Source organism: Pantherophis guttatus, chromosome 7 (assembly GCF_059756535.1).
Source record: "Pantherophis guttatus breed Tessera chromosome 7, ASM5975653v1, whole genome shotgun sequence".
NCBI lineage: Eukaryota > Metazoa > Chordata > Lepidosauria > Squamata > Colubridae > Pantherophis > Pantherophis guttatus.
Window position 1 is genome coordinate 54,975,411 of NC_142069.1, and position 288,358 is coordinate 55,263,768.

General features: G+C 40.7%; 1 protein-coding gene, 1 long non-coding RNA gene and 1 pseudogene across 4 annotated transcripts; 1 reads left to right on the forward strand and 2 right to left on the reverse strand.

The window, feature by feature from the left end:
• Positions 1-40,145: 40,145 nt before the first annotated feature.
• On the reverse strand, positions 40,146-43,155 carry LOC148112853 (uncharacterized; annotated as a pseudogene).
• A 71,976-nt stretch (positions 43,156-115,131) lies between these two features.
• On the reverse strand, positions 115,132-241,023 carry ANO6 (anoctamin 6). Of its 3 annotated transcripts, none has more exons than XM_060694706.1 (20): positions 240,708-241,023; positions 206,055-206,138; positions 203,623-203,744; positions 191,606-191,671; positions 184,363-184,641; positions 183,032-183,145; positions 180,268-180,383; positions 173,561-173,695; positions 158,387-158,492; positions 156,681-156,741; positions 155,483-155,628; positions 153,929-154,006; positions 141,762-141,987; positions 140,763-140,932; positions 136,067-136,164; positions 132,403-132,533; positions 129,421-129,626; positions 118,315-118,517; positions 117,864-117,969; positions 115,132-116,628 (listed from the first exon to the last, which is right to left on the reverse strand). In XM_060694706.1, exons 1-20 carry the CDS (start codon positions 240,787-240,789, stop codon positions 116,494-116,496), a joined length of 2,664 nt encoding a protein of 887 aa, XP_060550689.1. In that variant the 5' UTR covers positions 240,790-241,023; the 3' UTR covers positions 115,132-116,493. The 3 variants fall into 3 exon arrangements, 1 of the variants encoding a protein (XP_060550689.1); XR_015728755.1 differs by having other exon boundaries at positions 116,597-116,628; positions 118,315-118,375; XR_009623261.2 differs by lacking the exon at positions 118,315-118,517 and having other exon boundaries at positions 116,337-116,628.
• On the forward strand, positions 179,297-192,315 carry LOC148112854 (uncharacterized). The gene is made up of 2 exons (XR_015728756.1): positions 179,297-179,378; positions 192,192-192,315. It is a non-coding gene; the product is annotated as an uncharacterized LOC148112854 (long non-coding RNA).
• Positions 241,024-288,358: the final 47,335 nt, after the last annotated feature.

Below are 288,358 nucleotides of genomic sequence, written 5' to 3' on the forward strand. Positions count from 1 at the left end.
CCAACCCTTGCCGCTGGGAGGTGGGATCCATAAAATGGTTCTGCCCCAGGCGCCTGATGGACCCAGAGAGGTTCTTGATGGAGCTTTGGACATTCCCCACCTCTCAATCCTGCGATTTGGCTGAGGCTCTGGTGGCATCCTGGGAACGGGCAGCTACCGACGCCTTGGACCGAATTGCACCTTTGTGGCCTCTGATCCAACGCAGATTCCGGGTCGTTCCTTGGTTTTCCATGGAGCTCCGGGAAATGAAACGTCAGAAAAGGTCCTCCCGGTCTGAATCTGATTGAACACAGTTAAGAACCCATATTAAGTCTTATCTAGTGGTGATGGAAGCGGCAAAGCGAGATTACTTCGCCGCCCTCATTGCATTTGCAGAAAACCACCCAGCGGCCCTGTTTCGTGTGACCTGCTTCCTGCTCAATCAGGGAGCGAGGGAAGACCCTTTAGAGGGCAGAGCTGAGGATCTTATATAGTTTCTGCATGATAAAATCGCTCAGATCCGGATCGGATTGGACTCTGACTGGGCAGAATCCAATGAGGATGCTAGGGTAGGTCTTGAGAGTAATATCTGGGTTGAGTTTGACCCTGATTCTATCAAGGAAGTGGACAGGATTATGGGTAAACTTGGTTCCTCCACTTGCTTATTGGATCCTTGTCCCTCCTGGTTAGTTTCGGCTGCCAGGGAGGTGACTAGAGACTGGATCCAGGCAATTGTCAACCCTTTGTTGAAGGAGGGGGTCTTCCCCGCCTCTCTTAAGGAGGCAGTGGTTCGACCTCTCCTCAAAAAGCTTCCCTGGATCCAGACTCACTTAATAACTATCGTCCCGTCTCCAACCTTCGCTTCATTGCAAAGGTTGTTGAGACTGTGGTGGCGCAACAGCTCCCACAATTCCTGGAGGAAACGGAATACCTAGACCCGTACCAATCCGGCTTCTGACGCGGGCACAGCATGGAAACGGCATTGGTCACTCTGGTGAATGATCTGTGGCGGGCTCAGGATGGTGGTTGTTCCTCCATCCTAGTCCTACTTGACCTCTCAGCGGCTTTTGATACCATCAACCATGGTATCCTACTGCAGCGACTTGTGGAGTTGGGGGTAGGAGGCACTGTTTTACAGTGGTTCTCCTCCTACCTCTCAGGTCACTTGCAGTTTGTATGGGCGGGGGGGGGCAGAGATCCACCCTGAGGCCCCTAAATTGTGGGGTGCCTCAGGGGTTGGTTCTCTCCCCCCTGCTCTTTAACATCTATATGAAGCTGCTGGGTTAGATCATTCATGGCTTCGGGGTGAGATATCATCAATATGCTGATGATGCCCAGTTATACATCTCTACCCCAGACCACCCCAGAGATGCCCTTTCTGTGATGTCCCGTTGCCTGGAGGCAGTGCGGGCCTGGCTGGGTAGAAACAGACTCAGACTCAAGCCCTCCAAGACTGAGTGGCTGTGGATGCCGGCATCTCGGGTTTCAGAGACCCCATCACTTTTGATGGGTGGGGAAAAACTTGCCCCCGTTGATAGGGCTCGCAACTTGGGTGTCCTCCTGGCTGTCCCTAGAAGACCACCTGACGGCTGTGACTAGGGTGGCCTTTGCACAGGTTCGCCTGGTGCGCCAGTTGCGCTCTTTCCTGGACCGAGATGACGTTCGCACTGTCACTCATGCCCTGGTTACTTCCCGCTTGGATTACTGCAATTTCCTCTACATGGGCAAGCCCCTGAGATGCACCCAGAGACTCCAGCCGATCTAGAATGCAGCCGCACAGATTGTTACAGGAGCCCCTCATTACTCCCATATAACACCTCTCCTGCGTGAGCTGCACTGGTTACCAGTGGTTCTCCGGGTCCACTTCAAGGTGCTGGTTCTCACCTATAAGGCCCTACATGACTTAGGTCCGGGATATTTGCAGGACCTTCTCCTGCCTGCCTCCCTCCATCCTGTTCGCTTACATAGGGCTGCTCTCCTCAGGGTTCCAATGGCGAGCTAATGTCGTCTGGCGGTGCCCAGGGGTAGGGCGTTCTCTGTGGGTGCTCCCACCCTCTGGAATGAGTTGCCTACCAAGCTCCAGATGGCTCCTGATCTCCGCTCCTTCCGTCAGGACCTGAAGACTTGGCTTTTCAAGCAAATAGGCTGACTCTGATTCTGGGTTTTATTATTTATTATTTATTAGTGAATTTGGTTTAAAATGGGATTTTGTTGTACATGTTTTTAACTTGTGTTCGCCGCTCTGAGTCCTTCTGGAGAAGGGCGGCATATAAATACATGAAATAAATAAATAAATAAATAAATAAATAAATAAATAAATAAATAAACTGAAAGAGAAATGAGAATTGGAACAACAGGGTATTGAGATAGGGAATTGAGTACATGTATATGCAGATAAGATCAAGATATGAAAAAGATGCTTAACAACATGGTTTTTATATGGAAAAGACTGAACTGGATAAGATACTCATGGGAACGGAGGAAAACTTAATAAAGTTTTTTAATAATTTTTTGTTGTATATTGAATTGGAGGAGGAGCAAGTAAAAGAAACAATGGTAGCCTGGGGTAGAAATTTTGGTTATCCAATTGAGTTTGAAAAATGGCAACAACTATGAGAAAGGAACTATAAATTAACAATGTCCACAGCATATAAGGAAAATATATTTAAAATGTTTTATAGATGGCATATGCCACCGGAGAAGTTAGCAAAAATGTTTAAAGATAAATCAGCTAACTGCTGGAAATGTCATCAAACACCAGGATCTTATTACCATATGTGGTGGACTTGTCCCGAAGCAAAAAATTACTGGTACAAGATTAAAATCTGGCTGGAAGAAATGATACAACAACGTATTGAATTTAAACCAGAGTTGTTCCTACTGGGTATCTTTCCAGAAAAAATTAGTAAGGAAAATGTATATTTGATTATACATGTAATAACAGCTGCAAGAATTGTGTATGCTCAAAATTGGAAATCAGAGAAAATACCTTTGGAAGAAGAAGTAAAATTTTTTTAGACTGTGCAGAAATGAATAGATTAACTTTGATGATTAAAGATAAGGAGGATTCAGGACTTCCGGGTTGCTGTTTGCTGCTGCCAGACGTTCCTTTGGGATCGTCAGCTTCCATCGCCTGTTAGAGCCGCCTTCACAACGGAATGGCGGCTCGAAAAAACTCCGTTTCCATGAGGAAACAGAGATAGAGCCGGCAGGGGTGGGTAGAACTCTCTGCGGAGTCCCAAAAGTTTTTTTTTTACTTTTGGGACGGAGCGGATGAGATGCCCCGTATCCCCAGCTGCCGCTCCGGGCTTTGGGAGACCTCTGCTGATGCAGAGCCAGGCATCAAAAGCAAGCCTGCAAATTTAACAGACTACTCAAAGAAAATGTGAGCTGGACCTGTAATATTGAACTGCAAGTATTTTACTGATTTTTTTTTTAAAAAAAATTACTTAAGAGAGAGGAGGAAAAGAAAGAGGAAAAAAAAAAGAAGCCTTTTAAAATGGCGTTGGCTGGAGGAGAGGCTGAAAGGGAAGTCTTTCCGTTTTCTATTACTACAATGTAGCGGAATAAATACCACTGGCTACATTTGTAGACAAAACTTTGCTCCTGTGTCTTTTTCTCTTTTTTTTTCCCTTGGAGACCTGATATTGTTGTTGATTGGAAAGAAGTCCCTTTTTTTTTTCTTGCTTGCTTTTTTTTTAACAAAGCCTGCCTGGGCGGAAACATGGCACTGAGACTCATAAAGTCAGATAAACAAGAAGGGGGGGGATCCCCCCACCAACAAAGGAACAAGTCTTAATTCTTCAGTCTCAGAAACCTGACTTTAATATAATAGAATTTTTTATAGAGGAGATTGAAAGAAGGGAGGAGATTGTGAATCAGCAATTTGAAAAATTTAAGCAGGAAATTAAAGAATTGGTGAAATCTAAGTTTGATTTTTTGGAGAAAAAACTCTCAAAAGTGGTTAATGGTTTTACAGGATTTATGAAACAGTTGGACACAAATACTATTGTACTAGAGTCTAAAATGGAAGAAATTCAAGATAAATTGGACAATAGAATTCAAAAAATTGAAAATGATTTGACAAACACTCAGGATAATAGCTTAGAAGAAAAACCTAAAATGGATGCTGATCAAAAGTATGGTAATGCAGAAAATCTGCAACAGAAGATTGAAAAAGAGATGTTAATGGTACAATATAATTTTACAGAATATGCGATAAGATTAAGAGGTTTGCAGGAAAATAATAGAGATGATTTAAGGAAAATATCTTCTGAATTTCTAGCTGGGATTCTAAAGGTTCAACCTGACGAAGTGTTTTGTAGGATCGACAGAGTTTATCGAATCAACTCCTGGATTGCTAAGCAAAGGCAATGGCCTAGAGATGTGGTGATTTATTTTACAGATAAGGAGATTAGGAATAATATCGTTCAAAACTCCTTCAATTCTAATTTGCAATTGTATGGAAGAAAGATTTGGATTTACAAGGAACTCCCACCTAAGATATTGATGGAAAGGAAGAAATTTGGTTTTCTGGTGAATGAGTTAAAAAAGAGAAATATCTCCTACAGGTGGGACGCCCCAGTGGGTATTATATTTAGATACCATACATTTCGGGTTCCTAAAGACTCTGCACCTAGTACGAAGGCAGTTCTGGTGGCCACACATGAGAAAGGACGTAGACAGTTATGTAAAGAGCTGCATCACTTGTGCCACGATGAAAACAAGACCAGGGTGCCCGCCTGGATTGTTGCAACCAGTAGCTGAACCAACAAGACCATGGGAGGACATTGCAATGGACTTTATAGTAGACCTACCGAGGAGCAGTGGAAATACAGTGATCTGGACTGTAATAGACTTATTCTCCAAACAGGCACACTTCATTCCCTGTAGTGGACTGCCTTCAGCCCGTCAGTTATCCAAACTGTTCCTGAAACACATTTACCGCCTACATGGAGTCCCCAGGAGAATCATCTCCGACAGAGGGGTCCAGTTCACAGCAAAGTTCTGGAGGGAGTTTCTACGATCTATAGGTTCATCCCAAGGACTCAGCTCAGCGTTTCACCCGAGCACCAATGGGGGGGCAGAAAGACTGAACGCTATGATAGAACAGTATTTAAGATGCTACGTCGACTACCAGCAGTCCAATTGGGCAGACCTCCTATCTTTTGCGGAGGTTGCATATAACAATGCTGTCCACAGCACCACGGGGCTAACCCCGTTCAAAATAGTGAGTGGCATGGATTTTGTCCCCATGCCAGAATACCCGAGGAGCCCCCTTCCTCAGTTAGTTTGACCGACTGGATGGCAATGTTGAGACAAACTTGGGAGAATGTTAAGAGGGCGCTGGCAAAGGCGGCTCAATCTTATAAGGAACAAGCAGACAAGCACCGAACTCCCCAAAGACCATTTCAGCTGGGAGAGAAAGTTTACCTTTCCACCAAGTACTTGAGACTTAGACTCCCGAGCAGGAAATTGGGCCCAAAATTTATAGGACCATTTCTTATAATAAAAATAATCAACCCCGTTACAGTGCAATTGCAGTTGCCACTGCTTTTGGGGAAAATTCACCCCGTTTTTCACAGTAGCCTTCTAAAACCTGTAGTGGGGTCTACTTTAAGGCCAACGCCACGTGAACCCCCTGGACCCTTGGTTGTTGGGGGCCAAACACACTACGAAGTGCAGCGGATTCTTAATTCAAGATGGCACAGGGGGCGCCTTCAGTACTTAATTAAATGGAAGGGCTACCCGTTGTCAGAGGCTTCCTGGGTGAAGAGCGCAAACATCCAAGCAGATCGCCTTATAGCAAAATTCCATGCAGACCACCCGGGGAAGCCGGGAGGGGGGGTGCACAGCCAAGGAGGGGCTAATGAGATTTATCTTGTTGTGTTTTTTCCCTATGGGATAGGTGATGTCGCAGAAGTGAAGGGAGAGGGGCCGGATGTCAGCGTTCCAAATTAGGCTTTCTTCCAGTTCTGACATGAACAAGATGAAGCAAAGACCAGAAGCTTTGATTTATTGCTGAGATGAACTTTTACCTAGTTTTCTGCATGCAACAGATAGGGTTTCCTGGGAGACGAGGGTGGGGGCCACATTCCTGTGAAAAGAACGTGCCGGGACGTAGAGATGGATCTGCATGATGGCCAATGGGACATTGGGCTGGAGAGCGGAAGAGGAGGGGGTTGGAAGGAGGAGCCAGTTTGGCTACAATTTGAATCAGGAATGTCGGTTTTTTTTCTGTTCTTAAATAAAAATGATTCATTAGAGATCTTGCGCTTGAAAATGAAACTTATTTAAGATAGCACCGAAACCTGACAGTCCTATCTGTTGCTTGAGCTTATTATAATTATTTTCTTTAAGAGAACTACATCTTGCTGTTAATTGAATCCCCAAGTATTTATTTGTGACCTGCATCTTAGAGATCTCCCTCAGTTCTTCTTTTTGTTTTTTTAACATATTTTTGGTCATTATCTTCGTCTTCTCTTTATTAATTTTCAAACCAGCAACCTCCCCAAATTCACCTATTTTTTCTCCATTGTGGGTGGAGACAGCAGCCAGGATGGGGTGTGCTCGTCTGTTATGCTGATAGACTGAGCCTGACAAAGTTGCTAAGTCCCGCCCTTGTTACTGGGCAAACCCAGCTTTTGGCTCAGTCTGTCAGCCTAGACAGGCGTGTGGGACTGTTCCTCTTGCTTTTTTCTATCTTTCCTGATAGTATATTAGTGTAGGATTTATTGGTTTGATTGGATTGTTACTGGACTTCTTTGGATTTCGATTTCACCTCAGACTACTGTTGATTTTACTGGTTTGGACCTGGATTGTTGCTGGACTTCTCTGGATCTCCCTGTCACAGTAAGACTTTCCCCCTGTAACTAGCTTAGCTGGTTACCTGGGTGGTGGTGGCTACTTTTCCCCTTTTTGCCTGGGATTTCTCTCCTATTTATCTGCAACTGCTTTTGGGCTGGTGGAGCTTTTTGCACTCCCATTTCATTTACAAGCCTCAGAGGCGAATTGACGGCTTGCGGAGCTTCGCGTGCCCCTCCTAGATCTCCCGGTGGCCATTTTGAGTTGCTTGAAGCCATCTCCCTTCAAATTGCCTGGCGACCGCTTTTTCACTTGATTGAAGCCCGGAGCGGTCCTGTGGGGTCTCGCACCCCCGTTTATTACTCGCATAGCCTTGTCTGCTAGCAGCTTTTCAAACGCTGCGCTACTGGGTTTTCGGTGCTTTGCGGGGGCATCGCCCGTGCCTCTCGTAGGCTTTGGGTGCGAAAATCTCTAAGCCACTCTGTCGGCTCTCGTTTACACTACTTGTCGGCACCTTGAGTGCTCCACCCATTGTAGCCTTTGTGGATTTGCAGCAGCAGTTTATACGGCTTTGAGGGGCTCTCGCGCCCCCATATATTACCATTGCAGCTGTTTTCCTCCATTGCGGAGGTTATTGTTGGTGGAACTTCGCGCCCCCCCTCATTACCAGCGTCTTTCTATTGCCTGTATTGAAGTGGGATTTTTTATACCAGCAAGGCTCTGTGCCTTACCCTTTGAGTGGAGCTTTTGCGCTCCCATTTAGTGCGTTTGCCTGATTGGCTGGATTCTAAAATCTGAGCTCCTTTGCTCTTGCCAACTACCATTGTTGAGGCCCCCAGACTTGGTCTGTGCCTCCTGGCAAATTACCCACTTTGCGACATTTACCTCTGCCCATTGCCTGTTCATTTCCTATACCAATTATATATATAACAACATGTCCAAAGCTTCGCACAAATCAAAGCACTGTCACAAGGCAGGGCGATCAGAAGATCCACCTTATTCACGGGCTGCTTCTAACAGTAAGGAGGTGACTTCTGGAAACCCATCCAAACCGTTGGTTTTGGATAATGCCAGGCATCGTCGCAAATCCTCCTCTCACTCTCATCCTTCCCGGGCGGAAGCTCGCCGGGATAAGGTACTTCAAAAGCTGTGTGCCAAGGCCAGCGGACACCAGCAATCGGCCAAGGAGACGACCCTGATCTCTCCTGCTGCTACAGGGTCTGACCCTGGAGGACAGGTGGATCAAATTTCCCTCCAGGATTGTCCTGCACTAATTCAACCTGATAATCTGTGGGGCTCCACTGTAGTGTCGGAGCCTGATCCACCTGCTGATTCTGGCAAGCAACCACCCACTTTGCAGGCATCTTCTGAGACAGTGCCAGCGCTTAATTCAGCTGATTCTGGCACTGGAGGGGCTCAACAACATTGTTTCCTTACACCAGAGCAAATCCAGCAGTTAATCGTGACAGCGGTGCAGCAGTCATTAGCAGCTCAGGTTCGGCCCATCAGCAGAGCTGAGTCGGTCCGCTCGGGTGTTTCTGCCTCTCGGGAGGATGCTTTGCAAGATGATGCTCTGTCTATAGAGGCTCTGGATTCTCCTGTGGCATCTGTCTTGAGCCGTGGTTCGTCGCTGGTTGAGGACGTTTCTCATGATTTGGACCTGTCTGAGGATGAGGGGCTTCCGCTGGACCAGCCCCCTTTTACGGGCCTTTTTCCTCAAAATCTGCACAAAGCTGTACTTACAGCTCAGCTGGGTTCCCCTCCCCCATCGCAGTCTGAACCTATGACGTCCAAAGGGGCCCTGAATTCTCTCTTTGCTGAGCCATCCAGACCTGTGGACATAATTCCTACCCCTCCTCTGTTCCTTAAGGTCATTCGGAAACAATGGTCCTCTCCCGGAACAGCTCCATCTCCCACCTCTGCGGACCGGCGGAATTACTGCATGGCTCTGGATTTGGCTGACCTTCTCCAGGTTCCATCCATAGATGCACCGGTAACTGCACTCTTGCCACACGCCCCGGTCCCTGGTACCTCAGATGAAGGCCTCCGCCCTGAGGAGTGTCGGGCCAAACAGGTCTTACAATGGGCTCATCAGGGGGCCGCTTGGGCCATCTGTTCTGCATCGACAGCATCATTCTTTAATTGCACTACGCTTCTTTGGCTTCGTCATCTGCAAGAGAGTTTGGCCTCTGAGGATGTCCGTATTCGGCAGGAACAGAACAAAATCATGAGCCTTGGTAGTACAGTGGTTTAAATCACCCTGTTATTAACACAGCTGCCTGCAATTACTGCAGGTTCGAATCTTACCAGGCTCAAGATTGACTCAGCCTTCCATCCTTTCTAAGGTAAGTTAAATGAGGACCCAGTTTGTGGGGGCAATAAGCTGACTTTGTATAAATATACAAAAGTATGAAGGCTATTGCTTAACGCATTGTAAGCCGCCCTGAGTCTCCGGAGAAGGGCGGCATATAAATCAAATTTAAAAAAAAATCATCGCTGCAATGCAGTTCTCGGCGGACGCTACGCTTAACGCTGCCCGCTTTGCGGCCAAGTCCCTCGCCTCTGCTGTTATTGCACGGCGTTTAGTCTGGCTGCAACACTGGCAAGCTGATGCCAGGCATAAGTGGCGTCTGGCTTCGGTTCCCTTTTCGGGTTCCAAGCTTTTCGGGGACCCTCTTGACGCTTTTCTCACAGAAACCAAGGACAAGAAAAGGGTCCTTTCGGCGGTCTTCCGTAGAGGACATGCAAGGTTCCATCCTTACCAGTCTCGTTCCCATTCTCGTTCCTATGAGGGATCCTCTTTCTCTGTTCCCTCTGTCAGGCCGCAAGGTGGGTTTCAACCTAGGGGTGTTCAGGACAGAGCGCCCAGAGGTAGGACCTTTGTTCCCAAATGGCCCTTTCGAGGGGGAGGAGGTCGTTTCCCCAGACGCCGTTGTTAACTGCATTTCCGACCCTCCCATTGGGGGCAGACTGGCCCTTTTCGCCCCTGTTTGGGAAGGTTCCACTTCAGATAAATGGGTCCTGGCCACCTTACGATCTGGGTTGGCCATCGAATTTCTCTCCCCCCCTCCGCCGTTCTTTGTGTGCGGTCCGCTTCCTACTGACCTCCAGAAACGATCCCTTATGGATTCGGCGGTTCAGCATCTCCTTTCAATCAGGGCTATTCAGCCAGTGCCCGAGATTGAACAGGGCATGGGATTTTATTCCCGTGTGTTTCTTGTGCCAAAGTCTTTGGGGGGGTGGAGACCCATTCTAGACCTCAAACGTCTCAACCGGTATGTCGCATACCGCAAGTTTAAAATGCAGTCTCTAAAATCTATTCTCGACGGCGTTGGGGGGGCGATCTTCTATAGACCTCACCGAGGCCTATCTCCATATCCCCATCCTCCCCTCCCATAGGATGTTCCTTAGGTTCTGCTATGGGGGGCGCCATTACCAGTATCGGACCTTGCCCTTTGGCCTTTCGTCTGCCCCTCGTACCTTTACTAAGATTCTGGCTGCTCTGGCAGCTTCCCTTCGGGCTAAATCTATTCGTCTACAATGCTATTTGGACGATATTCTGATTTTGTCTTCTACCCATCGGCAAGCTTCCTCTGACCTGCAACTTACCCTCCAGACTCTGGCTGCCCATGGCTTTTCTATTAACGTGGTGAAGAGCCATCTAACTCCTTCTACTCGTTTGGTCCATCTAGGGGCCCTGATAGATTCGGTGGTGGGGAAGGTCTACCTATCGCGTGAGCGACAGGATAGTTTGAGGTCACTGGTCTCTAAAGTTGAGCAGGCTAGATCTGTGTCTCCCCTTGTCCTGTCTCAACTCTTGGGAAAAATGATATCCGCCATCTCGATCGTTCCCTCGGCCCAGCTGCACTCGAGGGAACTTAAGTGGTTCCTTTTGCCTTTGCAGAAGGTGGGCAGGGGCACTTTCCGCACGACCATTCCTGTCCCTAGAAAGGTGATCAGGTCTTTAGCGTGGTGGCAGTCTCCAGCCTTATCCCAAGGTTGTTTTTTCTTTGACCCACAGAGAGTGGTGGTGACAATGGATGCCAGTCTTCAGGGCTGGGGGGCCCATTGTCTGGGTCAGGTTGCGCAGGGCACCTGGAACAGCGTCGAATCCCATCACCCCATCAACTGGCTGGAACTACGGGCAATTTACCTGGCACTGCGAGCTTTCCATCGCATCATATCCAGCTGCCACGTCCTGGTCCTCACGGACAATATCACAGCGAAGGCCCATGTCAATCACCAAGGGGGCACACGGTCTCTCTCCCTGATGTCGGAGGCATTGCGGTTGGGAGTCTGGTCGGAAATTCACCTTGCCTCATTGCAGGCGGAACACATTTCCGGCATCACCAATATACAAGGAGACTGGCTAAGCCATCAGCAACTGGACCACACGGAATGGAGTCTTCACCCGCACATCTTCCGCCAAGTTGTGGCACGCTTCAGGACTCCGGTGATCGACCTTTTTGCCACATCGGACAATGCTCAGCTTCCATGCTTCATTTCGCGGTACTCATCTCTGGACGCTCTCCGCTCGCCGTGGCCTCCGGAACTCCTATATGCGTTCCCTCCGGTCTCTCTGGTCTCCCGAGTGATTCGCAAGTTGTTGCTGGAGCAGGCGGAGATCATACTTGTGGCTCCGTATTGGCCACGCAGAACTTGGTTTGCCGATCTAGTGTCGCTGTCTCTGTACCAGCCGTGGCAGTTACCTCAACCGGATGACACATTAACACAAGGGGCCATGAGGCATCCGGACTTGCAGTGGCTCCGCCTGACCGCTTGGCGGTTGAGCATCAGGCGCTCGGAGAGGCCAACATCCCTGCAGATGTAATCCACACCATTCAGGCTTCGAGGCAGCCTTCGACGGACTGGATTTACTCGGCCACCTGGCAGGCCTTTTGTGCCTGGTGTAATCGTAACGGGGTTCCACCCCTTCAAGCATCGATTGTTAATATACTGGTCTTCCTGCAGGAGGGACTGGCTAGAGGGCTTTTGCCGAACACTCTGTGAAGGCAGGTGGCGGCGATCTCGTCGATACTTACCTTCGGATCGTTATCATCTCTGGCCCAGGATCCTTTGATTTACCGTTTTCTGCGAGGTGCTACGAATCTCTGCCCTCCAGTTCTGCATAGGTACCCAACTTGGGACCTCTCGATTGTTCTTAATTCGCTCACGGCTTCTCCATACGAACCTTTACAGACAGTTAACCTTCAGCTTTTAACATGCAAAATTGCCTTCCTGGTAGCTATTACCTCAGCTCGCCGCATCTCAGAGGTGGCCGCCCTCTCCATCCGGGAGGATCTCTGTGTATTCCACGCAGACCGTGTGGTACTCCATCTGGACCTGACCTTTGTGCCGAAGGTTAATACCACCTTCCACCGCATGCAGGAGCTTGTCCTGCCCAACTTTTGTCCTCATCCAACCCACAGACTCGAGTGACGATGGCACTCACTGGATGCCCGATGGGCTCTGTGGATCTACATTAAGCGGACAGCAGCCGTCCGCAGAACAGAATCCCTCTTTGTTTCCTTCTTGTCGTGTTCTTTGGGCAGTAAGGTATCTACGACCATCGGTCGTTGGATTCGGCAAATGATAGCCAAGGCCTACGAGCTGCACTCTCTTCCGAAGCCTCCTTGGCTGACTGTGCATTCTACCCGCAGTGCTGCGACATCGGCGGCCTGGGCCACCCAAGCATCATTGCTTGAAATCTGCAGGGCGGCTACGTGGACTTCGCCTTCTCCATTTCTCCAACACTATAAACTGGACAAATTTGCCTCGGCAGATGCCGCCTTTGGTCGTAGGGTCTTACAGCGGGTTGTTTTGGGGGAGGTTGTTTCGGACCAGCCTGGTCCCACCCTCTTGTAGGGACGTGAATCTTTGGTATGTATCATCCTGGCTGCTGTCTCCACCCACAATGGAGAAGGGGCGTTGGTCCTACCTGAGACGCATCTTCTCGTTGGGTGGAGACAGCAGCCAGACCCTCCCTTAGCCAGTCTGGTCTCTATCTCTTGTCTAATTTCTCTCTCCTTTGTTGGTGTCCCACACGCCGAGCCTGTCTCTCGGCTTGTCGTTCGTTCAGAACTGTGATAGGAAATAATCACCAGTAACGCACAGAGAATCAGGGTTTACTTTGGCAATGATAAGCTTGCAGTCAAAAGTAAAGTACAAGTCGGTGTTTTGGTTCAAAGTCAGCACTGGGTGTAATCTCACCACAGCGCTATTTAACAAAAACTCAGCCCCTTAAACATACATCCGGTGATTATCAATCAAGCACCCCCCACTCCCTTAACAGTAACAGCTGCGAGCACCAGAGCAGCGAGGACAGCAGAATCGGAGAGGCCCGGCAACGTCATCAATCATCGTCCTGAATGCTGCTATCCAGGAACTGTTTGTGTGTTCGCTGCGGCTGCTTATCTCCACTCCTTCGTCTCCCACACCCCCCATCGATGGCGAGCTCCGGTAGGACTCGACAGGCGGCCCCCCCTACCAGGAGCTCACCTATAAATAGAAAGCATACAAATGTTAGTCACTGTTATGATCCTGCATTAGGTTTGTCTGGGTATTTCCGATGGAACCGTTGTATCAATCGGGCAGCGTGAACATCGGGTGCTGCCACCCACGAGGCCTGTGTTACAGGGTATCCTTTCCACCGCACAAGATATTGTAACATCCCCCTACGAACCCTGGAGTCCAATATTCGATCTATCTCATATTGGTTGGTATGCACGGGACCCGGTGGAGTAGTCGAGGTACCTGGCCTTTCTATCGTCACCGGTTTCACCAAACTGCTATGGAATACGGGATGTATCCTACTAAACAGAGGGGGAAGTTTAAGAGCTATGGTTATGGGATTGATGACTTGTGTTATGGGAAATGGTCCTATATATTTAGGTCCTAATTTTTTACTGGGCAGTCGGAGTTTAAGGTATTTCGTAGATAAGTATACTTTGTCTCCTATCCGGAATGGTTTTGGATCAGCTCTTTTCTTGTCTGCATATTTTTTGTACTCGTCTGCTGCCTTTTGTAATGCTGTTTTTACACTTGGCCATACATGACTAATTTTATCGGCCCAACCGCATGGCGTGTCACCGTCTGTCATAGGGGGATCTAACTCTGGAATGGCTGAAAACTCTCAGCCATATATTACTTGGAAAGGGGAGAACCCAGTACTGCGGTGAGGTATGTTGTTATATGCCACTTCGGCGAAAGGCAGGAGTCCTGACCAATTCGTCTGCTGGTAAGAAACGTAGCATCTGATATATCTTTCGACCATGGCATTGGCCTGTTCAGCCACCCCATTAGTGCTCGCGTGGAATGCTGAACTTAACCCTTGAGAGGACCCAATTAAACGGACAAATCGTCTCCAAAACTTAGAGGTGAATTGAACACCGCGGTCGGATATAATCCTCTTAGGTGCTCCATGGAGACGATAGATATGTTGTAAAAAGAGTTCGGTTAATTGTCGCGCGGATGGTATGCTTTTACATGGCACAAAGTGGGCCTGTTTCGAAAACAGATCTACCACCGTCCAAATTACAGTGTGGCCATGGCTAGGGGGGAGATCGACTATGAAATCCATAGCGATCTCTTCCCAAGGCCTGCTAGGATTTGCGACTGTCTGTAATAGTCCTAACGGTCGTCCAGACCAGGGTTTGGTGGTTGCACAGGTTGTGCAACCTTTTACGTATGTTTCTATGTCCTTACGCATTCGTGGCTACCAGAATTGCCTCCTCACAAGGTGTAGAGTTTTTAAATACCCAAAATGGCCTGCTGATTTGGCATCATGGCACCTGCATAACACTACGTTCCGTAAACATTCTGGAACATATATTCTATTCTCCCTCCATGCTATTCCATCATTATAGCTGTTGTGGCCCCGCCCTCTGAGCCTGTCCCATCGGAGGAAGAAAGCTCTGAGCATGAGGAAGAGGAGTCAGCCAGGCCTCCCTCTCCAGGCCCCTCCCCTCTGGCATTGTTTCAAGTGCCGGCCGAGGGAGAGGAAACAGCTGCTTCGGATCAGAGTGATAACGACACATCATTCCTGGACGCACGCCTCCGAAGGCGTGATAAACGTTTGCAGCAGCTGGGGAGGCGTGCTAGGGATTAGAAGTGAGTCACTGGACCACACCCCAGAGACCACACCCCAGAGACTATATAATAGAGGGTGGTGGTCAAGGATCTTTTGTGACGAACAAAAGTAAACCTTGAATAGTCACTAAAGCCTCGTCCGGAGCTGCTGGGAGGAATATTATTCCTGTTTGGACTTTCTTGAACGTTCGTATCTTATCTGTCTGTTTGTGAAAATAAAGTCCCTTGGCAGACGGTGTGTCTATCGCTGCCAAGAGGGAGATAAGAACTGGGTGCGTTCCAAAGTGTTTCCTTAACCCTCGGCTGGCTGTGTGGTGTGTGTGTGGGGACGGGGACAGATCAATAGCTAACCATAGAGGGGTTTTGGATTACCCATTGATCCTGTTGTAAAGCTGTTTTAAACTCGGTACGTAAGTGACCATCTACTTCTGTAAGTCTTAATAGGGTTTGGGAAGGTGCAATTAGAGGTTCTATCACTTCCTCTCGCTTGCTATTATACTGTGGCATCTGGGACAGCGCATCAGCCAGGAAGTTTTTCCCAGCAGGAACATACCGCAACCGGAAAGAGAAACGCTGAAAATATTGTGCCCACCTTATCTGTTTGGGAGATAGTCGCCTGGGTGTTTGTAAGGCTTCTAAGTTTTTATGGTCCGTCCATACCTCAAAAGGATGAGACGCCCCCTCCAAGAGATGTCACCATGTCATCAACGCCCAACGGACTGCGAATGCCTCTTTTTCCCAGATCGCCCATGCCCGCTCTGTCGTGGTTAACTTTTTAGACGTATAGGCACAAGGTTGTAACCCTCCCTGCTGTGTTCTTTGTAGGAGTACTGCTCCTACAGCCACGTCGCTAGCATCTGCCTGGACTACGAATGCCTGCGTTGGGTCTGGATGCTTGAGTACTGGTTCTTGAGCAAAGAGTGTTTTTAATTGCTCGAAAGCCATTTGACATGCTGACGACCACGTCAACGCTTGTCCCGGCTTTGGTTTAGCCGTGGCCGGTTTGGTCCGTAACAGATCCGTTAGTGGTAGGGCTATTTCAGCAAATCTGGGAATGAACTGCCGATAGAAGTTTGCAAAGCCTAGAAAGCTCTGCAATTGCTTTCTGGTTCTAGGGGCCTGCCATTCAAGCACTGCCTGGACTTTTCTGGGATCCATCTCTACCCCGCTCTCTGATATTCTATAGCCTAGATAATCTATCCTCTTTTTGTGAAACTCACATTTGGATAGTTTCACGTACAGCCTAGCAGCTAATAATTTGTCTAAGACCTGTCGGACCAGAGATATATGTTCCTCTTCAGTTTGCGTGTAAATTAAGATGTCATCCAAATATACAAGGACACCCCTGGACAGATTTTCATGCAGCACTTCATTGATGAACTGCATGAACACCGCAGGGGCGCCCTGTAGTCCGAACGGCATGACCTGGAACTGATAGCTTCCCAAGGGACAATTGAATGTTGTTTTCCACTCATCCCCTGGTTTGATTTGTATCCTATAATACGCTTCGAGTAGGTCGAGTTTCGTAAAGATATGACCGGTGGCTAGGGCAGCTAACAGGTCCTTCATTAAGGGAAGTGGATAGAGGGGCTCCACACACACTGCATTCAGACCTCCGAAGTCAACGCATAAGCGTAAACCCCCATCTTTCTTCCCACGAAACAGGACAGGGGCAGCCATCTTTGATCGACTAGGTGTGATAAAACCCCGGGCCAAGTTCTTGTCTATATATTTTTGTAATTCTTTTAGTTCGGGTTGTGTCATTGAATACATCCGGGGCTTGGGTAGCTTCGCCCCGGGTATTAACTCAATACTGCAATCCGTAGGCCGGTGAGGGGGCAGGGTCTCACATTCCTCCTCACTAAAGACTCTGGCGAGATCCCTATACACATTAGGATACGTCGTGTCTGCTGGTGGGCTCTCTGCTTCTATTCCCCCTGCTGGCTCCTTTTCCTCCTTGGTAGGGGGAGGTCCCAACGGTAATCGAAGTTTGCGAAAACCCCCTTCCCACCATATCGTAGGAGCCCACTTGTCCAACCATGCTAATCCTAAAATCACTGGTTCTAACATTTTCTCCACTATAATAAACCGAATAGTTTCGGTGTGCTCCCCAATATCGAGGTGCACCTTTTCTGTTATATGAGTCACTGGTGCCCCTCCCAGCAATGAACCATCCATTTGTTCAAATGTAATAGGGGTTCTCAACCGCACAACCCGCAGCCCAAGTTCGTCAACTATTGCCCTACGAATTAAACAACGAGTACACCCTGAGTCAATCAATGCCTCATATCGGCGTCCAGTGGTTCCTCCCCCTCCACATCTCCACCACACTCCTGCTCTTCCAAGGCCGTCCCTTCTGCCATATCCCCCTTTGCTGCAAAGCCACAGGGAATCCTCACCTCTTGCGAAAAGGAACCAAGCGCTGACTTTCTCTCAGCTTGTCGTTCGTTCAGAACTGCGATAGGAAATAATCACCAGTAACGCACAGAGAATCAGGGTTTACTTTGGCAATGATAAGCTTGCAGTCAAAAGTAAAGTACAAGTCAGTGTTTTGGTTCAAAGTCAGCACTGGGTGTAATCACACCACAGCGCTATTTAACAAAAACTCAGCCCCTTAAACATACATCCGGTGATTATCAATCAAGCACCCCCCACTCCCTTAACAGTAACAGCTGCGAGCACCAGAGCAGCGAGGACAGCAGAATCGGAGAGGCCCGGCAACGTCATCAATCATCGTCCTGAATGCTGCTATCCAGGAACTGTTTGTGTGTTCGCTGCGGCTGCTTATCTCCACTCCTTCGTCTCCCACACCCCCCATCGATGGCGAGCTCCGGTAGGACTCGACACTGTCTTCTTGTCTTCACCAAAAGCTGGGTTTGCCCAGTAACAAGGGTGGGACTTAGCAACTTTGTCAGGCTCAGTCTATCAGCATAACAGACGAGCACACCCCATCCTGGCTGCTGTCTCCACCCAATGAGAAGGTGCGTCTCAGGTATGACCAATGCCCCTTCTATCAATTTATTTATTGATGTTAATCGTTCTTCAATAATAAAAACCAGGTCATCAGCGAAAGCTTGTAATTTATATTCTTCCTTTCTAAGTTTCAATCCTTTTATCTCTTTTTCTTCTCTAACATTTCTATTCAGCACTTCCAACGTCAATATAAATAGCAATGGGGATAAGGGACATCCTTGTCGAGTACTTTTTTCTATTTCAATAGCATCAGTCAATTTTCCATTAATCATTACCTTTGCCGTCTGTTTCGTATATATAGCTTCAATTGCCTGAATAAATTTCCTTCCAAAGCCCATCTCTTCCATTTGTAACATCATAAATCGCCAATTCACATTGTCAAATGCTTTTTGTGCGTCTAAAAATACCAAGGCCATTTGTTTTTCAGGGTGCACTTCATAATATTCTAGGGTATTCAAAATTATTCTTATATTGTCTCTAATTTGTCTTTTTGGAAGAAATCCATTTTGATCTGGATGTATAAAGTTATTCAAGTATCTCTTAAGTCTTTCTGCCAGTATTGAAGCAAAGATTTTATAATCCGAATTTAGCAGGGATATAGGCCTATAGTTTTTAACTTGTTGTGGGCCTGTGTCTTCTTTTTTTTCCTTTTTTTTATTGAAAAGTTTTACAGAAGAAAAAGATTTCCCCCCCCTTTCCCTCCCCTCATCCCACCCTCCCCCCGACTTCCCAGAGCAAAATACAAGGTATTTCAATTAACAATCATAAGCTAAATTAACCTATCTATCCTTAGACTACTAAATCCCCCCTGAAACCTTAACTCCACTATAGATAACATAATACTTCTAATACTTAACATTCATTCATAAGCTATTTGATATTTTCTTGTCTGATACTTATTTTGAATATAATCAATCCATCTTCTCCATTCCGATACGTATCTTTCTTGTGTATAGTCCTTCAAATACGCTGAGATTTTTGCCATTTCTGCTAAGTTTGTTACTTTCAATATCCACTCTTTGATAGTAGGCAAAGAATCCTTCTTCCAATATTGCGCTACCAACAGCCTAGCTGCTGATATTAAGTTCAAGATCAATTTAGTCTCTAATACTGTACAATCCGTCGTTATACCCAGTAGAAACAATTGAGGAGTAAATTTCAACCTTTTTTTCAGAATGTTCTGCATCACCCACCAAATTTTTATCCAAAATGCCTTGATTTTCTTACAAGTCCACCATATATGATAATAAATTGCATCATCACATTCACATCTCCAACATTTAGCTTGCAAATTCGGGTACATACATGATAATTTTTTAGGATCTAAATGCCATCTATAAAACATTTTATAAAAGTTCTCTCTCAAATTTTGTGCTTGCGTAAATTTAACATTTCTAACCCAAATCTTTTCCCATGTGTCCATCATCACTGGTTCCTGAAAGTTTTGTGCTCATTTTATCATACAATCCTTAACCAATTCCGTTTCTGAATCTATTTCCAATAATGCATTATACAACCTTTTAATATGCATTTGACTTTGATCTCTAATCTGTTTTACCAAGTTTTCCTCATTTTGCATGACACCAATTTTCTGATTTTCCCTCCATCTAGCTTGAAGCTGACCATACTGAAACCAAGTATAAATTATCCCTTCTTCTTTTAATACATCTAAAGATTTCAGTTGCAGCTTACCCCTTTCCATAAAAAGAAGCTCTTTATAAGTAATCACCTCTGTTTTTTGTACTTATATTTTCTATTGCATGTCTAGGATTTGCCCATATGGGTATCTTATAATTTAACTTATATTGATACTTTTTCCAAACCCTCAACAATGCATTTCTAAGTATATGACCCTTAAACACTTTATCCACTTTTTTTTCATATAACAGATAAGCATGCCATCCATATAACAAATCATAATCCTCTATATTTAACATTCTCTCTTCAGTTAAATTAAACCATTTGCTAATTTGTGATAAAACAGTTGCTTCATAGTACAATCTTAAATTAGGCATTTTAAGACCTCCTCTCTCACGTACATCCTGTATAATTTTCAGTTTCACTCTTGGTTTCTTCCCGCCCCAAATAAAGGTATTAACCCCTTTCTGCCATTCCCTCAAGTTTCCATCTTTCTTTAGCACTAGTATCATTTGAAACAAAAATAAGAACCTAGGTAATACATTCATTTTTATTACTGCTATCCTTCCCAGTAAAGATAGTTGTAGCTTTTTCCAATTTTCCATTTCTTTCTGCACTTTTTGCCAAAGAACGTCATAATTGTTTTTAAATAATTTCGTGTTTGAGGCAGCAATATATACTCCTAAATACTTAACCTTTTTAACTATTTCAAACCCCATTATTCTCCTTAAATCTTCTCTTTGAGATATGGACATATTTTTTGTTATCATCTTTGTCTTGTGTTGATTTATTTTAAATCCAGATACCTTACCATATTGGCCTATTATGTCCAACATATGTGGAGCGGCTTCTGTAGGTTGAGATAAAGTAACAACCAGGTCATCTGCAAACGCTCTTAATCTATAATCTTGCTGTCTAATTACAATTCCTTTTATTTTATCAGAGTCACATATCTTATTCAACAAAACTTCTAAAGTTAAAATAAACAACAATGGAGACAAAGGACAGCCCTGCCTTGTACCTTTCTCAATGTTAAAAACATCTGTTAAGCCTCCATTAACTATTATTTGTGCTGTTTGTTCCTGATATATTGCTCTAATTGATTGTATAAAATACTCTCCAAAGTGCATTTTCTCTATTATCTTAAACAAAAATTGCCAATTCAATCGATCAAATGCTTTCTCTGCATCCAAAAATATAAACGCTGCAGAGACCTGGTTGTTTTTTTCCAAATATTCCAATAAATTTACAATTTGTCTAACATTATATTTCATTTGCCTCCCTTTTATAAAACCTGATTGATCATTATGAATTGTTTGTTGCATAACTGGCATTAATCTATTCGCTAATATCTTGGCAAAAACTTTATAGTCAGTGTTCAAAAGTGATATTGGCCTAAAATTTTCAGGTTTGGTACAGTTTTGATCTTCCTTCGGGATCAGTGAAACAAAGGCTGTTCTCCAAGAGGGTGGAACTCTTCCCCCTAATTGAATTTTACAAAATAATGCTCTAAGCGGTTCTACCATTTCAAACTGTAAATTCTTGTAATAAACAGTTGTTAATCCATCTGTTCCCGGAGCTTTCCCTATTTTTAACTGCTTAATTGCTGCAATAATCTCCTCAGAAGTTATTGGCTGATTCAATCCTTCCTTCTGCTCTACCGTTAGTTCAGGAATATTCTCTTCCTTTAAGTATCTATCTATATCTATGTCTTGTATTGAATCACTAGCATATAACTTTGTATAAAATTCTAAAAAAGCCTTTTTGATCATATTCTGTTGGCAAACTTCCTTACCTCTGTATTCTATCTTACCAATAACTCGTGATTTCTGTTTTTTTCTCAACACATAGGCCAACCACCTGCCTGGTTTATTGGCATTACAAAATGTATTGTGTTTAGCATATTGTAAACTAGTTGCCACTTGATCATCCATTAACATATTAAATTGCTCTCGTAGTATATTTATTGTTTCTTTTGCTTTCTTATCTCCTGGATTAAGTATAAGTAATTGTTCTTTCTTTTTTATTTCTTCCTCTATCTCTTTCCATTTCTTTTGTTGTTTCAATCTATGTTTATTATTCATATGTATTAAAGTTCCCCTTATATAAGCCTTACTACCATCCCAAACCATTTCCATAGAAGTACCCTTATGCATATTAATAGCAAAAAATTCTTTCATTTGTTTTTTAAGCTCATTCACATTTTCTTCATATCTAAATAAATTTTCATTTAGCCTCCAAAACCTCCTTTCTCCCCTCTCCTGTTCCATTTCCACCCAAACCGGACTATGATCAGTTAGAGTTCTTGGACATATCTTCGTCTTCTTCACCCTAGAAATAAAATCATTTGTGGTTAGTATAAAATCAATCCTGGAGAAGGATTGATGTCTATCAGAAAAAAATGTAAAGTCTCTCTCCTCCACATTGCGTTCTCTCCAAATATCTCTCAGTTCTATGTCTTCCATCATATCAAAAAAGGATTTAGGTAATTTCGCACGGGTTGAGATCTTTGATAAAAATTTTTTATCTTTCTGTGTATCTATTACTCCATTCCAATCACCAATTAATATAAAAGATTTATAGTCCCATTGTATTATTTTAGTGTGTAAAAATTTATAGAACTTGTCTTGTTGCTGATTAGGGGCATATATTCCAATTAAAAGCATTTTTCCAGTCTGTGTTAATAATTCAATTGCAATATATCTTCCTTGAACATCTGCCTCAATTAAATTAGTTGATAGTCCTTTCTTTACATATATGACTAACCCATTTTTCTTCTCTGGCACTGATGCCACAAAGTGTGTACCTAATCTTGAATTTATCAAATATTTTTGATCTAATAGTCTAATATGTGTTTCTTGCAAACAAATAACATCATTGTTAAATTGTTTCAAATAATGAAATACTTTCTTTCTTTTTTGTGGTGAATTTAAACCATTGACATTCCAAGATAGGAATTTAGTTGCCATCCTTAGCCTTTTGAAGCCGCATGAGCATCAGCTGAACATCCTCCTCCACCTTATTCTTTGGCCTACCCCCCCGCCCCCACTGCTTCTGTTTTTTGAACTTCTTGAGGTAAATCTTGAGGTTGTTTTAATTTTTAATTAACTTTTTAATTGTTGTTCACGTTTATAAGTTGCTCGGGTCAGTCGTTGTTCTCTTGGCTCTCCCTTCTGAGATGGTTCCAGAGTTGGGGGTAAGCCCCCAAGATCCAAATCTTCTTCCATGGTGATTCCTCCAGCTGCAACTTCAGCATAAGTTTGTGTCTGCTTTCCATCTTTTTCTTGTTGTAGCATCTCCATTTTCTTTCTACCCCCCCCCCGGTGAGGGTGGGTATCCAGCCTTAAGAACATTAACATAAAAATCTTTTGCCTTCCAAACTGTGTTTAACCGGTATCTTTCTCCACTATAAGTCACTATTAACCCAGTTGGAACATCCCATCTGTAAGGCACTTGTTGATTTCTCAGTTCACTTACAAAAAAGCCAAAATCCTTTCTGCTTCTTAACATTTTTCGGGGGATCTCTTTCAAAACCACCACTTCTTGCCCAGCCACTTGAACCTTATTCTTGTAAGAAGCTTGTAAGATGTCATTTCTAATCCTCCTGGTTGTAAAATAACAGCTCTTGGCAGCTGTCTTTGCCTTGCCAGCCAGGAGTTAACCCTGTAGATTTTATCAATTCGACTTGCCACATCTGGTCTTCTTCTGGTCTTTCTTTAATTATCTCTGCAATAGCTTCAGCACAAATGTCCTTTAGATTTTCCTTACTATTTTCTTTCAGGCCTCTCAATCTCAAGGCAAATTCCATAGATCTGTATTGTAACATTACCAATTCATCATCCACCCTCTCTGTTTTAGTCATAATATCTCCCATTTTGCTTTCCAAATTCAAGTTGGCTTCATTGATTTCTTCCACTCCCTCTTCCACCTGAATAACAAGTTTTGACAGTCCTGATACTGCAAAAACAATATCATCTCTTATTTCATCATGCTTTATTGCAACAACTTCTTTAATTGACTTTATATCCTCCTCAACTTTCTTTAATTTCCCTTCCAAGATTACTGTTAAGTTATTCATTGCTGCAGCTTGGTTATTCATGGCTTCTTTCATAAATTCTTTGAGATCATTAAGAGCAGCCTCCTGACTCTGTGAGTCAACCGGAAGTTGTGCTTTCTGTGTCACCATTGACACAATTGGAGAACCTCCTCCTCCTTTAGCAACTCCTGGCTTAACTTGTTTAGAAGCCATCTTTTTTTCTTTTTTTAAAAGGATCTTTTTCCCCTTCAAAGCCACAGAGTCCCTTAAACAATTTTCAAGAGCTTGTAAATTATAGTCTCTAATTTATCAAGCAAAATAGTCTTTTCTCTCTATTCCCAGCAGCTTAATCCACTCTCACAGAAAGTTCTCAATAAGCACTTTCGTTTCTGACTTTCACTTTCACGCTAACAAAGGCGCCATCTTCAGCCTCCAGCTCAAAGAAATTCAATTTGAAACATTGTAAGTCCGGAGTTAAGCACTGTTAATTTAAAGCTTGTTCTCCTGTTTCCGCTCTGCCTGCACTTGTAATCAATCAAACTCACTTTTGACAGCAGGATTGGTCGCGGCTTCTAGCTCTGTTTGAACAGAATTGTCCCGGATTCGGAGCTTCTTGGTGGGCTGACTGGGGAGCTCTCACCCTCCAAGCCTCTGGAGTTATTCCAGAGGACTTTCGGGGAGCTCTACTCACCCCCACCGGTTCTCCTCTCCTTCTTTTCCCGAAGGGGAGGTTTTTCAGCTGCCAGACAGCCGATTAGCGCTGTCAAAGCGGCTTTTACAAAGTCACGGGGCTGGTGGTCTAAGGAGACCGTCCACGAAGCCTGCGGTGCCAACCGGAAGTCGGCCTGTGCCTTCTTTATGAATCAGTGTGATATAAGCCTCAGTCCATGATTGGGGTATTGTTTTATTTATCATTACTTCATTCATAATGTCCAAAAGTGGGAGACATAAGGATTCTTGTAATGTCTTATAATATTCAACAGGCAAACCGTCTGGTCCTGGTGTCTTTCCATTTTTTTGTTTCTTAATTGCTTCTGTTAGTTCCATCATTGTTATATGCCCATCTAGCATTTCTTCAATGTCCTTGGGGATCAAAGGTAGTTTTGCATTCTGTAGGTATTTTTTAACTTTCCCCTCTTCAACCTGCTCTCTTTTATAATGTTGCCTATAATATTCTTGTATTATTTTTCCCATCTCTTTGTTTCCAAATTTACTTTGTCCTTGGTCATCAATCATTTGCATTATTTTTTTTTATTCCCTTTCTTTTTTTAATTTATATGCTAGCCACCTTCCTGGTTTATTTGCATTTTCAAAATAATTCTGTTTAGCACTTCTTATTTTTTGGGCTACCTCTTCCTTCTCCAGTAAATCCATTTTATGTTTTAACATATCCATTCTCATTTTTACATCTTTCTTATGTGGATCTTTCTGGAGTTCCTTTTCAAATCTCTTATATTCATTCTTTAATATTGTAAACGTCTGTCTTTTTTTTACATTCCTTTTCTTTATATAATCTATTATTATACCTCTAGCGTAGGCCTTCATTGTATCCCAACAGTTTTGTATCGATGTATCTTCCTTTTTATTCTCCTTAAAGAAAACCTCCAGCTCTATTTGCATTTTCTGTACAAATGCTTTTTCTTTTAAAATTGTATTATTCAAAGTCCATCTAGCTTTCCTTTTTTGACCTTTCCAAGTTACTATCACTGGATTATGGTCAGCCCATAAGTTAGTGTCTATTTCCACCTGTTCAGTTTTCGGAATCAAGTCCATTGTTGTCCATATCATATCTAACCTGGACCAAAATGAGTGCCTGTTTGAGTAGAAAGTGTATTGTCTATTCTTCCCATTTCTAACTCTCCATATATCTTTCAAATTTATTTCCTCTATCATTTTAAAGAAAGAATTTGGCAGTGTTTTTCTATTATGCTTTCCTGTTTTTGTTGTTTTATAGTCCAATTTTTCATCTGCTATTCCATTAAAATCTCCCATCATGCATATATTATCATAATCCATTTCGATTATTTTCATATGTAAATTTCGATAGAAATCACTCTGATTGTTATTTGGCACATATATTGCAACTAGAAGTATCTTCATATTATTATCAATTAACTCCACTATCAAAACTCTACCCTCTGAATCTGCATATATTTGTTCCGCTTTTATTGAATTTTTAATATATAGAACAATGCCTCTTTTTATGTTGTGATAATGATGAAAATTTTTTTCCAAGTTTAGTTTGTGTCAATAATTGTTCGTGTTGCTTTTTAATGTGAACTTCTTGCAAACAAATTATATCAAAATTTAGCTTCTCTAATTTATGAAAAACCTTTCTTCTTTTCACAGCCGAATTAAGTCCATTTATATTTATTGAAATTAATTTCGTTGTATCCATATTCATATTTTATATGTAGGTTTTATTGCTCTAGTTGATCTTACTTCCCGTTGTTCTTTGAATTCCACAGTTCCACCAACAGTGCCCTCCATTGATTCAATCATTACCATTTCCTCTTCTGTAGGTTTTGTCGGCATCAGTGTAGCTTGTGTTTCTGTTTCCATTGCCACTTCCTTTTCCTTTAAAAAATCTTCATAAAAAGCTCTTGCTTTATCAATTGTATCTAGCCTGTATCTTTGAAGCTGCCATGTTAAGATCAATCCTTCTGGTATCAGCCATCTAAAATTAACAGCCTTTTGAATTAGTATCTTGGTCAAAAATTTATACTCTTTTCTCACATCTGTCACTTTCCTTGGTATTTGTTTCAAGACTACCACTTCCTTCTCCTTGAATTTCAATGTTTTTTCTCTTGCCACTTGAAGAATTTGTGCTTTAATCAATTTCTTAGTAAATCTTATATGGACTTCTCTTGGTAATTTATTATGCATAGCATATCTAGTGTGAACTTGATAAATCTCATCCACACCATATGTCATCTCCTCTCTAGGTATCTCCAAAGCATCAGCAAGCATAGTAATCATGACATTCGCAATATTTCCTTCTTTCTCTTCCTCCACATTTTGAAATCTAAGATAAAATTCTGCTTTATCCATTTCAAGTTCCACTACTGCATTTCTTTTGCTTTCCACCTCTCTCAGTCTATTGTCAAAATCTTTCATTTTCCCCCCCTTTTGGTCATCCTTCTTCTCAAGCTCTTGTAGTCTTCCTTCAAATTTTGACATGCCTGTTGGATGCGAACCACTTTTTCATCTGTCTTTATTAATTGTTGTTCCATCCATTGGACATTCTTGTCTGTCTTAAGTAATTGTTGTTCCATCCTCTGAACTGTGCTCAAAATTGCTTGTAGCGACTTTCTCTTGTTGTATCATAGCCTGGATCGGACATTGTCCTCCAGATGGAGATGCAGAAGATGTGATTGCAGCTCCCATTGTTACTGTTTTTTTTTACTCATTTTATTATAATCCACTGGTGTAAGGACCAAGAGAGAAAATAAAAAATTAAAAAACAAAAAACAAAAAGGGAAACAAAAAGGGAAAAAGGAAAAGGAGAGGTAAAAAAGCAAAAAATTAAATACGGAAAAAGAAAAAGAAGAAAAAAAAACCCCAGCTCTTCAGGTTCTTCCAAACCCTAATCCAACTAAGATTCTTTAAAAAGAAAAGAAAAAAAGAAAGAAAGAAAAGAGAGAGAGAAAAAAAATCATCTGTTTTTTGACTACCCCCTCTTCCCTTTGGTATTCGAGCAGATATGTGTATAATTTAGCTAGTAATTTGTTTTCGGTACCCATCCAAATCTTATCTAATCCGTTGGTTCCTAGTTCTATGCCAAATTCCTTCTTATCTTTTTGGTATCTCGACTTAATTAGTAAATAAAGCCACCAATCAATATGAATACCTTGCTCCTTCAAGGTTTCGTTGGTTTTAAGATTCCCGCCACTATCGAGAATGTCTTCATATCTAAACATCTTTTCCATCCCTAACATATTTGGGTATATCATAGCCTCCATTGTAGATCTCCATTTCGGGACCTTCGTGTAGGACCTATGGTTTCAATCCCCTACTTCTGCAAGGTATTGTTTATTTTAGCACATAGTAACTAGTACCCTAACAAGGAGCAATATTCACAGAGAACTCTGTGTATTAATATGTATCAATATATCAATTAACATACCTAGCCAAAACAGAGTTCACTGTGAATATCCTTGTTGGGGTACTATATATATCCTAAGTCTGTTAATTACCACAAATTTCCAAAAGCTTCTTTATAAATAGACCACACAAATTTAAGAAATTAACAATCTCCAGACATTGCAAGGTTCACATTTATTCATCTTTGCCTGAATTGCTAGAACATACTGGACTGAAAATAGCTGACTTTAGTATGTTGTGCACACCCAGCTATTGTGATTGCTTTATGGTTCAGTGGGTTGTGCAGATCTGAGCAGTGGTTATTTTGAATGGATCATGGTTCAGTTGACCATGAATTAATGTGCCATGCAGAGAGCTACCAATTCTGAGCTGCAGTACCCAGATAATCACTAGTTGAGAACAAAAAGTCAAGCTATGGAGATGTGGCTTGAATTTTTGTAGCCCACATCTGAGGGAACCCTTAAATTGTAAACCCAGTCTTAGATTTCAATTATAATCAATACAGAGCAAACAAAACTTCCATAACTAATTAGATAATGAAATTTGCATAGATTTAGTAATTTAATTTTGTTGGTTTAAAGAGAATTTTTCATTAAAAATTTCCAGATGTACAAGACTGCATGACTGAGCAGCTACGTTGTGTTCACATGATTTGTTAAGTTCTGTATTTGTGGGTTTTTAATATGAAATTCCAATACAATTTTTTAAATTTTTTTCGAAGAACTGGACCAAAGAAAGAAATCCTTAGTAGAAGTGCTGAAAACTATCAAGAGGTTTATCTGACATCAGGAACCTATAGTAATTATCTTATACAGTACTGCATCCTTGAAATATGAATTATTCTTATGGTGTACTCATAACATCATGTCAAAGCATTTTACATTTCTTTTTTTCGCTCTTTTCTTTTAAATGCTGCAAAGGTCTGGTTCAAATAAAGATTTCCCACTGAACCTGTAGTTTTTCATTTTAAAAGTTCTTTCTCTTCTTTATGGGGAAGTTGGTTGATCCTATAATAGTTTGATGATTGTTATAGTGGTTTGGTTGGAATTGAAGAACACTGTAGTTGTTTTCAAACATGTGATAACTTCATATAGGTCTGCTCTGCTTTAAGGCTCTCTGAGCTTTGATGACCCAGACAGAAATTAGTAAAGAATAAAAAAACATGAAGCAGATGCACAACAAAATCCCATATGGATTGGAGAGCATTAAAGAAACAGTAGCATTCACAAGTGCTATCCAAGTTTGAGTTGGTTTAGAATAAAGAAATGAAGCCAGACATAGTTGGTATAATTATTTTTTATAACCTTTTTTTATAACCTTCCTGTTTTTTCCAGTATCAATTGCAAACTTGTGGTCACCATGAATTTCTCCCAAATGAGAAGCAGCTCAGAAGGTAATTGAGGAATATGCAGTTGTCCTTCTAATTACACCCATGAATGTCCATCCTGTCTTTTAACTGAAGGACCATATCAAGTTTCCTACAAGTCTGATTGGGCATACCTTCAGAAGACTAATATATAATTTTTGAGTTGTAGGGTGTGACTTTGCTAAATAACAGCATATTGTGCACAGATTATTGAATCTCTCCAGTGATGTCCTCATATTCTTCTTAGCCCTGGCAGTTAGCAGAAGCCTTCATCCCATTTTCCAGGAAAAGGTATCAAATCAAATGAAATATAGCTTGCTTAGACACACAAGAAGCAATTGCATTGGCTAATTGTTCCCCCCCCTTTCCTCTCTGTTTTAATTGATAAAAATTGATAAAAATAAAATACATATTATGATCATGATGGACCAATATTTCTTTGGAGCTTTTTTTTTCTGAGAAGTTTTTATTTAGCTCTTGAATTCTAAAATGAACATCTTACATCACTCCCAAACATTGTTCATTTTTCCACATAGACCTTATGCCTGCATATATATCCCACAAGAAATGAGAATTATAGTTGGTTGTAAGGAAAAAAATACATTACAACTTAACTGATTCCTTTATCTTTTATCAATAATTCTTTAAATGTAATCCTTGGTGACAGTGTTCCACATTAACCTACACGTTTCTATGTATATATAAAACAAACCTTAACTTCCAAGAAGATGAAATTATGTATAATATAGATTTCACATTTCAATGTTTTAGCTACCATTTTGAAATTTTGTAACACTTGTTCTGAGGCAATTCATGTGCTGACAGAGTTATGCTGATAAAATAGATAAGAAATGTTAAATGAAATGTTATATGCTGGCTATATTTCCTCTTTAGTTTTATGTGAACATTTAGTTTATTAAGAGGAGTTCTGCACTTTGATATCTGTAATATTCGATTTTTCATTCAGTTTTGTTTTCTGTGTCCATTATTTTCTTTTAGGGAAGGTTATAGAAATTCAGGAATAAAATATATTATCAAAAGTTCAGCATTGCCTCAAATCGATCGATTTAAATTGAAATATCCTTATCTATAGGAAATAAAAGCAACCAATATGAAAGGGTTTACTGTGTAAGATCTCTTGTATTCTAGTATTCATGGATAGTGTTCCTAGGTTTAATCCTACATAAATGTGAGAAATGAGAGCCACCTTGGTGTAGCGTTATGAGGCATCAAGGTAGAATCTAGACACCTTGTGTTATAGTCCTGTCTTTGACTGAAGGCAAATGGAGAACTTTGGCCAAATCATACCTTCTCAGCCTTAGGGAGCAGGCAATAAAATCTGAAAAATTTCTGAAAATCTGGGAAAGAAAATTGCAGGGGTTGGCCTAGGCAGTGGAAGCGGATGCTGCACTTGCGGGAATATGCTAGGAAGAAGAAGACTGGTCCAGGCAGTGGCTGGGAGTTTACACTGACTGAAAAGTGTGTCTCTCTGTGTGTGTGTTAAGACTGCAAACATATTTTGAAATAGATAATGGTAATGAACCTGCATTAATTTAGGTAGCATCTTTGCCAACCAAGAACAGCTGAACACTCAGCCAAACTAGATGCTAGAACAGGAAGTACATCTATTTGTTCAATAATATACAACCTTCTTACTGGGAGAAAAAGAGAAACCAGAAGGCTGTCCTCTTTTCCTTCCAACAATCTGCTTGTGACTATCTAGTTTTCCGCTGCAGAAAAGACTGCCTGGTTTTCTGTTTGCAGAATGACTGCCGAGAAGGGCAACTTAGTTCTGGTTCATGATACTGATCTGTTCATAATGACCTGCCTTTGTTTTCTGACATTTTAGATACTTTCTCACTTGATTTCTAAATTGTTAAAATTTGTGAGATTATTAGTTTTTTGCACCATTGTGTGGTACAGTTATAAGAAATAATGTGTATTAAGTAAATGCCCTTTTTATTTATTTATATATTTATTTTATTTAATTTAATTTATATACCACCCTTCTCCCGAAGGACTCAGGGCGGTGAACAGCCATAATAAAACAATGTACAAAATAGAATTTAAAAGCAGATTAAAATAATTAAATCATAGGCCGAATTTAAAACTCTCATTTTAAAACCAATTTTAAAACCCTATTAAAACCAAATTAAAATCATTTATCCCATCAGAGCGGCTTGCTGGAATAACAGGGTCTTCACTGCACGACGGAAGGTGCGGATGTCGGGGATCCTTCGTATGTCCGGGGGTAATTCATTCCAGAGGGCAGGGGCCCCCACAGAGAAGGCTCTCCTCCTGAGGGTCGCCAGTCTACATTGTTCGGCTGACAGCACCCTGAGGAGGCCCTCTCTGTGTGAGCGTACCGGTCGGTGGGAGGCAATCGCTGGCAGAATGCGGTCTTGTAGATAGCCAAGTCCTAAGCCATGGAGCGCTTTAAAGGTGGTAACCAACACCTTGAAGCGCACCCGGAAGACCACCGGGAGCCAGTGCAGCTTGCGCAAGTGGGGTGTTACATGGGAGCGACGGGTCGCCCCCATTATTACTCGCGCAGCCGCATTCTGGACCAGTTGGAGCCTCCGGGTGCTCCTCAAGGGGAGCCCCATGTAGAGAGCGTTACAATAGTCTAGACGGGAAGTGATGAGGGCGTGAGTGACTGTGCGCAAGGCATCCCAATCCAGAAAGGGGCGCAACTGGGAAATTGTAGTATGTAGTATGCTAATAACTAAAAATAAATTGATGTTGCTATAGGGAATAATAAGATTCCCCAGTAGAAGAGATTTACTATACTGTGCACTGCCACCTATTAGCTGAATCTCTTGGCCCTTCTTTGTCTGTTAGGAACTTTTTAACTCTTCTACAAAGAACTCCTTCCTTCAATCCAACTTTTGAGGAAATAGGGAGTCCAATCCAGCAATGCCGAATTTAACAAACTTTATGCTAATTGTCAAAATTGTGCGACGTTGTATAGGTAATCCTCAAGTTACGACAGTTCACTTTGTGACTGTTCGAAGTTATGACATAAGTCCCCCTCCCCAAGTACTTATGACACAGTCCTGAAGTTACTAATGTTGCAGCACCATGGCAGTCCACCCTTATGAATGATGCAGAGGCTCTGCAACATTCGTCCTGCCTATTTCCACCCCCACCCCCCTCGTATCCACTAGGCCTATGGATACTCACCTTGCAAAGATTTACCAAGCCTTTAGTTTATTAGCTTGCTTCATTGCTTCAGGCTTTCAGTGTGTTTGCAGAGAATGGAAGCCTAAAGTACTGAAAGTTCACGTGAGATCAATAGCACGAGATATAACGCTACTGATCTTGTATTATCTTATGGTACTTTAGGCCTCTGTTCTCTGCAAATGGGACCTGGACGAGAACTACAGCAAAAGGCTTTGCAAACAGAGGTAAGGCCTGAAGCAATGAAACCTTCCCTTTGTTTGCAAAGCCTTTGATGCCAAGAACAGAGGACAGGAAGGGTGCGTGCTTCCCTCTGGGCCTCTTTTTATGGCAGCAAAGGCATTTTCTCAAGTCCTTTGCCTCTGAGAATGGAGACCGGGGGTGGTGGTGTTGCACACGTTCCTCTGGACCTCCTTTATAGCAGCAAAGGCCTTTCCTTCAATCCTTTGCCACCAAGAACAGAGCTGGGGAGGGATGCATGCATTTCTTGTCAGCAAAAGACTTGAAGGATGCGTATGCCCCTCCTAGGCTCTGTTTTTGTTGGAAAAGGACTTGAGGAAACGTCTTTGCCACCAAGAGCAGAGGCTGGAGGGATGTACATGCCCCTCCCAGGCTCCATTTTCATCAGCAAAGGAGTTAAGGAAAGGTCTTTGCTGTCATAAATGGTGGCCTGAAAGTGTACCCCTCCTGATGTTGTTCTCGTTGGTAAAGGACTTGAGGAAAGGCCTCTGCTGATGAGAATGGAGGCTCGGAGGTGCCCCTCCCGGGCTCCATTCACACCAACAAAGGCGTTTTGCAAAGACGACTAGAGCCTATAGGAACACAATCTCTCATCCCTGCAGGCAATGGCAAGTCTTTGCTCAAGGCGAAACCATGGGAGAGAGGCTGGAGTGGCGACAGCTCCATTGCTCATCAAAATCTACATAAGGTGAGACGGTATGGCCAGCATTGCAGTGACAGAGCGTGAAACTTCGGGGTCCCGAAGATAGCACTGATATCACAACCGTTTGGGGGTCCTTCAGGGTCATAGCTGTCTCGTAGAGACGGTGAAGAACAGAGGCACAGCCTGGTACGAACAGGGAAATCACAAATTCCTCGAAGAACGAGAAAAGAAGAAAGCGAGGTGAAACATCTGGGTGAGAACAAATTGCTGTCTTGGAAATAAGATTCCTTTTGTTAAAAAATGTACTCCGTGATTGTAAAAAACTTTACTTGAGAGAGAACGGCAAAAGAGGAGAGGGAAGGGAGCGGATACAAGTCTATCTTCCCTCTTCTGGCAATAGCAGTGAAAAAGTGGAAGCCATTAATGAAGATAATTGACAAACTTTGAAAATTGATTTTTAATTAATAGAAAGCAGATTGGGCAGAGTGGCTTTTTTATGCCAAGTTTGATGGATGACTGAACTTTGAAATCCTGAGATTTGTATCTGAAAAACTAGAAACTTGGACTGAATATAACTTAAGATAATTGGGAGTAAATTGTAGTGCCATCTAGTGGTACTAGAGAAAATTCAACAATTAAATTGAACAAAGAAGAAGACAAGAATGGAATAACCTTGAACAATGTTTTGAGAACTCTGATAAGAAATGGTCTGGTGATTTTGTAGCAGAGAAGAAAAAAGGAAAAGTTCAGTTAAAAACTGAACTACCTGCCCATTGTTTTGCAGATTTATAAATTGTGGAATGGTGGATTTTTGTATTTGGTCCTTTTTTAAAATTGGATTTTTTTTTCTTCTCTTTGGAATTACATTTTTGGAGATTAGCTTCTTTTTTTCTCTCTCCTTGGAAATTTTATATCTCTCTTTTTTTCATTTTTCCTCTTTTTCCTTTTTTCTTGTTTCCTTTTCTCTTCTTTTTTCCTTTTGACACTCTTTTTTAGTGATAGATTTTTTTTTTATTTTTGTCCTTTTTATATTTTTGACTTTCTTGGCTCTTTTTGATTTTCAAATCTGTACTTTGAACTTTTTGTTATATCCCTTTTTTCTCTGCTTTGTGGATTAGGGTGACAAGAACCTGAAGATTTTGATTGTGGATTGGACTTTAATTTTTAAACCTGGAAGTAATTAAGAGGAAAATTTGAATTTTACAGTCGAATCATTTGGATTACAAATTGGGTGGTTTGAATTTAAAGAACAAAATGAAAACAACACAACGTCTATCTTCACCATCAATAGCAACAGCAGCCAGCTCCATGGGACAAAAAACATCTGAAACTATAACACAGCAAGAGAAAGCCAATACGAAATTTAAAAATATACTACAGGCCATATATGAAGACCTCAAGGAAAGAATAAACAAAGTAGTTGAGAAAATTGAAAAAATGGATGGAGAATTTAAGGAAGTTAAAGAGATGATAGGGAAAAATGAACAATGACTGAAGATAGTGGAAGAAAAAGAAGCAACAGAGAAAAAAGTGGAGTAGATGGATTATAGATTTGCAACCACTGACAAGAATCAGGAAAGGACAATTATAACTCTTGAAATGGATAAAGCTAACTATTATCTAAGATTTCAAAATATCGAAGAAGAAAAAGGAGAGAACCTAGCAAAAAAAAATTGCAGAAATATTGGCGGAGGCAGTGGAAGTGGACAAAGAAAAGATACTAAGATGAGATATATAGAGTGCATACAAGATATGCAATGAGAAATAATTTACCAAGAGAAATACATGTCAGATTTACCAAGAAAACATTGAGAGCAGAGATACTGCAATTGATGAGAAATGCGACAATAAAGCACAAAGGTAGAGAGACAGTGACACTGAAACAAATTCCAAGAAGAGTTAGAGACTTAAGAAAAGAATATCAATTTCTTATGAAATGTCTGATTAAAAGAGGAGTGAATTTCAGATGGTTGGTGGGTTCACAGAAGGAATCTTGGTGAACTGGCAGGAACAAAGACACAGATTAGATACAATAGAGAAAGCAGAAACATTCTATGAACAATACATAGGATTCCAAGAGGAAGGAAGATCGAGTGAAGAAAGAGGGATTGGACAACAGTAAGAAAAAAAGGAACAATTAAAAGAGACAACTAAAGAACAGGAAGAAAGAGTAATAAGAGAAGGAATAAGAGCAAAAGAAGTTAAAGACCAAAAGGAGATAAGAGTGACTAGATCTACAAAACAAGTAAATAAGTAAGAAATGGAAGAAGAAATTAAAATGATATCAATGAATATAAATGTGGCAATAAAAAGAAGAAGAATATTTAATAAATTAGAGAAGCTAAAATTAGAGATTATATGTTTGCAAGAAGTCCACATTAGAAAACAACCCAAAAAACTTTTGAAGCAAGTAGAATTGGGGACATTATATACAACACTTGCTTGCCAAAGTAAAAGAGGAGTAGCACTTTATATCAAAAAGACAATTCAATCTAAACAAATATTTGAGGACGAGGAAGGAATAGTATTAATGGTAGAAATAGTAATGAACTATTAAAAAATATTATTAGTTGGGATATACGCTTCAAATGAAAAGAAGAATTTTAAGCGAAATTACACAGGAAAATACTAGAATATGAATATGAAGATATATGCATAATAGGAGACTTCAATCTGATTGATAATAATGAGTTAGACTACAAATCTACAAAAGTGAATAAAAAATTAAGAAAGACTTTACCTAGAGCATTTTATACAATGACAGATGAGTTAAGCTTGTAAGATGCATGGAGAAAAAGAAATTTGAAAGAAAAGCAGTATACATTCTACTCAAACAGGCACCTATTGTGGTCAAGAATAAATATGATGTAGATGTCAACAGAATTAATTTCCAAGATATATAAGATTGAAATAGAAGCAAGTACATGGGCAGACCACAATCCAAAAACAATGATATGGAAGGGGAAGAGAAAAAGAATGAGATGGACATTAAACAAAAACTTACTAAATGAAAAGGACTTTCTACAATATATGGAAAAAGAATTGACTTTCTTCTTTAAAAAAAATAGAAAAGAGGATACATCACTGCAAAATGTATAGGATACTAGTAAGGCATATATTAGAGGATTAACAATGACATATTTAGGAAAACGGAATAAACAGAACAAAAACAAAAAAAGTTGAAAAAAGAATATAAGAATCTAGAGGAAGAACTACAGAAGCAGCCACAGAATAAAAAAATTAAAAACTTGATGGATTTGCAAAAATATAAATTAAACTTAATGAAAAATGAAGAATTGGCAAATAAAATAAAATTAACAAAGCAAAAATTTTTTGAAAATGCGAACAAGCCAGGACGATAGTTGGCATATAAAAGGAAAAAGGAAAAAAAAAAGATAAATTAATTATTAGATCAAGATAGAAGGATATGCTATCAAAATGAAAAAATAATTGAGAAATATTATAAAAGTTTATACCAGCAAGTTTATACCAGAAAGATAGAACAATACTTAGAAAAAGCTAAAATACCTAAAATTCCAGAAGAATTTAAAAAGTTGTTAAAAGAAAGAATATCGATGATGGAATTGATGGAGGGAATTAAAAAACAAAAGAATGGTAAAACACCAAGACCAGATGGATTGTCAGCAGAACTATACAAAATGTTGCAAGATGTATTAAGCAATGTAATGTTACAAGTATTTAATGATTTATTATTAAAAGCCAAAATTCCGAATTTATGGATGGAAGCATATATAACTCTTATACCAAAAGAAGAATCGGATTTACAACAAATAAAGAACTATAGACCAATCTCATTATTAAATGTGGATTATAAAATATTTGCATCAATTATGGCTGAAAGATTGAAGAGACTATTAAATGAATTTATACATCCAGATGAGAATGGTTTTCTACCTAAAAGACAGATTAGGGATAATATGAGAATTATATTATGGTACGCTAAAAAACAGAGGATCTGGGGTTTTTAAAATAGATTTTTAGATCCAATTTTAAGGGGATCCGGGAGGAGGGTGGTTTTTAACAACAAAAATGAGACTGGGGGGTCTCTTAAGGATCAGCAGCCATGCCATTCTGATGGTCCCGGCGGATTGGGGGGGTTGGGAGTCATAGAGGATGTTTGGAGAGGGGTGGGACATTCTATACCTGTGATGGTGGGATGGGGAAGAAGAAATGGAAGTAGGGGTCGGGAGCATCACACCAGATGCATTCGGGTGGTGACTTGCTCCCATGCCTCCTGCTCACCCTGCTTTCCTGGGGATGCGAGAGCGAGGGACCCTGGTCTCTGTCTGATGTATATGAATGCCAGGTCCGTGGTGAATAAGGCTCCCTTCACACGAGATCTTATTGATGAGGAGGGTGCAGACCTGGCCTGTATCACGGAGACTTGGTTGGGGCAGGAGGGGGGAATCCCTCTCTCTGACTTATGCCCCCCGGGCTTTCATGTGCTGCACCAGCCATGACACCAGGGAAGGGGCAGAGGGGTGGTGGTGGTTGTTAGAGAAAGTCTTAGTCCTAAGGAGGTCACTGTCCCTCAGATAGGCAGGTGTGAGTCTTTTCTATTGAAGTGGGACCCTGGAGTTCAGTCGGGCTTGTTGGTCACATACCTATCTCCCAGCTACATTGCCACAGCCCTGCCTGCACTGCTCGATGTCTTGACTGAAGTGGCACTTAAACTCCCCAAACTTTTGGTTGTGGGAGATTTCAATCTGCCTTTGATCGGCGAGTCATCTGAGACAGTCCGGGAGTTCATGGCTTCCATGGCAGCCATGGACCTGACTCAGGTTATTCAGGGCCCAACTCATAGGGGAAGACACACACTCGACCTGGTTTTTCTCTCTGGGCAGTGGATAAATGGTCGTGGTAGGGGAACTTTCCATCGCCCCCCTGTCATGGACCGACCTTTCCCTCCTTAGACTGGACTTTCAATCTGCCAACCCTTGCTGCTGGGAGGTGGGACCCATAAAATGGTTCCACCCCAGGCGCCTGATGGACCCAGAGAGGTTCTTGACAGAGCTTGGGACATTCCCCACCTCTCAATCCTGCGATTCAGTTGAGGCTCTGGTGGCATCCTGGGAACGGGCGGCTGCCGACGCCTTGGACCGAATTTCGGCTGCCAGGGAGGTGACTAGAGACTGGATCCAGGCAATTGTCAATGCTTCATTGAAGGAGGGGTCTTCCCCGCCTCTCTTAAGGAGGCAGTGGTTTGACCTCTCCTCAAAAAGCCTTCCCTGGATCCAGACTCACTTAATAACTATCATCCCGTCTCCAACCTTCGCTTCATTGCGAAGGTTGTTGAGACTGTGGTGGTGCAACAGCTCCCACAGTTCCTGGAGGAAATGGAATACCTAGACCCGTACCAATCGGGCTTCCGACATGGGCACAGCATAGAAACGGCATTGGTCGCTCTGGTGAATGATCTCTGGCGGGCTCGGGATGGTGGTTGTTCCTCCATCCTGGTCCTACTTGACCTCTCAGTGGCTTTTGATACCATCGACCATGGTATCCTACTGCAGTGACTTGTGGGGTTGGGGGTGGGAGGCACTGTTTTACAGTGGTTGTCCTCCTACCTCTCAGGTCGCTTGCAATTTGTATGGGAGGGGGGGCAGAGGTCCACCCCAAGGCCCCTAAATTGTGGGGTGCCTCAGGGGTCGGTTCTCTCCCCCCTGCTCTTTAACATCTATATGAAGCCGCTGGGTGAGATCATTCGTGGCTTTGGGGTGAGATATCATCAATATGCTGATGATACCCAGTTATACATCTCCACCCCAGACCACCGCAGAGATGCCCTTTCCATGATGTCCCGTTGCCTGGAGGCGGTGCGGGCCTGGCTGGGTAGAAACAGACTCAGACTCAAGCCCTCCAAGACTGAGTGGCTGTGGATGCCGGCATCTCAGGTTTCAGAAACCCCATCACTTTTGATGGGTGGGGAAAAACTTGTCCCTGTTGATAGGGCTCGCAACTTGGGTGTCCTCCTGGATGCTCGGCTGTCCCTAGAAGACCACCTGACGGCCGTGACCGGGGGGCCTTCGCACAGGTTCACCTGGTGGTCAGTTGCGCCCTTTCCTGGACCGAGATGATCTTCACACTGTTACTCATGCCCTGATTACTTCCCGCTTGGATTACTGCAATTTCCTCTACATGGGCAAGCCCCTGAGATGCACCCGGAGACTTCAGCTGATCTAGAATGCAGCCGCACGGGTTGTTACGGGAACCCCTCATTACTCCCATATAACACCTCTCCTGCGTGAGCTGCACCGGTTACCAGTGATTCTCCAGGTCCGCTTCAAGGTGCCGGTTCTCACCTATAAGGCCCTACATGACTTAGGTCCGGGATATTTGCAGGACCTTCTCCTGCCTGCCTCCCACCATCCTGTTCGCTCACATAGGGCTGCTCTCCTCAGGGTTCCGACGGTGAGCCAATGTCGTCTGGCGGTGCCCAGGGGTAGGGCATTCTCTGTGGGTGCTCCCACCCTCTGGAATGAGTTGCCTACCGAGCTCCGGACGGCTCCTGATCTCCGCTCCTTCCATTGGGACCTGAAGACTTGGCTTTTCAAGCAAATAGGCTGACTCTGATTCTGGGTTTTATTATTTATTATTTATTAGTTAATTTGGTTTAAAATGGGATTTTGTTGTACATGTTTTTAACTTGTGTTCGCCGCCCTGAGTCCCTCTGGAGAAGGATGGCATATAAATACAATCAATCAATCAATCAATCAATCAATCAATCAATAATAAATAAATAAATAAATAAATAAATAAATAAATAAATAAATAAATAAATATTGGACACATTGGAATATTATGAAGCAAATCCAGAAAAGTAAATGGCATTGTTATTTTTGGATGCGCAGAAAGCGTTTGATAATGTGAACTGACAATTTATGACTACACAATTGCAAATGATGGACTTCAGAGATAGGTTTATAAATATGGTTAAAACTATATATAAAGGCCAATCGGCAAAGGTGATTGTGAATGGTGAAATGACAGAAAAAGTAGATATTAGAAAAGGAACTAGACAAGGATGTCCATTATCTCCATTGCTGTTGTAAATGACCACACATACAAAGGGTGAAGATATATGTGGTGTCTTTATTGCCTTACATAGTGACATTATATACTTTGTTACTTTCAGCTACAGAGCACTTGTCAGCATCTCATTGGCTCACAAAACACTTCCAGCAACTATAAGATCTTTGATTAACCATTACTGCTTTGCTTAAGCACTTATAATGTTTAGCTATAGTAAAAGTATAACATATCCCATTTCCTCCTCTGTTGCTCTTCTTATTTACAGATTTAGGGTCTTATTTCTAATGTCATTTCCTGGCGCCTACGTGCATGTAACCTTCCTTATCTGAGGTTTGCCTTCGAGATTAGGAAAATTCCTGCACGTATGCAAACTCCTACATGTCCCTCTTTTTATTTAATTTTGAGGGAATAAAATTTTTTGTATATATCGCATTTGAGGAGGAGGCAGAGAGAGAGGGACAGGACGAAACATAGTAATTAATGAGGGAATACACTGAATGGAACAACAGCAAGCAGCTAACATGACAATAATAATCACAGCATGAAAAAACAACTGTTTAAGCCAGGACCAATCAGGAAGCCAATTGGTCAACCAGTCAAAAGGAGAAGAAATAGCATGAACATTATTCTGAAAATATGATTGAAGTTCATTAAGTTCATCTTCAATAGTCTTATTCAGGGAATGAAAATGAACAGCACATCCACGATGGCCAACAAGTTTACAAAAAACCCCTTGTCATGCTAACAAATAGTCAACAGCAAATATTGCTGGAGAACATCCTGATTCAGGTCCTCAATTTCATGTTAGAGATCACAAACAATAGCAGCAGTGGCATTAATTGATTTCTCCAGGCGACATGTTAAGCCCAGGATAGAATGTCTATTTTCTTGAGCTATTATTCCAGGGTAAGCCCCTAAGGTGATCACCCCAGTAATAGCTCCAGCCACAGCACGGCCAAAGGTATTTAAAGAAGAAAGTTGTGTATCAATGATGACTTCATCATTACATGTAGGACCTAATGGAGCATGGCGTTGTCGTGAGGAAGAAGAGAGAGCATCAATCTGCACAGGTAGGGAAAAGTAACCAATAGCAGCACACTGATAGTTCTGAGGGTGTACATTGGTTGCATATTTGTCAAAAAAGAACCACATATTAGGGTCCTTTAGTTGCCAGCCAGCACAAATGGATCCAGTATCAGTCATATCAGAAGCGTTAAAAATAGGAAAATTATCAGGATACATTTCTGGAACTAAATTAGGTCCATACAATAAAGAATTAAAGGTTCCCCATAACCAATAATAACCAGTACAATAGCTATAATTCCCTATTTTCAATAAAATGCGTTGAGCCTTAGCATAATCATTCCAATTGTTAAGCCAAGTATGGTGAGCATAACAACAAAAACATAAACCTTTAGTAAATTGATTAGTATGAAGATAACGCCAGCGAACCGAGTTAAGTTGCGCTGGGGGCTTGGAAAACAACCAGGAATGGTGAATGTTTTGCAGCTGTGAAACAATAAAGGAAGAAGATATTAAATCAGGTACGAAAGCAACTTGACCAAAAGCCATAGGAGGCTCATAGTACAAGGTGACATTAGTACCATGAACCAAAAACATATATTGAGCATGACGAACCCAGAGATTAGGGTTAAGTTGTATAGGCTGAGTGTCATTCAAAGCAGTAACAGAACCAAAAGAAGATAAGAGAATACAAAAAAGAATTGTGACAGAATTAGCTGTAATAATAGCAAAAACAGCAGCAACTAGATTTTCAGGAGTTTGAGGTAGATCAGCTTGAACCAATTGCTGTTGAGCTTGGTATGTTGTGGCCTTCACTTGCCCCCATGTGATTGGCAGGGGTCATTGCCACTCAGGATTAGGAGCAAGGCGATACTTTACTAGCGGTCTTGTCAGTGGTTCTATTGCACAAAAATGAACATTAACAGGAACATCTGAAAAGGATTCTACAAGAGTTAAATAATTCCAGGTAAATAAGGCAACAGATAATAAATGTTGAATCTTTCGCAAATGGTAAGGACCAGTCTCATGCTGTAGCTGTCTCTGCAAAAAGGACTTAAAGGTTAATAATAGCAAAAACAGGAGTATTCCAGGGGCTAGTAGAGGGTTCAATATGACCAGCAGCTAATTGTTCCAACAAGTTGCTGTAAAGCAGATAATTTTTCCATTGAAAGGGGCCATTGCTCCACCCACACGGGGGCAGTAGAGAGCCACTTAAGGGGAAGAGTCATCATCCAAAATCAATTGAGCATGTAAAAAAGAAAGTAAATCATGACCCCAAATATTAGTATGAATATCCAAAATATAAGGTTGCAGGGCAAAGGACTTACCAGCCGTGGTAGAGAATTGGATATCTTGTATGCTTTGCCAAGCTGTAGTGGAACCACCTATACCCCATAAAGAAGAAACTGCTTTCTTAGGCCATTGCACAGGCCACTGTAAAGATGAAATAACAGTAACATCGGCTCTAGTATCAAGCAACCCTTGAAAAGGTTGCTTATTCAAATAGAGAGTTAACAAAGTACGAAAGGAAGTAACAGACTGAAGTAAAGCCACAGAAGGAGAGGTAGAACCAAAACCAGCATCCCCACATGCCCCTATGCCAGGACATGGGACTTGATAGGGGAGCAAAAGTAATTGAGTAATAGAACATTGATCAGGAAGAGTTTGAGGAAGGTTCACCCAAGCCTGAATAAAGAGTTCCAGTGTAATCAGAATCAATAGTTTAGTTTAGTTTAGTTTATTTGATTTATATACCGCCCTACTCCCGAAGGACTCAGGGTGATGAACAGCCACAAGATAAAAACACATAAATACAAAATTTAAAACTGAATAAAACCAAATTAAACAATTTGGCCGAAGACAGATTTAAAACACCCCAATAAATTAAGAACGAATTAAAATTTGCGTTTTAAAAAGGGAAAAAAGGGAAAAATTAGGCCAGGCCAGCCTGATGGAATAAAAAGGTCTTGATAGCGCGGCGGAAGGTGCGTAGATCTGGGATCCTCCGTATCTCCAGGGGGAGCTCATTCCAGATAGTAGGTGCCCCCGCAGAGAAGGCTCTCCTCCTGGGGGCCACCAGTTGACATTGTTTGGCCAACGGCACCCGGAGGAGCCCCTCTCTATGAGAGCGTACCGGCCAGTGGGAGGCTACTAGTGGCAGCAGGCAGTCCCGTAGATACAATAACACCAGGGACCACAAAGCACCCCTTTTTATGAGCTGAAGATCAAGGCAAGATAAGACCCACTAAACCAGAGGGAAGAGGGCCTTTAAATTGAGAAGGAATCAATTTAACCTCCAAGGGAAATTTAAATTCCACAGATTCCTGAGTCAAAATCATTCAGAAAACTTGCTTCCAATCCTCAGGAATCATAGTATATCCATTTTTTATCCCTTCTACCAAGCCTCTAGTAAAATTACCACTGATGCCATACTCTGTAACAGCCTTTTTTAGTTCCCTCAAAATTTGATAAGGTAGCCCTTCCCATTCTGCTATCTGCTGTCCTGCCAATTAGCCCTGGCCCTGATGATATTGTACAGGACATACAGACAATAATTCAGCAAGTTCTGCCCCAGGCATGGAGGAATCCTGTTTGCAGGATTCTACCATTTTTTGAAAAGAAGATTGAACAGCAGAGTCAGAAGGTTTAGTAATCTGACCTGTGTCAGTAGGAGCTGAAGGAGGCAGAGTCAGATAGTCCGGAGAGGAAGGAGGATAGACAACAGCATTGGAGTAACATGGAGGTGGAGGAATTAAAAGAGACAGTTCAGTATTTTCAAATTTTTCCACTGCATATTGACATAAATGCCATACCTGCAAAATCTCTACCTTAGCTCTTGGTTCAGTATGTAAAACTTTCCCAATTTTTTCCCAGTCAGATAATCTTAAAGATCCCTTTTCAGGATACCATACACACTGATTCGCAATCTCCTGGACCAGCCGTAAGAGACTGCGTTGTGATATATTAGTGTGCTTTTTCTTAAGTAAATAGCTTAATTCTTCAGCATGCTTCCTTTGTTCCTCAGAAAGCGAAGACCCCATTACTTACAGAAACCTTCAAAAGGTTGAAAAAACCACAAGTACTTACAGAAACCTTTAAAAGGTTGAAGATACCACACGGGTTGACAGTGCACCAAATCCTTGCCGGACAAAGCAGGGGTCCCTGTTCAAGCACCACTTGTTGTAAATGACCACACATACAAAGGATGAAGATATATGTGATGTCTTTATTGCATTACATAGTGACATTATATAGTTTGTTACTTTCAGCTACAGAGCACTTGTCAGCATCGCATTGGCTCACAAAAGTCTTCCAGCAACTATAAGATCTTTGGTTAACTATTACTGCTTTACTTAAGCACTTATAATGTTTAGCTATAGTTAAAGTATAACATATCCCATTTCCTCCTCTGTTGCTCTTCTTATTTACAGATTTAGGGTCTTATTTCTAATGTCATTTCCTGGCGTCTGCGTGCATGTAACCTTCCTTATCTGAGGTTTGCCTTCGAGATTAGGAAAATTCCTGCACGTATGCAAACTCCTACACATTACTATTCATATTGACATTAGAAATTTTAAACAGAAAGATAAGACAAGATAAAGAAATAAAAGGAATGAAAATCAAAACAGAAGAATACAAACTACAAGCCTTTGCAGATGATTGGAAAAATCAGAATTGGACGAGATATTGACTGGACAGATGAAAAAATGATCAAGAAATTGTATAATTACTTATTGCAGATCAGATTAGAAGAGGAAGAAGTAAAAGAAACAACGATAGCATGGGCAAAAAACTTTGTTTATATGATAGAATTAGAGAGATGGCAACAACTATGGAAAAGGGATGATAAATTAACAATGGCAACTGCATATAAAGAAAATTTATATAAAATGTTTTATAGATAGCATAAAGATGCCAGAAAGATTAGCAGAAATGTTTAAGGATAAATCAGCTAAATGTTGGAAATGTTTTCTTTCTTTTTTAATTTTTATTAATATATTCTATGCACCAATACACAAATGAAATATACAATCCTGCCACCATGGTATAATGTGATTACATTGTCCATAAATATAAAGTCATTCCTTTATGCATACATACTTGCATCATATATATACATCATCATATATCTATTCCATCCCACCTTTTCTGGACCAAATCGTACCATAATTTCCAACTATATATATAAAATTCTGAATCTTTTTTACCATTGATCAATCTAGTTAATCTATCTGATTCCGCACACTCATTAATTTTATATATTATTTTCAAATCCATCGGTAAGTATTGATTTTTCCACTCCTGCGCATACGCTAATCTTGCTGCAGTAATAATGTAAATCAACAAGAACCATATATCTGATTTAACATTCAAAGGTTTTGCCCCCAACAGGAAAATCTCGGGCCTTAATTCCAAATTAATCTGTGTAATTTCCAAAATCCATTGCCGTATTTTTTTCCAATATTTAACCGCCTGCGGGCAGGTCCACCATTGGTGAAAATAAGTTCCATTACTGTAACCGCATTTCCAACAGCAAGCAGATGTCCTGGGAAACATTTTAGCTAGTCTCGCAGGGGGGAGATGCCACCAGTAGACCATTTTATATATGTTTTCTTTGTATGAAGAAGTCATCGTTAATTTTATATTTTTCAACCAAATCTGTTCCGATTGCTGGAAGTCAAGGGGATATCCAAAATTTCGCCCCCATGCTATCATACAATCCTTCACTACATCCTATCCTATCTGCAGAGACAATAAATATGCATAACATTTAGATAGTATCCCTTTCCTTCCTTCTAATAAGATCTTATCCAATTCTTGTCTTTTACGGTAGATTCCTTCACTATATAAATCTTTTTTATACCTGGAGTGCACTTGAAAATAAGACCACCAGTCTATCTTATATCCTTGAAAAGTTAATAATTCTTGTGACTTCGGATTACCCTGAACATCCCAAAAAACTTCATACGTCAAGGTTTTCTCCCCTTTATACAATGTCGGGTAGATCTGGGCTTCCTGCGCCGAAATCCAACATGGAACTTTGGAATACACTCTTCTTCTAATCTTTTCCCAAGTGTACCCAAGCGTCCTACGTAAATAGTGATCATCAAAGTGTCTAGGGCGGCTGGATGCTCCCGGCCATAGAAAATAGTGCCAGCCATGTTGAAGACCGGCTCCTTCAAATGTCAAAAGTCGTCTCTTTTGTAAGATCATCCATTCTTTCACCCAAATCAAGTTCGCTGCTTGGTGATAGAGCTCCCAATTTGGGAGTCCAAATTCTCCCCTATTTTGGGGTTCTTGTAACATTTTAAGTCTAATCCGCGGCCTCTTTCCCTGCCAGATAAATTTAGATATACTCCTATCCAAATTTGTAAAACACTCTTTATTCAACCTTACCGGGGCTGTTTGGAATAGAAATAACCATTTAGGTAACACGCACATCTTAATGGTTGCCACCCTTCCCAAAATTGATAGTTGGAGATTTTTCCATCTTTCTAGATCTCTGAGCATCTGGTTGTAAAGAGGAAGATATTTATCCTCCTTTATGGAGGAACATCTGGCAGTCAACCATATACCCAGATACTTAATTTAATTTGTTATTCTTAAACCCATTAACTGCTCCAGCTGTTGCCTTGGCATCTGAGTCATATTTTTCACTAGGATTTTAGTTTTTTCTTCATTCATCAGTAATCCTGCTACCTTCCTATACTCTCTAATCAAGCGTAATAATTTCTGGCCTGAGTCCAGTGGTTGATCCAAGATAAATACAAGATCGTCTGCGTAAGCCTGGACTTGAACTTCCTCCTGCCTAATCTTCATTCCTCTTATTTCCGTATTTCCTCTCACTTCTCTAAGCAGGGGCTCTAAAGTTAATACAAATAGCAATGGGGAAAGGGGACATCCCTGTCTTGTACCTCTACCAATTTGAATTCTCTCCGTCTCCTATGAGAACTCTTGCAGTCTACTCCCGGTAGATAGCTCGAATTGCCCGAATAAAATTCCCACCAAACTCCATATATTCCAATTGAGAAATCATAAATTCCCAACTGATTCTTTCAAACACCTTTTGGGCATCAACAAAAATTAAAGCTAATTGTTTATCTGGGTGATTTTCGAAAAATTCTAATGTATTCATGATAATTCTAAGATTATCTTGTAGATATCTATTAGGAAGGAAGCCATTTTGGTCTGAATGAATGAATTGGTTAAGGAAGCAGCTAAGCCTGGCTGCAAGAACCCCTGCAAATATCTTATAATCAGAATTTAGTAATGATATACGTCTATAATTCTTAATAAGAGATAGATCAGTTCCTTCTTTTGGAATAATAGAAATATAAGTCTCAGTCCAAGATACTGGAACCTGAGCCTCTTTCATAACCGCATTGAATAAATCCGTCATGTGTCTTCCTACCATGTCAAACACTATTTTATATAATTCAACTGGAAGGCCATTTCTACCCGGGGTTTTGCCATTCGCCTGTGCTTTCATAACTGTTTCTACTTCCTCCATTGTAAATTCCGCATTAAGAATTTCCTTCATTGTTTCCGAGATTTTAGGCAAGTCTGTCTTTTCCAAATATTTCCGAATTTCACAAATATTTTCCTCTCCTTTCTGATAAAGCTGTGTGAAAAAATCCTGAGCTACTGTTCTCTTGCCTTCCTTAGTACAATGAAGATTCCCAATTACATCTTTCAGCCCTTCTATTCTTCGTTTTTCCTGCTCCTTTCTAAGCCGGTAAGCCAACCATCTTCCTGCTTTATTTGCCCGTTCAAAAAAAATTTGTTTAGTCCACTTTATTTTATTTGCTAATTCCTCTTGGTCTAATAATTTAATCTGGTGTTGCCAGAAATCCCTTTCTTCTATCAATGTTGTCTGGGTTAATCCATTTTGCATCCTTTCTTCCACCTGTTGTAATTTATTCAAGAGGTTGTCTCGGTCTTTCTTACCCGCCCTACGTTTATCAATCATATATTTGATTAACCATCCCCTCATCACTGCTTTAACCATATCCCATGTATTGTATATTGAAGTATCCTCTTTCTTATTTTCCTGAAAAAAAAGATATAACTCCTTCTTAAATTTACTCATAAATTCTTCATCTTTCAGAATACCTATATTCATTCTCCATCTACCCTTCCTACAATGTGGGATCTTCCAAATTACCATTAGCGGGTTATGGTCTGCCCACTGGTTGGGCCCTATTTCCACTTCCGAGACCAACCCCCTCAACTCAAGAGACATCCATATCATATCTATTCGGGTCCACGAGTGGTGTCTGGGAGAGAAATAAGTATATTGATTTTTATTGGGATTTCTCAACCTCCATATATCCTATAATCCAAATTCCTCCCTTAAATCATTACATATTTTTGGTAATGTTCTCTTAATATCCTTCAACCTTCCTTGTATGTTTCCCGGGACATAATCCTGCATTCTATCCGTTACAGCATTGAAATCCCCCACTAAACAGACATGTTCATATTCCAGTTCCCCCAGTTTAACATATAAGTTTTGATAAAAAGCCCTCCGATTGTCATTAGGGGCATAAATACAAACCAATAAAGACTTCCACTGGGCAATTTCTATTTCGAGCATGAGAACCTGGCCTTCCTAGTCAGCAAAAACTTGTTGGGATTTCAAATGATGTACATATACCACTATCCCTATTACTATCACTATTTTTTTTTGACCTGCTAATGAGGTATAAGTTTTACCCGACGCACAGCATTCTAACAAATGGTTTTGATCTTTTTTTATATGGGTCTCCTGCATGCAGACAATATCATACTTAGCCTTTCTTAATTTATTCAAAATCCTACTACGCTTATTAGGAGCATTTAAACTGTTAATATTTACAGATATCAAACGCACTAATTCCCCCATTTCCTTTTCTCACCTAAGTTTTTACTTTCCCGCTGTTATGGCCTTCTTAGCTGTTTGTCTTGTCTCCCTCTGAGGTGCTGTTAATTCCTCAACTTTTCGTGTTCCCCCACCCTTCTTTCCCGCCTTTCCTTCGCTCCTCTCCTCTACCTCTTCTTCCTCTTGCGATTCCTCCAGACTTCTACTTTCCCCTTCTCCTTCAACATCTAATTCCGACAAATTAAATTGTTGTTCCATGAGTTCTCATGCTTCTTGAAGACTCCGAATCCTCACTTTCTTATCCCTCCATGTCATCAATAAGCCTTCAGGTAATAACCAAAGATACGAAATTGCATTTTTCCTCAGAAAAGTCATCAAAATTGATATCTGCATCTCTGTTCTCTTACTCGATGTGGGATTTGTTTCAAAACTATTATCGGTTGGCCTTTATATGTAATAGTTTGATCCCTTGTTTGTTTATAAAATTCTTCGCACAAAGCTTTCTTGTTAAAACGAATGTGAATTTCCCGAGGGAGATTATTCCTTTTTGCGTAGCTAGTGAATACTCTAAAGGCCTCGTCAATATCCCGTTGGATCATGAATCGATCCACCTCCAAAGTTTCTGCAACTATTTCTCCTACAATGTCATCCAGTTTTTCCCCTTTCTCTTCCGCCACATTCTGTATTCTAAGAAAAAAGATCTGTCCATTTCCAAAAAAATTATTTCTTCCTCTAAGTCCCTATTTATCGTTATTTGTCTCTTCTCCCAACTGTCCATCCGTCCTTCACATTTCTCCGTCTTCTTCTCTATCTCCTTCATTTTTTCCTCTTGTTGTATTAATGTCTGTCGTATATCTCCCAATTCACTTCGCATCTGTTTAATTTCTTCCTTAACCCCTCTCATTTCTGCTTTCACATCTGCTCCCAAGTCCTCAAAATTCTTAGATATCGACTCCTGGTTTTTAGCCATCGATTCCTGGATAGTTTGTAACATATTTTGAAGAGCCTGCATAGAAGGCATCTTCCCCATCGCCAACATATCTTTCGATGTTCTTCTAGAAACTAAATATGTCGAACTTGGGGTTACAGAGGTAGACAGAGAGATAACTTTCTTATTTGTTGTGGTAATAGTTGAAGATGTAGATATAACTGAAAACAACTACTGTTCCTCTACTCTTTATTAAATAAATATGTCAATCAAGTCTTTTAAATCAAATAAATTAATCCATCAGCTCTTGATATATCCAAATTAGTCAGTTTTCAATGTTTACTATGAGGCAGTGTATATATATATCTTTCCCCCCGCTCCTTTCCTTTCTTTTCCTTTCCTTTTAGTTGTAATATCCAAATCCACCACTAGGTGGCAGTGCAAGACCAACCAAGGGCAGTCTCCATCTTCAGCAGTGGGAAAGAAAGAAACACTGTCTAGTCATGATGTAGCAAAAAGCTCACCTCTTCTAATAATGTGACAAAGAGAGAAGTAAGAGAGAAAATCTCACTATGTCTTCAACAAGATCAATCAATTATTCCTCATCCAACAGACAATATATTCAAATAAAAAAAAAGGGGAGAAGATGAAGTTTCGATAATATCAGAGTTCAAAGGGAGATCAATAACCGCTTCTGAGGGGGGGGAATAACAGCTAGCAGCAAGAAGTTTACAAGACAGCTGTTTCTCTATTTCAGCCGCTCCCCCAGTAAATGGCAAATCTTATATGTTTCTTAGGCAGGAGGTTCAGTCACCTTGGAGCTAACTTAGTAAAGTAGAATTCTTACACCACGCTGGCGGGCTTCCCTCTCCAATCGGTATAGTCACGATTTCGGGGCGATCCCACGCCACCCTCTTTCTGCACTGGTACCCTGAGAAGAAATCTGCTGGCGTGCAGGAGAGCCACCTCCTCGCATGCCCCGATGCCTCCCCTTCTTCGTGGGCCTCTCCACGGCTCACGATGGCACAGGAACAACAGCCAGGCACAGAAAAGGGAGAACTAGGATAAGCAGCTTTACCGTTCCTAGTCCTCCATTTCAGCCTGACGCAACCGGAAGCCGAAATGATAAATTAACAATGGCAACTGCATATAAAGAAAATTTATATAAAATGTTTTATAGATAGCACAAAGATGCCAGAAAGATTAGCAAAAATGTTTAAGGATAAATCAGCTAAATGTTGGAAATGTTTTCAATTGCCAGGATCATATTATTATATGTGGTGGACATGTACGGAAGCAAAAAAATTATTGGGTTAGAATACAGACATGGTTAGAGGAAATGTTGCACCAACATAGAGTTAAAAACAGAGGCATTTTTATTGGGTATATTACTGGAGAAATATAGCAAAGAAGATACATATTTGATTATTCATATAATAACAGTGGCGAGAATTGTATTTGCACAAAAGTGGAATACAGAAAAAATCCCATCAGAAGGAGAGATAATGAAGAAAATTTTAGAATGTGCAGAAATGAATAGGTTAACATTGAGAATAAAAGATAAAGAGGAATCGGTGTATTTCAAGACATGGGGACAATTTTATGTATGGTTAGAAAAGAAATATGAGTAAAAGATTATAGAGAAATAAATTAGATAAGGTATAAGTAAATGAGAGAGAAGATAAAAAAGAAATAGAAACCCAGAAGACACCTGTGTAAATGGGAAAAGGGGGGGGGGAGAAATATGTTATTATATAAATGTACATTTATGATGATATGTGTGAATTTAGTAAAATGAAAAAGTAATTGAAAAGAAAGTAAAAATCGGGATTACTCAAATACCACTTTGGAAAATACTAAATTGAAAATGAATACAATAGAGAGAGAATGGAGAGGGATAGAGGAGAGGAGAGAGGAAGGAGAGAGAGGGAAAGAAGAAAGGGAAAAGGAGAGGAAGAAAGAGAGGGGAAACGAGTAGGAGAGAAAGTTAGAAGGGAGGAAGAAGGGAGGTGTGTGGGAAAGGAAGGGGAAGTACAGAAGGAGAAGGAGAGGAGGAAAGAAGAAAGTAGAAGAGTAGATGGAAGAAGGGAGGGAAAGGAAAGAGAGGAGAGGGAGAAGAAGGATTGTTGTAAAACAAGGGAGATGAAATGGTAGAAAAGCAACCCTGAATATACTTAAATTGTTTAGGCTGAAGATTGTATTAGTATGAAAGTTAAAAGAAAATATGTATGTTAGATAAGAAACAGTACATTTAAGATATGTTTATGAAAAAAAACCTTTTTCAAAAAAAAATCTACATAAGGTAAGTGACCCAGTCCGGTAGGATGGGGGGGGTGGGGTGAGCATGAGATATCTCAGTGAATTGGGGAAGGCCTTGGGTGGTTGGAAGCACTAGGCCACACATGGCCTTCCCCATCCTGAGATACCTCCTGCACTTAACGACCTGCACACTCAATTAGCAAATGCGTGGGTGAAAGCAGGGAGTGATCACGTTCAAGTTACATGATTCACTCCTACGAATCCTCGGGTTACGAATGTAATTGGCAGGTTCCATTACATTCATAACTCAATTACCTCTAGTTTTGCATATGAGAAAGATTTTAATGGGAAATTCCTCTTTTAAACAATATAACGAAACCTGATTTTTATATATAAGAAGGAAAATATGATAGAAAGAGATGCGACAATAATCACAAATATGTAATTTAAAATAAAATTAGTGATCTAGCTCAGCTGGGGGAGAGGGAGAGAGGACTGGCCCACACAAACGGCAGGCCAGTGCATGGGCATGCAAGCAACCCTTACGCAAGTGGCTGGCCAGCATGCATGCATGCAGCTTGTCTTGTGCAGGGCCATGGCCTATTCAGAATTGGGGTGTGCAAGTGGCTGGCTGGAGCACAGCCCAACTTGCTTGAGCGACGGGCTGATGTGCATGAGTGCAGCTTGACTTGTGCGAATGGTGGGCTGGCACGCAGACACACAAGTGTCCACTGGCCCACCACTTGAATTGCACATATGCATGCGCTCTGACCAGCCACTCGCATGCCCCAACCCCATGGCTGGGGGTTGGGAACCCTGGTCTAGCCAATTTAGCCACCTGCTTAAGATCTTGATTATCTATGAAGATAATCTTAGGGAAATTATTCACAAGCCTTTACAAAAACAAAATGTGCAGGGAGGAAAAAGCATGCTGACTCTAAACCACAGAGAGAGGGCCGTAAAGCACTATGAAGCAGTATATAACTCTAAGTGCTTTTGCTACTGCTAAATTACAGTGTTCTTGGTGTACATTGCAGTTTTAATAAAGGAATGTGAAGGTAGAGCTTATTTCATGAATATGTGACTTTTTTTGGAAAAACTCATCTTACTATGGAATCACCTTTCTAGTGATCTTCGACAGTATGATAAACGATTCACTTTTATCAGTAATAAAAACATTTATATAGGAGAAACTTTTTGCCATACAAGTTCAGACCTTGCAGCATGGAGCTTGTGAGTCCTGGATTTGTCCAGATGACTGCATCCAGGGCCACAGATGCATTATGCAGAAAAAAATAAAACACTCCTTTGTCTTTTAAAGTAAAGGTCCATAGGTCAACTGGCAAGGGTCATATTTATGGTAGGGAGTTTTTGTTAACTATATTGGGAATTATTCAGCAAATCTGAGTTATTTAAGCACATCTGAGTTATTTTACTAAATATCAAAATGTCTTTTGGTTTAAAGAAATAATTTCCTTCATATGAACATTTTATAAGATGGTTTTACTTTTGCTGTCATCAGCAAATTATCCATGTCTGCTCTTAAAAAACCCACCCACAAAAGCATTAATAATTTTATGGTTGGTTGGTTTTGTTCTGATTATCCATTAGTGATGTGACAACTTTATAAATTATATTTGGCGTACTGTGCCAAAAGGAGGCTTGGGAAGGTAAGTAGAACAGTGAGGGGGGGATCAGCTGTGGCGCGCAGTTTAGCTTCACTAGAAAGCAGGAAATCCTACTTTCTAGCAAAGCTAAACCACATGGCACAGGTGATCATTGGATCGTAACTTTTTAAACTACCAGTTCGACTGAACCAGTAGCTAACTACCAGTTCGACCAATCTGGTAGCTTTTTTTTACTACCCGTTCACCCGAACCAGTAGTTTTTATCTCCACCAGTTCGCCCAGTGATGAAGGACCACAACTTTTGAAGGCAAGTTTGCTGCATTGTTTCTTGTTCTGCCCTCTGGTGCTTTAGAAAATAAATTGACCCCTTCCTCTTTGTTGCAGCCTCTCAAATACTTGAATACTGCTATCATGTCCCTCTAATCCATCTTTTCTCTTGACTAGCCAAACCCAAATCCTTCATATGTTTTTAGTCTCCAGCCCTTTAATCATCTTAGTTCCTCTTCTTTTCACTTTTTCCAAAGTCTTAACATCTTTTTTGTAACATGATGACCAAAACTGGATGCAGTATTCCAGGTGTGGCCATATTAAGGCTTTGTAAAGCGCTACTAATACTTCATGTGATTTTGATTCTATGCCTCTGTTTATACAGACAAGATTGAATTATCTTTTTTAGCTGTTGCCACACACTGCTGATTAAGTGATTGTCTACTAGGACTCCAAGGTCCCTCTCACAGTTACTGTTTTTGAGCCAGGTTTTGCCTAATCTGTACTTCTATTGTTGATTGGGAGCAGAGGGACTGTTGCTGCTGCCGGAGCATGTTTGCAATAGCTCCTCTTGGTTTTTATTTTATTTTATCAATATTTAGTATACCCATTGGACCCTTTTTATTTAAATAATATTTTTTGGAGATAATAACAGAGTAGACCACAACACAAACAAAGTTTTGGCTGATAAGGACTAACAAGGCATGGGGAAAAAAAAAAGTGCCATGGCACCAGCCTGGGATCTCTCCCACCATTGAAGAATGCAAAACAACCAAAAATTGATGAGTACTTTGCTGACAAGAGATTTGTTACGTCCGGATGGCAAGCACGAGCGGCCAAGAGAGCAGCCGATTGGTCTAAACACCGGCAGGCAGCCGGCGGGAAATTGGCAGCTCCTGATTGGCCCAGCCTCTGACAGCTGAAGTATAAAAGAGCTGTCTGTGCCTCAAAACCTTGCTCGCTCTCCAAGGTAGTTAGCTAATCAGAGCGAGTCACTGTTAGCTGTTATTGTTAGCCAATAAACATGTTGTGAAGTGTTTATCCTGCCTCGCCTCCCTTCTTTAGCCTTTGTTCCATGAACAGAACAACTGGCGACGAAGGATTGGGATTACTCTGAGGCGGCAGGTCGAGCGAAGCCACTACAAGAGCTGAAGCACTGAGCTGAGCCACAGCAACAAGACATCGCAAATTCTAAGGTCTGACGCTGTTCTTCAGGAAGATGTCCACCCTATCTACATTTGCCCCTTTCAACCAGGCAGTGGAGACCTGGGATTCCTTCTTCGACCGTTTTAACTGTTTCCTGGTCGCAAATGACTATAAAAGTCTGCCAGGGGATAGGAAGTTAGCTGTTTTCCTCAGTGTCTGTGGGCATGATATGTTCGAGACAGCTAGGGCACTATTAGCACCTCAGACAGTCCATAATGTGCCCTGGGAGACACTGCTAGCCATTTTAAAAGGCCACTATGCCCCTCTACCCTCAAGAATTGCTAGACGTTTTGCATTTCGGCACCGTTTTCAGGCAGAAGGGGAAACTATTAATCAATACATGGCAGCCTTAAGGGCAGCCGCTTTGTATTGTGACTTTAGAGATTACTTAGAAGATATCCTTTTGGACCAGTTAATATGTGGGGTCAGGGATATCCGCTTACAGCATTGCTTATTAGCTAGAACGGATATTACGTTGCAAACAGCTATAGATGAGGCTAGAGCCTTTGAATTATCAGTTAAATCAGCTACCAAGATAAGGCAGAACCTCAGCCCGCAAGTTGCCCAGAAAACTACCATGGTTCACCATGAGGAAACTGAGGTTGAGTCTGACCAGCTGTCAGAGGGCGAGGAAGATGTAAGTCGCTTACAAACGACCCGAAAGAAAGGTGGGAATTCTGAGGGATTGAGGACTCAAGCCCCATGTGCAGGGTGCAGAAGGAATCATTCCCGTTCCTCATGCAGATTCAAAAACGCTGACTGCAGACAATGTGATAAAAAAGGCCACCTTGCTAGGGTTTGTAAAGCTAGCCAACCGGCTAATAACAGTAATAATAATAATAATTATAACAGTCTTCCTAGACCTAGCCAAAATTACCAACCCCGAAACAGGCAGAGTAGGAGGGAAGAAGAATGTTTTAATATTTACAAGGATGCCTGCCACCCTGAGACAGTTATAGGCCAGTCAAAATCGGACTTGAGGAAAAAAATTTTCCTCACAGTTCTCTTAGAGGGTAAACCTTGTAGAATGGAAGTGGACATTGGCTCGCTGAGTACGTTTGTGCCATCCAGGAAGAAAGGGGTGTTACGTCTGGACGGCAAGCACGAGCGGCCAAGAGAGCAGCCGATTGGTCTAAACGCCGGCAGGCAGCCGGCGGGAAATTGGCAGCTCCTGATTGGCCCAGCCTCTGACAGCTGAAGTATAAAAGAGCTGTCTGTGCCTCAAAACCTTGCTCGCTCTCCAAGGTAGTTAGCTAATCAGAGCGAGTCACTGTTAGCTGTTATTGTTAGCCAATAAACATGTTGTGAAGTATTTATCCTGCCTCGCCTCCCTTCTTTAGCCTTTGTTCCATGAACAGAACAAGATTTATAAGTAAAAATATCCCTCCTTTCATTTCCAACAATCTGGAGAGGTTAGAACGGGACCGGCAAAGAGATTTGACAAAACAGCAGATACTAGACTTTCCCAAGCTGGGGGGAGGGGAGCAAAATGACAGCCAGCTGTTTTCACAAATGAGTCCAGCTACAGCCTGTATGGAGACTGAGATAAAGTCTAAAAAAATTAACAACAAACTAATCCAGAGTGTGGAGAGCTTACCGTGGGAGAATACAACAGAGTTTATGACAAAGCAATGCCTTCTTACAGCACAAATGGTTGTTTCAATATTTGAGCAACTAATAACCATTCAACATGTAGAGACACTGAAAAAAGATATAGCTGTTTTTCTGCAAGAACAACATCGGGCTACAGGCACCTCCATTAAAGTCCGTACAGCAGACTTGGGTAAATCCCATACTCATGGTAAGGAAGAGGAAAAAGAGCAAAGACCCAGGGAAACAGTTAAAGAGCCTGCCAAAAAGTGTCAGCCCACTCAGAAAAACAATCTTTCTCCACATAAAGCATCAAGAGGATGCTTTATTAATAGAGGAATTAATAGAGAAGTTTCATTGGAAGACAGTAAAGCATCTCCCCTACAATTACAGCAATCACATCGCTCACTACAAACACATCAGGTTGTGCTTAGAATCCATATGAACAGAATTAATCATGAACGCTGGATTACCAAGAGTGCTATACTAAATTCCCTAAGCCAGCTTCTTCACTGTCACTGGGGGCAGATTGATCTCTGTGCTGCGGAATGGCTTCCTGAGGCCCCAGATTGGAAGCAAATTCTTCTGTCTTTCAAACAGCCAATCATACCACTGATGCTATTCAAGATGAAGGCACATCTAGCCTCCTTTCAAATCTTTCCCGTCAGAGTTTTCTGTGAGGAAAGGGTTAAACCCTTAATTGTTAACATGTGAGCTCCCAAAGTTGATGTCTCTTCCGCATTCTCAACCTTGGAAAAGAGAGAGGAAAAAAGTGGGAGTAAGCCAGCCTTATCCAGTGAAGATGTACTTAACAGCACAGAAACCGGTCTCATTAATGCTTTTGGTGCTCTCCCAAGGAAAGAACAAGATAACATTCTATTCTATCCTTGATTTTCTTGCCCAGGTGTAAAACCCTGCTTTTCTCCACATTAAATTTCATTTTGTTGGATAGGGTCCATTGTTCAAGTCTGATAAGATCTTTTTGGATCCTGAGCTTGTCTTCTGGGGTGTTGGCTATTTCTGCCAGCTTAGTGTCATTTGCAAATTTGATGAGTTCCCCTTCTATTCCCTTATCTACGTCATTTATGAAGATATTGAAGAGCACTGGCCTAAGAGGAAACATTGTGGTACCCAGTTGTGGGTTGCCCCTGGTTCGGACCGATTCTATAGAACAGGTAGTAAAACCGGCGGGCGGCCCCACCCACCACCCCAGATGTCATCATCGGTGATCTGCGCACGTGATCCCATTGCGAACCGGTAGTAAAGGTAAGTAGAACTCACCCCTGGTGGTACCCCAATGCTTACTTGCCTCCATGTAGCTATAGTACCATTAAGGACTACTCAATGAGTACAGTTTGTCAGCCTATTACAAATCCATCTGGTGGTGATGCTGTCTATTCCACATTTTTCTAGCTTACCAAGAAATAGGTTGTGGTCTACTTTGTCAAATGCCTTGCTGAAATCTAAGTGTACTATGTCCACAGCATTTCACTGGTCTACTAATTTAGTCACTGTGTCAAAGAATGAAATAAGATTGGTTTGGCAGGATCTGTTTTTAGCAAACCCATGCTGGCTACAGTTAGATCTGTTTTTTTATTACTTTTTCCAGTATCTCCCCAGGTATTGATGTTAGGCTGATTGGTCTGTAGTTTCCAGGATCTGGGTTTTCTTCTTCTTTTTTTCATTTGTTGAAGATGGGAACCACATCACCACTTTTCCAAGCCTCTGGTAGTTCCCTGGTGCAGCAAGATTTTTTAAAGATGTGCTACAATGGTTCTGAGATAACATCTGCCAGTTCCTTCAGAATTCTGGGGTATGATCCATCAGGTCTCGGTGATTTATATTCATCAAGGTGTTCTTTTACTATTTTCTTGCTTATTTTAATTTTTATTTCTAGTCTTTCTTTTACAATTATGTTTTTGGTAGGTTGGGCTATAGTTTCTTTTTGTGTGAAGACTGATGCAAAAAATGAGTTAAGCAGCTTTGCTTTCTCTCTACTGCCTGTTATTTCCTTGCCATCTTCTCTCTTTAGTGGACCAACTGTTTCCTTGACATTTTTTCTTGTTATTTTATATGTTGAAATTTTTTTTTTATTATCTTTGACTTTTGTTGCAAGTCTTTGTTCATTCTGAGCCATTGCAGATTTGGGTTATCTGCTGATATTCTGCCTTAATTATATGTCCCTCTTTCCATTTTTTGTACTTATCCTTTTTGTCTTTCAGTTTATCAAAGAGATCTTTATACAACCATGATGGTTTCTTCTTGGATTTCTTGTTTTTCTTTTTCAGTGGTATTGTGTTGGACATGGGCTTTTATGATCATATTTTTCAGTGTTTCCCATACACTGGATGGACACTCAGCTGTACATCTCCACCCCAGGCCACCCCAACGATGCCCTTGAAGTGATGTCCCGGTGCCTGGAGGCTGTGCGGGCCTGGATGGGGAGAAACAGGGTCCGACTCAACCCTTCCAAGACTGAGTGGCTGTGGCTTCCGGCGTCCCGATATAGCCAGCTGGTGCCATCGCTGGTTATTGGGGGCGAATCATTGGCCCCTATGGAAAGGGCTCGCAACTTGGGCATCCTTCTGGATACAAGGCTGTCTTTAGAAGAGCATATGACGGCCGTGGCCAGGGGGGCTTTTTATCAGGTCCGCCTGATACGCCAGTTGCGTCCCTTTCTAGATCAGGACTCCCTACGCATGGTCACTCAGGCATTCGTCACTTCCCACCTGGACTACTGCAATGCTCTCTACATGGGGCTCCCCTTGGGGTGCACCCGGAGGCTCCAGTTGGTCCAAAATGCAGCCGTGCTCCCATGTGACACCTCTCCTGCACGAGCTGCACTGGCTTCCTGTGGTCTTCCGGATGCGCTTCAAGGTGTTGGTGACCACCTTTAAAGTGCTCCATGGCTTAGGACCGGGGTATCTACGAGACTTCTGCCAATAGCCTCCCACCGGCCAGTTCGCTCGCACAGAGAGGGCCTCCTCAGGGTGCCGTTGGCCAGACAATGTTGGCTGGCGACCCCCAGGGGGAGAGCCTTCTCTGTGGTGGCACCTGCCCTCTGGAACGACCTACCCCCAGAGATATGCACGATTCCAGACCTCTGGACTTTTCGTCGGGCCCTAAAAACACATCTATTTCATCTAGCCGGGCTGGCTTGATCCCATCCTTGCGGTTTTAATTTGTAATTGGTTTTAACTGGGTTGTTTTAAATTGATGGCCAAAATTATTTAATGTCTTTTAAACTGCTTTTAAATTTTATATGTTGTGTTTTACCATGGCTGTTCACTGCCCTGAGTCCTGTTGGAGAAGGGCGGTATACAAATTAAATAAAATAAATAAATAATTTTTTTCCCATTTTTTTTTGATTTTTTTAAACATAAAACATAAAATACATCATTTTAGAGCAAGGGTTTGGTCCGGCATAAAATGAGTACAATTATTCACATTCCCTCAATCAATTTTGTTCCAAATTTTATCCATTTATATCTTTAAAAGAAAAAGAAAAAGAAAAAAAATCTTATTCTAAACATTTATCATTCTACTATTACACCCAAAATTCTAAACAATAAACACTATTCTAAATCTTTATCATTTTAACAATCAATATTTCATATATATTCCTCAATCCTAAAACCCATTACCTCAAATCTATATTTTACTTCTCTTAAATGACATCTAATATCCATAATCTTGACAAAAAGTATTTTCCTCCTCTCTTAAAGTCATTTCATAAACAATCAACATTTCCTTCTATAGTTTGTTACTTCCACAATACTTTATTTTATTTATTTCAAGTTTATTCTCATATTTTATTAAATCTAATTTTTAACTGGTTCATAGTTTAAATATCTATTTCCCAGCTGTATTTTCCAATACTCCTATCTATATTTATTTAAACTGGTTCACAGTTTAGCTACTATTCTCTGGTAAAAACTCTTCCACTTTCTCCTAAATTTATTTTTTAGCTGGTTCACATCTTAATCAGCTGCTTTCCAGCAATGCTTTCCTCCACTCCTTATCTTAATTATTTTAGCTGGTTCACAGTATAATTTTAACTGCACACCAACCTTCTCCTTAACTCCTCCTAAATCTATTATAAAACTGGTTCACAACTCAAGTAGTTGCCTTCCAGCAATGCTTTCCTCCACTCCTACCCCTATTTTTAACTGGTTCACAACTTTATTTCAATTGATCCCCAGGTATAGTCTCCTCTACTCCTACCTTTTTATTTTTGGCTAGTTCACAGTTTTGCTTTAACTGTTGACCAGCATATGTTTTCCTCCACTCCTAACTCAATATTTGGCTGGTTCACAGCTTTGCTTTAACTGTTTTCCAGCCCATGCTTTCCTCCATAGTGTTTCCCATACATCTTGAGTTGTTTTCCCCTTTAGGATTTCTATCCATGAAATTTTGCTTAGGCTGTCTCTGAGTTTGTTAAAATCAGCTCTTTTAAAGTTTAAGACACTGGTTGGATTATATTCTATTACTTGTGTTTGCATTATATTGAATTCCAGTATGATGTGGTCATTTTCACTCAAGGTTTCATCAACTTCAACTCTCTCTATTACTTCTTCTCTATTAGTAAGAATTAGGTCTAGTATAGCTTTTCCTTTAGTTTCCTCCTCAACCTTTTGGATGACAAAGTTGTCGGCTAAGTTGGTTAGGAATGATTCATAAATATTTCTAAACATATTTGACAGCACCTAAATCACCTTCACAAAATCAACCTGCTTGACAAACTTAAATCCACATTATTTTTATCTTTATCTTCTAAATTTATCATATATCTATAAACTCTGTTCTTCTACAGAGTATTGAGAAACATTTCACATATTAGTGCTACCTTATTCAAATACAGGCATAAAAAAATTAGATTTAAGTTGATCCTTTTCAGATTGGAACAATTGCTCTGAATCAGTTGAAAGGAGCCATTACCTTTTTTATCTTCCATGAAATACTGACTTTAACAATATTATAATGAAATGATTAGGTGCAAATCTTCCGGTGCTGATTCAGAGCAATTGTTCCAATTTGAAAAGGATCAACTTAAATCTGAGTTTCTTGATACAAGTCTGTGAATTCCACTTTTTTCAATCTTTTATTTTGCATGCTAATCTTGCCCAGATCCTACAACCATTCTTCATACTCTTGGTTTCCAGATGCCTTATCTATGTGTGTTCTACATCTTTATTCCAGTTTGCTTTTACTGAGTGATGTCCATCAGTGGAACCAATACATTCTGACCAATGCAGAGTACAGTGGGATTATTACAGTGTTAATGAAGCGTAAGATTATAGACTGTTGCATCACACAGGTTGTTCACATTCAACTGGTAATACATTAGGATGTCTACATCCTTTTTATATGCTTTCCTCAAATCAGTTGTCTCCATGCCTCCATCTATGCATTTGATGTGGTAGTTTTTTTCTGTCATCATTGGACATTATCTTGTTGGACATGATCCACTGTTTAAACCTGTTGAGATAATTCTGAATTTAAAATATCAGCCAGTACAGCTAGCTTTGATTGTTTGTAAATTCAGTAAGCACCCTTTTCATTCCATCTTCAGGGCCATTTAAAGACATGTTGAATAACACAGGACCAAAGATGAAGTCCAATCCTCAGTGACATCACTAAATTCTACTCTCTAGGTTGACACCAAAGTATTTAAGAACACATTTTGGTTGTGGTTGTTGCAAAACAACTTTATTGCAGCATTCCTAACCCACATTTATCATCTTCTCAAGGTTATAAAGAGAAACTTTATCAAATACTTAATATAAATGCAAAGGATAAAGAAGAAGAATAGAAAATAAAACATAAAATAAACAGGACAGGTTCCTGCAGTCCTGAGAATAAATGCAATAAAATGTTTATTGATAAAAATCTAAACTAAACAAGATAAGTTAGAGAAACAAGCTAAATGTGAAGAAAGTGGTAAAGAAACCCAAGGCATGGTTTCCAGAATGCAGTATGATTACAAGAACTGCTTCTATCATGATGGGATATATCTGAACAGAAAGATTAAGTGAATATTCTGATGTCATTGTACTCTGAAGTTTTGTCTGCTTTTTTTGGATGTGCTTCTCAAGTTACAGCTTTGAATAAAAATATTGTTTTTAATATTTATTTTTTATTGCACTTTTTCTCTTTACATATCTCTGTTACTTATTTAACAGATCTGTGACATTATTTTGCGGTACTTGCGGGACCGCCTACTACCACCAATAGCCTCCCACCGGCCGGTACGCTCTCATAGAGAGGGGCTCCTCCAGGTGCCGTTGGCCAAACAATGTAGACTGGCGGCCCCCAGGGGGAGAGCCTTCTCTGTGGGGGCACCTACTGTCTGGAACGAGCTCCCCTGGGAGATACGGAGGATCCCGGATCTGCGCACCTTCCGCCGCGCTCTAAAGATCTTTTTATTTCACCAGGCAGGCCTGGCCTAACTTTCTCCCTCTTTTTAAACAATTTTTAAATATTTTTTAGTATTTTTAATATTCAAAGTTTAAATTTGTTTTAAATTGATTGGGGTTTTAATCTGTCTGGGCCAAACTATTTAATTTGATTTTAATTCTGCTTTTTAAATTTTGTATGTATGTATTTTATTGTTGGCTGTTCACCGCTCTAAGTCCTTCGAGAGTAGGGCGGTATATACATCAAATAAAAGTAAAAGTAAAGTAAAGTAAAGTAAAGTATTTATACAACTAGAATCAATATTCAATACATTGTATACATTCTATTTCTAAACATTCTATTCCTTTATATACATTTCCATTTCTTATTTCTATTATCTATCCATTCATACCATTTCTCCCATACCGCATAATATTCTGAATCATCCTTCCCCTTTAACTCTAATGTGAGTTTGTCCATTTCCGCACAATCAAGGACTCATTAATCCACCTAGAAATGGACCGGGCATCTTTCTACCTAAGATTTCAAAACGTGACAGAGGCTAAAGAAGAAGACCTAGGACAGATAATGGCAGAACTAATTGCAGAAACACTTCAAAGAGATAAGCAAGAAATTTTGATTGAGTTGGATGAAGTGTATAGAGTTCAAACCAACTATGCTAGATGCCATAGACTGCCCAGAGAGGTACATATAAGATTTGCTTGAAAGAAGGTCAGGGACATGATTACCCGAAAGTACCCAATGGTGTATAAAGATAAAGAATTTGTATAAAGAATTTGTATAAAGAATGTGTATAAAGAATTTGTTTCATTACCCTGAAACAAATTCCCAGAAGAATTCGAGAGCAACGAAGAGATTATCATTTTCTGGCCTCACAATTGAATAAACAGAGCATACTGTTTAGGTGGATACCCCCGGAAGGAATGTTTGTCTCCTGGCAGGGTAAAAAGATTAAAATAGATAATTTAGATAAAGCACAGGAACTACATGATCAATTGATGGGAACGGAAGAGGACTATGGTAGCAGGGAGGAACTAGAGACCACAAGTCAAGAAGAACAACAACAATAGGAAGCCAAAGGAGAAGACTGGGAAGAAAGAAGTAAAGAAGAAAAAGAACATCAAGAAGAAAGAGGTATTAGAACAAGAACACAAAGGGCTTCCGGTTGCGTCACGCTGAAATGAAAGACTAGGAATTGTATAGCTGCTTATCCTAGTTCTCCCTTTTCTGTGTCTGGCGGTTTTTCCTGCGCCATCGTGAGCCATGGAGAGGCTCGCGAAGAAGGGGAGGCATCGGGGCATGCGAAGAGGTGGCTCTCACGCACGCCGGCAGATTTCTTCTCAGTGTACCAGCGCAGAAAGAGGGTGGCGTGGGATCGCCCCGAAATCATGACTATACCAATTGGAGAGGGAAGCCCGCCAGCGTGGTGTAAGAATTCTATTTTACTAAGTTAGCTCCGAGCTGACTGAACCTCCTGCCTAAGAAACATATAAGATTTGCCATTTACTGGGGGAGCGGCTGAAATGGAGAAACGGCTGTCTTGTAAACTTCTTCCTGCTAGCTGTTATTCCCCCTCAGAAGTGGTTATTGATCAACCTTTGAACTTTGATATTATCAAAATTTCATCTTCTCCCTTTTTTTTTATTTGAATATATTGTCTGTTGGATGATTGATCCAACATCCAAGATCAATTGATTGATCTTGTTGAAGACATAGTGAGATTTTCTCTTTTACTTCTCTCTTTGTCACAGAAGAGGTGAGCTTTTTGCTACATCGTGACTTGACACTTTTTTCTTTCTTCCCCATTGTTGAAGATGGAGACTGCCCTTGGTGGGTCTTGTACTGCCACCTAGTGGTGGATTTGGATATTACAACTAAAGGAAAGGAAAAGAAAGGAAAGGAGGGGGAAAAAGATATATATACACTGCCTCATAGTAAACATTGAAAACTGACTAATTTGGATATATCAAGAGCTGATGGATTAATTTATTTGATTTAAAAGACTTGATTGACATATTTATTCAATAAAGAGTAGAGGAACAGAAGTTGTTTTCAGTTATGTCTACATCTTCAACTATTACCACAACAAATAAGAAAGTTATCTCTCTGTCTACCTCTGTAACCCCAAGTTTGACATATTTAGTTTCCAGAAGAACATCGGAAGATATGTCGGCGACGGGGAAGACGCCCTCTATGCAGGCTCTTCAAAATATGTTACAAGCCATCCAGGAATCAATGGCTAAAATCCAGGAGTCGACATCTAAGAATTTTGAGGACTTGGGAGCAGAGGTGAAAGTGGAAATGAGAGGGGTTAAAGAAGAAATTAAACAGATGCGAAGTGAACTGGGAGATATACAACAGACATTAATACAACAAGAGGAAAAAATGAAGGAGATAGAGAAGAAGACGGAGAAATGCGAAGGATGGATGGACAGTTGGGAGAAGAGACAAATAACGATAAATAGGGACTTAGAGGAAGAAATAATTTTTCTGGAAATGGAGAGATCTTTTTTTCTTAGAATACAGAATGTGGCGGAAGAGAAAGGGGAAAAACTGGATGACATTGTAGGAGAAATAGTTGCAGAAACTTTGGAGGCAGATAGACTCATGATCCAACGGGATATTGATGAGGCCTTTAGAGTATTCACTAGCTACGCAAAAAGGAATAATCTCCCTCGGGAAATTCACGTTCGTTTTAACAATAAAGCTTTGTGTGAAGAATTTTATAAACGAACAAGGGATCAAACTATTACATATAAAGGCCAACCGATGATAGTTTTGAAACAAATCCCACGTTGGGTAAGAGAACAGAGACACAGATACCAATTTTTGACGACTTTCCTGAGGATAAATGCAATTTCGTATCATTGGTTATTACCTGAAGGCTTATTGATGATATGGAGGGATAAGAAAGTGAGGATTTGGAGTCTTCAAGAAGCATGAGAACTCATGGAACAACAATTTAATTTGTCGGAATTAGATGTTAAAGGAGAAGGGGAAAGTAGAAGTCTGGAGGAATCGCAAGAGGAAGAAGAGGTAGAGGAGAGGAGCTCAGATTTACCCGACATTGTATAAAGGGGAGAAAACCTTGACATATGAAGTTTTTTTGGATGTTCAGGGTAATCCGGAGTCACGAGAATTATTAACTTTTCAAGGATATAAGATAGACTGGTGGTCTTATTCTAAGTGCACTCCAGGTATAAAAAAGATTTATATAGTGAAGGAATATACTGTAAAAGACAAGAATTGGATAAGATCTTATTAGAAGGAGGGAAAGGGATACTATCTAAATGTTATGCATATTTATTGTCTCTGCAGATAGGACAGGATGTAGTGAAGGATTGTATGATAGCATGGGGGCGAAATTTTGGATATCCCCTTGACTTCCAGCAATGGGAACAGATTTGGTTGAAAAATATGAAATTAATGATGGCTTCTTCATACAAAGAAAACATATATAAAATGGTCTACCGGTGGCATCTCCCCCCGGCGAGATTAGCTAAAATGTTTCCCGGGACATCTGCCTGCTGTTGGAAGTGCGGTTACAGTAATGGAACTTATTTTCACCAATGGTGGACCTGCCCGCAGGCGGTTAAATATTGGAAAAAAATATGGCAATGGATTTTGGAAATTACACAGATTAATTTGGAATTAAGGCCCGAGATTTTCCTGTTGGGGGCAAAACCTTTGAATGTTAAATCAGATAAATGGTTCTTGTTGATTCACATTATTACTGCAGCAAGATTAGCGTATGCGCAGGAGTGGAAAAATCAATATTTACCGATAGATTTGAAAATAATATATAAAATTAATGAGTGTGCGGAATCAGATAGATTAACTAGATTGATCAATGGTAAAAAAGATTCAGAATTTTATAACAGTTGGAAATTATGGTACGATTGGGTCCAGAAAAGGTGGGATGGAATATGAGGATGTATATATATGATGCAAGTATGTATGCATAAAGGAATGACTTTATATTTATGGACAATGTAATCACATTATACCATGGTGGCAGGATTGTATATTTCATTTGTGTATTGGTGCATAGAATATATTAATAAAAATTATAAAAAAAAAAGAACAAGAACACAAAGAGCTATAAGAATCAATAGGAATCAGAAACTGGTAGACAAATAGAAGACTGGAAGAATTGAAATTGTTATCAATTAACATCAGTGGATTAAATGCATTGGTGCAAAGGAAACAAATATTTACAAAATTAATTCTCCATATGTGCTCTAACATAAATCTTACAAAACTAAAACTACACAGTATACATATTACCCTGACTATTACCCACCTATAAACAAATATATAGTCCCCTTTCCCTTCTTCTTCCCTTCTTCCGTTCTTCAGGAGATCTTCCTCCTCTCCACTGCATAGGACCTCCAGGGGAGAGAAGAGGAGCCATCCATACACGGACTTTGGTCGCCCACTCCACCTTCCTTAACCATCTTTACCCTCTTTCAACATCCAAACATATATTATATCACATATCCCTTAATATATCTATTACAAGAAGTTATATACTGTTTCTACAGTGAACTTGCAACTCCAGTTGCTTCATCCAGCCTCCCTTTCTCCTGTATCTTCTTAATGATTCTGAGCTCTCTTAATTTCTCTATTGCCTCCTCCGTTGTTTCAACTCTATAAAATCTCCCACCATATGGAAATCTCAAAAAACCTGGATAACCCCAGCTATAATTAATATTATTTTTCTTCAACAGTTGACATACTTGACGCATCTCTCTTCTCCATTGTAAAGTCTCACTGCTTAAATATTTGGGGGTCAATTGTTCTTTTTTTGCATGACCAGAACCTTATCACAATGTCTCTCAGCAGTTTTCTTCCCAATTTTTTTGGGCCAATTTGGGACATCTGGGAGATGTTCCCTCCCAAATGAGTTGATTATTTGCCAAGCCTCAGACAGCGGCATAGGCGTGGGAGGGAGGCACGCAATCTGGATGTGCCACGTGGACTGTGGGAAAACCAAGAATCGATGGGCTGGAGTGGCTAGCTGGCCATGGGAAGCTCGTATTCATGTGGCGGGATCAGCAGCAAATGGAGGCAGAGGCACGTGGGGGAGGCCTGCAATCTGGATGCGCCACATGGGCCGCAGGCAAGCTGAGAAATGGTGGGATGGAGTGGGTGGGCAGCCACAGGAGGCTCATCTTCGCATCTATTGACTTGCCTGCAGCCCGCACAGAGCATCAGGATTGCCTGCCTTCCCCCATGCCTCTGCCTTCATTTGCTGCCAGTGCTGCCATGTGGAGATGAGCCTCCCATTGCTGGCCGTCTACTCCACCCATCGACACTCGGCTTTCCCATGGCCTGCACAACACATCTGGATTACATGCCTCTCCCTGCCTCCTGCTGCTGCTTGGACAAGTAATCAACTCACCTCGTTCCACAGGCTGTGGTTGCTGCTGGATACCGTTGGCTCTTTGCCCTAGCCACCTCAGGTGCTGGCCACGCCCCTCCAGATTATGACAACCTTAACTAGGGCTTATTGGGGGGGGTAGGGGTTATATTAGGAACAGGCTAAAATCATGCTAGGTCTTATTTTTGGGATAGGTCTTATTTTCATGGAAACATGGTATTGTAAATGTAAAATATGAATCATATTGTTTTCATTTTCATTTTTTTTAATGTACATGCAGGATTTTCTGGGACCTGAAAATTATGTCAAACATTCCTTCATAGTAAAATGGTTGAGAATGGCTGAAAAAAATCTGTACTCTAGCATTTTCTCACTTCCATTTCATTTAAATCCATTTGATATACTCTTATTTTTTATTCCATCTACTTTTTTCTTTAGCCTTCTTTCCACTAGCAATAATTTTACTTCTATCAATTGGCATTGGTGTTTTCGCTACCTTTTAAAATTTTGGCTTTTTGGGAGGGGTGTGGCCAGTGCCATTGGCGGTACAGCAAATTCCAGGGCTCCTGGAAAACACTGATATCTCAGCTGCTTTAGGGGATCATAGCTGTCCTGTAGGGACAGTGAAGATTGGAGGCACAGGCAGGCACGAACAGAGAAGTTGCAAGTTTTCTGAAGTGCCGGCATCAGCCTCCGACCAGCAGCAAGGGAAGACAGTCATTAGGAGCTGTCAAAAGCTGGGTGGCCACACACAAGAAGAGAAAGAAAAAAGAACAAGGTGATCATCTGGGTGAGAAACTGTGGTCTTGGAAACAATATTCCTTTATATATTTAACTCCTGAACTTTAAAAACTATTTTACTTGAGAAAATTGGCAAAGAGAAGAGGGGAGGGAGTGGAAAAAGGCTACCTCCCCATCTCCAGAACAGCGGCGAAGAAGTGGAAGCCATTAATAATCAATTAATTAACAAAAGCTGAAAAAGTAACTTAACAAATTGAAAGCAGATTGGGAAAAGAGGCATTTTTGGCTAAAGAACTGTAATTTGAAATTTTGAGTTTGGAGTTTTGAAGCTGGGGGTTTAAAGCTGAAAGAAGAAAAGGAAATTGTTATTTTTTTTCTTTTTTAAGACTATTTTGGATTGCAGAGGAAATTAAAGAGATATATTGGACAAAGGAAAAGATGAGAGTGGAGTGACCTTGGGATGTTTTGGAAACTGGCAAGAAGATTTTGATAAGAAGTAGTCTTGTGACTTGTAACAGAAGGGGGAAGATATAGAAGGGGGAAAAAAGAAATAAAGTTTTTGTTTTTTCCTTTTGCTTGATGGAATTATAAATTTTGGAAGATTTTGGAATAGTGGTATTTTGGAAAAAAAATTTCTTTCTGGTTTTTCTCTTTATGTGCCTTTCCCTTTTCCCTTTTTCTTGTAGAAATTCCCTCTTCCTGGACTTAAAAGAGTTCATTGGCAGGGTTTTTATTTTTTCTATTTTTTAATTTTTTGGGGGGGAGATATACTTTTTTCATTTTTTTTATTGTTTAGTTGGATATTTTGGGCAAACATCTGGGTTTTGGACTAGTAAATTTTTATTTTTGCGCTGATCTGGTTTTATCTTTTCTTTTTTTCTTTCTATTTTTTCTCTCTTTTTGCCCTTTTGGGCTATTTGATTGTTCTTGGCTTTTTGTATGGTCTATGTGGATTAGGATAGCAAGAACCTGAAGAGTCTGTGTGGGCAGTTTGAATTTGAAGAAATTGAGTATTTGGATTATAAATTGGGCAGTAAGATTTGAAAAAACAAGATGAAGAAAACAACTCAACATTCATCATCACCATCAATACCTGCAGCATCTAGTACTACTGGGTAAAAGACAACAGAACCTACAGCAAGAGAAAATAAACACAGAATTAAAAAATATGCTACAGACTATATATGAAGATCTTAAGACAAGATTAGACAAGGTAGATGGTAGAATGGGAAAAAATGGAAGGAAGTATAGAAAAAATAGAAGGAGAATTGAAAGAAGTTAATTAAAGAAATGATAGGGAAAAATGAACAACGATTGCAGCAAATGGAAGAAAAAGCAGAAGCAACGGAGAAAAAAGTTGAGATGGACTATAGACTTACAATTACTGATAAAAATCAGGAAAAAACAATTATAACCCTGGAAATGGATAAAGCTGATTTTTATTTAAGATTTCAAAACATTGAAGAAGAAAAGGGAGAAAATTTAGCAGAGAAGATTGCAGAAATGCTAGCAGGAGCAATGGAAGAAAGTAAGGAAGGGATATTAAATGGAATCGACGAGATATACAGAGTGCACACAAAATATGTGATGAGACATAATCTACCTAGAGAAATTCATGTCAAATTCACCAAGAAAACACTGAGAACAGAGATATTGCAATTGATGAGAAACATGATGATAAAGCACAAAGGAAGAGAAGTAGTGGCACTGAAACAAATTCCAAGAAGAGTGAAAGATCTGAGAAAAGAATATCAATTTCTCACAAAATGTTTGATAAAGAGAGGAATAAATTTTAGATGGTTGATTCCAGAAGGAGTATTGGTGAACTGGCAAAAACAAAGATACAGATTAGACTCAGTAGAGAAAGCAGAGTTATTTTATAAACAATACATAGATGTCCAAGAGGAAGGAAGGTTGAGGGAAGAAAAATGGGATGAACAACAGGAGGAGAAGAAAGAACAGCCAAGAGAGACAACGAAAGAACAAAAAGAGAGAGCGTTAAGAGAAGGAGCAAGGGTAAAAGAATTTAAGGAACTAAGGGAGATAAGAATGACTAGATGGACAAAACAAATGAATACATAAGAAATGGAAGAAGAAATTAAAATAATATCTTTGAATATAAATGGATTAAATTTGGCAATAAAAGGAAAATATTCAATAAATTAGAGAAGCTAAAATTAGAAAATATATGCTTACAAGAAGTGCATATTAGAAAGCAACATAAAAAACTTTTGGAGCATATAAAATTAGGGACATTGTATACAACTTTGGCTTGTCAAAGCAAAAGAGGAGTAGCATTTTACATCAAACAGACAATACAATCCTAACAAATATATGAGGATGAGGAAGGAAGAGTATTAATGGTAGAAATTGTAATCAACTATAAAAAAATATTACTTGTGGGTATATATGCTCCAAATGTAAATCAAGAAGAGTTTTATGCAAAATTACACCAAAAATATTAGAATATGAATATGAAGATATTTGCGTAATTGAAGATTTTAATGTGGTTGTTGATAATGAGTTAGATTATAAATCTACAAAAGTGAATAAAAAACCAAGAAAGACACTCTCAAAAACATTTTATACAATGGTAGACAAATTAAATTTACAGGATGCTTGGAGGAAAAGAAATTTAAAGGAAAAACAATATACATTTTACTCAAACAGGCATATGTCATGGTCAAGAATAGATATGATGTGGATGTCCATAGACTTAATATCCAAGATAGACAAGATTGAAATAGAAGCAAATATATGGGCAGATCACAATCCAATAATGATGACATGGAAAGGACAAAGAAAAAGAATGAGATGGACATTAAATCAAAGCCTATTAAATGAGAAAGATTTTATACAATATATGGAAAAAGAACTGATCTTTTTCTTCAAAGAAAATAGAAAAGAAGATACATCATTGCAAAATGTATGGGACACTAGCAAAGCATATATAAGGGGTTTGGCAATGACATATGCAGGAAAAAGAAATAAACAGGACAGATAAACTCAAAAGAAGTTGGAGCAGGAATATAAGACGTTAGAGAAAGAATTGCAAAAAAATCCACAAGACAAAAAAATTAAAAACCTAATGGAATTGGGGAAACATACATTGAATTTAATAGAAAATGAAGACCTGGCAAGGAAAATAAAAGCATCAAAGCAAAACTTTTTTTAAAATGCAAATAAACCGGGAAGGTGGCTGGCATACAAGATGAAGAAGGAAAAAGAAAGGAAACTGATAACTCAATTTCAAGAGGGAAAGATATATTACCGAAATGAGGAAAAGAAAAAAATAATTGAGAAATATTATAAGAAATTATATCAACAAGAGCAGATACCAGAAGATAGAACAATATTTGGAAATAGCAATGACCCCTAAAATACCAGAACAATTTAAAAAAGCATTAGAAGAAAGAATATCAATGATGGAATTGATGGAGGGAATTAAAAGGCAGAAGAATGGAAAAACCCCGGGACCAGATGGGTTACCAGCAGAAGTATATAAAAAGTTGCAAGATGTACTAAGTAATATATTGTTACAAGTATTTAATGATTTATTAATAGAAGCCAAGGCACCAAACTCATGGATGGAGGCATATATAACTCTTATACCAAAAGAAGAAACAGATTTACAACAAATAAAGAATTATAGACCAATTTCACTATTAAATGCAGATTATAAAATATTTGCATCAATTATGGCAGAAAGATTGAAGAGGCTGTTAAATGAATTTATACACCCAGATCAAAATGGTTTTTTGCCTAAAAAACAAATTAGAGACAATATAAGAATTATTTTGGATACATTGGAATATTATGAGGCATATTCAAAGAAACAAATGGCATTGTTATTTTTAGATGCACAGAAAGCATTTGGTAACATGAATTGGCAATTTATGATTTTACAATTACAAAAGATGGACTTTGGGGACAGATTTATCAACATGGTTAAGACTATATATAAAGATCAATTGGCCAAAGTAATAATAAACATTGAAACGACAGAGAAAGTAGATATAAGAAAAGGAACTAGACAAGGATGTCCGTAATCTGCACTATTATTTATTCTGACTCTAGACATTTTAAACAGGAAAATAAGACAGGACAAAGAAATAAAAGGGATGAGAATTAAAAAAGAAGAATATAAGCTACAAGCATTTGTGGATGATTTAGTATTCATTATGGAAGAACCAATAGAAATGGGTCCAAAGTTAATTGAGCAAATACAGGAATATGGAAAAGTAGCTGGATTGAAAATAAATAAAGATAAAAGAAAAATTATAGTTAAAAGTATGAGAGAAGAACAAAAGAAGCAATTAATGGAGAAGTTAGATATTCAAATAGTGAAATATTTGGGTATCCAATTAACCTCAAGATGTATTACAGTGAAGGAAGATAACTATTATAAACTAAGAAACAAAATTGAAACAGATTTGGAAAAATGGAAAAATTTACAATTATCTTTAATGGGGAGAATAGCGTTAATCAAAATGAATGTATTGCCAAGATTGTTGTTTTTCTTTCAAACAATTCCAATAAAGTTGGAGAAATTTTTTTGAAAGTTTGAATAAAATGATGTGGAAGTATATATGACAAGGGAAAAAAGCGAGAATTAACCTTAAATTGCTTCAAGATTCCAGAATTAGAGGAGGATTTGGTCTACCAAATTGGGAATTGTATCACCAAGCGGTGATGTTAACTTGGATTAAAGAATGGATCTTATTGAGAAATACAAGACTATTGACTTTGGAAGGACATGACTTACAACTAGGATGGCATACTTTCTTATGGTATGGAAAAAATAGGATCCATGGATACTTCCAGAGACATTGTGTAAGGAATGGTTTGTTGGTAGTATGGGAAAGAGTAAAAGAAAAACATTATATGGAAGTACCAATGTGGCTTTCAACAATAGAAGCGTTGACACACCCAAATATGATTAACGTGGACAAGATTGTAAGATATAAAGACATTTTAACATAGAAGGGAGAATTAAAACAGAAACAAGATTTAGAAAAACAAGGGATTGAGATTGACTGGTATACACGGCTGCAGATACAATCAAGATATGATAAAGACTTGAAACAATATAGTTTTAATTTGGGGGAATCAGAGTTGGATCAGATAATGACTGGAAAGGATGAAAAAATGATTAAAAGACTTATAATTATTTGTTGCAAATTAGATTGGAAGATGAAGAGGTAAAAGAGACAATGATAACATGGGCGAAAAATTTTGGATATGCAATAGAATTAGAGAAATGGCAACAACTATGGGAATTATAAATTGACAATGCCAACTGCATATAAAGAAAATCTATATAAAATGTTTTACAGGTGGCATATGCCACCAGAAAGATTAGTAAAGATGTTTAAGGATAAATCAGCCAAATGTTGGAAATGTTTGCATTTGCCGGGATCATACTATCATATATGGTGGTCATGTTTAGAAGCAAAAAATTATTGGTCTAGAATACAGAAATGGTTGGAAGAAATATTACATAAATCTATAGAATTAAAACCAGAAGGTTTTTTTATTGGGTATTCTCCCACAGAGATATAGTAAAGATGTGAATCTAATTATACATATAATAACAATAGCAAGAATTGTATTTGCACAAAATTGGAAGACAAAAAAAATTCCGTCAGAGGGTGAAGTAATAAAAAAGATTTTAGACTGTGCAGAAATGAATAGATTAACTTTAAGAATAAGAGATAAAGAGGAATCAGTGTATTTCAAGACATGGGGAAGATTTTATATATGGTTAGAAAAGAAATATGAAGATAAGAGGATAGATAAATGATTTAGATAATAGAAAGTTAAACGAGGGAGAGGATAAAAAAGAAATAGAAACCCAGATGACACCAGAGTAAATGAAAAAGGGGGATGGGAGGGGGGAAAAGAAAGAAGATTATAAGAATAAATGTACAATTATGATGATAATACGGATAGATACAATAAATCTGAAAAGAAACGAAAGAAAGTATATATGATTAGAATACAGGAGTTGCTCGGATACCAAACAAGGAGAATATTCCACAGCAAAGAAGATAGAAAGGAAAGAGGAGTAGAGGGTAGGAAGAGGAGAGGAAGTGAGAGGAATGGAAGAAAGAGAAAAGGAGAGGAAGGAAAGGTAGGGGACAGGAGTAGGAGAGAAGGGGAGAAGGGGGAAAAGAAGAGAGGAGTGGGGGAAAGGAAGGAGAAGTAGGATGAGGTAGGAGAGGAGGAAGGAGAAAGTAGGAGAGGAGGGGAGGGAGGGAAGGGAAAGAAAGAAGAAGAAGAAGGTTTGTTGTAAAATGAGGGAAGAAAGGGTAGAAGAGGGTTTTTTTCTTTTCTGTCCCTTTAGTTAGTAGCTCCGGGCAGACAGCCAAGAACCACCTAACAGACAAATACTTTGTTGTGATAACAAAACCACAGGAATGTAGCCGGAACATGACTTGAATAAACAATAGAAACTGACAGGATTAGGGTAGGGAAACACCCATGAAACCCATCAATGACCCATCTAGGGATGGGATTAACCTCTTCCCTTCAGGAAGAAGGACAAGATTCCAAACATTTTCATTATAAAGGGTATTAAGTAACACTTTTGTGATCAGCTGATACTCCCTGGAGTTCCCCAAGACCTTTTATAGCTGCTGCAGTGTTCTTGTTTCTACTTCTTGTTTCTTCCTAGGGGGAACTGATACAGGATGGGACAATTTATTTATTTATTTTAAATTTATATACCGCCCTTCTCCCTGAGGACTCAGGGCGGTGTACAGCCAGAATTAAAAAACATAAAATACAAATATTAAAAAACAATTAATATATATATAAATTTGGCCCAAAATTAAAAATACATTTTAAATTAAAACATTTAAAATTTCTTCTTAAGCCAGCCCGGCTTGCTGGAAAAAGTGGGTTTTAAGGGCACAGCGGAAGGCACTAAGGTCTTGGATTCTCCTTATCTCTGGGGGCAACTGATTCCAGAGGGTAGGTGGCCCCACAGAGAAGGCCCTCCCCCTGGGGGTCACCAGCCTACATTGATTGGCTGATGGCACCCTGAGGAGGCCCTCTCTGTGGGAGCGCACGGGACGATGGGAGGTCGTCGGTAGCAGCAGGCGGTCTCGAAGATAGCTAGGCCCGATGCCATGGAGCGCTTTAAAGGTGATAACCAGCACCTTGAAGCGCACCCGGAAGACCACTGGGAGCCAGTGCAGCTCGCGCAGGAGCGGTGTTACATGGGAGCATCATGCTGCTCCCGTCACTACCCGCGCTGCTGCATTCTGGACCAGTTGGAGCCTCCGGGTGCTCTTCAAGGGGAGCCCCATATAGAGAGCATTGCAGTAGTCAAGGCGAGAGGTGACGAGGGCATGAGTGACTGTGCACAGGGAATCCCGATCAAGAAAAGGCCGCAACTGGCGAATCAGGTGAACCTGACAAAAGGTCCCCCTGGTTACAGCTGTCAGATGTTCCTCCAAGGACAGCTGCATATCCAGGAGGACTCCCAGATTGCGAGCCCTTTCTGTGGGGGCCAAAGACTCGCCCCCAATAGTCAGTGATGGAGTCAACTGACTATATCGGGATGCCGGGAGCCACAGCCACTCAGTCTTGGAAGGGTTGAGCTTGAGCCTGTTCCTCCCCATCCAGATCCGCACAGCCTCCAGGCACTGGGACATCACTTCAAGGGCATCATTGGGGTGGCCTGGGGTGGAGATGTACAGCTGGGTGTCATCAGCATACTGGTGGTATCTCACCCCGAAGCCACGGATGATCTCGCCTAGCGGCTTTACATAAATGTTGAACAGAAGGGGCGAGAGGACCGATCCCTGCAGCACTCCACAGATGAGAGGCCTAGAGGTCAACCTCTGCCCCCCTGCCAACACAAACTGCGACCGGTCGGAGAGAAAGGAGGAGAACCACTGCAACACGGTGCCTCCCACCCCCAACTCTTCCAGCCGGTGCAGCATGATACCATGGTCGATGGTATCAAAAGCCGCTGAGAGATCTAACAGGACCAGAACAGAGGAGCAACCCCTGTCCCGAGCCCTCCAGAGATCATCAACCAATGCGACCAATGCCGTTTCCGTGCTGTGCCCAGACCTGAAACCTGACTGGAACGGATCTAGATAAGATGTTTCCTCCAGGAATTGTGGGAACTGTCACGCGACCACACTCTCCACAACCTTCACCATGAAGCGAAGGTTGGAGACAGGACGGTAGTTGGCCAATATTGCCGGATCCAGGGACAGCTTCTTGAGGAGAGGCCTCACCACCACCTCCTTCAAGGCAGTGGGGAAGTGGCCCTCACTCAGCGAAGCATTGATAACACCCTGGAGCCAGCCTCGTGTAACCTCCTGGGAAGCCAGTACCAACCAGGAGGGACACGGGTCCAGTAAACATGTGGCCGCACTAAGTCTCCCCAAAATCCTGTCCACTTCATCGGGAGTCACAGCGTCAAACTCCTCCCAGATAACATTCTCAAGACTATTCTTCGTCACTCTGCCCTGATCTACCCAGTCAGAGTCCAAATCCCCCCAGATCTGAGGGATTTTGTCATACAGGTATTGTCCAAAATCCTCCGCCCTGCCTTCCACTCCCGGATGGAGCAGGGAGCGGGTCACCCTAAACCATGCAAGAAAAATCTGGTCGGGGAGATAGAAGTCCAGGCCGCGCCCACAAACCAGGCCGCGGCGGAAAAAAGAAAGAGGGAAGGAAGGGGGGGTGGAGACAAACCAAGAGGGGGCGGGACAGTCCACACCATCTTCCAGCTCTTCCCAGCTCCCCCAGTCTCCACCAGATCTTCTTCCCCCACTTAACTCCCAGATCTTCAATAAAGCCTCCAACCAGAGAGCTCCAAATCGATGGTTTGCACTCTCTCCCTCACAGCTGACAATAGACCTAATTTGTAGAGGTCTAGATTCGAAGAGATTCAGGTGGGGCCCGGCAGTCCTCCCTTGGTGTCGCCCCAGCGGACAGCATTTTATTCGTCGCCACCGCAGCCCTACGTCACCATCGCTGCTGGTAGCCTTCCCTTCGGGGGGGGATGCTCCACCATCATCTCCGTACCCCCCCCGCCATTCCAGCCCTTGCTGGGGGGACATCGAGATGAAAGAAACGCTGCCCCAATGCCATCCCAACGCCGTCCCCGCCGCTGCTAGTTCTTCGGGGGAGGGGGCAGTGACACTCCAGCCCTTGCTGGGGGACATTGAGGCAAAAGAAACGCCGCCCCAACGCCGTCCCAATGCCGTCCCCACCGCTGCTAGTTCTTCCAGGGGGGGGCAGCAACGCTCCAACATCGCCACCACACTCCCACCCCCATTTCGGCCGTCACAAGGGGACCGCTGGGGAGACGCCAAGGCAGGAAGCACCGCCCGGCCGTACCTGAACCTCCCGTCAATGTCGCCATAATCCCACGGCGCTCTTCGGGTCCAAACGGCCACATGAGTGACCCAGGACAGCCGAAAAGATCACAACAGGCTGTCCTCAGTATTCTCTTGCTGGGCCGGGGCTCATAGATAGAAAATTCAGCCCTCGAAGAATCCAAAATGGCCCTACATTTCCCCAGGCTTCAGGAGCCTCAGTCACAAACCGCCATCTTCGGGCATGCGCAGAGGGGAGGCACCATCCCCTCTGATGCAGCTTGATCATACAGGTCCTGAATGTAATGCATGTATTGTCCAGCAAGCTGTATTGCTTCTGCTGTGAAGCACCCAATTTAGAACATAGAGAACATAGAATAATAGAGTTGGGAGGGACCTCAGAGGGCTTCTAGTCTAACTCCCTGCTCAAACAGGAGACCCTATAATTTCAGACAAATAGTTGTCCCATCTCTTTTTAAAAGCCTCTAGAGATGGAGCACCCACAATGTATGAAGGGAAGCTATTCCATTGGTTGATTGCTCTCACCATTAAGAAACTTTTCCTTAGTTCTGGGTTGCTTCTCTCCTTGGTTAGTTTCCATCCATTATTTCTTTCTTTCTTTTTATTAGATAATTTTTTAAAATTCTTTTTAAAACAAAAAAAATATCATAAAACACATCTTTTCAAAATGAAGCTTTTGCTCCAGTCACAAATTATTTATTTATTTATTTATTTATTTATTTATTTATTTATTTATTTATTTATTTATTTAATTTTATTTTTATACCGCCCTTCTCCCGAAGGACTCAGGGTGGTGTACAGCCTGATTAAAAGCACAAAGACAGAAAAATTTTAAAAATAATTAAAATTATTAAATGATAGGCCCAATTATAAAACCCCAAATTTAAAATCCCATATTTAAAGCTAATTAAAATCTTTATATTGATAGCCCAGCCTGGCGGAACAACAAGGTTTTGAGGGCACAGCGAAATACACGGAGATCAGAGATTTTATGAATTTCTGGGGGCAGTTCATTCCAAAGGGCAGGGGCTCCCATAGAGAAGGCCCTCCCCCTGGGTGTCGCCAGCCGATATAATTTGGCCGATGGCACCCTGAGGAGACCCTCTCTGTGGGAGCAAACTGGCCGGTGGGAGGCTACTGGTGGCAGAAGACCGTCTCGAAGGTATCCAGGTCCAATGCCATAGAGCGCTTTAAAGGTGGTAACCAACACCTTGAATCGCACCCGGAAGACCACTGGGAGCCAGTGCAGCTTGCGCAGGAGGGGTGTCACGTGGGCACAATGAGTTGCGCCCATAACCACCCGCACGGCCACATTCTGGACCAGTTGGAGCCTTCGGGTGCTTTTCAAGGGGAGCCCCATGTAGAGAGCATTGCAGTAGTCCAGTCGGGAGGTGACAAGGGCGTGAGTGACTGTGCGCAAGGCGTTGCGATCCAGAAAGGGCTGCAACTGCCGGATCAGGCGAACCTGATAAAAATCCCCCCTGGCCACGGCCATCATATGTTCTAAAGACAGCCGTGCATCCAGGAGGATGCCCAGATTGCAAGCCCTTTCTGTGGGGGGGGTAAAGATTCACCCCCAATAGTCAGCGATGGCACCAGCTGACTATATCGCGACACTGGGAACCACAGCCACTCCGTCTTGGAGGGATTGAGTCTGAGCCTATTTCTCCCCATCCAGACCCGCACAGCCTCCAGGCAGCGAGACATCACATCAAGGGCATCGTTGGGGTGGTCTGGGGTGGAGATGTACAGCTGAGTATCATCAGCATACAGATGGACTCTCACCCCAAAACCATGGATGATCTCACCCAGCGGCTTCACATAAATGTTGAACAGAAGGGGCGAGAGGACCGACCCCTGCGGCACTTCCCATGCAAGGCGCCTCGAAGTCGACCTCTGCCCCCCTGTCAACACGAACTGCGAGCGGTCAGAGAGGAAGGAACAAAACGGTGCCCCCTATTCCTAACCCCCTCAACTGCTGCAGCATGATACCATGGTCGATGGTATCAAAAGCCACTGAGAGATCTAACAGGACCAGGACAGAGGAGCAACCCCTGTCCCGAGCCCTACAGAGATCATCCACCAACGCGACCAATGCCATTTCTGTGCTGTACCCCTGTCTGAAGCCCGACTGGTACGGGTCCAGATAAATAGCTTCATCCAGGTGCCTGGGCAGTTGTCGTGCCACCACACTCTCAACAACCTTCGCCACAAAACGAAAGTTGGAGACCGGACAGTAGTTGGCTAATTCAGCCAGGTCCAGGGAAGGCTTCTTGAGGAGGGGCCTCACCACCGCCTCTTTCAAGGCAGCGGGAAAGGCACCCTCACTCAAAGAAGCACTTATAATCCCCTGGAGCCAGCCTCGTGTAACCTCCCGGGAGGCCAGTACCAACCAGGAGGGACATGGGTCCAATAAACATGTGGCGGCACTAATCCTACTCAGAGCCCTGTCCACATCCTCGGGAGCCACAGGATCAAACTCCTCCCAGATAATGTTCTCAAGACCTACCCTCGTCTCCTCTCCTGGTCTCACCCAGTCAGAGTCCAAGCCTTTCCGAATCCGAGCGACTTTATCATGCAGAAATTGCACAAAATCCTCAGCTCGACCCTGCAAGGGATCTTCCCGCACTCCCCCCTGAAGAAGAGAGTGGGTCATTCTAAACAGAGCGGCTGGGTGGTTCTCTGCAGATGTGATAAGAGCGGAAAAATAGTTAGATTTTGCCGCTTTTATCGCCACTAGGTAGGTCTTGATATAAGACCTCACCAGTGTCTGGTTGGAATCAGATTGACTAGTCCTCCAAATGCTCTCTAGGCATCTTTTCCGATGCTTCATCTCTCTCAGCTCCTCGGAGAACCAAGGAGCCAATTGAGATCGGCATCGGGTCTTTTTATTATCTTTGATGTTAAACCAATCATTTCTATTTCTTGACTGTTAATCACAGCATAACCCTTTGTTTTGGCTGTTGAATATAGCGTATTTTTATTTTTTAGCCATTACCCAGCATGCCCTTTGTTTGGCTGTTAAACACAGCATATTACTTTTGTTTCTTGGCCGTTACACGGCATCTTCAGGTTTGTTTGGCTGTTGAACACAGCATCTCTATTTTTGTTTTTTGGCTGTTACATGGCATATTAAGTTTCGTTTCGGCTGATACCCAGCATGACCATTTGTTTGGCTGTTCAATACAGCATGTTCATAGTTGGTTTAACAATCTCTACTTAAACCTTTCTTTGTTGTTTCCCTCCATCTATGCATTGCTTTTCATTTAATCATATTTTTCTTTATCCTTTTTCACAGCAGTCATAACATTTTAACCTTGAGACATGATTCTTGCTTAAAACATATTTTTAAGTATATTTTTAAATTCCTTTTAGCATTTTCAATTAATCATATTCACCCTTATTCTTTACCTTAACATTTTACCATTAAAACATAGTTCTTGCATTAAACATATCTTTACATGTATTAATTAGTTTCATTTAACATTCTTAATTTCTATAGAAGCCTCACTTTAATTTATTACAATCATCTTTACTATTTTATTTTTAATCACATTATCTTCATTTCCTCATCTGCAAACATAAATTTCCTTCCATTTTCCAAGTTTTAATTTTATTCTCCATAAGTCCAAATAAATCTCTTTTCATATTTTTATTCTGGATATAATGTATCAAATCTCTTTCTTTTCAGGCTGCGCTTAATCCTTCTTCTATTCCTGCGCCAACATTCAAATTATTATTTGTTCAACTGTAGGAGTTCCATTGTAGATTCCTTTTCTTTTCACCAAAGTCTAGCTGCTTGCAGTCAGGAAAGAAAAATCGTCCTCCACAGTTCAGCATTTTTTTTTCTGTAGAGATCAAAGTTCTCATAACAAAGGGAGGTTACAAAGTTCCTCTTTACGCCAGATGGTGTCTCTCTATAATCCACATTTCCCATTAGTCATGCAAGACTCCATTTTATTTCTTATTATATGGACAAGATCGCTCAGATTCGGGACGGGCTGGACTCTGACTGGGCAGGGTCGGTTGAGGGGGTGACGACAGGTCTGGTTATCTGGGACAAGTTTGATCCTGTTACTCCCGAGGAAGTGGACAGGATCATAGGGAAGCTGAGTACCACCATGTGTTTGTTGGACCCGTGTCTCTCCTGGCTTGTTTATTTGGCTCGGGAGGTTACACATGACTGGAATCAGGCAGTGATTACTACTTCCTTGGGTGAGGGGAGCTTCCCTGCCGCCATGAAGGAGGCGGTGGTGAGAAATGGAGAACCTCAAGAAATGGTGCCTTGGATCCAGCTATCTTGAACAACTTTCATCCTATCTCCAACCTTCGCTTTATTGCGAAGGTTGTTGAGAGCATGGTGGCACATCAGCTCCCATTGGCCCTGGAGGAAGCAATATATCTGGACCCATACCAGTCAGGTTTCAGGTTTCAGGCCCAGGTACAGCACAGAGATGGCATTGGTTGCACTGATTGACGATCTCTGGAGGGCTCGGGACAGGGGACATTCCTCTGTCCTGGTCCTGTTAGATCTCTTGGCGGCTTTTGATACCATCGACCATGGTATCCTACTGCAACATCTCAAGGGGTTAGGGGTGGGAGGCACTGTTTTATGGTGGTTCTCATCCTACCTCACGGGTCGTTTGCAAGCGGTGTTGGCGGGGGGACAGAGGTCGGTCCCGAGGCCCTTTACGTCTGGGGTGCCCCAGGGGTCGGTCCTCTCTTCCCTTTTGTTCAATATCTATATGAAGCCGCTGGGGGAGATCATCTGTGGTTTTGGGCTGGGGTATCATCAGTATGCTGATGATACCCAACTTTTTCTATCCACCATGAATCAGCCCAGCGATGCCCTCGATGTGATGTCCCGGTGCCTGGAAGCGGTGTGGCTCTGGATGGGGAGGAACAGACTTTGGCTCAACCCTGCCAAGATGGAGTGGCTGTGGGTACCGGCATCACAGTTCCATGGGGATGCTCCTCTGCTGGTTATAGGGGGTGAGGTGTTGCCCCCTGTTGACAAGGTGTGCAACTTAGGCGTCCTCCTGGATTCATGGTTGTCTCTGGAAGATTATGTTACGACCGTGACCAGGGGGGCATTTGCCCAGATTCGTCTGGTGTGCCAGTTGTGCCCCTACCTGGACTGAGATGCCCTACACATGGTCACTCATGTGCTGGTCACCTCCCAGATTGACTACTGCAATGCTCTCTACATGGGGCTGCCCCTGAAGACCACTCGGAGGCTTCAGCTGGTGCAGAATGTGGCTGTGCAGGTAGTGATGGGAGTGTCCCGATGCTCTCATGTTACACCTCTCCTGCATGACCTGCATTGGTTACCGGTTGCCCTCCATGTGAGATTCAAGGTGCTGGTGATTACCTATAAAGCCCTACATGGCTTAGGACCGGGGTATTTGGCAGACCTTCTGCGGCCAGCAACAGCTCCCCATTGCCCGGTGCGTTCCCACAGAGAGGGCCTACTTGGGGTGCCGTCAGCCAGACAGTGTTGGCTGGCGATCCCTAGGGAGTGAGCCTTCTCTGTGGGCACACCTACCCTCTGGAATCAGCTTCCCCTGGAGCTCCAGATGGCTCCCGACCTTCACTCTTTCTGCCACGAACTAAAAATGTGGCTATTTCGCCTGGCCGACCTGGACTGATGGGGTTTTAAAAATGTATTTTAATTGGTTTTAGGGATTTTATGTGTTACTTTTAATCCGGAGTTTTTGTTTTATTTTTCTGTTTTATTGTTGTGAGCCGCCCTGAGTCCTCTCGGAGAAAGGGCGGTATATAAATCTAAATAAATAAATAAATAAAAATAAATATATAACCATCCACTTTATTTTCTTCTTTTAGTTAAAAAAGTATCAAATCTTCTTTCCCCCCCCTTAGTCCAATTCAAATTTTTAAAGTGTTTACCATATCTCTAAATTAAGTCTCTTAGTTCTGTTCCAAAATTAGTTGTTTCTCAGGTTGTTGTTATTTAAAGTTACAGTTTAAAAAATTTCCAAAGTCTCTTTGTTGCTTAGCCGCTGTTTTAGGCTAGGGGTCTTCTAGTTACTAATATAGCTCCAAACATTGTTACAAGCCTGGGCTGTTGTCACTCACCCGGCTTCAAAAGGCTCCATTTTTCTTCGCTTTTCTCCAGCACTTTTCTTGCCCGGTTGTCCCAGCTTCGTGGCAGCTGCCATGGCTGCCGCCCCCCGCCACTGACTCACAGAGGGTTCCCTCTGACCTCCGAGGAACTTGCCTGTTCCTCTCGGTCTTCCGAGGTGCCCCTCTTCTTCCCTGTCCCTGCAGGACAGGTTCGGCCCACAGACCCATCGGCGGCAGTTCGGCAGCCAGGGTTTTCGTGGGACTCATCAGAGCCCACTATTTCCCTGACTGTCTCGCCGCGACGTCAATCGGAAGTCCCCATCCATTGTTTCTTGTGCCTTTTGGTGCTTTGGAAAATAGATTAACCCCCTCATTTATGTAGCAGTCCCTCAAATATTGAAACAGTGATATTTTATTGTGCTATTTTACTGTAAGTTGTGAGCACTATTTTATTGTGAGTTGGGGAGATGTTTGGCAAAATTGATTAAATGGAAAAAAGGGCATGGTTGAATTTGCTTTTTAAATCCTGTCAGCAGTTCTCTAAATAAAAAGTGAAAGATCATTAAAAAGATCGCCAGTATTGTAGAACTGGGGCAATTTTTGCACTGTGAGTTTGAAACAATCTCAAAATTTCCAATGGAAATGGCACATAAAAGAGGCATGGATGACTTTCCTACCTTCCTATAGTTGACTAGGTTGTGTCAGTTTGATGAAAGGTGGATGTCTCAGCTCTCTTCTCCCTAAGATCCTCTGCTTTTTGCACCCTGGTGTTTCCACCTTTCTGTCTTAATGTAGCTGCTTAGTTATTTCTGCTGCCATTGCCTGTCACTCACATGGATGTGTTTACCTCATATTTTCCCATATAATCCTGGCATGTAAGACAGGTAAGAATTTCACAGGCTATGACATCATTGAAGAATAAACCAAAAAGTAGAGAAAAATAAAGTGGATAAAATTGAAATAAATGCAGTAGTGTAAGGCATGTCACAAGGGAGTCAGCACCCCTTCTCCTTTAGAAGGACATCATTCTCACAAATGATTTATTTATTTTGTTAGATGTTTATCCTGTCTTTATTACTTTATAAAGAACTCAAGGTGGAGAACTTATCTAATGCTCCTTCCTCCTCTTAGTTTCCTCATAATCACAATCTAAGCTTTGGGCTGGGAGAGTGTGACTGGTCACTCAGCCATTTTGTCAAGCCTAAAATGGGACTAGAACTCATTTTGGGTTTCTAGGCCAGCACCTTAACCACTACTTTGTTTAAAAAGGAGGAAGGAATGTCAAAATAACTTATAAGAATTGCATACGAAAACAGGATTAAAGGAATCAAACTTGTAAAGCTGCAAACATCACAGATAACATTTCAGAATAATCTCCCATAGAATGATGCAAAAGATGAGAAGTTGTAGCAAATTACAATCTGCGATGGATCTGTTAGTAGGAAAGGAGACTAGAATGAGCAATAATACTTTGCAAGATGCATCAAACCTGAAGTCTTGTTATTTATTTGCACAAGGTGAGCATTCTTTTTATTTGAAAATTACTCACTCCAGCGAGGTGAGCGGCCGGGTATGACAAGGAGGGGCTGGGAGGGGCAGGGAGGGACAGGGCTGGGCGTGGTGAGGAGAGGCCAGGTGAGGCAAGGCGCCCCTTGAAATGAGTGATATCAAGTTGGCCACACCCACCCAGGCACATGACCACCCAGCCACACCTAATCAGCCAGTCATTAGGGCAGAGAACCGGTTGTTAAATTATTTGAATCCCACCACTGCATTTCCTCCCCATGACATTACCAAAAAGTAGTTTGTCCCACTTTCCAAAGCTACAATCACTCAGGTATCCTTCATTAATTCTCTCAGTCTCTCCATATGCATATTGAAATACAACATGCTATTTAAATTCTTTTTACATGCGTACGCATTAAAAGCTTGTGGTAAAATGATGTCTTGTATATGAAATAATACCTTTAAAAAAAAAATATAGACCAATCTCTGTTGTCATTTGTGGTTGGATCCCTATTTTGTAACTGCTTGCTTCACTGTCACTCATCCATTCATATCACCTATTAATTTCCATTCAGGTTATTTATTTGTTTGTTTATTTATTTATTTGTATCCCACTTTATTATGTTTACAAATAATTCAAGGCAGCAAATGTATCCCACATATCTTCCTCCTCCTATTTTCCACAACAACCACCCTTTGAGGTGAGTTGGGCTGAGAGAGACTAGCCCAAAGTCACCCAGTTGACTTTGATGGCTAAGATGGGGTTTGAACCAGTGGTGGGATTCAGCCAGTTGGGGCCGGGTCAGGTGAACCAGTTGTTAAATTGCTGGCTGGCCCTTCCCAGCCACTACTAGCCTCGTATGCCTTGGCTGGTGCCTTAGAGTCACACTGTGGCATAGCTGCAGATGCTCTTTGGCTCCCTTGCCTCGACCATGTGGCCACACGGCCCAGCCTGCTTGCCTGCCTTTGCTGCAGCCTATGGCACAGCAGTCTCCCACTTGTCTTGGCCTGCTCCCAAATGTCTGCCTCAGGCTGCTCCTGACTCGCTCCAGAAGCAGAACAGGTAAGCACAGTCGGGTGCACTCTCAGGGAAGTGGGGCTGGGAAGGGTGGTCGACCTGTGCTGCTGGCCATGGCCTACCCCTCATCTGATTGCCTCACCCTGTAGCCAGCTTCAAGGGGCCTGTGCCTGCCTCTCACCCAGGTGGAGGTGGCCTACCCTGGTTGGATCGCCTCTGTGTATAGCCAGCTCCGTAGGCTTGTGCCCGCCTTCTGCCTGGGCAGCGGCTGCTTACCCCCATCCAATCACCTCACCCTGCAGCTGGCCCCGTAGGCTGCCCAGTGTGGCAGCAGCCTATTCCCATCGGATTCCTTCACCAGCTGGCAGGGGGTGACCAGAGAGCATGAGGCTACACTGCCTCGGTGGGGGGGCATGGTGAGGCTCATCCACCTTTCTGGCCCAGCTTCGGCTTCTGGGTGGGAGGCCTGAGATAAAATGCCTCCCTCGAGGGCCGCCCACTTGCCCATCCGCTGGCTCGGCTGGCCTGGAAGCAGCATATTTCCTTGTTGCGGGCTCGATGTGGGACCTGAGGTGGAGCAGAAGTCCAGTAGTAGCAGCCCAGAGCAGGGCCTGAAAGGGGGCCAAGCCTCACAATGTCCGTCCCCCCCCCCCAGTGAGGCTGCCCTTCGGCTGAGCACAAAAAGCCTGGAGTGGATCTTCCTTTCCCGCCATCAGCCTTACTTTCCAGCCCATGGCGCTCAGACCATTTTCACAGTGGTAGCCCGTGCTTAGCTGAAACACTCAGGCCGGCAGGTGGGTGAGGGAGGGGTGACTGGCAGAGGGATGATGCAGGTGGCATAGCCTTTTGCTCCCTAGCTGCCCTGCCCCACGTCTGCTGGCAGGTGAGGCCTAGCAGCTACGGAGAATCTGGGCGGGGGCAAGATGTAGTCTGGCGGGGAACCAAGCAGTGACGGCTCATCCCTGACTCTCTTTCCCCTCTGCCACTAACTGCGGGAGAAAGGTAAGGTTGTAGCCATTGGGGAAAGCTGAATCACTGCCCAGCTCAGAGCTGCCAGTAGGAGTGGGTGAGGCTGCAGTGCATGCCTTGCTTGAAGTTCCCAGCCCTTTGTTGAAAATCTCCCAAAAAGAGGGAGGAAATCCTGCCCCTGGCCCCTTTGTTGGACCCAGAAGCCTTGCCTTCTGGCCTTTCTGGGCAATATGGGGCCAGGCGCAATCATCCCTTCGTGCCCGGTTCTTGGGACACTGGCCAGGAGCCTGTCGGGCTTGGACAAGGCAGGCTGGCTGGCTTGCGAGGCAGTGGTGGCTACCGGATCGGTGCTGGGATCGCCGCTCGGGAGGAAGCCAGACCTGGATACGGTGGGCTGCCCTCGCCCGGGCGGCTCCAAAATTAAATGCTTCCTTTTCTTGCAAGTATGTACAAACATCGTTAAAGGGTGAAATGATGAGTGAAGGAGAAGGGAAGTTCTGTAACCAGAAAAACAGAATGAAAACAATATATTCCAGTTAAATTAGAAGTGGTTCTTTGTGAAGGATCTGTGAAAGTTTTGGAATATTGTAATAAGGCCTAAGGGAAAAAAAAATAAATCAGAAAGATTTAACTTAAAGAGAAGAGAAAGAATGATAAGACATCCACTGATTGCTTTGAAAATGCTTTTCAAATTTGTTTTCATTTACAATGGATTGGAAATATTTGCTTGACTATATGCTTTAATGTTCAAAAAGAATAATCTTTATCAATATAAGCAGAGATGTATTCTTCAAGCTTTAGTACATTTTGCAGAAATCATTGTAGTAAACTGAATGCCACCGTAGAACATCATTTCTCACCAGAAATGCAATTTAATGGAGAGTAAAGTAAGATTTTACACTTGGGCAAGAAAAAAAAACCAAATGCACAGGTATAGAATAGGTGGTGGTTGGCTCAACTGGAAGTAACTGTGAGATGGATCTGTGAGATGAAAACTTATCAAACAGATCCAACGTAGAAATAAGAAGAAATTTCCTGACACTGAGAACAGTTAATCAGAAGAATGGGATGCCTTCAGAAGTTGTGGGTACACCATCATTCGAGGTTTTTAAGAAGAAATTTGTCCAAAATAATATAGGGTCTCATGCTTGAGCAGGTTGGAATAGAAAACCTCCAAGGTCCCTTCCAACTCTGTTATTCTTTATAAATCTCTCCATTCAGTCTTACCAAGAGAATGGTGATAAACAATACTTGGAAATGTACATCAGATCTTCTGATAGCAAAATCTCATCTTATTGGCTAGTATCAAAGGGAAGATGACTTTGAAAAAGCTTCTTCTCTCACCATAACATGCAAGACAAGGCGAGGATTGGTTGGGAGGGGAGGGGCGAGGAGAGGCCAGGCGAGATGCCCCTTGGTGTGAGTGACATCAAGTTGGCCACGCCCACCCAGTCACATAACCACCCAGCCACGCCCACCCAGCCACATGACCACCCAACCATGCTCACCTAGCCACTCCGACAGAAACTGTTGTTAAATTATTTGAATCCCACCACTGGTATGAACTCACATTCTCCTGCTTTCTAGCCTGGCATCTTAATCACTAGACCTAACTGATTCAATTTGTTTCTTGCTGAATTTTCTTCCTCAAAACTCAACCTTATTCTTTTAATCTCAGCATGCAATGACCATAGTATACCATTCTCACCACCAAGCTGTTCCTACTTTCATATGAACTGAAATGACATAAATGTATGGTTTCAGACAAATTTCAGTTATTTCATTCATAATTAAACAGACATTTTCACTCCTATGCATATGTTCATGATTCCATACCATAAGAACAAATAATTTCATTTAGAGTTTTCTTAGATTTACAGATTTACAAAATATCCATTTTTATTTTCATTTTATTTGTTAATGCCTGTCCTTAATTGAACCCTTAACTTTTCAGTCACAATTTTCTATATGCTGTGACTGTGATTGTGCTAAAGCACCTATTTATGTTTTCAACCATATGTCTTTTTCTTTTCACTTTCATTCATTTCTGAGGCATCTTGGCATTCTGGAAAATATTATCATTTTAGTAGCTAATGGAACTTTATGTTGAAATATCCGGTATTCTGAAATGAGAACAGATGTTTCCTCTTTAAAATCACCTCTAGCTATGAACAGTCACAGAAAGCCCAGCTTTCCAAACAATTAGCATTCTGTCTAGATATATCTTGATTAGCTGAAGTATTCCATTTTGGTTCTACATTTTCAGAAAAATGATGAAATATTAATTTGCTAAGAAAGATTGTTAGATGGAAAGGCATAAACAGACTTCTGTTCAAGTATTAGCATTGGTTAAAACATGGAAAGTGCTCTATTCTTAGCATGCTTATTACATTTTTAATAAAACCCACTTCTCTTGCCTTCAGCAAATCAACCAAGACTGGCTGAACATCAACATAAATATGCTGTTTTTTGTCACATATAAACATGAAGCCATAAATCTAAAATAGCCTCTGTATTCTATTCACGCAGCAGAATGAGACTGAAGGACTACAAAGCAGAAGAACCAAGTAAAGCATTCAAACTGAAGCAGAAAACCCACTTTTGAATGTACTCCTTTGGGAGAATTTAACTTATGAAAAAAGAAGCAGAGATGGGAGAAGGCAAGGACAGAATCTCTGTTCCTGATCTGCCAGTCTTGTTTTTTTCCCCGTCAAGAATAATCTCTGTTCCTCCCTGCAGTCTAAAGTGGTAGGCTGTGTTAAGAGGACGTGCTTATCCATGCTTAACCTAATTTTCTGGGTGAATTCTAAAATAAGCACTTGGACTGGGTTTGTGTGACATACTGGGCTAAAATGTGGCTGGGCAATTTGTAGTTCAGTGTGTCATGCAGAGTCAGCATAGTGAGATGCAGAATTAAGGAGGTCCATGACAAAATGACTATAGGGGAAAGTTCTCCTTCCTCTGTCATATCTAACCAGCATCAGTGTTGGATATCTGATTTTTTTAAAATTTTCCTCACTGTTCCAGGTAGCACCTTATGAGAGTTATTTTGGGAAACTAAAATGGTACCTGTTGTATGCTACTGCCACTCTGGATATTAGACTTATTAATATCAAATATTATTTTTCATTTAAGTTTTGCATTTTTAATTAGTTTAACTTATTGCTTATTCCAATAATATTCCTCAATTGCTATATACAGTAATTAATCAAATATTGACAGTTGAAATTGAAATATTTCTCCATTAATGACTGAAAGTAACAATACCAATTTCAATATAGTACAATACAATTTCTTTTTAGGAATTTTTTTCAATGCATTATTTTGCATTTTCACTAGTGTAATATATACCACACTCAGTTTATTAACAACTATGGTAATTTTTTTTTCAATGAAAATTTCCCTTTCTCCTAAAGTTGCAATATTAGTTATAAAGTTGGCTCTGGCTGGTGGTTAATTTCTCTTTGAGGAATGGGGTAATCCCATTGATTGTTAAATCAAGGGGCCATAGCTCAACCAGTGGTGGGTTGCTCCCGGTTCGCACCGGTTCTCAAAATCTCTCTGTGAGGGATCTCACGAAGAATGATGGTTCGTTGAGGGCGCTTCCAAGAAAAGGTCAGCACACAAGGATGCAATCAAATTAAGTCTTTATTTAGAAGTAAAAGTGGAGTAAAATAAGGTCCCAGGCATGGAGGCATCCATGCCTGGATTGAGCCCATGGGTCAGTCCCATAGGAGACTAGAACAAGAGCAGGCAAAAGGGAAAGGGTAAAAAGGGGCAAAAAAAGGGAAGAGCAGTCCCTGTGCAGGGGTTCTTATAGGGGCCCCTGGCCCCTCCTTTACAAGGTGTGTGAGGGGGGCGGAGGGCCATTAACTTTCCCCAATGGGGCTGCAGGGGCTGGAGCCCCTTGACCCACCAGTGGGATCAAAGGTGTCTCTTTGCCCCCATCTGGTGGCCTTTGAAGAGACTGCCATGGCTGGCACAAAACACCTAACAATTCCCCTTCTTGCCAGCCAATGACAGGTGACGGAGAATATGTCTGAGAGGGTGAGCAGGTGTCCTGCCACCTCTCCTGTTCTTTAATGGGCAGCTCTTGGATTGCAGAGAAAGTCTTTGGGGTGACCACGACGCTGTGTTTTTTTTTATTTCAAAAGTTTTACAGTTACATTTTCACCCCATTTTCCCCCACCACCACCCACCCCAAACATCCCAACCTCCCTAACCCTCCCTAACCCTCCCCTCCCCCCAGACTTCCACACAATATACTCATATCAGGTAAAAAACCCCCCTTAGTATAAAACTTGTGTAAAACTTGAACCCCTCCCTCCCCCTTATAATTTTTCTTTTTATCTTCATTACATTAAAATATTTGTAATACATTATTTTCAAATAAAAGCTATTTGATACTTCCTAGTTTGATATTTGTTCTGAACATATTCTATCCACTTTTTCCATTCCCATTCATAAGTCTCTTGTGAACAATCTTTTAAGTATGCTGAAATCTTCGCCATCTCTGCAAAACTAGCCATCTTCAAAGTCCATTCCTCAATAGTGGGCAAAGCTTCGTTTTTCCAATATTTACCTATCAACAATCTTGCTGCTGTTATCATATACAATATCAATTTTGTTTCACCCAATGTAAAACCCTTAACTATACCCAATAAGAACAGTTGTGGAGAGAATTGAATTTTTTTCTTCAAAACATTCTGCATGACCCACCAAATTTTTATCCAAAAAGCCTTAACTTTCCTACAGGTCCACCAAACATGATAATATGTAGCATCCAAGCATTCACATCTCCAACATTTTGGCTGAACATTAGGGTACATACATGATAACTTTTTGGGGTCTAAGTGCCATCTATAAAACATTTTGTAGAAATTTTCCCTCAAATTCTGCGACTGTGTAAATTTAACGTTCTGAACCCAAATTTTTTCCCATGTTTCCAACATCACTGGTTCTTCAAAATTTTGAGCCCACTTAATCATACAATCTTTAACTAATTCGGTTTCTGAATCCCTTTCTAACAAAACATTATAAAGCCTTTTAATATGCATTGGACCTTTCTCTTTTATGTGTCTAACCAATTCTTCCTCATGCAACATAATACCAGTTTTTTGATCCTCTTTCCATCTCAATTGCAATTGATTATATTGTAGCCAGGTTAAATTAATCCCTTTAGCCAACAGTGTCTGTAGTGTCTTCAGCTGCCATCTGCCCGCATCTGTAAAAAGAACCTCTTTATATAACCCCCCCCCCCGAGTGACATTATATTTGTATTCCACAAAGTATGACCAAGATCCAGCCATAGCGGTATTTTATAATCCCATTTGAGTCAGTGCTTCTTCCAAACTCTCATCAAAGAGTCTCTAAGTATATGGCTTTTAAATACTTTATCGACTTTATCATCAAAAAATAAGTAGGCATGCCATCCAAATTCAAGATCAAAACTTTCTACGTTCAATATTCCAGTCTTTTTCCTTCCAAACCAATCACTTGTTAAAGTCAAAGCTGCTGCATCATAATATAACTGTAGGTTTGGTAATTTAAGACCTCCCCTTTCTGGAACATCTTGCATAATTTTCAATTTCACTCTCGGCTTTTTCTCGTTCCAGACAAACTTATTCACTCCAGCTTGCCACACTTTCACTTGTTTATCACTTTTAAGCACCGGAATCATTTGAAACAGAAAAAGAAATCTTGGCAAAATGTTCATCTTAACTGCTGCTATTCTTCCAAGTAGAGACAGTTGCAGTTTTTTCCAAGTCTCTAAATCTTTCTGCACCTCTCGCCACACCTCATAATTATTTTGAAACAATTTCGTATTTGATTCTGCAACCTGGACTCCTAGATATTTTACCCTTGGTACAACCTCAAAACCTGCCCTCCTTTCAAGCTCGTGTTTACGATCTTGTGTCATATTTTTAACTATCATCTTAGTCTTTTTATGATTCAGTCTAAAACCTGAGACTTTACCATAGTCTTGTATAATGTCCTTCATCAGGATTATTGATTCCATTGGCTGTGTTAGGGTAACAACTAGATCGTCTGCAAATGCCTTTATTCTGTAATCGTCTTGCCTTACCGTTATACCTTTCAAGATATTAGAGTCCCGTATTGTATTTAACAAGACTTCTAGTGTTAAGATAAATAAAAGTGGGGACAGCGGACATCCCTGTCTTGTTCCTTTTTCAATTTTAAACTCTGTTGTCAAGCTTCCATTAATAATAATCTGTGCCTTTTGCTCTTGATAAATTGCTGAAATCGCCTGTACAAATTGATCCCCAAAATTCATCTTTTTTAAAGTCTTTAGTAGAAAATTCCAATCCACTCTATCAAAGGCCTTCTCTGCATCCAAGAAAACCAGCACTGCAGGGATCTGTTTATTCTTCTCAAGATATTCCAATAGATCTATTACTTGCCTTACATTGTCCTTCATGTATCTACCCTCGATAAATCCCGCTTGATCGTCATGAATCACCTTTTGATTTACTGGCATCAACCTGTTGGCTAATACTTTCGCATAAATTTTATAATCAGAATTCAGAAGAGATATTGGTCTATAATTCTCCGGTTTTTTAGGACCGGCTTGCTCTTTTGGTATCAAAGATATGTAAGCTGTTGTCCATGATGGGGGTATTTTACCCCCTTGTTGGATATTGCAAAATAAATCTCTAAGTTGTTCCACCATTTCGGCTTGCAAAGTTTTATAATAGACTGCAGTCAAGCCATCCGTACCAGGAGCTTTAGCTGTTTTTAATTGTTTAATTGCTACTATTATCTCCTCCTCTGTTATAGGATAATTCATTCTTTTGTTTTGTTGATCAGTAATTTTTATAACTTTTTTATCATCTAGGTATTTTTCTATAAATCCATTCTGCACATCCTCTTTAGCATATAATTTAGTATAATAATCCACAAAAGCTTCTTTAATTAATTTTTGTTGAAAAATTTCTTTCCCTCCAATATCAATACTATCAATAGTCCGTATACTCTGTTTTTTCCTCAGTGTATAGGCCAACCATCTGCCCGGTTTATTAGCGTTACAAAATGTATTATGCTTCGCATATTGTAAGTTTGTTGCAACTTGTTCCGCCATAAGCATTTGAAATTGGTCTTTCAAAAGTTTTATAGCACCACGCATTCTTTCATCTGTTGGATTTTTAATAAGTAACTGTTCTTTATTCTTTATTTCTGCTTCCAATTCAGATCTTTTCTTTTGTCGAATCAGTCTATGTTTAGAGTTCATATAGATAAGCACCCCTCTCATATAAGCTTTGCTTGCATCCCACACAATTTCTATTGGGGTGCCTTTATTCAAATTTAGTTGAAAAAATTCTTTCAGGTGCTTTTTAAGTTCTATTATATTTTTTTCATATCTGAACAAGTTCTCATTTAATCTCCAAGAGCGTCTCTCAGTCTTGCCTATCTCAATTTCTATCCATACTGGGCTATGGTCAGTCAAAGTTCTTGGAAAAATCTTTGTTCTTTTTGTCTTAACGAGTAAATCATCTGACAACAAAATGAAATCGATCCTAGAGAAGGATCTATGTCTGTCTGAAAAGAAAATATAGTCCAATTCTTTTGGGTTGTGTATTCTCCAAATATCTTTTAATTCCAAATCTTCTTTCATATCAAAAAAGGTCTGTGGTAGCCTAATCCTAGACTTTGCCAAACCCTTTTTATCTAATTTGGAGTCAATTACTCCATTCCAGTCTCCCATGATTAAAATAGATCTATAATCCCATTGCCGTATTTTAATATGTAGCATTTTGTAGAAGTGATCCTGTTGTTGATTGGGAGCATAAATTCCAATCAAAAGAATTTGGCCGTTTGTTGTAAATAATTCAATTGCTACAAACCTACCATCTTCATCTGCTTCTATAACTTTAGCCGAAAATTTTTTATTTACATAAATAACCACACCATTCTTTTTTTGCAAAGTTGAAGATATAAAATGCGTTCCTAGTTTGGAGTTTATCAAATATTTTTGATCTTGAACTGTAATATGCGTTTCTTGTAAACAAATTATATCATTATTAAATTGTTTCAAATATGCAAATAATTTCTTCCTTTTCTGTACTGAATTCAACCCATTCACATTCCAAGATAAACACTTAATCATCATCTTTATCTTCCTGGAGCAAAGAGCAGAATAACCGAATGTCTTCCAAAATCTTCGGTCTCGCTCCCCCCATGGCTCCAGTCTCTTGTGTAGTACTCTTAGCTTCCTTTTTATCTTGTCGCTGTTGTTGCTTTTCTTTAAGTTGCTTAGACTTAGCTCGGGTTATACGCTGATCCTTAAATTCAACCGTCTGCACCGGGTCCAAGATTGGAGAAGATTCCAGCAAAGGCTCATCCAGAAAACCTCCTTCAGCGCCCTGCGTTTCCTCTGGTTCCTGCTTAGACTGTTCTTGAGGTTCTTGTTGAAGTTGCTTCTTATCACTCTCCTTAATCTCCAGAACTGTGGATGTGCGCGGAGATGGTGTTCTTTCTTTAAAAATAGTAGTGTAAAAATGCTCCGCTTTCTCCACAGTGTTCAAGCGATGTCTTTCTCCCTTGTATCTCAAAATTATACCAGTTGGGGCATCCCACCGAAATGGTATCTGTTGGTTTTGCAATTCTTTAACAAGAAAGCCAAAGTCCTTTCTGGTTTTCAACATTTTAGGTGGTAGCTCTTTATAGACTCCAATTTGTGAGCCCCCCACTTGTACAGAAGTATGAAAGGATTTTTGCAGGATGTCATTCCTTATTGCTCTATCTGTAAAATATATGGCCCCATCTCTAGGCAGTTGTCTTTGTCTGGCCACCCAAGAATTCACTCTGTAAATTTTATCTATTTTGTAAAAAACCACATCAGGATTAATTTTTAAAATCACAGCCAAAGCCTCAGAGCAGACCTGTCTCAAATCCTGTCTGTCATCTTCTCGAATTCCTCGAAGCCGTATAGCGAATTCCATTGCCCTGAATTGCATCATAACAATTTCGTTCTCGACTTTCTGCATTTTATCATCAACATCAGAAATTTTATAGTCATTATCTTTCATCTTGACATTAACTTCTGATTTAAATTCTTCCACTTTAGAATCAACTTTGATAATAAATTCTGCCAGGCCAGACGCAACTTCTGATATTTTTTTGGTCACCTTATTTTGATTCTGTTTCACCATGTCTTTAACTTCATTAATTTCCTGCATAATTTCCTGATGAGACTTTTGAATTTTGTCATCTATTTCCTGTTGGGATTTTTGAAATTTATCATCCAGAATTTTAGAAATAAATTCTTTTAAATCTCCCACATCAAATTCTTTTTTCTGAGTCTGTAGCTGTTGGGCAGGGGGAAGCTGCGTTTCATGTTTGTGTGTGGGGGATCCTCCCCCTGTTGCCTTCCCTTCCTGCTTCTTTGAAGCCATCCTGCCACGTAGGCTAGTTTTTCTGAAGAGGGAAGTTCCTTTTCCTTTCCCTCCTCCACAGAGACTTCTAAAAAAGTCCCCCAGATTTAATCAAATAAAAACTGAAGTAAAGCAAAGTAAAGTATTGAAAAGGGAGAAATTTTTCACTTATTTCTCTTATTACAAACGAGGCAACTTTGTAGCAACTTGGAAACTTTGTAACAAAGCAAGATAGCTTCACCAATCCACACTCGCTGGCTCGTTAACTCTAAGGCTGAGCACCATGTTTTTTCAAAGCACTTTCACTCATTCGCATTTTTCTCAGGTTAAAAAGTCAACAAAGTGCTAATACTTGCGTTTCCAAGTTTCAGGGTTCAGGTAGTTTCGCTGTTTATTAAGGCTGGTTCCTTTCGCTTTAAGTTTCCTGCAGCCGGCTTGTTCTGCAAAGGCAGAATCGTCCCACGCCGCCCGGAGTTTCAGCAGGTTGGGAGGGAGCCGCGCCTGTTCTCTCCCCAGAAACAATTCCCTGGGGGGTTACAGGGGCTCGACCTGTGCCCTGCAATCTCTGCTTCAGCAATCCTGAGGATTTTGAAGTTTTTGAACTGCTTCTGGGTCGCGAAGCGGCTCTACAGGCGGCGGGGCTGGCGGAGCTTCAAAAGGCACCGCCGTCGCCGAAAACAAGGAAACCGGAAGTCGACCATGACGCTGTTGACGGATGCGACATACCCTGGGTATTGAGTTTTACGCAGTGACACCTTAGGTATTGGGGCGGCCTTCCTTTTTGCCCTCTTACAGATGGCACAGTCCAGAAACACCTCACAATCCTGGAGATGAATCCCCTCAGCGAATTCCCCCATCTTTTTAACCACTGGGAAGCTCGCATGGCCTAACCTCCGATGTAAGAGGTGGGCACATTTAGTATGCAGTGGCTTTCCCACTGACACCCCCTTGGCTCTGGTTGCCTTGGGTGGTGCTGGCACCTTAGGCCCTTCTTTGGGCTTACCTGCCTTAGGTGCCTGCTGAGGCTTGGGTTTCTTGCCCGCATTGGCCTTGGAGGGCCATGGTACTGGTTGAGGCGGCATGGGCACAACTGCCTCAGTCTTGTGCATCTTTGACAGCCTGGGAGCTGGCTGTGGAGCCTTTCTCTCTCTCTGCGCGCAGGCCCCTTCTGGGGTGGCACCCTATGAGCTGTCTCCTGTGGCTGGGTGCTCGGGGGAGAAATATGGCAAATCATTTATAATGGTAACATTCCCAATGACCCTTTTGTCTTGAGTGACATGACCTCTCCCTTTGCGAAACAATACCTCCACCCTGCCATCATCACATAGCTTGGTTATGCTTAACAGGTTATTGGCTATAGAGGGAGCATGTAATACACCTTCGACATTGCCCAGCTCTGGTACAGAGACAGTGCCCTCCCCAACAACCAAAGCATTGTTACCATTTGCAACCTTAACAGAGGAGTTAATTCTTCTTAACCTCTTAAAGCCTTGCCTCAAGTTAGCAATGTGAGATGAAGCCCCAGAGTCCAGTAACCAGAGGCCAGTAGGGCCATCAGCCTTTGTGGCGGGGGTGAAATAGCTAGTATTCACAAAATTGCCCTTAGCACCACCTTTGCCCCCGCCAGGCCCCCTTCTCTGCCCCCTGCCCCTTCCTTGATTGGAGCCATGCTTAGGTCCTTGCTGGTAATGGGGGCAGTCCTTCTTCAGATGCTCCTCAGAGCCAGAGATGAAACACTTGGGTAGAGCATTAATCTGCTCTGAACTCTGGTGCCTTCTGTTGATGCGATGAATTGTGGCCCTGGTGTACTCTCCCGTATCTCTACACCTCCTGTCTTCCTCATTGAGCCTCCCTGTGAGGTAGGACAGAGTCATGGCTCCCTTTCTGGTTCCCTCTAGCGAGACAATAAAATTGCCCCAACTTTTGTCCAGGGATGCCAGAATGACAGCGATCATGTTGGCCTCAGTCACGGGGTAGTCCCTGAGCACCAGTTCTGCCCTGAGTGCCTTCAACTTTCCCAGGTGCTCAGCCATGCTAGCCCCAAATTTTAGCTTGGTGTTATAGAACTCTGTTGTGAGTCTTGTGGTGGAGCCCAAGCTATCACTATTAAATAAGCCAGATAACAACCCCCAAATTTCACCAGCTGTGAGCCCATCTGGAATGCTAGGGTACAATCTAGCATCCAGTGAGCTCAGTAGAGTGGTATAGGCTCTCCTGTGGTACCACTCTTCTTGAGGTCCCCAAGGGAAAGGTGGGGGGTCTAAAACCATTTCTAGGGTCCCCTCTTTTAAGAGACATACCTGAATCTTTTTGTTCCATATATTATAATTTTCCCCTGCCAGGTGTAATTTCTGGAAATTATTTGGGAGAACAGACACAGCTGGGGCAGAAAATGCTGATATATTTTGCTGTCCAAGGTATCTTTGCTTTGGTTCCATTGAAGTAAATGGGAGAGGGATCCCTCTGCTGGCCGGTATAGGTATTTTTCTCTGATTATTCTTTTCTTTCTCAGGTGGAGCCAACTGAGCATGTGCGAACTGCTGAGCATGCTCAGATCTCATTCCAGCCCAGGAGCCGACTGGGGCAGACCTCTCCCTCTGTGTTTCAGAGCCAGGCCTGGGCCCAGGCCTGTGGGGCTCTGAAGAGTCTTCTGGAAGCCCCCCTGGTACTGGAACACTTACCAGGGGGCGAAGGCTGCAGGATGGGGCCGGAAAAGCCCAAAAATGCTGAGGATCGCCTGGAGGGGCCCACTGCTGGTCCTGAAGACTCCGGAGGAGGCATCCATCTTGGGAGGTGGGATCCTCCTTTAGCAAGGAACATCTCGCTGTTAACCATATCCCTAGATATTTAATTTTCTTGACAATTTGTAAGTCCATTTCTTTTTCTAATTCTTTTTTCTGAGTTGTTGTTAGGTTTTTAACTATCATTTTGGTTTTCCCTTTATTAATTTTAAGTCCTGATACTTCCCCATGTGTTTCTATTTCCCGTATTAGGGCAGGGCCAGATTCCAGAGAATCCTCAATAATAAATACCATATCGTCGGCAAAGGCCTGTGCCTTGTACTCTTCTCTTTTAATTTTCATTCCCTTTCAGTTTGCTCTAATTCTATTTAATAATATTTCTAATGTTAAGATGAAAAGCAGTGGTGACAATGGGCACCCTTATCATACCCCTTTAGTTATCTGAAATATATTAGTAATATTCCCATTTACTATTACCCTTACTTTTGTGATTTGTAAATTGCCTCTATCATATTCTCAAATTTGGTTTCCAATTTCATTTGTCTAATTTGCCTAATCATAAATTGCCAATTTAAATTGTCAAAAGCTTTTTGGGCATCCAGAAAGACTAGCGCCATTTGTTTCTCTGGATGAGCTTCATAGTAGTCCAGGGTGTCTACAATTATTCTCTTATTGTCTCTTATTTGTCTACTGGGAAGAAAACCATTTTGGTTGGGGTGTATAATTTCATTCAATATTTTTTTAGCCTTTCTGCTATTATGTTTGTAAATATTTTATAATCTGCATTCAGGAGGGATATTGGTTTATAATTTCTAATTTGACTCTTATCTGTACCTTCCTTCAAGATTAAGGTGATATATGCCTCCCTCCACAATTCTGGTATTTTCCCTTTATACAATGCATCATTACAAAGTTGTAATAACACTGGTTGTATAATTTCACTCAATTTTTTATAGACTTCCCCTGGGAGACCATCCGGCCCTGGTGTCTTGTTATTTTTAAGCCTTGAAATTGCCCCTCTCAGTTCTTCTAATGTTATTTCTGTATTTAACAATTCTCTTTTTTCTTCCTCTAATGGTATGATCCCTTCTTTCAGTAAATAATTATCAATTTTGTCCTTTTGTATTTCCTCTTGTTTGTAAAGATCCGCATAGTAATCTTGTACTATTTTCTTTTTTTCTTCTTCATTGTTCTGTATAATCCCCATCTTGTCCTCTAGTTGTTGGATAATCCGTCCTTCTTTCTCTTTTTTCAATTTATTAGCCAACCATCTTCCGGTTTTGTTAGCGTGTTCGAAATAAAATTGTTTGGAATATTTTAAGTTCCTTGCAATCTCCTCTTGTTCTAATAAATTTAATTTGTGTCTCACCAGAATCAAGTTCTCTTTAACAAATTCATCTCCTGGTTTTATTTGGAGTCACTTCTCCAGATTTCCAATTTCTTCCGATAAAGTGTTATGCTGTTTCTATTTTTCCTTATTTTTCTTTGCATTGAAGACTATTGTTATTCCCCTTATATAGGCTTTCATGGTATCCCATAAATTTACTAAGGAAGTATGGTGTTTTTTATTTTCTTTAAAAAATAATCTCAATTCCCTTGTTATCCTTTCAATATATTCCGTTTCTTTTAAAATTTGGGGGTTTAACATCCATCTTTTACTTCCTTTTTGGGGGGCCTCTTCATATTATTGTGGGGATTGTGGTCTGCCCACGTATTTGGGGAAATCTCAATTTTTCCTATTTCTAGACCTAATTCCCTATTCATCCACATCATATCAATTCTGGACCAGGATGCCTGGGGATTAGAATAAAATGTGTATTTTTTTTTTCTCTTTTGGATGTAAAGTTCTCCACATATCTATCAAATTTAATTCATCTGTCATATTAAAGAAAGTTTTGGGTAGTATATTTCTTTTTTTATTATTTTTATTGCTGGCATAGTCTTTTTGGGTATCCACTATCCCATTATAGTCACCCACAATACATATAGTTCTACAGCCTGTCATAATTATCTTTTCATGTAGTTTCTTATAATATTCCCCCTGATTTTTATTAGGCATGTAAATAACTATCAACAAAATAGGTATATACCCTCTCTTTATTTCCATCATTAAAGTTCTTCCTTTTAAATCCGCATGAATTTGATTGGCTTTTATTCCTTCCTTAATATATATCACCACCCCTCTCTTCTTCTTCTCTGCTAAAGCTGTATACAGTTTCCCTAGTTTCTTGTATTCCAAATATTTTTCATCCTGCTTTCGAATGTGTACCTTCTGGAGCCATACTATATCTGCTTTTTGTTTAATTAATTTTGTAAATATTTGTCTTCTTTTTGCCGCTGCATTTAACATTTATTGATATGAGCTTCAGATCTTTCATTCTTTGGTCTGTCTATTGAGTGTTAGTATCTATTAGCCCTTGTAACGCTTTGAGTTCTTGTTTTACTACCTTTTATTTCTTGGTTTTCTTTTTCCTCCTTGTTTCTCTTTTCCTGGGCTCCTTCTCTAGTTTCCGGATGCTGTATCGGTTCTTCTTCCTGACTTATGGTCTCCACCTCCTCCTTACTGCTTTGCTCCTCTTCATTTCCCATCAATTGATCAAAGAAGTCTTGTTCCATCACTAAGCTATCTATTTTTATCTTCTTATCTTTGTCAAGAAATGAGCATCCCTTCGGAAGTATCCACCTGAACATAATATTTCTTTTATTCAATCATATGGTCAAAAAACGATAGTCCTTATGCTGCTCTTGAACCCTTCTAGGAACTTGTTTCAAAGTGATGATTTCCTTCTCCTTATAAATCATAGGTCAGTGATGGCTAACCTTTTTGCTGTCGCATGCCAAATGTGGGGGGAGCACAGGAGGGTCGTGCGCGTGAGTGCCCACACCCATAATTCAATGACCTGCCCTGCCCCCCGCACATGCACACACAACCCTCCCGCACTCCCCTTTTGGCACACGATGGCAAAAAGGTTACTGGTGGGCCTGGTAGGCCCTTTTTTTTGCCCTCCCCAGGCTCCAGAGGCTTTCTAGGAGCCTGGGGAGAGTGAAAACAGCCTCCCTCACCCCCCGGAGGCCTTCCGGAGGCCAGAAACAGCTCATTTCCCGACTTCTAGTGGGCCCGGAAGGCCTGAAATTCAACTGACCAGCGCGCACATGTGCGCTGGAGCTGAGCTAGGGCAACACTTGCGTGCCCACAAATATGGCTCTGCGTGCCACCTGTGGCACGCGTGCCATAGGTTCGCCATCACGGTCATAGGTTCTTCTTGGGTTATGTTATATATTATATCACGGATTCTCTTTCGGACAAACCTAATATGGACCTCTCTGGGCAGTTTATGTCATTTAGCGTAGTTCATTTGAATTCAATATACTTTGTTTAATTCATTCATAATTTCTTGTTTGTCCTTCTGTAAGGATTCTGCTATAATCTCTGCCATTATCTGTCCTAGATCTTCATCTTTTGTCTCTATCACATTTTGGAATCTTAGATAGAAAGATGCTCTATCCATTTCCAACTGGATTACTGAGTCCTCAAGATCTTTGTTTAATGCCATCATCTTCTGATCTACCAGATCTAATTTTTTTCGGTTTGTTCAGCTTCTACTATCCTTATTTTTTGTTTGTTCTTCTGAATTGCTTCCTGGATTGAATTCATTTTACTATCTAGTTTTTGAATATCAAGTTTCATTTCACCATGATTGTTAGACAATGTTTCTTGCATCTTTACCATTGTTTCCTTGATCAGTGTCAAGGTGATTTCATTGTTTGCATACTTGGGACCGTGTTAGTCTTTTCCGCCTTCGATAACCCCTCTGTCAACCGTTGGGTTGAAGGGGAAGCCATCGTTATCGTTGGGTTTGATGCTGTTTTTCCCCCCCTGCCTTTAAGGTTGTTGTTGTATGGCTAGACATCTCTTTCAACACTTTACTTTGCTCTTCCAATATTTTATAGATGTTTTTCCACACTATCATCAATCAATTACTGTCTATTTATTGTTATTGTTGTTGTTGTTGTTGTTGTTGTTGTTATTGTTGTTTTTCCCCTTCTCTTCTTTTACCTTCCTTATGTTATTAATTATTAAATACTATTTAGTCAATTTCGTTTTCGCTAAAAACAACTAAAAACAACTATCTCTACTTCTTAATCCAATTTAACAAGTTATTCAGCATATAGAGCAACTAACTATCTCTATTTCTTCATGGGAGATACAGTACCCAAGATAGTCTATTTTCTCCTGGTGGAATTCACATTTGGCAAGTTTGCATAGAGTTTGGCTGCCCGTAGTTTATTTAGGACCACCTGGACTAATTTTACATGTTCTGCCTTTGTTTCGGTGTATATTAAAATGTCATTAAGGTAAACCAAAACACCTTTGTATAAATGTTCATGTAGCACCACGTTTATCAGTTACATAAAAATGGCTGGGGCACCCTGTAGTCCAAACGGTAGAACTTTAAATTAGTAGCAGCCCAGCGGGGTATTGAATGTGGTTTTCCATTCATCCCCCTCCCTTATTCTGATGTGGTAATAGGCCTCTCGTAAATCCAGTTTGGAGAAGATTTTCCCCTTTGAGAAGTGAGCTAGATGTCTTTCATGAGGGGGAGGGGATCAGTGGTGGGTTGCCCCCAGTTCGTTTACCCTGGTAGAACTCGTAGTAAAACTGGCGGGAGGCACTGCCCACTGACCCTGACATCATGAAGATGCTTCTGCACATGTGCAGAAGCTTCTGCGCTTGCGCGCGGCCCCATTGTGAACCAGTAGTAAAGGTAAATAGAACCCAACCCTGGAGGGGATACGTAGTTTCTACACTCACTGTGTTTAGGTTCTGGTAGTCCACGCAAAGGCATAAAGAGCCATCTTTTTTCTTGCTGAACAGTATCGGGGCTGCGATTTTTGGCCGGGTAGGCTCAATGAATCCCCTCTCTAGGTTTTTGTCAATGAACACTCTTAACTCTTAACTCTTAAAGTTCTCAGGAGGACATGCTGTACATTTTTGGTTTTGGAAGTTTAGCTCCTGACAATATTTTGATTGCACAATTGGTGGCTTGGTTGGGGGGGGAGCTCGTCAGAACCTTGTTCGCTAAATACCTTGGCCAGGTCCCTGTATTCTTTTGGGATTCCTTGGGTTGGTACAGCCAAGCCAAGCATTGCTTTTTCATTTGCCTCCCCATTCCAGAGTTTTCCTTTATCTCATCTACAAATGTCACGTGCCCCTGGAATCTTACAGACCCCTTCTTCCAATTTACTTTTGGGTTCCATTTCCTCAGCCATGTAAGACCTAGGATTAGAGGCCATTCCATTCCGGGCACTATGATAAATGTGAGTGTTTCATCATGGCTCCCCATGTTTATTTGCAAAGGTTCGGTGGCAAAAATGGCTGTTTTCCCCCCTGCTACTGTCCCGTCTAGTTGGCAGAATGTGATAGGGGGTTTTCAGTTTCTTAAGGTGGATCCCCAGTTTCCCCATCAGGGCTGGGCTAATTAGGCACTGGGTGCTGCCTGAGTCCAATAGACCTAATACCTCCTCCCTTCTCCCCCGACTAGGAATGAAAAGTCTTAGGGGTAGAGTGAGGGGCTCGATTAGGTCACTTACGAGGTCATCATCTGGGTCGCTTTTGGACAACTCAGGTCCTCATGTTGGAGTGTCAGAGTTCCTTCCTTCATGGTGGAGGAGGTGTGAAACTCCATGGCTTCTCTACTTCTCAAAGCGGTTTCTTTCCCTTGGGGGATGATTTCGTGGGTTTTCCTCCAGACAGGCATTCTGGCTTCCTGACGGGAGTTTTTGAATGGCACTTTGCTGTGTGGTGTCCCTCCTTTCTGCACTTGAAGGAGCCTGGTGGTCTCAGTGCCAAAGTTGTTTGTGGCTTGAAAAGCTCCCTCTTCCCCTGGGGTGGGAATCTTCTCCAAGCTCTACCCCCACCCCTGATATTGGTTTTGGGTCATGTTGATCTTGGCTTTCTCCTCTGTTAGGTACCATTCATGCAAGTGGTTAGGGGCACCCAGGGCTAAGCAAGCAATGTACAGGCCAGCCCATTCTTAAACCAGCACACCAGGATGTCTTCTGGCCAGTCTACATGGCAGGCTAGGTTGTGGAATTCCTCTGTGTATTCAGCTACTGGCTGGCGAACCTGTTTCATGACTCTGATGTGATTGCGGGCTTTGTGGTCAGCTAGTGGGTCCTCAAAATGCCATTGCAGGGCTGTCATGAAATGATCAAAGTTTTGCAACTCAATGACGTCGGCATTGTGCAGCGTCACCATCCATCGAGCAGCTGCCCCCTTTAAGGCCAGGGTGATGACTCAAACCCGTGACCCGTGGGTTGGGAAGTTTTGGCCATATATCTTACATATATGTGAGGACTTGGGCTATGAAAAATCCTAGTTTCTGGGGATCTCCATCGAATTTCATGCCCAAGCGGGGCCTTTCTCTCCAATTGTGGGCCCCTGAGTTGGCCAGGGATATTCACCTGGACTGGAGCTGTGGGGGGGGGTTCCCTGCACAGCTGTTCCAGTGGCGACGGCAGCTTGGTCAGCTGCTACGGGATCCAGGTGATAGCTCTGGCTAGCTCAGCAGCTGGTGTGGCTTCTGCCCTCTTCCACTGATAATCTGGCTCCTTTTGGATGTTTAGATCCCCTAGAGCCCCCATCAAGAGCCGTGTGACATGCCATTTAAGTCGGTCATCCTCCAGCAGTTCCTCAATCAGCAATTCCTGGTTGGATAGGGCCTCCAACTCCATCTTCCACCCCGGTTTCAGCTGCCGCGAGTAAGGGTAACCCCCTTGGTTCTCCCATCCCAGCTGTCTTTCTTCCCCACACTGATGGACCAGTGGGGTTTCATGGACAGCTGGGTGGTTGTGGAGGCCTCCCCCCTAGCATTCAGTGTCTCCTTGTCACTGCTTTGTTTGGACATAGTTTGCAGGATCCCCTCGATAGAGTAAAAACAAATTTTCTCTCTTGGTTTATCACGTTTGCAGAGCTTGTTTTATGTAAGGCCCGGTCTCACCCCCTTATTTAAGAAAGTAAAGACTCTTGAAATTTGGCATTTCAAAAGGAACCTTTTATTGAATAGAGGTGATAGCAGGGTGAAAGAGAAAGGAAGCTCTGAGGGTCCTCAGGCCATGCAGTTAGAATAAAGAAATTAGAAACCACTCCCAACAGTCTGATGTGGATCCAGCCAATCCACAGGTATGAAGATGTTGTGTACAATTGCATTCTGATAACTCCTGCGACATAGCTGGAACTAATCGTATCAGCTCTGCCGTTCCATTGGACTACTCCAGCAATGTGGAGAGGGAGGATCTGCTGCTTGAGTAACAGTCTATCCTCCTTATTAAAATACCCAGGCTTCATGCATTGGAGAGGATACTCCAGTTTTGCATACAACATTGAAACAAAACAGGAAGTGGCAGTTACTGCTTATAAGTTTTTGCTCGATTGGCATAGAGCATGACACCAGGGGCACTTTCAATGGTAGGAGAGGTCATCGTACCTCATTGGGCAGCTACCATCCATCTTAAGATGGGCAGCCCACAGCCAGTAAGTGCTGCCCCACCACGGTCTGCCAACCTCACAGGGTGCATGGGGTTTAGGGTCAAAGCCAACAAACAGATCGATAACTTTGCACCATGCAACCAACATAAAACTTTAGCCCTAAAGTTGGGCACTTGGAATGTTTGGACAATGACCCCTGGTTTTTCAGACGATTTACAAGAAATAGATGACATACATAAGACAGCTGTCATAGACATGGAGCTGAGCAGACTGAAGATGGATATCATTGACCTTCAAGAGACAAGGCTGTCAGACTCGGGATCTGTTAAGGAGAGAAACTTCTCATTCTTCTGGCAGGGAAAACCATCAAACGAGTCTAGGGAATATGGGGTTGGCTTTGTGGTCAGAAATACCTTAGTAGGATTTATGATTCCACTGCTGCAGGGAGTGAAATAATTCTGTCCATGCAGCTCCACTCATCAGCAGGGCTGGCTACACTTATCAGCGCATATGCACAGACACTATCATCTTCAGCCTAATACAAAGATAAATTTTATGACGATCTGGCTGTTACTATCAAGAAAATCCCTGAGAAAGAACCACTGTTTATTCTTGGTGATTTTAATGCCAGAGTTGGAGCTGATCATAGTTCTTGGCCCACCTGTCTAGCTCAGCTCGGCATCGGGAAGATGAACGAAAATGGCCAATGCTGGAGTTTTGCTGCTATTACGTTTTTTGCATTAGCAATACATACTTTAAAACAAAGCCTCAACTCAGAGTTTCTTGGAGACATCCAAGATCGAAGCATTGGCACCAGCTCCACTTGATTCTTATTAGGTGCTCAAACCTCCACCAATATTACAATCACATGCAGCTATCAGGGCGCTGATTGCGATACAGACCACTCCTTGGTGTGCAGCAGAATAAAACTGCAAATAAAGAATTGCATCACTTGAAGAAGGAAGGAAGACCACGAATTGACATCAGCAAGACCGGCAATCAGGGCAAAGTGGAGGAATTTGCACAAGCACTCAAGGAAACTTTCCCAGGCCAGGCTGAAGCAAATGCAACTGAACGATGGGAATATTTCAAGGATGCTGTTTATAACACTGCTTTGTTGATATATGGTAAGGAGATCAGAAAGACAGCAGATTGGTTTGAAGCCCATTCGGAGAAGCTGATGCCAGCCATCGAGGAAAAAAGGAGTGCTCTAACTGCATATAAAGCCTGTTCCAGTGAGTGCAACCTACAGGTTTCGTGAGCTGCTCATAGCAAAGTCCAACAGATCGCTAGGAGATGTGCTAACAATTATTGGCTGCAGCTCTGCTTGCAGATCCAGATAGCAGCTGACACAGGCAACATCAAGGGGATGTATGATGGCATCAAGCAGGCCCTAGGTCCAACACAGAAGAAATCTGCCCTTCTGAAGTCCGCTACAGGTGAAGTTATCCAGGACCAAACACAGCAGATGGCACACTGGGTGCAACATTACTCTGAGTTATACTCCAGAGAAAATATGGTAACTGAAGAAGCATTAAATAACATTGAGTGCCAACCTGTCCTGGAGGAGCTTAATAGTGAACCAACTTTAGAACTAAACGTAGCCCTGGAGTCCCTTGCTGCTGGCAAGGCACCCGGGAAAGATAACATCCCTGCTGAAGTTCTACAGTGTTGTAAAGAGAACATATCCACTGAATTGCATGAAATCGTCTGTCTTTATTGGAGGGAAGGTGGAGTACCACAGGACATGAATGATGCAAATATTGTCACACTGTATAAGAACAAAGGCGACAGGGGTGACTGTAACAACTACCACGGCATCTTTCTTCTTAGTGTCGTAGGGAAGCTGCTTGCCCATGTCGTACTGAAGAGGCTCCGGGTGCTTGCAGAGAGAGTCTATCCAGAATCACAGTGTGGATTTTGAGCCAACAGGTCCACCACTGTCATGGTATTTTCCCTTAGACAGCTGCAGGAGAAATGCAGGGAACAAAGACAACCACTTTTCGTAGCCTTCATAGATCTCACGAAGGCTTTTGACTTGGTTAATAGAGACGGCCTTTATAAAATTCTCTCCAAGATTGGATGTCCACCTCAGCTCCTTAACATCATTAAGTCCTTTCACGAGGAAATGAAAGGCACTGTAGTTTTTGAGGGCTTAACATCAGATTCCTTTGACATTCGAAGTGGAGTGAAGCAGGGCTGTGTCCTTGCACCAACCTTATTTGGGATCTTTTTTTTGCTGTCATGCTGAAACATGCTTTTGGAACTGCAACAGAGGGCATCTATCTCCGGACTAAATCAGACAGAAAACTCTTTAATCTCTCTAGATTGAGAGCAAAGTCTAAAGTCCAGCTGAAATGCTTTCGAGATTTCCTCTTTGCTGATGATGCTGATGTTACTGCTCACACTGCTGAAGACCTTCAACAACTTATGGACTGTTTTAGCAAAACCTGCCAAGACTTTGGGCTAACAATCAGCCTGAAAAAGACACAAGTCATGGGTCAGGACGTGGATTTATCTCCCTGTATTACAATCTCTGCACAAGAACTGGAGGTCATCCATGAATTTGTGTACCTCTGTTCAACCATATCCAATACTGTCTCTTTAGATACTGAGCTGAATAAACGTATTGGTAAAGCGGCCACCACATTCTCTGGTTTTACAAAGAGAGTATGGCTTAATAAGAAGCTGGCAGAACATACAAAGATCCAGGTCTATAGAGCCTGTGTCCTGCGCACACTCTTGTACTGCAGTGAGTCTTGGATCCTTTACGCATGGCAGGAGAGAAAGTTGAACACCTTTCATATGCTCTGTCTCTGACATATCCTTGGCATTACCTGGCATGACAAAGTTCCAAATAGTGCAGTCTTGGAATGTGCTGGAATTTCTAGCATGTATACACTATTGAAACAACGACATCTATGCTGGCTTGAGCATGTCGTGAGAATGGCTGATGATCGGATTCTGAAAGATCTCCTATATGGAGAACTAGTGCAGGGAAAGCGCCTTAGAGGGAGACCACAGCTGCAATATAAGGATATCTGCAAGAGAGATCTAAAGGCTTTGGGAATGGACATTAACTTGACTTCTGATCATTCAGCTTGGAGGCTAAAGACGCAGCATGGCCTTCTCCAATTCAAAGAGACACTTGTTCGGCAGGCTGAGGCAAAGAGGCAGTCCAGGAACCAGCAAAATCTGGGGGCTAGGCAGGGGACAGAATGTATCTGCCCTCAGTGTGGAAGGGATTGCCACTCTTGAATTGGTCCTTTTAGTCACACCAGATGCTGTTTTAGGATCTCTTTCCAGAGCACGATACCTTAGTCTTTTGAGACTGAAGGTTCCCAATGCCAATGAAGATGTTCTTGTACTGGCCGCTCTGAGAAAGTAATAAGGGAATTTTCTCAGGGTCATCCTTCTGCTGGTTCTCGAGTGATGGAATCCACATGGCCCTTCTGCCCCATACATTCCTGAAAAAGTGCAAAAATGCCAGGGCTCTTAGGCACCAGGCTAAAGCTATAAACTAATACATTTCAGAATACAGGATGTATGAGAAAGAACTTAATAAACAAGGTAGTAATTAAAAAAACCCTTCCCCTGAAGAATGGCAGATACATGGATCTGACAGCACCACTAGTTCCACAGGGAGGGTTACAGGGGTCATCCACCAACTTACCAGGGGGTCATCATTGTGGCTTTCAGTCTCACCCAAGCTGGTCGGAGTTCACAACCCCTCAGAACCAGGAGGGCCAAACTCTATAACTTCCAGACCTTTCATCCCTGTTTCTCAGGTCTTCGGAACTGGTTTCATTGCCTCCTCCCTCAAAGTTGTTGTGGCGCTAAGGTTGGGTTTGCTGGGTCAGCATGCTGCATCTCGGTAACCTTCTTTCCCACATCTGAAGCACATTGTGGTCCTGGAGTGTGTTTTATGTGTGGGAGAGGTGGACTTGCCCCATCTGCCGGCCCTCCAGCATCATTCCTAGGTGAAGTCAATCTCCACTTCCTTCACCAACACATAGCAGTGTTGTAGAGTTTGTGGGCCCTGCATGAGATGCAGGTGTGGTAGACATTGTTGTTGAGGCCATCTTTGAAACAGTCAATGAGGATGTCTTTGGGCCATGTGCCTAACTCGCCTGCCAGCTCTTGGAACTCCTGTGTGTACATCAGAGATGGGATTCAGCTAGTTTGGGAGAACTGGTAGGTTTGTGTGCAGTTCAAAGAACTAACTGATCCCACCCCTCTCCCCTCCCCTCTCCTCCCCTCCCCTCCCAGGCACTCCTCGCCTTGGCCAGCCTCTCCTGAGGACATTTTGGCATCTCCGCACTCCTTTGTAGATGGTGGCCTGCAGGGGGGCGGGGCAGGGGGGCAGCCCTCCCTCCGTGGGTCTGGCCCAGTGTCCTTCCTCTTCCTCCTCCCAGCTGCTGCCGTTCCTGCACCTGAGCATTCCTGCACCTTCCTGGTCTGTGTCTGCCGCTTGGGTATGCCTTATGAGTTCATTGAGCAGTTCACCAAGTACGCCCTGCTGGTGCCTGCCACAGGTACACCCTTCCCAGCCTGCATGGACGACTGTGGCACTGCGCTGTGGAGCTTGTCCCACCTACCACCACCCAGATGCTCTTGCTTTCCCCAAGCATTTCTTTGCCTTGGATTTTCAGCTCCGTCGTGTTTCTCCATCTTGTTTCTCACCATTGTGCAGGGAAAGAAAAGTTTGTGGAACTAAAAAAAGTTCAATCAATCAATTCCAATTTCTTGCAAAAAAAAAAAAAAAAGATCTTGGAATTGATTGAATGAACTTTTTCTTTAGTCCCACAAACTTGTTTCCCAGCACATAACAGTGAGAAATGTGACAGAGAAACACAATGGAGCTGGAAATCAGGTAGGCAAAGAAATGCTTGGGCGAAGCGAGGGCATCTGGCCAGTCACTCTTCAGCAGTTGCCCAGGGCCACTGGAGGGAAGGATGGCATCTACCAGCACTTAAACACAGAGACATTCCAGCTCTGGCTGGGAAGGGGCAGCCAGAATGGGCGCTGCAGGCAGAACTTGGCGAGAAATGTGATGGAGCTGGAAATCAGGCAAATAAATGCTTGGGAAACTAGGGCACCTGGGTGGGTGTGGCCAGCTTCGCGACACTGCGCTGCAATGGAGAAATGGGCAACAGAGCAGCCAGAAGGAGGCTGCTTTTCCTCTTTCCCTGCTCCTTGTTTTCCCTCATGCCAGCCTCATGCCAGCCATGTCCATTGCAGCACAGCACCCAGGATCCAATTTGATAGCGAGGGGGGTGAAAAGGAGCAGCCAGTGTGAGAGAAGGAGGGCGCTTTTCCTCTTTCCCTGTTCCTCTTTGTGCCAGCCTCTACATTGCATTTCCTGCCCCAGAGTGTCAAGAGGCCCGGAGCATATCGTGAAATTCGGCCTCTTGTTACTCTGGGGCAGCAAAGTGCTGGTGGGGAAAAGTCACCCTGATGAGCCCAAAGGTGAGCTCTGTGGGACCTAAGAAGGGGCTGAGTCACCACTGAGGCCAGCCCTGGATGGGCAGGTCTTTCCCCCAATGGCCGAAATTCGCAATGCACTCTGGGACCTTCTCCTCCTTCTTGGCCTTAAATATACACACAGAGCAAACACGCACACACCTCATGGCACCACTGGGATTTGCCCATGCGCTGTCGCCTCGCAGAAGGTCATGGAGTGCATAGCAAAATTTGGCCAGTGGGGAGAGAAACCTGCCCATCCAGGGCCGGCCTCAGTGGTGACCCAGCCCCTTCTTTGGCACCAAGGAGCTCACCTTTTGTTGGGGCCTGCCAGCTGCCAGCAGAGCTGGCGGCAGACTCGGACGATCAGGAGGTTGAGGAGGAACTTGGGCCAGTTCTGATGGATGCTCTGCTTTGGAAGCAGAGATAGACCCAGGGCCATCCAACATTTCCCAGCCTCCGGAGAGGCAGCTGCCTTCGGAAGCTGAGATAAATGGGGATGGGGATGAAGAACAGCTGTGGCCTGTGTATGCGCAGAGCTGTTAGGAGATGAGAACAAGAAGGAGTCGACTCGGAAAGCAAAGCACATGTGGACGCTGAATGGCCCCTTCCTGACTGGGGAATAAATAGAAGGAAAGGGGAGTGATGGTTGTATGTGGTTGTAGGTTGCATTCTTACACATTCTCATTAGGGATAGTCCTCGACTTATGACCACAACTGAGCCAAAATTTCCATTGCTAAGCAAGATTTAAGTGAATTTTGCTCCGTTTTGTGATTTTGCTTGCCACCGTTAAGTGATGTTCAGTAGTAGTAAATAAATGGAGATTGTATTTTGTTGATGCCTTTGAGGTGAGTGGCTGGGAGGTGGGGCCAGGCGTGGTGAGGGATGTTGAGTTGGCCATGCCCACCCAGTCACATGACCACCTAGCCATGCCTACCCAGCTGGTCATTAGGGCAGAGAACTGGTTGTTAAATTATTTGAATCCCACCACTGGTGTACATGGCCACTGACCATCGCCCTTGGACGATGGCTCAGATCTTTATCCAGATCTGAGCCTTGTGCTTGGCCAGTGGATCCTCAAACCACTGGCGAAGGGCTGCCATAAAGCGGTCATAGTTCCACAGTTGGGAGGCATTGTTATTGTGGAGGGAGAGCATCCACTCAGCTGCTGCACCCTCCAGAGCCATGGTTACCCATCTTATTTGAGCTTCTCCAATCTCCAGTTTGGCTCCATACTCCTGCATGTAGTTCCAGACTTGCACCAGGAAAAATCCCAGTTGCTCATACTTAACCCATACTTAACCTCCAAGGCTGGGACCTTTGGGTTCTGGTGCCTTTGAGGAGCAGTCCATGCAGGTAGAATAGCTTGTGCAGCTTGGTCTGGGATGAACCAGGAACCTTGGGTAGCTGTCTGTACAACAGGTTCTTGGGCTCTTCAACTCCCCCTCACCTGTTGGGTTTCACATTGAAGTCCAGCTCCTCTCGCCATTCTGCCTCATCTCAAGCACAGTGTGGTCTAGTGGGGAAGTTGGCCATAGTTCCAGTTTCTTCCAGCTCAGTCCCATGGTTGGACATTGGATGCTTGGTCCCCATGGTAGACTGCTGTCTCCAGGTTGAGCATTAAAGCAGAGCTTGCCTAATGTCAGGGCTGCCTTTGTCCAATTTCTAGGAAAGAAAAATCTTGAGCTCCATAGAATTAGAGAAAAGTACTTTTATTAGGAATGAACCAAAAGCAAGAAATTCCATCCCTGGGGAAGCTCATGAAAACAGGCAAAGCATGCGAAAACAGCAACTTGAAACAAACTGTACAGCCCAACTCTCTTGTACCTAGGCAACCAGAGGGCTTCTGCATATCAACACTAGAAGAACTGACCTTGGAGAGATAAGCAAAGAGTAGTTGCAAAACTGCAATGAAAAATTCTTCATTGATCCCTCTCCCCTCTTCTATGGCAGCAAGAAGCAAGCTAGCTGACAGCAGACAAAACAGTAACAGTAACAGAGTTGGAAGGGACCTTGGAGGTCATCTAGTCCAACCCCCTGCTCATGCAGGAGACCTGTACTAGGGATTCGAACTGCCGAACTGCAATGGTTGACAAAAGGAAAATCTGCCACAGAGTAGATGTGGATGGAGGGCATATAAATTGAATTAATTAAATTAAATTAAATTAAATTTTAAAATCTGGATAATTTGGCACAATTCCAGATGGTTGGTCTTCCTATCTTCTATGTTCTATAAAATGCTTGTTATATATTAGAAAGTGCACAGCTACCCCCTAATTTAGATCTGCAGGTGTTTTCTTTCACACTGCCTTACATCTAATTCAGAAATACGGTAAACATAATAAAATACTGTTAGGTTGAATATAAATTCATAGCTCTTATATGACGTTTTCTACACTAGAATAATAGTTGAGTCAAACTTGCTGTAACTCATTTTTACAAGGTTCTATTGTAAACATTTGGAAGATATATGTCTCTTTCTAGTTTAAGTAAGTCATCTGTCAGTTTATATTAATGCATCTTTATCTATTGTGCTCTATTTCATACTGCTCCAAGAGATTTTTGCATGATTTCATATGACAGCATATATCCCACTATAGTAGAAAACTGACTTGAAATTCAACTACTCTTTTCCTCCTGTCCAACAGACCCTGAAATACAAAATAAAATTTTATATGAAGATGGAAATAATAACACATAATTGATTTTTCCAACTAGAGAAGTTCATGAACTAAGAGGATGTTGGGTTGGGTGGATTAATAATATATATCAAGACTTTTAAGAGGAAATTTCCAAGCCAGAAAACAACTCAGGAGAATGTATGAGTGATAATATACGATACATATGAAAATTATACGTTCTGTTAAACTTATTTATGAATATTTACTTCTTCTCTTCTGGTATTGACCTATTAAATTTTTAATCCAATTTCTGTTGATTTCATAGAATATTTCACTCATTATTAGATGTTGTAACTAACTAGCATTTATTCACATTTAGGTCATAAAGTGGTATCTGCTCCTTTTAATAATTTGTCAGCAATGTTCCCCATATTTTTTTAAATAATTTTTAGAGGATTTTCATGAAGAAGTATTTGTGTTAGGTATTTCTCCCGTTTAATTTTGCTCTTAGTTTTCCATGACACATCTGGAATGGTATATGAAATGATAAGCTTCACAAAGTAGACAACATGCTGAAAAAAAGTCAATAGAAAGACCATCAGTTTCTTACAATGAACAAGTATTATTGGAGGGGAAAAAACAGCAAAATTGATATGCCCCAGTTTAAAATTCTCTGATTAATGTGAAAGGTGTATCTTATAATTGTTTCTTATAATTCATTGTGATAGAAGGATCTGATCTCCAGACAAAAAAACAAAATGTACCCCACAGAGCAATTGTCTCAGCTCAACTGAAAAGGGAAATATTTTTTTATGCAGTGCTGCAGGATGATTTTTTTTAAAAAAGAGGTTAATTAGTTGGTAATTTCTGTTCCATTAATTCAGCACTTGATTACTAGTAAACTACTGGCATAGGGTGTGGGGGCATAGCATTCTAATGCCATCTCCTTAACATTAAAATTAGATTTGCTTTTTCCTTCTAAGTCATTACAAAAGTAATGAAAAGGCAACATCCCTATTCTATTTCCATCCCTATGCATTCTATTTGGAAATTAATTTTATCCTAAAAAATTATATGGAAGAACCATTGCCATTTTGTTAGGATAATACAACATAGGAAATATTTTTTAAAAATACAAATATCCTCATTGAACTTTTTTTTCACAAAGTGCATATACTGTATCATACATCTTTAAGAACAGGGAAGGTAAAATTAAATGATTTAAAGTCTTTTCATTTAAATAAAAAAATATCTTTGCAAATTTTTAGTATCCATTTTTAACTAAAGAGAGAACATAAAATTGATAGTGAGAATCAGAAAAGTATGGATGGAGTAATCTGGTTAAAAATGATAGTAAAACAAGATGAAGAGTTAATGATGTCAGAGATAATGCTTAAAGTATAGAATTGAATTTAGCGCCGATCAAAGTACAAGTGAATATTTCCATACATACATTCATGTCTGTTATAAATTGATATTAGAGTTGACATGTTTAATCCTACTTGCCATCTTTTATAATTATATTAAATAGAATCTGTACATCAGTAAGCGTGGGTAACGAATTGTTTGGAGACACCCTAATTGCAAGATTGTGTAGTGTTCCCTTAAATAACATGCTCTTATTAATAATTTTCACTGATAGTATATGGTAATCTATGATGGCTGGCAGAAGGAATAGGCTGTGATAGGTTCATACAAGGATAGAGAAAGTGAAACTGGATAGTTGTAAGAAATATAAAACAGATACTGACAGGGCTTTTAATACCAAATATTGGGGGGGGGGAGATTTAGAAATAAATATACTGACCTCCATCGCAAGGATGAATGCTAACTTGGCTGCAATAACATGCCAGTAATAAATATTATGTTCATATTGATGTTTATGTCCAGGAGGGTTTCGGAAATCTCGATATCTAACATAGTTAAAGAAAGTAATTCAAACAATTATTTCAAATGTCTCTGCAATAATGTACAAAGACCAGAAGGGGGAGCAAAAGATTCCTGTTGCTCTGGTTTTAAGGTAACACACTATATAAGTAAATGTAATCAGAATAAATTGCAACCAAATATACAACCATATCAGAGTTGCAGAATTTCATCATGCTACTATTATATTACTATGTAAGATAATAAAAATAGTGTTGAATTAAAAGACCTTGATTTTTTTTCTAGCAATTTTAATTTCCATTATTTTACACAGCCTAACAAGCAAAGGCATACTGATTTTGTTCCTATCTTTAATCAGGATATAGACTTGCCTGCATATTGTTAAATTGGCAAATACAGGAAGAACATGTGGCTTGCTTTCATTTCGGAAATCTGATACAGCAAAAATAGAAAGAGTATTGTTTATATATCCCTTCATGGTACAGCTACTGTGATCCCCGTAGGGTGGGACTGAAAATGACCAGAAGTAAACCAGGCGTGGAATCATATCCGATGTAAAAGCAATTATCATTGCCTATATTGAAAACAGGAATAAGAGAACATTCGCTTGCTGGGATGGTTAGCTATAGAAATCAAATAAATCAAATAAAAACAGACAGTCTAAATCTTCCTAAACAGAGATATACATAGATAAACATTATACAAATTATTTCTGTTCTTGGTAGAAGGGTAGAGTACAAATATAGAACTCCAATTTATTATTTCTACTGTCACAATAATACACAGCAAATACATAGTAATTGCTTTCAGGAAAATCTGTTATAACGTATTTCTTCTTTCTTTATGATTGTACCTCCTTCTTTATATCTCACCACTTTAAATTATTACAATGTATTCTATGAACCAACAGCATTTTCTAATTATTATTACTAATAATCTAACTAATTACTAATAATTTAATAATCTAAGAATAAATCTAATTTATTCTTTCTATTAAGCTTGCACTAACAATTTAGCTATACGTTTATTTAATACTCTAATATTCCTCACTGATGTCAGAATATACAAGCATTATCCCAAAAGTGCTTAGTCTGGAGGACTGGACTTCTTGTGTTTTCTTTGAAGACGTTTTGCTTCTCATCCAAGAAGCTTCTTCAGCTATGACAGGATAGTGGGGAATGGAAGGATTTATATTATATAATATTTAATAATATATAATATATATTCTTGGATGAGAAGTGAAACGTCTTCAAAGAAAAAACAGGAAGTCCAGTTGCCTTCCAGAATAAACACCTTTGGGACAGCCATGACCTGGATGACTGAGAATCTCTACTGACTCCCAAGCATTATCTTAGTCTGATGCAGTTTGTTTCAAAGCTGATTCCTTCAGGAATTAAATATTTTAAATTACATGTCAGCTTATGCCAATTAGCTGGAGGCCTACCATTTATATTAGTTTATATAATTTACAGAGAGCAATACAAAAAACTAAATTTGAATTAAATAATGCAAAGATCTGATTTTTCTCTACTTGTTTTTATCCCAAACATTTTTGAAAGATGGTGTTTGAATCTTGGTAAATAATTTAAAGAAGAAAAATGTTTAAAAGACTATTATCTCTCTTTAAAATGTAGATTATTTATATAGTTCCTTTGATGACATAAACTTTCAATGTCTTAATATCTATTCAAATCTGTATAATAAACCTGAGAATGTATCTTAGAAGCTTTTATATCACTGATCTACCACAATTTGAATTTTTTGCAACAAGAATGCAACAGTCATTCTCTGACTGACTGAATTTAAAAAAAAGATGATTTAACTATTTCTTTAATTTTAAGATGTATAAGTCTGTCCAACTCAGTCATTGTGAATCTGAGGGTACAGGATATAAGATATATGCAATAAATCAAAACGAAACAACATAACAATGAGCAGACAGTATACAGTATAAATACAAAATCTAAAATGGTGGCAAAGTGCACAGTAAACTGCCATGGGGCGGGGATGGGGGTGGGAACACTACTCAACTGGCCTTTAATGGCTGGGGGAACTACCAGGCCTAAAAGTAGGAAGTAGGAAGACTTGAGACTTGTATATTAGAGGGATAAATATAGAAATCATATTTTATGTTCCTATTATTGCTTTATCCAGTGGTGGGATTCAGCCAGTTCACACGGGTTTGGCAGAACCGATACCTAATTTTTTGTTGAGTTCGGCAAACCAGTTATGATAAATCTGTGTTTTCCAGAACACATCTGGTTTTCATTCAACTTCCTTCCAGGCGGGGAAAAAAAACCCTCCTCAAAAGTCCAAGAGAGGAGTGATGGAAACCAAATGGAGACGCGGCGTCTTCAATCATGTCACACAGGCAAAAACTACTGTGTTTGGGGGGATGTCTTACTTTACAGTAGGCAGCAGGGGTGGGGTGGGACCTGCGCATAAGGCAGCAGACCAGGGCCAAAGCACTGGCAAAGTGCCAAAGGGTTGGGCAGGGTGCTGAAGCAAGCGGGCATCCTGCCTGCAGCGCCATGGCAGCTGCCCCTTCCTGGCCAGAGCTGGAATGCCACCATGTTTAAATGCTAGTAGATGCCAGCCTTCCCTCTGCTGGAGAGAGACAGGCCTATTTCAACACCTGGTGCCCAGATGCCCTCGCTTCCCTCAAGCATTTCTTTGCTAACCTGATTTCCAGTTCCATCGTGTTTCTCTGTTGTGTTTCTCACCGTCATGTGCAGGGAAATAAAAGTATGTGGGACTAAAAAAACAGTTCAATCAATCAACTCCAACTTCTTGCAAAAAAAAAAAATCTCATGAAGTTGGAATTGATTGAACTTTTTTTTTTAGTCTCACAAACTTTGGTTTCCCTGCACACGACAGTGAGAAATGCGATGGAGAAACATGATGGAGCTAGAAATCAGGTTAGCAAAGAAATGCTTGGGGGAAGCGAGGGCATATGGGGTGCAGCCGAGCCAAGCGGGGATCTCTCTTAAATGAGAAAGCAGGGCAGGGAGCCAGGCTGCCTGCTGGAGGGAAATGCTGCCTCCCAGTCAGAGGCCAGGCCAAACATTTTGGCTACGCAGCAGAGCCCTGATCATCTTTCCCCTCCTGCCAGTACAAGGGCTGCTTTCTGCCTGGAGTGAGGGCCATACTTTACAGCCCTGGGCCTGGCATGGCTTGGCAGCCTGGCCTCTTTCCTGGCCTCTCTGGAAGTGGGGAAATCCAGGCCCCACACTCCTTTGCTAGAATGATTCCTGCACGCCCATCCTGGCCTGGGTGTTATGATTTAACACCCGCCTCATATGGTTGTGATCAGTCTTTCCTCTGCCTGCTAACTCAGGAAAGAATTATCAGGCAGAGGAAGGCAGGGGGCAGCTGACACTCACCACTCATTTGTTGCGTTTCCCCGGGAGCCGCCCCGCCTGCCCCATGCCCAGCTGGTCATGGCCCACTTGCAAATGAGATGGGTGAGCCCGATAAAGAGCCAGATCAGGTTTCCGATCCTTGGGGCCTTCTCCATCCACCAAGATTTGAAGAGTTGTTCTTCAAACTCCCACCCTCCCCGGGCCTGCAGAGTGGCCAGGTGCCTGCCACCATTCAGGTTGCAAGATCGTGGGTACAGAAAGGACACAGACAGTGACTTAGTAACAGCTTTTTATTAGCTCCAGTACAGCAATGGAAAAGCCTAGCCGCAGCAGCCCCTTTTAAAGGGAGCTGTCCGCAGCTTCAGCCACTGACGTTCCTCTAAATCTTCTGCGTCTTTTATTTAATTCTAATTGGTCCGTTTGAATGGTCATTCAATACTCAACACCCCTCCCCAACCAATCCTGGAGTCTTTCAAGACACGTAGGCACGTAAGTAGGCGGGCCATCTAGGGGTGCGACTGGACCTGCACAGTTCAGTTGTTCCAGCACTCTTGGAGTGAGAGGTCAAGTTCTGTGTCTCTCCTGGAGGCGCCTCTGGAACTCTCTCAAACTCTGTTGCTGCTGGCGGTGTGGACTTATTCTGTTGGGTGTTCCTTCCGTCTCCCCCCAGCTGGAACGGTGGACTGTCGCAGTCATTGGTGACTCCCTCCTGGACTTCAGATAAGTGTTCGCTGTCCTCTGGTGGGTTTGAGAGTCGTTCTTGTTGTTCGCTTGGTGGTGTTTGGTGTAGGGCTGGTCTGTTTCTGTGTGGTTTTCTGCTCTCCTCCCCTGAGTCTCTACTTGTGTTTCATGGTCTTTCCTGACTAGTCGGGCCCTGAGTTGATCTATATGTCTCTTCCAATTTCACCCATCTTCTGTTTCTAACCTGTAGGATAGGGGCCCTGTGATTTGTATTATCTTTGTGGGGATCCATAAGGGGTTTCTGCTGAAATTTTTAGCGTATACCTTATCCCCTACTATGAACTGTCTAATTTTGCTGGTCGAATCGACTGGTTTCTCTGTACTGTAATGGGGGTGCAGTGGGATTGTAGCTTTCTCCCCATTAGCAGCTCCACGGGTTTCTGTGTGTGGTGGCACCTGATGTAATGTGTTGTATGGTCAATAGCTTATCTATCCTCGCTTGTATGTCCCCTGATCCCAGTCTGGCTAAGGCTTCCTTCGTTGTTCTCACCATCCTTTCAGCCAAACCATTTTTGGATGGTTTCCCTGGGGCAGATAGCACATGTCGGATGCCCTGGCTGGCTAAAAACATCTTGTATTGTTCCAATTTTAGTATATGTGCTGCCGAAGCAAGCACGCTGGCTAAAAACATCTTGAACTGGTTCGCCATGAACTGGGGTCCATTGTCCAAAACTATCAGGTCGGGTAGTGTGTTGCAAACAGTTTCCGCAAGACCCTGATGACCGCCTCCGATGTTGTTGATGTCATTAATTGTACCTCTAACCATTTAGAGTAGGCATCAACTATGATCAGGAACATGATCAGGCATGGCCTGGCAAAATCTATGTGTATCTGGGACCATGGTGTCCTGGGATTCTCCCAGTCATGTGTGGGCGTGGCGTGTGGTGCTGGCCGGGATTCCTGACATGGTGTGCAAGTCGATACCCAAGTCTCTATTTCTTTATCCATCCCTGGCCACCAGACATAGCTTCTTGCTAATGACTTCATCTTTACTATCCCAGGGTGTCCCTCATGCAACAGGTCTAGCACATCATTCCTTAATGCTTTTGGGATGACTACTCTATCCCCCCACAATAGACACCCCTTTAATCCTGATAGTTCTGTTTGTCTCGTTTTGAACGGTTTGAACTCCATGTCTATGATAGTCCCAGGCCATCCCTTCCATACCCAGTTCAAAACGCACGCCAGCATCCCGTCCTTAGCTGTTGCTCTTGTGATGTCCCTAGCCAAGATCTGGGTGTTCTCCATGGTTTCTATCAGCAGGGTGGTTGTGGCTGGTGCCAGGTCTTCCACTGGTTCTGGAAGCGGGCATCTGCTGAGTGCGTCGGCGTGGTCGATGGTCTTCCCGGGTTTGTATTGTAGCTGGTAGTCATATACCGCGAGGAACTCAGTCCACCTTAGCATTCTTGGTGGCAGAATGGGGTTGTCGGCTTGTCTCCCACGATGATTCCCAGGAGCGGTTTGTGGTCGATAATGAGTTCGAATTTTCTCCCATACAGGTACTCGTGGAATCTTTTTATGCCAGATACTGCGGCTAATGCTTCTTTATCTAGCTGGCTGTAATTTCTTTCTGGCTTCGACAGTGTTCGTGAGTAGAATGCGATGGGGGCTTCTCTGCCATTGGGCATGCAATGGCTCAGTACAGGTCCTATGCCGAATGGGGAGGCATCGCAAGTTAATCTTAGAGGCAAGGTCCCGCTGTACTGTACTAATACTCTGTCCGAAGTTAAAAGTCACTTTATTTGTTCGAATGCGTTCTTTTCCGTCTTCCCCCATGTCCACTCCGTCCTCTTATCCAGTAGCCGGTGCAGGGGCTCTGCAATCGTGGCTTTCTGCGGCAGGAAAATATTGTAGAAGTTCAATAACCCCAGAAACGCCTGCAATTCTGTTTTGTTTGTTGGGGTTGGAGCTTCTCTGATGGCCTTTAATTTTCCTAAGGTGGGTCGTATTCCCGCCCCATCGATTAAATACCCCAGGAATTCAACTTGTGTTTGGGCTAGCTGACACTTGTCCCTTTTCACCTTCAGCCCCACTTCCTGGAACCAGGTCAGCACCGCCCTTAATCGTTGCTGTAATTGCTCCCAATCTTTGGCTGAGATTAATACGTTGTCAAAATAGTGGACGACTCCTTCAATTCCCTGAAGCAACCGTTCCATGAGACTTTGAAAAAGTCCTGGAGCTACGCTTACTCCAAACTGCAAACGCTTGCACTTGAACACCCCTCGGTGCGTGACTATTGCCTGTGCTTCTGCCTTGGCATCGTCCACGGGTAATTGTTGGTATGCCTGGGCCAAATCCAGCTTCGCAAATATTTTTCCTTGCCCCAGGGAGTGTAAGAGATGCTGTACCACGGGTACTGGGTAGGCGCTCTGCTGCAACGCCCTATTTAGGGTGCTCTTATAGTCTCCGCAGAGGCGCACTGACCCATCTGGCTTTGTGGGGGTGACAATGGGTGTTTCCCACTTAGCATGGTCCGTTGGCTCCAGTACCCCTTGGGCAACGAGTTTGTCCAGTTGCTCATCTATCTTGGGCCGTAGAGCAAAAGGAACACTCCTGGGTTTAATTCTGACAGAGGCTACCTGGGGATCTAGGTTGAACGATATTGGGGACCCCATGTACTTGCCTAATTTGCCATCAAAGACATCCGTGAATTCTCTCATCAGCTCCTCTTCCCAGCCGTCGTCTTCAATCCAATTGACCCCGGTTACTGCTAGTCCCAAAGGCTTGAACCACTCCAGACCTAATAGGCTGGGTCTGTCCTGGTCCACTATGGTGAGAGGCAGTTTCCTCGGAAGCCTTTGAATCTTATGTTGAACTGTCCAATGCCCAGGACTGGAATCCGGTTGCCTTGGTAATCTTTTAGCGTGATTCTTTGATGTTTGAGTGCACTGGTCGTGAGGCTGGGAATTAGTTGCTTTATGGTGGCCCAGGATACCATGGAGAGGCACGACCCTGAGTTGACTTCCATTTTGCAGGGTCTCCCCTCGATGCCGCCATCTTCTTAGACTTTCCCGCGCTCTCGTGTCTGACTATTATTGTTTGATGGGTCTCCGCTCTTTCTGATCCATAGTCCTCACTCCTGCGCCTTCTCCCAAATGGCTGTTTCCGGGCTCCTGTCTGGAACTGTCTGGCTCGTGGCTGAGGGCCGGTTTGTTTGGTCCTGCGTGAGGCTGGCTGGGATGCCCTGCAAGCTCTTGCTATGTGCCTTTTACAATCGCATCTCTGGCAGATTGCGTCTCGGAACCTGCACTCTGATCTTGGGTGATTCCCTTCGCAGCCTGCACACCGCAGTTCCCTCTTTCCTTTCCCTTGTTTCTTCTCTTTGCGGTCTGAGCAGAGGTGATGGACTTCATCTCCTTCGTCTTCTTCTGATTGGGTCTCTACCTCCTCGTAGTGGATGGCGGCTTTTTCCTTCCCTTGCAGCCCCTTGTTCATTTTCTTCATGGCGGCTGCAGATTTCTGGGATGCCTCAGTCGCCATTGCTTCTTCCAAAGCCTCTTGAAATGTTATTTTTGGCCTTGTAAGTAAACGGCTTTGTAATGTGAGGTCCCTCAGGCCCAGTACAAGACGGTCCCTCATAGCTTCGTCCATGTTTAGGAATTCGCAAGTGGTGGCTATCTCACGCAATGTGGCCACGAACTCGCTTATTGATTCCCCTTCCTTCTAGTCCCTCCGGTAGAACTCGTTTCTTCTTACCAGGGATGAAGCTTGTGGTGCATAGTGGGCTCTCAGAATGTTCTGCAGGGTCAGCCAGGTCATCGTTCTCAGCTCTGCCGGTGATGCTAGCGCTTTTGCCATCTTAAAAACGGTGGCTCCGCAGTGGGTGAGGAAGAGTGCCCTCTTTCTCTGTTCCGATAAGCTCAGCAAGTCGTTTGCCTCGAGGAACATGTGGAATCTCTCCATGTACGATTCCCAGTATTCTCCAGCCAGGTTGAATGGTGCGGGCGGCATGATCGAAGACATCTTCTGGCCGTTGCTTCTGGTGGCCAGCGATTGCTTTGGGGAGCTTAGTGACTTAGTATCCGATTGTCCTCCTGAAATCCCACCTTCATCGCCAGTGCAAGATCGTGGGCAGAGAAAGGACACAGACAGTGACTTAGTAACAGCTCTTTATTAGCTCCAGTACAGCAATGGAAAAGCCTAGCCGCAGCAGCCCCTTTTAAAGGGAGCTGTCCACAGCTTCAGCCACTGACTTTCCTCTAAATCTCCCGCTTCTTTTATTTAATTCTAATTGGTCCGTTTGAATGGTCATTCAATACTCAACACAGGTGTTGGAAGAGGAATGCTGAGGGGGAGAGTGGAAGGGGCTCTGGCCCTGTCTGCACAAGCCCACACCTCCTGAGGGCATCCACTGGTGGGGGCTCCTCGATGGACCCTTTCTGGCAGGGCTTGCCCAGTTTCCCTCCTCGCTCCCACGAGAACCGGTTGTTAAATTATTTGAATCCCACCACTGGCTCTAGCTCTGTATAAATATTTTAGGAAAACAGCAGGATATTCATTTAACTGATCCAAGTCATGACAGATTTATTTATTTAATAAAATTATATGCCACCCATCTCACCTAGAAGTGACTTTAGGAGACTTACAAATAGATAAAAGTCTTTCACAAATTTTGCCCCATCTAAGCATAAAAAATTATTTCACTATTTGAGGAAACTTAATCTGGATATAGTCTGTCTTCAAGAAACACATATTAAGAAACAAGACAAGAAATATTTGATAAATAAACAATTAGAAGAATTTATATCAGCTGGTATAAAAAAGATTAATGGGGTTGTTTTATATATAAAATCCCAATTCAAACCTAAGCTACTTATAGCAGATGGACATGGTAGATTTGTAGCAGTGGAAATAGAATTTAATGAGATAAAATCAATAGTAGTGGGCGTGTACAGGCCAAATGATGATAGAAGCAATTTTTTTGATCATTTAATGGATCAGTTACTGCCTTTCTTGTATGGAAACTGGCTTATGTTGGGGGATTGGAATGGAGTGACTACACCAGCTTTGGATAGAACATCAATTAAAGGGGTTAACCCCTCACAGGGTAAATTATCTAAAACCTTCTTTGAGATGATGGGTAATCTAGCACTAATAGATTCATGGAGATAAAAAAAATGGAAATGCCAGAAAATATACATTCTTCTCTGAAAGACATAAATCTTTTTCAAGGATTGACATGATATGGATATCTAAAAATCACACAAGTAAAATTTTGACATTCTGGACATTCTGCCTAAACCTTTCTCGGACCATAATCCTGTGCTTTTGGTTTTAAAATGAAAGTGCTCGAGTTTCAGATGGAGATTAAATGAAGCTATTCTACAAAAGGAAAGGACTGTAAAAGACTGTAAAAAGAAACAACAGGAATACTTTGAGAATAATTTGGGAAAAGGGACAAGCTTAACAACAGTATGGGATGCAGTAAAGCGTTTATGAGGGGCTATTTTATACAGTACAATCACTTAGAGAAGAAAATATCCCAGGAAAAGATGCAAAGGATATTGAACGAAATTAGACAGATAAAAATTCAATTGCAAAAAGTCTTTTGCAAATTTATTAACCAATCATCAATTTTGTGTTTGTAATGGATACACTAAGTATGTTGGTGTTGTTATCCTGTGTGATATTTCAGGCAATCATTTTAAATATGAATAAAAGATATAAGGAGCTATCCTTGGATTTCAGTAGTTCTAAAATCTTGGTATATTACACACTTTATGTGGATTTTTTTCTTCCTTTTTCCCCCCGTTCATCATATCTAATTCTCAGAGACTCCTTCCAGTTTTCTTGACAAGATTTTTCAGAACTGTTTAGCCATTGCCTCTTTCCTAGGGCTAGGAGTGAATGACTGGTCCAAGGCATCTTTGTGTCTAAGGCAGGAGTAGAATTCTAGACTGATGTCATAACCACTACACCAAATTGGCTCTCATTTCTGTGGAATGCCTATGGGTATATCTACAAAGTATTTTTAAAATATAATACAATGCTTATTAATTTTCTGAAAGAATCTTTAGTTCACTATTAAAGTAGGGAAATTTGAGTTTTGAACTCTTGAATCTATACTTATATCCTGTGACAATATCTTTAACACTCTCATCTGTTTATGTGTCCTCAGACTCAATAGGGGCACAAACATGCCAAAACCGGTCTAAATATCTAGCTGACTCTGCAACCAACTATTATAATTTGCCAATACATACAGAAAGACCTGCTTGAAGCAGTTATTTAGCAGGATAAATAGGTCTCCAAATTCCTAGTCTGAAACCAGAGTTAATTATCAATTAACCTTGATAATTTGCTTTCTCTCAAGCACCTTGCACCCCATATATCTCTGTGCCCAGGAAATTATTTAGGAGAGCTTCTAGTATGTCTCTTTCAAGGCATCCAGATGGTCTCTTGAAATAATAGGTATCCAATCACTTTTCTCTGCTAGCTGCAATCTTTCCTGGTCACAGTATTTCATGCTCTAATAGCTTCCTGTCTAGATAAATTCAATATGCTGCATATGGAATTGCATTTGAGCATGACAAAAGGCTACAGACAACTGTCAGGAATAGTTATTAAACTACCATTTCTAACAAATTCATGCAGTGAAAAGAACTAAACATGAATTTAACAGAGGAGATTGATGGTTCTTAATAATGGGATTATTTTTCACTCTCTTACACCAATAATAGACTAGATAAAGGTAGTTTGGGGTTTTGATTTTAAATATTTGGCTAAATAAGTATCCTCAGATTCTAGTGCAGAGTTAGTGATTGTGCTGCCTACTGAAACCTGTTTGTAGTGCGCTCAGCTTTTACATTTGTGATAAGTCAGATATTACAAAGGCACCTTAGGTCTCTCATGGTTCTTAATCAAAAGATAACACATGAAAACACTTGATCCAGACTATTTGTCCAGTATTTGGGGGAAGATGACTGAAAATTCTGTTAATTGCATATGATGTTTTTTGAACATCTACTAACTGATGTTGTCCTGAATTATTTGTTAGATTTAAATCTCATATTTTTGCTACCAGTAAGATCTCCTTCATTTTATTTCTAGGGTCTCCTTTATTTTATTACTAAAAAATATTTCTGTGAAATGCATTGGAGGGAGGGAGGGAGGGAGGGAGGGAGGGAGGGAGGGAGGGAGAGAGAGAGAGAGAGAGAGAGAGAGAGAGAGAGAGAGAGAGAGAGAGAGAGAGACTGAGGTCCAAGTTATGCTATGAGTTTTGGTGGCTGAAGGTGAGCCAGAATCTGAGTCTCTCCAGTCCAACTACTGTTTAATCATGGTATGGTTTTTATAATATTTAACAATTGAATTATTAAAAAGTACAATTGTTGTAATGTTTATAAGCAGGTAATTATTGTTGTAAAATGTACTTACATTGGTTATCACAGCCAGAATGGCTATTCCTTGCATGATAGGTTGCCATGCCCCTATATGTTGGGCTTTTTGGGAAACCATGCGTCTATACTGTGTGGTAATCTTCCAAGCATCCACATGAATTTCCAATAAATTGTTAATAAGGGCCAGAAGGGGTGCCAACGGGAATGATGACACAAATAATGTTACAAATCCAAATTGTATAACTAGAAATAATAAATATAGTATTATAATGTTGATGAAACAGTAGTGCTTTATCTGTTTTCAAATCTCACATTTGAAGGATATTGCAAAATCTCCATTCCCACTCCACTCTGAGGCCAGCCAGAGATGGTATTTGCTGGTTCTCCAAACTGCTCAAAATTTCCGCTACCAGTTCTCCAGAACCTGTCAGAACCTGCTGAATAGCACTCCTGATTCTAGGTTTATTCAATCATTTTCAGTATCTTATTCAATAAATTTCCAACATGTTATTCAATATTTCAACAAAAGAATATATACATTATTAATGTGGTGATTGTCTGTCTGTCTGTCCGTTCTATCTGTCTGTCTGTCTATCTATCTATCTATCTATCTATCTATCTATCTATCTATCTATCCATCCATCCATCCATCCATCCATCCATCCATCCATCCATCATCACATATACAGTGCATTCAGAAAGTATTCAGATTCCCTTCACTTCTGTCATTTTGTTATGCTACAGCCTAATTCTACAGTTGAAATTCATTTTTTTCTCATTAATCGACACTCAGTACCCCATAATGACAAATTAAAAACAGAATTTTGGAAATGTCTGTAAATTTATTAAAAAGAAAAAAACTGAAACGTTTGCAAGAACATTTGAAATTTAGCTCAAGTGCCTCCCATTTCTCTTGTTAGTTGCTGACATGTTTCTATGCTTTGATTGGAGTCAACCTGTGGTAAATTAAATTGATTGGACATGATTTGGAAAGGCACACACCTCTCTATAGAAAGCCTCACAGTTGACAATGCATACTGTAGCAGAGCAAAAGCCATGAGGTCAAAGGAACTGCCTGCAGAGTTCAGAGAAAGGATTATTGCAAGGCACAGCTCTGAGGAAGGCTACAATAAAAATTCTGCTGCACTAAAAGTTCCTAAGAGCACAGTGGCTTCCATAATTCTCAAGTGGAAGAAGTTTGGCACAACCAGGACTCTTCCAAGAGCTGGTCACCCTGTCAAACTGAGCAATTGGGGGAGAAGGACCTTAGGAAGAAAGGTGATCAGGAACCCAATGGTCACTCTGACTGAGCTCCAGTGATCCTGTATGGAGATGGGACAGAGTTCCAGGGCAACCATCACTGCAGCCCTCCACTGATCTGAGCTTTATGGTAGAGTGGCTAGATGGAAGCCTCTCCTCAGTGCAAAACACATGAAAGCCTGCTTGGAGTTTGTAAAAAAGCACCTGAAGGACTCTCAGACTGTGGGGAGCAAGATTCTCTGATCCGATGAAACCAAGATTGAACAGTTTGGCCTCAATTCTAAACATTATGTTTGGAGGAAACCGGGCACCACTTATCACCTGCCCAATATCATTCCAACAGTGAAGCATGGTGGTGGTATGCAGCAGGGACTGGAAGATTGATCAGGGTTGAGGGAAAGCTGAATGGAGCAAGGCACATAGCCAAGACAACATAGGAGAGATTTAGGGATAACTCTTAATGACTTGAACCCTACTGAACATCTTTGGAGGATACTGAAAATGGCTGTCCACCGATGGTCGTCATCCAACCTGACTGAGCTTGAAAGGATTTGCAAGAAAGAATGGCAGAAAATCCTCCAATCCAGGTGTGCAAAGCTTGTCATGTCATACCCAAAAAGACTCAAGGCTGTAATTGCTGCTAATGGTGCTTCAACTAAGTACTGAGTGAAGGTCTGAGTACTTATGCCAATGTGATATTTTTATTTTATCTCTTTAATAAATTTACAGACATTTCTAAAATTCTGTTTTTGCTTTGTCATTATGGGGTACTGAGTGTAGATTAATGAAAAAAAAAGAATTTCAACAACTATAGAATCAGGCTTCATCTTGACAAAAGTGAAGAGAGGGTTGAATACTTTCTGAATGCAGTATGTATGTGCGTATACACACACACACACACACACACACACACACACACTGTGGTGGTGCAGTGGTTAGAATGCAATACTGCAGGCTACTTCTGCTGACTCCTGGCTGCCTGCAATTTGGCAGTTCAAATCTCACCAGGCTCAAGGTTGAATCAGCCTTCCAACCTTCCAAGGTGGGTAAAATGAGGACCCAGATTGTTGGGGGCAATATCCTGACTTGGTAAACTGCTTAGAGAGAGCTATAAAGCACTGTGAAGCAGTATGTAAGTCTAAGTGCTATTGATTTTATTTATATACAGTATAAAAACATATCTCCTCTATATAGAGGAGGGTTATTAAAGATATTGGAAGAACTGAAATGTGCACATATTATGTTTATCAGAAAACGTGCATTAGTATCTCTTTATAGAAATGAATATACTTTTGGGCTAATATGGACTTCTGCTCTCACCAACGTTTTTTAAAAAAACCATAGGTGATAACCAGGATGGTCTTCCCATTTTTACAGTATATTAAAGCCCTTTGCATAGCCAAAAATAAGAAAAATTGGTGTACTAAAGTTGAATTAGAAAGTATGAGCATCTGTTCAGAGAGAGATAAGCATGAAAGGACTTTGTATTTAAGACATACAGAAGCCTTTTTAATACTAAAGTCTATGATTCAACCAAAATTCCAGCATAAATTTACACATTCATTTTACATATAATTTAAGCATAGCTCTTTGCATTAGGCCTCCATACCTGTGTAGGCATGCACACATGTACATGAGGTATACACACATTTTTTTCCTTTTCCTCTATTTTGTATTAATTATTTAACAGAATCTGTGAAGCAAATTTTGATCCAATATATAACATGACAAGAAGAAATAAAATGATTAGTCGGCTTACCCATTTCGAGGTATTCATAAAACAATCCAAGTTTGCCAATGGCCTGCAAATGGTAGTCCTGCTCCCAGCGAGGAACAATAGTTTTGGATCGTGTAGCTGAGCGGCATCTCCCAACCAGATTTTTAAGCCACCTGTACATTTGGAGAATCAGCAAGATTTATTCTAGCTGCTAGAGTAGAGGTGTAACATTTGAACTCTATCAGCATTTCTTTGTTGCTCCCAAAGTTCCGCAAAACAGTAGAGCTAAACATTTCAATTTTTTCCCACACTGGGAGGATTTAATCCATCTAATTCAAATTGAAAAAATAAAACAATCCATTTATAATTTCTATGTTCAACATCATCCCAAATCACCCCAAATTAGCTATCAACTCTGGGCTGCAAAACTTCAGACGACCTCAAAATGATAACAATAATTTATGGTTTTCTGTATCTCTTTATTTTTTATTTATTTTATTATTTTTATTTGTTATTATATTTATTTTTTATTTGTCAAGCATATATAAGATAACAGGTAAAAGTATAAACATAATTTGAATACATGAAAAGATTAAGAGTAAAAAGGAACATTAGGACAGGGACGGTAGGCATGCTGGTGCACTTATGCACGCCCCTTATAGACCTCTTAGGAATGGGGTGAGGTCAACAGGAGACAGTTTAAGGTTAAAGTTTTGGGGGTTTGGGGAAGAAATCCCCAAACCCCCAAAAAGTCAGGTAGTGTATTCCAGGCATTGACCACTCTGTTACTGAAGTCATATTTTCTGCAATCGAGTTTGGAGCAGTTTACCTTAAGTTTGTATCTATTGTGTGCTGTTGTGGTTGAAGCTGAAGTAGTCATTGACAGGTAGGATATTGTGGCAGATAATTTTATGTACTACACTTAGGTCACACTGAAATTGGCATAGTTCTAAGTTGTCTAAGTCCAAAATTTGAAGTCTGGTGGCATAAGGTATTTTATTGCGGGTAGAGGAATGAAGGACTCTTCTCGTAAAATATCTCTGGACTCTCTCAATTGTATTTATGTCCAATATGCAGTGCGGGTTCCAGACAGATGAGCTGTATTCAAGAATTGGTCTAGCAAATATTTTGTATGCTCTAGTTACCAGAGAAAAAGCTACCCTAACCCTAACCCTAACCTAAGATTAGGTTAACAATTCTTAATGCCTTTTTGGCAATGTTGTTACAGTGGGCTTTGGCACTTAGATCTTTAGAAATGAGTACTCCAAAGTCCTTGACAGAGTGAGGGTCATCTACAAGGTCATGTTCATCTAATTTGTATTTTATGTTTTGATTTTTTTTTTGCCAATGTGCAAGACAGAGCATTTGTTGGTTGAGATTTGAAGTTGCCACTTGTTAGACCAATCTGACACATAGTCAAGGTCTTTTTGAAAGGTAGTTGCATTGTCGGTGGTGTTGAATAGTTTAACATCATCAGCGAAGAGAATGCAGTTGCTTTTAATATGATCGCAAAGGTCATTTATGTAAAGTATGAAGAGAGTTGTACCTAAAACACTGCCTTGGGGAACACCACTATTAACAGGTACAGGATTTGATAGAGTGCTTCCTATTTTAACCACTTATTGTCTGTTTGACAGAAAGGCAGTTATCCATTCATGTAGGAGTCCAGAAATGCCATAGGATTTTAGTTTTAGAAGTAATTTGTTGTGTACCACTGAATCAAAGGCTTTACAGAAGTCTATGTAAATTGCGTCTATTGCTCTGCCCTGATCAAGATGTGTAGTCCATACGTTTTTGCAATGTAGTAGTTGTAGATTACAGGATAATTTTTTTCTGAAACCAAATTGTTTGTTGGAGAGTAGGTTGTTTGTCTTTAGGTGGAGGGTAATAGATTGGTTAATGATTGATTCCATGATTTTGCAAGTGATGCAACATAAAGAGATTGGTCTGTAATTTTCAACTAGGCTAGCATCTCCCTTTTTGAAGATAGGGATGATCATGGCTTGTGAACCACAAGCAATGGTAGGGCAAGAAGTTGGTACTGAAAGATTTTTCAAAAATTATGCTTAGAGGTTTTGCGATTGCAGTGGAAAGCTTTTTTAAGAAGTATGCACATAGTCCACCAGGTCCAATAGATAGAGATGGTTTTAGGTAGCGTAGTGCCTTTTCAACGTTGTCTTCGGTAAAATCAATATGTATAAGATCACCGTAATCATTGTAATTATCTGAATTACGACTGGGAAATATTGGGTATGTGTTGTTGCTGTTTACAAAGACTGAGCCGAAGAACGTGTTAAAGAGATTGGCTTTAATGGTTTCGTCAATACAGTCTTCGTCGTTTGGTCCTTTTAGGGGTGGGATGGATCTCGAGTCTTTAAGTTTGTTGTTTACAAAATTATAGAAGGCAGGGGTGGATTTTGTGCATAGGTGGTTTTCCTCTTGCTTGATGTGATAATTGGTGCATTCAGTCATTATTTGTTGGCATAAGTTTTTGTAGCGGTTTTTTAAGCTAGCTACGTAGTTAGCTTTGTTTTTCTGGATTGTAGTTTCCTTATTGTTATTGGTAGTTTATTTTTTCTGGTTTTGGGGGATATTAGTGGTATGTAAAGTTTAATGATTCTTTTGACTTCGTGCAAGATAATGTTGTAATGGTCGTCAGCAGTATTACAGCCAATGAATAGACTTTGCCAATCAAGAGATCAGAGTTCATTGTTTTTGAGATCGTAGTTGGCTTTTTTAAAGCTATAACTGGGAATCCCATTATTATGATGATTTTTGTGAGGGCATAAATTGAGACAAAAGTCAATCATACTGTGGTCGCTGTTGGAGAATGGTTCTTTTATTTGTAGTCCATAAATTGAGTTTAAACTGTTGCAGAAGATGAGATCAAGGCAGTTGTTGAGTCTAATGTTGTTAGTTACTAGTTGATCAAGTCCCAGATTAGTTATAGTATTGTACAGGGTCAGGGGTGGGTTCTACTTACCTTTACCACTGGTTCGCAACAGGATCACGCGCAGATTGCTGATGATGACATCCGGGGCAGTGGGCGGGACCTCCCGCCAGTTTTACTACCAGTTCTTGTGAAACTGGGGGCAAACCATCACTGTACAGGGTTGCATGTATAGGTTCAGTTGTACATTCATTTAGGATCCAATTAATAAGTGTAAATTAAGGTCACCAAGAAAGATTATAGGGTGTGTGCAGGAGGCTGCTTATATTGGTAGTGAAGTTAACTAGTTCAAATTTGCAATGTCGTAATCTGGGGCTCTGTAACATAGTAAGAACCGAAATGTGGTATTTAAGGACAGGTCACAGACGATGGTTTCAGGAAGAGCAAGTTCTTGTGTAACTTGAATATTTTTTACATGTAGGTACTTTTTGTAGACTCTTTGTTGCCATCTAGGTTACCTGAATTTGGGGGGCCCAGTGAGAGAGCCCTAACTTAGCTCAAATTGAGTTATAAATTTAGTTGACTTAAGATAAGTACAAGATATAGAACTAGTACTAATTTTTAAAAAATCCTTTAATTCTCTTTATTTATTTCTTTTCTGAGTATTTCTTAGATCGTCACTGTTTTTCTGAGCATTTGACAATTAAATCTATTTTACTGATAAAGCTCTGTTTCTTAATTCAGGGATTGCTTTTTGTAGTGCAAATCAATTCTTCAGGTTTCTTTCAACTCCTGGTATCAACGCTATTTACTTACGGAAAAAGCACTTCTTGAATGTTATTCCAGATGGCTTTGCCTCCCATTATTATTGCTAGCTGTGTTGTCAGCTCAAGAAGACATCCACCTGGATCACACTAAGTGTGAAAAAGGGGGGATCAGAAATAAAGCATGTTATAACTTGCTTCCTGCAAAAAAATAATAGTTTCTTCAACTAAGCTATCCTAAACTTTATGAAAATGTTTTTATACTAAAATCTGCTTATTTGTATTTAGTCAATTTTATCCAACTATTCAGATAATAACTTCTGTTCAACCTAGCATATTAAACTGAGCACTAAAGAATGCTAGAAATCTATTTTTTCAGTTTTAATGTTCACTAATGAGATTAGCTGGCCTGAAATTACATATCCCAAATCAGAATATAAAAAGAGACAGATTAAAAAATCTCTAATCCACTGTCTTGTTTTCACAAGCCCTAGAAGCTTCTTGGATGAGAAGTGAAACATCTTAAAGGAAAAACAAAGACTAGTTTGTCTTTGGGATAACCATGACCGGGATGACTGAGACTCATCATGGACATATAGTTGTGTTGTTGCTTCCCAAAGTTGATAATTCAATAATATATTGCTTGCTTGTCCTATCTAGTTCTAACTAATGACAGATATTTTTTATTTAATCCTTTTTCTAAAATAACAAAGCTCATCACTTGTCCTTCAAAATTAATTCAGATTAATGAATTTTGCAAGCAAAGTGAGGAGCTTAGTTCTTTGTCCTCAGTATACTGCCCAGTAAAGAGGTAGCTTTTTATCCAGGTATTGAAGTAGAACCACAATGCCTATGGCTGGTGGTTGAGCATTTCAGGAAGATGACTAAGGCATTTTTTAGTGTTTTGTGTTATAGCTTTGTGATATTACATTTTTATATATCTATATATCTATATAAAGAAGCAGACATTCTATGAGCTCCGGAACTTAAAATTTTAAAATAATTTTAAAATTTTTTTTATTTATTTTACTAAGCTATATAAGTATATATACATATACGTATACATACATACATATATATACACACACACACACACAAAACCACATTGTGCAAACTTTCCGATACACACAAGCAACCTCCTTAAATAATCTACAGATTAGGTTACATTTAATCCTAGCAGAAATCCACATATCCAGTTATTCCTCCAGTGTTGTGTGAACAGTTTATTAGGGTGTTAATTCACTCTCTTAACCCCAAGATTAAGACAATATCCTCAGAACCAGGAGAATTCTGGTCATAAAACATAAGACAGATTCAGAAGAAGTTGGATAAGAAAATATAAAAATGACAGCTTCAACTGACTGTTTTGTTGTTGTTGGCTGGATTTAGGACCAAGCTTGAGGTTGCGTAGGAAAATTGCAAACATTTAAAATAAAATAGCAGAGGAATAATTAATTCCTTTCTTTCTGCTCAAAATTGGTTGCTGACATAGTTTTCACTTTCAGGTCTACAAATTCCTGTTTTTAGGGAGAAATAGCAATAGCACTTAGACTTATATACTTCACAGTGCTTTACAGTCCTCTCTAAGTGGTTTACAAAGTCAGCATATTGCCCCCAACAATCTGGTTGAGAGAAAGGTGGAAGGCTGAGTCAACCTTGAGCCAGTGAGAATCAAACTGCTGAACTGCCTTTAATCGTCAGCCAGCAGAATAAGCTTGCAATGCTGCATTCTAACCACTGCGCCACCACACCTCTTATATGTAATGTCGCCAAAAGGAAGATAATTCCTTGACACCAGCCCTTGTTCGCCCCCTCAAAAAAGAAAGAACAGCTGGAAACAGAAGTTTAAAAAATCCACAACCTGTTCTGCCCCAGCTACGGATCCCAAAGAACGCAAAGAACGTTAAAACGTTCTTAACAACCTGCCTGAAATTCCACAAATAAGATAGAGCCTTACTAGAGTTGGCAGAAAGCTCAGAATCAAGGTTTGTAGAGAAAATTCAAACTCAATGATCAGTGAACGAACATACGTTGTTTCCTGCAGCTTTTTACAAGCTGTGTGCAAACTTAAATAGGCTAAGGGAGTGGCCAATTAGTCCCAAGCCTTATTCTCGAGACCTCCTCCTGAGTAACCACTCCTGCCTTTTGGCAGCTCTGCATGCCCGTGCATTGAGAAGAGGCTCCCCCACTTCATCCTCTTCACTTAAAGGAGCCTCTGGAGGTTCTGAAAGCCCTGGTTGAATCCCTGCCTCTGGCACCACATCTTCTTCAGCCTCCTTGCTGTCCGACTCGAGTGCTGGCTACACAGGCTGCTGGCGCGACACTACACCAGCCTCCTCATTGTCGGGATCAGCAACAATCTGCGCAGGCCGCTGGCGGGCCACAACACAACCTACTATTTGAAAAAAACTCACAACCTACTCCTTGATAAGATAGAAAAATATGGTTTAGACAGCATCACCAACAGATGGATTCCTAACTGCCTGACAAACTGCACTCATGTAGTTCTTAATGGAACTGCATCTATAGGGAGAGAAATGGGGTGCCTCAAGGGTCTGTCTTAGGCCCAGTATTCTTCAATATCTTCATAAATGATTTAGACAAGGGGATAGAAAGGAAATTCATCAAATCTGCAGCTGACACCTAGCTGGCAGGAATAGCCAACACTCCAGAAAATAGGCTCAAGATACAGAGGGATCTCGACAGACTTGAACATTGGGCCCTATCTAACAAAATAAACTTCAGTGTAAGAAAAGTAAGGTTCTACATTTAGACAAGAAAAACAAATGCACAGATACAGAATAGGTCATACCTGGCTCAATAGTAGTAACGGCAAGAGGGATCTTCAGTGGTTGGATTCAGCTGGTTCACACCGGTTCAGTAGAACCAGTAGCTAATTTTTTGTGGAGTTCGGCGAACCAGCTGAATAGTGCCCATTTCAATCCCTCTGGTGTCTTGGCCTGTCTCACTGGGCCTGCACATAAGGCAGCAGCCCATGGCCAAAGTGCCAGTGGAGTGCCAGAGGGTCATGGAGGGTGCTGAAGTGAGCGGGCATCCAGCCTGCAGCACCCATGCTGGCTGTCCCTTCCTGGCCTTCCCTCTGGTGGGCCTGGGCAACTGATGGAGAGGGGCCCATTTCAGCACCTGGCACCCAGATGCACTCACTTCCAGCAAGCATTTCTTTGCCTACCTGATTTCCAGCTCTGCCATGTTTCTCGCCATCGTGTGCAGAGAAACAAAAATTTGTGGGTGGGACTAAAAAAAAAAGTTCAATCAATCAATTCCAACTTCACAAGATCTTTTTTTTTTCATGAGAAATTGGAATTGATTGATTGAACTTATTTTTTTAGTCCCACAAACTTGTTTCCCTGCACAAAACAGTGAGAAACACAACGAAGAAACACAATGGAGCTGGAAATCAGGTAGGCAAATAAATGCTTGGAGGAAGCAAGGGCATCTGGGTAGTGGTGGGTGGGGCAAGCTCCGCAGCATGGTGCTGTGTTGCAATGGAGAAACGGGCAATGGAGTGGCCAGCACGAGGGAAGGAGGAGGCTACTTTCCCTCTTCTCCCTGCTCCTCCTCCTTTCCTCATGCTGGCCACTCCATTTCCCATTTCTCCATTGTAGTGCAGGGTCCAGGATCCACTTTGATAGCAGGGTGGGGTGTAATTTAACTATCGTTTCACCCAGGATCATGTTGAACATTGCAGGACACTCATCCCATATGTGCAGGACGCTCATCCCACATGGGGGTGGGCCACCTGCCTCACGATGGCCAACCTGATCCTGGATGAACCGGTTGTTAAATTATTTGAATCCCACCACTGGATCTTGCATACCTAGTGGATAATCACTTAAATACCAGCCAGCAGTGTGGTGCAGCTGCCAAAAATGCAGTCCTAAGATGCATTAACAAAGGGATAGACTCGAGATCATGTGAAATGTTAGCACCACTTTATAATGCCTTGGTAACACCACACTTGAAATATTGCATCCAGTTTTGGTTACCACAGTATAAAAAAGTTGTTGAGACTCTGAAAAGAGTGCAGAGAAGAGCAACAAAGATAATAGGGGACTTCATAAAACATATGAAGAATGGTTGCATTCTTTATTGGAATGTCTATCCCAAAGGTGCTTCCCCCCCCCCCCCGCCCCATGACCTGGATGACTGAGAATCTCTATAGACTTTCAGGGGTATGTCTGGTTTAATGAAAAGAGGTGACATGATAGAAGTGTTCCAATATCTAATGGGCTGCCACAAAGAAGAAGAGGTCAGCCTATTCCTCAAAGCACCTGAAGGCAGAATAAGAAGCAATGGATGGAAACTAATGAAGGAGAGAGCCACCTAGAACTAAGGAGAAATTTCCTGACAGTTAGAACAATTACTCAGTGGAATGGCTTGCCTCTAGAAGTTTTGGGAGCTCCAAAAGTGGAGGTTTTTAAGAAGAAATTATACAATTACTTGTCTGAAATGGCATAGGGTTTTATGCTTGAGCAAAGGATTGGACTAGAAGACATTCAAGGTATCTTCCAACTCTGTTATTGTTTTCAAAGCCCTTATCCAATGCCTAGCATTGGACATTATCCACCTACAGTTGCCAAGTCCACTTGAATGCAGAAATTTCTACCTCCTCAATAAATGTATGTATAGAATGCCATAGTCCAAAAAGGTAAAGAGGAAAAAAGTGCAATCAGCTTAATAGTTATCAGTTGAAATATACCTATAAAACAAAATTCATTCATTCATACCTCCTCATTTCTGTATTTTCCCAACCAATAAACTGGGTCACCAGGGAAACCTATAAATTTACCCTTAAAAAATGCAATGTAGAAACATGAAGAATAATAGTTGACAAATTGAAATAAAAACATCTTCGTAGTTAGGCTATATTCATAATCAGTCTGCGTCCTTGGTAATTCTGCAGTTTACAGGTAAAGGAGAGAGAAATTGTTAATCCAAGAGCAATTTTTTGGCAAAAATATTGTGTTTTAGCTTAAATAACATTATTTGAACTATTCAAATATGTAACTGTTACTATTAATTTAATTTAATTTAATTTAATTTAATTTATATGCCGCCCCTCTCCGAAGACTCAGGGCGGCTCACAATACATTTAAAAAATCATTATAAAAAGACATTGAAAAATTAAAAACATTAAAAACATTAAAAACTCATTACTGTTACATAGTAACTATATTGTTACTATGTTACTACCTTTTCTTCTTTTACCATGTGATCAACTGATATTATACATGTGTGTTCTGGCTAGCATCATTTAGCATAGGCATTCTACTAAGAGCCATGATGTGGTTAGAATGCAGTGCTGCAAGCCAGGAGTTTGATCCTGACTGGCTGAGAGTGACTCAACCTTCCATCCTCCTGAGATTGGTAAAATGAGGACTCAGATTGTTGGGGGCAATATGCTGACTCTGTAAACCACTTAGAGAGTGCTATAAAGCACTATGAAGTAGTATATAAGTCTAAGTACTATTGCTGTTGCTAACTGTGCATGCTTCAAAAATTGATTCCAAATAAGAGTTGTAGACCAGACACAAAGATGAAGGCAGCACACTCAGATATTTACAAAAGCAACTCAATCTTTTTTAGATTCCTTCATCTGCCTGAAAAATATTGCTGCTGCTTTAAGGAATTTACTTTTTAATGTTGGAAGCTATTTTTGGCAGGTTACTGGTAGTACTTAATACATTTTACTCCTGATATTGTATAGAATGTTATGATAACCTTACCAAAGTCAGTAATCATTATCGCTACTTTCTCATAGATAATATTCAGAATCATAATAATGATGAAGTTGAGCACTGAAGCAGATACTGAAGTTGCTAATTGTGGGGTCAGGTACTTCTGTATTGTGTCAGTTCCATTGATGTGCCTTGGCAATGTTGCAGAAAATACCAGGAAAACAGAAAGTCTGTAAACAATTATACCAACAACAGATGCAAGAATGAGCAGAATCTAAAAGGAAAAGACAAAAGATACATTCTTACTTTCTTATATACTTTCCTAAATATAACAACTACCTTCATAAGCATATCCATTTTTTTAAAAAATTCATTAAGAGACTCCCAATTAAATTCTAGGAGAAATTATATTTCTTTGTAGAATTCACCTTCTAAACTGCAAGAAGAAAACATTCTAGCATAAGGTGACCAGACATCCCGCTTTTGGCGGGACAGTCCCGCTTTTGAGCAATTTGTCCCGCGTCCCGCAGCGTTTTAAAAAAGTCCCGATTTTTCATTCTGCCTCCTGAGTCCCCGCTGATGGCTAGAGGGAAAAAACCTGTTTAAACTCTTGCTGCGGGGCTTCAAAGGGCAGCCCTACGTTGATTAGCTCGGCTTCCCCCTCTCAGCTGATTTGCGCAGGGCTCTGCTCTTGCTAAATTGCTCAGCAGTTTTTTTTTTCTCTTTGTGCAAACCAAGCTCAAAACGAAACTGAAAGTAAAACAGGCTGTTGGCTTTGCTGTTTGCTTGCAACTTTGGAAAATTAGGCAGCAGATTTATTTTCCTTTTCCTCACCAAAAAAGGTAGGTGCAAACAATGGGAAATTATTTAGGGCAAAAGAGATTTTAAATTCAAGATTTTAGATTCAAGATTTTAAAACACAAAAGAAAAAAAAGCTCTTTTTAACTAGGGAATTGTAATAATTGAGATACTATTAATTGTATACTGTGTTGAAAGCAGAAATTGTTAAGTTGTGGTTTGGAGAAATATATGGGGGAAATTATTTGGTTTATTATTATTGGTAAATATAATTAATTGATTTGTAAGAAATTGGATTGCATGGAAATAATTGGAATATTCATGTTCATATTGATTAATATACAAAAAAGATAGTTATATAACTAATTGATTTATATTAAAATGTTGAATTTGTATTAAACAACTGTATTACATAATTACATAATTAACCAATGTGAGGATGGATATAAAAATAGATGACAATGGGAAGGGGTATAATATAGAATAGAAGGGAAAAATTGAATTTGATTAAGATTAGAGATGAGGATGAAGGGTAATATTGTTTTTTTTAAAAAAGAGATGAGGAATAAATATGGCAAAAAGGAAATATAGAAATTGTAAATTTAATTGAAATGACTAAACACTGTTTAAATTTGTGAACCAGCCAAATATTCTGTTCAAAGAAAATACATTGTATGTTTGTATGTGTGTTTCTAATTATTGCTATTTATTCATATTTGTTCTCTTTTATTCTTTAAAGTTTAACAATTCATTCTTTATCTTAATATCTTTATATTTGTTTGGGGTTGGCTTTCTTCCCTTTCATCTTTTTTATTGTACAGCAATCTTTCTTCTCAAACCTACCACCTCTCTTTTCTTTCCTTCTTACTTTCTCTTCCCCCCCACCCTCTTCTTCTCCTCCCTATTTTCTCTTCCTTTCTCCTTCTCCTCCTCTCTTCCTCCCTCTCTTACCGTCACTCCTACTCTAATTTCCCTTCCCTTCCTTCATCCCTCTCTATTACTGTATCCTTTTATGCATATGGATTACTCAGAGGGCTGAAAAAGTTATTTTTGACTGGTCCTCGCACTTTTGACCAGTCCTCGAACTTACGACTGTCCTCACATTTTACGTTTTTGCCCTATCTTGTCACCATGGTGAAGAGAAGCAGTTGTGAAATGAGTGACATGGTTGTTAAGAATGCTGCACGGGCATAAATGTGAGGATGGTCATAAGTGTGAGGACCAGTCAAAAGTGTGAGGACCTGTCAGAAATGACTTTTCAGCCCTCTGAGTAGTCCCTATACACATAGCCATGGCCACCGGGTCACATGACCAGCTAGCCACGCCCACCCAGTCACATGGCCTCCAAGCCACGCCCACACAATAAGCCACGCCCACAATGGTGTCCTTCTTACCAATGTTAAAATCTGTTCACCTTACCCTATACACGTAGCCATGGCCACCCGTTCACATGACCAGCTAGCCACACCCACAAAATAAGCCACACCCACAATGTCCCTCTTTACCAATGTTAAAATCTGGTCACCTTATTCTAGCACCCTGAACCTATTTTTTTAGTTTAGTGGGAACTACATTATAGAAATACAAAATTATTTGCCACCCGCTGAAAACCATGAGTCATTGGGTGTAAGTGGCATCATGTCACTCACCACAGACTTATCTAGATCTATTCAACCACAACCAAAAGTTACCCCAGGAAATGACAACCTGAAATATAACCATAATTACATTGTACATGCTCTATTCTCTATGCTCCAAAATTTGTGTTCCTACACGCAGAGGTTGGGGGTGCTCCAACACTGAAGGTTTTTAAGAAGAAATAGAAATAGAAATAGAATAACAGAGTTGGAAGGGACCTTGGAGGCCTTCTAGTCCAACCCCCTGCCCAGGCAGGAAACCCTATACCACTTCAGACAAATGGTTATCCAACATCTTCTTAAAAATTTCCAGTGTTGGAGCATTCACAACTTCTGCTGGCAAGTTGTTCCACTTATTAATTGTTCTAACTGTCAGGAAATTTCTCCTTAGTTCTAAGTTGCTTCTCTCCTTGATTAGTTTCCAACTATTGCTTCTTGTTCTACCCTCAGGTGCTTTGAAGAATAGTTTGACTCCCTCTTCTTTGTGGCAACCCTTGAGATATTGGAACACTACTATCATGTCTCCCCTAGTGCTTCTTTTCATTAAACTAGACATACCCAGTTCCTGCAACCGTTCTTCATATGTTTTAGTCTCCAGTCCCCTAATCATCTTTGTTGCTCTTCTCTGCATTCTTTCTAGAGTCTCAACATCTTTTTTACATCGTGGTGACCAAAACTGAATGCAATATTCCAAGTGTGGCCTTGCCAAGGCGTTATAAAGTGGTATTAACACGTCACGTGATCTTGATTCTATCCCTCTGTTTATGCAGCCCAGAACTGTGTTGGCTTTTTTGGCAGCTGCTGCACACTGCTGGCTCATATCTAAATGGTTGTCCACTAGGACTCCAAGATCCCTCTCACAGTTACTACTATTGAGCAAGGTACCACATATTCGGTACCTGCGCATTTTGTTTTTCTTCCCTAAATGTAGAACCTTACTTTTTTCACTGCTGAATTTCATTTTGTTAGATAGCGTCTAATATTCAAGTCTGTCAAGATCCTTCTGTATCTTGAGCCTATCTTCTGGAGTGTTGGCTATTCCTACCAGCTTGCTGTCATCTGCAAATTTGATGAGTTCCCCATCTATCCCCCCGTCCAAGTCATTGATGAAGATGTTGAAGAGCACTGGGCCTAAAACAGAGCCCTGAAGTACTCCACTGCATACTTCCCTCCATGTAGATGCATGTCTCCATACATCGACATCTCCATGTCGATTGAGGACTATACGTTGAGTGCGGTTGGTCAGCTAGTTACGAATCCATCTTGTGGTGATGCTGTTTAACCCACATTTTTCTACTTTATCTAGTAGTAGGTTATGGTCTACTTTATCAAATCCTTTACTGAAGTCAAAGTAAATTATATCGACAGCATTCCTCTGATCCACTAATTTTGTCACTTTGTCAAAGAATGCAATAAGATTAGTCTGGCATTATCTGTTTTTGACAAACCCATGTTGACTTATGGTTATTACTTTGTTTGCTTCTAGGTGTTCGGTGATTCGTTGCTTGATTATCTTTTCCAGAATCTTCCCTGGTATTGAGGTCAGGCTGATAGGTCTTTAGTTTCCTGGATCTGTTTTTTTTCTTTTTTTGAAGATGGGAACTACATCAGCTCTTTTCCAGTCTTCTGGCAGCTCCCCTGTGCGCCAGGATCTTTGAAAGATATAGTTCAGTGGATTTCGTCTGCCAGTTCCTTCAGAACCTTGGGGTGTAATCCATCTGGTCCTGGTGATTTGTCCTCGTCTAGGGTAAACAAGTGTTCACTTACCATTTTCTTCCCTATTTTAACTTGTGTTCCTAATCTATTTTTTGTGGTGCTGTTTTTGATAGGTTGGACTGTTTTTTCCTTTTGTGTAAAGACAGATGCAAAAAATGAGTTAAGTAGTTTTGCTTTCTCCCTGTTGCTTGTCATCTTCTTGCTACTTTCTCCCAGCAATGGGCCAATTGTTTCCTTGACTTTTTTCTTGTTTTTGATATGTTGGCAGAAGCTTTTTTTGTTATTTTTTACTTTAGTTGCAAGCCTTTGTTCATTGTGAACGTTAGCTTTCCTCACTTCATCTTTACAGGCTCGGGCTATTTGCTGATATTCTGCCTTAGTTATTTGCTCCTCATTCCACTTTTTATACTTGTCCTTTTTGTCTTTCAATTTGTTAGAGAGTTCCTTATGCAGCCATGCTGGTTTCTTTTGAGATCTATTATTTTTCTTCTTCATTGGTATTGTGCTAGACTGGGCTTTTATAATCTCACTTTTCAAAATTTCCCAAGCTTCTTGAGTTGTTTTCCCCTTGAGGATTCTCATCCATAGAATCCTTCTCAAGCCCTCTCTAAGTTTATTGAAATTAGCTCTCTTAAAGTCCAAGACTCTAGTTTGACTTTGTTCTACTACTTGTGTTTGTATAATGTTGAATTCTAATATTGCGTGATCACTTGCCCCCAAGGTTCCTGTAGCTTCAACACCTTCTATCATTTCATCTCTGTTAGTGGGAATTAAGTCCAATATGGCTGATCCCCTTGTTCCCTTCTCTATTTTTTGGGAAACAAAGTTGTCTGTTAGGTTTGTTAGGAACCTATTTGATCTTCCATTTGATGCAGAGTTTATCTCCCAGTTGATGTCAGGGTAGTTAAAATCCCCCATTACTATTGTGATGTGCTTCCTACATACCTTAGTTAGCTGACTAGCAAAAAGATAATCTACTTCCTCTGTTTGGTTGGGTGGCCTATAGTATAGACCTATGGCAATGTCATTTCCCGCCCTTTAATATTGACCCAAATGCATTCAAGATAATTTTCATCATTGTTGTGTTCTATTTCTGTAGAGATGTAGTTATTTTCTTATATATAGTGTAACTCCACCTCCTCTTTTATTTGGTCTATTTCTTTTAAATAATTTATATCCCTCTAGCTGTATGTTCCATTTGTGGGTTCCATCCCACCAAGTTTCCGTAATGACAACAATATCATATCTGCCCTCATTTACTTGAATTCTAATTCACCCTGTTTATTACTCATACTCTGTGCATTGGTGTATAGACATTTGAGTCCATTTTGATTGACCCTGTGTTTACTATCTACATAACCTGTGTTGTGCCTGACTGCCCCTACTTTCTTGCTACCTGTTTGATTAATGCACATGGTATGGCACTCACTATTAAATGCTTGGTTTTGGTTGACAGCAGGGGTGATAATCTTACTCGCACAGACACTGATAGCCCTATTAATTTTGGATTGCTGGGGACAGAAATGTTCTGGATCAATTAATTCTCTGTCCCCACTGTTCAGTTTAAATGTTTATCCAGAAAATCTGTGAATTTATTGCTAAGTAACTCAGTCCCTTTCTTTGATGGATGCAATCCAACTCTTTTGTACAGTTTTTTATTGGACCAGTTGCAGACATCATGACTAATAAAACCAAAGCCTTCCCTTCTACACCACACCTTTAGCCATCCATTAAGCTCCGCTACACGCTGGCCTTTCCCTTTTTGTTCCTTATATACTGTAAAACCTCTGAAAAGATAAGCCTACAACCTATACTACTAAGTTCATACCCCAAACTCTGGAAATCATTCTGCACAGAAAGTACATCCTTTTGGGACAGATCATTTGTGCCAAGATGTATAATAGCATCAACATCGCAGTCCTTACTGGCATTCTTGACTATCTTAAGAATACGCCTCTTGTCTCTGCTGGCAGTAGCACCTGGCAGACACCTGACCTCTTTCAAAATCTCCATATCTTTTCCTAAATTTACATCCCTTAAAATTGAATCACCAACCAGAAGGTGGCTTCTCTTTTTGGATACTGTGCTCTTCTGGTGTGACTGATGTGTAATACCTGGTTCATACTTTCCCCTTTCCAAAGTAAGTTCTTCATCTTGGACCACGATCCCCTGCTTATTTGAGTTATCAGTATCACAACTACTTTAACCTGTCACTTTAGTGTCCCTATTAAGGTCAGCAAGGGCACTGTATCTGTTATGCTGGGACACAGCAAAAGCTTTGTGTTTATGGTTCACAGATCTCACCCTGCCAGATCCCATGGTTGTCCGTACTGCTCTTCTCCTGCAGGATCTTTGTGATAGAGGGTACTGATGGCGCGGCAGCTCAATAGAGTGGAATGGCTGAATTGGGTACCTAATTTCTGCTTGGAGGGCACAGATTAGTGATTCTAGATAGGTAATCTGTCCACGTAGACTACTAATTTGTTTACAAAGAGGACAGTACCGAAATTTGAAAAGAGTACTGTGAAAGACAGCTGCAAAACATGTTATGTATATAGTTTTGGTGGGAGATTTAAACAACAGTAGGTCACTTGTGATTGGTCAGCTGCCCAGCTGGCTGGGTATATAAGGAGGGCTGTTTGCCTGTAACATTTGCAGAAGTCTCACTCTACATTAAAGAGCTGTTGTCACTACCTTGCTTCTGCCTCCTCAATCGCCCAACTCAACATTGGCGATGAGGGTGGGATTGAGGCACTGAGAAGCAAGCTGAAAAAGAGCTACCTACAGCTGATTCAGCCAGGCTGACGAGCCATACACAACAGGACTACAATGTCTGCATTCGTACCGCCAAAACCTTTCAACCCGGCCAGAGAGAAGTGGGGGTCGTACATGATCCAGTTCAAGTGCACCCTGGAAGCTAGCGACATGCAGGGCCGCCCCGGAAACTGAAAGAGGGCCCTGTTCCTGAGCCACTGCGGGCCGGAGGTCTTCAACATGGTGGAGTCACTCTCGGAACCGACACCGGTCCAGACCGTCTCGTGGAAAGTGCTACAAGCCACACTCAAGGCACACTAAGCCCTGGTACCATCGAAGTTTGTGCAGCACTACGAGCTCCGGGAACGAGTAGGCGGAGGCGTACCAGCAGCTACCGGTAGATGGCGCTACCGTGGAAGCACAGATTATAGTCACCCATAGAGGTGCATTCAAATGCACCAGACTTCAATTCGGAGTCAGCATAGCCCCCGGATTTTTCCAAAGTACCATGGAGCGTCTGTTACAGGGACTGCCAGGGGTTGTGCCCTACTTTGACAATGTACTCAGTGCAACAGACGAGAAACAGCTAGGGGACAGACTCAGTCGGGTTTTGGCCAAATTCAGGAAGGCTGGACTTCGCGTAAAATGAAATAAGTGCATGATTGCAGTCCCCTCTGTGGAATTCCTGGGGTACCAGGTGGATGGATCAGGAATACACCCCACCGAGAGCAAAATAAGGGCCATCCAGAACATGCCCACACCAAAAAACAAATTGGAGCCACAGGCTTTCTTGGGTCTCCTCAACTTTTACGTCATATTCCTAAGAGACAAGGCAACGGTCGCCAAACTGCTACACCGGTTACTGGCCAAAAATGCACCTTGGGTCTGGGGGAAGGCTGAAGCTGCCACATTCAATGCAGTGAAAAAACTCCTATCCGCGGACAGTTTCCTGATTCAGTATAATGCGACGCTACCGCTTGTTCTAGTCTGTGATGCATCCCCCTTTGGCGTGGGAGCCGTCTTGAGCCATAGACTACCGAACGGGCTAGAGACACCCATCGCCTACTACTCTCGAACCTTGTCCAGCACGGAACGGAATTACAGCCAGCTGGACAGGGAAGCCCTTGCAGCAGTGTTGGGGGTCAAGAAATTTCACGAATATCTATTCAGCCGACATTTCAAATTGGTCACAGACCATCGTCCACTTTTGGGCCTCCTGGCTGGAGAACGGCCCACCCCCGCTGCCTTGTCCTTACGTATGACACGGTGGATCATATTCCTGGCAGCTTACTCCTACCAACTTGTCCACCAACCGGGACTGAGTTTGAGACATGCTGATGCCCTCAGCCGCTGCCTGCTACCGGACCTCTTAGAGGACCCAACCCTGGAGGCACCAGTTCTCCTTAATGATGTTTTGGACTCGGGGCCTCTTACTTCAATGGAAGTAGCGAGAGCCTCAGCTAAAGACCCTGTGCTGAGAACTGTCATGAGTTGGGCCACAAGGGGTTGGCCAGCAAAGACTGAGGGCGGGGAATTCAAAGCATTCTTTACTAAAAAAAATGAACTGTCTATGCAAGGGGGTTGTTTGGGGTGACCGTGTCATTGTGCCCTTATGCTTAAGGGGAAAAGTTTTAAAAATGTTACATGAAGGGCATCCGGGAATTATAAGAATGAAGGGTCTAGCTAGGAGCTATGTATGGTGGCCCCAAATGGATAACAACATCACTGAGTGGGTGGGGAAGTGTAACCCCTGTTAAGAGTCCAGGCCAGATCCCCCCACAGCACCAGTCAAGGAATGGGAGCATCCCCGGGGGCCCTGGTCAAGGATTCACATAGATTTTGCAGGGCCTTTCCATGGCCAGACCTTTATGGTGATCGTCAACGCCTTTTCAAAGTGGCTCGAGATCACTCTCATGCCATCCATGACTTCCAAAGCAGTCATAAAGGCACTCCGCAAACTCTTTGCCACCCACGGGCGCCTGACACCCTAGTGTCGGATAATGGGCCCCAATTCACCACCACCCAGTTTGAGGGATACTTGGCAGAATTAGGCATCCGGCACGCACTCTCGGCCCCGTTTCATCCAGCCAGTAATGGATTGGCTGAGAGATTTGTAAGAACGGCCAAAGAGGCACTGGCACAGCTAGATGCAGGAGACTGGCAAACCCAAATAGACAAATTCTTAGCAGTCCAACACGCCACCCCTTGTTTTATTTTGTAAAATTCAATTAGGGGGAGGAGTTCCACCCTCTTGGAGAACGGCTTTTGTTTCACTGATCCTGAAGGAAGATCAAAATTGTATCAAACCTGAAAATTTTCGGCCAATATCACTTTTGAACACTGATTACAAAGTCTTTGCCAAGATATTAGCGAATAGATTAATGCCAGTTATGCAACAAACAATTCATAATGACCAATCAGGGAAAGGGAGGCAAATGAAATATAATGTTAGACAAATTGTAAATTTAATGGAATATTTGGAAAAAAATAACCAGGTCCCTGCAGCGCTCGTATTTTTGGATGCAGAGAAGGCATTTGATCGATTGAATTGGCAATTTTTGTTTAAGATAATAGAAAAAATGCATTTTGGGGAGTATTTTATACAATCAATTAGAGCAATATATCAGGAACAAACAGCACAAATAATAGTTAATGGAGGTTTAACAGATTCTTTTAAAATTGAGAAAGGTACAAGGCAGGGTTGTCCATTGTCTCCATTGCTGTTTATTTTAACTTTAGAAGTTTTGCTGAAGAAGATACGTAACTCTGATAAAATAAAAGGAATTGTAATTAGACAGCAAGATTATAGATTAAGAGCGTTTGCAGATGACCTGGTTGTTACTTTATCTCAACCTACAGAATCGGCACCACATATGTTGGACATAATAGGTCAATATGGAAAGGTATCTGGATTTAAAGTAAATCAACATAAGACAAAGATGATAACTAAAAATATGTCCATATCTCAAAGAGAAGATTTAGGGAGGATAACGGGGTTTGAAATAGTTAAAAAGGTTAAATATCTAGGAGTGTATATTGCAGCCTCAAATACGAAATTATTTAAAAACAATTATGAAGTTCTCTGGCAAAAAGTGCAGAAAGAAATGGAAAATTGGAAAAAGTTACAACTATCTCTACTGGGAAGGATAGCAGTAATAAAAATGAATGTATTACCTAGGTTCCTATTTTTGTTTCAAATTATATCAGTGCTTAAGAAAGATGGAAACCTGATGGAGTGGCAGAAAGGGATTAATACTTTTATTTGGGGTGGGAAGAAACCAAGAGTAAAACTGAAAATTATACAGGATGTACGTGAGAGAGGACGTCTTAAAATGCCTAACTTAAGATTGTACTATGAAGCAGCTGTTTTATCACAAATTAGTGACTGGTTTAATTTAACTGAAGAGAGAATGTTGAATATAGAAGGTTATGATCTGTTATATTGATGGCATGCTTACTTGTTATACGAAAAAAAAGTGGATAAGGTGTTTAAGGGTCACATACTTAGAAATGCCTTGCTGAGGGTTTGGAAAAAGTATCAATATAAGTTAAACTACAAGATACCTATATGGGCAAATCCTAGACATGCAATAGAAAACATACTGTAAGTATAGAACAAAAACAGGAGGTGATTACTTATAAAGAGCTTCTTTTTATGGAAAGGGGTAAACTGCAATTGAAACCCTTAAATGTATTAAAAGAAGAAGGGATAATTTACACCTGGTTTCAGTATGGTCAGCTTCAAGCTAGATGGAGGGAAGACCAAAAAATTGGTGTTATGCAAAATGAGGAAAACTTGGTAAAACAGATTAGAGATCAAAGTCAAATGCATATTAAAAGGTTGTATAATGCATTATTGGAAATAGATTCAGAAATGGAATTGATTAAGGATTGTATGATAAAATGGGCACAAAACTTTCAGGAACCAGTGATGATAGAAACATGGGGAAAGATTTGGGTTAGAAATTTACGCAAGCACAAAACTTAAGAGAAAATTTTTATAAAATGTTTTATAGATGGCATTTAGATCCTAAAAAATTATCATGTATGTATCCAAACTTGCAAGCTAAATGTTGGAGATGTGAATGTGACGATGCAACTTATTATCATATATGGTGGACTTGTAAGAAAATTAAGGCATTTTGGATAAAAATTTGGTGGGTGATGCAGAACATTTTGAAGAAAAGGTTGAAATTTACTCAATTGTTTTTATTGGGCATAACGATGGATTGTACAGCATTAGAGACTAAACTGATTTTGAACTTAATATCAGCAGCTAGGCTGTTGGTAGCGCAATAATGGAAGAAGGACTCTGCCTACTATTGAAGAGTGGACACTGAAAGTAACGAACTTAGCAGAAATGGCGAAAATTTCAGCGTATTTGAAGGACTATACACAAGAAAGATACGTATCAGAATGGAGAAGATGGATTGATTATATTCAAAATAAGTGTCAGACAAGAAAATATCAAATAGCTTATGAATGAATGTTAAGTTTTAGAAGTATTATGTTATCTATAGTGGAGTTAAGGTTTCAGGGGGGGATTTTGTAGTCTAAGGATAGATAGGTTAATTTAGCTTATGATTGTTAACTGAAATACCCTGTATTTTGCTATGGGAAGTCTGGGGGGAAGGGGTGTGGGGGTGTGGGGGGAGGGAAAAAGGGTGGGGGGAATATTGGGGGAAAAACCTTTTTTTTGTAAAACTTTTCAATAAAAAAAAACCCACTTATGACTATTGCTGCATCCCCACGGTCACGTGAATAAAATTTGGATGCTTGGCAACTGACTCATATTCATGACGATTGCAGTGTCCCAGTGTCATATGATCTCCTTTTGCGAACTTCTGACAAGCAAAGTCAATTAGGAAACCAGATTCACTTAACAACCATGTTACTAATTTAACAACTGGGGCAAGGAAAGTTGTAAAATGGGGCAAAACTCACTTAACAAATTTCTCATTTAAGAATATAAATTTTGGCCTTAATTGTCATAAGTTGAGGACCATGTGTGTGTGGGTGTGTATATATACATGTGTGTGTATGTGTGCGCGCGCACACACACACAGGCATATGTATATATACATATACATATACTGGTATACATATACACACATACTAGATTGTATATGTTGGCCTTCTGCATGGAGTGATGTATTCCAAAGCAAACTTCCTATTTCCATCTGTAAAAAGAAACAATTATACTATTGCAGTAATTGTCATTTTAATAGTGATCACATAATTTTGCTCTTTCAAGGAGCTATCATAGCAGAAATTAACACTTTCTAAATAGTATGAACCAACTAATTTTACCCAGATTAAGACAGCACTTGTACAGAAGAAGATCCGTACATACTTTCCACAGGTTGTATAAGGAACATACTCTTCTTGCTGTATAAACAAAGTTAATTGAAACAAGATTATTAGGACAAGTATATAAGAATATGTAATTTTTCTTACATTCTAATTAATTTCTAAACTAGAAACTTCAAACCTGTCTAGTTTTTTCTTCTTTGTATCTCATTAATTTGGTAATAGTTTTTCATTTTCAACAGCAAGTTTTTTATTTCCAAAAACTTATTTCATTTCTACATTAATTTATTAATTTTATTTATTAAAATATAACAAAATATAATGTTTTAGAAGAATTATTTCTCATATACAAATCTAGCAATTAAACAATAAGAAAAATGCAACGTGCTAATATACTTTATTTTGGCATAGACCATCATTAGCAAAATGAAATTGAATACAGTAATAATTTGCATATGAGAGATACCCAAAATGATCTTTGTGTTCAGTATATTCTTGCTATAATGAAGAAATTAAGAAAAACAAAGGGTTTTTATAGCTTTAACAGAGAAAGAGAGAAGAAAGAGAAGAAAAAGGAGAAATTGGGTTTATACATTTCCCCCCCAGCAGTTTTACCTAAATTTTTAAAGCTGGAGATTGAAATACAGGTAGTCCTTATTTAGCAACTGACACATTGAGCAACCATTTGCAATTACCATCAACTATAGTAAAAGTATCATTTTATGGCCAATACATGCACTTATGCCCAAATTTCTGCACCTGACAACCACACCAAAATGAGAGTAAGCTGGCATTGCTGCATGGGAGATATTAATCTAAATGAGATAGCAGCAATTAGAGATCTTCATGGTCTCTCTGTCTCTTTCCCTCATATGTGATTTGCTTAGCAAAAGTCAGAAGAGCCCATTTTTAACTTCAAATATCATCACCCCTACTGTGTATTCTGTGGTCAAAGTAGGATACCATATCCATAGTAGCAATGTTACCATGAGAACTCTGCCACCAGAGCCTATGATCCAGGAAAACCCCAAACTTGGCATCTGAAAGAAGTTTATTGCTATGCAACATTGCATAGCCATGTGCCACTTTAACTCATATAAATTAAAAAATGTAAATGGCACACAGTTCATACAAGAAGCAAGTGATCTACACTTTCTGTTCCACTGCCTATTTCCCATGTAATTTTAAAGGCACGATCTGATCATTTTAGACAAGTCAATCTACCTGCTGCCCCCTTAACTGACACTTTTACAATGCAGATCAAAGGCAAGAAGATGTTGCTTCTATTACCACCATTTACCTATTTACATAGGTAAAAGAGAAAAAATGTCATAGTGCACTAAACTAGACTGTGGTAGAAGAAGTCAAGAAAAGAGGTTTTCTAAGAAGCTGCCTTTTGCTCAGCATTATTGAAATTTAATAATCCCTCTTGCAGCATGTTTGTATATTGTATAACTATACACATGCAGCTCTGGTAATTAGAAAAGAAGAATTGAGTGAATTCATTCAAACTATATTTTTAATTAAAACGCTTAAAACTGTAAATACAATTACCTGTGTAATTTCATTCACTATTATATGGTGGCATTTTGCCTCATACTCTGGACATATTTGTTCCTCTTGCTCTAAAAACTCCACTGTGTCCCATTTGTATTCTAATTCAGCCTGGCGTCGTTTCCAAAACTCCAAAAACAAGCTAACTAATCAAAGAATAAGTCAAGAAAAGCAATCAGTACATATTGTATGAGTGAAAGTCAAATTGTTGCCACCTGCAACAATTCCATGCCATTTTATGTACCATACTTTTTGGAGTATAAGACGCACTTTTTCTCCCCCTAAAAGTGGGTGAAAATTGCGGTGCGTCTTATACACTAAATGTTGCCAAAGCCCCACCCGCTGGCCCCCACCCTTTGGCTGTTTTCAGCCTCCGCGCGTCGCATTTCTGGCCTCCATGTGTTGCATTTTCGGCCAGTGGTGGCAGTGATCGGCGGCGGTGAATGGGCTGCGCCGAATGGGTGGTGGTCATGACGAGTGGGCCGTGGCAATGGGTGGCAGCAAATGGGTAAAGGCAGATTTTTTTCTTGTTTTCCTCCCCCCAAAAGATTTGTCTTATACTCCTGTGCATTTTATAGTTCGAAAAATACGGTACTTTTCCCACTCTTTTTTTTAAAGAAGATTTTTCAAAACATGTTCAGTTACATCTTCCTAGCTTATAAACTCAATTTCCTGTAGCTTATTTTTTGAAGAGAGAAAGATGAACTAGCAATTTTATTGCAACAAGTCTTTTTCTATCAAGAATATATTGCATCTGGATTGAGGCAATTCCATAATGGAATAGCTGGGGAATTCTGGGAGGTGAAATCTTAACAAGGTTGGACGCCTTGTTCTAGGCATTTTTCATAGGAAGAGTTGCAAGTACAGGGGAAAGATTGTTACAGGATTCAGATCTGTTATCTTCTCTCTCTTTTCAGGAGCGCCATGGAGAGCTAACCCGGGAAATTGAGAAGCTTTTAGGCTGATTAATTTCTGTGTACACAGCTGTGCAGGAGAAATTGATGGCACATGCCCACAGTTTTCCTTTTGCATGCCAAGTCCTTAAGCTTGTTTGCTGACATTTGTCTATTGTCTATACAAATTCAAATATTATACGAATTCTATAATAAAGATTGAGGTGTCTCATAAACATAAATGACACTTTGTCCCATTTTATTGAATTAATCACTCAGTATGCAAAACAAAGAAGTTAGCTTACCCCAAATCCCCATAAACACTGCAAACACTAATGTTCCAAAGCTGTCAAATATACAGAGTTTCTGAAAAACATGAAGAGAGAATGGCTTAACATACAGTATTCTTTAACTCTAACTCTCTGTTGTCATTGTAGATTTTATCATTTGGTTGTCATGTGCATATATTATTTTATTATATTATGCACCTAAGCATCTGCATTCAATCATTGCTTCACTGCACTATATACACAGTGACTGACTACATTCCTTCTTCATTACAGAAATGGATGAATCTCCTCCTGGGTCCCCAGCTGACAGCTGATGGCCCTGTCCATCTGCTTGCTTGAGAAAAATATGCCAGGTAGCCTAAAAGGTGTGCTGTTTGTTGCTGTATATACAATTCTATTAAAAGATAACACGAATCCATAAAAATAATGCCACAGATCAGTTTTTCTAACTGTTGCATTCTTATCATGCAAACAGACGGTCTTCTGGTGGAACACCAATTATATAATAAGCTTATTATATGGAAACATGGTTTTTGTGGATCTCACTATTTTAATCATGCCAATTTCTGGTGTAATTTTTTCATATGATAAAATCATAATATTGTAATACGACCCTTTAAAAGAAGAAAAGGGTTATTATATGTTCCTTGAGAACAGACCCACAATATAGGTCAACCGTAATGTGAGTAGGAATGTACAGTTTCCAAATAGGAAAACCCAACTTTCCTTAGATACCAGCATCCACTCAACCCTGCAACCCTTAATTGATTAACACCAATCACCCTCTCACATCAAATAATTTTGCAGGATTGATGTGAGGATAAAATGGGGAGATCCCCAGCTTAGTTTCTTGGAGGTAAAATGAAACCCAAATAATCTTTTTATAACTCCAATCAGATTTATATATTTGAGCAATTGGCACAAAAATGAAATGTGCTAAAGAAAAATGATTTGCAAAAATATATGTCAATAGCAGTAGCACTTAGATTTACATACCGCTTTACAGTGCTTTACAGCCCTCTCTAAGCAGAATCAGTTTATTGCCCCTAACAATTTGGGTCCTCATTTTACCCATCTGGGAAGGATGGAAGGCTGAGTCAACCTTGAGCCTGATGAGATTTGAACTGCCAAATTGCAGTCAGCAGAAGTAGCCTGCAGTATTGCACTCTAACCACTGCACCACCACAGCTCATATATGTTATGAAGATGCACTAAAATATATCTAGTCAGGAAAAATACATATTAAATATTAGGATCTTATACTATTTCCTATACTTTTTAAAATTGCAAACTTATGTTCAATGCCTACAGCAAATTTAGGATTGGGAAATGGGAAATTGAATGAAATTAACTTGACATTTCCCTTAATCCCTAGTCATGTTCACCATACTATTGTATTGTTTTTGATCTTCGCATATAGAATAAGGATATACAAGAGGAGTGTTTGCTTTATTAAGATGATTTCATGAAGCCCAATCTGTTTAGCTGTACTGGATAGTAGCTTACTTCACTTGTACGTTTACAGGCCTACAGAATCTCTCAGATGGTTTTTATTTGGATTAATTTTGTTTAAAAACTATGTGCTAAGGGTTGTACTAATCAGTTACACTTCTTATGTTTATTGCTGATCTTATATTCTTCCTTCTCCACATATTTTCAGTTTATTTCAAAACAGCATTTTATGTCACAGTAATATTTTTTTAATGCTGAAGGAAAAATACCTTGGAAGAGTCACATGTGATGTTGAGATTCCAGTATGTGCATTCTTGATCACATTGTGGACACATAATAATTTTACCTCCTATGTTTGGATCACATACTTCTTGACTGAAAGAATGAATAAATCCATCTTACATATTATGAAACTCAATGAATGGGCTAAATTCATGGGCTAAATTCATAGTTTTCATTGATCACTACTGTCCTGATCATCTTCCACTTCATAAGTATTGTGGTACTACCAGTGTAGCTACACTGGCCCCTTTTTTGATATGCAAAATACAAACAAAATATGTGATAAGTGAGTATTATTGATGATGAGCTCTTTCCCCACCCATAATTCTTTTTTTGTGAATAATCTCTTTGAGAACTCTTCCAATTCACTTCAATGATGGTTGGCCTTGAACTATACACTGGTAAAATATAATTTCTATAGCTCTATAGCTGTCCTAAGACCTCTTGCCAAAAATAATTCTATTTATTTTGATGTTCCTAATATTATTTTATTCTGTTTTGTTATCTTCCTGATATTATTTATATTTATTTATTTTTAATCACATGCTTTATAATTTTAATTAGGAGTTGATATTTCTGTATATTCTTCTGGCAAACACAAGATAAACTGCTTAATATCTCAAAGTAACACTGATATAATGACACAAAAGATTTTGAGGAATACAGAAGTTTAGTACATTTGTCATAGTTGGTATTTTTTTCCAGAATGTATATTATCATTCAGTCTGTAAGGATCGCCTCTCCTTCCAACTTAAGAAAGTATGAACTCTTGAAACGTAGTTGTTCAAAAGGATTCTTTTATTAAGCAGAAGTGAAAGCCATCCAGCTAAAGCACAATCTGAATACCCTTAGGCAAAGCAGTAGGATTAAAGTGGTAGAAACCCCTCCCTTTAAGTCACAATGCAGATTTTAGCCAATACACGTGTGAAGATGTTTTCTTTACTATTTCCTTTGAGAACCCGAACAAACATGCATTCCCACCATTGAATTGAATGTACAGCATTATTAAACGCAACTTCAGCAAAAGGCAAAAGTTCGGTCCAGTTATCCTGTTGAAAATTAATGAAACATCTTAAATATTGTTCTAGCACCGAGTTCAAAATTTCAGAATTACCATTAGTACAAGGATGAAAGGATGTGCTCAACCCCTGGCCAGTACCAAGTAAGCCCAAAAATGCCCTCCAAAAGTTGGAGGTGAATTGAGCCCCTCTGTCATCCTTTGTGGACAGCCTCTCTGTCATCCTTTGTGGAACACCATGAAGTCGATAAACATGTATTAGGAATAATTTGGCTAAACTTTTAGCAGTTGGGATCTTTTGGCAGGGTATAAAATGTGCCTGTTTTGAAAATAGGTCTGTCACAACCCAAATAACAGTATTTCCCTCACTGTTTGGCAATTCCACAATGAAATCCATAGCGATCTCTCTCCAAGGCGCTGAAGGTTCAGCTACCTTCTGCAATAGACCTGGGGATTTTCCCTGGCGTCTTTTTGCTGCTGCACAAATGGGGCAGCTAGCTACATAGCTTTCTATGTCCTTTTTAGTGATTTTAAAATTGTCTTTTAATCAGGTGTAAAGTTTTCACAAACCCAAAATGTCCAGCTAATTTGGAGTCATGGCACCATACCATTAAGCATAGTCTTTGGCTTGCAGGGACATACAACTTCCCCCCCACCCACCCAAGCCAAGTCTTCTTTCATCAGACAGCTGGATTTGTTGTTCAAAAACCATTCATCAGTGGCCAATGCTTGTTTAAAAGTTTGGATGGTGTCATTGTCCGTCAATGTTTCTTGTTTTGCCTGGGATCTGGTGACTACTTTAGCGGCTAGTTGATTGTTTTGTACTATAGGTTTGATTACATCTGACTTTGCACTATTGTATTACGGTTTTCTGTATAGCGCATCCGCCAGAAAGTCCCCCCCCCCCGGGAGGTATTTTAGAGTAAAATCAAATCGTTTAAAGTACTGAGCCCATCGTACTTGTTTTGGGGAGAGTTTCCTTGGGGTCTTTAAGGCTTCTAGATTTTTATGATCAGTCCAGACTTCAAAAGGGGTCTTACTGCTTTCTAGGAAGTGCCGCCAGGTTAACAATGCCCAACGAACTGCATAAGCCTCTTTCTCCTGTTTGCTGTCACGGCAGTCAGTAGTGGGTGATAGACAGGGAGCTGGCCTATAGGACCGAGTCAACTGGAAGTCTAAGCTCCGCCCTTTCCTGCTTGATTCCAGTTTTTCGACTCGGTCTGCCAGGACAGCTGTGTCTGTAGTTTGTTCTTGCTATCTGATAGTCTCTACTTGGTATTTGGATTTTGGAACGGATTGGACTCTTCTACGGCTTTTTCCCTTTAATTGGCTTTATTTCCTCTCGTTAGCTGCCGAACGGCAGCGCTTTTAAGCGCGCGCACGAGTTCGCTCTGCCGCGCTTCCCGGCTTTCCTGCCTTTCATCCATTGGCGGAGGTACTCTTTCACAGAACCCCAGTACCATCTGAGCAAATTGGGGTTCTGTCACCGGGCTAACCGCCTCCTGGCATTCGGCGGTCCACGCTGCGCCTCAGAGCTCTCAAGCTCAGCAGCGGCCTCATTTTTCCTCAGCGCGAGGCCAAACAGCGCTTTTTTTGTCGCGCTTTAAGCCGACAGGCTAGCGACATCACTCTGCCCTCCCAGGACAAGGATCTGCATTACGGCGAACGCAAGTATCTGGGGACCCGAAAAACTGCCCTGACCACCATTAATTGCCTTCCCGGGGGATTTCAAAATGGCGGACGCAGCGAAATCGCGCTCTTCCCGCCAAGCCCACTCTAAGGGGAAGCGAACCAGGGAGGAGGATCCCGCGGAGGGGACATCTTCTGGCTGGATTTCCAAATCCAGAGCCATTGGCTCCACCGTGCCTTCGCACTCTTCAGGCTCTAAACCCTCAAGGGAGGAAGAAGGGCGCCACAAGGCCATGGAAAAGGCCTTTTCCAGAGCCCAAACTGCTTCGGGCCTAGTGCCCTCTGATGGTCACCCCGAACCTCCTCCAGAGATCTCAGGTTCATCTAGGGCCCCTCCCACCACTATGCATTCCCAAGGGCCTACCCCAGCCTTATCTCCGGACAGATCAGTAGTGGAGGAAAATGTTTTTGATTCTGAGGCAGCTTCGGTTTTCCCTGCTGTTCAGGACCCTCCACTTGCTCCTGCTCCTGCTCAATCTTCATTGCAGGCCACTGCGGCCCAACCACCCAACCAGAGTTACCAGGCCTTCCAAGACATTCCTCCAGCCTTAGCATCCCTCATATCTGAGGCTATATGCCAGGGCATTTCCCAGGGCCTACAGCAAAGGCCTCATTTAGAGCCTGCTGTTCATTCCTGCTCTCAGCAACAATCCAGAGAGCCATCCTACCAGGATGAAATGGAAGAATCCCGGGAGGTCTGTAAGGCTGCTGACTCTGCTAGTCAGGATTCCCTTTCAGATGGGGAGATTGTTCCAGATCAGGATCTCTCAGACGATGAGGGCCTGGAACCTGATCAACCGGCATTCATTGGCCTTTTTCGTCCCCATATGTTTCGTTCCTTGCTCCATAAGGCTCAACTTGTCACCCACCTGGGTGGCCCTTCTTCTGTGGTTCCAACCTCATCTGCGGCCTCAGATCCTGCCACGTCCTTATTTCAGGAACCTGCTGTTCAAAAAGAGGTGGTCCCGGCCCCCAAATTATTTTCGGATGTGGTCCTCCGACAGTACCTAACAATTTGGACAAAAGATTCTACAATATGGCCCTGATTTCTCCTCTCTTCTCCAAGTGCCTTCTGTAGACTCACCTGTATTGGCTCTATCCTCTTCTTCTCCACTCACAGGCCCCCCTGAAGAGTGCTTGCATCCTGAAGAAAAGAAAGCAGAAAGGACCTTGGTGAAGGGCCATCAAGCGTCGGCCTGGTCAGTGCAAGCCTCTTCAGCAGCATCATTTTTCAACAGGGCCACGATCCTTTGGCTATGACAACTTCAAGCCCGTTTACCTGCGTCCGATCAGCGCACTCACCAGGACCTGAATAAGATCTTGGCGGCGGTGGAGTTCTCCGCTGACACTACCCTCAACGCAGCCCATTTTTCGGCCAAAGCCATAGGAACCTCCATCACCTCCCGCAGGCTGCTATGGCTTCGTAATTGGCAAGCCGACATCAGAAACAAGTGGCGTCTGGCCTCCTCCCCTTTTTCCGGGGACAAACTCTTTGGTTCCCAGCTGAATCCTCTCTTAATTGAAACAAAGGATCATCGCAAAATATTGCCTCCTCTACATCGTCGCCAGGATACGCGACCTCAACACTTCTTTCATCCTTCCTCTTCCTTTCGTGGGTCAGACGTGTCCTTCTCCAATCAGCGATCTCCACGAACCTTCTCGCCTAGGTCCTCGACTACCCAGGAATCCCAGGTTAGACAAGGCTCTCGTTTTGGCTTCAAACGGCCTTTTCGAGGGAGCAGGGGCCGACCCTTCCGTCGGTCCCGCTGAGTCCCCTTCCAACCTATCTTTGGGGGGCCGCTTATCCCAGTTTGCTGACACATGGGATGTTACTGTTTCAGACGCCTGGGTCTACCATTCGTTTTGGCCTTTTTCTAGAGTTTCGTTCCACTCCCCCCAAATTTTTCCTACAATGCCCTACATCTAGGGACCCCGTCAAAACTGCCAGGGTTAATTCGGCCATCCAACATCTCCTGGATATCAACGCTATCCAACCCGTCCCTCCTCCCCAGTGGGGGGAAGGCTTTTATTCCTGTCTCTTCCTGGTTCCCAAATCTTCAGGAGGCTGGAGGGCGATCCTTGATCTTAAATCTCTAAACCGGCACATTGTATATCGCCGGTTTAAGATGCAGTCCCTCCAGACCATCCTTCTAGGTATACGACAAGGGGATTTCATGGCTTCAATTGACCTAACAGAGGCCTACCTTCATATTCCAATTCGGCCTAGCCACCGCAAATTTCTGCGTTTTTGCCACGAAGGGTGTCATTTTCAGTATACCGCTCTCCTATTTGGTCTTTCATTGGCCCCCAGGGTCTTCACTAAGATAATGGCATCCTTGGTTGCTCACATTAGCTCCATCCCCATCAGAACTATGTTTTATCTGGATGATATCCTCATCCTGTCCCGCTCTCTGACCCAGGCGGATCTGGACCTCAAACGGACCATCCAAATCCTGCAGGCTCACGGCTTTTCCATCAATTGGGCTAAAAGCTGTTTAATCCCTTCTACCCGCATTCAACATTTGGGGGCTGTCATTGATTCTGTCGCAGTTGAGGTATCCTTATCCCAGGAACGCCAACTCAGCCTTTCATCCTTAGCGGGGCGATCCATTCGTCTCCGAACTGCTTCCCTCTCAGACCTTTCCACCTTGTTGGGGAAAATGGTGTCATCTTACGGGATCGTTCCTTGGTCTCGTCTCCACAGCCGATGTCTTCAATGGCTCCTGCTCCCCTTTCAGTGACGAGATCTGCATCCTACCTCGGAAACAATCCAGATTCCTCCGGCGGTGATTGACTCCCTCCGCTGGTGGATGTCGCCGGCTCTGTCCAAAGGCTGCAAATTCTTGGAACCCCAGCGACTAGTAATCACTACCGATGCGAGTCTCCTCGGCTGGGGAGCTCTCCTCGGTCCTCACACTGCACAGGGTCTTTGGTCTCCTCAGGAAACAAAGCTCAGCATCAATGTCCTCAAACTGCGAGCTGTTTATCTGGCCCTGCGGGAATTCGAACCTCACATCCGAGATTGAGATGTGCTAGTCCTAACGGACAATGTATCGGCAAAGGCCCATATCAACAGACTGGGAGGGACTCGCTCACGGGCTCTCTTGCAGGAGTCCATTCGTCTGGGTCTCTGGGTCGAGACTCACTTGATCTCCCTTCGGGCGGATTACATAGCAGGGAAGGACAACAGCCAAGCCGATTTTCTGAGTCACTCTCAAATCGATCACACGGAATGGAGCATCCCACGCCGCCTCTTCAATCAACTGAAGGTGCGGTTCGGTCCTCCGCAGGTGGACCTTTTTGCCTCCCACAGGAACCATCTCTTACCACGGTTTTTCTCCTGCTTCCTGACACCCGGGGTGGAGGCGGTAGACGCCCTCCGCAGTCCTTGGCCACAAGGCGTGCTTCTTTACGCGTTCCCGCCGCTTCCCTTGATCGCCAAAGTGATCTGCAAGCTGTTGCAGGAGAAGGCGGAGCTCATTCTACTCGCCCCCTATTGGCCCCGTCGACCGTGGTTCGCGGACCTCATATCCCTCTCAGTGGCTCCTCCGTGGCGGATTCCCGACAATCAGGTCGAGTTGCGCCAGGGCAACCTAGTCAACCCCGATCCGCAGGCTTACCATCTGACTGCCTGGAGGTTGAGCGGCTCCGTTTGATCTCTTCCAACGTGTCTCCTGCCGCTATCCCCATCATGTTAGCGGCTCGCCAGCCTTCGACCGTCCACATTTATGACCCTACCTGGAAATCATTCCTTCGTTGGTGCTCCAGACGTTCCTTGGACTCCTCCTCTGTGTCTGTCATTCAACTTCTGGACTTCCTGCAGGAGGGGTTTGCTTCCGGCCTCTCACCTAATACACTATGCCATCAGGTGGCTGCTCTGTCCTCTGTTTGGAACTCAGGCCCAGGTACGCCTCTCTCCAAGGATCCTCTCATTCGGACCTTTCTACGAGGAGCCACCAATCTGAGACCACCTACCGTTCACAGATTTTCCACCTGGGATCTCAATAAGGTACTTACAGCCCTCACCAAATCCCCCTTTGAACCCCTTAGGGAGGTCAATCTAAAATTCCTGACCTTTAAAGTATCCTTCTTGGTGGCAATCACCTCCGCGCGACGCATTTTGGAGCTCGCTTCACTTTCCACTCGTTCCGATCTCTGTATCTTTCACAAGGACAGAGTAGTTCTTCGCTTAGACCCAGCGTTCATCCCAAAGATTAACTCCACCTTTCACAGAGCTCAAGAGCTCATACTTCCGAATTTTTGTCCTTCACCGCAGCATCGCCTGGAAAAAGTCTGGCACACCCTGGACGTCCGCAGAGCCTTAAAGGAATACCTTTCACGTACTTCTTCCTTCCGGAGGTCCGAGGCCCTTTTCCTTTCCTTTCAACCTGCGTCAATGGGGGCGTGTGCCCCGTCTACTATGATTGGCCATTGGCTGAGAGCGACCATCTCCTTGGCCTACGAGGTACAATCCTTACCTGTGCCCCGCCGCATCACGGCACATTCTACCAGAAGCGCTGCAACATCAGCTGCATGGGCTACCCAGGCTCCACTGGAAGAGGTCTGTCGGGTGGCGACTTGGACTTCCGTGACTCCCTTCATCCGCCACTACCGGCTGGATACTTACGCTTACGCTGATGCCACTTTCGGCCGGAGAGTGCTTTAGAGAGTCCGACCGGATCCCTCCCTATAGGACATGGCTTTGGTATGTCCCACTACTGACTGCCGTGACAGCAAACAGGAGAATGGGCATTGGACTTACCTGATACGCCCCTTCTCTGTTCATCTGTCACGGCAGTCAGGCCCACCCTGGTCAGTACTGGAGGGCGTGGTTCCCATGGGGGGGTGTTCCTTTTCACGTTTACCATTTTATCTCTACAGACACGCCAGTCTACTGGAACCTTCGCCTCAAAACTGGAACCAAGCAGGAAAGGGCGGAGCTTAGACTTCCAGTTGACTCGGTCCTATAGCCCAGCTCCCTGTCTATCACCCACTACTGACTGCCGTGACAGATGAACAGAGAAGGGGTGTATCAGGTAAGTCCAATGCCCATTCTCCCAAATAGCCCACCTTTGCTCAGTCTCATTCAACTTTTTGGATGTGTAAGCGCAGGGTTGTAGTTGGTCTTGCTCATTCTTCTGAAGTAGAACCACTCCTGTTGCCACATCACTGGCATCTGCTTGTATGACAAATGGTTTCTCCGTGTCTGGGTGTTTTAGAATTGGTTCTGCCGAGAACAACCGTTTAAGTTTTTCAAATGCCACCTGGCATTCCATAGTCCAGTTCAATGGTTGCTTTGGTTTAGGGTTGTCCTCCCCCTTTGTTTTTAAGAGCTTGGTGATAGGGAGGGCAATCTGAGCGAACGCAGGGATAAACTGGCGGTAAAAGTTGGCAGACCCCAGGAAGCTCTGTAACTGTTTACATGTGCAGGGAGGGTCCCAATCAAGTACAGCCTGCACTTTTAGAGAATCCATCTCAATCCCCTGGTGCGAAATGCGGTATCCCAAATAGTCAATCTTCTCTTGGTGGAATTCACATTTGGAAAGTTTGGCATAAAGTTTGGCAGCGCAGAGTTTGTTTAAAACTGCCCTGACTAGTTTTACATGTTCTGCTTTGGTCTCGGTGTAGATTAAAATGTCGTCCAAATAGACCAGAACCCACTTATGTAAATGCTGATGCAGCACTTGATTTATTAACTGCATAAACACTGCAGGAGCTCCTTGCAACCCAAAGGGGAACACCTTGAATTGGTAGCAGCTGAGGGGGGTGTTAAATGCTGTTTTCCACTCATCCCCTTCCTTAATTCTGACATGGTAGTAAGCCTCCCTTAAGTCCAGCTTTGAAAAATTTTTCCCTTTAGTGAGGTGTGCTAACATATCTTTCATACGGGGGAGAAGAACATATTCTGCACACTGACCACATTAAGGGTACGAAAATCAACACAGAGACGTTTTGAGCCATCTTCTTTCTCTCTAAAGAGCACAGGAGCTGCAATTTTTGGTCGGGCTGGCTCGATGAAACCCCTTGCTAGGTTTTCCTCAATGAATGTTCTCAGCTCTTCTAACTCCCTCGGTGACATGCTGTACATCTTGTGTTTAGGGAGTTTTGCACCGGGTAAGATTTCTATTGTACAATCAGTGGCACGGTGCCGGGGGGGGGGGGGGGGAGCTCATCTGAGGCTTTTTTGCTAAAAACCTCAGCTAAATCCTTGTATTCTATGGGTATGCCCCCAGTTGGTGTGGTGTGACCAGGCATGGCTGTTTCTCAATTCTCTGCCCCCTCAATTCCTTTATGTGGGTACTCAGCAAAAGTCACCTTCTTCTGAAATTTTATGATGCCTTGTTTCCAATTGACTGGGGGGGTTCCATTTTTTAGCCATGCAAGCCATGCAAGGCCCAACAGCCATTCCATGCCAGGTGCCACTATAAATGTAAGCCTTTCCTCGTGGCTTCCAATGCCTATATGTAGAGGCTCGGTGGCCAGAGAAACTGGCTCCCCTCCTGCTATTGAGCCATCTAGTTGGCAGAAAGCAATTGTTGTGGCTCCGTTACCGGAGCCTGTGTCATCATCAGGAGAGGACTCCGAGAGTGAAGGGGAGGAGTTGGCAAAGCCTCCCTCTCCAGGACCCTCCTCTCTGGCAATGCCTTCTGTGTCTGCCGAAGGGCAAGAGATAGGGCCAGGGCCAAGCACGTCCACACAGCCACAGATGGACAGTGATGAGGGTAATGAGTCTTGGCTGGACCCACGCCAGCATCGCAGAGATAAGCATGTGCAACAGAAGAAAGGGCGTGCCTGAGATTAGGCTGAATCACTGGACCACACCCCACAGGATATAAAAGGGACCATGGTGGCCAGTCAAACCTTGTGACGAACAAAGCTGAAAGCTTCCATGCCATTCTGCATTGCCGGACTTTTGTTTTAAGACTGGATTATCTCTGGACTTGATTGTAATTATTGAGCTGCTTTCCTTTGATGTTTCAGAAGTGGGGAGAAGTTATCTCTCCTCTTTGTAAATAATAAACTCTTGGCAGGCAGCCACTATGTTGTTGCCAAGTTCCGTTATCATAAGGAAAAGGATTTTGCCGACTGGTTTGGTCTTTAACTCCTGAACGTCTGTTGGTGTGTGTGCGTGGGGTTGGGGACAGAACAGCAATGGGTTTTTTTCAGCTTTCTTACGTTAATCCCTAACTTTCCTACTAAGGTTGGGCTGATCAAACAACGGGTGCACCCTGAATTCACTAGGGTGGGGATACTTATCTCCCTGTCCTGGTTTGGGATAAATAGTCTTAAGGGGAGGGTAAGCAGATTAATTGGTTTGCTTACCAGTGGCTCATCATCTGGATTGCTTCCGAATGAGTATGATTCCTCCTGTTCAGATGCCAGGGTTTCCTCCCCAAAGAGGGGATGGGACTTCTACGGTCTCCCTGCTCCTCAGAGCAGTCTCCTTCTCACGCCGACCCGGTTTTGCAGGACCCTCCCCTGGTGGGTGGTTCTGGGCGGGTGTTTGCAAACGACACTCTGCAGCTCGGTGCCCTTCTTTTCCACACTTGAAACAGGCTGAAGATCTCGGGGAGAATGCGGTTTGTGGTTTGAGGGGCTCTTGCTTCCATTGGGGTGAGAATTTCTTCCATACTCGCCCCGCTCGATACTGGTTTCTGGCCATATCAGTCTCAGCTTCTTCGGCGGTGACATACCATTCATGTAGGTCATTCGGTGCCCCTCGGGCCACGCAGGCATTGTATAGATCATCACTCAGCCATCCTTGAAACAGCTCACCAAAATATCTTCTGGCCAGTGCACATGACATGCGAGGTCCTGGAACTCTTCAGTATACTCTGCTACTGGCCGTCGCCCCTGCTTCACCACCTTAATGCAGTCACATGCTTTGCGATCTGCCAGTGGGTCCTCGAACTGACGTCACAGGCCCATCATGAAATGGTCGAAATTCCGCAGTTCTGGTGCGTTGGTGTTATGTAGGGTCACCATCCATCTGGCTGTGGCACCCTCTAGGGCTAGGGTCACAACTCGCACTCGGGAGCCTTGGGTTTGGAAATCATGCCCATACTCTTGCATGTAGGTTAGCACATGTGCCACAAAGAATCCTAATTGTTGCGGATTCCCATCAAACTTCACCCCAAGGGGGGGAGTTTCTCTTTCCAGTTGAGGAGCTCAGGGTTGGTTGGGAATGGGCGCCGGTGTGCGTGCTGCCTGGGGGGGAGGGTTTGCTGGGTCTTCTCCCACTGCTGCTGCACCGTCTGCTCGATAGGCGGGCTCCAGGAGGGGGGTGCCTCCCCAGGCATCATCCACGACTGCTGCCCTTTCAGTGCTCTTTGGTTGTTGTCCTGGCTCCCTTCGGATGTTGAGATTTTCCAAAGTTTCCATCACCAATTGGGTTATATGCCTCTTCAGATAGTCCTCCCTCAGGGGTGCTTTGGTCAGTCCCCCCTGGTCAGTAAGGGCTTCTAGTTCCAGTTTCGGTTTTCTGAAACTGGAACTAAAACTGGAACCGGTTTTCGGTTGCCACAGTTGAGGGTGACTCCTCTGGTTCTCTCATCCCAGCCATCTTTCTTTCCGATGCCAATTGACCAGCGGGACTTTTCAGGATTCTCCAGGGTTACCTCATCCTCTCCGATGGGTTGCACGAGACGCATCCGACTGGGTGGCGGTTGCTGTCTCTCCCCAGCAATCAGTTTCTCCCAGCTCACTGCTTTGTTCAGACATGGTTTGCAAGGTCCCCTCAGTAGAGCGAATTGCTTCTCTGGGTTGACCGTTTTGCAGATTGTGCTTTCTGTAAGGATCACCTCTCCTTCCAATTTAAGAAAGTACAAACTCTTGAAACGTAGTTGTTCAAAAGGATTTTTTTATTAAGCAGAAGTGAAAGCCATCCAGCTAAAGCACAATCTGAATACCCTTAGGCAAAGCAGTAGGATTAAAGTGGTTAGGACCCCTCCCTTTAAGTCAGAATGCAGATTTTAGCCAATACACAAGTGTGAAGATGTTTTCTTTACTATTTCCTTTGAGAACCTGAACAAACATGCATTCCCACCACTACCCTTTAAAGTGAGACAACCCACATGACTATCATATAAATTCCTGCAGGTAAAGGGAATCTCAGGCTTCCTTGGCGCCAGGATATAGGTTGTAAAATATCTGATGACACAGGCCATGCTAGTAAATCGAATCCAAGTCCCCCCTTCCTCCACTTGAATGGCAGTATCACTTTTAGGAATCTGACATTCCACATTCTCAGCATATTTAGGTTGCACTACGCAACCTAAAGCCATCTCTATCTATTGGCCCTGATGGGTTATGTGTCTACTTCTTGAAAAAGCTTTCCACTGCCCTAGCCAAACCTCTAAGCACAATCTATGAGGTATTTTTCAGAACCAGCTCCTTGCCCGACCTATGGTCATTAGCCACGGTCATTCCTATCTTCAAAAAGGGAGACTAGTAGAAAATTACAGATCAATCTCACTGTGTTGCGTCACCTGTAAAGTCATGGAATCAATTATAAACCAATCCATCACCCTCCACTTAAACACAAACAACCTGCTTTCTAACAAGCAGTTTAGTTTCAGGAAAAAATTGTCCTGTAATCTGCAACTCCTACACTGCAGAAACATTTGGACCACACATAGAATCCCTTATGCTACCAGACTTGAAATTTTGGGTTTGGACAACCTGGAACTACGCCGCCTATGGTCTGACCTAAGCATAGTACACAAAATTGTCTGCTACAATGTCCTACCTGTCAACAAGTACTTCAGCTTCAACCTCAATAATACATGGTCAAACAATAGATACAAACTCAAGGTTTGCAGAAAATATGACTTCAGCAACAGAGTGGTCTACCTGGAATGTTCTACCTGACAACGTTGTTATATCCTCAAACCCCCACAGCTTCAACCTTAAACTGTCTACTGTGGACCTCACCCCATTCCTAAGAGATCCGTAAAGGGGGCGTCCATAAGCGCACCAGAGTGTCGAGCATCCAGCACTACTTGACACAGAACAGACATGAGGGAAACGGAAGGGAATAGAAACGGCGAGAAAACCTGATCCAGCAATGACACATGCCTCCCACATTACTGCTTAGCATGGGTGTTGGTGGTGGAAACGATAGGGTGTGGATAGGATGATGTTGCACAATAGGTGGTGGCGGGCATGGCAGGGACTTGGCAAGGATAGGTGCGGTTGGACCAGCCAGATCTAATAACATCATCCGGCCTCGACTGTGATGGGGAGCAGACGGCGGATTCAAACCACATCACAGCCGCTGAACGCTGGGCACAGCTGAACAAGGTGAAATGATTGGTGATTGGCGGTGATAGATTGAGAGGAACTATAAGACGGAGCGAGATGACCGATCGCTTAGCTCCGACTTTGATCCACTCCAGCGGGTCTGGCAGTTACTAGATTGTATTGTATTAAACCAGGTTTGATGAACATCCATTGTGTGTGTGGTTACTCAGCCCAGAACGAACCCAAGCCTGGAACGAACCCAAGCAAATAAGAATTGCCAACACAGAGTGCCTACCATCCCTGTCCTACTGTCCCCATTTATTTGTACTCATTTCCTGTGTTCATGTCCATGTTTAATTTATACCTGTTATCTTATACATGCTTGACAAACTAAATGAATAAAATAAATAAATATTTTAGTAGTTTTTCCACTGAATAGAGTTAATAGTAAAAAGATACCATATACCTTTATGGTTTTAAAAGAACAGATAAAACTGAAATAATAAATTGATTTATTAAACTAGCATAAATATTGAGTGATGCAATCCTATGCCTGTCTACTCAGGCACAACCAATAAAAATCTGGTTGTCCAGATCATCTAGCTAAATGTGATTAGAATAGGATTAACAAACCTATCTGTGGATATGAGGGAGGGGGTAGTTTTGTTGGAAGTCCCTGATATCAGGGACATTTGTTGATGTCCCTGATATGTTGGCCAAAATTCTACAAGTCTCTTCCCCATCTCTGCTGAGATTATCTCTACAAATGGGGAATTCCAGTGGCAAAGGAAGGGCAGTATCTCTCTGCTCCTGAAATCTCCATTTTCCTGATTAAGCCCTAATTTAAAATAACCTGGTGATACTTTAAACCAGGGGTGTCAAACTCAAGGCCTGCGGGCCAGATCTGGCCCATGGAGTGCTTAGATCAGGCCAGTGGGGCTGCCCTGGAAACAGCGAAGGACCGGCCCACAGTGCCTCTGCCAGTGAAAACGGAGCTTGGGAGGGCTGTGCACGGCCCTCCCAGGCTCCATTTTCAGCTGCGATGGCCTCCTGCAGCCCTCTGCCAGCAAATGCCCCCCGAGCTCCATTTTTGCTGGCAGAGGGCTGCAGGAGGCCATTGCAGCTGAAAATGGATCTCACAGGGGGGCACAGATTTCATTGTCAGAGGGCTGCAGGCAGCCATTTTGGCCAAAAACAGAGCCTGGGAGGGCCGTGTGCAACCTCCCTGGCTTCCGTTTTTGCTGGCAGAGGGCTGTGGCAGAGGTCATAGCAGCTGAAAACAGAGCCTTGATATGTGACATTGAACTGGCCAGACCCATCCTGGCCATGCCCCATGCCCCCTAAGGTCAAACACAACCCTGATACGGCCCTCAATGAAATCGAGTTTGACACCCCTGCTTTAAACATTTTCATTCTTTTGGAAATCAATTCCAAGATCCACCAAAGAAGAAAAAAGAACATGCTTCTGCTGCATCCTTACTGTTTTGTCCATGGAATTCAGTATGTATTTATTATTCTCTGAGAAATATGTACAGAATTTGCAGCCTATGTGTACTAACAAGAATAAATTATTACATGAGAACGGCCAGGTGTCAGCCCTGGAGGCCATCTTTTTCTTTGGATCTTCAGGGCTGCCACACTTGGTGGATGGGCATGCTGTGGGAAATGGGAGGGGGGTTGGATGGAGATGGGGTGAGATGTATAGCCATAACAAAATACTTTCCCTGGGAGCAGTGGTGGGATTCAAATTATTTAACAACCGGTTCTCTGCCCTAATGATTTCTTCCAACAACCAGTTCATCAAACTGCTCAGAAAGTTAACAACTGGTTCTCCCGAAGTGGTGCGAATTGGCTGAATCCCACCAGTGCCTGGGAGTCAAGGACATTCAGCCTGCACCTGGAGAGGAGTGACTGAGAAACAACTCCAGTTAGGATGGTGACCTGATTGGACCATGTGATGGACATGTGGGTGCAGGGGAAGGGACTTTGACTTTCCTTTGGGTGGGGAAAACCCAGGAGACTTTCAGATTCGGGTTTTCCCAGATGTGCCAATATGACATCTCTAATAAAATGGAACTTTGAGAAAATGGCTGCCTCAGAACCTTACTTCTGTCGGGGGTGTTACTTGGAATCCTGACATCGGGTCTAATTAGGAAATAGGATCTTTATGCATGACTATAAATAACACGAGAAGCATGAATCATGAGGTTACCTCCAAGTGCAGTTATCCTTTGTGAAATAACCATATAAAAAACATCCAACACCAACTATTGCTGCCAGAAGTAACATCCGGGTGTAGAATCCCAGCCAGGCAAAATAGATCCCAATTTTCTCACCATAGTATTTCCTATGGACACAACAACATCCCTTGAATATATAGATGTGTATTTCCTTTATTAATAAAATCAGTTTCTCATATATTCAAGAAGAAAACATTATAATGCAATGTGCTACCCTGATTTCTGTCTTTAAGAATGATTCCAGGATCACTCAAAAGTAGTTATGGTTATTTTTTTAAAATAGCAAAACTTTAATTAAATGAAAACTAAAGTTTATAAAGTTTCTAAACTAAAGTTTATATTTCCTTTCCTTTCACTTACCTTGTGCCTTAACTTGTTTTGCTTACTGCTTCTTTTTCTTTTTCTATGCTATGCATAACATATAGTTCCCCCCTAATGGGAATAGCATAATGGATTATATGCATGTATGCATTCTCATTACACAGATGTTAAAATAATAGAAACTTGCTCAAAAGGAACAGAATCCTCGATGATCAGCTGTTTTCTATCTTGCAACTTTTCTGAATCCAGTTAAACTGTTTCAAAATTGATCCATGGCAGAGTCAGAGGATTAGACTTGAAACCTCACAAGACGCACAGGAATTTTACGAATCTCAATTTACTCGCTTTGATCGAGAAAGTGAAGGGGAACCAGAGAGCAGGAGCTTGGAAGATATTATACAGGAGACAAGGATGGAAAGTCATGGTGAACAGGAGAAGAAGATGAACGGAAAAGAAAGGGTTGGGGATGGACTTGGATTGCAAGTGGAAACTAGATCACAAAAACAGAAAGCCACAGGTAAGTGAGGATATGGAAGAGGAGCTACACCTGTTTTCAGTGAATATTAATGGTCTAAACGCCCCAAATAAAAGAAAGTTTGGCTTAACCTACAAAAACAAAATTATGATCTAATTTGTCTACAAGAAACCCACATACATAAAGACCAGCAAAGGGTGTTAGTTTGTCCCAAACTTGGGAAATTGTATGTATCCCTGGCCAATCAGAAAGAACGAGGTATTGCGGTGTATGACCGTAAAGGATTAGTGACTCAACAATTACATGCAGATGAAGAGGGAAGAACATTATGTTTGGAGATTAAAATAGGTTTAAAAATGGCTTTACTAGTAATTATCTATGCTCCCAATATTGATCAAAAAAACTTTAAAAAAAAACTATATAAGAAGATAGCTGATCTCGATTATGAAAATGTATGTATTTGGGAGATTTTAATGCAATCTCAGACGTAGGTAAGGATTATGAACCAGGGAGGGGATCCCAAAAATATGCAAAAGGACAGAGAAAAACACTATCAAAAACTTGGGACAAATTGGCAACTGAAATAGGACTGTCAGATGTATGGTGAGATTTACATCCTAAAGAGAAACAATACACCTACTTCTCCCCCAGACATTGGTCGTGGTCACGGATTGACATGTTTTGGTCAACAGCAGAGGCGATTAAAGAATTGGAGATAGGTACAAATGTATGGGCAGACCACCATCCTATAATAATCAAATGGGCAGGGGTTAAAAAAAAACGAGCGAGATGGTCCATGAGAGCTGAATTAATGAAGGAAGAGGATTTTGTTAATATGATAAAAATAGAACTACAATTTTTTTTTTTATGGAAAACAAAAGAGAAGACATTTCTTTACAAAATACTTGGGACACTGCTAAGGCCGTAGTGCGAGGATTAGCAATAAAACACTTAGCCCGCAAGTGGAAAGAAGAAAGGTCAAAAAGGGTGGAGCTAATATCAGAGTTAGAAAAAATGGAAGAGGTGTTGCGATTAGACCCACAAAATCTTAAACCCAAAGAGAAAATAGAGTTAATTAGACACGAGATTTCATTAATAGACCAAAAGGAGTTGGCAGACAAAATTAGGAAAAGCAGACAAAGACAATTTGAACATGCGAACAAAACTGGAAAATGGTTAAATTATAGACTAAAGAAAGAGGCAGAAGCAAGAAAAATAGAATACCTACAGGATAAAAATGGAAATTTGGCAGTTAATAGGGATCAAAAAGTAAAAATAGCCCAGGAATTTTACGGCTCCTTATATGGAGAAGAAAGATGTCAAGAAAATAAACTTGGGGAATATCTCCAGGGACTTCAATTGGAACTGATCCCCAATTCTTTTAAGCACACTTTAAACAAAGAGATTACTATTGGCGAAATTGAAAGAGCTATTAAGAAGCAAGCGGGGGGGGGGGGAAAGTCCCCTAGGCCCGATGGTCTCCCAAGTGAATTATACAAAGGTATTATTGACTTGCTGAGTCCTCAACTAAAGGAAGTATTTAACGAGGCCTTAACAGATGCCAAGATACCGCAATCCTGGAGGGAAGCTTATATTTCGTTGATCTCAAAGCCCAACTCGGACCGATCACTAATTCAGAACTACAGACCAATCTCACTCTTAAATGTCGATTATAAGATCTTTACGACAGTACTAGCAGAAAGACTCAAAATATTTCTTTCCCACTTCATCCATCAGGACCAAAATGGCTTTCTATCTTATAGACAACTTTGAGACAACATAAGAGTAATTTTAAATGTAATGGAGTATTATGAAAGGTATTCAGACAAAGATATGGCAATGGTATTCGTAGACGCCAAAAAGGCCTTTGATAGGGTCAATTGGAATTTTATTACACAACAATTAAAAATTATGGAATTTGGCTCTAAATTTATAAATGCAATTCAGGCTATATATACTAAACAGTCGGCCAGGTTGCTATTTAATGGAACAATCTCAGATGAGATTAAAATCTCCAAGGGTACTAGACAGGGTTGCCCTCTCTCACCATTATTATTCATTTTAACTTTGGAACCACTTCTCAACATAATCAGGCAAGACAAGGATATTAGAGGCCTAAGGATTAGGGAGAAGAATACAAGCTCCAAGCTTTCGCTGAAGATCTTGTATTCATCTTGGAAGACCCTCTAACTTCAGGTCTGATATTGCTAAGGAGAATTGAAGAATATGCAGAAGTCGCAGGATTAAAAATTAACAAAGATAAAACTAAAATGATATCCAAAAACTTAACAGAGGATCAAAAAAATAAGGTGCAGGAAGCCATGGGACTTAAATTTACTAAGAAGGTAAAATATCTAGGGATTTGGCTGACAAACAAACGCTCTAATATTAAAGAGACCAATTACTTTAAACTATTGGCTGATACAGTAGAGGACCTAGATAGATGGAAGAATATATAGCTTTCACTTTTGGGCAGGGTTGCTGCAATCAAAGCCCATATCCTCCCATGGTGGATTTTTCTATTTCATACGGCTCCTGTAAATTTGGATAAAAATTTCTTTAGGAATTGGATCAGGTAATAAGCAAATTTATTTGGCAAAACCACAAATTAAAAGAAAAATGCTACAGGAACACAAAACGAGGGGGGGTCCCTTGGGGCTCCCAAATTGGGAGTTATACTACCAAGCCTCATCCCTTCTTTGGATAAGAGATTGGGTATCCCTTTCGAAAAAACGCATATTAACGGTTGAGGGATTTGATCTTCACCAAGGCTGGCATTCAGCTCTGTGGGCACAACAAGGAAAACAATCTAAATATTTTATTAACCACTATATTAGAAGAATTTTAATAAAAATATGGGAAAAGGTGAAGAAACAAACTTATACTCAAGTTCCTAAATGGGTGGTCCCATTGGAGATAGCAACCTACCCGACTGTTTATAATATAAAAAGAAATTGGACCTACAATGTCCTGATGGATGGAGGTGGGAACTTAATATCAAGAAAGGAACTTCAAGTAAAAGGAATAGATATAGATTGGTGGTCATATGCCCAAATTCAAGCTAGATTCAGAAAAGACAAACATGAGTATGGTATTTACCAAACGACACAACCGCTAGATAGACTCCTTCTGGGTGTTGAAACAAAATTTATATCTAAGACCTATATTCTTTTGCTATCAAGCTATACAGCTGAGGAGATAGTAAAAGATGATTGCCTGGGGGAGAAACTTAGGAAGACCGAATGCAACTTGAAGAATGGCAGGCAATATGGAATAGATAAATGAAATTGACATTATCAGCGGCATTTAAGGAGAACTTTTATAAAATGATATATAGGTGGTACCTCCCACCAGATAGGATAGCTAAAATGTTCCCTGGATCCTCGGACAAATGTTGGAAGTGTAATTTGGCCAGGGGTACTTTCTTTCACCAGTGGTGGACCTGCCCTCAGATCAGGAAATTTTGGGAAAAGATTCAAAAATGGTTGAACGAGATAACAGATGCAAGTTTCCCCCTAACTCCAGATTCTTACTTGGAATCAAACTAAAAGACGTGGGCAAACAAGACTGGCACCTATTCATCCATAATACAACAGCAGCGAGAATGGCACTTGCCCAGCATTGGAAAAATACAAATACACCATCAGATCAACTTATAATAAATAAGATATTGAATTGTGCCGAATTGGACAAATTAACGTATATCCTAAGAGACAAAAAAGAATCCATATACTACAGTAACTGGGAACGCTGGTATATATGGCTAAAGAAGAGGACAAATATAGAATAAATAACATAGTATTAAATATATATTTAATTATAATGAGATAGCGTTTGATATTTAAAATAGTCAACACTATTTGAACAAAAGGATTTACCAGGATGTAACTATGAATAAGTATCTGGGGGTTCGAAATGACCCCCGGTTAGTCTTTCTTTGTGGTTGTTTTTATGTGTTGTGTTGTGTACCTATATATAACTTTTATCTGTTTGAAAATTACATTATATGTTTTTTTATTTGTAAATAATTAATAAAGATCTATTTTTAAAAAACAAAAACAAAATTGATCCTGGAGTGTGTGACTATTGTCTTACTCACAGTGGGAGACAAACGTGCCTTTCTTCCTCCATGTCAGGGGTCCCCAACCTCAGGATGAGGCCCACCTCTGGGCCTTGAGCCATTTGGAACTGGGCCATGGAAGTGGCAGGTGAGCGCACTAGTGTGCATGCGTATCCCCACTTGCATAAATGGAGCTATGTGCACGTGCATGCTTGCTGCTTGCGTGGAACCATCCCCTTTCCCCTCCCCACTACTGGTCCGCAAAACCAAAAAAGTTGGGGAACTCTGCTCTATGCCACGGGAGAAAGAAAAAAAATCCTGATATAGAATCTAAGAGGAAAGAAAGACAAACCGGTCTTTATTAGATGCCTTGCTCAAAGTTGAATTCATGAGCAACATCAACATCAGATGTTTTCCTTTGTTGTCTGCTCCCCTCCAACAAACTTCCAGGCTGTTTTATGAATATTTGGGGTTTTTTTTCAAGTAAAAGTGCTTGGCATTAGCACTTAGACTTATATACCACTTCAGTGTTTTACAGCACTCTTTGAGCGGTTTATAATGTCAGCATATTGCCCCTAACAGTCTAGTACTCATTTTAGTGACCTCGGGAAGATGGAGTCCCCTTGAGCAAGTCAGGCTTAAATTCCTGGCTGTGGGCAGAGTTAGCCTACAATGCTGCTTTCTAACTACTGTGCCACCAGGGCTATATAGGCTCTACTTTAACTTAGCTGGAAGTCTGTGTGGCTTCCATTTCTTTCCATTCAGTCCCTTGGAAAAGCAATTATCTATTTCATAAACTGTGATACACAGGAATTACTTGAAAGAATAACTCTCACATTTCTTTTATCACTAGGATGATCTTTTCACACTGTGAATTTCAGTCTGGAAGTTCAATAAGAGTTTCATAATAGCAGTTCCAATTGTGAATAATCAGGTACTGTATACACCACTATGAACTTTATTTTTCCAAAAACTTTTCAAGAATCCAACATTCTGTATTTATGAAGATATAATATGATCCATATGATTTTTTTCCTGAAGCTTATGTTCTATACTCATAGGCAGTCCTTGCTTAACAACTATTCTGTTTAGTGACCATTTGAAGTTATGAGTGCTAAAAATATAACTTTAGGACTGCTTCTGATATTTAGAACTTTTGCAGTATACTACAGTCATGCCATTTTCATGTTTCACAGACAGAGTCAATGGAGAATTTGGCAAAACAATCACAAATTGTCATCAAATGATGTCTCTCTTAATCACAGGTCACTTAACAACCTCAGGAGAAGTGAGGTCATAAGTCCTTCACAGTCATGTGAAATCTTATTTAACAACCATCTCTTAGCAATAGGGTTGCTGGGCCACTTGTAGTCATTAAGCAAGGACTACTTATATATGTATTATCACCAATGAACTTTTAAAAATATTATTTTAAGAATAGTTTTACTCATAGTATTATTATTAAAAGTATTAATACAAATATAAATTAATGCAAAATATACTTAGACTATTAGAGGCCTGGATGGCTCATACTCTGATGACATTCAGGAAATAATTAAAAAGCTGGTAATTCTCCCAGGTTTGGGGACCAAGTAGAGCTTGAACTGCGTTTTTTGGTTTATATGTTTTAATTGCAAGCTGGCCAGAGTCATTGGCAATTTGATAGCCTACATACTGAATAAATTGTGTAAAGAAACACATCTTTGCTTTTTCTCACATTTGCCTAATGCAACATTATAAAGGCTGGTTTTCTATTAAATGATTATTATTCATAGAAAAAGAAAATAATCATAAGGAATGGTATAACACTCCTTAATACTTACCTGACAAGATCTAAGGGTTGCAGTTTGAAAATATTTCGAGGATAGGCCCATTCTCTGTATAGCAAGTGCCGTTCATTTGGGCACTTAGGATCCTGTGATTGGTAATTGAATCTTGACTATAAACAAAATATTTTCTCATTAATTGATGATTCAAGGGCACAAATTAAATTATTTTAATCACATTTAGCCCTACAACCAAGCATGAATAATAACTCTGAAGGTTTCTGAAATTACTACCACCTATATGCCAGATCAAGGGACGTGGTGGCTCAGTGGCTAAGACACTGAGCTTATTCATCAAAAGGTTGGCAGTTCAGCGTAACGGGGTGAGCTCCCATTACTTGTCCCAGCTTCTGCCAATCTAGCAATTCGAAAGCACGTAAAAAAATGCAAGGAGAAAAATAGGACCCACCTTTGGTGGGAAGGCAACAGCGTTCCATGCACCTTTGGTGTTGTCATGCCGGCCACATGACCACGGAGACATCTTCAGACAGTGCTGGCTCTTCAGCTTTGAAACGGAGATAAGCACCGACCCCTCGAGTCGGGAATGACTAGCACATATGTGCAAGGGGAACCTTTATCTTTACCTTTATATGCCAGATCAATATATATATTATCATTATTATGGAGGAAACTAGAATCTCCTGTATTATTTTTAAAAAGCTACTCAAGTGGTAATGGTGGTCATAATTGCTTTATTTTGTTCCAGTAGCAGATTGAGCTAAGACCTGTTCACGCAAATCAGTTTAAGGATCAGAAGTGGCACTTTTTGGAGTGGCGAAATTTTCTCTGACAGTTGTTTGTGTCTCTTTGAATGAAGAAATGTTTTATTTTTCTGTATAATGTGCAATCTTTTTCAAGCTAAGGATTACTCCTGAGTGGAATGGCAGCATCTGCACTGGAAAAATTTCTGGAATCAGGATAAATAATCATTTATCCCAGTGAACTCAATTTAATTACATTTTAAAGCTTGACATTTAATACAGGAGAGCAAGTATTCAGATTTCAAGACAATTTGGGTATTAAAAATCAAGACAATTTGGGTATTAAAAATCAAGATGTGTTCATGAATAACTCCTCTTAAAAATCTGTTATCATGACTACATGACTCCTCTTAGGCTAGCTATAGGTAATAATAATAAGATATTCTTCCAACAGCTGAATAAAACATCCAGCTCACACCAGAGTCTTAGAGTCACTTACTGGAAATGCAATTAAACTAGCTATGTAAAACAGTTGTCAAAATCCAGTCCCCAATGAATCATTCATGTCCTAAACAACTCTGAAGTATGTTCGTGACTAACTCAGTCATTGTTCATCTCATTGTAACTTCTTTTTCATGTATTTTCTCCTGGGAACAAATTTTGGTATATTCTACTTTGTCCAGTGTTAATAAGGACCAAATTTTATTTGCCTGTTGTGTTTTATTATAGTTCTAAAAACTATTATCAGGATTGCCAACAATTATACCATTGAAGACATGCTTCTGCAAATCTATAGGCAATTGTTATTTGCCACATGAAGGGACAAATTATAGCATAGCAAGACTAGCACTAATGAGGTTTCCTAGTTTGGGTAATGAAACATCTGCAATAAAACAACCAAGCTCAGAGAGCACGAAGGACCCTCATTTCAATCCTGAGCTACAAATATTCTTCTTTACTGGGACCAATTACAGAATTAAATGATCAATGCATAAAACTGAAAAATAAATTAAAAATATAGTTCAAGTGTTCAATTTCCAAACCACATAAATTTTATAAAATGTGAAAATAGAGTCTAAATGCCTTTGTTTAAAAGTAGTTGTATTAATATATTATTGAATTTCTACCTTCCTATTTTCTGCCCAGGCCTGGCCTAATCTGTCAAAGGCCTCCTGCTCTCCCTTCTCCAGCCCTGTTTCAAATTCCTTCAGAGGCCCTGGCCCTCTTGCCCGCTTCCTCCCCCACGACTGCCTCTTTGGGCTTACCTTCCTCCCGTGGTGGCTGGTGGCAGGCAAGAGGGGAAGGCAAGCTGGTTGCGAGATGCCTGCAGCCGCTGCCTCTGCTTCTTGCACCAAAAAAGAGATGGCGGCTGCAGGCTTTTTGCAGTGAAAAAAATTTACCAACCTCTGTCCGCTCCACTTCTCGTATGTGCCACCCTGTTCTATGCGCTGGCCACGGCCACACACCCCATTCCCTGCTGTGAGTTGGTTTGCCAAACTGGTAAAAACCACCCCTGGATTTGAATCAGTTCGCCGAACCGGTAAAAACAACCCCTGGTTGGCCCCGCCCACCTCCGCCCGGTCACTCAGTCACCACCCATCCCTGGCCACTTGCCCGCTCGCCCAGTTGCCGCTCACCCCTTCCAGTTGCTCACTCACCCCTTCCAGCCAGGCTGCATGGCAAAGGCAACACATATAGGGCGGGGGTGGGTGGGCAGGGTAAGTGGCTGGAAGGGGTGAGTGGCGACTGAGCGACCAAGTGGAAGTGGGCGGGGCTAACCAGGAGTGTTTTTTACCGGTTTGGTGAACCGATTCAGGTAATCCCTACCAGTTTGCCCAACCAGTCCAAACCGGTTGAATTCCATCCCTGTGACAGAGACATAATTATGTCAATACAATTTAGTATGTAAAATTTATACATTCCTTTGTTGCTGTCCATTGTGAAGATTTTTAGTTGAGTTTGCATAACAGAGTGAATTTGGTACATCTTAAAAAATGATCACAAGATTAACATTTTATATCAGTATAAGAAAAAGATAATTCTTTATAAATTAGACTCACATCATGGAGTGGAAAAGCAGCCTTGTAGATTCCAGAGTCCAGAAGTTTCTTGATACCAAACTTTCTTACATTATCTTTCGTAGCATACTCTTCTCGACAAAGAATAAAGTAAACCTGAAATACCCCCCCGCCCAAATTTCTTCATTAGCAGGGAATGAACTCAAAAAGTGGGAAAATATTTATGAGACAATACTTATGAGTACATGCAGTTACTAGGCAAAATATCTTCCTGCTGTAATTTTCTCTTGATATTTACCAGTGTTCTTTTTAAATACTTTTCCCCAGTTGCAACTAATTATGGCATAAACAAACCCTGGCAACAACTTTTGTTTGCTATGTCTCCATAATGTTGCCTTCATCTTCTCTTCAGCCTATGAATGAAACAGGCATAAGTCATCCTTAGTTGTTAAAATAGTATTTTCCCATGTATTATGACACTGTCTAAAGGCAGCTTCAAACAGTGCAAAAACTATTAGATTTTGTCATCTTGGGTAAAAATCAGGTAATAGCAGTGGTTTGTAACAGTGGCAAACAGCATTCACTTTTCTTGAATCTCTATGATGATAAATCATAGAGCTCAGCAGTAAGGAAACGTCTTAGTCAGGGGTTAGTAGCTGAATACATGTTTTTCTTTATTTGTGCCGTGAATGCTTCCACAGCCCATGTGAACTAATGCTTGACTTTTCAAAAAATACAGTTTTTAAAGCATATGGTCCTGGTTTCATGTGGGCTACAACATCTATAATAACTCTTATGGCATGTCCTGCAGACCAAAAGAGTTTGTGAATGTTTTCACAACATTGTGAATTTTCTGTTTTTTAAGAGTACTTTCACACAAACAGCTTTGAAAATGAACATTTGCATAATAAAATCTGTTGAAAAATCATGGCCAACACATTATAATTTGCCGATGTTCATATGTTCATGTTCATAATTTGGCAAAACAAATTATGAGAATAAAAATTGGTAGCACTGACAACGTCATATAGAAACCAGCCTTATGCAAATGCTCTTGGTACATATATTTCAATATTATCTATATTTGCTGACATCAGTTTGTTCATCAGTTTCAAAGAAGAGTCTTGCTCAGCTCTAACTGGAGATGTTTTGGACTAAAATGAGCATCGATTTGATTCAAATTATTCTTTTTTCTAGTGAGTTGTACTTTGTCTGCCACTTAATTTTTCAACGTTTTATATTTCCTTAACATTTGATTATATGCTGCAATGCATTGTTTTACATATTGCTTTGATATTCAGAAGAACAAAATAAACATTAGTCTAATATTGCACTTAAAAATACATCCTTTAATACTAAATTCTACAACTTACTATTCGGCTCCTAGTTGCTGAATTGAAGAAAGAGTCCTTGTCCTGAATATAAAAGTCTGAAATATGTTCATTTTCAAATGCAGCAGTAAAAAACTCCTGTTCTGGGTTGATGATATTTTCATCCACATTAAAGAATCTGCTAATCCACGTAAGTGCTGAGTCATGACTTTTCGTATCATCGGGTTGCAAAGGCAATTTGATGTGCATAATTTCAGCATAGCTACATAGCACTTCCCAAGGACCATGCACCTTTACAAAGATCAGCTTTTCATCCATGACCTGCAGTAAAAGGATATCGATTATAATATATTTATCTTGATAAAGATAACACCAGAAACTTTTCTTTGGGGTCTAATAGTCAAAGAATTTGATAAAAAATTTGGAACTTTGATCTTATACATATTGATAGGAGCAAGACTACTGTATGCACAAAAATGGAAGGACATTTCGATTCCCACCATGGACGAATGGCTGCAAAAGTTGATGGAGTTAGTAGAGATGACTAAATTGACTGCTTTGATAAGAGAAAAAAACAATTACTTTTGTTGCCACATGGAGAACACTTCTTTACTTTGTGCTTGAGGTAGAAAAAAATGAAACCTTGATTTTGGGCATTACTGATTAGATTGATTTGTTTTTATAGAAATGGCTAGTTTATATTATTATGGAAAAGCAAAAGGTTGTGGTTTGATGTTAATGCTTTTTTTTACTGCAATACAGGGAGTCTGAACTCATGCTTTTGTTTTCTTTCCCCCTGTCCCCCCTCACTTCTCTTTCCCTTTTTCCTCCCCACTGTCTTCCTATTTGCTTTTGCATTCTATATTTTACTCTATAATCTAATAAAATGTTTAAACAGGAAAAAAACTATATCTAAAATTTGAAATGGAAACATGGCTTCAACTCATGACATTTTTTTCAACAGCAGTAGCAGCACAGCTCTTGAATGATATATTTTTCTCAAAGTGTGCACCAAAATCCTAAGTCCCTGTTTTTCTTTTTTCACTGCTAGTTAAGATTGCCAGTTTCAGTGCCAGTTAAATACACTTTTTACTTAACATATTTCTCTTCATGCTTACTTACATTCAACTATATTTGCCATGCTAATGCTTTCATTTAGAGTGGTCTTGTAATTGTTCTACATAATTCAGAAATATCAGCAAACCTGAACCTTGCAGAAAATAAAAACATCAGTTTCTATTAAATTTTTTTTATTATTATTATTATTTATATGCCGCCCTTCTCCGGAGACTCAGGGCGGCTTACAATGTGTTAAGCAATAGCCTTCATACTTTTGTATATTTATACAAAGTCAGCTTATTGCCCCCACAAAGTGGGTCCTCATTTTACCCACCTTAGAAAGGATGGAAGGCTGAGTCGACCTTGAGCCTGGTGAGATTCGAACTTACAGTAATTGCAGACAGCTGGTGTTAATCACAATGCTATCAGTCTGCTGAGCCACCAGGCCCCATCTTAATTTTACATCCTAATTGTTTAAGTTTACACTTATCTGATCTACATACAAAATATGTATGAAATACATTCCAAGCAAAGTTGTATAAATAACACAATATTAACAGCTGTGACTGTAAATTTGTTCTGTAAGCATGATTACCATTCTGAAAATGTTTTCATTGATGAACATTTCCAGATGATGGAACGAGCACACAATTGATTTATAATCATAAATATTACCAATTTGAATATAAGACTTTGCTTGTTCTTAATTTTATTGCTTTCCTGTGATAATCTGAGTTTCAAATAATATATAAAGTTGATCTTACTAGCCTACAATATAAGTCGGACTAAGAAGAAATGAAGCAGGGCTGTCAAACTCTTGGCCTGTGGGCCGGATGCATCTCATGCTGGTGATGCCCAAGCCCGGTTTAGCGAAGTCCCAAAACATCTCGTGACTCCATCATGATGATGTGAGTTTGACACTCCTGCTATAAAGTGTGAATTTAAAAAGGGACATTTATATAACAGTTCATTTCAGCATATTTATGGATGGGTGCCTAAAAGTATGATGACTGCCATTTATGTTCAATTTTAATCAGAATATATAGAAACTGAATCTGTTTCTTTTTTGTAATGATATAGTCACTAGGGCTGCATATGCTTAAAATTGATACAGAAGGTTCCAGCACAAGCAAAAGGGGTGGTAAGTCCTATGAATTGGAAGTTTAATTACAGAAGAGAGTGTAATTTATTTTCCAGTCCAACCTCTAATGCATCTAGGCCTATGCTTTATCGCCCGCCTTGGTGTTCTAAGGAGGTTCCTTTAACATCATCAAGGGTTTGTTTTTGAGCTGTTAAATGTCTCCAGAGACTACTTGGCTCCAAAGTTTAGGGTGATCTCTGTCCTGGGATCTGCTGTCTCACATCATCTTCTTCCAGGAAGCCTCTCCTAACAATTTCAGCCCATTTAACAACTGGCAGTCACTTTCTATCACTCTTTAGTCAAACTTTTTCTGGCTGCAAAACCTGTTAGTGTAAAAATAAAAAAAGCCCTGATCAAGAGACCATGTTCTAGTGATAGAAAACTGGTTGCTTTCCAGTGAACCATTCTTTTCTTCTTAATCTCTCTGAATAAGTCCTCCCAGAATCCCACTGAGCACACATTCAAAACCTTGCCCTTCAATCAATCTTTCTTGTTGGGCCTCTTTGATAGCTCTCCACTGCTAACAGACTTGGACTTTTTGCTGGGCCTTGCTCACTGGACTGCTTCTGGTTTCCCATATTAAATATATCAATGAGGTCTGCTACTGCTGAACTGCCCTTGTTCCTGGCTCATCCCACTCTCTTTATGGCTGACCTTGCTTCACCTGTACCTGTTCAAGTTGTTGTAGCTTCAGGGAAACTTTAACTACCTGTAGCTGTGATTTTCCTCTATGTGTTTGCTATTTAACTTTTAGCTCTATAGCTTAAAGCAGGCAACTTTTGACTTGTCTTGGTCGCATTGAGTGAAGAGGAATTAACTTGGGACGCATATAAAATATACAATATAGTTAATGTATATAAATAACAAACTTCCTTTTTTAATATATATTTTTATTTGATCTTATGGGGCCATATTACTAGCTGTCCAGGGCCACATGTGGCCTGTAGGCTTGGGTTGCACCTGCCTGGCTTGAACTAAACAGTATTTCTTTCACTTTTTTGTTTTAACTATCTGTAAACCATGCCTCTCTCTTGGTGTCACACACACACACACACACACACACACACACACACACACACAGAGAGAGAGAGAGAGAGAGAGAATGATAATTGCTGGATTTGTTTTTCATGTGAGAAGAAGCCAATTATCACACAAAGTGGGAAATTGAAACCTGTTCATTTTGTACAGCACAAAGAGGTATGCTCTTGGGACTAAATCACAAATTGAGAGCCTCAATACAAATTAGCATAGCTTTTATACCATTTAGAAATCCAAGGCACATGGTATAAAAGCTATACTAATTTAGAAATCCAAGGCACATGGGGACTTCCGGTTGGAGCCGCTGGGATACAGACAGGGAATTAGCGGGCTCTTTGGAGCCCCGCAAAAACCCCGTCTGCCAAGCCCCCGCCGGTAGGTCCTTGGACCTACCCTGTCCTGTAGGGACAGGGGGATAGAGAGGGACCCCTCGGATGGCTGAGAGGAATGGGCAGGTTCCTCGGGGCCGGAGGTTTACCCTCTGTGCCGGCGGCGGTGGAGCGGCTGCCCTGAGACCGCGGCAACCAGGATATAAGAATGTGCAGGAGGAGAGGTGGAGAAGCGGAGAGCGGAGCCGGGAGTTTGGATGCCGGGTGAGTGGACATTGGCCCAGGCAGTACTGCCCACAAACGCTAATTTACAATTACTTTGCCCAACCTTGATAGCGGCTGAGAACTATTGGGGCACAAAGACAAAAGACCTGTTGGTGGATAGCGTGAATTGCTGACTTCTTGGAGATGTTTGATTACAGATCTGGATATATTTTTTCTTTTCTTTTTGGTGGATAAATGAGATTGGACTGTGTCTGGGAGAGAGGAAGGAGAAGAGGATATAATTATGCCTTTAAAAGCAAAGAGACGGAGACAAACGGAGATGGACAAAATGGTTGCCAGCTAAAGTGAAAGTCTAAATTCCACTTGTTACTTGAAAAGAGAAACTTTGTTGCTTGTTGTTTAAACTTGACTATTTTGAGGAAAAGACTTAGAGAACTTGACTTAGGATATATAATCTGTACACTGGAGGATTTATTGAAGAATAGAAAGAAGAAATTAAATGGAACAATGATAATTGAACTAATAAATGTGGCAACAAAAGAAGGGTGTGGCAATAGAAGAAGGACATGATGATACCATATATGGAATTGCTTCAGAGCTAATTTTGTAGAATTCATAACTTTGATGACATTGAAATGGAAAAGATACATATCTGGATAGACTGGAGAAAGGAATTATGGAATATATCATGTAACAAGACAACAAAATATCATATTTTGATTTAAATGAATGTAATGGTTTCTGGGTGATTGAATAATGTTAGGAGATACCTTTTTTCACCTTCTCTATGCTCTCTCTCTATTTCTTTCTTTTTGTATCTTTCTCTTTGTTTTTTTTCCCTCTCTATTTTCTTTTTTAACCCATTTGACTTCTTTGCTTATATTTCTACTCTCTTCCCTTTTTTCTTTTTTTAGTATTGTTTTATTTTTATTATTTTTATTTTTTTTCACTGTAACTATTATTATTATTGCTATTGCTCTCTCTCTTTTATTATTTTTTATATAAATATATAAACAATTTGATTAAGAAATAAGAGCATAAATGATTGAAGAAAAACATGATTTTTGATATTCTAATGCCTTTTTAAATTTTGTATTCTCAGCAAGCATTATTTACAGATTTAATAACATGGAAGAAATTGTTTTCCTTTCAAGGCATTGGATGCTAAAAAGAATTATTTATAGAGTTAATAATCATAAAAAATTGATCTTAAAGTGGTTTAAAATATTTTTATTGAAAATAAGAAACAAGCATGGAATGGGAGAAAACTTAGGAGAGAATAGGAGATAAAATATTTATTGAAATATATTTCTATCTTAAATTGGTAAGAGACATGGAGGAGAATAGATTGGAAAACAATATTGGTAACACACTTTGAAGTAATTTGGAACTAAGCAACTGAATAAGAGATAAATGCTACAAATTAGCTTATATAAATGAATTTAGGAGTGGAGGAAAGCATGACTCTGGAGATCAGTGAAAGTAAAGCTGTGACCCAGTTTTACAAATAAGGTAGGAATGGGGGAAAACATCATACTGGAGAACAGTTAAAGTAAACTGGGAACCAGTTAAAAATAAAAATATTGAGTTAGGAGTGGAGGAAAGCATATGCTGGAAACAGTTAAAGCAAAACTGTGAACTAGCCAAAAATAAAAAGTTAGGAGTGGAGGAGATTATACCTGGGGTTCAATTGAAATAAAGTTGTGAACCAGTTAAAAATAGGGGTAGGAGTGGAGGAAAGCATTGCTGGAAGGCAACTACTCGAGTTGTGAACCAGTTCTCTAATAGATTTGGCAGGAGTTAAGGAGAAGGTTGGTGTGCAGTTAAAATAATACTGTGAACCAGCCAAAATAATTAAGGTAAGGAGTGGAGGAAAGCATTGCTGGAAAGCAGCAGATTAAGATGCGAACCAGCTAAAAAATAAATTTAGGAGGAAGTGGAAGAGATTTTACTGGAGAATAGGAGCTAAACTGTAAACCAGTCTAAATAAATAGAGATAGCCGTATGGGAAAATACAGCTGGGAAATAGACATTTAAACTATGAATTAGCTAAAAATTAGACTCAATAGAATATGAGAATAAATTTGAAATAAACAAAATAAACTTTGTGGAAGTAACAAACTATAGAAGGAAATGTTGATTGCTTATGAAATGACTTTAAGAGAAGGAAAATACTTTTTGTCAAGATTATGGATATTAGATGTCATTTAAGTGAAGTAAAATATAGATTTGTGGTAATGGGTCTTAGGACTGAGGAATATATATGAAATATTGACTGTTAAAATGATAAAGATTTAGAATAGTGTTTATTGTTTAGAATTTTGGGCGTAATAGTAGAATGATAAATGTTTAGAATAAGATATTTTTTCTTTTCTTTTTTTTCTTTTTAAGATGTAAATGGACAAAATTTGGAACAAAGTTGATTGAGGGAATTTGAATAATTGTACTTACTTTATGACGGACCAAACCCTTGCTTTAAAAAGATGTATTTTATGTTTTATGTTTAAAAAATAATAAAAAAAAATTTGGGAAAAAAGAAATCCAAGGCACATGATCAATAGCAAATAGGCAACAACCTATAAAGTATTCACATCCCTGGCAGAGGATGGCCCTTCCAGAAAGTGGGCTTATTACTAAAATAACAAAGCTCTTACCCATCACTCCCTAACTGATAAATCTAGTAATTAAGTATATAAAACTTTCTAGTTAATTTATCTGTAACAGGAAAGGGGAGTCGACCCTGAATCAACTGCTTGGCTTGGTACAAGTTCCTTAATGTAGCCTTCCTGGAATTTTTTGGCAAGTATATGAGGCCCAAGGATGAGAGGTCCCAAAGGGAAAACAACTAAGAACAGAAGTGAGCAAAATGAAGATATTTTTTTCAACAAAATGGAGTTTCAACAAAATAGATAGGCCAGTTTTACACATACTCCATTAGCAAACACAGGAATGGTCACTTAAAAGCAGCAGAGAAAAGAGTGCCTTTTCTCTGCCAAGCCAATCCCTTTCCTTCCACATGACCACATAAGATCAAAGGTATTGTTAGGGTACAATACCTCAGATAAATAACTTGTAATAGGGGAATGAACTTAGATCTATATTATGTTAAGCATGCACAAAGAGCTTTTATTCCAGTGAGAGACGTGTCAATATCTAAATATTAGACAAAAGGCTTTATTATACTGTATAAATCCAAGTGATCTGACTTTACCAATCACAGATATATATAACAAACACTGTGGAGGAAAGGCATCTTAAGATAGTAGATTTGTTCTCCTCTTATTTATTTGTTTATTTAATCACATTGATTTATCTCCTCAAATTATTAAAAAATCAATTTATAAATCATGAATGTACAAAGTATATAAAAATACAAAATATGTAATATTTATATAAATGTATATAAATGCATATATCATACTTCTGCATAAATTCATTTCTTTTTAATGCAGCAATAGATATATTTTTAAAAAGTACAATGGATTGTACTTACCGACTTTGTGGCTTCAAGCTGCAAACCATGACTTATCAGGTTTGACTCATAGACTTGTCTCTTCCTCTGTTAAAATTGGTTAAAAATTGTGAAACTTTTTAATGATTTATATCTTTCAAAAGAAATGAAAACATTTTAACAAAAATAAAACATTGTTTCAATTAATTTCATTTATCACTAAAACAAAATTTAGAATTTAGCCTTCAACAATTAATAGAGATACACAACCAAGAATTTCTTTTTGAAGAAATTAAATAAAATTTGAATTATTAGATTTATTTGGTAAAACTAATCAATAAAAATTGATTTAATTATAAAATTAGATTTTTCTTTTAAACTGGAATTTTTGCCAAAGCCATTGAACACAGTTTTGAATTTGATCATAATCATAATTTGGCACTATGGAAGTACTTTTTTTCTTCACTTGCATCTTTCTTTCATTAGCTGTTATAGAGTTTGTATCAAACCACCATTGACAGTTGTGATAAAGACAATCAACATTTGTTTTACTTACCTTCCAAATCAGGATTCTAATAAAGTTGGTTTAAATTTTGACTTGTAAAATGAACCATGTTTCTCATTTCAGAGATACAGTAGAAGAAGAAGCAAGAGGACTAACAGCAGCAGCAGAAGAAGAAGAAGCAGAAGCAGAAGCAGAAGCAGAAGCAGAAGCAGAAGAAGAAGAAGAAGAAGAAGAAGAAGAAGAAGAAGAAGAAGAAGAGAGCAAATAAAGAGAGAAGGATGGAATGAAGAAGAACCGCACGAGTGAGCCCTTAGAATTATACATAATCCATTTTTTTGTATTTTCTTCCCAAGCTGATGGTGAGGATTGCAATACATCTTAAAATGATATCAGTGTTATATAACTCTTACTTCCCTATTGGTATTTCATTTGGTCTTAGAGGTGACTTTGATAATCTTAAATGGGATTTAATATTGAGGGAAAAATAAGCATAGTTCAGGGATTTAAATTGCAGTTTTTGACCCCAGAGTAAAAAGAGTTGAAAATGTGTTTAATTCAGTCACCTTGCAAAAAGGTTTTGGAGAGCCATCCTATTTCTATGCTATTAACACTATTCCATATTGTTTAGGAACAGAATGTCAAAGGAAATATAAGGGCTAACACAGGAATGAACAGCACATTGCCACTTACAGTCATCTCAAAACACTAAAGTGTCTCTCCTGATGTTCTGCCTGATTCGAGAAGCTGATAGCTCCTGCAGCTGCTGCATTAAAATGTTGGCTGTGCACATATCTAATCATTATATGGCTGGGTACAATTATGAAGACAGTTATGAAAAGCACTGTTGGTTTTTATCCAGAACCTACTTTACTTAAATATCTCAACAGCTTTTCTGTTTTTCATTTTCCATATTGAATTAAAGACTGGGTAAAAGCAGCAATCTCTTCTCGAGTATATTATATCACAGTGTGGCAGCCATAGCTACTCTTCTCAACCTGCATCAAGATTTAAAGCATAGGAGACTTCTGGTGGCACCGCAGGCACCGAGGACGCTCTTCCCTTGAGCGCTAGCCCCGCGATCTTGCAAATCAGCTGTCTAGCGGCTTGAAAACTTTCTCCCCGGGAAAAGGGGAGGAAGAGAGCAGACGGGCATAGGTAGAGCTCCCCAAGGAGCCCCAGAAACAATTCTGGGGCTTGAAGGGTGAGAGCTCCCTGGAAGCCTGACAGAGCTCCAGATCCGGGACATTTCTGCTTCAAGCAGAAGACGCCGCGACCACCTCTGCAAACCACGCTTGAATAAACATCATTCGGAAGCAGGCTGAATAAACTCAGGAGAGATGAGATCTGCAAGTACTGAACTTTAACTCCAAATGTATATTATTTCCTTCTGATTTATTAAGGGGAGAAAGTGAAACCAAGATAGCGATTGTGCTTTAACGGGGTGTGAAAGCGAAAGTTAAAAAGGAAAGTTTCTTTTAGTGTTGGCAGCCCCTGTCTAAAATTAGAGATTTGTGGGTTTTTTTTAAAAAGGAGAAGATTAGAGATTACAGCAGTGATCCTTAAAAAAAAAAAAAGGACTGATATTATTTAAAGACTGATTTCTGGATTTGGTGGATTTACAGTTCTGGCAGTTGACTGAATTGAAATTGGAAACTAAAAATGGCTTCAAAACAAATTAAGGCTATTGTCCCCAAAAGTGCTAGGACTTCACCAGCTCAAACGTCCAGATTGCAATTTCTCTCTGTTCCAACGGAACCAACAATATTAACATTTGAAATGTTGCAGGAAGCCCTCAAAACACAAGCCTCTGTTACAGAAACAAAAATTGCTTCAATGTTTCAGGAGCAAACTCAAGAAGTTGCTGAAGAAATTGCACAGGTCAAAGAGACTATTCAAAAATGAAACCAAGAAATTAGAGAAGATATTATTATGGCAGTACAAGGATTGGCAGGACAAATTGAAGCAATAGATGAAAAAGTGGAAGAAATTAAGCAGTCTAATGAGAACTTGGAAAATAAAATGGGGGAGGTCCAGGACAAGATGGAAAGAGCAGAGGCGGATGTGATAATGATACAATATAGAGACATGGAATTTGCTTTGAGAATAAGAGGCCTCAAGGAAAATAAGCAAGAGAATTTGAGAGAGATCTTTTCAGAAGCATTTGCACAGATAATGGAAGATCAAAAAGCAAATTTTGAATGGCAAATTGACAAAATTTATTGTGTCAATTCATGGGTGGCCAGACAGAAAAATCTACCAAGAGACATTGTAGTTTATTTTACAACAAGAAGATTACGCAATGAAATCCTACAAGTCACTTTTAAAAACAAACTTCAAGTGCAGGGGCAGGAGGTTTTAACACTGAAAGAAATTCCCCCCAAAATGTTGAGAGCCAGAAAGGATTATGCCTTTCTGGTGGAAGAATTGAGATACCGTCAGATACAGTATAGATGGGAAGTTCCAGCTGGTTTGGTGGTGAATTATTCAGGAGAAAGATACCATCTCAATTCAGTGTGGAAGGCAAGAGATTTTTATACCAATGTATTAAAGGCTGGATGCCCTCAGCCCCAGGAAGCTAGAAGGAAGACGGAAATAGAGGGGGCAAGAAAGGGGGAGAAAGAAGAATTGTTGGTACAGGCCCAAAAGGGTGATTTGATTATTCAAGAAGAATTAATACAATTTTCGACTACTGTTCAAGCTTTGGAGATAGAAGAACCTAAGGATCAAAGACAGACTCGAGCGGCAGCCAAGCGTCAAGAAGAATTAAGAGTGCAGCAACTTCAAATGATTCAAGATACTACAAAAACAGAAGCAGTGGGAGGAGCAAAGCCAAAAAGTAAAATGCATGGAGATTTCCAGCAGGTGCTCCAAGTGCTTCAGAGAGCCAATAATGGCAACTAGATTTTTGACCTGGAATGTTAATGGCCTAAATTCACTACAAAAGAGGAGAAAAATATTTCATTATTTGAAACAGTTTAAAAATGATGTAATTTGTTTACAAGAGACTCATATTAGAAGTAAAGATCAAAAATATTTAATAAATGCAAGGTTAGGTATACATTTTGTTGCATCTGCTCCTGAGAAGAAGAATGGTATAGTTATATACCTAAAAAAGACTTAATTGCCAAATTAATTGAAGCAGATGATCAAGGAAGATTTTTAGCAATTGAACTGTTAATAAAAGGAGAAAAAATACTTTTAATTGGAGTCTACGCACCGAACCAACAACAGGAAAAATTTTATAAGCTTTTACATTCCAAGTTATTACAATGGGATTATAAATCATGTATTTTATTGGGCGACTGGAATGGAGTTTTGGACACTAAAAAAGATAAGAAGGGGCTCTTGCAGAACATTTCAACGTGTGCCAGATTGCCAAAATCGTTTTTTGAAATGATGGAGGACATGGAACTGAGAGATATCTGGCGAGAGAGAAACCCCGAAGAAAAAGACTTTACCTTTTTTTCTGATAGACATCAATCTTTCTCAAGGATTGATTTTATATTAATTACAAATGATTTCTTTTCCAGAGTGAAGAAGACGAAGATTTGCCCAAAAGTTTTAACCAATCATAGTCCAGTCTGGATGGAATTAGAGTATGGAAGGGGATCTAAGAGGTCTTGGAGGTTAAATGAAAATTTGTTTAGATATGAGGAAAATGTAAAAGAATGTAAAAAATTTATGAAAGAATTTTTTATTATAAATATGCATAATCTATGGAAATGGTATGGGATGCAAGTAAAGCATATATAAGAGGCATTTTGATATATTTGAATAATAAATATAGACGTAAACAGGGGAAAAAAGGAAGGACTTAGAAGAGGAAATCAGGAAAAAAGAACAAGCTTTGATATTGAATCCAGCAGATAAGAAAATAAAAGAGGCAATTAATTTATTGCGCGGGGAATTTAATATGTTAATGGCAGATCAGGTCGCAACTAATTTGCAATATGCTAAACATAATACTTTTTGTAATGCTAATAAACCAGGGAGGTGGTTAGCATATTTGTTAAGGAAAAAGCAAAAGTCACAGACCATAGAGAAAATAGAATATAAAGGTAAAGAGGTTTATCAGCAAAATATGATTAAAAAAGCATTTTTAGAATTTTATACGAGGTTGTATGCTGGTGATAAAATTCAAGGTACAGATATAGATAGATACCTACAGAAAGAGTATACTCCTACAATTACAAAAGAGCAAAGGGAGGGTTTAAATCAACTAATAACTACTGAGGAGATTACGTCTGCAATTAAGCAGTTGAAAGTGGGTAAAACTCCTGGGACAGCTTATTATAAACATTTGCAGTTAGAAATGGTGGGACCACTTAAAGAATTATTTACTAATATACAATCTGGAGGAGATGTACCCCCATCTTGGAGGACAACTTATATTTCTTTGATTCCAAAGGAGGAGCAAGACCATACCCAGCCAAAAAATTATAGGCCCATATCACTCTTAAATACAGATTACAAGATTTTTGCTAAAATATTAGCAAATAGGTTAATGACAGTCATGCAACAAATGATTCATAATGATCAAACTGGTTTTATAAATGGTAGACAAATGAAGAGTAATGTAAGGCAAGTTGTTAACCTATTGGAGTATTTGGGGAAGAACAACCAAATCCCTGCGGTGCTGATATTTCTTGATGCAGAGAAAGCATTTGATCGATTGAATTGGCAATTTTTATTGAAAATAATAGAAAAGATGCAGTTTGAGGAACATTTCACAAAATCTATTAAGGCAATATATCAGAAACAAACAGCGCAAATTATAATTAATGGTAGTTTAACAGACACTTTTAGTATAGAAAAAGGAACAAGACAAGAATGCCCTTTGTCTCCATTATTGTTTATTCTGACTTTGGAATTTTTGTTAAGTAAGTCGGACAAAATAAGTGGAATTAAGATTAGGCAGTATGACTATAGATTACGAGCATTCGCAGATGACTTGGTTGTTACTTTAACCCAACCATTACAGTCGATTAAAGGTCTAATGGATATAATTAATCAATATGGACAAGTATCTGGATTTAAAATAAATGCAGGGAAAACGAAGATAACTAAAAATATGACTATAAAGCAAAAAGAAGAACTAGAAAGACTAACAGGATTTGAAATTGTAAAAAAGGTTAAGTATTTAGGGGTTTATATTATGATATCAAATGCGAAATTATTTAAGTATATATATATATTTAATTTGATTTATATGCCTCCCTTCTCCGGAGACTCAGGGCGGCATACAATGTGCTAAGCAATAGCCTTCATCCTTTTGTATATTTATACAAAGTCAGCTTATTGCCCCCACAACTGAGTCCTCAATTTACCTACCTTAGAAAGGATGGAAGGCTGAGTCAACCTTGAGCCTGGCGAGATTCGAACCTGCAGTAATTGCAGGCAGCTGGTCTTAATAACAGGGTGCTTTAGACCACTGTACTACCAAGGCTCTGGTATAATTATGATCCATTGTGGCAAAAAATACAAAGAGAGATGGAAAACTCTGTTTGGAAAAGAGCCTTGGTAGTACAGTGGTCTAAAGCACCCTGTTATTAAGACCAGCTGCCTGCAATTACTGCAGGTTCGAATCTCGCCAGGCTCAAGGTTGACTCAGCCTTCCATCCTTTCTAAGGTAGGTAAATTGAGGACCCAGTTGTGGGGGGCAATAAGCTGATTTTGTATAAATATACAAAAGGATGAAGGCTATTGCTTAGCACATTGTAAGCCGCCCTGAGTCTCCAGAGAAGGGCAGCATATAAATCAAATTTAAAAAAAAAAACTGGAAAAAATTACAATTATCCTTGCTAGGAAGAATAGCAGCAGTAAAAATGAATGTTTTGCCTAAATTTTTGTTTCTTTTTCAAATGAAATCCTGTCAGGAAGGCAGGAAGAAGGTGTTCTGGTGTGTCTGTGTGTGTCGAGACTCTCTAGGAGTCTCTGGAGACTGGGGACAGCAAAAAACATCACTTCCTGTCCAACTGGAATTTGGGAAACAGGCCGTTTCGGGCCTCCGGAGGGCCTCTGAGGCAGTGGGGAAGGCTGTTTTTGCCCTCCCCAGATGCATAGAGAGGATCTGGAGCCAGGTGAGAAAAAAAAAACGGGCCTTCCCCCTCCCCCCCCCGAGGCCCTCCAGAGGCAGGATACACCCTGTTTCCTTACTTCTGGTGGGTGTGCACATGTCATAGGTTTGCCATCACAGTCCTAGGGAGTGTTTTCTGGATCTTTTTACCTATTTTCCTGCTCCTATAGTTTTGCATCCATAATTGCATTAAAGTCCCCTAACACACAAATATCTTCATAATCCATTTCGGTTATTTTCATGTGGAGTTTTTTTTTATAGAATTCTTCTTGTTTATTATTTGGCATATATATTGCTATCAAAAGTACTTGTTTTTGGTTTATTATTACCTCTCAAAATTTTCCCTTCTTCATCTGTGTATATTTGCTTGGCATTTATTCTTTCTTTTATATATAAAACCACCTCCCTTTTCTTTTCTTTTCTTTTGCTAATGATAAATATACTTTTCCCATTTTGGGGTATTCTAAACGCTTACTATGCTATTTTTGAATATGGACTTCTTGGAGGCAAATTAAGTCAAATTTTAATTTTTGTAGTTTTGTGAAAGTTTTTTTTTCCTTTTCATTGGTGAATTCAATCCATTTGATATCATCTGTATTTCTTCTTCCACCTTCTCACTTGTATATAGGTCATATTGTCCTAGTTGATCTTATTTCTCTCTGTTCCTTTACTTTTGCTCATTCTCGTTCTGCTCGTTCGGACTCATTTTCTTCTTGCCATCTAGTCTTTTCCACAATTGCTAGTTCTCTTTGTCCTTTACATTCTACTTCCTCTCCCCTTCCCTGTTCTTCAGTAGTTCCAAATTGATATTCATAAAATTCATGTGCTTTATCTAATGAGTCCAATCTATATCTTTTTTCATTCCAAGTTACCAAAATTCCCTCTGATATCAGCCATCTGAAATTTACGTTGTATTTAATCAGCTGACCTGTCAAAAATAGATATTGTCTTCTTAGATTTCTTAACTCTTCTTAGCACCTGTTTCAACACCACAATTTCTTTGCCTTTATATTGCAGAGGTCCATCTCTTGCTTTTTAAAGTATTTCAATTCTTATCATCTTCTTGACAAATCTTACAGGAACTTCTCCTGGGAGATTATGTCTTCTCACGTAGTTTTTGTGTATTCAAAATATTTCATCAATCTCTGCTTGCATTTTCTGTTTTGTAATTTGTAAAGCATTTGTCAGCAATTCTGTCATTATATCAGGTAGGTCTTCTCCTTTTTTCTCTTCAATGTTTTGGAATCTCAGAAAGTAAGTGGACTTTTTCATTTGCAACGAAATCATATTTTCCTCCAACTCTTTATTTTCCTGTGTAAGCCTTTGGTACATATTTTCTATTTTTTTCTCAGCTTGTTCTGATTTTTCTTCTATTACCTGAATCCTTTGTTCATTTTTTTCTATCATCTGTTGGAAATTCCCCATTTTTTCATTCATATCATGCATCTTTCACCTCTCTCAACTCACTCTTCACCTCATTATGATTCTTTGTTATTGCCTCCGGTAAAGAGTGGAACATCATCATCACATCTTTTTGAAATGAATTTGATTTCTCTGCTTGTAACATGCTCTCTATCAATCTTTGACTTGATGGACTTGATGCTGCTGCTGCTGCTGCTGCTGCTGCAGATGATGGTGCAGATGTTCTTTTCTTTCCTAATTTGCTTAAATTTGGATTACTTGCCGTTTCTGCTTATGTTTACTTATGTCTATTAACCAGGTTAATTGGGACCTTATTTAGTAAAATAAACCACAATAATCTACTAGCCCCCAATCAACTTCTAACCTCCCTATTTTAAACCAATCATATGAAATTTTCATTATTCTGAATTTGAATGGAAAAAACAGATGGTTGAATGGTTCTTTTCATGCCAAAGAATTCCTGGCTAGGGAAAGGGAGAAATATGATTCCTTTAGGGCAGCGGTTCTCAACCTGGGGGTCGCGACCCCTTTGGGGGTCGAACGGCCATTTCACAGGGGTTGCCAAAGCCCTCTCTCACCCCCCCATGCCTTCACTCACCCTCATCCTCTGCCTCTGTTGGATTGCCGGTTGCCGTTTGCTTACCCCGCCCACTCCCAATCTATTGCTGCCTCCTGAGTCCCAGCTGATGGCTAGAGGGAAACAAACCAGTGGTGGGATTCTGCCGGTTCTAGGTGGTTTGGCCGAACCGTTTGTTAAATTGCTGGCTCGCCCCACCCCTTGCCAATAAATACTGGGGGTGGGGCGGGGCGAGGGGTGGGCGAGCCAGTAATTTAACAGACGGTTCGGTGTTTTTTTGCAATTTATTGGCCTCACAGCACACCGAACCGTTTGTTAAATTGCTGGCTCATCCACCCCTCGCCTTGCCCCACCTCCCACCCACACGGCGTCAGCCTACCCTAGCCCAGGGCTGGGCAATTGTGACTCTTTTACAACCTGTGGACTTCAACTCCCGCCTAGCCCATTCTGGGGAATTGTGGAGAATTCTGGGAGTTGAAGTCCACAAGTCTTAAAGCTGCCAAGGTGGGAGACATCTGTAGAATCCTTTCAAGCATGAAGATGGCCAAGTATCCTCCTTGAGAGACAACAGTTGAACATCAGGAGGGCTGTTAGAGGGCAGGGCTACATTTGGAATTTTTTGCATTTTTGCAGGTGGTGCAATACAATCTGGTGTCTGCAATGGAGAGCAAAATCTGGCTTCTTCTCTCCGCTGTAAATTCAGCATCAGGATTCCACCTGGTATATTTGCAGCACAAGGCAGCCCACCTCTCCTGCCGCTTGGGACTCGGAGCGGTAAACAGCGTCTGGTTTGGGGATCAGCCGGATTTTGCTCTCCATTGCTCTCTCAGCTCTCGTCTCTCGAGGACCGCTCCCTGAAGTGGTGCGGAAAACTTTGGTTGGGCTTCTCGAGAGATGAGAGCTTGCAGGGGGCTGAGAGAGCAATGGAGAGCAAAATCCAGCTGTTCCCCGAACCAGACGCTATTTACCGCTCCGAGTCAGCAGGAAACGAGGGCTGCCTTGCGCCGCAAATATACCAAGGCAGAATCCTGATGCTGCACTTACAGCAGAGAGAAGAAGCTGGATTTTGCTCTCCATTGCAGACACCAGATCGGCCCCCTGCAAGAGAATGAAAGAGAGAAAGTGGGGGAGAGTGGGAGAGAGGGAAAGAGAAAGGGGGGGGGAAGAGAGAAAGAGAATGAGAGAAAGAGGGGGAGAGAGCGAGAGAAAGAGTGGGGGAGGGAGAGAAGGGGGAGAGAGAAAGAGAATGAGAGAAAGGGGGAGAGAGAAAGAGTGGGGGAGAGAGAGAAGGGGGAGAGAAAGAATGAGAGAGTGGGGGAGAGAGAAGGGGGAGAGAAAGAGAGAATGAGAGAGAGAGTGGAGGAGAGAGAGAAGGGGAGAGAGAATGAGAGAGAGAAAGAGTGGGGGGAGAGAGAGAAAGAGGGGGAGAGAAAGAGAGAATGAGAGAGAGTGTGTGGGGGAGAGAGGGAGAAAGAGGGGGGAGAGAAAGAGAGAATGAGAGAGGGAGGAGAGAGGGAGAAAGAGGGGGGGAGTGCCTGAAGGACCCTATCCCGTCACTGGGAGTCCAGGTGCTTCAGCAAGTGGCACACTGGATTCGTATTAGTGGTCTGCGAAATTTAAAATTATGAACTTGGTGGTCCCTGAGGTCCAAAAGGTTGGGGACCCCTGCTCTGGAGGATTTAAGTAGCTTAACTGTGCTTGCTTGTCAATACCAGAATTACAGAATTGGAAGGGACCTTTGGAGGTTTCTAGTCCAGAGATCTCCAACCTTGGCAACTTTCTTTGCCTGGGCCTAATGCTTCCTGAGAGGCAGGGGGTCTCTCCGAATGGGACCCCCTCCCCAAAAGGCTGGCCCTAAAGCTCTAGCTCAGAGGTCTTCAAACGTGGCAGCTTTAAGACTTGTGGACTTCAACTCCCAGAATTCTCTAGCCAGCATAGCTGGCTGGGGAATTCTGGGAGTTGAAGTCTGCCAGGCTTAAAGTTGCCAAGGTTGGAGATCTCTGGATTAGAAGATAAATGATGGCATAAATGATGACCGGTCAAAAGTGCGAAGACCTGTCAGAAATTACGTTTTTCAGCCCTCTGGATAGTCCCTATGTGCATATGGACTACTCAGAGGGCTGAAAAAGTTATTTTTGACCGGTCCTCACACTTTTGACCAGTCCTTGAACTTACGACTGTCCTCACATTTCACGTTTTGCGCCCTATCTTGTCACCATGGTGAAGAGAAGCAGTGGTGAAATGATTGACATGGTTGTTAAGAATGCCACAATGGGCATAAATGTGAGGATGGTCATAAGTGTGAGGACCAGTCAAAAGTGCGAGGACCTGTCAGAAATCACTTTTTTCAGCCCTCTGGGTAGTCCTTTTGTGCACATGGACTACTCAGAGGGCTGAAAAAGTTATTTTTGACTGGTCCTCGCACTTTTGACCAGTCCTCGAATTTACGACTGTCCTCACATTTTACGTTTTTTGACCTATCTTATCACCATGGTGAAGAGAAGCAGTTGTGAAATGAGTGACATGGTTGTTAAGAATGCTGCACGGGCATAAATGTGAGGATGGTCATAAGTGTGAGGACCAGTCAAAAGTGTGAGGATCTATCAGAAATGACTTTTTTCAGCCCTCTGAGTAGTCCCTATACACATAGCCATGGCCACCCGGTCACATGACCAGCTAGCCATGCCTACCCAGTCACATGACTTCCAAGCCACGCCCACAAAATAAGCCACGCCCACAGAACCGATAGTAAAAATTTTTAGAACCCACCCCTGGTTGGGGGTCACCAGAAAATGAGGAACTGTATCAATGGGTTGCGGCATTAGGAAGGTTGAGAACCACTGCTTTAAGGCAAAGTTTAACTTGTTGTTTGAGTAATCTGAACATATTACTGTAATATATTGTACATTTTGCCTCACTAACTTGTTATTATTTTTTAAATTATTTTCTTTAATTTTTTTTTTTTTTGAATTTGATTTATATGCCGCCCTTCTCTGGAGACTCAGGGTGGCTTACAATGCGTTAAGCAATAGCCTTCATACTTTTGTATATTTATACAAAGTCAGTTTATTGCCCCCACAAACTGGGTCCTCATTTTTGTTCTTTATTGTCCAGTCTTGTTTTAAATATACATACATATTATTTGTAAAAAAAATAAAATGAAGAAAAATACTGTATTGTTTGATTTTGTTCTCCTTTTTTTAATGTTATTGACATTTAAATATGCATTCTGACGTGGTTCAGTTCCAAGAAAGCTATGGAACATTGCATTGTGATAGATCAAATCCTCCTCCTGTCTGAAATTATATAAGTATTATTAAATCTTACTCATCTTGGTGCAGTTGAGACAGACAAAAGAAGAACCCTTTTAGTAATTATCAAATTTTAAGAGGAATCTATCTAAATTAATGGATTAAGGGAAAGTGTTGTAAATACTAAAACTTTATCAATAGCAACATCAAATAGAAAGCAATTCATACCTTTTGCTTTTTATGAAAAGTATTTCGATTTTCCCTTTTGCTTTCATCTTCATATACTAAGACAAAGTCAACTTTTCTTTGGCCATCATTAAAGTACAGAGAGTCAGGATTCAGGTCAAACTCTACCTAGAATAAATATTAACACCTATATAAATATTATTATACCTAATGGAATTTGAGAATAAAAATATATGTAGTTGATTAGTTGAGGAGAGCAAAAGTTGGTTAGCAGAGTCCTAGAAAGAGATGTCTGAAAAACATGTCACACACCCAAATACTGTAATCCATACTGAATGTGTTAATATTTCAGCCAAATATATGTTGAATCAGTCTTCACAGGGGAATAAATAGAAGAAAACAAAATATCTGAAATCTTCCATCTAGTATTTGGTTAGCTTACTCAAATACATATATGATATGGATTTGCAAAATTTTCCAAGTATGAAAAAAAATATTCCCAATAACTTTTTTGAGTATTGTGAACTGAGGAGAAACCATCTATGTTCTGAGACTCCTGGTCAAACATTACATCTAAATTCTAGTTTCTTACTAGATTCAGACAAAACATAATTGTTTGTGTGGCATTGCTTCATAAGCCTACAACAAAGTCAAATGCGACGGTTTGTTTTTTTAAAAACAGTGCTGTATAACCAGTAAATTAGACCTGTTTCTTCCTTATTCTTATTGTCCAAGACTAGTTGACAAGAGATTAGGGTGGTGATGGAGAGGCAGAAATTATTGCATCATTTGCTCAGAGCTAGTTCTTGCTAGACAAGTAACTAGGATTACTTGTCTAGATCAAATATTCTATTGCATTTGCATTCAATGTCCATTTGGGATGGCTGAATTCCAATACAAGAATGGGCAGAGGCAGCTTTCAATTGTAGTTTATTGCTATAAAGTTTGTTGTAATAAACTTTATAAATTGCATATTCTGGGTTTAAAAAAGAAATGTATTGTGCACTATGAACATTTTTTCTGGTTTGATTTTTCAGTTTCAGTTTTTAAATGCAAATTGTACATATTACATTGGTTTTGCTGAATTTTGTAGAATTTGTGCAATGGCTCAGTGGTAAAGATGCTGAGTTTGTCAGTTGGAAAGCACAGGTTCAAAACCTGAGAGCTGAATAATGGGGTGAAATCCCATTCCAGCCCCAGCTCCTGCCCATTAGCAGTTCAAAAGCATGCAAATTGAAGTAGAGTAATAGGTATCATTTTGGTGAGAAGATAATACATAATTTAGTGGGCATATGAGCAATACAAAAATATAATACTAGTCCTAGAATCACTTGTGGTTTCTGGCATGCCTTGAGAAATTTTTTGAATGAATATTTTTAAAAGTAGTTTAAGTTGACTCCAGTTCTTCAAACAGTAGTGATAGCCATGTATCTAAATGTCTTTATTTCAATTTATATACCTGCCTATCTCAAATATATGAGAAACCATATAAAAATGAAGAAACCCCATATAAACATAGATTTAAAATAGTATAAATAATATAAAACATGTAAACACCCATGAAATGCAGCCATAGCTGAGATATTTAATAATATATAGACCCATCAACAATAATCAATACAGTCATTCCACACTGCCCATCCAAGTCCCAATGCCCAATAGCAAAACCAAGTTTTTAAGTCCTTGCAGAAAGTTAGTAGGGTTGTAGCCAATCTGATTTATGGAAGGATAATGTTCCAAAGGGCAGTGCTATGACAGGAAAGACTCCTGAAATTGGCCTGAAAGCATTCCCTAGCAAATGGGATCTGCAGCATGCCTCTCCTGTTTGATCTAATTGGATACATTAATGGAGGATATGAAGCAGCATGCCTCTGAATTCCAGTTAGGACAAGGGACAATCCTTGTGGGCCGTTTTAAATTAGATTGTGGAACTATTACTATTTCTAATACACTAGCATCTTGAAAAAGTCAGTCAACTATGACAATGCAATTTGAGGTATGATTTCAAATTTTATACAAAAAAGTTAGTTTACTCCAATTAGGAATAATACATTTTTCTTTAAGCAGCACTTGTTCATTGTTTTTTTTAAAAAATAAGAATCACATTCCCTCATTTTACCTTCCCTCCATAAACTGCAACTGTCTGGAAGATTAGAGTACAACTTGATCCCTGAGCCAAAATGGAATTGTAGTCCAATATATTTGGACAACAGCAAGAAAAATGTTTCATATGTTACGTTGCAAAAATAACAATATACAAATTCAAATCTGAAATATAAAATTACCACTATTTCATATTGCCCAAATAGTACATTATTCAGAAAATTTAATGCTAAAGGCCACATTTAAAAAAGCGCTTTAAACAGTTTTAATTCTACAACCCAAATCTAAAATATCTTATGAGAAATTCAGATTTGTTTGCATATCTTTATATGAACTATATGATAAATTTTATAAGAATAATGAGTTAGTACCTACCAATTCAGGCATATGAAGAGCTTGCTGGCCAGGTACTGTTCCATAATTGGGAACAACAATTTGTTCTAGGTCTTCTAAGACTAAAAGAAAAATATCCCATAAAACAATATGTTTGATTATAGCATTCAGGTAAATATAGGCTCTATTTGAGAGGAAGTCAAATTTCATGAGTTGCCCATTTATATCTTTCATGGAGAATTAAGACTATCATTTAGGCAGTTACACAATTGAATCTTAATTTTCCCAGTCCTGTATGCAATTTTAATCTATGGAGGAAAATGAACTGGATCAACAAGACTGTCTCAGACAGTCCAAGTTGTCAGGACACAATTTCATATTGCCTAAAACCATGCATCTTACTAAATATGTATAGAGGAGAAATAAAGTAGGAATAACTATGAATATGAAAGAATGGAAAATGTTATTTGAATCCAAAGAGTACTGCATATATAACAGAGATGTAATAAAAGGGATGAAATGTTAATAAAGTAGAATAAATTATCTCATGATAATTCTTCAAGCTTCTCCATTTGTATATTCTTATACAAAGAGTGTCCCAAACCATTTCAAAGCCCCAATTCTGAGTTTGTCATGACTTTTGTCAAATAAAATTAGTTCTGGGAACTTATTTATGTACAAATATTTACATTTTAAAAAAATATTTTTATTAAGCAGTTTTTTCCATTTTATATCACAATTTTCATCATCTTTGCAACACTTCAATATCGGTATATATCCGGTATAAATACATTTCCCCTCCTATATCTATGTAATTACATACATGTGGTTCCCTTGTATATACTAATATGTTCATTTATATACAGTGCATCGTTATTACTCTAAGTATTTTTTAACATTTTACATTTTTATCACATCTTATCATACACTAATACTGCATGTTCTTCATTTATCTTTGAATTTATACTTTTTACTATTTTCTGGCTCCTTTATCCTCTTTCTTTGTTAATTTCCTAATCTGTACATCTATTGTCTAACCAGTTATACTATAGATTCCATATCAAATAGTACTCAATTTCTCCTCTATTTTTTATTTCCAATGTTAATTTATCCATCTTGGCACACACTAACACTTTCTTTATCACACTTTCCTCTGACGGTATGTTTCTATTTTTCCAATTTTGCACATAGACTATTCTGGCCGCAGTTATTACATGTAGTATTAGATATTGAGTTTTTTTGTCATAGTTTCCTGTACTCTAAGTATGCCTAATAGGAATATCTCTGACTTTAGCTCTATTCGTTGTTTAGTTGTTTCCTCTAACCACTTTCTTATTCTTATCCAGTATTTTTTTGCTGCTGCATATGTCCACCACATGTGGTAGTATGTTCCTACATTTCCAGCATTCCGGTGATCTGGTTGGAAACATTTTTGCCAGTCTCGCTGTGGGTAGATGCCATCTGTAGAACATTTTGTATAGGTTTTCTCTGTAAGCTGCTGACATTGTCAATTTGTAATTTTTCTCCCACAGTTTTTCCCACTTCTCTAATTCTATTGTATAGCTGAAATTTTTTGCTCAGGTTATCATGGTTTCCTTTACTGTCTCCTCTTCCATTCTAAATTGCAATAGATAATTGTATATTTTCCTTATCAGTTTTTCCTATGTTCCTTGCAAAATCTTACCCAATTCTTGTGTTTCCTTATTAAACCCATAAAGTCCTGCATCTTTCTTGTATTTGGTCTCAATTTGCATGTATGGCCACCAATCCATATCCATTCCCTGTTTTTTTAATTTTTCCCAGGTATTTAACTTTCTTAGTTATTTGCATTCCCATTTTTTCCTCTAGTTCTTTTTCCTGTTTTTGGTGAGGTTCTTTGTATTATCTTTCTCTTATTTTTATTTATTTTGAGTCCTGCCACTGTGCCAAATTCTTCTATCTCTTGAACTAATTAGGGTCATGTTTCTAGTGTCTCTTCTAGATGACACACCAAGTCATCTGCAAATGCTTGCACTTTATATTCTTCCTTTTTTATTTTCAGATCTGTTATTTCTTGTTCTTGTCTAATCTTTCTTAGTAATACCTCTAAGGTTAAAATAAATAATAAGGGCAATAGGGGGCACCTTGTCTTACCCCCTTAGAGATATTAAATTTTTCTGTATCTCCATTTATTATTACTTTTGCCATTTGAGTTGAATATATTGTTTACACCATCTTTACAAATTTCTCCCCAAAGTTCATATTTTTTAGTTGTAAAGTAATAAATCACCAATTCAATTGTCAAATGCTTTTTGTGCATCCAGAAAAATCAGTGCAGATTGTTTGCCGGGATGTGCTTCATAATATTCCAGGGTGTTCATGATCACTCTCATATTATTTTTCAGCTGTCTTTTCAGTAGGAACCCATTTTGGTCTGGGTGAATGAATTCATTTAATAATCATTTTAATCTTTCTGAAATTATAGATATTTTGTAGTTGATGTTTAGTAATGAAATGGGTCTATAATTTTTTATCTGTTTGTGGTCTGTATCTTCCTTTGATATAAGTGTAATGTATGCTTCTGCCCATGATTCGGGTAGTTTGGCCTCTGCAAGGGCCTCGTTATACAATTCCAGCATTGTAGCCTGTAAAGTTCCTTGTATGGTTTTGTATAGTTCTGCAGGAGGTCCATCTGAGCCAGGTGTTTTGTTGTTTTTTTTGTTTCTTAACTGCTTCGAATAATTCCATCATGGTTATTTTTTCATCTAGCATCATTCTTTTTGTCTCTTCAATTTTAGTTAAGCTCATCTTATCTAAGTACTGTTTGATATTGTCTTCTGGTATGTTTTCTTGACTAGTAAAGAATTCTTGTATTATATTTTTTTCTCTTCGCTCTGGTGATGTAGAGTTCCATTTTCGTCTTGCAGTTGATGTATTCTTTTCTTCTCTTTTTCTTTTTTTAATTTATATGCTAGCCATCTCCCTGGCTTGTTTTCATGTTCAAAAAAAATTGTTTTGCCATTTTAACTTTTTGTGCCATTTCTTCCTGTGTCATCAAATTTAATCTATGTTTTATTAAGTTTCTTTTTTCTTTTCTTTTGTGTTTTTGTGGTTCTGTCTGCAAATTTAATTCCACTTTTTAAAGTTCTTCCTGTAGTGTGACTTATTGTTGTTTACTAAAATAAGTAAGAAAGCCTCATCAAATCCAGTATCTGCAACATCATTCCCTTCAAATCAACGCTCAATAGAGAGCATGTTTGGTACAGAGAAATCAAGTTCAAAACTGAATTTGCAAACCATGCAGTCAACACTCCTCATGAAACAGGAAACAATGACAAAGACTGAGGAGTCAATAGCAAGGAATCATCAGGAGACAAAAAAGAAACCATGAAGAGATGAAAAATGAGATGGGAGAAATGAAAGGAGATATTAGAAAAATGGACGATAAAATAGGAAATATCCAGCAAGCATTAACTAAAAACGAACAGAGAATACAAACCGTGGAGACAAAAATGGAACAAACAGAAAAGAAAATGGAAGCAATGGAACAAAAACTCATTCAGGATAACAGGGATCTGCAGGAGACTATTGTGTTTTTAGAAATGGAAAAAGCAGCTTGCTTCCTAAGGTTCCAGAACATAGTGGAAGACAAAGAGGAAGATCTAGGCATGATCATGGCAGAACTATTAGCAGACACACTACAGAAAAGCAAACACAACATACAGAGTGTATAGATGAGGTATACAGGATACACACAAATTATGTGAGAAGACACAGACTCCCAAGAGAGGTACACATGAGGTTCACCAAAAAGGCAATAAGAGACAAAATATACAAAAAAACAAGGGAGAAACCCATGATGTATAAAGGAAGAGAAATTCAAACCTTCAAACAGATACCTAGGAGAGTTAGGGACCAGGGAAGACAATACCAATTTCTCACTACACAACTAGTCAAATACAATGTGATGTTTAGATGGCTAATCCTGGAAGGAATCATGATTACTTGGCAGGAGAAGAAATTTAAAATTGATACACTTGACAAAGCACATGAGCTTTTTGAGCATCACTTTATGGCTGAGGAAGATCAAGAGAGCAGGGAAAAAATAGAAAGTAAGAGTCAAGAGGAACAACAACTAGAAGACAATGAGACGGAATGAGCGGAAAGAATGAAGCAGGAAAAGGAATGAGCGGAACGTGAGGGCACAAGAGCAAAAATATATAGAGAGACAAGGACAACTAGAAAACTGAGAAATGTATACAAATAACAAAATGGAGGAGGTGCTTTCAATCAATATACATGGACTGAACTCACCCATGAAAAGAAAAGAGACCTTGACAAAATTACAAAGATTGGACACGGATATAGTTTGTTAGATGTTTTGTGCCAGCCATGGCAGTCTCTTCAAAGGCCACCAGATGGGGGCAAAGAGGCACCTTTGATCCCACTGGTGGGTCAAGGGGCTCCAGCCCCTGCAGCCCCATTGGGGAGAGTTAATGGCCCTCCGGCCCCCTCACACACCTTGTAAGGGAGGGGCCAGGGGCCCCTATAAGAGCCCCTGCACAGGGGCTGCTCCCCCCTTTTTGCTTTTACCCCTTTTTGCTTTTCCCTTTTTCCCTGCTCTTGTTCTAGTCTCCTATGGGACTGACCCATGGGCTCAATCCAGGCATGGATGCCTCCATGCCTGGGAATTTATTTTACTCCACTTTTACATCTAAATAAAGACTTAATTTGATTGCATCCTTGCGTGCTGACCTTTTCTTGGAAGCGCCCTCAGCGCCCTCATTGTTTTTCGTGAGATCCCTCACATAGTTTGCCTCCAAGAGGTACATATTAAGAAACAATATAAAGACCTACTAGAACACCCAAAAATAGGAAAACTCTATGTAGCACAGCAAAAAAAGAGAGGAATAGCGATATATATCAAAGAATGGCTAAAACCTAAACAAATATACGCAGATGAGGAGGGAAGAGTTTTAATGATGGAGATAACAATGGATCAGAAACAAATACTGCTTATTACAATATATTCACCAAACAACAATCTGAAATAATTTTATAGACAAATACACAAAAAAATAACAGAGAGAGCATATGAAAATATATGCTTAATAGGTGATTTTAATGAAGTAGTAGATACTAAAAAGGATTAAAGACGTAACAAAAGGAATAAGAAAAAAAAAAGAACACTGCCGAACATTTTTTTCAAGATGACCCAGGAACTAAACTTACAAGATGCATGGAGGAAATTAAATGCAAAGAACAGCCAATATACATTTTACTCAAATTCACATCAATCATGGTCAAGGATCGGTATGGTATGGATGACCCAGGTACTGAGAAGACAGGTTGAAGAGGTAGACATAATGACAAATAGCTGGGCAGATCACAATCCGATACAAGTGACATGGAAAGAACAGAAGAAAAGGAGGAGATAGACAATTAATCAAAGCATACTGAAAGACAAAGAATATATACAAATGATGGAAAAAGAAATGAAACTCTTCTTTAAAGTAAATAGAAAAGAAGAAACTACAAATCACTACAAAACTTATGGGATACAACAAAAGTGTATATTCAAGGACTGACGATTGCATACGTGGCAAGGAGAAACAAGAAAAGGATACAAATATTTACATTAAATGAAAGGCAGATTAGTTTAAATGTTACAATTAAACTCCTTTAAAAAAGATTTTTGATAAGGTTGGTTGAAAAGCTAAATTTGTCAGAATCTCTCACTGTAATCATAGTCCATTAAAATATTATAGTTGTCAAAAAGAAGATAGTATCAAGACTATGAATCCATTTATATGACGCAATTCTTATGTTTATGATTTTAAGTTTTCTAACTCAAGTCCATATGCTTATAAATGTCAGTGAAAAGTTACTTTTTTCTCAGAACTAGAAAATTCTCTTTTAGAAATGCAATGGTAAAAGAGTTCCTCTAGGGAAGCAATCTTGCCAGCAATTTTCCATCCAATTTTCCATTAAACTCCAGCAGGTTACAAATTATAACCTAAGAATTGGCCTTATTCAAATTTATTTATTTTATTTATTTATTAATTTAATTTGTATACCGCCCTTCTCCCAGAAGGGACTCAGGGCGGTGAACAGCCAAAATTAAAAAACATACAAATGCAAAAGTTAAGATAATTAAAAGAATTAAATCACTGGCTACCCAATTTAAAACCCCAAATCCATAAAATTTAAAATCCCAATTAAAAACCATTTAGGCTAGGCCAGCTTGATGAAATAAAAACGTCTTCAAGGCTTTACGGAAGGTCCAGACGTCTGGGATCAATCGTATTCCAGGAGGCAGCTCATTCCACAGGGCGGGTGCCCCCACAGAGAAGGCTCGCCCCCTGGGGGCCACCAGCCGAATTGCCTGACCGACGGCACCCCGAGGAGGCCCTCTCTGTGAGACCGTATTGGCCGGTGGGAGGTTATCGGTAGCAGCAGGCGGTCTCGCAAATACCCTGGCCCTAAGCCATGGAGCACTTTAAAGATGAGAACCAACACCTTAAAGCGCACCCGGAAGACCACCGGGAGCCAATGCAGCTCACGCAGGAGAGGTGTTACGTGGGAGCGCCACGTCGCTCCCATAATCACCCGCGCGGCCGCATTCTGCACCAGCTGGAGCCTCCGGGTGCTCCTCAGGGGGAGCCCCATGTAGAGAGCGTTACAGTAGTCCAGGCGTGATGTAACCAAGGCATGAGTGACTGTGCACAAGGAGTCCCGATCCAGAAAGGGGCGCAACTGGCGTATCAGGCGAACCTGATAAAAAGCCCCCCTGGCCACGGCCGTCATATGCTCTTCTAAAGACAGCCGTGTGTCCAGGAGGACGCCCAAGTTGCGAGCCCCCTCTGTGGGGGTCAGTGACTCGCCCCCAATAGCCAGCGATGGCACCAGCTGGCTATACCGGGACGCCGGCATCCACAGCCACTCGGTCTTGGAAGGGTTGAGCCGAAGCCTGTTCCTCCCCATCCAGACCCGCACGGCCTCCAGACACTGGGACATCACTTCGAGGGCATCATTGGGGTGGTCTGGGGTGGAAATGTACAGCTGAGTGTCATCAGCATACAGATGGCATCGCACCCCAAAACCACGGATGATCTCACCCAGCGGCTTCACATAAATGTTGAACAGGAGTGGCGAGAGGACCGACCCTTGCGGCACCTCGCAAGCAAGGCGCCTCGAGGTCGACCTCTGCCCCCCTGCCAACACAGACTGCGACCGGTCAGAGAGATAGGAGGAGAACCACCGCAGCACGGTGCCTCCCACCCCCAATCCCTCCAGCCGGCGCAGCATGATATCATGGTCGATGGTATCAAAAGCCGCTGAGAGGTCTAACAGGACCAGAACAGAGGAACAACCCCTGTCCCGAGCCCTCCAGAGATCATCCACCAATGCGACCAATGCCGTCTCCATGCTGTACCCAGGCCTGAAGCTGGACTGGCACGGATCTAGATAGACGGTTTCATCCAGGAACTGTGGGAGCTGTCGCGCAACTACACTCTCCACAACCTTCGCAACAAAGCGAAGGTTGGAGACCTGACGGTAGTTTGCCAAAACAGCCGGGTCCAGAGAAGGCTTCTTGAGGAGGGGCCTCACCACTGCCTCTTTCAAGGCGGGAGGCAAGAAACCCTCTCTCAGAGAAGCATTTATAATCCTCTGGAGCCAGCCTCGTGTTACCTCCCGGGTGGCCAGTACCAGCCAGGAGGGGCATGGGTCCAATAAACATGTGGTTGCATTTAACCTCCCCAGGATCCTGTCCACGTCCTCAGGAGTCACAGGGTCGAACTCATCCCAGGTAACATTCTCAAGACCAGCCTCAGTCACCCCGCCAGGATCTACCCAGTCAGAGTCCAAGCCTTCCCGAATCTGAGCGATTTTATCGTGCAGATACTGTGAAAAATCCTCAGCCTGCCCTTGCAAGGGGTCTTCCCGCGCTCCCTGATGTAGGAGGGAGTGAGTCACCCTAAACAAGGCGGCTGGGCGGTTATCTGCCGATGCAATAAGAGCGGAAAAGTGGTTACGCTTTGCCGCTTTTATCGCCACTAGATAGGTCTTAATATGAGACCTAACTAGTGTTTGGTCGGATTCAGAGCGACTAGCCCTCTAACCACTCTCTAGGCATCTTTTCCGGCGCTTCATCTCCCTCAGCTCCTCGGAAAACCAAGGGGCCGGACAGGTTCGGCGTCGGGTCAGAGGCCGCAAAGGCACGACTCGGTCCAGAGCACTGGCAGCCGTCCTATCCCAGGCAGCCACCAGATCTTCAACCGAGTCGTGAGCCAGAGTTTCAGGAACTGGCCCAAGATCCCTCTGGAACCTATCAGGATCCATCAGGTGCCTGGGGCGGAACCACCTGGTCGGTTCCGCCTCCCTGCAGTGGGGTGCAGCAGTCAAAAGGTCCAGTCTCAGGAGAGAATGGTCCGACCATGACAGGGGTTCAGTAACTATATCCCCTATATCCAGTCTACTCAGCCACTGACCAGAGATAAAAACCAAGTCCAGAGTGTGTCCTCCCACGTGAGTGGGGCCATGAATTAATTGTGTCAGGTCCATGGCTGTCATGGAAGCCATAAACTCCCGAGCCATCCCAGACGCCTCACCGGTAGACGGCAGGTTGAAATCCCCCATGACCAAAAGTCTGGGGGTATCAACCGCCACCCCGGCAATAACGTTGAGAAGCTCGGGCAGGGCCGCTGTCACGTGGCAGGGAGCCAGGTACGCGATCAGCAGGCCCACCTGCATCCCATGGCTCCACTTCACCAGGAGAGACTCACATCCGGCTATCTGAGGTACAGTGGCCTCCCTCGGATCAAGACCTTCCTTTATAACGACCGCCACCCCCCCACCCCTGCCCTGGGCCCTTGGCTGATAGAATGCACGGAAACCTGGTGGGCACATCTCTATGAGGGGGACCCCCCCTCTTGGCCCAGCCAGGTCTCTGTAATACCTGCCAGGTCCGCACCCCCCTCCTGTATTAGCTCACAAATGAGGGGGGACTTATTAACCATGGACCTGGTGTTGCACAGCATCAGTCTAAGGCCTGGGCTCTGAGACTCGGGACAGCCGGGGAGACGAGAAGAGTCATGGGGGCCGAGGCATGCCACTGCTTGGAGATAGCGGGTGCGTGCCCCCACCACCTGATGTGGCCCCCTACTCCCGCCATATCTGCCCCTCCCAACCATGGTCCTGATAGAATTGCCCTCCACCCTATCCACACTGAGCTCCTCCACACCCTGCTCCCCGCCTTCTGTTCCATGCCCCTGTAATGAGCCTGACCTATGCCCCTCCCTCCCCACCCCCCGCCCTAAGCCCCTTAAAAGATTACAAAAAGACAATTTTAAAAAACCCCACAACCCCCTCTTTGTGGCATGCCACCTCTCGGGGTTCTAAAGCCCGTCATCAAGGTAGGCCCTCGATAGAGTGGAGGGCCAAGCCTGCGAGAGGGGGGAGTCTCGCAGACCAAGAAGCTCCACTGCAGAATACATCTTGACCACAGAGGATGGGAGCAACCATATCCTAGGGGTCCATATAGAAGGTCCAGGGGAGAGACATGGAATGGGAGTCTCAAGAGCATTTTCAACAAGACCAGGTCCACTGTCCCCTCACAACAGAGGATGAAGTCAGGTTCCAGGTCGACCACAGTCCAAGGTGGGGGGATAGACCCAACCACCCTCTCACAGTGGTCCGATCAACCAGTTGACCCCCTCTTGTGGTGAGATGGCAGCGATGAACCAATGCAGACAGCACAGCATCCGGGGCTCAGGTCCAAAAACCGCCCTCTCACGGCGGTTGGTCCGATGGTCAGGTCCCCTCTGCTGGCAGATGGAGGCTGGTACATGGCTCCATCCCATCAGCTGAGAGGGCTGGGCTCAGTTAAACCACCGTGAGAGGGTGGCTCTGATGTCGGGGCCCCTGGGGGCTGAACTGGGATGATATTGAATTGCAAGAAATTCAATATCATCCCAGTTCAGCCCCCAGGGGCCCCGACATCAGAGCCACCCTCTCACGGTGGTTTAACTGAGCCCAGCCCTCTCAGCTGATGGGATGGAGCCATGTACCAGCCTCCATTCAGATTTAAATAGTCCTCCCCACAGTTAGGGAAAGTTCAGATGAAAAGAAACTTGGCGTCAGGTGAGTCAGTGAGCTAGCCGACAATCCAAGGTGGGCATAGTCCCGGTAGAGAAGCATTGGGGAGAAACAGGGGCAGTTATCTCTAACCCCCCCCAGCCCCCACATAAACAATGGAGGCCTCCCAAGATCTAAGAGCGTCTCATGCCAGGTCCTCACCCAACCCAAAAGGCAGATGATCTCCCGGCCTCGTTGCCCCCCCCATCCCCAGCTTCCTGGGGGGGTGTCTCCTCCCTGCCAGGCCCTCTGGACTGCCATCACAGCTGCCGTCATCATGCCATCGCCGCCGTCGCTGCCATAACGCCCAAAAGGTCTGGCAGCATCCCAAAGATCTTCTGGGAAATCCGGCAACTCCCACAGCACTCCAGGCAAGCCCTCAGCCTGGGAAATCGCCGTACAGCAGCGCCCCAAGCATAAACGCCGCCACGCCGATTCCGACGCCCACGTGGGCTCCAGCTGGAGGAAACGCTGCCGACGCCCAGCTGATGCAGTCCGCTGCTCCCGACATCGCCCGCTCTCTCTCTCTGCCCAGCCTCAATATCCAGAGGGGAAAAGACCCTCTCCGTGTGGGCAGAGAGTTCTCCTAACCGGGCCTGGGGTCGTAGATCTTCACAACGACCCCCAAAGACCCCAGAGGGTAGGTCAGTCCCTCATCCTCAAGCCGCGATCTCGGCAACCGTCGCCATCTTGGGCATGCGTAGTTAATAATTGTGCTCATGCAGGGCTTAATTATTTATTTAACATGTCTATATGCCTGCCCATCAACCAAAGGCACTATGGGTAGTTCATAAATCAAAACTAAATATAACAAAATCACCTCCATAGCATAAAAAGTAACAAAACAAGATCCTAAAATGTTTATGAACAATAGATATATCTGCTGCATCCATATCACAGCTGCATTAATAGACTGTCCCCAGTGTCTGGGGAAATAGTTTCAGGCTAGTAAAGTTAGGGTCAGGTATCTCAGGGGAGAAGCCATTTAGTAAATTATATAAATGGTTGTGTAATTCTTTAGAGTAAGTAAATCAGATTGTAGTGAGCACTTTAATTATTTCAAAATGCCTTATATATTGCCACTCCCATGCCTGGAAATAATGTTATGCTCCACCCTTGAAATTCATCAAAAGCTTTTAAAACAAGAATAGAAAGCTTACAAACTTCTGATTAGGGTTTATTTCCTACAGAGCTTCCTGTGACATGAGTACTGAGACAATGATGAATAGAACTTTTTTTTTACTTTTTAGTTAACACTGAGTTTTTATTTCATGAGCCCTGAAATAAAGTTTGGTGTGGTGGTTAAGGCATCAGGCTAGAAACAGAGACCATGTTACAACGATTTCATCATTACATTATTATTCTGTAAAACCAACATCAAAACTTCAATATATAATATTATAGCCTCATAGCCACATGTGCTTTGTTCCTGTTGCCTGCATTTCTTTCAGTTTTTTTTCCTTACCTGGCATCTGTTGCATCTAGATAAAGAATCTGTGTTGGCAATTCAGGCAGGTGGTGAAGTGTTTTGTTTTTGCTAAGGAGCCAGGAACTATCACAAGCATTGGCAGCTTTTTTTTATTCTTAAGCAAGAACCATGAATATAAACAAAACACTCCTTCCAGATGGATTTGGACCTTATCTTTATCAATCTCATTTTTATACTTCAGTCTCAAAATTTGGAAATGGAAACAAATATGCCAAACTTCTGCAAAGCAGGGTCGATATGTGTAAATGGGATGAATAAATTTAGTTATCCAAGTGGAAATGGAAATACAGTAGTCATTCTTAGTTGAATCATTTAAATCCTCATTCTTTCTTTTTGAACAAAGTGCAAAAACATCTTAAAAAATTTGACTGACCAGATTAAGCCAGCTTGATGACTGTTTCTCAAGAAAGTATAAAAGAGATTATGTGCCAAATTTTTCATTTTCCATTGGAATTATTGATGTCAATGCTGTATGCATAAACTTTAAGTGAATCTCCCTGTTCCAAAGAAGACATCTGACAGCACTTGAGACGCACTAAAACAAGTAATAGCTATGGAATAAAACAAGAGCAATAAAGCAAACACAGCAGAATAAAACATTATAAAACTATAACTAACATATTACAAAAAGTTTAAAAGGCTGGATATAGCGCTAACAACATGTTGCCAAAGCTCTTCATTTTAGTCATGATCCTTTTCACTCAAATCCCTGAGTCATAAGGGAGAGTCCACTAAATAAAGTCTTGATCTGGACAAATCTATTAAGGAGGAAGTCCTCTGAATAATGTGATCACAAATCATTGGAGCTCCCCCCCCCTTGCAGGTTTTTCTCCGCTACTCACAGCCAACTTTAGGAGGTGGTGCTCAACTCTGTTTCTAGGCCATTGAGCCAGTGCTGTCTGAAGATGTTTCCATGGTCATGTGGTCAGCATGACATCATGGAACAGTGTTACATTCTCGAAATGGTGCCTATTTATCTACTCACATTTGCATGCTTTCAAATTGCTAGGTTGGCAGGAGCTGGGGCAAGTAATGGCAGCTATCCCATTACACAGCACTTGGTCTCAAACCTGACAAGCCCAGCTTCTTAACTGCTGCACCATTGTGCTGTCCACAAGCCATTTGGGGCTTTAAAAGTTAACAGTTTATTGGGTAAAATAACACATTGGAAACCAAAGCCAAATATTACTGCCAGTTTTTGAAAAGTATCCTACCAGACTTTTGAAGCTATGGGCCATGTATTGATCTTTTAAAGAACCAGCTACCCCACTCCTAAAGAGTGAACTAGTGAATCAAACACTGCAAGTCTGGGATGGTCATGAGCCACCATTACCTTCACAGGATCCATACTATAAAGACAACATCCAATTAATCAGTCTTGCTAAGACTATAGCATGCTTTAAAAATGGAGCAGCATATGATTATAAAATAAATATAACATGTTGAGGTTGTAGAGTATTTTAATAATGGTTTTAATATTGCTGCTTGGATATAGCAGCAGTTTTTCAGATAAATCAATCACATGCAATAACAGCAGAAGAAAATGTTTTGGGGATGGCAATATAAAAAAAAATGTGGCAACATGAGCAATGATGGTGATAGTGTAGAGAAGAAGTGACACCAAAGAAACAAAGTAGGGATGGAAAAGAAGCAGATGGGAACTCTTTAATGCATCTTCATATGCCTCTAATAAGTGGGCCCAGTAACCATTTCTAAAACAATTAACAGATACAACCTGCCCTCTCCACTTTCACAAAAGATATCAGTTTTCATCAGAGGAAAAAAACCCCAGAACTTTCTTGTCCTTTTGGGCACCAGGGACCAGTCCTGTGGAGAGGGGTTTTTCTGAAGACTGGAGGGGTTGTGGTTTCATGTGCTGCCTTCATCCCATGGATGGGGCTTTGCTTGTTTGTGCGGCTCTGTTTCTGGCATGCCGCGTACCAGTGCCGATTCATGGACTGGGGGTTGAAGACCCCTCTCCTAGATTATACATATATATTTGAAGAGCCCTGGTGGCACAGTGCTTAGAATGCAGTATTGCAGACAAACACTGTCACAATCTGGAGTTCAGTCCTGATGGGCTCAAGGTTGACTCAGCCTTCCATCTTCTGAGTTTGGTAAAATGAGGACTCAGATTGTCGGGGGCAATATGCTGACTCTGTAAACCACTCAGAGAGTGCTGTAGAGCACTATGGTGTGATATATAAGTCTAAATTCTTTGCCTATTGAATGTATACCTAGTAAATTTCTGATATTGTTACTTTAACCCTTGTATTGGTAAATTTTGTTGATTACAAATTAATCACTTCCAGACTATATTGCCACCAGGAGCAATAAGAATATATTTAGGATTTCCCCCCCCCCACTCTTTTCAGTCCTTAACATGATCCAGCCAATTTTAGATTCAAACTTAAATGAAAATATGCAGACCCACAGCCTCCCCCTCCAAGAAAACATGCAGACACCTAGAAAAGAGACAGCATCAAATATCCCTTAAAAAGTCACATCAACAAACACACCTGAGATAAACAGAAAAGCACTCCAGACTGCATCCCCCCCCAAAAGGAAGGTGAGTATTGGTGATAGGAGATTCTATTCTCAAACGAACAGAAACAGCCATATGCAGACAGGACATACAATCAAGGAAGATATATTGTCTCCCTGGAGCAAAAATCAAAGATGTGGCTGAGAACCTAAGCAAAATAATTAGGCCCACAGATTACTACCCTTTCCTCCTTCTTCACATTGGGATGAATGACACAACAAAGAACCTGAGTACAATATTGAGAGATTATAAACAACTAGGCAACAAAGTTAAGGATCTAGGAGTACAAGTAGTGTTCTCATCAGTACTTCCAACAAAAGGTCAATACCCATTGAGGGGAAAAAGAATCCTAGAAATAAACCACTGGTTAAAGGATTGGTGTCGCCAAGAGAACTTTGGTTTCCTGTGCATAACTACACGAAGAATTCTTGGCAAGGATGGGCTGCACCTCATGAAAACAGGGGAAAATGGTCCGGTCTGGCTTCCGTCGCCGCCAGATGGTCCTTTGAGACCGCCAGCCCCATTGCCCGTAAAGAACCGCCTTTACACCTGAAAGGCGGCTCGAAAAACTCCGTTTCCGTAAGGAAACGTGAGACAGAGCCGGCAAGGGCAGGTAGAGCCCTCTGTGAAGTCCCCAGAGTTCTTTTTTACCTCTGGGGAGGAAGCAGGATGGGGCTCCCTATTCTCCTCGCTGCTGCTCCGGGCTTTGGGCGAACTCTGCGCCTTGCAGAGCCAGGCAATGGGACCAGACCAACCAACGAAAATTAACAGACTCTCTGAATAAGAAGGATGAAATCTGGACCTGGGACCCTAAATTGCAAGTACTTCTAACAACCTTAAGATTGACTTTAAAAGCAAAGAAGAGCGGAAGGGGGGGAAAAAAGAAAGTTTAAAATGGCGACTGGCTGAGGCTTGAGAAGAGCTGAAAGCGAAAGTCCTTCCGTTTGACTAGTTTAACTGAGTAACTGAGATAACAGTGCTGGCTAGAAGTGAAGAGAAAAATTCTTATTTCATGCTTCTTCCTTCTTAGAGACTTGATATTGATATTGTTTGGAGAGAAGTCTTCTTCTTTAAAGGGGAAAAAAGGAAAAGGAAAAAAAATCTGCTTGTGTGGCAGGATGGCGTTAAAACTCACAAAGCCAGACAACCAAGCTGGGGGGGGTCCCCCATTCATAAACCACATGAACAAGTTTTGAGTTTGCAGATGCAGAAACATATGATAAGTTTCTTAGACGCAATGATAAAGATGGATGAAAAGTTTAATTCAGAAATAGAGTCTAATATGAAGGAAGTTGATTACAAGATTCATAATTTGGATAATAAAATACAAAGAATTGAAAATGATTTAACAATGATTCAAGAAAATAGCTCAGAAGTAGAGCCAAAAATAAAGGAAGCTGAATACAAGACTTACAATGCAGATAATATAAAACAAAGGATTGAAAATGAAGTCATAATGATGCAATTCAGATTTATGGAATTTGCGGAATACAGGAAGATAAAAGAGAAGATTTGAGAAAGATGTCTGCTGAAGTTCTGGCTGGGATTTTAAAGGTTAGTCCTGAAGAGGTATCCTGCAAGATTGATAAAGCCTACAGAATTAATTCTTGGGTGGCAAAGCAAAGGCAGCTGCCTAGAGATGTGGTGATCTATTTTACTGATAAAGAAATAAGAAATGATATTGTGCAAAAGTCTTTTAACTCCACTCTTGAAATGCATGGAAGGAAGATTTGGATATTTAAAGAGCTACCGCCCAAGATGTTAAAAGATAGAAAGGATTTTGGATTTTTGGTGACTGAGCTAAAGAAACAAAACATCCCATTTAGGTGGGATGTTCCAGTTGGTATAATATTGAGATATCAAGGAGAAAGATATCAACTAAATACTGTTGAAAAAGTGGAAGAATTTTACGATAAGGTTTTTAAAATGGGTTCAACATTTCCATGTATAACACACGAGGGGAATAAAGAAAAGCAAAATCAACAAGAGATTGAAATTCAGGCTAAGCAGATGGTGGTGGAGGTAACGGAAAAACAACAAGCTACAGAGGCCTTTGTGGATGAGCCGCTTCTGGATTCTCCTTTAGAGGTTATAGTTGGATTACCTATAAATACAAGAGAGGCGGCTTTGGATTCTAATGTGATGACTTATCAATCTACAGACCAGCATGGAAATCAAACAGTTGATATACAACTCATAGAAAGGAAACCAGGATGGAGATCTAAGCCACAAAAAGTTAAGAAAAGAAGAAGCAGGTCCTACAAAAATAAAAATGTTTAGACTAAACAACAGTGTAATGCCAGTTACTTAAGAGACGATTGAATATATGAAAATATAGTTGAGGCAAAGTATTGGTTTATATTATCTTGAGGAGAGTGACAGATCTCTGCAGTGCTGTACTCTTGGGATGTGGAAGATGGCCTTAAATTGAGTGGATTGGAACTTTCTATTTTGGATTCTTTGACAAATGGATTACGTTTATGCTGAGTTACAAGGCAAGAGAATTATGGGATTGGGGCATGCAGAAGATCTGGTTGTTACCCTAACATGGTGGTTGGAATGAATAATCTAGATGAAAGACATTACAAAAGACACTATATGGAATACAAATATAAAATCACTCGGGTGATTTTTTGCTATACGAAAATACTTACTATTGATGGGGGCAGATGGTAACTGAAGATATTGAACATACTGTTGGAACTAGAATTTGATGTTACCCTAACATGGGTGATGAAATTAACAATCCAGTTGAAAGACATCACAGAAGATATTGTATGGATTACAAGCTTAAAGTCATTTGAGAATTTTATTTATATATGGCAATATTTTTTAGTGGTGTGGGCAGAAGAACAAAGATATCGAAAATATTATGTATGATAGACCTGTAGGAAAGTGGGTGGAGATAGGTTAGCTTACTGATTGTTTAGTTTAGTTTAAGGGATGTTATGTTATATTAATATACGTAAAAGATTTGAATTAAGAGATATATGCATGGGGGAGGAGGAAATGGATAGATTATGAGTTGAAATTGCTAAATTAGGATTTATTATATAATTTTACAGCTGAATGTTGCTTTGAAATGTATAGTATAAGGGGGATATAATAATATTGTTAGAAGGGTGGAGATAGGTTAGCTTACTGATTGTTTAGTTTAGGAAAAGGGATGTTATGCTATATTAATATACATAAAAGATTTGAATTAAGAGATATATGCATGGGGGAGGAGGAAATGGATAGATTATGAGCTGAAATTGCCAAATTAGGATTTGTTATATAATTTTACAGCTGAATGTTGCTTTGAAATGTATAGTTTAAGGGGGATATAATAATATTGTTAGAAAGAAAGGGTCAGCATATGGGGGGCTGGAGTAAAAAGGATTGTAAAGTATTATATAATCTGTTATTAATTTGGGTTTTATTCTGGAGAAGCCACAGGGGGAGGGGAGGGGGAGGGGGGTTAGGGAGGAGGGGGGGAAAGGGGGAAAAATCTGTATTTGAAAAACTTTTTCAATAAAAAAAAAGAAAGAAAACAGGGGAAAATGTACTCAGAAAAAGACTGGCCCAACTCATCAGAAGAGCTTTAAACTAAAATTGAGGGGGGAGGGTGACCAATCTTTAGAATCTCTAGAACACAAAAACAATCATAAATCCCAAGAAAACAAATAAAACAATGAGGTAAGGAGTGATGAGAAAAAAGAAAAACTCAAACAACAATTAGGAGATGCAGTAACCATACCCATGGACAGACATAAAAGTCTTAAATGCTTGTGTACAAATGCTCAAAGCTTGGGGAACAAACAGGATGAACTAGAAGCAATAGTACATGAGGGTAGGTGTAAGGTCTTGCCTCTCCAATCTTCCCAAGAAAGCAGGACTCTTGAAACTGCAGTTCTGGAAACAGAAACTTCACATAGAAATTAACACAGAAATGCAAGAAACAGAAACAGAAACTTCATATAGAAATCACTCCATTCCTCCCCCCTCCCTCCCACCAAAATGCCAACGTCCCTGTAGAAATATCTGGGTTCTGACAGTAGGTATGACATAGTTGCCATTACAGAAACCTGGTGGGATGAAACCCATGACTGGAATGTACTGATGGATGGATACAAATTGTTCAAAAGAAACAAATCAACAAAAAGAGGAAGTGGAATTGCACTATATGTGAGAGACCACTACATATCTACAGAAATGCACATGATCAAAGATAAAACCCCTCCAGAATGTATATGGGTCAATATAAAAGGGGGAAAAGTGACATTGCAATAGGTGTATATTACAGGACACCCAACCAATCAGAAGAAATAGATGAATTAACAAATGTACCATACTTTTAGGAGTATAAAACACACTTCCCCCCCACCCCACAAAAGAGGGTGGAAATGTTGGTGCATCTTATACACTGAATACAACCATTTTTGTCCTCCTGAAGCCCCACCCCGCGGGTTCCATTTTAACAAAAAATGGGCCCGTTTTTCACAAAAACAGGGCACGCAGAGAATTTGGGAGGCCTGCAGAGTGCTCCTGTGGGCTGGAGAGTGTTATACATCATATAAGGAAGTAAGGAAGTGAGCTGTAGGCTTTACTCAGGTCCTCCAAATAGGCGGAAAAATACTTGAATCTCATTGGCTAAGCCGTCTGACAGCTTTCTATAAAAGAGGACACTGCCAGACAAGCAGGTTGTTGGGTTGTATTTAATCTTCTATTAAAGAGCTGTTGTTACTGAAGAACTGTGTCCGTCTCTTCTATCACTGAACCTAACACTGACAATGAAGGTGGGAACAGAAGAAGCAGGACAAATAGACCAGAGTCCCAGTGGAGCAAAAGTGGAACCGGCATTGCTTGCTGCCTGCAGAATCAACGTCTGCCAGCATGATGACCGCATATGCACTGCCTGCTCCGTTCAACCCAGCGCTTGACCATTGGGATTCCTATATGAATCGCTTCGAGTGCTTCATGGAGGCGAACGACCTCCTGGGTCTACCCGACAATCGAAAGTGAGCACTGTTCCTTAGCTACTGCGGAATGGACATGTTTGACATGGCAAAGGCACTCGTCAAACCAGTCACGGTTCAAGTGGTACTGTGGGCCACCCTACAAAACCCACTACAAGCTCATTATGCTCTAGTGCAGTCAAAATTTGTATGAAGGTGCAAATTCCACCGCAGACTGCAGGAAGAAGGGGAATTGGTGAACCACTATGTAGTAGCGCTCAGAAAAGCCGCCGCATATTGCAAGTTCCAAGAGCTGGAGGATGTGTTGTTGGAACAACTCATCAGCAGAGTGAGAGCTAAAAATGGCAGTTGTTAGCCAAGCCGGCCCTTACTCTACAAACAGCCTTAGATGAGGCCAGAGCATCAGAGAACTTGCAGAAATCAGCTGCAGCCCTGCAAAGAGCGGGAAACGTGCTGACTTCACGTCCAAATGTCGCAGTGCATCAGGAGAGTGCATTTTCTGCAGACAAAAATGACATCTACTGACTCCAAGACGAAAAGGAAAAAGCCTACTACAATGCAGATAGGAGGCAACCACTGTGTGCAGGATGCGGAGGGCCACATTCCACCGCAGACTGCAGGAAGAAGGGGAATTGGTGAACCACTATGTAGTAGCGCTCAGAAAAGCCGCCGCATATTGCAAGTTCCAAGAGCTAGAGGATGTGTTGTTGGAACAACTCATCAGCAGAGTGAGAGCTAACAATGGCAGTTGTTAGCCAAGCCGGCCCTTACTCTACAAACGGCCTTAGATGAGGCCAGAGCATCAGAGAACTTGCAGAAATCAGCTGCAGCCCTGCAAAGAGCGGGAAACGTGCTGACTTCACGTCCAAATGTCGCAGTGCATCAGGAGAGTGCATTTTCTGCAGACGAAAATGACATCTACTGACTCCAAGATGAAAAGGAAAAAGCCTACTACAATGCAGATAGGAGGCAACCCCTGTGTGCAGGATGCGGAGGGCCACATTCCAGAGCAGCATGCAGATTCAAAGACCCTGTGTGCCAGAGGTGTGACTGTAAAGGGCATCTGGCTAGAGTCTGCCATGCAAGCATGCCATCTGCATTCAGGGCTAAACCACAACCTGCCACTACCGAAACAATAGAAAAGAGAAGACCGCGCGGAAGGCAAGATCTCCTGTGGCTGACAGAGAGGCGTACCAGACCAACATAAGACAAACCAGATTGACAGAAAAAAAGATCCACGTTACCGTCCTGATCGAGGGGACAGAGTGTGAAATGAAAATAGATAGAAATAGATAGAAATAGATATAGAAATAAATAGAAATAGATAGAAAATGGATAGATAGAAAATAGTCTCTGACTATTGTTGCATGGGACACGATGAAAAAGACAATTCTGAACTTGAAAAAGAAGTACTTGAGGCCACAATGAATACAACTAAAAGACTATCAGGGGAACCGTATCCCCGTAGTAGGCAGCGGAAAGTTCCGGGTGCAATTTCGGGGTTTTGCAGGCCCCTTATAGATCACTGTGGTCGAAGGAGCATTGCCAAGCCTGCTCGGCTTGGACTAGTTTGAGGCCCTGGGCATTTTGGATGACGGCACCGACAACCTTGTCAAAGAGTTTGAGGACGTCTTCAGCAACGGCTTAGGCAAGTACAAGGGAATGCCTATTTCCTTCAGCCTAGATCCCAAGGTGGCTCCAATTAGGATTAAACCAAGAAGGGTACCCCTTGCAATTAGGCCCAAAATAGATAAGAAACTAGATAACTTAATTGCCTAGGGAATCCTTGAGCCGGTGGATCATGCCCGTTAGGAAACCCCAATAGTCATGCCAGTCAAAGCTAATGGCTCGGTCTGCATCTGCGCAGACTACAAGTGTACAATCAATAAGGCCTTGCAGCAGAGCGCCTATCCTTTTCCCATTGTTCAGCATTTGCTGCACTCATTGGGAACTGGGACTACATTTACAAAACTTGATCTCGTGCAAGCATACCAGCAGTTGCTGGTCAATGACAGCACGGCCGAAGCACAAACAATTGTCACCCACAGGGGTGCATTTAAGTGCCGCTGCTTGCAATTAGGTGTCAGCGTGGCACCAGGACTGTTCCAAAGCCTCATGGAATGGATTTTGCAAGGCATCCCTGGGGTGGTGCCCTATTTTGACGATATCCTGGTGTCTGCTACCAATAAACTGATCCTGTTCTCCCACCTTAGGGCTGTCCTGACCAAATTCAGGGAGGCGGGTCTTAAAGTTAAGCGTGAAAAGTGCCACATTGCTGTCCCAGGATGGAATTCCTGGGATACATGATTGACAGCTCAGGGATTCACCCAACTAAATCCAAAATTGCCGCCATTAGGAATGCCCCCACCCCCCAAAATAAGCAGGAGCTGCAAGCCTTTCTAGGGTTGCTAAATTTTTATAGCATATTTTTGAGACATAAGGCCACTGTGGCTGAACCCTTACATAGGCTGCTGGGAAAGAAGGCTTCCTGGATATGGGGCTGAGCCGAGGCAGCTGCTTTCACTGCCGTAAAGAACCTGCTGACTTCTGACAGTTTATTTATTATTTCTTGATCGGAATTCCCTGTGCACAGTCACTCACGCCCTCATCACCTCTCGCCTTGACTACTGCAATGCTCTCTACATGGGGCTCCCCTTGAGGGGCACCCGGAGGCTCCAGCTGGTCCAGAACGCAGCAGCGCGGGTAGTGATGGGAGCAGCATGGTGCTCCCATGTAACACCGCTCCTGTGCGAGCTGCACTGGCTCCCGGTGGTCTTCCGGGTGCCCTTCAAGGTGTTGGTTATCATCTTTAAAGCGCTCCATGGCATAGAGCCTAGATATCTTCGAGACCGCCTGCTGCTACCGACGACCTCCCAGCGACCCGTGCGCTCCCACAGAGAGGGCTTCCTCAGGGTGCCATCAGCCAAATAATGTAGGCTGGTGACCCCCGGGGGAGAGCCTTCTCTGTGGGGGCACCTACCCTCTGGAATCAGTTGCCCCCAGAGATAAGGAGAATCCAAGACCTCAGTGCCTTCCACCGTGCCCTTAAAACCCACTTTTTCCAGCAAGCCAGGCTGGCTTAGGAAGAAATTTTTAAATTTTTTAAAAATTTTTAAATGTTTAATTGGTTTGTGGTTTTTTAAATTTTTGGGCCAAATTTATATAGATTTTAATTGTTTTTAATATTTGTATTTCATGTTTTTAATTCTGGCTGTGCACCGCCCTGAGTCCTCAGGGAGAAGGGCGGTATATAAATTGAAAATAAATAAATAAATAAATAAATTGGTGCATTACAGTGACTCCCTGCCCCTGATTTTGATTTGCGATGCTTCACCTTTCAGGGTTGGGGCTGTCCTCAACCACCAGCTTCCTAGTGGCTGGGAGGCTCCTCTTGCTTTCTATTCTTGCACATTGTCTGCCGCCAAGCAATATTACAGCCAACTGGACAGAGAAGCGTTGGCTGCAGTTGCTGGGGTCTGGCGTTTCCATGACTATTTGTATGGTAGACATTTCACCTTCATGACAGACCACAAGCCCCTGCTGGGTTTGTTGGCTGGCGACCGCCTGACCCCAAACATACTACTCCCGGATAGTGTGCTGGTCGCTGTTCCTTGCTGCCTACAGCTACCGGCTTGTTCACCATCCTGAAAAGTCCCTGGGGCATGCAGATGCCCTTAGCCATTGCCTCCTGCCTGCTTTGGTTGAGGACCCTGTGCCGGTCTGTCAGATTCTCCTGCTTGAGGACATTGCTGCGGGTCCCGTCACCGTGGCTGAAATTGCTTGACTTACTGCTAAGGACTCTGAACTATTGCAAATTTTAAACTATGCATGGAGGGGCTGGCCTGGCAAACCATTGTTGGAGTCAGCACAGCCTTATTTTTCATGCCGAAATGAATTGTCTGTGTTAAAGGGTTGTTTATTATGGAGGGAAAGGGTGGTTATACTTTCCATGCTAAGAAAGGAGGTGTTAGAAATTTTGCATGCTGGGCATTCTGATATAGTCCAGATGAAAGCCCTGGCCAGGAGTTACATCTGGTGGCCTAAAATGGATTGAAAACGGAATGGGTTGCCACCTGCTCCCTGTGCCAGGAATCCCATCTGGCTCCACCCGTTGCTCCACCAAAAACATGGGAGACCCCCCCCCGAGGCGCCTTGGGCCCGAGTGCACATTGACTTCGCAGGGCCAGTTAAGGGACAAATGTTCCTAATTGTGGTGGATGCTTACTCCAAGTGGTTAGAAGTAATCCTAATGATATCGACCACTGCCAAGGCCACAATCAAGGCACTCAGAAAGCTTTTCACCACCAATGGCCTCTCCAATGTGCTAGTCTCGGATAATGGCCCACAATTGATGGCCATCCCATTTGAAGCATTTTTAGCCAACTTGGGAATCACACATGCCCTAGTGGCACCATTTCATCCAACCAGTAATGGGCAGGCCGAACGATTAGTGAGATTTACTAAGGAAGCCTTGGCTAGAATGGGACCTGGGGATTGGCAGGCAAGAATTGATAAATTCTTATTAGTACAGCACATTACTCCATGTGCAGCCACCAACAGAAGCCCTTCAGAACTCCTCATGGGTAGGAGACTCCAATCACAATTGGATCGATTGCACCCAAATTACATTGCTGATACTCCACCCGATTCAACAGGAAAAATTCAGAAATTCAAAATTGGGGGCAAGGTCTATGCCCACAATTATGCGGGGGGCACCCTTTGGATTCCTGGCATGGTTGTAGAAATATCTGGTCCTCGCTCCTATCAAGTCAAATTAGAGGACGGAAGATTGTGGCATCGGCACTTGGACCAACTCTGAGGCCGACTTTCTAATTCTTCACTCTGAACACCAGACCTAGCTCAAACCAACCAGAGGCCAATCCATGACTGTACTAAACTGTTAAATCCAATGTCTAACACTGACTCAAACCCAATTGTGCAGCTTGAACAGCCACCTGTGGAACTAAGACTCCAGCGCAGATCTCCAGAGGGGTTGGGCCTTCCAGTCCATGCCACGCCCAAAGACGTGTTCCAGGAGATTCCATTGGCTGGCTTAGAGACAACAACTAATCCACCCTCTCAGGCTGACGCCCAGGACCATACTGAACTGTGCAGGTCAACTAGGACTCGCACTAGCCCCGCCTAACTGCGTGATTACATTTGTAAACATATAAATTTGTAAATTTGTTCTAGGAAGGGAGGGGTGTTATATACCATATAAGGAAGTAAGGAAGTGAACTGTAGGCTTCACTCAGGTCCTCCAAATAGGGGAAGATACTTGAATCTCATTGGCTAAGCCATCAGCTATAAAAGAGGACACTGCCAGACAAGCAAGTTGTTGGGTTGTACTGGTCTACTATTAAAGAGCTGTTGTTACTGAAGAACTGTGTCCATCTCTTCTATCACCAAATCTAATGATCTGGAACGAGCTCCTCCCAGAGATATGGAGGATCCCAGATCTGCGCACCTTCCATCGCGCGCTTAAGACTTTTTTATTTCATCAAGCTGGCCTGGCCTAAATCTTCTCCCCCTTTTAAATGTAAATTTTAATTTGTTTTTAAATTATGGGGTATTTTAAATTCAGCCAAATTATTTAATTCGTTTTTAATTTATTTTAAATTTTTGTATTTATGTGTTTTATCTTGTGGCTGTTCACCGCCCTGAGTCCTTCGGGAGAAGGGCGGTATAGAAATTTAATAAAATAAAATAAATAAAATAAATAAATAACAGGGAGGGCAAAAATGCTCCCGCTTTTGTGAAAAACTGGTGAAAAACAGGCCCTTTTTTTCACTAAAACAGGCCATGCAGAGTGCTCCAAGGGGGTCAGGGAGGGCAAAAAACTTTTTTTCTTGCTTACCTCTTTGAAATCTTGATGCATCTTATACACCTGACATCTGGAGGAGTCATCACACATGATTACAAAATTGGGACCGTCAAATTGGACTGCCAGGCTCCCTTCTGCTGAAATGACCAGCTTCCTCCATGCCTCTTCTGACATCTCAACTAGAATCATATGACTTTCCTCAATAACTTTATATATTTCCCAACCATATGCCATCAACCAAATATATTTCCCCTCTCACTAATTATAATCACCTACCTCTTGAGATCAGCTATCTGACATTTCTACTGGGTCTGCACCCAATGACTTCTGCTGAAACAGAAAAATCCTCAAAATTCCCAAAGTGTCTATATCCCAGAGCATCCTCACACTAAAATACAAAGACAAGCACACAGCACATTCTCATTTCAGATGGAGTCATCTACTTGTTTACCACCTCATACCCAACTCACCCTCCCAGCCCCAAACACAGAGCAGCCACTTCTTAAAAGACAAACTTTCCCTTCAAAATGCAATTCAGTTCTCAACATCAGGAATGTTAATGCCATGTTTGAGACAAGGCAAGAAGAGAGCTATATTAGTTTATGAAAGCCCAAAATTAATCTAGTCACAACTTTTCACATTAACAAATTTCATTAATTTAATGAATGCAATTTAATTTCAGTAAATTACAATTTGTTACTCTATAGAGCCAGTTTGGTGCAGTGATTAAAGTGACAACAAATAACAGCCATAATCAAAATCAGATAATGCTTGAATTGCACGCTACCAGCAGAATCTCCAGTTTCAACTGAATCAGAAAGGTTTATTTCAACCCATCTGTGGAAGAACGCAGTGAACTAGTCAACACCTGACAAAGAAAAAACAGTGCAGGTTTAGATATAGCTATAGGACATTATGATATTATGAATGCAGCTTAGATAAAGGAGGTAAAAAAGAAGAAAAAAAACAACTCAATATGAAATAATTTGTAATAAAAGAAGAAAGAGGACAAAAAATTGCAAGGAAGATGAAGAATTGGTCAGAACCAGATGAAGATAGATAGCTTTATTGATTAGCCTATAGCCGTGATGGCGAACCTATGGCACGCATGCCACAGGTGGCACCCGGAGTCATGTTGCCTGGCACACCAGCTCAGCTCTGTCAGCTGATTTTCGGCCCTTTTGGGCCCATCAGAAGAGGGCCTGGGGGGGGGGGAAGGCCCGTTTTTCTTTCTCCCTAGCTCCAGATCCTCTCTATGCATCTGAGGAGGGCGAAAACAGTCTTCCCCACCTCCTCGGAGGCCCGAAACGGCCAGTTTCTCAACTTCCGTCCTCCGAAGGGGTGGGGAAGGCTGTTTTCACCCTCCCCAGATGCATAGAAAGGATCTGGAGCCAGGTGAGAAAGAAAATCGGGCCTACCGTGCCATCACGTGCCAGGAGTGGGAGGGGAAGGGGGGTCACGCGTGGCGGGGCACATAGAATTATGAGTGTGGCACACGCACAAGCAAACCTCCCCTGCCCCCCCCTTCCTGGCACGCGATGGCAAAAAGGTTAGCCATCACTGGCCTATAGGCCATATCAAAGCACAAAGTTCAAACACATATCACCAATAATATCCTATACAAACAATTTAAATAAGAGTAGGGTAAAATACAATAGTTATAGGATAAGATACAATATAATTTAATATATAAATATGTAAAATAGAATAAAATGACATAAAATTATATTTTGATGTCACCCTTACAATCTACCCCAATCAATCCCATGTATGCTGATCTCAACCAAACCATTTTGTTTAAGTACTGTGCTGTGTTAAATGTTATTTTCAGGTGCTGGCCACACATAAAGTAAGTTGTTTTGATATGGAGATCCCAATGGGTCATTTGTTTGGTATATAGACCAAGGTACCTATCTCTCACCCCCTTATACAAGCAACAATCAAATAGGATGTGAGCCAGGTCTTCTACCTCTGCCACTCTACAAATGCAGAAACACTCATTGTAGGGTATAGAATGGAATCTCCCATATCTGACCATTGTATCAAGCTGTTCGAATCTCGCTCAGGTAAATATCTCCCTAAGATATTTTGGCAGGTGTAACTTCAAATAGCTGTCTACTTGAAAAGTACCTTTGTATTTGCTCAGCCATTTCAATTATCCACCTTACTAAGGATAGCTATATCATTTTGTGCTTCTATATTCTTAATTCTTTGGGCAGCTCTTTTTTTGAATTGTTCTCCTGTTACGGAAGAGATAGGAAGGCCACAGCTTCTTACAAAGTTTGTTAGTTTGGTGATCCAGGAGATTTGTGATTGTAATTTTATTTGTTGTAGCAGACATAACTTGGGGAGTCTATCAGTCTCCATTTCATTGACTTTGCACCAGTAATTATATACTCTAATTTTGGATACTACATGAATTGTATGAATTCCCAATTCAGCTCTAACTGCTGCAGCAGATGTTCTTGGATCTATGCCCAAAATATGTCTCAAATGCTGGGACTGTGTTTGTTCTAGGACTGTGGTTGAGTATAGACCCCAAACTTCTGCTCCATGCACAAGCATATGGATAACCTTAGCTTCATATACTTTAATTAATAGAGCTAGGGACCCTGGGTAACTATGGTTCTTTAGTTTAAGCAGTAAATTCAAATGGGCTTTTGCTCCATTGATGATGGCAAGCTCAAGATTCAGTCTTGGAAAAGGTTACGCCTAAATATACAAAGGTGTTAACCTGTTCAATTGGTTCACCATCTAATTGCCACCTATGTCTCTGATGATGTTTTCCAAACACCATTATTTTTAATTTAGATTTACTAATGATTAGGGAGTTATTCTGGCAATAAGAGCTGAATCTTCTTAATAGCCTACATAATCCTACTAGTGAATATGACAATAAAATCATATCATCAGCATAAAGCAAGCTCTTACAGTAAGTATTTAGGATCATCGGCATGTGTACCATGGGATCCTTCATTAACCCTGGCAAGTCATTGATATATAAACTAAATAATAATGGGGCCAGGATACAACCCTTTATTTGTGTGAATCCTGTTAGTCAGAGCCCCATTAACCCCATACCGCACCCTCAAACAGGTACTTGTGTAAAGGGCTTTAATCAAAGCTAGCAGTCTAGGTTCTATTTTAAGAGATGTTCATTTACTCCATAGTACTTCTCTGTTTACCATATCAAATGCTATTGTAAGGTCTATAAAAGCAGCAAACAGGGGTCTCCTCTTATAAATATATTTGGCAATTAGATAGTTCAAGACAAAGCAGTTATCAATAGTGGATCGGCTTTGACTAAAACCTGCTTGTTCTTCTGTGAGGATATTTTTTTCCTCTACCCAGATTTCAATTCTGTTCAAAAGGAACCTAGCCAGGGGTGAAATCTAAAAATTTTTGCTACCGGTTCTGTGGGCGTGGCTTAATTAGTGGGCAGGGCTTGGTGGTAAGGTGACTGGGTGGGCGTGGCCAAGTCAATGTCACTTCTTTGCCCTTTTTTAACCTACAAAACACAACACAACACAACTGGCTCACCCACAATGTAAAAGCAGCTGTGCTAGACTCAAAATGGCCCCGCAATAAGCAGAAACCTCACACAGCCACAAAAAGCCCAAAAAAACAACTTTCACACTTTACACACACACAACACAACACAACACAACTGGCTCGCCCACAATGTAAAAGCAGCTGTGCTAGACCCAAAATGGCCCCTGCAACAAGGAGGAACCTCACACAGCCACAAAACCCCCCCAAAAATAACTTTCACACTTCACACACACAAAATTCCACATACAGCTTTGTGAGATTTGTGTGATTGTGTAGTTAGAGTGAAACACTACAGAAACACACTAAATCTCAGAAAGCTGCACAAATATTATTTGTCCAAATATTATTGGTCTAAAAAAAGAACAACTAAAAAAAACCCCAATTAACTATTTTTTTAAAAGTTCCCAAAGGGGGAAAAAACTTACCCAATAGAACAGGGATCTCCAACCTTGGCAACTTTAAGATTTGTGGACTTCAACTCCCAGAATTCCTCAGCCAGCTTTGCTTTGCTGGCTGAGGAATTCTGGGAGTTGAAGTCCACAACTCCCTGCCTGCTTGATTGCAGGCAGGGAGATTCAGTTGCTTGCTGATACATGGATTGCGATTGTCATGCAATCAGCAGCTAAGATAAGCAAGCTGGAGGCTGGGGGGGGGGAGAGAAAAAAAGAAACTTTTTTTCTTTTACATGGCTCTGGCGATCCAAGCTGAGTTGCCTGATTAGCAGGCAACTCAGCTGGGATGTCAGAGCTTGGCAGGTCAGAGCCATTTAAAAGGGAAAAAAGGCTCTGATGATCGCGGGGCTCAGCTGGGCATGGGGGGCAGGGGCAGGGATTTTTGCTACCGGTTCTCCGAACTGCCCGCCGCCATCGCTACCTACTTGCTCGAGCCGGTCCGAACCGGAAGCATTTCACCCCTGAACCTAGCTCATATTTTTGCTACAATGTCAATCAGGCTAATGGGCCTATAATTACTAGGATCCCTTTTATTTTCTTTTTTATGTATGGGGACAACTATTGCCATCTTCCACACATCTGGTATATGGCAGTTGTTATTTATATGTGCCAATACTGGCCCCCACCAATTGGGAAATTTCTTGTATAATTCTGCTGGTAGAAAATCCTCACTGGGGACTTTATTGCTCTTTAAGCTTTTAATGATGGATTGTATCTCCTTTTCCGAGACTGGTGGCCAAGTGGTGGTGGGGAATTCTAGGGTTTACTAGATCACTGCTTAAAGACAGTTTCTCTGCAAGTTCCGTGGAAGCAAACACTGATAATAATTCTCCCAGTCCTCAGCAGAGATTGGTATGTCAAAAGCAAATCTCCGTCTCTTCAAGTCACCTGCTACAGAGTGCCAAAATATTACTGAGTTATGACTTCTGGCAGCCAACTCGAGTTCTGACTAGATTGAAATGGCAAAACTTTTTTTCTTTAATGTTATAATTTTTTTATATTCCCTTCTTGTGTGCAACATCTCTGCTTGTATATGAGCAGCAGGATTCCTCTGGGCGAGCCTCATGGCTGCCTTCAATTTCTTTTTCAGTCACTGGCATTCAGGATTAAACCAACGGGGTCTACCCACTCAGGCTCTTTTTGTAGCAGGTTTAGTTGTTAGGTTTTCTTCAGAATATTACAGAGATTAGAGAATGCATTGAAGGCTGACAGCCAGTCAGTAGTAGATGACTGGATTGTTCTAGCCCACTTGGTAGCATTCTCTGATATTGCCTTAGTATCACCTTTGGCCCAAATTAACCTTTTATTCTGGGTCACCTCTACCTTTTTGGTGAGCCATCTGTCAGCCATGTTATATGGTTTTAAATCTAAGCGGCCTCGCAATGTCACGCTTACAGGCTGATGATCGCTATTGTTGCTAAGGTGTACTGTGACCTCCGAAAAGAGGTTGACTTTATCTCTAGACACACAAAAGAGATTCAGTACACTGCTTGAATTGGCCAAGTGGTATGTGTAAGGATATGTGTAATTCTTATCCTTACCTCCCAGAATTTGGAGATTACCCTTAAATCAAGGAGACTAGGAGCAGGCCAGAAGCATTACTTTTGCAGTCTCTCGAGAGCCACTGAGGATGGTTATCAAAAAACTCCCCTGAGACTCCTTTCTTCTGGGTGAGCTTATACAAAGAGAGACCCAACCTAGCATTCAAATCTTCTAGTAATACCACTATGGACTGAGGGTACAATACAGATATATCATCTAGGATAACTTCCAAGCCCATCCAGTATTCAGAGTTATAATACCAGGATGTGTTTCAAGGGATATACACATTTACCAGTATTAACTTGAACTCTTCATATCCAAATTTAACAGCTAGGAAGTACTAATATTTGTCTTCATTTTATAGTCTCCCCCTGCCATTGCAACTCTTGTTTTATAAAAATGCATAGCTGACCAGAGGGCCTCCCTTTGTTTTTTGTTTTTTGGGCTGGGGAGCCCCATCCCTGAAAGCCTGGCAGTTGTACTGATTCATCCACTTCGGTTAACCAAGTTTCTAGAATGGCTATTACATCAAATCTGTGGAGAAAGCTCATTAGTCCACTATCAACGTTCCCTTTCCAGCCAGCTACATTCCAGGTCAGCATCTATATGGGATTCCTGGAAGCAAGGTGGTCTGGCTTGATTGGTTGGCTAGATGGTAAAAATGCTGGATGTCAATTTGACATTGGAGCCAGGTTGATATCAACTACGCTTCCCATATAAACACAGTTATTGTGAAGTTCAATATTTCTCCTCATGGGTTGCATAACTTGTTGTTGCTCCTCTTTATCTTGATTGCCAGTGAGTCTCTGCCCTTGCTCCAAGAATGAAATTTTTTCAGATGGGCAGGTATTCCGGCTTTCTCTCTCCTTGTCTAGTTGGTCAATTTGGACATGTACTACCAAGTCCTGATGGATTTCCCTTTTCTCCTCTTTTTCTTTTGGACTAGTATGCCTTCTCTTTTTATTTATTGGGGCTTGAGTGCTTTCAGAAGCTGGACCTGATAGCAATTACATGGAGGAGCTGCCAGAAGGAAGCAAAGCATTCAAGCTTTCTGTTGCATCAGCTGCTGACATCAACATTTGACCTCAATCTTCTCCAGTATCATCTTTTGGTCTCCTGGGCAGAGGGTAGCAAACTGGTGGACCAGTTCCTCCTCATGATCAATAAACTGAAGCTTTCTCTTGTGTAGGTTTAGAAATTCTTTTTTATTGTCCTTATATTTTCCTAACCTTGTTAGTTGAGGGCTTGTTTGTTTGGCCGTTGGTATTTTGGCATTCCCAAGATTAGTATCAACCTCCTTCACTGTCTTGGCTCTCTGCCCAGACTTTAACAGGGACTGAATTTGGGTGGTGTGAAATACCCATCTTGGCCAAATACAGAGTTTCTTTAGTGAGGTCTCAAGCCTGAGTAACATTGATGGTAGTACAATCTGCCCAAAGTTAGCAATATTCTTTTGCAGCCTTGTCTGTTGGGGAGCCAAGAAATCTCTATTAGCTCATCAGAATATACCCTACAGTGTAAGAGTTGAGATAGAGAGATCAAAACCACTCTCCTGTTGTGCCACCTGCCCCTATTCAGAGGGGTGTTAGTAACCTGGAGTAAAATCCTGTGCCTCTACAAGACCAGCCTCTCCACCGCATCCTCTTCGCTCTGAGACCCCCAGTCCACACAGCCTGGTTAAACATCATGGGTAAGCTTTGGAATATGAGCTTTGCTGTTTACTTCTTCAGCTAGTTTATTAATGTGTTTTCTCATTAGAGACTTTAATTCTTTAATCCCTCCATTTGATTCCAGGACCTGGTCAAATATGGCAGCAACTGTTTGTGCTCTTAGTAGGCAATTCTTAGCAACCAAATCCAAGTCTCCTTTAAAATTGTTCCTAGTATTATTATTCTTGTTCTCCCCTCCAACTCCTACTGGAATTGCAACTCCCTCCTCCACAGATGAGCAGTCGTCCTCTTCCCAATCCAGAAGGGGGCTAGGTTTGTTTGCCATGGTCGCAAGGGGGGAAGAAAAGAGAAAAGGAGACTTACTTGCAGTATCCGTTGTCTGAAAAAAGTCTTTTATCTTAGGTTGTCTCAGTGTTGTCGCAGCCATGGATAGCTGATTTGCTTAGTAGAGGAAACTTTCCTCTCATTCACTAAATGCTTTAGTAGCTGGCGTAAAAAACTGGGGTAAAAGCTGGAGTAAAAGATGAACCTCTCAATTAGTAAAATTGAAACTTTTTAAATCTAAAAGTTAAAAATTGATTTAAAAATCAATTTAAGGGTAAAAAGAGTGTTTTTTTAAAAAATAAAAATAAAATAAAAATAGAGAGTAAAAGGAGAACAAAGTTAAAAGTTAAAAATTGATTTAAAAGTAGAAAGTATTTTTTTTTAAAGGATAAAAATAGAGAATAAAAAACAGAGCAAAGCTCAAAGCTGCTGCTCACTCCCCATTCTCCCATCTCTCAGATGAAGATGAAATGCACCATTTTTGTTTGAAACATCTGATTGGTCCAAACCCACTCATTTAACCATATTTCACAAGGAGGTAAAATTGAAAAGTGGCTAACGTCTGGCAAAACCTACCCAATAATAAAAAGATCCTGCAAAGGGACTACCCCAGGCAACTACAGGCCTATTATCTAATTACCAACAACTTTCAAATTGCTACCTGATTTGGTAGCTGATGCAATGCAATAGCATCTAATTGAAAACAAGCTCTTTCCAGCTGAACAGAAAGGGAGCCATCCAAAGAGTAGAGGAACAGAAGATCACCTCTTAATTGACAAAGTGATTTTGCATTGATTACAAGAAGGCATTCAAATCCCTGCCACATGATTGGATAATCAAGTGCCTAGATATAACAGGAGTCAGTAGAAACATTAGAAACTTTGTGCAAAGATCAATTGCACAATGGAAGACACAGTTGCTGTTGATTGTCAACTGGACAATTCCAGTCATTAGATATTTATTTGGAATATTGGACTGAATTCAAATTGAACTAAAAGTTCTGAATAGAAAGACCTGAAAAAATTATTTTGACAAAGAACATAGGTGGGCAAGTATGCCAGATAACTGAAGAAGAAAAAAGGGCATTGAAAGGTTATTTGAAAGGCAGTGAAGAAGATGCATTGAGGCTAGTACACTTACTGAGTGTCAAAGAAAGCAAGATGGCCAATAAGAAAGACTAAATGAAGAAAAAAGACATGGCAAGGCAAAGGATAGCTAGTATATAAAAAAACTTGCAGGCAAAGCAGATAATAAAATATCTGGTGATGGATAAGAGCAAGAAAGTTGAAAAAAGAGACAGAGAAGCTAATTCTTTAATACTATTACACAACTTCTGTCTATTCCTGGTCCATAAGGAAGTGAATAAAATGCCAAATAGCTGGATATGTGCCTAAAAATGCCAAATCCAGTCCAAACATCTGGCTGACTATGTGACCAATCATCATAATAGATGCTCCTCGACTCGTTCTAATGTCACCTTAGGAAGCTGGCCGCAATGCAGCATTACTAAGCTTTCAAATGCTAGACTTCCTGAGTTCTGCACCACAATCAGTCATCCACTTTCCAGTTTTCTGTTAGGATGGATTTTTTTTCATGTGGAGGAAAGGACAGCACTGCTGAGTAATCTTGACTGTTTGATAAAAAGATTCCTTTTTACAGTGCTCCTCCAACTCCAGTTCACCATTTATTGTTTGACTCATCATTGTTTGGCAGTGTTCACTATTCTTTGGACTTAAATCCAAAGTCAAGGAAAATCCCCAAACCATGCCAGCTGCTTTCTAAAGCCCCTTGAAACAGTTTGTTTTGCACATACTCCAGTTCAGTATGAGAAATGGGTGGGGGTTGGGGGGGGGAGCTAGTACTGAAATCCATCCTGGAAGGAGCTGGAATCCTTTTCCATAATTACACCATCAGTCAATTATGTCTAGGAGTGGGGAAATGAGCCCAGAAGCTTTCAGAAGCAAAACTCCCCAATATATATACTGCCTGTCCAAACTGTTTGCAATCTTTCCCGAAGTGAGAATTAGAAGGCGGACATGGCAATGGGTCAACCTATCAGTCAAGCAGAATCTTTTAAAAATATCCAGCTGTCATTTGCGGAGGAGAAAAACTTCTAGGTCCAATCTACATTGGAGGAACCTCTTCCATCCCTCCCTTGCTCAAATCTGCTCTGCTTTCCTTGTCCGCTTGTTTGCCTCTCTTCCAATCTACTTACTCACCAATCTCTTCCTCTCCTTCCATTTCTTCTTCTTCTCCTTCTCCCTCCTGCTCTGAGAACCTTTCCCGGTTCTCCACATCCATCACGCCAGACCTCTCTCCTCGCTCGTTCTTTTCTTGTTCCTTGGGTGAGAGAAGCAAAGAGTGCAATAACCTGAGCTCAATTGCCGAGGGTTACGGCTAAAAAGTTCCCAAGAGGCGCAAAAGCTCAAGTTTAGGAGCTCTTGGAGATCCAATGTGTTTGGGGCGATATTGGGAGGGGCGAGACGAAGCGGGTTTGGTCGTGTCACGGAGTTTCGCAAAGAGTCTGCAAACCTCGCTCGCAGCCAGCCGCTGCCGCCTCTTGGAAGACAAGAGAACCGGAGGGGAGTTTCCTCTGGTTGCCATAGAGACCCTCTGAAGTTTAACTGGAAGCAGTGATGTTTTGCTTTGTGTTTTCCCTTCAGGGCACGCGGTAGCCAACAACTTTTCCTGAGTTTCAGCCGGGGTGTCAAACAAAACAAAGCTCTGCTTTCCGCGCAAGGGAGCCGGCTTTGTGGTTAGCAAAGTCTTTTGAGGGAGAAGTCCATTTTTATCCTGCAGCATATCTCACCGATTTATATATGCCGGTAGGTGATAGGTACTGATTGAAGAATCTTCGATGATAGAACGACCTATTTGACTAGAAAAGTGTTAAGAAATGTTTAAAGGAAAGGATGGATAACTGTATATTAGGAATGCTGCAATTTTTTTCTTCAAGTGGGAGTTTAGATCTTTGAGGTCTACAGTGCTACTTATAATTAAAAAAAAATATTAGAATTACTATTATGATTGTTATATACCTTTCACAAAGTTTGGTATTATATCATATAATCTTCACAATTATTTTGTGATGTAAGTTAGCAGAAATGGGGAAAGTATAATCCAAAATCACCCATGTTTCATGATTATGCATGGATTTGATATAAAATAGATCAAAGGTTCGGACAGAGATAGTGTAAATCAGCACCTTTTATCATAATGGAATAAACACATGAAAAGTATGATTGTTTGGTAATGTTTGGTAAACAATTTTTTTTCCTACATGCACCCTATCATGCTGTGATGAACAAAAGCAGAACTCTTTTGTCCTTTCTTCACTTAAGCTATGAAATGGATATCTATATTACATAGGAATCATTACGCTATAGGGATTTTATTGTTATGTTGGATTCAGCAAAGAAGGTTCCTAATAAATTTTCTTTTTAGGTGAGTAGTTATGCCTTGCTTAACTGAACAACAAATACAACGGAGCATGACTTTGTAGTCGTGATTAGCAATGCTTGGGGCATGTTTGTTTTTAGGAAGTTATGCCCATGCATATACTGTATGTGACATATATCTGCAGAAAATGCAAGCTTGCTGAAAGGAAAATAAAAATGCTATTGGTGACCACACTTCAGATGATAATAAAGAATAAGATTTATCATAACCAAGAAAGGAAGCATTAGAAGAATTGTCATAGAGGGGCAACTCTTTTAAAGGAAGAGAATCCACAGACCAAGACCATGAGAGACACGACTAGAACTAGAGGAACTAGCGAAGAAAATAATCAGGAAATAGCTTTCATGTGCTTGCACAGAAACTGCTTTAAATTACCAGGAGAGACTGAGCTGAACAGGAGATTCAAATTTGGAATTCTGGAAGAATTTTGGAAGAGAGACAATGAATAAAGAAGACAATGAAAGGAGCTTTAATAATTGGTGACTTCTTACTATGATGAACAATGTTACTTTACACTGAAACCAAAGATCAAAGAATAATAGAAATATCTACTTGGGTACAGTAAATCAGCAGAATTATTCTTGGTTCATTGTGCATTTCCCTATATTGTGACCACTTAGTCAATGTTATGCAATAGTTTCAAAGTAGTTTGACAGATTGACAGATTAACAGAGTTGGAAGGGATCTTGTAGGTCATCAAGTCCAACCCCTGCCCAAACAGGAGACCCTACACCATTTTTAAAAAAAACATGTTTTATTTTCAGTTTTCTTTTCACACCATACATATTTTGTGGACAGTGTATTGACTGGGTCAAATCTTTTTTAATAACGCTAACAATAATAATACAAATAAGTATATGTAATCCTAATCTTCCAACTTCAACAATACTATTGTCTCTTTATAATTATCATTTTTCCCATTAATTCATTTAAACATAGATAATATATCTTTGTGCCATGTATTAGTAATAAATTACTAATATTTAATATTTTAAAAATTACCCATTATTTCACCATAACTTCAATATTCCAAATGTGTAGGATTACTAATAAAGTCAACTATTAACGATATTTAATCAATTCCAGGAGTGCATCTCAAAATCCCAACAATTTCTAATCCTTAATATTTTAAATTCACAATATACTTTAACACACTATTAATGTTGCTAATGAAATTAGATTACCTAATCCTAAACTTCCACTACACTTAATTTATTTTTAGTTATAATAAGTTGTATTATCTCTCTCTCTCTCTCTCTCTCTCTCTCTTTCTCTCTCTCTCTCTCTCTCTATCTATCTATCTATACATACATACTACTATTTTCCCTTTTTGAATTTTTCCATTTTATTAATATATTTTCTCGTTATCCATCATCTCTTAATCTTTTTGAAATTCCGTCATTTATTGACTTTTTAGTCAGCCTTTTATCTCTCTCTCTTGGAAACTTGTAGCTCTTTTTGATATATTTGCACCTACTGAACATTCCCTTCTTGGTGCCCTTTGTCTCTTTCTACTGTATTATTTGAACCCCCATCAACAAGACTTCCTTTTTTTTAAAAAAGAGATTTTTCTTTTTTTCCCTCTAAATCTTTCTCCTTTTTTTGAAGAGATTTTTCTTTTCTCTCTCTGTTCTATTATGAACTTTTAAGGAGTTATCTAATTGATTCCTACTTATTAATCCTTTCTCTAATTTATTTTTAGCTTCTTGCATCTCATTTTGATTTTCCCCTTCCACTGCTTCTTCTAATTTCTCATCTATTTCCTGAATATTGTGTTGCTCTCCCCCCCCAATTGTCGAGTGACTTCTACATTCATTTCTGTGTCTTTAAACAATCCCCTTGTCTCAGGGGTGAAATGCTCCCAGTTCGGACCGGCTCGGGCGAGTAGGTAGCGATGGCGGCGGGCAGTTCGGAGAACCGGTAGCAAAAACCACAACTCCTTGCCTGCACTCAAGCAGGCAGGGAGTTGTGGACTTCAACTCCCAGAATTCCTCAGCCAGCAAAGCAAAGCTGGCTGAGGAATTCTGGGAGTTGAAGTCTACAAGTTTTTTTTTTATTGAAAAGTTTTACAAAGAAAATTCCCCCCCCCCAAATACCCCTTCCCCCCTTCCCACCCCACCCCACCCCCAGACTTCCCAGAGCAAAATACAGGGTATTTCAATTAACAATCATAAGCTAAATTAGCCTAACTATTCTTAAACTAACTAATCCCCCCCTGAAACCTTAACTCCACTATGGATAATATAATACTTCTAAAATAAAGTTTAACATTCATTCATAAGCTATTTGATATTTTCTTGTCTGATACTTATTTTGAATATAATCAATCCATCTTCTCCATTCCGATATGTATCATTCTTGTGTATAGTCCTTCAGATATGCTGAAATTTTCGCCATTTCCGCTAAGTTCGCTACTTTCAATGTCCATTCTTCAATAGTAGGCAAAGAGTCCTTCTTTCAATATTGCGCTACCAACAGCCTAGCTGCCGATATTAGGTTCAAAATCAGTTTAGTCTCTAATACTGTACAATCCGTTGTTATACCCAATAAAAACAATTGAGGAGTAAATTTCAACCTTTTTTTCAGAATGTTCTGCATCACCCACCAAATTTTTATCCAAAATGCCTTGATTTTCTTACAAGTCCACCATATATGATAATAAGTTGCATCATCACATTCACATCTCCAACATTTAGCTTGTAAATTCAGATACATACATGATAATATTTAGGATCTAAATACTATCTGTAAAACATTTTATAAAAATTCTCTCTCAAATTTTGTGCTTGCGTAAATTTAACATTTCTAACCCAAATCTTTTCCCATGTTTCTATCATCACAGGTTCCTGAAAGTTTTGTGCCATTTTATCATACAATCCTTAACCAATTCCGTTTCTGAATCTATTTCCAATAAAGCGTTATACAACCTTTTAATATGCATCTGACTTTGATCTCTAATCTGCTTTACCAGGTTTTCCTCATTTTGCATGACACCAATTTTTTTATCTTCCCTCCAATATCAAAAGTGATATTGGCCTAAAGTTTTCAGGTTTGGTACAGTTTTGATCTTCTTTCGGGATCAGTGACACAAAAGCTGTTCTCCAAGAAGGTGGAACTCCTCCCCTGATTGAATTTTACAAAATAATGCTCTAAGCGGTTCTACCATTTCAGACTGTAAATTCTTGTAATAAACAGCTGTTAATCCATCTGTTCCCGGAGCTTTACCTGTTTTTAACTGTTTAATCGCTGCAATAATCTCCTCAGAGGTTATTGGCTGATTCAGCCCTTCCCTCTGTTCTAACGTTAATTCAGGAATATTCTCTTCCTTTAGGTATCTATCTATAGCTATACCTTGTATTGAATCACTAGCATATAACTTTGTATAAAATTCTAAGAAAGCCTTTTTGATCATATTCTGTTGATAAACTTCCTTACCTCTAAATTCTATCTTATCAATAACTCGTGATTTCTGTTTTTATCTCAACACATAGGCCAACCACCTGCCTGGTTTATTAGCATTACAAAATGTATTGTGTTTAGCATATTGTAAACTAGTTGCCACTTGATCAACTATTAACATATTAAATTGCTCTCGTAGTTTATTTATTGTTTCTTTTACTTTCTTATCTCCTGGATTAAGTACGACTAATTGTTCTTTCTTTTTTATTTCCTCCTCTATCTCTTTCCGCTTCTTTTGTTGTTTTGATCTATGTTTATTATTCATATATATTAAAGTTCCCCTCATATAAACCTTACTTGCATCCCAAACCATTTCCATAGAAGTACCCTTATGCATATTATTGGCAAAAAATTCTTTCATTTGTTTTTTAAGCTCATTCATATTTTCTTCATATCTAAATAAATTTTCATTTAGCCTCCAAGACCTCCTTTCTCCCCTCTCCTGTTCCAGTTCCACCCAAACCAGACTATGATCAGTTAGAGTTCTTGGACATATCTTTGTCTTCTTCACCCTAGAAATAAAATCATTTGTAATTAGTATGAAATCAATCCTAGAAAAGGATTGATGTCTATCGGAAAAAAAATGTAAAGTCTCTCTCCTCAACATTGCATTCTCTCCAAATATCTCTCAGTTCCATATCTTCCATCATATCAAAAAAGGATTTAGATAATTTCGCACGTGTTGAAATCTTTGATAAAGTTTTTTTATCTTTCTGTGTATCTATTACTCCATTCCAATCACCCATTAATATAAAAGATTTATAGTCCCATTGTATTATTTTAGTGTGTAAAAATTTATAAAACTTATCTTGTTGTTGATTTGGGGCATATATTCCAATTAAAAGCATTTTTCCAGTCTGAGTTAATAATTCAATTGCAATATATCTTCCTTGAATATCTGCCTCAATTAAATTAGCTGATAATCCTTTCTTTACATATATAACTAGCCCATTTTTCTTCTCTGGCACTGATGCCACAAAGTGTGTACCTAATCTTGAATTTATCAAATATTTTTGATCTAATAGTCTAATATGTGTTTCTTGCAGACAAATAACATCATTCTTAAATTGTTTCAAATAATGAAAAACTTTCTTTCTTTTTTGTGGTGAATTTAAACCATTAACATTCCAAGATAGGAGTTTAGTTGCCATCTTTGGCCTTTCGAAGCTTTAAGAGCATCAGCTGAACATCCTCCTCCACCTTATTCTTCGGCCTAGCCCCCCCCCCACTGCTTCTGTTTTTTGAATTTCTTGAGGTAAATCTTGAAGTTGTTGCACTTTTAGTTGTTGTTCTTGACGTTTATAAGTTGCTCGGGTCAGTCATTGTTCTCTTGGCTCTTCCTTCTTAAGTGGTTCCAGAGTTGGGGGTGTGCCCCCAAGATCCAAATCTTCTTCCATGGTAGTTCCTCCAGCTGCAACTTCAGCATAAGTTTGTATCTGCTTTCCATCTTTTTTTTGTTGTAACATCTCCATTTTCTTTCTACCCACTCCTGGTGAGGGTGGATGTCCAGCCTTTAAAACATTAACATAAAATCTTTTGCCTTCCAAACTGTGTTTAACCGGTATCTTTCTCCACTATAATTCACCATTAGTCCAGTTGTCACATCCCATCTGTACTGCACTTGTTGATTTCTCAGTTCATTTACCAAAAAGCCAAAATCCTTTCTGCTTTTTAGCATTTTTGGAGGGATCTCTTTCAGAACCACCACTTCTTGTCCAGCCACTTGAACCTTGTCCTTGTAGAAGGCTTGTAAAATGTCATTTCTGATCCTCCTGGTTGTAAAATAAATCATCACAACTGCCTTTGTCTTGCCACCCAAGAATTAACCCTGTAGATTTTATCAATTCGACTTGCCACATCATCTGGACTTTCTTGGATTAGCCCTGCAATTGCTTCTGCACAAATGTCCTTTAAGTTTTCTCGGCTATTTTCTTTTAACCCTCTCAGTCTCAAAGCAAATTCCATAGATCTGTATTGTAACATTACCAGTTCATCATCCACCTTCTCTGTTTTAGTCATAATGTCTCCTACTTTGTTTTCCAGGTTCAGATTAGCTTCATTAATTTCTTCCACTTTCTCTTCCACCTGGATAACAAGTTTTGACAATCCTGAGCCTGCAAAAACAATATCATCTCTTATTTCATCATGCTTTACTTCAACAACTTCTTTAATTGACTTTATATCCTCCTCTAATTTCTTTAATTTCCCTTCCATAATTACTGTTAGGTTATTCATAGCTGCAGCTTGGTTATTCATGGCTTCCTTTATAAATTCTTTGAGTTCAATAAAAAGAAGCCTCCTGACTCTGTGAATCAGCCGGAAGTTGTGCTTTCTGTGTCACTACTGACACTACTGGAGAACTCCCTCTGCCCCTAGGAGCTCCTGGCTTAACTTGTTTAGAAGCCATCTTTTTTTTTTTAAATCTTTTTTCCTTTCACTGCCACAAAATCCCTTGAACAATTTTCATTTTTTTTAATTTTTTTATTAAGTTTTTAATTAAAGACAAAACACAAAACACAAAACCATAGCTAGTGTATAATACAAAATAGAGAGGAGCGGAGGAATTTTTTCTTCATCTTCAGGTCTTCCAAAATTCTCTTTGCATTGGCACTGGCATTATTTCTTCCAAGTTCCTGATTGTGTAGTCCACAAATGGTTGCCATATCCTCCAAAATATATTTTCTTTCAATAGTCCTTTTTTGAATTTTATATCACACGTTAACTTATCATTAAGAGCAATTTTCCAAACTTCTCTGAACCATTCATTTATTTTGTATTCAATATTCAATTTCCAGTATCTTGCAATCACAATTGTCCCATAATGACCAATATCCTTACAAGCTCTCTTTCATCAATTGTTAACACCTTGTCATTCAACTTTAATATGAGGATGGTATCTACTCCCAACTTTACCTTCTTTTTACTTATTTCACTAGATTCTTCTTCTATTTGTAACCAAAAATTCTTCACTTTACAACATCCATACCACATGTGTTCATATGTCCCATTCTCCACTTTACATCTCCAACATAACTTGCTAGCACTTTTATTCATTTTATATAATCTTATTGGAAACAGGTACCATTTCCAGATAACTTTATAACTATGCTCCTTTATTCTTATTGATAAGGTCCTCATTATTCTACTATTCCAATTCAAAATCCATTCCTGTTCTGTAATATCTGTTTCTAAATCTTTTACCCAATTATCTTTCATCACCATTTGTAAATTACTATCCAAATTAATAATTTTATATACCTTACTAATCAATCCCTTAATTCCAATTTCTTCCATTCCTAATTGGGATACTATTTCTTCAAATTCCATTTTTAACCTTTCATGAGGGTTCATTCTATCCTTATATTTCTTATTCCAATTATTAACCTGTATCTTCTCCCACCAATTCAATTTCCACTTTTCATATATTTCCTCTTTTTTAAAATCATCTCTTACCACATTTATCCATTCTTTTATTCCTTCCAGATTTTTCTCTTTTAACACCTGTTTCCTCTCCCTATTTAAATTTATGGGAAAATCCCCATCTTCCAAATTCCCCAATTGTAATCTGTCTGGAATCAATTTTCTGTCAAATTTACTCCAAGTTTTCAACAAACTATTTAACAAATCATTTCTAACTTTAATTTTTTCCACTATATTCTCCATAAAATATATTCTTCCCCATTTTTCAATTTCTCCCAACTCCAATTTTCCCCATAATTCATTTCGACCAACAATTATTTTAACTACAGTCCTCACTTGAAAGGATCTATAATAATTAATCAATTTAGGTATCCCAAGACCTCCTTCCTTTTGATTTTGATACCATAATTTTTTAACTATCCTAGACCTTTTATCACCATTACAAAATTTGTCAATTTTCTTTTGATATAATTCCATATCCTTTTCAGAGATATATATTGGGAGCATTTCAAATAAGAAATTGAATTTTGGTAATAATATCATTTTACTTAATGCCACTCTCCCAAACCAAGAGAAATTTAATTTCTTATACTTTATTTTCTCATCAATTTCTCTTATCAGTCTGTCATAATTCAACTTTTTCATTTCATTCATCTTTGTTGATAATATTATTCCTAAATATCTTATATTTTCTTTAACTTTTATTCCGAATTGATTTTTAAATTTCTCTTTTCCTTTTTTTATATTCCAATTTAATAACATTTCTGATTTAGCCCAATTTATAGATAATCCAATAAGCTCTTCAAATTCCTCTAAATGCATCTTAATCTTTTCAATATCTTTTTCTGGGTTTTTCATTACAATCAGGGTGTCATCGGCATACAAATTAATTTTAACACCTTTATATCCAATAATATCTTCGTCTTCTTCTATTTTTACTGCTAAGATCTCCATAGCTAGTAAAAACAATACTGGGGATAGAGGACACCCTTGTCTTGTACCAGCTTCCAAAATTATCTCTTTTGTTAAGATCCCATTCACTTTTACTCTGGCAACCCCCTTTTGATATAATTTTGAAATAACTTGAGTAAATTTATCTCCAAATCCATAAGCCTTAATCAATTCTATAATCGTTTCCCATTGAATTGAATCAAATGCTTTAAATATATCCAACGCTAATATTCCTATTCTATCCTTATTATACTCTGCAATATTTATAATATTCAAAACTCTCCTAACTATGTCGGACATATATCTACCTTTCACAAAACCTACTTGATTACCATTTATATATTTGTCTATGAAGCTATTTAATCTATTCGCTAAAATAGCTGTAAATATTTTTGCATCCTGATTTATTAGGGAAATAGGTCTATACGATTCTACCAATTCTAAATCTTTTCCTGGTTTGGGAATCAAAGAAATCAGTGATCTATTCCAAGACGCTGGAATATCCACACCATGCAAAATTTTGTTATACAATTTTTCTAATTTTGGCACTAATTATGTCTTTAAATTCCTTATAAAATTCTGCCGGCAACCCATCCTCACCTGGTGCCTTCCCCAATTTTAATTTTTGGATCGTTTCTATAATTTCTTGCTGGGTTATACTTCCCTCCATTTTTTCCTTATATTCTATTTCTATTTTTCTATGTTCATATTTTTTCAAAAAGTCCTTCAATTTCTTACTATCTATTTCCTTGTTAGAGTAAAGGAGAGGGAGCGAGGGAAAAGACACAAAGAATTACTAGAAACACAAAAAGACTGAAAACAACGAATAGATAAATAAAGAGAGATGGAAAGAGAGCTAAAACTTATTTCAATCAATATAAACGGACTTAATTCACCAGCCAAAAGAAAACAGACATTTACAAAACTTCAAAAGCTAGAAATAGATATCATAACACTCCAAGAAGTACATATCAAAAGACAGCATCAAAAACTATTGGACAATCAAAGATTAGGAAGATTATATGCATCTCTAGGAGACCAAAAAAAGAGAGGAGTCGTAATATATGTAAAGAAATACCTAAAAACAAAACAAATATATGCAGACACAGAAGGACGTATCTTAATAATAGAAATACAAACAGGATCCAAAACAATATTATTAATATCTATATATGCACCCAACGGAAACCAAAATGACTTTTTTTAAAAGCTACATAATATAATCAAAGACCTGGAATACGAAACTATCTGCATGGTAGGAGACTTCAATGCAATCATGGACATAGAAAAAGACTATTGGAGTAACAAACAAAGTAAAACCAGAAAGAAAATTCTACCGGAACCTTTCAAAGACATGATCAACGAACTACACCTACATGACGTATGGAGAGAGGCAAACACACAAACAAAACAGTATACATATTACTTGAACCCACACCAGTCATGGTCTAGGATCGACATGGCCTGGATGACTTCAGACCTCAGAGAGGAGGTAAAAGATATCGAAATAGCAGTGAACACCTGGGCAGACCATAACCCCATTAAAATAGTATGGAAAGGACATTGAAAGCAAAGGAGGTGGATGATGGACACGGGAATAATAAAAGATAAGGAATACATACAGATGATTGAGAAAGAGGTTAAAATGTTCCTACAAATAAACACTAAAGAACAGACATCGCTTCAAAACCTTTGGGACACAATTAAAGCATATATAAGGGGTCTTACAATTGCGTATATGGCAAAAAAAAATAAAGAGAAACAACAGTCAAGGAATAAGCTGTTAGAACAATTTAGAATATACGAATTAGAATTGCAGACGGAGCCCCACAACAAAACAATAAAAGAAAAATTAAATCTTACTAAACATAAAATCAATCTGATTACCCAGACAGAAATTGCACAGAAAATCAAATTAGCAAAACAGAAACATTTTGAGCATGCAAACAAAACGGGGCGCTGGTTAGCGTATAAACTGAAAAAAGAAAAAGAAAGGAGAACAATATTTCAATTGCAGGACGAAACAGGACAAATATACCATACCAATCTAGACAAAAAACGTATAGTCAAAGATTTTTTTCAAAGTCTCTACAAGAAAGAAGAGATTCGGGATGAAGACATTAAGGAATACTTATGTAAAACAAACATTACAAAATTAGAGGAGTCCCATAGAGAAGCATTAAATAGACCAATTACGATGTCTGAGCTGGTGGAAGCAAGGAAAAAGCAAAAAAATAACAAGGTTCCAGGCCCGGATGGAATACCAACGGAGTTTTACAAAAACTGTCAAAATGCAATGGATTAACTGTTACTCCAAGTCCTCAATGATGCATTATTAGAAGCAGAAATTCCCAAATCCTGGACCGAAACCATTATTACACTCATTCCCAAAGAAGACACGGACCCCACACAAGTTAAAAATTATAGGCCGATCTCATTGCTCAATGTAGACTATAAACTCTTTATGTTGGTTATAACGCAAAGACTGAAAACAATTATTTATAAATACATACATACAGATCAGAACGGTTTTGTCCCAAGAACACAGATCAAAAACAACATAAGAACAATTATCAACGTCCTGGAATATTACGAGAAAAGAGTTGATAAACAAGTAGCCTTAATCTTTTTAGACGCACAAAAGGCATTTGACAATCTAAATTGGAATTTCCTCATATTGCAACTAGAAACCATGGACTTCGGTGTCAAATTTTTACATATGATTAGAAAAGTATACTCCCTCCAAACGGCCAAAATTATGATTAATGGAGATATGACTGAAAATCTGGATATACAAAAGGGTGTGAGACAGGGTTGCCCTTTATCCCCACTACTGTTCATAATTTCATTGGAAATATTACTAAATGAAGTTAGGAAAGATGCGGAAATAAAAGGTTTGAGAACACGGAAAGAAGAGTACAAATTGTAAGCCTTCGCTGACGATGTGGTATTTATAATGGAGCAACCGGAAATAACAGGAACCAAACTTTTAGCGAAGATAGAGGAATATGGAAGAGTCACAGGGCTTAAAATTAACAAACAAAAAACTAAAGCATTAACAAAGAATTTGACAAAGGTACAGGAGACAAAACTAGAAGACAAATTAGGAATAAAAATTGTAAAGAGAATAAAGTATCTAGGAATCTGGCTTACTGCTAAAGCAATAACAATTAGAGAAGACAATTATAACAAATTAATGAAACAAATTAGAAAAGATCTGGAAACATGGAACAAATTACAACTGTCATTTCTAGGGAAAATTGCATCCATAAAAATGAATATACTGCCTAGATTACTCTACCTTTTTCAAGTAACCCCAATCTGGCCAGGAAAGAACTTTTTTAAGGGCCTTAATAAAATAATAACAAAATTTATTTGGAATGGGAAAAGGGCCAGAATCAAAATAAAGTGTATGCAAGATACTCGGGAAAAAGGAGGTTTAGGCCTACCGGACTGGGAGTTATATTACAAAGCAGCATCGCTAAACTGGATAAGGGATTGGATAGACCTCAAGAATAAAAGAATGCTATTACTAGAGGGCTTTGAATTACAACGCGGATGGCACGCCTTTTTGTGGGAGGGAAAGGACAAGCACCATGGATATTTCCAGCAACATATTATCAGAGAATCATTGTACAAAACATGGCAAGAGATTAGAAAACACTATACCAAGATTCCACGATGGCTATCGACAATGGAAGCACTAATATATCCCAATGCCATGGATATAGAGAAAATGAGGACTTATAAAGAACTACTGAACAGTGAAGGAGAATTACAAACAAGACAAGAATTACAAAATCAGGGTATAGACATTGATTGGTGGCCATATATGCAAATAGAATCAAGATACAAAACTGATCGGGCACAATTCGGATTCCAAAATGAACCAAATGAATTGGATAAAATACTACAAAGTACAGATGAGAAAATGATTACCAAAATTTATAAGTACCTACTAAAATACAAATTAGAAGAGGAGGTTGTCAAAGAGAATATGATAACATGGGCCAAAAATATAGGATATACTATTGAATTGGATAAGTGGGAAAATTTGTGGAAGATAAACTATAAGATGACATTGTCTATACCCTATAAGGAAAACCTTTACAAAATGTTCTACCGATGGCACCTCCCACCGGCGCGCCTAGCCAAGATGTTCCCAAATACGTCTCCAATGTGCTGGAAATGTAAATCACAGAAAGGGACATATTATCATCTCTGGTGGTCATGCCGAAGGGCAAAACAATACTGGCAACAAATTAAAACAATGATTGAAGAAATCACGAAACAAAAACTGGAAATGAGGCCGGAAATCTTTTTATTGGGAATAATCACAGCACAATATACCAAAGAAATAAAATATCTGATCATCCATATCCTCACAGCAGCACGTATACTCTTTGCCCAACATTGGAAATCTGAACAGCTACCCACAGAAGACAAAATAATAGCCAAAATTACAGAATGTGCAGAATTGGATAAGCTCACAAAAGAAATACAAGAGAAAGACGATACTGATTACTATTTAGTATGGCAAAGATGGTACAGCTGGCTGGAGGCAAAAATAGGAATATAAAGATAATTTTCGACTATTCAATAGAAATGCATAGAAGTAAACAAGGAGTCAATTATATATATACATATATAACCATGTAAACATGTGAATGTAGATATAGATACAAATAGAAATATGAAAATAACCCACCGTTGTAGTAACTTCTAAGAGTCAGTCATTGGACTGAATTGATGTTTGTTCGTTTTGTATGTTGTTTTAATGTATTTATGTTGGTTTGTTTGTTTTTTTATTATTAATAAAAATATTAAAAAATAATAATAAAGTTTTTGAAAAAAATTTCTAACAATCTCACATTTATCTTTTTTCTTATTACATCTTTTACCTTTTTCATCTATTAATATTCCAATTTCTCTTCTACATTTCTTATCTTTAGCCATCCTTGCCAATAATTTAGAGTTCTTATTACCAAATTCAAAAAATTCTCTTTTCAAATACATTAAATTCTTTTTAACAACTTCAATATCTTCAATTACCTGCTTATCTTAATTGTCTCAATTCTTCCCCAATTTTTTTATTTTTAGTTCTTGAAAATTCGCTTTCTAATTCTTGTATTCTTTTCCCTTCCATTTCCATTTTTTTAAATAATCTTTATATTTTTTACATGACAACTTTATACTTTCACCCTGAAAAATGGCCTTCATTGTATCCCATACCACATTATAATTCACTTCATCATTATCATTCCATTTCCAATTTTCCTCCCAAATTTCAATCATTCTTTTTTTGTCTTCTTCATTTCTATACAATTTAGCATCATACCTCCAATTATTTTCTTTTTTCTCAGTATATACATTCAACTCCATAATTACATTTGCATGATCTGATTCTTTAAATATCCCTACATCAACTTTTCCAACTCTATTAAGTAAATCTCTTGACACCATAATATAATCAATCCTTGAATATGTATTATATACCTTAGAATGGAAAGTATAAACCCTTTCTTGACCTTTAATTTCCCGCCATGTATCAAATATTCTGTTTTCTATCATCCAATTATCTAATATACTCATTTGAGCATTATTACCATACCGGGTTACATTAGTAGTGTCATATTTACTTCGAATAAGATTGAAGTCACCCGCCACAATCAGTCTGCCCTTACTTTCTTTCCGCAGTATTTTTGATATTCTCATCAGGAATTCATTTTGTTTTTCATTAGGTGCGTAAATATTAATCAGTGTTACAGTTTCTTTGTTAATATTACCAACAATTATCAAATATCTACCTTCGGAGTCCACTACACTTTTTAATTTTTCAAATTGAACTCTACTTGAAATTAAAGTTGCGACCCCTCTCGATTTCGAGTTTCCAAATGCTTTCTCATAGAACTTTATTCCTTTTATATACAACTTATTTGAATCCTCGGACTTTTTTTTTTAATTTAAATTTTTTTATTTATTTAAAACAATACATCAAAAAAAAAAGAAATAGTCAAACAAATGATCGCGACAGGAACTTTACATGATATTTACACTTTCTACGGTATGTAGGCTTCAGTCAGATTTAACATATATTAAACATAATCCTGGTTATACTTGACTTTTTGGGCGTCTGTTGTTCATCCAAACGTACCATTTGTCCCAACATTGGAAATATACGGAGTCCTTTTGATCTCTCAATGCTTTAGTCAGTCTGTTGGCTTCCGCATAATCCAAAATTTTCTCCAAAATCAAATCTTCAGCCGGCAGGTCTTTCCCCTTCCAATGTTGGGCGAAACATATTCTTGCTGACGTGGTGATAAATACAAACAGACACCATATATTTGTGCCTATGTTGTCTGGCCTAATGTTCAGTAGATAGTACTCTGGTTTCAGAATTAGGTTATAACTTGTGATTTCCATGATCCATGCCTGTATAATTCAGTCGTCCTGGAACAGGTCCACCACATGTGGAAATAGGTGCCAATCTCCCCACACTTCCAACAGTTTGGTGAGAGATTTGAATACATTTTAGAAAGACGAGCAGGTGGAAGGTGCCATCTATACAGCATCTTGTACACATTTTCTTTGTATGATGTTGCCCACAGGAATTTCATATGTTTAAGCCAGATTTCTTCCCATTTTGTCATATCAATTGGATAGCCAATATTTCTCCCCCAGGCAATCATAGAGTCTTTAACTATTTCATCCCCTATCCAATAGTCTATTAAAAGTTTATATATCCTTGATAACATTTTGTCCTCTTTTCCTAGAATGATATTGTCCAGATCATGCTGATTCTAATTATCTTGTTCCCTATCTTTTTTAAATTTTGAGCAAATTTGGGCATAAGCCCACCAATCCAGTTGTCTTCCCTGCAGCTCCAACTCATTTCTTGATTTCAGACTACAATGGGGGTTCAGAAGTTCCCAGTAAGAGAGGTGATTTTCTTTGTTATATAGAGGCCTATACGTTATAGCTTCGAGTGGGACCAGCCAAGAGGGGATTGAAGAGTAAAATTTACCCTTAATTTTCCTCCAGGACTCAATTAGAATATTCCTCACATAATGTCCTGCAAGGCACCTGTGCTTTGGTATTCTGTTTTGCTAAAGAAAATAATGCCAACCTTGATGTAGCCCCTCCCCTTCCAAGATCAACAACCTCCTTCTTCTCAACAATATCCAATCCCTGATCCAGACTAAATTTGCGCCCTGATAGTAGTATTCCCATTTTGGAATACCAAATCCTCCTCTTTCTTTAAGCTCTTGGAGCATTTTAAGTTTGATTCTGGGTTTTTTATTTTGCCAAATGAATTTAAGGACATAGTAATTTAGTTTTTTTTAAAAAAATATTATCCAATCTAGCTGGTGCTGTATAGAATAGGTATATCCATTTCGGGAGTATGTAAGTTTTTATAATTGCTATTCTACCTAGTAGGGATATCTGCATGTTCTTCACTTCTCTAGATCCTGACCTGTTCTCTTGAGAAGGTTCAGATAGTTGTCTTCTTTGATCGTGGAGCATTTGGCTGATATAATAATACCTAGATATTTTAGTTTATTTACAATTTGGAACCCCAAATTCGCTTCTAATTCTTTCCCTTGCTTTACTGTCAGATTTTTGGCAATAATTTTAGTTTTTTCCCTATTGACTTTTAATCCCGCCACCTTACCATATTTTTCTATTTCCTGGGTCAGACACGGTCCCGATATCAACGGATCTTCTAATATAAATACTAAGTCATCAGCGTAAGCCTGCACCTTATATTGTTGATTTTGGATATAAAGACCTTTTATCCCCGTATTACGTCTAATTTCCCTCAGTAAGGGTTCTAATGACAGAATAAATAACAACGGGGAAAGCGGAAACCCTTGTCTAGTTCCTTTCTCAATATCAATTTGACCGGATACATCACCATTAATTGAAATTTTAGCAGTCTGCTTCGAGTAAATTGCACGGATTGCCCGAATAAATCTTTCTCCAAATTGCATATGTTGCAATAAACCTATTAAAAAGCTCCAGTTCACACGATCAAAGGCCTTATGTGCATCCATGAATACCAGGGCCAGTTATTTATCAATATGGGTTTCGTAGTATTCCAAAACATTCATAATTATTCTTACGTTGTCTCTAATCTGTCTGCCTGGTAAGAAGCCATTTTGGTCTTCATGTATAAATTGGTTAAGAAACCCTTTGAGTCCCTCTGCTAAAACTGCTGCGAAAAATTTATAATCTGCGTTAAGGAGCGAGATGGGCCTATAGTTCTGAATCTGAGATAGGTCACTATCGTCCTTTGGCAAAAGAGTTATTAGTGCTTCTGTCCATGATTTCGGGGTCTGTCCCTCCCAAATCACCCCATTAAATAACTCAGTCATATGCGTACCTAGTATTTCCCAAAGTGCTTTGTAATATTCAATCGGTAGGCCATCTGTACCAGGAGTTTTCCCTGTCTTTTGTTTTCCCATGACCCTTTCGATTTCCCCCTCCGTAATTTCTTCATCCAATACTTCCCTAGATAAACCTGGTATTTTGGGTATGTCTGATTCCTCTAAGTATTTCTTTATTTCCTGCTCAGACTTATCTTCCTTACAATATAGGTTAGTATAAAATTCCTGTGCAATTATTTTCTTCCCTTCTTCCCCTGTAATCCAATTGCCTTTCCCATCTCTCAAGTTATGGATTCTATTCTTTTCCTTTTCTTTATTTAGACAGTAAGTGAGCCACCTCCCTTGTTTGTTTACCCTTTTGAAGTATCTTTGCTTCATCCACCTTATTTTTTTCTCCAAATCCTGTTGGTCTAATAAATTAATTTGGTGTCGTGCTAATTTCAAGTTCATTTTAAGTCCTATATTGCTTGGATCCTGCTGTAACAGCCTCACTTCTTACCAGGTCATCCAATAATTTATTGCGCTCAGCCCTTTCCTTCTTTCATTTCCCTGCCATATAATTAATCACCAAATCATGAAACACAGCCTTCGCTGTGTCCCATACGTTGAAAAGGCTTGCATCCTCCCTGTTGTTTTCTTGAAAGAAGAACCCCATCTCTTTCTTTAAGTGTTTTAAGAATAACTCATCTTTAAAAACTCTTATATCCAATCTCCACTTAGGCCTTATTTTCCGGCTTCCCCATGTTATCCAAAGAGGGTTGTGGTCTGCCCACTCATTGATGCCTATTTCTGCTTTCTGTATCCCCTGACTCAATTCCCCTGACAACCACGCCGCATCTATCCACGACCAAGATGAGTCTGGCGGAGAAGTATGTATATTGTTTATCATCTGGATGCTTTTCCCTCCAAATGTCTCTGAGTCCAAATTCTTCTTGTATTTGATGTCAGCTAGAAGGCAACCTTTTCTTTACCATATTCTTTTCCCCTTCCTGCTTCCTCTTTCCAGATGTATAATCTTTGCTTTTATCCTCTATAGCATTAAAGTCTCCCACTACACAGATATGTGGGTAATCATATTCAACCAGTTTAGAGTGTAAGATCTGAAAAAAAACTTTCTGATTTCCATTGGGTGCATATATACAGACCAATAGACATTTTTTATCACATATTTCTACCTCAACCATCAGCAGTCTCCCGTCTTCGTCTGCAAAAATCAGCCTCGACTTTATATGTTTTTGTACATAAATAGCTACTCCTCTTTTTTTTGTTTCTGCTAGGGATGTATATAATTGACCCAGTTTATTATAATTCAATAAATAGAGGTGATCTCTTTTTATATGTACCTCTTGGAGGCATACTATATTCAAATGTGCTTTCATTAATTTAGTGAAAACCTTTTTCCTTTTATTTGGACTATTCAATCCATTGATATTAACAGACATTAAACGCATCTCTTCCCCCATCCCGTCTTCCTTATTACCCTTACTTGCCTTCTGCTTGAGGTTTCTTTTTTGATTGTCTTGTTTTGACACCCCTCTCTACCTGAGTCTGAGTTTGTCCTTTCCCTTTCTTCCTTTCACCTACTTGTTCTATTTCCCTTCTCTCTTCCTCCTCTAGTACTTCTTCCTCGCTCTTGCTCTCTAGCTCTTCTCCCACGTCTGATTCTGAGGGGTTCAAATGTCTAATAAAGAAATCTCTAGCATCTCTAAGGTTGTTGATTCTCACCCTTTTTTCTGCCCAAGTAAATAATAACCCTTCCGGGAGTAGCCACCTATATAATATTTTATGCTTTCTCAGTTGGGCCGTTAAAAAGTGATAATTGCGCCGTATTTCCCAAACCCGCCTAGGGAGTTGCCTTAAGAATATCAATTATTTATCCTTATAAGTTACTGTTTTATCTCTGGCCTTCGCAATCACATCTTCCCTAAGGGCTTTCTTAGATAGTCTGATATGAACCTCAGTCTGAAGTTTCTGTCTCCTGGCATAACTCGTGTGAACCCGAAACACATTGTCTATATCCCTCAAAACCTCTTCCTTTGTGATCTCCAAAGTCCCAGCCAATATTTCTGCTACTATATCTCTTAACGGCTCCCCCCTTTCTTCCACCACGTTTTGAATCCTCAGATAGAAAGATGATAGTTCCATTTCCAGAAAAATAATTTCCTCTTCAAGGACCCTGTTCACCGCTATTTGTTCCCTTTCCTCTCCATCTTGTCTTTCCTCACATCGTCCCATCCTCCTTTCAATGTCTTGTATTTTACTCTCCTGTTGCGTCAACACCCCCTGAACACCTTCCAAGCTCTCATTCAACATTTTGATATCATTTCTAACGGCTCCCAGCTCCCCTTTAATATCTGATGTTAAGTCCTCTAAATTTTTAGAAATAACTTCTTGATTTTTGGTCATCACTTTGTACATTGCCTGCAGCATGTTCTGTAAGCTTGATAACAATGGTGGTTTCCCTGCAGCCACCATATCATCCAGTGACCTGGGAGACGAAGGCAATGAGGTGGGTGTAGCCATGGTAGCCGTAGCAGCGACCATAGGGAATGTCAAGACTTTTTCCCCAGTTTTTGTGGTTACCACTGATGTTGCCGTTGACATTTTGATTGAAAAGATTTTATCCGATCAATTCCAAAAAAAGGGGGTAATCAAGGGTAGACAAGATTTGAATTAATCAGGTGAGCAGTCTAATCGGTAGTGGGGGTAGTATTCAATACATAGTTCAGAAAGGAAAGAAAAGTAAGGAGGAAAAAAAATCCAAAAAATATTACTCGGCAGAATTCTTCTCTTCCTGGAGTTGCTATACACAGGTTATAATAAAGATCTCCACTAGATGGGGGTATAGCGCTATTCTGCACACACACTCTTTAATAAACACGTTGAGAGGAGAAGAGGGTGGGGAAAGGGTAATAGATTTCTAGCAAAAAGTATAGCTGTTTGTTCAGTCACAGGTCCTCCCAAATCCTCTATAGAAAATATAAGAAAGGAGCAGGAGATCAACCCAAAATCAATCACACCCTCCACCAGATACAGCTCACAACTCGATCCTTTTCAAATGTTCCATTCAGCCAGCACAGTTCAAAATCGGCTCCACAAGTATGGAGTGGGACACACGTAGTCGCTATCCCATCTTTGCTCCAACCACACACAGGGCACTTTTCATAGATCTCACCACCTCAGCATATCCAGTGGGGCTCTCAGAAGAATCAAAACACCGTCTCCATTAGCTCTTATTTAATTGAAGGTGTAGGGCGCCTTGTCCTTCATGATCAGGTTTCCCTTCCAATATGGGCAGTCATCGCTACGGAGCCGCCATTACTGGCGCTGCCTTCTCAGCCTGGGACAGGAGAGATTCGCTTTTGCGTGCCGGATTGCCACTCCTAACACGCTCCTAGCTCCTCTCCGCTTGCGGCCGCCTCTCCGGGGCCGCCACCGGCAAAACAAAGCCGCCCAGGCTAGGAAGTTGGCAAGATCGTGACAGGAGCTAACTCCAAATCCATCTTGCTAGCACGATGACCGGAACCGGAAACCGAATCCTCGGACTTTTGATGAGTCTCTTGCAAAAAGATTATATCAGGTGACTCCCTTCCCATTTTTAATTCTAAACATTTTCTTTTAATTTGATTCCCAGTGCCTTTAACATTCCATGACATAATTTTAATCACACCCATCATTATATTCAATATTTTCCATTTCTTCCTCCTCCTCCCTACTGTGAATCTTTCCCCAACCCACCACCAATAACAAATTTAAAAAAAAACAAAAAAACTATTTTTCTTCTTCCCCCATCACCTTCACTCAATTCCAACTGCCTTGCCTTCCAAGAATGGGGGAGAGGGAATGTGTCTGTCAATCCAGCCATCTCTAGCTCCAGGCATTCTTTTCTTTCTATTACTCTATTAATATTACTCTATTACTTCTTTTCTGCACTCAGATTCATCACTTGAGTCGGGCACAGAACCAAGTTGATCTTCCATCTCACTTTCTTCACCAACATTTTCTCCTCCATTTTCTCTACTTTTTTTTTTGAAAATCCAACCACTCTTTTGTTGGTTTTCTTTTATGTTGTAGTTTAGTTTTAAGTTCTGGGCCCTCTCCAGCTGCAGCTCCTTGTTCCTTATCCAGATTTAATTCCTTCCTCACTCCATATCCACCCATCTGAAGCAATTCAGCTTTCATACTAATAACATCATCTTCTTTCTCAATCAGCTCAAGTATATGCAAATAATCCACAGGGTCAATTTTAGTATCAATTGTATGCATTCTTCTATTATAAATTTTTTTTAATTGTTGTGGGAATCTCCAATTATATTTAATGCCTTTATTTCTCAATAATTTTGTAATTGGCTTTAATACGTTCCTCCCGAGAAATATCCTGGTAAACCTCTATCTTGTCCCCTTCTATTTGAACAATTTTCAAAAGCTTGTAATTTATGATTTATCCAGCAAAATAGTCTTTTCTCCACAAGTTCTCAATTCCCAGCAGCTTTAATCCACTCTCAAAGTGCAAAGTTCTCAATAAACACTTTTGTTTCTGACTTTCACTTTCACACCCATAACAAAGGCGCCATCTTCAGCCTCCAGCTCAAAGAGATTCAATTAGAAACAATGTAAATCCGGAGTTAAGCACAGTTACTTTTAAAGCTTGTTCTCCTGTTTCCGCTCTGCCTGCGCTTGTGACAGCAGGATCGGACGCGGCGTCTGGCTCTGTTTAAAACAGAGTTGTCCCGGATCCGGAGCTTCTTAGTGGGCTGACTGAGGAGCTCTCACCCTCCAAGCCTCTGGAATCCTTCCAGAGGACTTTCGGGGAGCTCTACTCGCACCCACCGGCTCTCCTCTCCTCCTTCTCCCGATGGAGAGGTTTTTAAGCTGTCAGACAGCTGATTAGCGCTGTCAAGGCGGCTTTTACTAGATCGCGGGGCTGACGGTCTGAAGAGACTGTCAACGACGCCTGCGGTGCCAACCGGAAGTCGAAGTCTACAAGTTTTAAAGTTGCCAAGGTTGGAGATCCCTGTTCAATTGGGTAAGTTTTTTCCCCTTTGGGAGCTTTTAAAAAATAGTTAATTGGGGGGTTTTTTAGTTGTTCTTTTTTTAGACATAGCCATTTAAAGTTTAGGAAGTTTCAAATTTAGCTGCTTTTATATAAAAATAAAAATAAAATAAAATAAAATAAAATAATATTTGTGCAGCTTTCTGAGATTTAATGTGTTTCTGTAGTGTTTCACTCTAACTACACAATCACACAAAATCTCACAAAGCTGTATGTGGAATTTTGTGTGTGTGAAGTGTGAAAGTTGGTTTTTTGGGTTTTTTGTGGCTGTGTGAGGTTCCTGCTTGTTGCAGGGGCCATTTTGGGTCTAGCACAGCTGCTTTTACATTGTGGGTGAGCCAGTTGTGTTGTGTTGTGTTGTGTTGTGTGTGTGTAAAGTGTGAAAGTTGTTTTTTTGGGCTTTTTGTGGCTGTGTGAGGTTTCTGCTTGTTGCAGGGGCCATTTTGGGTCTAGCACAGCTGCTTTTATATTGTGGGTGAGCCAGTTGTGTTGTGTTGTGTTTTGTAGGTTAAAAAAGGGCAAAGAAGTGACATTGACTTGGCCACGCCCACCTGACCAACAAGCCACGCCCTCCCAGTCACCTTACCACCAAGCCCCGCCCACTAACTAAGCCCCGCCCACAGTACCGGTAGCAAAAAAATTTAGATTTCACCCCTGCCTTGTCTCCTTATTGTTCTTTATAGTTTCATGCACACGTTTTAACATCAAGAATATTTCTTCATATGCTTCTATCATCCCCTGTAAATCCATTTTATAACAACTTAATAAAAATTACTCAGTATATTTCTATAGTTCCAACAATTCAATATTTAAAAACTCCTTCTTAATAAGATTTCATCAATCCCATAATTATACCTCTAAAACCCCTAAATGTATGATCTTTAAAATTCTTTCGTATTTTACAACCTTATAGTTTTCCAATTATGTATCTTCCCAATTGTCCAAATTTTAAAGTCTTATTTAATTTTCCTTCTTTTTTCTTTTCTTCTATCACCTTTCTTATTTTGTCTCATAGAATGTTCTGTTAAATAACATTAATAGTTCAAATCCAAATTAATCCAGTAGATTACTCCAATCTTTCAGATCCATAATCCAATAGCCAATTTTAATAAAACTTAGTTATTTGGGGGTTAATTCCTTTTAGAAATCTACAGAACGGGGGAAAAACCTGATTAAGTATTCTCAAAATATCCAAGTCATCTTCTAACAGTGAAGTCAAGGTCAGGCTGTCTTCCAGATGTTGTTACTTCTAATCTGTGTATTAGACTTTATGTGTATTGGGTTCACTTTCACTGAGTATACTGCAGCTATAGTGCTGTAGTACTTCTCTTCTTCCAGTAGATGGTGGTCTTGTTCCCAAATCCAACATTAAACAATCTGTCAAAAGCAGCTGATTATGCAATAAATCCAGTGGGGGGTTAGAAATACAAATAAACAAGACAGTTTCTCCTGAAAATCACCTTTCAAATTGTTTAAGCTTTTTTCAGGCTTTCTGTGTTTTAAAGCTTCCCTTGGGCTTCTTTTGCCTCTTGATTTTCAGGGTATTTTTTCTCTGTGTATTTAATTGCCACTTTCTTAGGCTTGGAAGTTCTCTTTTAAAATTCTTGTACTTAAATCAGGTCTTTAGAGTAAAAGTTGGTAATTATCTCACCCAGTTTCAATGCTCTGTCCACGATCCACTCCAGCACAAATCTTACAGTCCCAGTTGTCCCAGCTTTGTGGCTGCCAAAAATGGCTGTTGTCCCTGCTGCCATTCAGGAGAGCTTGCTTCAGACCTAACAAGGAAATTGCAAGTTCCTTGTGGTCAGTGAAGTGCCTCTCCTTCCTTCACCACCCCTACAAGGCAGGGGTGAAATCTAGCAGGTACTGACAGGTTCTGGAGAACCAGTAGCGGAAATTTTGAGCAGTTTGGAGAACTGGTAGCAGAAATTTTGAGTAGTTTGGAGAACTGGCAAATACCACCTCTGGCTGTCCCCAAAGTGGGGTGGGAATGGAGATTTTGCAATATCCTTCCCCCAGGAGTGGGGAGGGAATGGGGATTTTGCAGTATCCTTCCCTGGAGTGTGGTGGGAATGGAGATTTTGCAGTATTCTTCCCGTGCCATGCTCACCGAGCCATGCCCACAGAACCGGTAGTAAAAAAAAAATTGGATTTCACCACTGCTACAAGGTGGCTATGGCCCCATAGGGTCTCCTGACAGAGTTACCAGCTGCATTTCTCAAGGCTCAGTGGAGCCTGCTATTTTCCAGCCATTCTCACTGGGACATCAACTGGAAGTCAGTCCCTACACCATTTCTGACAAATGGCAGTCCAATCTGTTCTTGAAAGCAACGCAAGCTGTTCCATTGATTGATTGTTCTTCCTGTCAGAAAATTTCTCCTTATTTCTAGGTTGAATCTCTCCTTGATCTATTTCCATTCATTATTCCTTGTCTGCCCTTTGGGTGCCTTGGAAAATAGCTTAACCCCCTCCTCTCTGTGGCAGCCCCTCAAATATTGGAACACTACTATCATGTCTGGCCCTGGCCCTTCTCTTCACTAGACCTGCCATGCCCAGTTCCTGTAACCGTTCTTCTTATGTTTTAGTCTTCAGTCCCCTAATCATCCTGGTTACTGTTCTCTGCACTTTTTCTAGAGTCTCAACATCTTTTTTATAGTGGTGGTGGTGAGCAAAACTAGGTGTGGTCTTACTAAAGTTTTATAGAGTGGTATTAGTATCTCACTTGATCTTGATTGTATCCCTCTGTTAATGCAATTATGATTGCATTGGCTTTTTTGGCTGCTTTCGCAAACCTTAGTAAGACTATACCTAGAGTACTGCATGCAGTTTTGGTTATCTATCATACTTTTTTCTAGCTTACCAAGAAGTAGGTTGTGGTCTACTTTGCCGAATGCCTTAAAAACAGATCATGCCAAACCAATCTTTCTTTCTTTTTTTTTTAATTTGATTTTTATTATAACAAATAGTGATACACTCAATACATTTTCGGATCAGTGATGCAAATACATACATACATACATACATACATACATATATACATGCTTTTTTACTTGTCTTTTATTTGATATTGTTTCTTAAAGTTAAGTTTAATTTTAAGACAATTAAGGATAATAGTGCTCCAATCTCTAAAAATACATATAATGCTGTTCATTTCTCTATGGTCTTTGTTGATTAATTGATACTTAATCTCTATGCTCTATTTCCTTCTTTATTTCTTTTCCCCATCCATTGATACAACATTCCCACACGCTACAAAATTCCGAATCTTCTCTGTCATTAATTTCTAAGGTCATTTTTTTCATTTTGGCGCACTCCAGTATTTTCCCAATAACATGTTCTTGAGGTGGTATTTGTTTTTCTTTCCAATACTGGGCAAAGGAAACTCTAGCGGCTGTCAGTATATGTATAATTAAGTACTTTTTCTTTTTTGCATATTCAATTTTCAGGATTCCCAGGAAAAAAGCTTTTGGTTCGAAATCAAAATTTTCTTTTATTATTTCCCTAATACACATCCATATCATCCTCCAGAATTTTTGTGCCTGATTACAAGTCCACCAGCAGTGATAGAAAGTACCCTGCTGATGATCACATTTCCAACATTTAGGGCTCGAATTGGGGTAGATCTTCGCTATCCTAGCTGGGGCCATATGCCATCTATAAAACAGCTTGTATTGATTTTCCTTGTAAGCCATCGCCTTTGTCATTTTAAGATTACTATTCCATAGTAATTTTTTAACGTTTTTAAAAAGTTTTTATTTCATCAAGCTGGCCTGGCCTAAATCTTCTCCCTTTTAAAATTTTTAAATTCAAATTTTAAATACTAATTTTAATTTGTTTAATTATGGGATATTTTTAAAATTTAGCCAAATTGTTTAATCTGTTTTAATCTATTTTAAATTTTGTATTTCTGTGTTTTATCTTTTGGCTGTTCACCGCCCTGATTCCTTCAGGAGAAGGGCGGTATAGAAATCTAATAAAATAAATAAATAAATAATAAATAAATAAATATTGAATCCCATTCGTTCAGATTTATATTCTGTCCAATATTTTTGGCCCATGCTAACATCGGTTCATTAACTACTTCCTCTGCCATATCGTACTCCAATAAATAATTATATAATTTGGCTAGTATTTTGTCATCTGTACCCATCCATATCTTGTCAAATCCATTTATGCTCGTCTCTATGCCAAATTCCTCCTTATCTTTTTTATATCGGGATTAATTTGATTATATGGCCACCAGTCTATAGAAGTATCTTGTTCCATCAATTCTTCCCTTGTTTTGAGATTCCCTCCCCCTTTTAATAACTCATTGTAAAGACTGAATTGAGCTCTATTGCCAATTCTGAGATACACTTTGGTCTAACTCCTCAGGGAAAGACCGTACTTGAAAATTGAATGTGTTTTTGCGCTTTTCAGACCGTGGGGAACATGAATATGTGTTTCTACTGCAAATCTGAGCTCTGTGTCAAAATTTATGTTTTCTGGCTGAATTGAGCCCTACTGCCAATTCTGAGAGACACTTTGGTCTAACTCCTCAGGGAAAGCTCGTACTTGAAAATTGAATGTGTTTTTGCGCGTTTCAGACCATGGGGAACATAAATATGTGTTTCTTCTGCAAACCTGAGCTCTGTCAAAAGTTACGTTTTCTAGCTCAATTGAGCCCTATTGCCAATTCTGAGATACACTTTGGTCTAACTCCTCAGGGAAAGCTTGTAATTGAAAATTGAATGTATTTTGAGATTTTCAGACCGTGGGGAACATGAATATGTGTTTCTTCTGCAAATCTGAGCTCTGTGTCAAAAGTTAAGTTTTCTGGCTGAATTGAGCCCTACTGCCAATTCTGAGAGACGCTTTGGTCTATCTCCTCAGGGAAAGCTCAGATTTGAAAAAATTGTCTGTTTTTTGGGCTTTTCAGACTGTGGGGTACATGAATATGTTTTTTTTTTTTTTTGCATATCTAAGCTCTGTGTCAAAAGTTATGTTTTCTGGTTGAATGCAGTCCTACTGCCTATTCTGAGATACAGCTTTGGTCTAACTCCTCAGGGAAAGGTCAGATTTGAAAATTGTGTGTTTTTGGTGTTTTCATACCTTGCGTAACATGAATTTGTGTTTCTTTTGAAAATCTGAGCTTGTGCAAAAATGATGTTTTCTGGCTGAATTGAGTCCTACTGCCAATTCTGAGGTACAGGTTTGGTCTAATTCTTCAGAGAAAGCTCGTATTGAAAATTGAATGCGTTTTTGTGCTTTTCAGACCGTGAGGAGCATGAATATGTGTTTCTTCTGCAAATCTGAGCTCTGTGTAAAAAGTTAAGTTTTCTGGCTGAATTGAGCCCTACTGCCAATTCTGAGAGACACTTTGGTCTATCTCCTCAGGGAAAGCCCGTACTTGAAAATTGAATGTGTTTCTGCTCGTTTCAGACCGTGGGGAACATGAATATGTGTTTCTTCTGCAAATCTGAGCTCTGTGTCAAAAGTTACATTTTCTAGCTCAATTGAGCCCTACTGCCAATTCTGAGATACACTTTGGTCTAACTCCTCAGGGAAAGCTCGTACTTGAAAATTGAATGTGTTTTTGCGCTTTTCAGACCGTGGGGAACATGAATATGTGTTTCTTCTGCAAATCTGAGCTCTGTGTCAAAAGTTACGTTTTCTGGCTGAATTGAGGCCTATTGCCAATTCTGAGATACACTTTGGTCTAACTCCTCAGGGAAAGCTCGTACTTGAAAATTGAATGTGTTTTTGCACGTTTCAGACCGTGGGGAACATGAATATGTGTTTCTTCTGCAAATGAGACGTTATCTCTTCTGTGCATGTGCAAGATGGCGACTTCCCTGTGATTCTGGTGATCCGGGGGGGGGATGATTATGGCTTCAGGGGGCCTTTGGAGGGCTGAATTTCGATCATTGCAGCCCTGGCCCAGCTGGAGGAGTGTCGGGGCTCTCTGTTGAGGGGTCTCCTGCTTCTTAGAACGTCCTGGAGGCTCACGGAGGCTCACGGCTTGCGGAGACCATAGGATGGCGAGAGCGGCCCGAAGGAGGACGGGCGGCGGCAGGCTTCCCATGGCGAAGGCGGCAAAGCCAGGAAGACAGCATCAGCGCTGCGGCGATAGCGGTGGCGCGGTACCCTCGTTGGGATCCTCGCCAGCCCAATCCGCCCCCTGGACATGTGCTAGGGCGGAGGGGGGGGGCGAGGTGAGGACGGGGAGGCTGGCAACGGCAGCAGCAGCGATGCTGGCGGTGTGGAAATGGCGGCCGCTGGGTCAAGGAAGGGGCCGCCGCAGTTTAGCGTGTGGGAGCATTGGAGATGGTGGCAGCTGTTTACTCGTGGTGTTAGATCTCCTGGGTGATCGTGGGGCGCTGTTTGGCCCCTTGGTCCTCCCAGAGGCCTCCATGATGATTTATGAAGGCTGGGCGAGGCGAGCAGCATGGTCATAGGAAGATCTGGAGGGATGGGGGAGAGCTGGACCATGACTGAGGGTTTTTCCCCCCTCTGGCATTTGTTGCCTTGGCTCTCCTCTTTCCCCTCCCATTCCCCTGATTGTGGTGATGCCATGCTGCGCATGTCTGCTGAATAATCATCTCCTGGACTAGGTGTCTTCTTGACCTCCCCGGAGTTTTGACTGTTGTGATCTCCGCCGTTTGAGCCTGCCCTGGACTATGTGGACTGACTTGATCCCATTCTTTCCCTCCATTGAATGGAGGTTTTCATCTGGGGATTCAAGTCTTGGTGGAGTGGGTTTACAGCTGCTGTCTCAATTCCGGTTCTTGGATTATCGTGGTTGACCAGCCGCCGTGAGAGGGGGGCTGGGTCACCCTTTACCGGTCCGAAACAGCATCTTACTCCTGCCATTGCCGTGAGAGGGCAATGAGGTCCTACGTGTCCCATTGGAATTCTATTGAAGTCCGGCATTCACTCCTTCTGACTGTGATAACATCAAATTGTCCCCTGGCTATTGGCCATGGATTATCACCTCCCCTTGATGTCCAGATGTACTCGGTGAATGACCTTAGTGCCCTGCGAGATTCCCCCCTCTCGCAGGTTTGGCCCTCTTCGTTATCGAGGGCCTATCTTGATGACAGGTGTTGGAGCCCTGAGAGATGGCATGCGGCAAAGAAGAGTTTGAGGGGGTTTTTAAGTGGGTTTTTTAGTGGGTTTTTAACAAAAATTTTAAGGGGTTTGGGGGGATTAGGGTGGGTTCTGGGGGAAATCCACCGGGTTCAAGACCAGCCTCAGCGAAGGGCTGCGACACTAGGGACGTAGAACCGGAGGTCGGGGAGGGGGTTGGAGTTCGATTTAAAGAGGGCTGTTCCATCAGTATAGTGAGTGGGAGGGGCAGATATGGCGGAAGCTGGGGACCACATCATGTTCGGGGAATGCGCACTCGCTATCTCAGAGCGATTGCACACTCCGGTCCCCAATGCTTTCCTCGTTCCCCAGGCTGTCCAGATTCTCAGGGCCAGAGCCTTCGACTGATGTTATGCAATGCCAGGTCCGTTGTTAATGAAGCCCCCCTCATTCAAGATCTTATTCAGGAGGGGGAGGTGGACCTTACGGAGACCTGGTTGGGCCAGGAGGGGGGAGTTCCCCTCGTGGATATATGCCCACCAGGCTTCCGTGCATTTCATCAGCCGAGGGCTCAGGGCAGGGGCGGGGGGGTGGCGGTTATTATAAAGGAAGGTCTGGATCCAAGGGAGACCACTGTTCCACAGATAGCCGGATGTGAGTCCCTCTTTGTGAAGTGGGGTCGTGGAGTACAGATGGGCTTGTTGGTCACGTACCTGGCTCCCTGCCACGTGGCAACGGCCCTGCCCGAGCTGCTTAACATTATAGCCGAGGTGGCGGTGGATTCCCCCAGACTTGCTATCGTGGGGGATTTCAACCTGCCATCTATCGGTGAAACGTCTGAGGTGGCTCGAGAGTTCATGGCTTCCATGACGGCCATGGACCTTACTCAGTTAATTCATGACCCCACTCACACAGGTGGACACACTCTGGACTTAGTTTTTGTCTCTGGTCAGTGGTTGAGTGGCCTTGATATAGGGGATATAGCCATCGAACCCTTGTCATGGTCTGACCACTCGCTCCTTCGACTGGACTTTCTAACCGCTGCACCCCGCCGCAGGGAGGCGGGACTGACCAGGTGGTTCCGCCTCAGGCGCCTGATGGACCCTGATAGGTTCCAGATGGAGCTTGGGCCATTTCCTCAGACTCTGGCTCATGACTTGGCTGCAGACCTGGTGGGCGCCTGGGATAGTGCGGCTGCAAGGGCCTTGGACCGTGTCGTGCCTTTGCGGCCTCTGACCCGGCACCGAACTCACCTAGCTCCTTGGTTCTCCGAGGAGCTTAGGGAGATGAAGCGCCAGAAAAGACGCCTGGAGAGTAGTTGGAGGACCAGCCGCTCCGAATCTGACCGAACACTGGTGAGGTCTCATATTAAGACCTACCTAGTGGCAATAAAAGCGGCAAAATCTAGCTATTTAGCCGCTCTTATCGTGTCATCAGATAATCGCCTGGCCGCCCTGTTTAGGGTGATCCGCTCCCTCCTCCATCTAGAAGTGCGGGATGACCCCTTGCAGGGCCGAGCTGAGGATTTTGTGCAGTATCTGTATGACAAAATTGCTCAGATTCGGGAAGGGCTGGCCTCTGACTGGGTATGTCCGGATGGGATGATTGAGGCAGGTCTTGAGAGTGTTATCTGGGAGGAGTTCGATCCTGTGGCTCCCGAGGACATGGACAGGGTCCTGGTATGGCTGAACACGACCACATGTTTATTGGACCCGTGTGCCTCCTGGTTGGTACTGGCTTCCCGGGAGAAGACACGAGGCTGGCTCCAGAAGATTGTTAACGCTTCTTTGAGTGAGCGGGTCCTGCCGGCCGCTTTGAAAGAAACATGAATATGTGTTTCTTTTGAAAATCTGAGCTTGTGCAAAAATGATGTTTTCTGGCTGAATTGAGTCCTACTGCCAATTCTGAGATACAGGTTTGGTCTAACTCCTAAGAGAAAGCTCGTATTGAAAATTGAATGTCTTTTTGTGCTTTTTTCATACGGTGGGGAACATGAATATGTCTGTGTGTTGCAAATCTGAGCTGTCTGTCAAAAGTTAAGTTTTCTGGCTGAATTGAGCCCTACTGCCAATTCCGAGATACACTTTGGACTAACTCCTCAGGGAAACCTCGTACTTGAAAATTGAACGTGTTTGTGCCCTTTGTCAGACCGTGCGGAACATGAATATGTGTTTCTTTTGCAAACCTGAGCTCTGTGTCAAAAGTTCCGTTTCCTGGCTGAATTGAGCCCTACTGCCAATTCTGAGAGACATTTTGGTCTATCTTCACAGATTTGAAAAAATTGTCTGTTTTTTGGGCTTTTCAGACTCTGGTGTACAGACTCTGTTTTGACTCTGTGTCAAAAGTTATGTTTTCTGGTTGAATGCAATCCTGCTGCCAATTCTGAGAGACACTTTGGTCTATCTCCTCAGGGAAAGGTCAGATTTGAAAATTGTGTGTTTTTGGTGTTTTCATAGATTGCGTAAAATGAATATGTGTTTCTTTTGAAAATCTGAGCTTGTGCAAAAATGAGGTTTTCTGGCTGAATTGAGTTCTACTGCCAATTCTGAGATACAGGTTTGGTCTAACTCCTCAGAGAAAGCTCGGATTGAAAATTGAATGTCTTTTTGCGCTTTTTTCAGACCGTGGGTAACATGAATATGTGTTTCTTCTGCAAATCTGAGCTCTGTGTAAAATGTTAAGTTTTCTGGCTGAATTGAGCCCTACTGCCAATTCTGAGAGACACTTTGGTCTATCTCCTCAGGGAAAGCTCATACTTGAAAATTGAATGTGTTTTTGCCCTTTTTCACATCGAGGGTAACATGAATATGTGTTTCTATTGCAAATCTGAGCTGTCTGTCAAAAGTTAATTTTTCTGGCTGAATTGAGCCCTACTGCCAATTCTGAGATACACTTTGGACTAACTCCTCAGGGAAACCTCGTACTTGAAAATTGAACCTGTTTGTGCCCCTTTTCAGACCTTTTTCCTGAGCTCTGTGTCAAAAGTTCCGTTTCCTGGCTGAATTGAGCCCTACTGCCAATTCTGAGAGACACTTTGGTCTATCTCCACAGATTTGAAAAAAATGTCTGTTTTTTGGGCTTTTCAGACTGTGGGGTACATGAATATGTGTTTGTTTTGCATATCTAAGCTCTGTGTCAAAAGTTATGTTTTCTGGTTGAATGCAGTCCTACTGCCTATTCTGAGATACAGCTTTGGTCTAACTCCTCAGGGAAAGGTCAGATTTGAAAATTGTGTGTTTTTGGTGTTTTTATACCTTGCGTAACATGAATATGTTTCTTTTGAAAATCTGAGCTTCTTTCAATTGTTAAGTTTTCTGGCTGAATTGAGTCCTATTGCCAATTCTGAGAGGCACTTTGGTCTATCTCCTCAGGGAAATCTCAGATTTGAAAAAATTGTGTTTTTGGGGTTTTCAGACTGTGGGGTACATGAATATGTGTTTCTTTTGAAAATCTGAGCTTGTGCAAAAATGATGTTTTCTGGCTGAATTGAGTCCTACTGCCAATTCTGAGATACAGGTTTGGTCTAACTCCTAAGAGAAAGCTTGTATTGAAAATTGAATGTCTTTTTGTGCTTTTTTCATACGGTGGGGAACATGAATATGTCTGTGTGTTGCAAATCTGAGCTGTGTGTCAAAAGTTAAGTTTTCTGGCTGAATTGAGCCCTACGGCCAATTCTGAAATACACTTTCGACTAACACCTCAGGGAAACCTTGTACTTGAAAATTGAATGTGTTTTTGCCCTTTTTCAGGCCGTGGGGAACATGAATATGTGTTTCTTCTTCAAATCTGAGCTCTGTGTCAAAAGTTCCGTTTCCTGGCTGGAATAAGCCCAACTGCCAATTCTGAGATACAGCTTTGGTGTAACACCTCAGGGAAAGGTCAGTTTTGAAAATTGTTTTTTTGGTGTTTTCATACTTGCGTAAAATGAATATGTGTTTCTTTTGAAAATCTGAGCTTGTGTCAAAAGTTAAGATTTCTGGCTGAATTGAGTCCTACTACCAATTCTGAGATGCACTTTGGTCTAACTCCTCAGAGAAAGCTCGTACTTGAAAATTGAATGTGTTTTTGCCCTTTTTCAAACCGTGGGGAACCTGAATCTGTATTTCTTCTGCAAATCTGAGCTGTTTGTCAAAACTTAAGTTTTCTAGCTGAATTGAGCCCTACTGCCAATTCTGAGATACAGGTTTGGTCTAACTCCTCAGAGAAAGCTCGTATTGAAAAGTGAATGTCTTTTCAGACCGTGGGGAACATGAATATGTCTGTGTGATGCAAATCTGAGCTGTCTGTCAAAAGTTAAGTTTTCTGGCTGAATTGAGCCCTACTGCCAATTCTGAGAGACATTTTGGTCTATCTCCTCAGGGAAATCTCAGATTTGAAAAAATTGTGTTTTTGGGGTTTTCAGACTGTGGGGTACATGAATATGTGTTTGTTTTGCATATCTAAGCTCTGTGTCAAAAGTTCCGTTTCCTGGCTGAATTGAGCCCTACTGCCAATTCTGAGATACACTTTGGACTAACTCCTCAGGGAAACCTCGTACTTGAAAATTGAACGTGTTTGTGCCCTTTGTCAGACCGTGCGGAACATGAATATGTGTTTCTTTTGCAAACCTGAGCTCTGTGTCAAAAGTTCCGTTTCCTGGCTGAATTGAGCCCTACTGCCAATTCTGAGAGACACTTTGGTCTATCTTCACAGATTTGAAAAAATTGTCTGTTTTTTGGGCTTTTCAGACTCTGGTGTACAGACTCTGTTTTGACTCTGTGTCAAAAGTTATGTTTTCTGGTTGAATGCAATCCTGCTGCCAATTCTGAGAGACACTTTGGTCTATCTCCTCAGGGAAAGGTCAGATTTGAAAATTGTGTGTTTTTGGTGTTTTCATAGATTGCGTAAAATGAATATGTGTTTCTTTTGAAAATCTGAGCTTGTGCAAAAATGAGGTTTTCTGGCTGAATTGAGTTCTACTGCCAATTCTGAGATACAGGTTTGGTCTAACTCCTCAGAGAAAGCTCGGATTGAAAATTGAATGTCTTTTTGCGCTTTTTTCAGACCGTGGGTAACATGAATATGTGTTTCTTCTGCAAATCTGAGCTCTGTGTAAAATGTTAAGTTTTCTGGCTGAATTGAGCCCTACTGCCAATTCTGAGAGACACTTTGGTCTATCTCCTCAGGGAAAGCTCATACTTGAAAATTGAATGTGTTTTTGCCCTTTTTCACATCGAGGGTAACATGAATATGTGTTTCTATTGCAAATCTGAGCTCTGTGTCAAAAGTTCCGTTTCCTGGCTGAATTGAGCCCTACTGCCAATTCTGAGAGACACTTTGGTCTATCTCCACAGATTTGAAAAAATTGTCTGTTTTTGGGCTTTTCAGACTCTGGGGTACATGAATATACGTTTGTTTTGCATATCTAAACTCTGTGTCAAAAGTTATGTTTTCTGGTTGAATGCAGTCCTACTGCCTATTCTGAGATACAGCTTTGGTTTAACTCCTCAGGGAAAGGTCAGATTTGAAAATTGTGTTTTTGGTGTTTTCATACCTTCCGTAACATGAATATGATCCTTTTGAAAATCTGAGCTTCTTTCAATTTTTAAGTTTTCTGGCTGAATTGAGTCCTATTGCCAATTCTGAGAGGCACTTTCTTCTATCTCCTCAGGGAAAGCTCAGATTTGAAAAAATTGTCTGTTTTTTGGGCTTTTCAGACTCTGGGGTACATGAATATGTGTTTGTTTTGCATATCTAAGCTCTGTGTCAAAAGTTATGTTTTCTGGTTGAATTCAGTCCTACTGCCTATTCTGAGATACAGCTTTGGTCTAACTCCTCAGGTAAAGGTCAGATTTGAAAATTGTGTGTTTTTGGTGTTTTCATACCTTGCGTAACATGAATATGTGTTTCTTTTGAAAATCTGAGCTTGTGCAAAAATGCTGTTTTCTGGCTGAATTGAGTCCTACTGCCAATTCTGAGATACAGCTTTGGTCTAACACCTCAGGGAAAGGTCAGATTTGAAAATTGTGTTTTTGGTGTTTTCATCCCTTGCGTAACATGAATATGTGTTTCTTTTTAAAATCTGAGCTTGTTTCAATTGTTAAGTTTTCTGGCTGAATTGAGTCCTATTGCCAATTCTGAGAGGCACTTTGGTCTATCTCCTCAGGGAAAGCTCAGATTTGAAAAAATTGTCTGTTTTTTGGGCTTTTCAGACTGTGGGGTACATGAATATGTGTTTGTTTTGCATATCTAAGCTCTGTGTCAAAAGTTATGTTTTCTGGTTGAATTCAGTCCTACTGCCTATTCTGAGATACAGCTTTGGTCTAACACCTCAGGGAAAGGTCAGATTTGAAAATTGTGTTTTTGGTGTTTTCATACGGTGGGGAACATGAATATGTCTCTGTGTTGCAAATCTGAGCTGTGTGTCAAAAGTTAAGTTTTCTGGCTGAATTGAGCCCTATGGCCAATTCTGAAATACACTTTCGACTAACACCTCAGCGAAACCTCGTACTTGAAAATTGAATGTGTTTTTGCCCTTTTTCAGGCCGTGGGGAACATGAATATGTGTTTCTTCTTCAAATCTGAGCTCTGTGTCAAAAGTTCTGTTTCCTGGCTGAATTGAGCCCTACTGCCTATTCTGAGATACAGCTTTGGTCTAACACCTCAGGGAAAGGTCAGATTTGAAAATAGTGTTTTTGGTGTTTTCATACCTTGCGTAACATGAATATGTTTCTTCTGCAAATCTGAGTTCTGTTTAAAAAGTTAAGTTTTCTGGCTGAATTGAGCCCTACTGCCAATTCTGAGAGACACTTTGGTCTATCTCCTCAGGGAAAGCTCATCCTTGAAAATTGAATGTGTTTTTGCCCTTTTTCAGACCGTGGGGAACATGAATATGTGTTTCCTCTGCAAATCTGAGCTGTCTGTCAAAAGTTAAGTTTTCTGGCTGAATTGAGCCCTACTGCCAATTCTGAGATACACTTTGGACTAGCTCCTCAGGGAAACCTCGTACTTGAAAATTGAACCTGTTTTTGCCCTTTTTCAGGCCGTGGGGAACATGAATATGTGTTTCTTCTTCAAATCTGAGCTCTGTGTCAAAAGTTCTGTTTCCTGGCTGAATTGAGCCCTACCGCCAATTCTGAGAGACGCTTTGGTCTATCTCCTCAGGGAAAGCTCAGATTTGAAAAAATTGTCTGTTTTTTGGGCTTTTCAGACTGTGGGGTACATGAATATGTGTTTGTTTTGCATTATCTAAGCTCTGTGTCAAAAGTTATGTTTTCTGGTTGAATTCAGTCCTACTGCCTATTCTGAGATACAGCTTTGGTCTAACACCTCAGGGAAAGGTCAGATTTGAAAATTGTGTTTTTGGTGTTTTCATACGGTGGGGAACATGAATATGTCTCTGTGTTGCAAATCTGAGCTGTGTGTCAAAAGTTAAGTTTTCTGGCTGAATTGAGCCCTACTGCCAATTCTGAGAGACACTTTGGTCTATCTCCTCAGGGAAAGCTCATCCTTGAAAATTGAATGTGTTTTTGCCCTTTTTCAGATCGTGGGTAACATGAATATGTGTTTCCTCTGCAAATCTGAGCTGTCTGTCAAAAGTTAAGTGTTCTGGCTGAATTGAGCCCTACTGCCAATTCTGAGATACACTTTGGACTAACTCCTCAGGGAAACCTCGTACTTTAAAATTGAACGTGTTTTTGCCCTTTTTCAGGCCGTGGGGAACATGAATATGTGTTTCTTCTTCAAATCTGAGCTCTGTGTCAAAAGTTCTGTTTCCTGGCTGAATTGAGCCCTACTGCCAATTCTGAGAGACGCTTTGGTCTATCTCCTCAGGGAAAGCTCTGATTTGAAAAAATTGTCTGTTTTTTGGGCTTTTCACACTGTGGGGTACATGAATATGTGTTTGTTTTGCATATCTAAGCTCTGTGTCAAAAGTTATGTTTTCTGGTTGAATGCAGTCCTACTGCCTATTCTGAGATACAGCTTTGGTCTAACTCCTTAGGGAAAGGTCAGATTTGAAAATTGTGTGTTTTTGGTGTTTTCATACCTTGCGTAAAATGAATATGTGTTTCTTTTGAAAATCTGAGCTTGTGCAAAAATGATGTTTTCTGGCTGAATTGAGTCCTACTGCCAATTCTGAGATACAGGTTTGGTCTGACTCCTAAGAGAAAGCTCGTATTGAAAATTGAATGTCTTTTTTGCTTTTTTCATACGGTGGGGAACATGAATATGTCTGTGTGTTGCAAATCTGAGCTGTGTGTCAAAAGTTAAGTTTTCTGGCTGAATTGAGCCCTATGGCCAATTCTGAGATACACTTTGGATTAACTCCTCAGGGAAACCTCGTACTTGAAAATTGAATGTGTTTTTGCCCTTTTTCAGGCCGTGGGGAACATGAATATGTGTTTCTTCTGCAAATCTGAGCTGTGTGTCAAAACTTAAGTTTTCTCGCTGAATTGAGCCCTACGGCCAATTCTGAGATACAGGTTTGGTCTAACTCCTCAGAGAAAGCTCGTATTGAAAAGTGAATGTCTTTTCAGACCGTGGGGAACATGGTCTGTTTGATACTATTTGATACTTCGTAGTTTGATATTTGTTCTGAACATATTCTATCCACTTTTTCCATTCCCATTCATAAGTCTCTTGTGAACAATCTTTTAAGTATGCTGAAATCTTCGCCATCTCTGCAAAACTGGCCATCTTCAAAGTCCATTCCTCAATAGTGGGCAAAGCTTCGTTCTTCCAATATTTACCTATCAACAATCTTGCTGCTGTTATCATATACAATATCAATTTTGTTTCACCCAATGTAAAACCCTTAACTATACCCAATAAAAACAATTGTGGAGAGAATTGAATTTTTTTCTTCAAAACATTCTGCATGACCCACCAAATTTTTATCCAAAAAGCCTTAACTTTCCTACAGGTCCACCAAACATGATAATATGTAGCATCCAAGCATTCACATCTCCAACATTTTGGCTGAACATTAGGGTACATACATGATAACTTTTTGGGGTCTAAGTGCCATCTATAAAACATTTTATAGAAATTTTCCCTCAAATTCTGCGACTGTGTAAATTTAACGTTCTGAACCCAAATTTTTTCCCATGTTTCCAACATCACTGGTTCTTCAAAATTTTGAGCCCACTTAATCATACAATCTTTAACTAGTTCGGTTTCTGAATCCCTTTCTAACAAAACATTGTAAAGCCTTTTAATATGCATTGGACCTTTCTCTTTTATGTGTCTAACCAATTCTTCCTCATGCAACATAATTCCAGTTTTTTTGTCCTCTTTCCATCTCAATTGCAATTGATTATATTGTAGCCAGGTTATATTAATCCCTTCAGCCAACAGTGTCTGTAGTGTCTTCAGCTGCCATCTGCCCACATCTGTAAAAAGAACCTCTTTATATAAAAACCCCCCGAGTGACATTATATTTGTATTCCACAAAGTATGACCAAGATCCAGCCATAGCGGTATTTTATAATCCCATTTGAATCGGTGCTTCTTCCAAACTCTCATCAAAGAGTCTCTAAGTATATAGCTTTTAAATACTTTGTCGACTTTGTTATCATAAAATAAGTAGGCATGCCATCCAAATTCAAGATCAAAACTTTCTACATTCAATATTCCAGTCTTTTTCCTTCCAAACCAATCACTTGTTAGAGTCAAAGCTGCTGCATCATAATATAGCTGTAGGTTTGGTAGTTTAAGACCTCCCCTTTCTGGAACATCTTGCATAATTTTCAATTTCACTCTCGGCTTTTTCTCGTTCCAGACAAACTTATTCACTCCAGCTTGCCACACTTTCAATTGTTAATCACTTTTAAGCACCGGAATCATTTGAAACAAAAAAAGAAATCTTGGCAAAATGTTCATCTTAACTGCTGCTATTCTTCCAAGTAGAGACAGTTGCAGTTTTTTCCAAGTCTCCATATCTTTCTGCACCTCTCGCCACAACACCTCATAATTATTTTGAAACAATTTCATATTTGATTCTGCAACCTGGACTCCTAGATATTTTACCCTTGGTACAACCTCAAAACCTGCCCTCCTTTCAAGCTCATGTTTACGATCTTGTGTCATATTTTTAACTATCATCTTAGTCTTTTTGTGATTCAGTCTAAAACCTGAAACTTTACCATAGTCTTGTATCATGTCCTTCATCAGGATTATTGATTCCATTGGCTGTGTTAGGGTAACAACTAGATCGTCTGCAAATGCCTTTATTCTGTAATCCTCTTGCCTTATCGTTATACCTTTCAAGATATTAGAGTCCCATATTGTATTTAACAAGACTTCTAGTGTTAAAATAAATAAAAGTGGGGACAGCGGACATCCCTGTCTTGTTCCTTTTTCAATTTTAAACTCTGTTGTCAAGCTTCCGTTAATAATAATCTGTGCCTTTTGCTCTTGATAAATTGCTGAAATTGCCTGTACAAATTGATCCCCAAAGTTCATCTTTTTTAAAGTCTTTAGTAGAAAATTCCAATCCACTCTATCAAAGGCCTTCTCTGCATCCAAGAAAACCAGCACTGCAGGGATCTGTTTATTCTTCTCAAGATATTCCAATAGATCTATTACTTGCCTTACATTGTCCTTCATGTATCTACCCTCGATAAATCCCGCTTGATCATCATGAATCACCTTTTGAATTACTGGCATCAACCTGTTGGCTAATACTTTCGCATAAATTTTATAGTCAGAATTCAGAAGAGATATTGGTCTATAATTCTCCGGTTTTTTAGGACCGACTTGCTCTTTTGGTATCAAAGATATGTAAGCTGTTGTCCATGATGGAGGTATTTTACCCCCTTGTTGAATATTGCAAAATAGATCTCTAAGTTGTTCCACCATTTTGACTTGCAAAGTTTTATAATAGACTGCAGTCAAACCATCCGTACCAGGAGCTTTAGCTGTTTTTAATTCTTTAATTGCTACTATTATCTCCTCCTCTGTTATAGGATAATTCATTCTTTCCTTTTGTTGGTCAGTAATTTTTATAACTCTTTTATCATCTAGATATTTTTCTATAAATCCATTCTGCACATCCTCTTTAGCATATAATTTAGTATAATAATCCACAAAAGCTTCTTTAATTAATTTTTGTTGAAAAATTTCTTTCCCTCCAATATCAATACTATCAATAGTCCGTATACTCTGTTTTTTCCTCAATGTATAGGCCAACCATCTGCCCGGTTTATTAGCGTTACAAAATGTATTATGCTTCGCATATTGTAAGTTTGTTGCAACTTGTTCCGCCATAAGCATTTGAAATTGGTCTTTCAGAAGTTTTATAGCACCACATATTCTTTCATCTGTTGGATTTTTAATAAGTAACTGTTCTTTATTCTTTATTTCTGCTTCCAATTTAAATCTTTTCTTTTGTTGAGTCAGTCTATGTTTAGAGTTCATATAGATAAGCACCCCTCTCATATAAGCTTTGCTTGCATCCCACACAATTTCTTTTTTTTTTTTTTATTGAAAAGGTTTTCAAATACAAATTTTTCCCCCTTTTTCCCCCCCTCCCCCCCTCCCTAACCCCCCCTCCCCACCCTTCCCCCCCTGTGACTTCTTCGTAACAAAAAAAAACCCTAATTCATAACAGATTACTTACTCCCTCCTCAAAATACTGACCTTTACTTACTAAAAGTATTATAAATCCCCCTTTATCCATACATTTCAGAAAAGAAGAAGAGAAAAAAAACAAAAAAAAAACAAACACATTATACTATAACTATTATAAAATAACTTCTAATTTAGCATAATAGTGTTTTATATCTATACATTATTGCAACAATTCAAAACCACCTTCCACTTTAAGACTATACGATAAGTCCTACTTTAGTAACATTTCAAAGCGGGCTCCCCATAAAATCTAATTTAACATTTATTCCACTCTATCCATTTCCTCCACTCCCCTAAATGTATCACTTAAAAATCCCTTTTCTTAAACTAATCAGTCTGTAGCTAGCTTATTCACCCACTGTCTTACAAATTTACCATACACAACAATTCTTGATATCTTTAATTCACTGCCCACACTACTTAAAAATATATATATATATATATTCCATTATATCTAAATAAAAAAAGAAAAGACAATAACTTTAAATTTATAGTCCATATAATATCTTCTTGTAGTCTTTCCACTGGATTGTTAAAGCCAACATCCATAATAGGGTAACATAGCTTGCTGATGCAACAGTTTATTCAAGATCTCCAATCATATCTGCCCCCATCAGTAGTAAACATCTTCTTATATATATAAAAGTAAAAACAACCACCCGAGTGACATTATAATTATATTCCATATAATAATAATTGTGGGTTTCATCAGGATTATTAATTTCCATCATCGTATTGGGTAACAACCCGATCTTCTGCATGTCCCAATGTGATTCTCTTGCCTTATAGTTCAAGATAATTATAATATATTTATCAACACAAAAAGAAGTTTCAAAGTAGATAATTCAAAACCATCAATTTGAGGCTCTTTCCATGTCCCAAAATTACGGCAATGCAGAGATCTGCCACTATCCTCAGGATGATATTGACCAATATGTCGCCTCCTCTATGTTTTCACATAATCATTCATATTTTAAAATCACTGGCTTCACTGTTGCTTGGATTAGAAATTTCTATTTTTGTACAACCTATTTCTTTTTTTGTTTTCTTTTTGTGGGTTTGACTTCCATCCTAATTTTTTGTGTCTCGCATTTCTTTTTTATCCCTTGTATATCCTCTAATTGGTTTCCATGCTTGTCCTTGCCTTGATAAGTCATCACATTAAAATCAGATGGCACTTCTCTCAAATTTGTAGATAATCCAGCTGGGGTATCCGATAAATCCAAAGGCAATTTATCTGGTACAGTCTCTGTCTTTAGTTCCAGCTCCTTCTGCTTATCCTGTATTATATCTGAAGACGTTAAATTCATTTTCAACCTATTTTGATAAAATTCTTCCGCTCTTTCAACAGTATTTAACTGGTATCTTTCTCCTTGATATCTCAATATAATACCAACTGGGACATCCCACCGGAATTGAATATTTCTCCTTTTTAACTCAGACACCAGAAAGCCAAATTTCTTCCTTTCCATTAATATCTTAGGTGGGAGTTCCTTGTAGATCCAAATCTTTCTTCCATACAATTGCAAATTAGAATTGAAGGAATTTTGCACAATTTTATTCCTAATTTCTTTATCTGAAAAATAGATTACCACATCTCTAGGCAATTGCCTTTGCTTGGCAGTCCAGGAGTTTATTCGATAAGCTCTGTCAATCCTACAAAACACTTCCTCAGGTTGAATCTTTAAAATCCCAGCTAGAAATTCAGAAGATATTTTCCTTAAGTCATCTCTGTTATTTTCCTGCAAACCTCTAAGTCTTATTGCATATTCTGTGAAATTATATTGTATCTTTAGAACCTCTTTTTCAATCCTCTGTTGCAGATTTTCTACATTACCAGACTTTTGGTCAGCATCCATTTTAAATTTTTCTTCTGAACTATAATCCTGAATATTTAACAAATCATTTTCAATTTTTTGAATTCTATTGTCCAATTTATCTTGAATTTCATCCATTTTTTGACTCTAGTAAATTAGTATTTGTATCCAACCGAATCATGAATTCTGACACTTTTAAAATTTTTTGCTGCAAAAAGTCAAACTTGGATTTCACCAATTCCTTAGTTTCCTGCTTAAATTTTTCAAGTTGCTGATTCACAATCTCATCCCTTCTTTCAATCTCCTCTAAGAGAAATTCTATTATATTAAAATCAGGTTTCTGGGACTGAAGAGTTAAAACTTGTTCCTTTAAATTCTTAGTGGGGGAATCCCCCCCACCTATTTGTTTATCTGGCTTCACAAGCCTCAGTGCCATGTTTCCGCCTAAGCAGGCTTTGTTAGAAGAAAAAAAAAAAAAAACAAGACAAAAGACTTCCAGCCAGCAACAATGCCTCCAGGGGAGAAAGAGAAAAACAAAAACAGGAGCGGAGTTTTGTCTACAAATGTAGCCAGTGGTATTTATTCCGCTACATTGTAATAATAAAAAACGGAAGAACTTTCCCTCTCAAACTCTTCTCCAGCCGCGGCAGACGCCATTTTAAAAAGAAACTTTTTTCCTCTTTCTCTTCCTCTATTCTCTTAAGTAATTTTTAAAAGATAAGTAAAATACTTGCGCTTCAGTATTACAGGTCCAGCTCACATTTTCTTTGAGTAATCTGTCAAATTCGCAGGCTTGCTTTTGACGCCTGGCTCTGCATTAGCAGAGGTCTCCCAAAGCCCGGAGCAGCGGCTGGGGATATGGGGCATCTCATCCGCTCCATCCCAAAAGTAAAAGAAAAACTTTTGGGACTCTGCAGAGAGTTCTACCCACCCCTGCCGGCTCTATCTCCGTTTCCTCATGGGAACGGAGTTTTTTCGAGCCGCCGTTCCGTTGTGAAGGCGGCTCTGACAGGCAGTGGAAGCTGACGATCCCAAAGGAACGTCTGGCGGCGGCCAGCAGCAAACAGGAAGTCCCACACAAGCTTTGTTTGCATCCCACACAATTTCTATTGGGGTGCCTTTATTCAAATTTATTTCAAAAAATTCTTTCAAGTGCTTTTTAAGTTCTATTATATTTTTTTCATATCTGAACAAGTTCTCATTTAATCTCCAAGAGCGTCTCTCAGTCTTGCCTATCTCAATTTCTATCCATACTGGGCTATGGTCAGTCAAAGTTCTTGGAAAAATCTTTGTTCTTTTTGTCTTAACAAGTAAATCATCTGACAACAAAATGAAATCAATCCTAGAGAAGGATCTATGTCTATCTGAAAAAAAAGTATAGTCCAATTCTTTTGGATTGTGTATTCTCCAAATATCTTTTAATTCCAAATCTTCTTTCATATCAAAAAAGGTCTGTGGTAGCCTAATCCTAGACTTCGCCAAACTCTTTTTATCTAATTTGGAGTCAATTACTCCATTCCAGTCTCCCATGATTAAAATAGATCTATAATCCCATTGCAGTATTTTAGTATGTAACATTTTGTAGAAGTGATCCTGTTGTTGATTGGGAGCATAAATTCCAATCAGAAGAATTTGGCCGTTTGTTGTAAATAATTCAGTTGCTACAAACCTACCATCTTCATCTGCTTCTATAACTTTAGCCGAAAATTTTTTATTTACATAAATAACCACACCATTTTTTTTTTTTTGCAAAGTTGAAGATATAAAATGCGTTCCTAATTTGGAGTTTATCAAATATTTTTGATCTTGAACTGTAATATGCATTTCTTGTAGACAAATTATATCATTATTAAATTGTTTCAAATATGCAAATAATTTCTTCCTTTTCTGTGCTGAATTCAACCCATTCACATTCCAAGATAAACACTTAATCATCATCTTTATCTTTCTGGAGCAAAGAGCAGAATAACCAAATATCTTCCTGAATCTTCGGTCTTGCTCCCCCCATGGCTCCAGTCTCTTGTGTAGTACTCTTAGCTCCCTTTTTATCTTGTCTTTCCTGTTGTTGCTTTTCTTTAAGTTGCTTAGACTTAGCTCGAGTTATACGCTGATCCTTAAATTCAACCATCTGAACCGGGTCCAAAATTGGAGAAGATTCCAGCAAAGGCTCATCCAGAAAACCTCCTTCAGCGCCCTGCGTTTCCTCTGGTTCCTGCTTAGACTGTTCTTGAAGTTCTTGTTGAAGTTGCTTCTTATCACTCTCCTTAATCTCCAGAACTGTGGATGCACGCGGAGATGGTGTTCTTTCTTTAAAAATAGTAGTGTAAAAATGCTCCGCCTTCTCCACAGTGTTCAAGCGATGTCTTTCTCCCTTGTATCTCAAAATTATACCAGTTGGGGCATCCCACCGAAATGGTATCTGTTGGTTTTGTAATTCTTTAACAAGAAAGCCAAAGTCCTTTCTGGTTTTCAACATTTTAGGTGGTAGCTCTTTATAGACTCCAATTTGTGAGCCCCCCACATGTACAGAAGTATGAAAGGATTTTTGCAGGATGTCATTCCTTATTGCTCTATCTGTAAAATATATGGCCCCATCTCTAGGCAGTTGTCTTTGTCTGGCCACCCAAGAATTCACTCTGTAAATTTTATCTATTTTGTAAAAAACCACATCAAGATTAATTTTTAAAATCACAGCCAAAGCCTCAGAGCAGACCTGTCTCAAATCCTGTCTGTCATCTTCTCGAATTCCTCGAAGCCGATAGCGAATTCCATTGCCCTGAATTGCATCATAACAATTTCGTTCTCAACTTTCTGCATTTTATCATCCACATCAGAAATCTTATAGTCATTATCTTTCATCTTGACATTAACTTCTGATTTAAATTCTTCCACTTTAGAATCCACTTTGATAATAAATTCTGCCAGGCCAGACGCAACTTCTGATATTTTTTTGGTCACCTTATTTTGATTCTGTTTCACCATATCTTTAACTTCATTAATTTCCTGCATAATTTCCTGATGAGACTTTTGAATTTTGTCATCTATTTCCTGTTGGGATTTTTGAAATTTATCATCCAAAATTTTAGAAATAAATTCTTTTAAATCTCCCACATCAAACTCTTTTTTCTGAGTCTGTAGCTGTTGAGCAGGGGGAAGCTGCGTTTCATGTTTATGTGCGGGGGATCCCCCCCCTGTTGCCTTCCCTTCCTGCTTCTTTGAAGCCATCCTGCCACGTAGGCTAGTTTTTCTGAAGAGGGAAGTTCCTTTTCCTTTCCCTCCTCCACAGAGACTTCTAAAAAAGTCCCCCAGATTTAGTCAAATGGAAACTGAAGTAAAGCAAAGTCAAATTTTAAAAAAAGGAATTTTTTCTTTAAATAGAGCAACTTTGTAGCAGCTTTGTAACTTTGTAGCAAAGCAGGATGACTTCACAAATCCACTTTCACTAGCTCGTTAACTCAAATGCTGGGCGCCATATTTTTTCAAATCACTTTCACTCACTCGCTTTCTCTCTTGAATTAAAAGGTCAAGAAAGCACTAATACTTGCAATTTTCAAGTTTCTGGATTCAGGTTGGTATTTCCGCTGCTTGTTAAGGTTGGTTCTTTTCACTTTAAAAGTTTGCTGCTGCCGGCTTGTTCTGCTGAAGGCAGAATCGTCCCACGCCGCCCGGAGTCTCCGCAGGTTGGGAGGGAGCCGCGCCTGTTTTCTCCCCAGAAACAATTCCCTGGGGGGTTACAGGGGCTCAACCTGTGCCCTGCTGTCTCTTCTCCTACAATCCTCAAGATTTCGGAGTTTTTGAGCTGCTCCTCGTTCACGGGGCGGCTCTACAGGCGGCGGGGCTGGCGGTCTTTAAAAAAACACCGCCGTTGCCGAAGCTCGCAAACCGGAAGTCAACCAGAAAACATAACTTTTGACACAGAGCTTAGATATGCAAAACAAACACATATTCATGTACCCCACAGTCTGAAAAGCCCAAAAAACAGACAATTTTTTCAAATCTGTGGAGATAGACCAAAGTGTCTCTCAGAATTGGCAGTAGGGCTCAATTCAGCCAGAAAACTTAACTTTTGACAGACAGCTCAGATTTGCAGAAGAAACACATATTCATGTTCCGCACGGTCTGAAAAAGGGCACAAACACGTTCAATTTTCAAGAACGAGGTTTCCCTGAGGAGTTAGTCCAAAGTGTATCTCAGAATTGGCAGTAGGGCTCAATTCAGCCAGAAAACTTAACTTTAGACAGACAGCTCAGATTTGCAGAAGAAACACATATTCATGTTCCGCACGGTCTGAAAAAGGGCACAAACACGTTCAATTTTCAAGAACGAGGTTTTCCTGAGGAGTTAGTCCAAAGTGTATCTCAGAATTGGCCGTAGGGCTCAATTCAGCCAGAAAACTTAACTTTTGACACACAGCTCAGATTTGCAACACACAGACATATTCATGTTCCCCACCGTATGAAAAAAGAACAAAAAGACATTCAATTTTCTATACGAGCTTTCTCTTAGGAGTTAGACTAAACCTGTATCTCAGAATTGGCAGTAGGACTCAATTCAGCCAGAAAACATCATTTTTGCACAAGCTCAGATTTTCAAAAGAAACGCATATTCATGTTACGCAAGGTATGAAAACACCAAAAACACACAAT

Excerpts from the sequence above, each read along its gene's own strand:
- ANO6 (XM_060694706.1), bottom strand. The coding sequence starts at position 240,789 with ATGGATGTGGAGAACCGGGAAAGGTTCTCAGAGCAGGAGGGAGAAGGA. Across the intron at positions 183,146-184,362 it reads CAGCAACTAGGAGCCGAATA|GTTTACTTTATTCTTTGTCG; the intron begins GTAAGTTGTAGA and ends GGGGTATTTCAG. Across the intron at positions 132,534-136,066 it reads ATTCAAGAAGTGCTTTTTCC|GTGGCTTAAAAATCTGGTTG; the intron begins GTAAGTAAATAG and ends CCAAATGTACAG.